At 45.0% G+C, this 288,358-nt stretch overlaps 3 protein-coding genes across 15 annotated transcripts; 1 reads left to right on the plus strand and 2 right to left on the minus strand.

The window, feature by feature from the left end:
* Positions 1 to 25,683: 25,683 nt before the first annotated feature.
* On the minus strand, positions 25,684 to 96,653 carry PHKA2 (phosphorylase kinase regulatory subunit alpha 2). Of its 10 annotated transcripts, XM_045472608.1 has the most exons (35): positions 96,439 to 96,649; positions 95,790 to 95,989; positions 73,776 to 73,934; positions 70,696 to 70,743; positions 69,366 to 69,534; positions 67,283 to 67,365; positions 64,934 to 65,014; positions 63,271 to 63,369; positions 60,906 to 61,052; positions 58,978 to 59,031; positions 58,248 to 58,370; positions 55,195 to 55,290; positions 53,397 to 53,504; positions 51,589 to 51,667; positions 50,069 to 50,203; positions 49,023 to 49,132; positions 47,717 to 47,861; positions 47,379 to 47,457; positions 44,249 to 44,412; positions 43,335 to 43,514; positions 40,142 to 40,230; positions 39,109 to 39,242; positions 38,555 to 38,711; positions 37,660 to 37,739; positions 37,368 to 37,446; positions 37,132 to 37,261; positions 36,437 to 36,538; positions 34,354 to 34,518; positions 34,125 to 34,243; positions 33,343 to 33,372; positions 31,875 to 31,928; positions 29,891 to 30,061; positions 27,847 to 27,900; positions 26,940 to 27,140; positions 25,684 to 26,348 (listed from the first exon to the last, which is right to left on the minus strand). In XM_045472608.1, the coding sequence occupies exons 2-35, from the start codon at positions 95,865 to 95,867 to the stop codon at positions 26,178 to 26,180; spliced, it is 3,873 nt and encodes a 1,290-aa protein (XP_045328564.1). In that variant the 5' UTR covers positions 95,868 to 95,989; positions 96,439 to 96,649; the 3' UTR covers positions 25,684 to 26,177. The 10 variants fall into 10 exon arrangements, with proteins under 10 accessions (XP_045328564.1, XP_045328565.1, XP_045328566.1 ...); XM_045472609.1 differs by lacking the exon at positions 33,343 to 33,372; XM_045472610.1 differs by lacking the exon at positions 31,875 to 31,928.
* Positions 96,654 to 100,824: 4,171 nt separating this feature from the next.
* On the minus strand, positions 100,825 to 223,305 carry ADGRG2 (adhesion G protein-coupled receptor G2). Of its 4 annotated transcripts, XM_045472619.1 has the most exons (29): positions 223,245 to 223,305; positions 183,503 to 183,545; positions 169,993 to 170,111; positions 145,281 to 145,316; positions 142,077 to 142,115; positions 141,928 to 141,951; positions 140,438 to 140,476; positions 138,441 to 138,482; positions 135,968 to 136,021; positions 132,591 to 132,643; positions 131,696 to 131,751; positions 129,613 to 129,652; positions 129,048 to 129,085; positions 127,733 to 127,827; positions 127,134 to 127,200; positions 122,158 to 122,549; positions 119,684 to 119,858; positions 119,326 to 119,482; positions 118,309 to 118,452; positions 117,421 to 117,543; positions 116,720 to 116,765; positions 116,482 to 116,585; positions 115,573 to 115,694; positions 113,974 to 114,242; positions 110,373 to 110,472; positions 109,335 to 109,618; positions 107,020 to 107,121; positions 105,666 to 105,818; positions 100,825 to 102,573 (listed from the first exon to the last, which is right to left on the minus strand). In XM_045472619.1, exons 3-29 carry the CDS (start codon positions 170,108 to 170,110, stop codon positions 102,395 to 102,397), a joined length of 3,051 nt encoding a protein of 1,016 aa, XP_045328575.1. In that variant the 5' UTR covers position 170,111; positions 183,503 to 183,545; positions 223,245 to 223,305; the 3' UTR covers positions 100,825 to 102,394. The 4 variants fall into 4 exon arrangements, with proteins under 4 accessions (XP_045328575.1, XP_045328576.1, XP_045328578.1 ...); XM_045472620.1 differs by lacking the exon at positions 138,441 to 138,482; XM_045472622.1 differs by lacking the exons at positions 132,591 to 132,643; positions 138,441 to 138,482; positions 145,281 to 145,316; ... (1 more) ...; positions 183,503 to 183,545; positions 223,245 to 223,305.
* Positions 223,306 to 269,684: 46,379 nt separating this feature from the next.
* Positions 269,685 to 270,095, plus strand: LOC123595214 (60S ribosomal protein L32-like). The gene has a single exon (XM_045472607.1). The coding sequence runs from the start codon at positions 269,685 to 269,687 to the stop codon at positions 270,093 to 270,095; it is 411 nt and encodes a 136-aa protein (XP_045328563.1).
* Positions 270,096 to 288,358: the final 18,263 nt, after the last annotated feature.

A 288,358-nucleotide genomic window follows, 5' to 3' on the forward strand; every position in this document is an offset into this window, starting at 1 on the left:
GTAGCTGTTCACTTCTCTGAGCACCATTTGTTGAAGAGACTATGTTTCCCCCGTTGTATAATCTTGCCTCCTTTGTCATAGATGGGACAAAGGATTCGGCATGTAATTGAGTTTATTTCTGGGCTCTCTATTCCATCCCATTGATCTTTGTGTCTTGTTCTGTGCTGGTATCCTGCCATTTTGATTACTAAACTTTGTAATGTATCTTGAAATCTGGAATTGTGATACGTCCAACTTTTTTTCTTCTTTCTCGAGATTGATTGCTCTGGCCATTTGGGGTCTTTTGTGGTTCCGTGCAAATTTTGTGTTATTTGTTCTAGTTTTGTGAAAAACTGTTTGTATTTTGATAGAAATAGCATTGACTCTGTAGATTGGGTAATATGGACATTTTAACAATATTCTTCTAATCTATGAGCATGGAATATCTTTCTGTGTCATTTTGAATTTCTTTCATTAGTGTTTTATAGTTTTTGGACTACGTGTCTTTTACCTCTTTGGTTAAGTTTATTCCTAGGTATTTTATTCCTTTTGGTGCAGTTGTAAATTTCTTCTTCTTTTTTTTAGTGCTTATTTTTGAGAGAGAAAGAGAGAGAGAGAGAGACAGAACATGAGCGGGGAAGGGCAGGGAGAGAGAGAGGGAGACAGAGAATCTGAAGCAGGCTCCAGGTCTGAGCTGTCAGCACAAAGCCAGACATGAGGCTTGAACCCACAAACCACAAGATCAGACCTGAGTGGAAGTCAGACGCTCAACTGACTGAGCCACCCAGGTGCCCCAGCAATTGTAAATTTCTTAATTTCTTTCTGCTACTTTGTTATTGGTATGTAGAAATGCTACAAATTTGGGGGTATTGACTTCGTATTTTGAAACTTTACTGAATTCATTTATTATAGTAGTTTTTTGGTCATGTCTTTAGGATTTTCTATGTATAGTATCATGTCATCTGCAAATAATGACAGTTTAGCTTCTTAACCAATATGTATTCCTCTTCTTTTTCTTGTCTGATTGCTGTGGTTAGGACTTCCAGTACTATGTTGGATACAAGTGGTGAGAGTGGACATCCTTGTCTTGTTCCTGATCTTAGACAAAACGCTCCTAGTGTTTTACAATTACGATGTTAGCTGTGGGTTTGTTAAATATGGCCTTTATTATGTTGAGGTGTGTTCCCTCTAACCCTGTTTTATTGAGAGTTTTTATCATGAACGAATGCTGACTTTTGTCAAATCCTTTTTCTGCATCTGTTGAGATGATCATATGATTGTTATCTTTCATTTTGCTGATATGTATCACGTTGATTAATTTGCAAATATTGAACCATCCTTGTATCCCTGGAATAAATCTCATTTGGTTGTGGCGAATTATCTTTTTAATGTATTGTTGTATGTGGTTTGCTAATATTTTGTTGAGGATTTTTTCATCTATGATCATCAGGGATATTGACCTGTAGTTTTGTTTTGTTTTCCTTTGTGTGTGTGTGTGTGTGTGTGTGTGTGTGTGTGTGTGTGTGTGTGGTCCTTGTCTGGTTTTGGTATCAAGGTAATGTTGGCCTTGTAGAATGTATTTGGAAACTTTTTCCTTCCCTTTTATTTTTTGGGATAGTTTGGGGACAATAGGTGTTGAGTTTCTTTAACTGTTCGGTAGAATTCACCTGTGAATCCATCTTTTTATTTTTGGGTAGTTTTTTGATTACCAACTGAATTTTGTTACTTATAATCTGTTCAGATTTTCTATTTCCTCTTGGTTCAGTTTTGGAAGATTCTATGTTTCTAGGAATTTATCCATTTGTTTTAGATTGTCTAATTTGTTGGCATATAAGCTTTCATAGTATTCTCTTATAATTCTTTGTATTTCTGTGGTGTCAGTTGTTACTTCTCTCTTGTTTCTGATTTTATTTATCTGGGTCCTTTCTGTTTTTTCTTGATGAATCTGGGTAAGGCTTTGTCAATTTTGTTGAACTTTTCAAAAAACCAGATTTTGGCTTCATTGATTTTTTTTTTTTTTCTATTTGATTTGGTGTTTTTTTTGTTTTTGTTTTTTGTTTTTTGTTTTTTTTTTTTAGTCTGTACGTCATTTACTATTGCTCTTGTTTGCATTATTTCCTTTCTTTTACTCACCTTGGGCTTTATTATTCTTTTTCTAGTTCCTTAGGTACAAGGTTAGATTATTTATTTGAGCTTTTTGTTCCCTGACGTAGGCCTGTATCTCTGTATATTTCCCTCTTAGAACTGCTTTCACTGTGTCCCAAAGATTTGGGGCTGTTGTGTTCTCAGTTGTTTCCATGTATTTTTTTTTAAAATTTCTTCTTTGATTGCTTCACTGACCCTTTGGTTGCTTAGTATCATGTTATTTAGTTTCCATGTGTTTGTGTTTTTTTCCAGTTTTTTATGTGTGCTTTATTTCTAGCTTCATACCATTGTGATTGGAAAAGATGCATGTTATGATTGCAATCTTCTTAAGTTTATTGAGACTTATTTTGTGGCCTAATATGTAATCTATCTGGAGAATGTTCCATGTGTACCTGAAAAGAATGTCTATTTTGTTGCTTTTGGATGGAATGTTCTGTATATATCTGTTAGGTCCATCTGGTCCAATGTGTCATTCAAAGACATAGTTTCCATGATTTTCTGCCTGGATGATCTATCCATTGATGTAAATAGGGTGTTAAAGTCCCCTACTATTATTACATTACCATCAGTTTCTCTCTTTATGTCCATTAATACTTACCTTATGTATTTAGATGCTCTAGTGTTAAGTGCATAGATATTTGAAATTGTTATCTACTCTTATTGGATTTATCCTTTTATCATTATGTAATGCCCTTCCTTGTCTCTTGTTACTATCTTTTTTTTTAAAGTCTATTGTGTCTGATATAAGTATTGCTACCCTAGCTTTTTTTCCCCACTCCATTTGCATGGTAAATGTTTTTCCATTCCTTCACTTTCAGTCTGTATGTGTCTTTTTTTTAATTAAAAAATGTTTTAATGTTTGTTTATTTCTGAAAGAGAAAGAGAGCACAAGCGGGAGAGGGGCACAGAGAGAGGGAGACACAGAATCCGAAGCAGGCTCTAGGTTCTGCGATGTCAGCACAGAGCCTGACATGGGACTCGAACCTACAAGCTCTTAGATCATGACCTGAGCTGAAGCCGGATGCTTAACTGACTGAGTCACCCAGACGCCCCCAGTCTTACGTGTCTTTAGGTCTGAGGTGACTTTCCTGTAGGCAGTATATAGATGCGTTTTGTTTTTTTTATCCATTTCACCACCCTGTGTCTTTTGATTGGAGCATTTAGGTCATTTATATCTGAAGTAATTATTCATAGGCCTGTATTTACTGCCATTTTGTTATTTGTTTTCTGGTTGCTTTTGTAGTTCTTCTCTGTTCTTTTGTCTCTTGTTCTCTTTTTTTGGGGATTGATGAATTTCTTTAGTACTATATTTGGCTTTCTTCTTATTTTTTGTGGTTCCTATATTACATTCTAAGTAAATAGTCTATATTAGTTTATTGTCATTTAAGTTCAAATACATTCTAAAAAAACCCAAAAACCAAAACACAGAAAAATTTTTCTCTTTCCCCTTCTTTTCCTTTTTACTCCCTCCTCTGTGTTTGATGTATATGTTGTCATATTTTATATCTTTTTATTCATAATTTTCTGATGTCTAATTATGGACATTTCTTTTCCACCTAAAGACGTCCCTTTAACATTTCTTGTAAGGGTGGTTTAGGGGTGATAAACGTATCTTTTGTTTGTCTAGGAGAACTGTATCTCTTCTTCAAATCTGAATGATAACTTTGTCAGGTGGAGTATTCTTGGTTGTAGGGTTTTTTCCTTTCAGCGCTTTGATTACATTGTACCACTCCCTTCTGGCTTGCCAAGTTTCTGCTGAGAAATCAGCTGATAGCTTTATGGGGTTGTCACTTGAAGGTAACTTTTTGTGTTTCTCTTTCCGCTTTCAAAATTCTCTATCTTTAACCTTTGACATTTTAGTTATTGTTTGTGATGGTGTGGACCTCCTCAGGTTCATCTTGTTTGGAACTCTGGTGCTTCTTGGACTTGGATGTCCTTTTCTTCCCTAGGTTGGGGAGGTTTTCAGCTATTATTTCTTCAAATAAGTTTCCTACCCCTTTCTCTCTTCTCGGCCTCCTCCCCTTTCCCCCCTCCCCCCCATAATGCAAATGTTGGTCTGCTTGGTGTCTAAGAGATCCCTTAACTTATCCTCATTTTTAAAAATTCTTTTCTCTTTTGGCTGTTCAGCTTGGGCGCTTTCCATTGCTCTGTCTTCCAGATTGCTGATATGTTCTTCCGCATCTGCTAATCTGTTGATTTCCTCTAGTGTTTTTACTTTTATCTGTTACTGTATTCTTCAACTCTGATTGGTTCTTTTTTATATTTTCTATCTCTTTATTGGCGATCTCACTGAATTCTTCCACTCTTCTCTCCAACCCAGTGAGCATCTTTATGACATGTAAATTCTTTATCAGGCATATTGCTTTTCTCTGTTTCATTTAGTTTTTCTGAGATTGTTTTTCTTGTTCTTTTCTTGAACATATTTTTCTGTCTCCCTGTTTTGCTTGACTTTCTGTGTTTGTTTCCATGGATTAGATGGAATGGCTACTTCTCCTAAACTTGAAGGAATGGTCTCGTTTGGTCATCTCCTATATCAACTGTGTGTGCTTGGTGGCTTTTGCTGGCTGGCTGGAGCTGTGGCTGGCATGGGCTGGGGGCACGGGGGTTCCATGTAGCAGGTGCCCTGTCAGGACAGCTAAAACTGAAGTGGATGCGTGCTGCAGTGTCCAAGGGATCTATCCCCTGAGGGCACTCCAGCAGGATCGTTGAAGCTGAAATAGGCACAAGCCAGAGTGTGCCATGGTGCTCTGCAAGGGGTGCCTTGGTGGGGTGGCTGGAGCTGATGTGGTGTGTAGGGGAAGAGGTCCTTGAGCTCTCTGTGCAGAGATGGCCTACTGGGATAGCTGAAAGTAAAGTGGGTGCTAGCTGGGGAGAACCCAGGGCTCTGCCCAGAGAAGGTACCTTGGCTAGATAGCTGACGCAGAAATGGATATAAACCAGGGTGTTCTTGTACTCCGCACAGAGGTTGCTCTGAAGGGCTGGCTGGAACTGAGGTAAGACACAGGCTGGGAGGTCCTGGGGTGCTTTGCATAGGGGGCACCCTGGCAGGACAGCTAAAGCTAAAAGGGGCATGGGCCATGTGATCCCTGGGCTCTCCCTGTAAAATGTGCCCTGGTGGGACGGCTGAAGCTCACTGGGGCACAAGCCAGGGTGTCCCAGGGTGCTTTGTGCAGCGGATGCCCTCGCTAGGCACCTGTAGCCAAGGCCATTGCAGGCGAGTGGGTTCCAAGGCACTCTACACAGGGGGCGCCCTCGCGGTGTGGCCGAAACTGATGCAGGCACAGGCCTGGGGTTCCCGGGCACTCCATGCAGCTGGATCAGAAGCCGATGTCCGCTGAGATGTTCTGGCGTGCTCTACATCAGCGGTGCCCTAGCAAGCCATCTGAAGCCAAAGGGGTGTGGGCCTGGGGTATTCTGGGGGTACTTTGCACCTGTGTCACGTTGGTGTGAGGGCTGGGCCCGTAGTGAGTGCTAACCAGGGGTATCCCAGTGTGCACTGCCCCGTGGTCATCTTGGTGGGGCAGCTGGAGCTGGTGTGAGCTAGAGGCCCCGGGGTTTGCTGAAGTGGCAGGCCAGTTAGCGGGCCCAGATTGTGCATCGGTCTGTGCTTTCAAGGTAGAAGGGGAGTATAAACTATGTCCGTTAGCCCTTCCCACCCAGAGCGAGTTCCAGTAGTGCTCCCCCACCACTGGGTGGAGCTCTAGGGCAGACACGTTTATTATGCTCCTTGCCTTTTCTCTCTTTTTTGAGAGAGAGAGAGCGCGCGTGCGCGAGCTTGAGCGCGCAAGCGCCCACCTGTAGGTGAGCAGGGGAGGGGCAGAGGGAGAGGGAGAGAGAAAATCTTAAGCAGGCTCCATGCTCAGCACGGAGCCTCACGTGGGGCTCCGTCGCTTGACCGTGAGATCATGACCTGAGCTGAAACCGAGAGTTGGACACTTAACTGACTAAGCCACCCAGGTGCCCCGCTGGTTGCCCTTTTAAATTGTGGCTCTTTAGAGAAAGAAAACAATAATTACGCAATTAAAAAGAAAGAAAAAAACAGAGCCAAACCAGAATAAGACAAAAAACTCCCATGGCTTATTTTCTATGCCCCAGCGCTCCCGGGGCTGGTGTGGGCTTGTGAACCCTGTGTGTTTGTTTTTATAAATTCTGTAACTGCAAAAGGTCTCGTTCTCTCTGGATGACTTAGTTACTCTCTTGGATTTTCTGGCAAGATTTTTATTTCCTTGCCTTTAAGTCCTTAGGTCCAGGACTTTGTTTTACATACTATAATCTATTGTTTATTTGTATGTTCTTTCATACGGATACCCTGTTGTTTGTTGAATAGTTCATGCTTTGCTACTGAATCGAACCACCAAACTTGTCATATCCTACCTATTTCCCTGTCATATCCTACCTATTTCTCAAATATCCCAATATTCTAGATTTTCTAGATGTTTCCATTAATTTTTGTTTCTGTTATACTACTGTTAAATTGATTTTTGTGCTTTATAGAACTCCCTCATTTGTGTTAAGGCCCCTTCACTGTTCCTTTCGTCCTTCTTAGCTATTCTCAGACATTCATTTCTCTATCTGAACTTTAAGATAACTTTATAGAATTCTAAGAAAAGTCCTGTTAAGATTCTAATTGAAATTGAATGCAACTTATATATTACATTTGGGAAATTTAACATTTTTCATTATTAAGTATTCCTATCTGAGAACAATTCTAACCTCCCATTGGTTCGTAAGTTGTTTTCTGTCTTTTAATAGGGTATTATAGGTGTTCACTTATGGGTCTTATGTCTCTCATACAAATTTTATTCCTGAATATTTTATACTTTTTTGCCACTGTTACAAATGAAAAACTTATCCCCATTTGCATTTCTAGATAATTGTTATTAGAGTAAAAAAAGCTGCTTGTTATTGTAATATGTTTGGTTTCTAACCTCATTACCAAATATTGTTAATAATTTTAAGTGTTTTAATAGGTTCTCTTGCGTTAACAGCAAACAAAACTAATTTATCTTTTCTCCTAGCGTGACTAGACATAGCAAAAAAGATATAGAATGCCCAGTTAAATACGAATTTCAGATAAACTACGAAGAATTTTTTAGGATAAATATGTCCCATGCAATATTTGGGGTATACTTACCCTAAAAAATGATTTATTGCTCGGGGTGCCTGGGTGGCTCCGTCGGTGAAGCATCTGACTCCTGATCTCGGCTCAGGTCATGATCTTGCAGTTCGTGACTTCAAGCCCCACATTGGGCTCCGTGCTGACAGTGTGGAGCCTGCTTGGGATTCTTTTTCTCTCCCCAAATAAATAAATAAACTTCAAAAAATTTATTCATTGTTCATTAGAAATTCTGCATTTTATCTGGCAACTCCACCTCTTTCCCAATGATTATACCCACTCTTTTATTTATTTTTATTTATTTAAAAAAACATTTTTTAATGTTTATTTTTGAGAGAGGGAGAGAGAGAGAGACAGAGTGTGTGCAGGGGAGGGGCACAGCGAGAGGGAGACACAGAATGTGAAGCAGGCCCCAGGCTCTGAGCTGTCAGCGTAGAGCCTGACATGGGGCTCGAACTCACAAGCCGTGAGATCAGTCAGCCCCAACTCACAAGCCGCGGTCAGGTGCTTAACTGACTGAGCCACCCAGGCACCCCTGTGGTTTTCTTCTTAACATATTTAGTAAAATTTTCTTTGTGGTCAGGTACCTGATCTGTTTCTGTAAATATTTCATGGACAACGTCTGTATTTTTCACTTGAGGTCAGGCTCTCTGTGTTGGTTACCCTAAGTTATTAGTTGTATCAATCATTTCATCTATGCTCCTACTGACTTTTTGCTTATTAGATATATCCAATTCTGAAAGAAGTGAATTAAAACATCTCTCCAACACTGTATTTTTATTATATCCTATTTGCGTTTCTAAAGGGTTTTTTTTTTTTTTGCCTTATGATTTTGGCATCTGTTATTGAATGCACATAAATTTATAAATGTTTTGTTGCTTAACTGTATATTTTTGTTGTATACAGTGTCCTTTTTGATCTTATTTAGTGTTTTCAGCATTAATTTTTTCTTTACATCTGTTTTTCCTTTCCTCTTTTTAGCATTTTTCTTATATCTTTTTGGCATTTTATTTTCTGTCTTTCTTTGTCACTTTGGTTTTCTTCTAAGCAGCATATACCTGGATTTTTATTTTTAGCTCCGAAAGGCTGTGTCTTTTATTGGGTAAATTCCGTTTAGCCAATTTTGGTGAATTGACTAATATGCTTGATTTTACTTATCTTACTCTACTTATTAAGCTGTTGTTTGGGGTTTTGTCCATTTTTTCTAGTTTGGTTAAGTTGACATTCATTCTAGTTCCCCCCGCATTAATAGCGACTATAGAGTTTTAATGGAACTTATAGGTGTATAGTTTTCTTATATTTGTGTGTTTTTGTATGGTTTTCATGAGAATTTTTTTTTTAAGTTTATTTGAAAGAGAGAGAGCATGAGCCAGGGAGGGGCAGAGAGAGAGAGAGGGAGAGAGAATCCCAAGCGGCCTCCATGCTCGATCTCATGAACCATGAAATCATGATCTAAGCCAAAATCAAGAGTTGGATTCTTAACTGACTGAGCCACCCAGGCGCCCCTCACACGAGAGTTTTAAGTGACAAAGTGGCAGAGATAATTCATGGAATTGAAAGTCAGACCAATGTCCTTGTAACTCTAATCCCAGTGATCTTTCCACGATAGCAGGGATTCAGAGCAAAGCCAAGCATTTCTAACTAAATGAACTGGGCTCATGTTTAGATCAGCTTCAGGTCAGAGTCTGTCCCTCTCTCCTGGGGCACATCGGTGATGGTCTCTAGTGAGCCAGACTTGTGTATCTCTGGTAAGAAGGGTGGATCCTCACTGTCACATGGCTTCGTGGGCCTGGTGTGGCCAGAATCGAAGGCCAGTTAGCTGTTGTTTTTCAAGAGGCCCTGTGGGAGGAGCCTGGACTTCCTGCCCTTTCAGGAATGTCTCTTTACGAGTTACGCCTTGTAATTCTGAGCATCTCAGGGCAGGGACAAATGTTCGGGTTCTGTCTCAAGAGGCTCAGGTAGATGGCATTCTGAGGGCCCCTATGGCTTTTAGGGCTGTCCCCAAGGGAGGAAGGCCTTGAATCGCCGGCGTGGATCGTCTCTGCCTTGAGCGCGGGCTGGAGGCCCTATTCCTGGCATTGAGGTCCCTTCCTGTCCTACACTGCTGCCTTCTTGGGTCTTTGCCCAACCATTGTCCTGGGGGGGGGGGGGGACTGCCATGGTGGGATCAGAGCCCGTGGCTCCCCTCCTGGGGTCCCTGGCCTCCTGAGAGGGCAGTCATCGTAACAGGAGTCCATAGGATGTCATTTCATAAGTCTCTCCAGAGACTGTTCATGGCGCTTCAAAATCTTGGGCCAACAAAAACGTCACATTTCTTTGCTTTTGGCAGGAATCCCAGCTCCTCCGCTTGGGAGCGCCATTTATCCTTGCTGCACAGAAACTTCATTTGGCTATTGTGTTGGCCTCCAATTAATAAATTACAGGAGAACAAATTAATTTACTGATCACTTGCAGCTTGGTAGATAAAATCCTTCGAAGCAGAGGGAACGTGGGGTAATAATAAAAAACATCCCTGTTGGGAAAAAAGTTGGGGATTCCTGAGGCCACTGAGAGCTCCCACAGAATCTGAGGTAGGGGCAGAGTCAACACCCCCGACCCCCATTAGTCTCCTGGGGCCGGCGTGAGGATCCCGGGGAGATGACTGCGTCGGAAGTTGCTGCGGCCTGACGCGTGCGATGAGGGTGGTTGTGTCTGGTCGCGGGGGCCCCGCTGACCAAGCCTGGGGTGGTTCGAAGGGGCGGGCGGTCCCCCAACACCACCCTGCCCTGCAAGTCCCCTCTCCGAGAACGTCGGAGCGGCAGGGGCCCCCCCGGGAGCACACGCGAGAGAGCCTCAGATGGCGTGTGAGACGACAGTGCTGTTCCCGCCCGGTTGCTGAGGCGAGGGGGACGCGCTTGTGTTTCCTCACCCTTGACGAAAGTGCCTGGGACAGGATGCGTTCCCACAGCCTGCGAACGCTGCCTCCGCCACGTCTCCGGGGTGCGGCTGCCCGCACAGCTGCGGCCCTGTTCCCTCGGTGACGTCACCGAAGGTCTGAGGACCGTGGTGGTGGCAGCGGGAGTGAAAGCTCGCCCGCTTCACGGATCCTCTAGGCCAAGGTCCGGTGTGAGTGTTTTGCGCGTGTTAACGCCTTCACCTTCACTGCCACCCCGGGAGGTACAGGCTGTTATCATCACTTCTATTTTGTGGACACAGAGACCAAGCCACCGGCCCCAGGTCGTGCCTCTGGCACACCCCGGAGCGGGGGGGGGGGGGGGGGGGGGGGGGGGGCTGCGAGCCTGCTGCCAGGCCCGGGGGTGGGGGTGGCGGGGATGGTTCTGCGAGCTCACTGGGCTGTGCTGTTTGGTAACTGTCCTGGATCCGAGTTAAGCAAAAACTGCACGGGGATCAGGAAACTCCATTTTCTTTTATTAAAAAAAAAAAAACAACAACCTTTTTTTAATGTTTGTTTTATTTTTGAGAGAGAGAGAGCATGAGTCAGGGAGGGGCAGAGAGAGAGAGAGGGAGACGCAGAATCCGAAGCGGGCTCCAGGCTCTGAGCTGTCAGCACAGAGCCCCACGCGGGGCTTGAACCCACGAACCACAAGAGATCATGACCTGAGCCGAACCCGACACTTAGCCAACTGAGCCACCCAGGCACCCCAGGAAACTCCCTTTTAACTTGGAGCTTCGACCTCTTCGCTCTCCCCAAATTTTACTTCAAAACCAAACCAAACCCCACCCAGCCCCGGAGACACGAGCAGTGCTTGAAATGGCTGGATTCCCCCTCCTTTCCTTTCCCCGGGGATCCGGAGGCATCAGCCCCAGGAGCTGGGGTGCCGGCCAGACCCTGCTCCTGCCCCTCTCTCCCCGGCCCGCTCCTAACCCCCCCACCCCGCCCCGCGCTAGGCTTTGTCCTCCACGAGGGAGAATGAAGGCCCAGGGGAGAGGGCGCAGGATCTTGAAGCGATGCACAAAGACCCCGAACGAAGGAGATATAAATGGAAACTCTGAGGCTGTGTGATTCACTCACCATCATGACTCATGCTCTGCTAAGGGTTCCGTGAACAATATGTTCGCAGTCTGATTTAATTATAGCCCCGATTCACTGCTGCCTCGGTGAGCTTCCGAGCGCACCCCATGCCTCACTACGCTGCCATGCGGGCCGAGCTGCGATGCCTCCCTGGGGGACGGGGGAGGGGGCCCTGGAAACGGTTTGCTGCCGCGGGTCACATCACACGCGGTGGGACAGCTCTGGGGGGGGTGGGGGGGGACCTGGGCAGGGAGGGCGGCCGCCCCAAACGAGCCGACCAAGCTTTGTGGTGGGTGTCAAGCCCACTGGGGTGTCTGCCTCTTGGGCTTCCCCTCCGTGCGGAGGCTGGAGCTGGTGTGTGGGTGCAGGTGACGGACCGAGGGAGGGAGAGGATGGCGGGAAGCCCAAGGCCGCTGCCAAGCGCGGGGGGCCATGCCTTCCCCGCTCCTGCCACCGCTTGGAGTTTCCGCACCCGAAGGGGATTGGCTCGCACACGGAAAGCTGCGCCCACAGTTACAGCCCGGATCTAACTAGCAGTCGGGTCCCCCGCCCCGCCCCGCCCCCAAGCAAGAAGGCCCCCGGGTGCATTTCAGTGGAAAGGGAGCGGTCCTTGCGCGGGTACCGGGTATTGTGCATAATTAACACCAGCTCAGCTGGCGTCTGCGTGCGGGGGGGGGGGGGGGGGGGGGGAATGGGAAGGGAAGGAGGGCGACGACCCCGCCGGCTTCAGGGCTGCCCGATAAAATACAGGGCACCCAGTTACCTTCGAATTCCAGATGCTGCATCATTTTGCAGCCTCAGCATGTCGCAAATATTAACTGGGACATGCTTGCGCTCAAAATGTATTGGTTGTTTACCAGAAATGCTAATTTAACTGGGCATCCTGTGGTTTTTCATTTGCTAACTGTGGCGACCGTCCAAGGCCTTTCAAATCCCACAGCTTCTGCCTCTCTGCCACCAAGGCGTTGTGGAACTCCGTGGACGAATGACTTGAGCATTTGGAGCCTCTGTGGCTTGTCCTGCAAAAATGGCCACGCAGCGCAGCCCAGAACCGCGGCACAGACGAGAGGGTGCGCAAGGTGCGCCTCCCACAGGAAGCCTCGCGGGCTGCAGCGGCCACCGTTGGTGGCCACCCACGTCCCCTTCGTGGCCAATGCGCCCACTCTCCAGCTTCTGGGACTGCTGGGTACTGACCACTCGGCTGCACCCTCTCCCCCTAAGTTGCCCAAGGCTGAGGGGAGGCACCCACCTAGAAGGTCGTGATCCCCGCACACCCCCACCGCACAACCTGCCCTAGCCAGCGGCTGGCTGACCAGGCACCAGCACCTGGTTCCAGCCCCCTCCCTTCAAGGCAGGACATGCTGCGTCTCACCGCTGACACTCAGGGCTCCCCAGGGGTCAAGCTAAAGCTAGTCTTCTCTCCATGCACGTCCTTTCTCAGCAAACGACTCTGTTCTGGTTTTCTTCTTCTCTCACTTGCTTATAGGTAGGTCTCCTCTAAGAACAAGCCCTCAATATATCACTCACACAACAATCTTCTACCAAGGGCCCCAGAAACAGGCACACCGGATAGCCGTGTTCTCGTCAGCCTTTGCGCTGTCAGTGTCAGAGCCCAGGGATGGCTCAGGCCCTGGGGCTGGGGGCAGGTTGGCGGCACGCGGTCCGTGGGGTAGGGCACAGTGCTGGGCCGCAGGGAAGGGATTTGTCTCCTTGGGGAAGTCGGGAAATGGAGACGTGGGCCTCAGGCTTGGAGCCCTGTCTGCAGAGCTGGCTGGAGCGCCTGGGGTGGGCGGCCGAGGCCTCTCTGCCTCCTCTCGGGGAGCCTGGCTGCGGAGGCCGCCGGCCCCGGGGAGGCCCAGCCTCGGCCTCGGCCGGGCAGCGGTGGGGGAAATCGTGGGACCCGATTAAATTCAGAGGAGCGGCACGAACCGAAGGGCTCAGCGAGGTGCCGCGTGAACTCCCGTCTCCCCGTCCCACCCGTGGGCTCTTGCGCGCTATGCCACGTTGCTTTAAAAAGAAGCCGTGGGCAGGATGAATCCTCGGGAGAAGGTGTACCGTTTTAAAGAGCAAGGCCTGGCTTTGAAGCGGGGCTCTGCCGCTTGTGCGCAGGCTCCGGGGTCTGGAGCTTTGGGGCCTCGCTGGGCCTCAGGTTTCTTCCTACGGAAATGAGGATGCCTCCCCTCAGACGTGAGGCGCCCGTCACTGCTTTTCTGTCTCAGAGGTCACTTTTTTTTTTTTTAATATGAAATTTATTGTCAAATTGGTTTCCATACAACACCCAGTGCTCCTCCCAACAGGTGCCCTCACACGAATTTTGAAAGGGGAGATCATGGGGCACGAGAGGGCCCCTTGATGAGGAAGTGTTAATTTTGACCTTCGGGTTCTAGCTCCTTGCTGCCTCCACAACAGTCGGGAATCTTCATGGCCACGGGGAGCGGGTGCGGCTTCGGGAGTGTCAGGGAAGGTGGCCGGGCTTAAGTGGCCGCGGGGAGATTTGGAATTCTGCACGGACATTTGGGGGAGCTGGAGTTTTGGGGTTCGTGACCCCTGGAGCACTTTCTGAAGAAAACGGATCCTCTGAGCCGGCGAGCGGCACGGGGCACAGAGGCTGGCGTCTCAGGAGGCGCCTGGCGTCCCTGGGAAGGGAGAGGAGGCCGCAGTCCTCGAGAACCGCCCCCGGGGGGCTCATTCCTCTCTCGGTGCCTCCCAGGGAGTTGGCCTCCTCACTCTGCTGGGGTCCGTGTGGGAGGAAACAACCTATGGGTCCTCGGGGAGACGTCAGCAAGAGGGCCGGTGCCTGTGGGCCTGGAAGAAGGCCCCCCCTTGGCGGGCCTCCGGACCTCAACGGCCCCCGGCTTCCTGACCCAGGGCCTGCATGTCTCCTGGGGTTGGGAGCTATTGGCCTGGCCATCCCGGCAGGTGCGTGTCGCTTTTCTCATTCCGTAGTATGGACGCGGTGGCCGCTTCATGCTCAATCAATAGCCCGCTGTGGCTGCTTCCCACGAGCACAGGCCCTTTTGCATTTAGAAAAGCCGGGCGGTACCCTTCACGGGCCAGCTGTCTGTTGGCACCCTGGATGAGTCGGAATGAGCAGATCCCTGGCTCCCAATTTCAGAATGTCGGTGACCTCTCCAAATGGTGACCGTGGAGGGGCTTATCACCGAGTGACGGGGCAGTGATTCCGCTGGGAAATGTGCCATGATCTGCATTAGGCCCCGGGTGCACGGCTCCTCTCCCCACTAGAGGGGCCACACCAAGCTGGGACACCGGTTGGCCTTGACCTGGGTCCCAGTTCCAGTCAGCAGCCAGGGCCACATCCATTCTTCCAGCTGCTCAAGGGAAACACCTTGTGGCCCCCCTGCCCTGTTCCCCCACCGCCCAACTGGTCTGTCAGCAAGTTGTCTTGGCTGTATCCTCCACATGCCTCCAGAATGTGACCCTTCTCACCAGGTCGTCGGCCACCACCCTGAGTCAAGCTCCCATCATCTGTACCCCGGATGACTGCGTTCCCCTCCCACCGGGTCTCCCTGCTCCTCTCACCCACCCCCGGGTGGCCCTCTTTAAAACCTAAGTTATCTTGGGTCATAGCTCTGCACAGAACTCCATGATGGTTTCTGGTTTCAAAGTCCGAGTCCTTCCAATGGCCTCCAAGGCCCCATGTGATCTGTCCTCATGGGCCCTGTGGCCTCATGGCCACTGCCTCACTCTCTCTCTCCCTCCGCTTGGTCACAACAGACCACCGTGGGTCACTCAGCTCGCAGGGCACGTGCCCCTGCCTTCAGGCCCTCGCTCTAGCCATCTTCCTGGCTTGGGATGCTCTCCCGAGTCACCTCATGCTGTCCCGCAACCCTTTCACAAATGGGCTCGAACCTTTTCCCGAGGACACCTAGCCTCGGCACCCTTTTGGCCACCGCGGCCGGACTCCCATACTCTGACCTTTCTTCTACCTGTGGCTCAGAGCAGGCCTCCTTGTCTAACATACTTTATAACAGACTTATTTTTTGCGGTTATCGTTTATGGTCAGTCTCTGCTAGAAGTTAGGTTCCGGGAGGGGAGGAGCCGCCATCTTGTTTGCTGATGCGTCCCGTGTCCAGGTCAGCACCTGGCATGTGGTGGGGGCTCACTAAATACGTGTCAAGTAGGAGGACGGAGGAAACCGGGGCCTGAAGTGGTTAAGTAACCTGCTCAGGTCACCCAGCTCCCTGGGGTCAGAGCGGGGATTGAAGCCCAGACTCTCACCCCAGAATCCAGACTCTTAACCCTTGGACTCTACCGCCCACCCAGTGACACGCTGCATCCTTGCAATCCTCTCTGCCCCTCCTGCCGGGGTCTCAGCAGGCTGGGCCTGTGCCCTGCAGCCTCTTCTCTTTCCTCCCGGGCTGATGTTTGGATTCTCCCTGGGGCTCGTGCTCCCGCCTCTGGATCCCTTTGAGGAAGTAGACTGGGCTGTCCCTACCGGGTACCGACTGTCCCCTCGATGCCTGACATCCCTCAGAGGGGCAGGAGGCGGGCCTCCACAGTGACCTCTGAACCCTGGCCTGGCCTAGCTGGTGGCCAACAGCTATTAGAGTGGCTCTTGATGGGAGAGACACCCCCATGCTTTTCTGCAGCTGGCTGTGGCCTGTCCCCTGGTCCTTTTACCCTCGGGCCAGTCCTCAGAAATCCTCCTCTCTGGCAGTTAGTTTTGTACCAAGCAGATACAACGGGTCCTGAGCTGCAGCTGCCTCCAGTAAGACCGGAGAGCTGGCCTGAGCGGCCCCTGAGTTCCACCAGCTCCACAGGGCGTGAGAGGCGTCGCCTGCGGGGGCTGAGCTGGGGGAGCAGAGGGCAGACCCACAGAAGTGGCCCGGCCGGAGCCCCACGCGAAATAGCTCTGTACGAGTCCTAGAGTCCGGGCTGAACGTAACACGGGCGGCGGATTCCGGATCTTTCCTCCAGTCAGCCTGAGTCCATCATCGGCTCAGCATGACCCGCTTCGATTGAACCCATTATTTAGCTAGCTATTTTTAATGATAAGCACACGTAAGCCCATCGCCCCAAACAAAAAGCCAGGACTCTGACACTAAGTGTCCCCCTGGTCAGGTGGCTCCCCCTCCATCATCCGTGTTGTTGCATCTCACAGTGGTTTACTTGTTCTGAATCCCTCAGAAAATCCCACAGGCGGGATATATTCTTTTTTTTTTTTTTTTTTTTAAGTTTTTTCTTTATTTAAGTAATCTCTACACCCAACGTGGGGCTCGAGCTCACGACCCCAAGATTAAGAGTCACGTGCTCTTCCGACCAAGCCAGCCAGGCCCCTGGAGGGACGCATTTTTGCCCACAGACGGGTGAACACCTCCCAAGCCTCGGCCTTTGTGAACAGCTCGCCGCGAGCATTGCCAAGCCCTCTTCTTGTCTCAGTTGCAAAATTGCTGCCATAGTGTTGAATTTGTGGGTATTCTTTTTTTTTTTTTTTTAAATATCTAGTGTTTCTGTCGTGATGTCCGCCTTTCTATCCTTGATATTTTGAGCAACTCTGACAGATGTTTACCTGTTTGGTTACTTTTCCTAAAAAGGTAACCTCTGGCTTGGTCGATCTGTCTTGTATCTTGATTAACCCGTCCGTATTTTTATTATCTTTGTTCTTTTTCTGACTTCTTAAAATGGAAACCTCGATTAACCTGGAGGCTCTCGTCTTTTCTAATGTAAGTATTTAAGGTTGTAAATTTTTCCTCAAAGTGCTGGGTTTTTGTATCTCACAAGCTTAGATATGCGATAGTTTCATTTTCATTCACTTCTGGGTATTTTAAAGGTTTCATATGATTTCCTTCGTTTATGAGCCATTTAACAATTTAAACATTTCCGAACGTATTGGCATTATTTACCTTTTTAAAGGTCAGAGACTGTGGTCCGCATATTTATTTATCTTTGACTAGTTCTCTATGGGCTTAGTATATAATCAAAATCTTAATGCTCCAAGTGTGCTTGGAGAAGCCAAATGTGTGTTCTCAAATTGTTGCATCGGCCTTTCTACATGTCCGGTAGGTAAAGGCTGTTAATTGTGTCGTTTGGATCTTTTGTCCTGGATGACTTATTGGTCGGCTTGATTTATCAGTAGTCAGAAGCCAGGTGTTCAAATCTCCCGTCGTGAAGACAGAGCCATCAGTTCCTCCTCGTACTTCTATTACCGTTGCCTTTACATTTTCTGAAGGGATTTTATTGGATATGTACATTTAAAATGGCAGTCTCTTCTCGGTGAATTTAATCTTATCCTCATGTACTCCCCCTTCTCATCCCTAATACTCCTTTTCGTCCGGAAGTCTATTTTAGCTGGTGTCACCACAGCTTGCTTTGGGTTGGCATCTGCCCGACAAGGCCTTTTTCATCCTTTTACTTTCATCCTTCATGTTCACACGCAGATAAATAGCACACGTCTCTTTGTAGTCCTCCGATTGGCCTGTCTTTTAACTGGCGGTCTGGATCATTTGATCATCACTCTCTGTAGCTTGTTTCTGACATTTTCACCTACATGGTGGCTTGTCTCACCTGGTCTGTTTCTATGCTTGATCCCATCGTGTAGGGAGGTAAGACAGTGGTGGTGGGGAAAGGGGGTTCGAGTTGATGGAAACAAGTAAACAAGTCCTGAGTATTTAGTGAACCCCAGCTTTTTCCAAGCCGGAAAAGGCTCTTGAGGAGGCACAAGAAATTTCAGGAAGCACGAAAGAGGCCAAGACAATGGCCTGGGGGCTAAGTGCTCAGGAGAGGCTCTGGGTTGCCCATCCAGCAGCCATCTCCCCTTTTCATTGAAAGAACCCCAACTTAGTATGAGGTGCAATAGGTGAGGTCTCAGAAGGTGACTTCTGCCTATAGGTCCCCAGTACTTCTAGATTTAGAACTACCATAGTTCCAAAGCTGTCCCATCCATCCTCATTGTTTCTGCCAGTGATCAGCCTAAAATTGTTATGTGACTCAGTTCTGGCCAATGAGAATGAACAGAAAGTCTGCTAGGGGGAGGAAAGCAGAGGAAGAGAGATGCTCAAGAAGAAAGCTCTGCCCCTCCTTCCTGGTTGGGATGTTGTCTTTTAAGCACGTGAGGCTTTGAGCTGTGGCAGCCATCTCGTGACCACAAGAGAAAGCACCACATTCTGAAGATGATGGAGAAGGAAGACGGGAAGGGCACGTATCCTTCATGACCATGTTGAAGCCACTGTGCCAACCCCATGACATCCCGGCTCCATACTTCTTGTTAAATATTCAATATCTTTATCGTTTGAGCCACTGAGAGCCACACAGTCTCTATGATGTACCTCAAAGTATCCCGAGAGACTGTTGTCGAATCTGTTCACTTGCACAATCCTGCCTTTCAGAGTTCTGGGAGCAGACAGGCCTTCAGGGTGCACCCCCAGCCAGTGCCAGCCCACACTTTGGCAAAAAACCCTCCGGGTGGAAGTGGTGGGCCTTTTACCCTCCCCTCTCTTTCGCCCTGTCCTCTCCAGACACCCTATCCAGCCCAGAGGCTAAGAATTCCACAAGTCAGAGCTTTGGAGACTAAAACATGGCAGGGAATGCAAACGCCTCTGAAAGCGCCCTCCAGGCTGCTTTCTTCTAAACCTTCAACACGAAGAATCTCTCAGAGGAAACAGACAAACAGACGCTGGAGTGAGGACAGAAGGGGAGAGAAGGCATTTCAGGGCTGTTTTGAAACAGGAACTCGTTGAATGGTTACCTTCACTACCTAATTTTTTTTTATTTTTTTATTTTTATTTTTTTTATCAAGCAAACGTTTGTTTCGCACTTCCTCTGGTGCCAAGGGATGTCCAAGCACTTTAAGAATACTCATATGTTTAATCCTTGCAACAAGTGAATGAGGTGGAAGGGCTGCGCTAACCCCGGTTTCCAGATGATTTGGGCCTGGCGGGCCAGGGCCAGCTCAGAGCCGCGCTCTCAGCCATGCCGGCCGCAGCTGTCACGGTCTTGGGCAAAACGCCGCCATGCTCTGGCGGCTCCCCGGCCCCAAGCCTTCTCCAGCTGCTGTCCCGGTAGGGCGGACTGGGCTGCCCGAGTGGCCCGAGGATCCGGGAGGCCCTGCCCCTCGGTCTGCTGCACCGGGACCTTGCCCACCCTAGGTGCTTTCTTCTCCGAGGGCGCTGATACCGCTCCCAAGTCAGCGGGCCGGCTCCAGACCTCTCCTTTCACGAACCGGGTCCTCGGTGACAAGTTCTAAGAGGAAGAAGGAATTCAGGAGTAGACGAAAATAGGGCTTTGAAGCTCTTTGTTCCTTCCTCCGAAAGCACCATCTCCTTCCTCTGTCCGCCCCGCTTCATCCTTGGTCGGCGGCAGAATGGGGGATAGGAGCCTTGACCTCTCTAGAGTGTTAGCGACTGCTCCCTGAATTGGGCTAACCCAGGCTTTGCCAGGTTGCAGTCCTGATAGACTGCTCTAACGTTTTTTTTTTTTTAAACTCCCCTTATCTCACCGTCAGTGGTCCTCCCAAACTCTACATGATGAGGACTACCGTCCGCATTTGACAAATGAGGAAACGCAGCTCAGAAGGTGACTGGCTGTCTGTGGCCACCCGTTGGCCACACAGCTTAAAAGTAGCCTGAGTCCAAAGCCCAGATTCGTAAGCACCTGGGCTGCCTCCCGTGGGGATCAGTAGCGTGTAGCTCTGAGTGGGGTGCCACCATAGTGGAGTGGGGGGGGGGGTAACTGCAGCAGTGGCTTATAGACGTCGTCAGATGTTATTACATAGATGTGATGATTACATACCTTATCCAATATCTGGTCTATATAGTCACCACCCAATTCCAGACAGGAGGAAACTGCAGCCCCAAGAGGCTATATATAACCCAAGGGTACCTAGCTCGAAGCAGCCGTGTGGAGATCGGACTTCAGGCCCGACTCGCCCCAGAGCACCTGGCAGGAGGAAGGGCCAGGGGGCCCAGGACGGGGTCGGAGCGAGGCGTGACCCCTCAAGCCAAACGCCGCCTCCATGATAATTTTGCAGAAGTCGGATCATCTGGTCAGGGGCTCGAGGGTGGCAGGGTCTACGGGAATAGACTCTCGAGTTGTTAAGAGCTTTGCAGTTTCCAAAGCACGGACTACGTTTCTTCGGGTTTGAAATGGCCCCCCAGAGAAAATGGGGCAGGGCCCGGCCTCCCTGCTTTAGCTGGGGAGCCAAGGGCCACGTAGCGGCTGCCCGAGGACTAAAGCCAGAGCGCCGGTAGTCTAGCCCTGAGCTGGACGCACACTCCAGATGTGCACTTGATGCCTCCCTGGTGATTGTGTCTGGTTCCTAAGTCGGGTAGAGTGCTCCATGCTCCAGCAGGCTGCCCATTTGCAAACAGGATTTGCATCATCTTAGGCTGCGTTGGGTTTTCTAAACCCCTTTATGCGAAACTGGGAATTCCTGTCCCCTGCGGTACTTGTCCCCATATGTACCATCCAAACCTTGTGTAAACCAAAGAAATGGGTCTCTCTTGAGGTAGATTGGTAAAGGCAGTGTTCTTTTGCCCAGATCTAGGTACACACGCAGTCTTGAAACACAGGCTTTCATCTTGATCTGAAATAGGAGAACTTACGCAGTGCCTAGGCCTTTTGAGCCTCAGTTTCCCCATCTGTAAAATTCTGGTGCTAATAATGGTCTGGCAGCTAAGCAAATGTACGATGAGGATAGGTTCGTTCTTTACCAATATCGGAGGGATGTACAGATGTACAGTTTAAATCTCTGCCACCGGCCTCTGTCTTTCCAACACACGTGAGATTGGCCCAGAAGTAAGACCCTCAGAAGACAGGTCACTTATTCTAGGGACTCCTCAGAGCCAATCCTGTTGGCCTCCCCTACTCCCACCATATTTCCACTCTCTCCCCTTTAAGGTACACACCACGCCCCGGCCAGCCTCCTGGAATGTTCTCCTGACCACCGCCTCTGATCAGGGAGGGAGCTGCTCCCTTCCTCCCGAGGATGAGTCACTAAGTGTCTTGCTTGCTTGCTTTCCACTGTGCTTTTTTTAAGTTCAAAAAAAGAAATGTGTCAAATTTAAAACTCAGCACAGCACATCTATTTAAAGCGCAGAGGAAGCAGCCTTGGAGCGACCTGCAGAACGTGAAGCCTTGAGAGCCTAGAAGGCCTTGGCCTCTGTCTTTCCTGTGCTTTCTAAGGCCCCGACTTGAAAGGCAGGGGAGTGCCCGTGGTCTGAGCCCTCTGGGCTGGGGGCGGGGAGAAACCTCCGTGTAGGGCTCAGGGGCAGGCGACCGCAGGCAGAGGCTTGCCTGAAGGTGAGCCTCGGGGACGGTTCCCAGCCAGTGCACCTTGGCGGCCCACGAGACACAGGAGTCACAGCCCCATCTCCGGAAGTGTCGCAGGCAGAGGCAGGCCGACAGCCGTGTGCGCACTTGTGCACGTTTGCTTGAAGATGGTGTGAGGACCGCAGGGGTTTGAGGCCAGAGACGGGGGTGGAGGTTTGAGGAAGGGAACAGGAATAGCTCCTTGCAGTCCTCTGCCCGCCTCTACTTCCCCGCTTCGCGCCCCGAACGGCAGCAGGGCGGGGGCCGCTCCGGGAGCTTGTTGGCATCTCAGGAGGAGCGGAGGAAGTTCAGTTCCCTCGGGCGCTCGTTTCCTTCCCTCTGCCTCCCAGACGCAGTCCCCCTGGACCTGCTGTGCCATGAAACCCCCCTCCCCTCCGCCTTGAGCTACTGCCCGCGGCCCTGCTTCCCTCTGCAGCAAACCTCTCTGGAACTCACGTGCCGGTGACAGAAATGACAGCTAGCAGATGTCCTGGGAGGCCTGTGCTGGGAATGCATCCCAGCAGGTTGGGCAGTGTCCTTCCTCAGAGGTCTTCAGCAACGAGAGGCGTTTTTTCATCCCGCCACGCTCGTCCGTATTCCCGCGAGCCGAGCAACGCCTAGCCTGAAGTAGGCCCTAATAGAGGCTTTCTGAGCAGTTCATTTTTCACAAGGGTTGACATATTGCAATGAGGCAGAGGGACGCATCACATGACTGCAGAGTTCATCGGTTCCGATTATCCCACTCCTTCTAAGAAGGCGTTTTTGCCAAAAGTGCACATATGTTCCTTAAAAACACACATAGTGGTTTTCTGGTGGAATTGTTCCCTCTCCCCAACCATCCAACACTCCATGTGTTAGACTCCAGAATAGTCTCTTGTGGTTTCAGTTCCTCTCATGCCTCAGAGAACTCTCTTGGTAACTCAAGGACATGGCTTTTCCTAAACGGCTTTCTGAGGAGGGCAAAGGGACACCGGGCTCTGAGAGGGTGACGGCGAGGCTTTGTTTTCTCCTCGCAAGCAGAGGAATCGAATCGGTGGCCAAGTCTGGGAGAACAGAAGGCATTCTGGGACCATGCAAAGTGCAAAGACACAGAACAGATGGCAGGGATTTCAAAAGCATAAGAGTCACCTTGAAAGATAATGGCGCCAAGGGAGGGGGAGGGAGGCTTTTGTACCCTCTGACAACAAGGAAGCAGGGAAGACAAAAGCCGTTTGCCAGACTTGCGTGCGTGTCTGTAGAACTGAGTGACGGTTCTGCTGTAATTTACATCAAGGGAGGCTGAGCCTCCTGTCGTCTTGTCCAGAAATAAATGGTATCAATCAGCTGACAAACTGTTTCTCTTGCCTCCTGATCTTCTGGGCTTTTTTCTTTTCCTTTTTTTTTTTTGTGTGTGTGTTTTTGTGGGTTTTTTTTTTTTTTTTTTTTTTAAACACAGGGAGCATCTAACTTCTCTCTACCCAGGTAGCTAATGTGTAACAATCTCCTGCCATTGACTAGGCCTCAGAAAAGTGGCAGAAGCCCTGACTTCCTGACAGATGCCCCCCCCCGACCCCATCAGACACTGGCACGACCCAGAGATCCTCCTGCCCCTGGCCCTTGGCCCGGCTAGGAGCTGCCATTGGGAAAATCTGGATTCTCATGAACGGGGAGCTCCAGGTTCTGACCGCCAGAGGCGGGGAGCGGAAGGCGTGATCCCTGTGATCCCCTCACACTCAGCCCCGTGCCAGTGTGCGGGCCTCGTGTGCATTTGACGGGTGGGCAAACGGGGCGCACAGAGGCTACGTAACTCACCCCCAGGTCACAGAGGTGGGATGGAAGGCTAGCCTGACCCGGAGACAGAACTTTCCTCCTTGCTGCTGGCTTCACCTGGGTCAAAGCAGGGCGAGCAGCAGGTGGGGCGGCTGACGGATTTTCAACGGATGTTAAAAGAAATGTTTGTTCCCGGCTCTGCGAGAGGACATGCTACCCCCGCCCCACGCCCAGCACAGGTCAAAACTGGCCTTTCTGCTCTGAGGACGGAGAGAGGAAAAGAGCAGCAGGGGCTGCCGGCCGCTCTCTCCCGGCATGGAAACCCTGTGTGCCGAGGCCAGGACAGAGGCGGCTCGGGGTCTCTACCGTCCCCCTGGAGCATCTGTTCCCCGCGGCGGCGTGGGCCTCCGCTGCATCGAGCGTCAGGAGCCTGTTCTCCTTCTTTGAAGCTGACAGCTTGATGCCTGTGGAAATGTGATACTATTTCAGGATTTTATTTGAAAGAGGCTTCAAAAGAGTGAATTGAAGGCTCCGTTGAACTGCTTATTGTGGCTCTTCTCCCGGCCCGCATCGTGGTTGGTGAGCCCGAACACGGCATCTGTGGTTTTGTACGTCATCCACAGGCAGGTGATGTTCTAAATTAGCATCTGGCTCATTCTGGAGTGCTGTAACTCTTCTTGAGCTTTCTTCCAAGAAGCAACCAGGACTTTCACAGCTGGTGCCTTTCTTACATCGTCTGTGTTTCAAATGATCCTCTAGGAAGTCTATCAGGTGAATTACACGATCCTTGTTTACGTCAAGCGTGTCTTAAAGACACTGACAAGCGAAGCTATGAAACCGTTAGTCTGAAACCAGGGTGGCTGTGACCACCTCCAAATCCCAGACCCTCAAAGGCAAATGAGACCAAACAGGATTCCCAGGAAAGGCAGGTCACGAACAGGAAGCGCTGCAGGAGCTCAGGGGAAGCGTGGCGCGAGGCCAGGTGCCGCGTGGGCAGGAGCGGTAGGCCAGGCTGCCGGCACGGTCTCAGATCTGTGCCGATGCCGGTGCTCTGGGCAGGCCCCACCTTCCGGTCCCACACCGTGTTGTCTCTCTAACACCGCCCCCGCCACCCTAAAGCGTGCTCATCTTTTCACACCAGGCTGCCTTGCCGGGGTGAGGTCCTTGAGTGCCGAGTCACGCCTCCTGTATCTTTGTGTTCCCACACCTGGCACAGAGAAAGTGTTCAACACGTGCTGACATTAATAGGGAAGGGAAAGAAGAGAAGGGGAGAAGTCCAGTGGAGCAGAAAGTGCGAGATGCCGGGGCTTTCCTTTATGTAACTACCCTGTGCCCGAGCGAAGAAAGTATTGTGGTTTCAAGAACAGGAGACAAAAGTCACGAAGTCACCTGTGCAAGGCGAGCCCAGGTTGGGAGCACTGAGACGTGGACTTCTAGACCATCTCTCCCCTGGGTCTGGACCGGAGAGAGGGTCTTCAGCAGGAAGCGGCAGGAACGTGAGGCTGCCCCGCCTCTCCTGCTTCAGGAATGACCATCAGCACTGCGTCTGGACTCTGGGTGGGGCCGGGCACCCCCGGGTCCCCTCAAAGCAGCCAGAGCATCTACGTTCTCCACCGTCACGCAAAGCCCGAGCCACAGGCCCGTGGCCACGCCCCCCCTCAGAGGCAGAGCCACCACTAATGTAACCCGTCACGGTCGAGCCGCCGGGGCGCACCAGACGACCACCATGCATCTGCCTGTCCTCCGAAGTTTATTCTTCACGGGAAGTGTTCCCCTGGTGTTGCCCCATCCCCCACCAGGTAAGACCAGGCCTAGAGAAAACCCCATTCACCAGAACATCGGCCCAAGACTACGCGGCCCTGTCCCGTGAGGATGTGTCCTGGCTCGACGTCCAAGCTCCCCAAGCACACCTACCTGGGAGCTAAGAGGAAAACGCTCCCACGAGAAGGGCTCGAGTCGCCAGCCTGGCTCTCCGCTAAGACAGAAGCACTGCCTGTGCGGCAGCACAAATGGCATCGGGCACCGTGTACTCCTCGTGTGGCTCCCCGCTTGCCTGCCAGGGCTGTCGCCCTATGTGGAGGTGGGGGGGGGCACAGGCCTTCCAGAGGGACTCCCTGCTGCTCCGGCCCCCAAACAACAGTTGGCCCAGCTAGAAGTGCTGGCACCTCTCCTGCCCCCCGCCCCGTTTTTTTTTTTTTTTTTTTTTTTTTGCTATATTCCAGAAGATTTTTTTTTTAAATAAGGCAGAAGAAATCTCTAATTCATAAGCAGCCAGGATAAAATCCTTGAAGACCACAAGCCAAAGTTAACTGTGAACACTCTGCTAAATCTCGGCAAGAGAGGACTGTCACGCAAAGGTAGCCGTGCCAGTAAAACGAGAGGCCTAGAAAGAAAGCAAGGCGTAAGAAAACCAAAGTTGCACAGAAAGACAGAGTTGTTGTATTTGGTAAACAGTTTGGTCCACAGGCCACATCCTGTTAAGATGTCCCCCTTGTCAAGGTCCGCTCGTCAGATGCCCGCTGCTCGAAGATCTTCCCATCCTTGGAGGTATCACTAGCATATCTGACCACCTGACTGCTTTCGGGAACTCTCGGTGAAAGCCAATTTAAGCTGGCCTCTCCGTTCACACTGCACTCAAAAGAGACCAGTTTCTAATTCCTCCTCATCTGGTCTCTTGGAGTCTGTTCTGGCAAACGTCACAGGGAAGCGAACCTAGACAGCGACCCCATGGTGCTCCCTGTGGGGACACACGATCCGTTGGCTCTGTGGCTTAGACACACACTGGTTTTAGGTCGGTGGCTTCCAGGGTTTCTGACGGGACGTGCTTTTGTGACCACACCGGGGATCTTGGAGAACAGGATGTTCCCGACGAGGCTAGGGAGCGAGGGACAGACTCAGAGCACTGAGGCCCTATTGCATCTGGCAGCCTGAATTGGGCAGCAGTTCCTGCAAATGGGAAGCCACTGCCTTTGTCAGGTAGGTCATTGTCCCATAAGCCCCACTCGGGGCGCTGTCGTAAAAGAAGTGGCAAATGCCCGTGACTTGGTCTTTCTCCAGGGTATCCGTGGCTCCAATTGACATCTGCAACGGGAAAAAACACAAAGAATGAGCAGCATTCAGCCCCCCGGCGCTGTGATGGCTGTGTGCGCTGGCGATCAGGTTGCTAGAGACCAGCGGCCCCCAGAGAGGGGCTCCGAGCCCAAGGGCAGGAGTCAAGGGTGCCCAGGGCCAACATCCAGCCTCTCCTCTGGAGGCCACACTGTGCTCCCGCACAGCCTAGTTCGCAGTGCGCGATGTCTCTGTAACGAGAGCACGGCTTCTCCTACCTCGATTCTGGCCGCAGGGTAAGTGGTCTGCTTATCCAAGGCCGTATCCACAGCAAGAGTGGTGCTCGCACTAAAACCTAAGCCACAACGAGTCTATCCATTTGCAAAGATCTTTAGGTTTCCCAAGCGGCCTTTGTGCCATTTTCTAACCAAATGGTTGACTTTTTTTTTTTTTTTTTTTTTTTTTACCACCATCTGTGGTGACATTTTCTTTGTTTGAGAATATTCTTTCCTACTGGACACAAAATCCTCAGCCTTGACAGAGACACAGGCCAGCCAACCCGTCACCTTGCCCCTCTCTCCGTCTCGGCTGTGGGGGTGACTAGGTGGGCCTGGACACACTCACCTGGTCCTGTAGGAATAGCTGGTTGGCCATCTGCACGATCTGGTCCACGTGGATGATGCCCCCGATGCTGTTCATCTCCGTGTCTGAGAGCAGCGTCAGCACCATGATGGCCTCCACCAGCAGCTGCCGGTACTCGGGCTGCGGCACGCGGTTCAGCACCGACTCAACGTGCACGGCGAACTTGATCTCCTGTGGGGTCATCTGTCAAAGGGACAGGCAGAGGGGCAGGAATGAGCTGAGGCCAGACAGCCCTGTGACCAACGTTGACCGTAGCACCCGCTGGGCCTAGGGCTCAGCTCCAAAATGCTGCCTCCTTTCTGGCCACATTGATTCCACCAGCTGGAACCCTCTGGAGCAGGAGGCCAGGAACCCTGCTGTGCGGGTGAGTTGGCCTTGTCCTAGCTTGATGAACCTACCCCCACTGGATTGGGCCGTCCAGGGGGCAGGGCCCTTTTCTTATTCCTCTTTCTTCTTGATCACTCCTTGTGCCATAAAGCATGGTGTCTCGGGTGGGACAGGAACTAAAAACTCAATTTGTAAAAGAATGAATCGGAAGAAGGAAACCTGGAAAGCGTTCTGGGTGGAGGGGGCCGAAGGAGACTGCGTGAGTGCCCAACGAGGGTGGCGGGCAGCTTTGCTCTTTTCTCTTAATAGCACTTTAAAGAGCAAATGTATGGATCTTGGCGGTCAGAAATGCTATTTCTGTGAGGACAAAGAAAAGGTGATGCCGATAAATGCGGGAAAGAGCAAAATTGGAAGGTGAAGTGGCTCAAGAGATGGACTTACAAAAGGCCTGTGTGGACGTAGCACACTTGAAAGAAGCGGGAGTGTTAGGAGATGGTGAAAGAAAGCCCTGGGTGGGGAGGGGGGAATCGTGGGGGGTGGGGGACGGGGTTGCCCATCATACCTCTCTTGTCGTTGAGGACGGGAGCACATAACCGTCGATGGACAGACCATGGCACTGGAGACAGAACACACACCGCACAGTTCAGATTCCAGGAGCCGATTAGTAAGTGTGCACACACGTTCGCACACACTCAAGTCACTCTGCCCTGGAAACCTACACGGGGGCTGAACACGCCAGACTGTCAGTTATTTTTAGAGAGCTTGTTCTCACTGCCCACAGGCTGTTTTCGATGGAGCGGTCCTAGGGAACCAGCAGGCATCTTTCAGATCCTGTGCGAACGATGCCCCAGGGAGCCGCGGGTCCTCCTCTGTGGCAGCTCCGCCTTTCACTTGGCAACCAGGCCCTGGCGGCTGCGAGGCACCCTTTGGGGCCATAGAAAGGGATATTTTCACGGCTCCTGCTGGTGAAGTGATACTTCTGTGCCTTTGCAGGCATCTATTTTTGAGATTTCTATAATAAGCACCAATCACAAAAGACTTGAGCACATGCACAGACATGCACACGCACACCCATGTATATAAATATCAAGCGCCGGCTCAACGCAAAATGCGGCTTTTTCATAATAAGAGTGTCTTGGTATTGAACTAGTGGAAGTCTGGATGGAAGCGTCTGATGCCCCAGGAAGAGTGGGTAGATTTTCTGGGAAGTCTGTTCTCATCTCACTGGCTACCTTCTCAGTCCCGGTGCACTGGTGGGCCGAGGACAGAGTGGCAGCAGTGGCCATACCTTCTGACCACAGGTAGAAGAAGGAGAAGCAGAGGCTTCTGCAGGATCTGAGGGCTCTGCTCCCATGTGAGGACCAGCTGCACAAGGACAGGGACCATTCTGACCTCCCCATGCCCAGTTGCAGGGACCACTGGCCCCTGCCACCGGAGTACAACCGCTGCGAGGTGCTATGCCTTTGGGAAGGGGGTTGTAGCGTGTGCTCATTTGGGATTACTTTCCTCTCCTACTGTGAAATGAATGAGCTAACAAAAATAGTTTTAAGAAAAAACTGGTCCTGCCCATGGTTCTTAATTTGCACGGAAGCCTTAAACTGAGGCAGACTGTGTGCAAGGAAGGCTGTGCATTGGGGCTGGTGCGGCAGGGAGACGGAACGTGGGTGGGGACAGCAGAGGGGCACGGCTTCCCTGCTGACCCCCGGCACTCAGGCCCTCCTGCATTCGGGTGTGTGTGGTGCAGTCTGGGGGTCCACCGTACGGCCGTCTCTGACGGCCTCTGCAGACATTTCCACGTCCCCAGACAGCCGGGAAATGCAGCCCTGATGGCCACAGAGTGGGCAGCCAGCTAAGGGGAGTGGGTCTGGGGTCCCCCCATCCTCTAGGTGGAGAGGCAAAGGTGGCCCCAGGTACGTTGGGGTTTGGGGTGACTCAAGGCACCCGGGAGCGGACACAGTGCCCCGCAGACAGGGGGTGCTCGATCGTGTCGCTGAACGGTGGGGACACCACACCCACTGGAACACGCAGGAGGCTAGAGCCTGCGGGGGCGGGGGGGGGGGCGGGCATTCCAGGCCCTCTACGTCACAGTGTTTTCAGCCAAAGCCTTCCCTGGTTTTTGTCTATCTTCTGACATTTCTGTGTTCCTAAAATATGTCAAAGGTGGTCCCCTAACACTCGGGCTGCCACCTTATCTAACTTGCTGCGGTTCCAGCCGGCGGTTCTGAACCGGGATGATTTGCTGCACGTCCCAGGGACACCTGGCAATGTCCAGGGATATCTGCGCTTGTCACAGCTGGGGGTAGGGGTGCCACTGACATCTAGTGGGTAGAGGCTGGGGATGTCACCGAGCATCCTGCATACACGGGACCCCCCCCCCCCCACCTCACACACACACACACACACACAAAGAATTGCCCCGCCCCAAATGTCAGAGGTGGAGAGACCCTGCTCTAGGCTGGGACTCCCCAAGCTCGGGGCCTGGCTACCTGATCCCTGTAGGTGCTGCCGTGCCTTGCGATGCAATTAACGGGGATGGTTCATTCCCCTGGGAGTGTCCGTCCCCCAGCAACAAGGCCAGTGGAACGCAGCACAGCGGCCAAGCTTACCTTCTGAAGGATCTTCCACACCCTCTGGTAGAATCCCACGGGGACCCTGTTGATGGCTCCGTCCAGCCTCCTCCTGCGTAGCCACTGGCCCTGCCGCTCCCCCCAGCCAATGTGATGCCCGCCAGAGTCTGACGATGATGTGCCAGTGGGCGAGGATGGGGTGCTGGATCTCTGCAAGACAGACAACACACGGCCTTCAGAAACCTCGGAGCCGGCAGCCACAGGGACCGCTAGCCATCAAGAGGGATGACTCTGTGACCTAGTCAAACTACCAGACCACGTGTCCAGAAAGGAACAAAGTTCCTTAATTTGACTTGTGTGTTTCTTGAAGCTGGATCGATTCTTTCCTGTACCGGTTTGGTTATGGGTCTCCTGTGTATTCTTTCTAGCCCTCAAGAGGTAGCACGGCAGCAAAGGACCTTGACCTGACAGGGAGGCTGAGCAGGTAAGAGTGAGGGCTCTGGGGTCAGTCTGTGAATCCCAACTTGCCATACCTACATCAATCCTGAACACTAGCTCCGGGCCTCGGCTTCATCTGCACAATGGGTCACGGTCGGACCTGCTTCAGGGAGCTGTGAGCACTCACTGAATACAGATGCAGAAAACCCCGAGAGCACACCTGGCTTGTGGTAAGTGCTCACAGGAGTCAGCTGTTACCACCGAGGCCCTCTGGCACTGCTGCAGGAGGGCTCAGAGAGGTGGGGGGGGGAGCCGGGGCCCTCTCAGAGTAGGTGAACCTCTTATAGGTGCCATAGCCCAGGGACATAAATGCCCTAATGCCCACTTCTGCAGTGCCACAGGGAAGCGGTGGTCACCTCCCTGTACTCTAGGTGCCACAGAGAAGGTAACATAATATGGGGGCAGGCGAGAGGGAATGTTCTGGAACGAAAGACGAAAAGTAAAGGCAGGGAATCTGGCCCTTTGGCTCGCTTTCTATTCTGCCTGTTCTCAGCTCGGGGCCGGCTGCTCCCTGGGGCCGGTGGTGGCCTCCAAGTCAGAACACATGCTTTACTGAAGCGGAGGGAGAGGGCGTCCTCCTGTTCCCAGCTCCCAAGCCCAAGGCCGGACTCACTCTGGCCTCCGGGAGGGAAGAGCTGGGGCAGGGCCAGCAGGCCCGCCCACGATGCAGATGCAGCTCAGAGAGGCTCCCCGTGGGGGCCTGGACCGGGGCCTGGAAGCGGAGCTGGCTCAGCGTGGGGGCGAGGCCGTGCCGCAAGCCTCCCTGTGGCAGCGCCCGCGGCCTGCTTGCTGCCGGAGGACGGCTTCTAACCCGTCCATCTACAGGGCGGGAAAGGGATAACCCTCGTCCTTACACATCGTGTTCCGGACTACCTGGCACTTTTATTGCTCAAGGCATATCAAACTTCAAGGTTTAAAAATGAAATCCAAATGGTAAGCGTGCCAGCAGGGCAGGAGGCAGGAGTTTTCCCTATGTGCTCATTTGGACTTCATCGGATCTTATTTTGAAGAGGCTGTTAGGCTGGGTTATTCCATTGGGCTCATTACTGCCACTTAAATACGGCAACAATTAGATACAAATAAAAGTAATTACAGCCGCACTCATCAATGACTCAGCTGGTTTTCTCCTAGTTTCAAGAGGAAGATTAAGACTCACTTCTGCAATGAGAATATTTCCTAGTCCTCCACTTGATCTGGGGCCTCAAGCCAAGCCGGGGCATTAGGAGTACAAGGTGCTAATCACTCAGCAGGTGCAGGCGGTGGCTCACCGTCAGAGCTCCAAAGAAAGGCACAGAACCAATGCCTCAAAGGTCCCAGAAGCTCCTGGGCCAACAAAGCTCAATTCAAGAACTTCGTGGCTTGCTTTCTAGACTCTCTTCAGAACGACAGTCAAATGAAAACACTTAAACCTGTTCAAATCTTGGGGAGTTAGGGACGAGGTAGGTGCACGAGAAGGGCAACAACAGCATTCAGACACCACAACACGAGGAGGCGGTGAGGACAACAGGCGGGGTGCGTGGTTTACCGCAGACTTGGAGGAATGTGCACTGCTGGCCACGGCCTGGCTCACAGAAAAGAGCTACAAAACAAAGAGAGTCCACTCAGTCATGGGCAGTGACACGAAAGGACACACACAGAGAGGAGGAACGCACAAGGCATGGAAAGCACCCCGCACAAAGAAGGTGCACAGGATGCAGGCGCACAAGTCTCACTCACCATTTAGGCCGATGGCGCCAGGCGCCGGCCAGCGCGGAGCTCTGGGCCGTGCAACGGCGAACTTGGGAAAGGCTCTTTCTCAGACTATGAAATGTCACCCATTCTAGTCATATGTGGATGTACCTCGCCAAGGTAGGGCACATTTTATTTTCCACAGTCATAGCCACAAACTGCTAAGCTTTTATGTGAAGAGTTTGAAAATCTGCAGAGACCGATAAAATACCTACCCATGACCAGCCATTTAGCATCTGGCACCTACTGCCATCCAATAGATATTTGTTACATGAACAAACACGATCAGGCGGATGACCTTTGGCCAAACAGGCATTTCTTCATCTAAAAACCTGTAACGTACCCTGAGCTTGCAGGGGGCAGGGCCTGCGCCCAAACCGTGCATCCATGGTGTTCTTGCAAAAGCGAAGAGAAATTTAAAATGCCAAGACACCTATAAAATTTTGGACCGAGACCGTATTTCCTTGATATAAGTGGCCCAAAATAAAACTGGCACTGGCTGAATCTAAGCCTACCAAAGTAGATCATTTTGTCCCCATAATATGTAAGGATGGTATGGTATTAAATGGAGGCAGAAGGAACCGCCCACATTCCCCCACAGTGAGCCACTGCCGGGATATGGTGCCACCGAGTGGCTAGCAAAGGGAGGTGTTCGGAAATGGAGCATAAATTAGCCTGGAAGACGACACACAGAAGCTGCATGTCACCGTATGACTCCTCTACGCTCTCTCAGTCACGCACATTAAATCGTCAGGAACGCGCTTCCGACTTTCTGGAGGGACGAGGAGGAAGCACGTCCCAGGGGTGATATGAAAGAGTGGTATCCTCACACTGTTTTCCTTGCAGGGTTAAATTCCCCCAGGCAATCTGCAGACAGGGACAACAGTATTCTTTCTATTCATATACTCGATGACCACATTTTACCTTTCCCTATTTACTTCCCTTTTTTTGAATAGAAACTCCTGCCGAGGCAGAGCCCAGAACCATCTCTTTCACAAAGCATCCTATAAAACCCAAGAGCTTGATAAATGGACTTTTTTAAAGGCATGGGGCAAGGCCATTTCCCCTGCTCTCAAGTCCGGCACTCTGCCTGTCCCCAGGGCTGCCCGCCGCAGTCCGCAGAGTCACCTCCACTCAAGCCCATTGGACGGGCAAAACCATTCTCCACGCAATCGCTCTCCGTATTCCCAGCCTCGCTTTCCGCATGCAAGCCAGAAAGGACACGAAACACACACGTGAAGGACAGAACAAGACAGAGGTTTCACCTGTTCATCAGCACTAAATCGCCTAGTCATCTGAAAGTAAAAATACAGCAAGAAGTAAACACAAGCCACTTTTGAACCAAGGATGCCCTACCTCTTCTATCACCCTCTGGAAAATCCAGGGAAGTGCTGGCCCAACTGCTGGGTGTGACCCATTAGCACCTCGTGGACTACATCTAGCAAGTCACCACCATTTGAAATGGAGAGGAGAACCTGAGTCCGTTTCTCACTCGGGTCATGGTCAGAAGGAAACTCTCCTTCCCTCTGTACATCGGTCAAGTCCTAGCACCTGGGAACCCGGCACACTAGGACTAAAAAGCTGCTGCCTTGCAGTCCTGTGGGGTCAGTTCAGAAGGAATTTACTGTGAAATAAAAAGCGAACAAAGAAAAGAGACACCTGTAGATGGTGGCAAATACAGGTATCATGAGCATTCCATCCTCTTTCTACATTCCTCTTGCCATTTGGCGTGAAGGACACATTTGACGGAGAGGTGATTCAGTTACGTTTTGCGCAACTCTACTTTTGGGATAGCTGTGGCCCACCACCGAGAAGCGTGGTTCTCGGCAACAGAGACAAACGTGGGTAAGGATATTTTCTGGAATGTTCACATAATTTTTCGATATCTGGGTAGAGTGTGTTCGGATTTCAGGACAGAGGGGACCTCACATCCTCTGCGAAGAGCAAGCCGCACCCTGCCTGCCCTGGGGTTCTATCACTTTCTGAGGTGAGTCCAGGTATGAAAACCACTTCTTTCCCGGCACCGCCACCGAGAGTTCCGTCTTACCTGTTTCATCTCGCTCCTCAGCCTGTTAATGCCACTCCTCTCGGTTTTGGTGACTCCCGTGTGTCCCACCTCATGGATGGAGATGGCAGGGCTGGATGTGGAGGAATGGATGGGTCGCACTGGAGGGGAAACGCACACAGGGCTCTTAGATACTATTAGCAGCCCCCGCCCCGGGGGAGGAATGCGTGCGATGTGCGCATTTTTATCCACATCTGCCCCACGTGCTTACAAACTCCATTAGAAGAGAGCCTCGTCTGCCCTGGCCAGTGCTCTGTCTCTAGCACTTGGAACAGCACCTGCCACACAGCGCGGGCTCCGCAGGCGTCCAGCGAATGGGTGAGAGAGTGACCATCGCTTGAGCAGCACGCAAAAAAACCAGAGGGGCCATAAAACCCTTTAACGAATTGTTTTTAAAAAATAATTTACTCTCCAAAAGCACACCTTCCTTGTAAAAAATGGAGACCACTCAAATAAGGGACCTTGGGACTGGAGAGGGAAGTCCCAGGAGAACAAGCGGCCCCAGGGCCACAAGTGGAGAAGAACCCACGCGTTCCCGCCATCGCCTCACTTCCAACCCGCTCTAGCGGCCTCCGGACTCAGGTCTGTCTGCGTCCTGCCCCTCCCCGCTAACCGGTTCTCTGTGCTTCGGTCCCAGCTGTCGTTCGAAAAGGCAAGTGTGATCACGTCACTGCACGCCTGGAATCCTTCTAGGCCTAGCTCTGTCTTCAGGATAAAGCCTGCCCGACCTGAGTCCCACCTACCCCTCGCAGCTCCACACTCCTAGCCAGGTACATGGGGCCGGGCATTTGTATGTGCTGCTGCCTCCCATCCCACCTGCTCCCCTCTGCCAGGCGCACCTTCTCCTTCTGCAAACCCAGCTCAAAGGCCACTTCCTAGAGCAGCTCCCCTGGGTGCCCAGCCTTCCCACCCAGCCCTCAGTGAAGCTATGGGAGTAGAGGGCACCGCCTAGGAGACTGGCGACAAATAAGGAGCCAGGGGGCACCAACATTTAAAGGACAGCAGGGAGGAAGGGAGTCACAGAAGAATCACAAAGATTAGCTGGAGAGCGAGGAAGGACACCAGGAAAGTGGAAACCAGAAGCGAAAGGGGTCTGAGGAGCTACAGTAGGGCCAATGTAGGGTGGGCAGTGGCTGGAAAGATCTCTGACATCTCAGAATTTAAAAAAAATTCTAAGACTATTTGAGTTTCCTAACTATAAAAACTGAACAATGACAGAAGACAATAAAATGATGTTATATGTAAGACGGACCTCTTCCGGCCTTGCTTGCAACCAGACATATTTATAGCTTTCTAGTGACACTAGTCTCTTCTCAATTTTGTAAGCATCTACAGCTTTATAATAACAAATTTTCAGTAATTATCTGCATCAAACCATGTATATGATTTTGATGAACAGAACACATAAAATATTTATCTCGCATATTTACGTTTCAAGGACTGTGCATTTGAAAGAACTGGAAATTACTTTTGGAAAAGGATCTCGAGCGCTCCTCCTTCAGGAAAGGAGAAAAGCGACCAAAACACGTCTGATTGCATGATGCCGCCGCCTTTGTTTGCTGGCTGGTGTGCGCTCTGGGGAAAAAATACGAAGTACCCAATGTCCTTCTCATTAAATAAAAAGAATGACAGCCTGCACGGCGTTTCTTTGGCGTGATGAAATAAATCTGCCAATGTGTCTGCAAATCATTTTGCTTTATTAGGAGGAGAGATGATAATTGCTTCAATTATAATTAGGGAGCAATTTGAGAACAAAATTCCACCAGGACTTGGGCGATTCTACTTCCTAGCACAGCAAAGAAGGTTCTGGTACAGATCAAAACTCAGTGAACAAGATGGAGTGAAGCTCAGTCTCTCAGCACGAAGGTGCTGAGAGCATGTGGAGGACCCTGCACCCCCGAAGGGTAACGGGAGTGTGGCCGAGAGTGCTTCTACCCAAGCCAAAGGTGGGGCACGCAGGAGCTGGGAAAAGACAGCCCTTCCACCCCTACACCCTGCTCACCTCATCCCTCCTCACAGCCGTGCACAGGGGCCAGCGGAAGGAGGGAGGGCGCAGGCCAGAGCGCAGAGGGGTGCACACCACACCCACGTGCGACGGCAACGCTCTCAGCAAGCCTACGAGGGGTCACAAAGGCCTAGGAGCCCCAATCTTGAACCTAGGGACCGTCCATCTCCCTAAAGCAGGAAGCCTACCCTCGTCTGTGCCGTCCACAGTGGCGGTTGTAGGCAACCCTGGGCACACCAGTCGGCCCCCTGTGCCGCTGTCCCCGGAGGTGAACTGAGCATTCACTTACCGCTTCTTTCAACGCCAAATTCTTTTCCACTCAGAATATGGTGCAGAAGGTTTTTCATGTCAAAAGGGCTGAGGTTCATCAAACTTTCAGAAGCTTCTTCTCCTACAAACAAACATAAGCGTCTCTGACATCGGGCTGGTGACGCAGAGTCGGGTGGGCCTTGAAGAGGGGGTAGCAAAGGATGCTGTAGCAGGCCTCCCTGCTCGGGGTGACCTCACCACTGTTTCAGGGCCGAAACGTGCCACTCCTCGGTGATGCTAAACGCTGCGGTTTCAATTGTGTCTTTACTTAACACTCAGACACATCCTTTTTCACCCTGTGATGGTTCCCAATGTTGGAATGCATCTCGTAGTCGATTTACACTTTTAAATTGGTAGGATTTCTCCCAACAGAGGCATTATGAGATGCGGGATGACATCTCACCACAAGGAGACACAGTAAGGGACTTAGCTGGCCGGAGCAGGGCACAAGATTCTAGTGCCTCCTTCTCCCTGACATATGAAATTCAACAAGGTGCGCTGGCTGGCCTGGCGGAAGTTACATCTAAATGAGAGAACCTGGTAAAGCGTGAGCACACACAAAGGCCTGGAAGCCCCGGTTCCAGGATACTTGGGCAGGCTCCCCCTAGGGGCGGGGAGGGAGGTGCAGGAACCCCTCCCCCGCCCGCCCCCCGAGTCCACCTGCATACATCGTACCTGAGCAGTTCAGGCTCCGTGCCAGCTCCGTGGCCATCACCTGAATGATCAGTCCAATCCGCAGTCTGAGCATCTCCACGAAGAGGCTGGGCTGCGCCCTGACGTACATGGCCAGGTAAACCACAATCTCCTGACGCAGACACACGTGGAGACAGTGTTTCAGAGACTGGCTGCTGGAGAAGAGGCCCCCACGCCTGGAAGGCGGCTGTGGCCCTGCCCCTCCCCGGCTCGCTGACCTGTGTGAGGACGGCGATGCTGATGTCCTGCCCGCTGGCTTCATAGATGAGCTTTGTGAGCTCCTCGGGGGGCAGGGGCCTAGGAAGAAGCATCAGGACGTGAACATCATGAAAGGTGCCCAGGAGCGGTGCCTCCTCGCCCTCCATGGAAGAGCCTTATTTTCCTGCTGGAAGCTCCTGAGTGACAGTGTTTTTAAAAAGACCCTCTTCCCACATGGTGGCTGGCACTGATGCTTTCCGCACAGTCCCCCACAAACCTCAGGCCCCCCCCCCCCCCAGGCTGAAGACTTACGCAGAGATGGTCTTCTCCCGGGGCTCTGGTGGCAGGCCCACTGTGAGCTGCTTCTGGTGCGACAGCAGGTCCGTGCAGGCCTACTCATTTAGAGAAAAGGGTGAGGGCCACGGCGACAGCAGGAGGGGAGAGCGGGGGTGGGGTGGGGTGGAGATTAGCAAGGCCAGCAGGGAAGGGTCACTCCCAACAGAATCAGAAATTTACCTTTACAAACTTTATGACCCATGGTGTCCTTTATTTGAAAATTCATATACAGACCCCGTACTGAACAACCTAGGCAGGGCTGGGTCCCTGTGATCTTTGTGGCCTGGGCCGGGCTCTGCAGGGCCCATTGGGGTATTTAATGCCCATCCACTGTAGCAAACACACTGGATCCCCGGATATCCTACAAGGGAGATGAGCTGTCACGAGTCCTAAGATACCAACGTTAAGGGTTAATGACCATATTACAGTCTTAGCTTGCCAGTTTCTCCATTATTCACATAAAACAAATACCATCATCTTACCATAACACTGAACTCTAACGTCTTAGAAAGCAGTTCTGGATTTTGCAGGGCCTCGGGGCTAAAACGGTAATGATGATTATACTGCAGATGTGCAGAAATAAGAATGCTCTGTTTAAGGGTGCCAGGCCACAGAGCATTTTTCATTTGATTTCTTGGTAAACCTCTTTCTGCAGCTACAAAGGAACAACACTAATCAACTTGAATCTCATTTCCTCTGCTTGTCTTCCAAGAGCAGTGGGAGGTCAGGAGAGGAGGGCCTGTGCCATCCACGTATGAGATAACTGGTTTCCTTTACAAATAAGAGGTGCTTGCCTCCAGCTTTCCTAACACAAAGAGGGCATATGGGTCTACAAAGAACAAACGGACTGCCCCAGTGCACTTGCTCTGACCTCTGCCAGGACCTCCACTTTCTTCCTGAGCAGGCCAGAGATGTAGCGAATCAAACCCCACTCCTGGTTCAAGCCAGCTTTCCCATAGAGCTCGCTGAGGAGGTTGTGAACGGTGACCCCGTGCTGTCCGGAGAGATTTGTGTCCCAGCTAGGGCCCCTGTCAAGAGAGAGAAAATCCCAGAAGTATGACCTGGAATGCTTAAAGGCTGGATTCACTTGGCAGGGAGGAAAATGAATCACTGTACATTCTGCCAAACTTTGGGGGCCTCCCCGTGCCTCTGAGTCTCACCAAGAGGGTTCCATCCTACCAAAGCATCCCTTCTATTTGAAACAGAAGCCTAACATAAACAGGGAGATCCTGGCCTCACTCAAGCCTTCTTGTCCTGAGAGGCCAGAGCTGGTGGGTAGAGAAGGAGACAGAAGTCGGCTCATGGTGATCCTGGGTTATGTGGGTGAATATAATCATGACCTGCTTTGCTGGAAGACCAAGAAAACGACAACAAAGAGTCAGGGAGTGTGGAGAAGGCTCGAGCTGGTGAAGACCATAAACTTACTTTATTACATACAGAATGTACAGAATGTCTGCTTGGTCCTGTAGGTTTGAACAATCTTTCAGCTGCTCAACCAGCTTGTCACAGTCCACATCACCATGGTCATCTCTGGGCCACTGGAAGTCGTCTTCGGGGGCCTGGCCATACAAAAGCCAAACAGCGAGGGAGAGGGGCTGAGCATGTGAACTTTCAGAAGACCAGGAAGTGACACACCAACCGGGTCTTGAAACTCTGTCACTGCTGTGCTCCAGGTTTCAGTGACTCTTCCGTAGCTTTTTATTTATATGTTTTACTATTTCTGATCAGCGAATCATTGGGTTAGTCAATGTCTGAAGAGCCCAGACGGAACAGATGAAGATATGTGTGTTTATGCAACGTTCAAAAATGGGTTAAAACGAAGCCCTGGTGTTTGAACTCAGGCCGGCAGTTACCAGCGGAGTGGAGGGAGGAAGCAATTGGGAGGGCACAGGGGGGCAGCTGTTTCCACCGGTCCCCCGGTTCTAGCCTTTACGCCTTTCTCTGTATGCTGTACTGCAATAAAGATCTTTTTGAAAGCAAAACACAAAAAATATGTAAGTTTTAGACAACCTCCAATTGAAGTCAGGTTAAAATATTCTTCAGTAGACACTGAATCTTTCTATTCACGTAGGATAAAATCATAGACAAACTCCTAGATAAAACGAATTATAGGAATCAGTGGGAACACCCTGACATTTTATTGTCCTCAGGGATCTTTTTACTTACTTCCTCTAGTGAGACAGATTCTGATGATGGGCAGAAAGGCAGTAGCCTTTTCCTACATGCAAAGTATCAAGGTTTGCATTAAATGCATTGTGGATACTAACAAGAGGCAGATCGCAGACAACCAAGAGCGGGTTCCCACTGAAACCCAGAACTTTTAATCCCCAAGGTCCCGGACGTCAAAAAATGTTCACTTTTGAGTTCAACCCCGTAGAAGAGTTCTTGGGAGTAACACCAACATCGAAAAACATTACACAAAAACAAAACAAGACAAAAGTGATTCTAAATACTTTACCTTGTTTAGGAGTGGCTGAGGAGAATCAACAAGATTTAGTGATTTACGGTGGGTACTTAGAACTTTAGTTGGCAAAGTCATGGGAACAACTGGAAAACAAAATAAAGAAAGCCCTTCTGAGGAGGAGGAAGGATAAGGTACTTCTTTTGAGCGTTACGGCGACTACTCCTTACTCAATACAAACCGACTAAAGGAACGATTACTTATTTAAATTAATTTCAGCAAGAATTTACCAGGTAGCCACATCATGTGCTAGACCTGGGAACGGGAGGTGAGCAGGACATCGATCTCGCTTCTCCCTCCTGGAACTGAGGGAAATGACATAGCATCTGAGGACTGGAAGGGGACTTAGAACTGATGGAGGCCGACCTTTGTCCTTCGGATGAGGAAGATGGGAACGACAGAAGGAAGAGCATGTGTTCGGGGTCACTGGCCTTCTCCTCATTAAGGTGTCGGCTTCCAGAAGTCCAGTGTTGCATTTCACTTTGCCAACGCCAGGTGTTACCACTGCTGGTGTTTAACCACCTTTGGATGCTATCATTACCAGTTATTTATTCACCAAACCATCTGCGTCTTCCAGGCTAGGTCATATCATCTTGGGAAAAGAGGAAGTTTTCAACAGAGAGAGGGGGCATATTTATAAGGCAACTTACAGACCTCCAGTTTACACTAGTAAATTAAACACACATTTTACTTCCTCTCAACCGACCACTAACACTGTAGAAAATGATTTTTTTTTTTAAAGACAAATCCTCAAGAATAGGGGAAAGCAGGGGTGACAAGAGAGTAGTAATGGCATGTTGGAAGCGGGGAAGCTGCTGGATGAAAGATAACTGACTTAGCAGACAGAAAGCAAAGGACAACCAGAGCCCAAGCCTGCAGTGGGAAAAACCAACGGTCAGATTTGTATCAGAGAATCCTCAGAAGTCTCTCCTGCTGCACGGTAGACCTCTGAAACTGGGCTCCAGAAAGGGTGTCCAAACATAAGGAAGACCGTGGCGAAGTGGTGTAAGAAGCAGGGAGCTCCTTAGGTCCCTTCCTCAAATCCAGACAGCTGGGCAACGGCTGTGCTCACCCCGACAGAAGACTAGAGGGTCTCTGTGAAGAGGGTAAAAGCCGCAGGTGGGGTATGTGGCACACCTAAAGGACGTGCACAGTCCTGAGGTGGAATAAGTGACTATATAGCTCCCAGCAACCAGACCCTAACGTGTCAAAAAGGAGACTGAAAAAGAGATGGTAGGGTGTCTCTGGGAAATCTACCCAGCCCGCACCCGTTAATCCCACAGGCTCCACCTACACGCTTAGAGACTGTCAAGCATGAGCAGGTAACCAAGAAACACCCAACACTGGAGGAAAGGCTCTAGTGTGGAAGACAGAAGCCAAAACAGGAAAAATTGACTTGGGGGACCTGAAAAACGTTCAGGGAGAAGAAAACGTGAAAACAAAACCAAAAAGTCCTGGTGTTAATACTCTTAGAGTAATAAGAAATTAAATTGCATGCACGAGACAAGAACGGGTGCAAATCAGAGAACAGAGATTTAAAACCTGATGGCAAAAGTGAAAAAACTCAATCGAGGGGGTGGAACATAAAGTTGAAGCAACTGCCCTCAGAAGAGAGCACAAGCCAGAGAACCGGAAGACAGAAGAGAAACACTAAAGACTTCTCTGAGAGGGCAACAGTGGATTCACAGGTGCTAGAGAGAACAGAGAAAATGTAAGGAAGGAAGCGAGTCAAGACATTTTTCAGAAAAACTTTACAGGACTGAAAAAAAAAAAAAAATTCCCAGGGGTGAAAGGGCCCACTGAGCCTCCAACACAGGGGATGAAAATATACCCAGATCGAGGCACATCCCTGAAATTTCACAACCTGGGAACAGAGAAGATCCTAAAAAAAACTTTCCAAGAGAAAAACAATTCATATTTGAAGGATCAAACACCACAACAGGATTAGATTTCTCAAAAGCAAGCCTGAAAGCAAAAAGACAGTGAAGCGATGATTTCAAAATTCTGATGAAAAATGTATTTTCAACCTAGAATTCTATAACCAAACTCTCAAATGGATATACAGAATATCTGTAGGTATTTTCAGTCTTGCAAAGCCTTGACAGTTCTCTCAACCGAGCACCGTTTCTCGGGAAACTACTAGATATCTTCCCCCAGAGTAAGAGAGTAAGCTAAGAAAAAGGAAAAGTAGAGATACAGAAAGCAGGAGAGCCAACCCAGGAGACAAGGAAGTCTCAAGGGACTCTCCGGGATGCTGGCGAAGGAAGATCCCAGGATAAAATCGACATCCCAGACATGGAGGGCACCCAGGCAAACGGGGCAGGGAGCTTCCGAAACCAGCAGGCTGAGGGCTGCCACCACCGTGCCTGCCCCCTGTACCGTTTTAAAACTTGGCGAAGCTATTCTAGGATGTGTTCCACCAAAGGAAGAAATCAAGAAGAACATGCCAAACTCAGGAAACAGGGAGGCCAACCGAAGAGATAAGCAAAGGAGATTCCAAAGATTATAGTAAAGAGAAGTCCTAGGATGCCAGGTGTGCAAAAGGCCTAGAGCACAACCAAGCAGACGGAGGAGACTTGTGGGCTCTACGAAAAGTAGTCCAACTGAGAGACTCATGGATATGACTGGCCTTGTGAAAATTTGTATTGTGGGCCACTGGGGGCAAGGCAAATGAAAGAGAGCAACTTTGAATAAAGTTAATAGTATTCGTGACTTCTAAAGTTAGTGGTACGAACTTTAGAAAAAATAAAAACTGTAATACGGTCACAATATACTATACAGCTCAGTTGAGAATACTTGCATACATACGGTAATATGAAGAGCGAATACCGATTAAACTTGAATACAACTGCCATCACTAGGTTATGGGAAGCGAAGCATAAGAGTGGTGATTTAAGACAGCTACATCCTCATCCACAGAAGAGGAAGCCAACACATACTGAATAAAAGTCGACACATCAAAAGATTGCATGATGCACACATCGTTTTAGAAAAAGAGACATGTAAATGCCAGAAGAAACAGCTAACAGTGGAAAGTGGTCGCCTCTAAGCCGAAGGACTGGGTCAACGAGGAGGAGGCAGGAAATCTCTGCATTTTGTGGTTTTTTAGAATTCTCTGACTTATAAATTATGCTCATGTATTACTTTGAGAAGTTATTTCAACAGGCAGAAAAGAGTTTTAATAACGCACATGGAATTTCCAAACCCTTTGCTTTTGCCATCACGGAAAGTATATCCCGAGTGGAGTGGATGGCACTGAAAACATGGCTGTCTTCTGTCTTCTTAGAAAGAGGGGGCAGATAGCACTTGGAAGAGGTGCTTTGGAGGAGGTGGTTGATATACTGGTCAAGTTCATCCTCGCTTTCTGTAACTGGACAGGCAAGAGAAAGAGCCAGTGAAAAGAAGCTGCAGAAATATTCTAAACGTGTAACAGTGATGTAACATGCAGCACTGAGTAGATTTAGTGGGAGACAACATTCGGCTACAGATACTTGTAACGAAATTTACAAGGATAAATGTATGTGTTGATAAAGTTATCGTCTGGAAACACCTCATCCTAGGAGAAGAAAATGCAGGTCAAGACAGATACGCATCATACCAAGATGAACTGAATATGTAACAAAACCTGAGGGCCAGCGGCTAAACATCTGAACTTTTTGTTTTGCCGTGAGTGAGCTAAGCATTAGGGAGTGCCCAGCCCCCATAACCACAGGTCATTTCAACCCCAAACCTTGTTTAATTTGAAAAATGTTACGTACATAGGATTTCATCACTCAAACCCAACCAAACCTACAAACCTAGATCACTCTACCATTCCTTTGAAAATTCAAGCAGGGGGTTTTTCTGTCTTTAGAACGTATTTTGTGAAAAATCCTCATTCCTGAGACTCTTTGTCCCTCTAGGTTAAAAAAAAAAGCCCCACTTCTGCAGGTTAGGTTTTTAAACCCGCATTTTACTCATTTTAATACACGCGAGTTTCTAAAGCCTCTTTTTTGTTATGTTAACGACCAATCATTTTCTGTGCTTGAGTCTCAGGGCAATTTTCTCACAATGCCACGGTTTAAATATTCAACGAACCACCTGCAAAGGCATTTCAAGCCATACCTTGATTATAGGTATCTTCCAAATATCCTCCCAAGTCGGAATCAGGACTGAAGCTCCCTTCGCTGTCCTCATTAAACAACTTCTCATCACAGTCTGGATCCAGGAAGGTCAGATATGTGTAGAAAGACGTGGTAAGAAATTCCGAAAGGCTCCCTAATTTTACTCTGCCAGCCAAGGAGAGACTATGTTAGACATACAGGTGTATGTGGACAGACTTCCACTATGAATCACGGAGAAACGTTTCAACAACCAGATGGTGCTTCTGCCAGAATCGATAAATACATCACTCTGCAGATTGCCCCACATAAGTAGTCAGCCAAGAAATTAAAACGAAAATTCAATACCAAGTATAAAGTGGGAGCACGTAGCATATTAAAAGCCAAAATGAATCATGCTGATTTCTTACTCCCAAACCCAACACAAACAGAAGTCTATCTTACTGAACCGACCAAAGTTTTACAAAACAGACTGAGCAAACCACTTTTAACCAGAACCAAACAAGCCTTGGGGGTTTTTTCTGCCCTAAAACAACCGGACCAGAAGAAAACCTACCATGCAATATGCTCACGCAGGCACAGGTATGTGATAGGAGAGGCAGTCTCAGAGGCAAAGTTCTTTCTAGAAGGAATGCCATGGGGGACCATCCCCAGACCAGAGCAGATGCCCAGCGTGGCCTTACTACAGTTTCAGGCTGGGAAAAGTTCCACTGAAAACTGGAAGCTGGGTCTGGCAGTGTGGGGTCCCGGGTTCAGGGAGCACAAGGGAGGGGCCACCCCCTGCAGAAAGCCACCACCGTGTGCTTCTTAAAATGTTAGCTCCAGAGGCAGAAGACAATAGGATCCCGGGAGCTACCAGCATCAGATTGGGACATCAGATCAGCATCAGATTAGCAGCTGGAAGGACCGAGAGAAACATTTAAGGAACACACGGAAGGAAGTATGCGAAGCAAGTGAGTTCGGGGGGTGCTGGAGCTTCAATGGGCAAACGGACGACAGCCAGAAACACGGCCTGAGGGAAGGAAAGAAAAGTCTTTCCTTTAATAAAGTAACATCTTTTTCCCACCAGGGTCTTGGGGCCAGTTCTAATGATTCCTTTGCCTTGAGACTGGGGCCAGGAGGAGGTGAGGGGGAGCGTGGCAAGTTTCTCTCGTTGGAAGTTGAAAGGAGTCAGGTCAAAGGAAGAATGGCAGGAATTTAAAAAGGCTTCTGATAACCAGCTACCCCAGGAGGGTCTAGAGGGAAACTCGGGCATCTAGGGTTTTTAAAGACCCTCAAACCTAAAGGAAAAGCCAAAATGAGACTCAGTGTTAATTATTTCCTTTAGGAAAGGTAGCCTGTTGGAGCCTAGGCACCCCGTTTCTTTCCACAGTCCTCCGAATCGTTTGCCATGCTCTATAAACAGGAGGCCCTCCGGATTCGTGGGAGCCCTCGTCCAGCTCAGCATGGAGGCTGAGGCCTGGTTTCTGGGTTCATATAGAGCTCCTGCACCTATTCATCTCGAGCCCCTCGCCCTCTGAGCCTACAGCTCCTGGTCTGTCAAACAGGAATACAGCCCACGACGCAAAGTGAAGACTAAGTCAGACAATGCATCCAAAGCAACAAAGAAGGCACTGCAAGCGAGCAATTAACTGGAGACAGTATCCTTTTTGACAAGGATTAGATTTCAATTAAAGAGTTTATTTTGCAAAAGTTAACTAGGAACGTATGGTATTTTCTCTTGGCTATAACGCCGTGCACCAGGCGGTAACTTCTCCAAACCGCAGGTGGAACGTTCCAAAGTGCATGCCTACTGCAGTTATGGCGCTCGTGCTGCAAACGTAGATGGCAAAATGCTGGGGACGGTCTCACTGACACTCCAGGAGAAGATCGGAGTGGGGACATTCAAGTATACGGCAAAGGCGCAGCAAGCTCTGTGAGCAGAGGTGTGAACCCCAGCACTTCGAAATAGAGTGACTCAACTACGGGCGTGAGGCTAAGTGAAATATGCCAGTTACAGAAAAACATACTGGACGAGTCCACTTAGATGAGATATCTAGAGACACAAAATAGAAGGGTGGGTGTCAGGGAGAAATGGGGAGCTGGTGTTTAACGGGTAGAGAGTTGGAGTTTTGCAAGATGAAGAGAGTCCTAGAGATTGGTTGCACAACATTGTGAACACAATGTTACTGAACCATATACTTTAAAATGGCTAAGATGGTAAATTATAGGTTACGTGCATTTTACCACAGTTTTAAAAACCACTGCAGTGGCAGCAGAGTCCCTAGTGTGGGGAGATGGGAGAAGGGCCGACTTCAAGGCCCAAACACTTGGCGACTGACATTCTATCAGGGAACCAACAGAAGACTCCAGAGCCCAGGAAGGGTCACACCTCACTCAGGGCTAGCTGTACAGTGAGGTTCTTCTGGAACCCTTCTGGCATATTCCAAACGACTTGGAGATTAGGGCATAGAAGCTACAGAGAAAACTTCTGCCTTGTGACAGTCAGAGGGTACAAAAATGGAATGGGTTTTCCCAGGAGGTGAGGCCCCTCTATCCCTCAAGGTGCTTAACCATCCCACCTGGGAGCATCTGTGGTACTCTGGGCCCGTCAACTGGAATAGGTATCACTCCACTGAGGATGAGAGGACAATGGTCTAGGCAGGCCCATTCAAGGGCTCTGCTCCGAGGGCCCCTCAGGGAATCTGTAAAGTTCTATGAATTAGTCTTAAGGTCATAACACACTCAAGGCAATTCAAGGAGTATTCACTGAGCACCTGTTAGATCCCAGGCACTGGGTGTTTTCCTCCGGGCCCTTTACTAGAGACAGACACAGCATTCCGTACATGCGTTCCGAGAACGCCACTTTAGAGAGACCTGACATGTTCACCTCCCTATGCCTCAAGCCACCTGGCACCGGTAAAAGCATCACAAACACCCCCAAAAGCGGCTTTAGCGAGGATTCCAGTTTCACGTGGGTGAACGGGTAAGTTTCAACTTCTTTTTTACTCTAAACTCCATGCTTCTATGTTCAGTGATTCATATGAAAAGCGGAGAAGGGCAGCAGAAGACTTTTTAAGATAACGGATACCTTTTTAAGGTCACGGATACCTAAAAAAAAGAAATAAAAAATAAGTTTAAAAATCACAAATTACCTGGCTCCTCCAAAATATCCATCCTCTAGTTTTCTAATTGTAGAAAGAACTGCAGAATGAATGTCTGAACCATCATTTGCTAAGGGGGAAAAAAAAAAAGACAAATTAGTTGATTTAATCTGGGAATACTTTTTGGTTTTCCGGGCATGCGCTGAAATGTTTTCATCAACACGATCTAATTAAAATACTTATGGCATAGAAGATTCCTGACCTCAGAAAGCAAACTGCTGAGAACCCCCTTCCGTACTTAGCTTTGTCTGTGGGACTCATTTCAAACATTTTGAAAAGGGCCCAAACCAACAGGGGGGACACGAATCAGATCAAGTTCATGGAGTTACTGAGCATGGTGTGGGTGATGGGGAAGGTGAGCGTGGGTCTGCCCGTCATCCGCCAGCAGGTGCACAAGTAGGCCAGTTCGATCCTCAGCATCTCCACAATCATCTCATTGTCCAGGGCCAGGTAGAAATGATGCTGGTCGGTAAACTGCAAGTCAGATCAGGCCAAGTAAAAAGCTGTCCTTCATTCCCTCGACACAACCCCAGCTGTCATTCATGGCAGCACTAATCCTTGCATTTTGTTTCCAGAGAAGGAGCTCAATCCTGGCTGTAATCCTCCCCCATCACAGGGCTCTCCCTGCAATCAGACAAAAATTGATCTGTCGCCTGCCCGGGAGCCATAGCTACATTAGCCTGGAAGGGAAAGGTGCATGGCTAGATCCATTTATAGCTCCGTGGATGAGGACTTAAGCACGCAGCCCAACACCACGGTCTCTGAAAGGAAATCAATAACTCCTTAATTCCTACGCATTCTAAGGCTGCTGGGCTCGGAGAGGATTTCCAAGTCAGGGAAGTGAGGGCACTGAGAGCTGGTGAGATGTGGAGACTGTGTTTACCCGATAGAGGGCCTGGTAAATGCGAACTAAAGGCACTACGGCCTGGTGTCGCTGAAAATCAAACTGTTCTAGCCTCTGGACCAGTCCACACTCAGCTCTGGTCTGAAATTTGCTACAAAGGGAAATAACTCACAAGACTGAAGTGAACAACATGGGCTAGGGTGAAAAAGAACAACTTGGGGCTACTGACCCGTGACCCCACGGATGACAGTGTGACCAGGTGGTGGGGTGCTGTGCCCACGGTGTGACAAAGTGAGCCCACAGCTGATTTTTCTAGCTGGCCAAATGGATGAAAAACATTTGGTTTGGGTTCTGCCGGACTACCTTCCTTTGTAAACAAAGACTCTGAGAAAAAGGCTCTATAATCAGTATATTTAGGATCTCATCAGGTGGGTTGGGGCCTGAAAATCAGACCGGCTGTGTGTTGCACAGAGGGTCTGATGACAACCTAAACAAGGGTTAGGGACTACAGCAATCACAGGCTCGAGGGCTGCAAGTCAAGTGACGCGGCGCTAGTGAATTTGGAAAGCGGAGTGAATTTCACTACTGCTCATGACCGAAAGTGACGGCACACTCACTCACTGAGCACCTACTAGGAATAAAGAATCGTACTAGGTACTGGGTGTCACAGTATGAATTTCTATTTGAACATACGCATGCACCTTCTGCCTCATTCTAAGTAGCTCACCAGGAAGAAAAGGGAACCTAATCAAAGGATGAGTGCTGCTTTGCTGCTGGTCTGCTCTCCTCACCTGGGGTGTAAAAGTAAAGATCTGGTTCCTAATCACATATAGCTTAGATGTTCCAAGGACGCCAATGTGCCGATATGGCCGCCCACTCAATTTCATATTCTTATTCCGTCCTATTTGAAAAATAAAAGAGAAATGAGAGTTAGGACCGATATAGCAACATCTAATCCAAGCGACTTTGGCTAAGACTGGGCTTATTTTCATGCTAACCCACTTTGGGGTTTGGTGTTTCTAATACCATCCAACCCTTCTTTAAAATGGGGCAAGGATGAATTAAAAACAAATCCTGCCACCTTCTTTTCATGCATGTATACAAACGGCACCTGATTCAACACCTATATGGAGTTAAACTATTGACAGAACTTTATGAAATGTTTACTTCTAATTTATTTAGTATTGAGCTATAATACTAAACAAAGTTAGATTTTAGATAAAGAGAAGCCCCCTCCCATTTTAATGGGTGAATGAGCATTTTCTAAGAATACAGATAAAAATCAGAAACCTATTAAGACACAAGACTGATCCAACTGCAAATTTTCAGAGGTGGTGCCCTATTTTACAACAGATCTGGTGAAGGGCACAGCCAAGCTCTGGTGACATCTACTGAATGAGTGAGAATGTGCTGGTCTGCCACCCTTCTCCACTTTTTTTTTTAATTTTTTATTTATTTATTTTTTTATTTAAAAAAAAAATTTTTTTTTCAACGTTTATTTATTTTTGGGACAGAGAGAGAGCATGAATGGGGGAGGGGCAGAGAGAGAGGGAGATACAGAATCGGAAGCAGGCTCCAGGCTCTGAGCCATCAGCCCAGAGCCTGACGCGGGGCTCGAACTCACGGACCGCGAGATCGTGACCTGGCTGAAGTCGGACGCTTAACCGACTGCGCCACCCAGGCGCCCCACCCTTCTCCACTTTGAAGAGGTCGAGCCACACGCTTTGGTGGCTTGCCCAATTCTTCACAATTCACACCTGTCGGTCTCCCCCACACCCGAAACCTAGAACCAAGATGCCCCCTCACCAAAACCACCCTGCTATTTCCCCAAACCTACCAAGCTTGGCATATATGTGACTAAGAATCCGGCCTGGCTGGACTCGGATTGGATGAATGTCAGCAATACTCTGGACGTTTACCCCATGTTTCCTCAACAAGTCCTTAATGTGGTTGTTTTCTGCCAGAACGGTGACTGTGAACAAGAGCGTAGAATCTGCATTAGACTGGGGCCTTCTGTCTCCTCACATGGAGAATATATTGTATTGAATATATTGAATAAGTTTCTGAAACTGTACTTCTGCTTCCTCCAGCCCAGACCTTCTGATATTTGCTATTCTGTTCTGTTCTCTTACATTAAAAAAAAAAAAAAAAGTCGCTGCTGAAGACCCATCAGCTGGTCCCGGCCTGCAGCCGGAAAAGCAGCCCGGTGGATTTACGGGCTGGCGTAGCAGTGTGTGTCGTGGTCAAGCGCAGACTGTGGAGTCAGGTGAATCAGTCCACCTGGACGTGAGAGTGGAGTTCGTGCCTCCAGCTGTCAGCTCTGGGTCCCTGCGTGAGCTGACCTCTGAGCCTCACGTGTTAAGACATGGATGAGAATCACAACCGTCACGATTTCTATCTGATCGCAATGTTGTGACAGCTGGGTGTGTGTCTGAGGTCCCGGAGCACGGGAGCGACGCAGGGCCTCTTGCCGCATCACAGGCAGGGGTGGGGAAATGAGTCCATGGCCGCAGAGAGGGCTACCCTTCATTTGTTCAATAATTGCTTTGAACCTGTTGACTAACTGTGTGTCAATCAACACAGAAGCTACAAGAACAGTACAGGCCTTGTCCTTAAGAAACGTATGGTGTAATTTAGAGGAAATAAGGCCTATACACCACGTGCGTTGATATCAGCTGCCACGTAAATTGCTCGGCTACGTAAGAGGCCCGCAAGCTCCTCACGAGTCCTCCCCAGGAGGGAGGGGGACCGGTGAGCCAGGACCCGCACCGAGGGTTTTCCTGGTGACAACTGCAGTGCATCTTGGGACCACCCTGTGAGGGGGCACCAGTTACGATGACCCCGAGGCACGGGGTGGTGAAATCACATGGCTTGGCAGGGACAGCACTGCGGCGGCCCAGGCTGGCCTTCCACCTCTCTGAAAGAGTTGCTGGCTGGACAGGAGGGGAGGCAGGTGAAAAACATGGGCCTGCAGCTCTGCAGAGAAGTCACACCTCAAAGGAAGCAACGAGTAAACCTTCACTCGGGTTCTGAACTTTCACCAGGGTCATGTTCTACTTTTTAAAGAATTTCAGTAATGACAAATGACGCGCGGTGAATCACTTGTGCCCCAACTGCGATCAAGATTTAGATTCAAGAAAACAATTGCTTTGTAGAAAGTAACTTTGTGGTTGGAAGAATACTGTTGCCTTTGGGAACTAGTGAGTTATAGAAGGTATGTCCAGGAAGTAAGTGATAAACGCTAGAGCACACATATATACTTTTTACAAAGTGGGATGGGAAACTAGGGAATCTTTTGCATTAAAAAGAGCATTGGTTTTAGACGGTTGAATATGAACAGTAAACAAGCTCACAAACCTTGCACTACGACATCAGGTTTGACGGAAGTGGAAAATCTTCTATTTAAGGGATCAATTTCTCCAGTGGCAAGGAATCCCTAGGAAAAGAGGAGGATTAACACTATAAAATACAATTAAATTTCACCTTAAACCCAACTTTGAGAATGAAATATTTTGGGGCTCAAAATATTCAGTATGTCATTCCTTTACGTTGTTTAAATCAATTGCTTATCTTCTCTGAAACACAGTACACCTTTTGGATAGCCACTGATACACGTACTGTGTTTCCAGCACCCAGCTCTCTAAGCTAGTCAGACATGCCAGCGTCTTGTGTGAGCGAAAAGAGCAATAGTGACTAAACTTCCCGAGTCCTTACTCCTCGCCGGGTCCCATGCTGAGCCCCTCCACATGCCTGGCCACACTCAGGCCTCCAAACAGGGAGGCACTACGATTATCATTTTATAAGTGGGGAAACCGAAGTAATGAAGCACTTAAGGTAAGTGGCAGAGAGGGGACTTGGCCCCGGGGTGACTATCCTGAAACACAAAGCTCCCATCCCTGCTTGCAAAGAGAGCTGTTTGCATATGGATCTCCTCACATCTTCTGCAAAGGACTGGAGCCCTCAGCAAGGGGATCAAGGTGTTCTAGGAGTTCTGAGGAAGAATCCGACCCAGTTCTGGGCCTAAATGAAGGCCTTTACATGGAAGAGGAAGAAACAGCTGTTTGTTCCCCCATCTCACTGACACAGACATCAGAGCTGGAAAGTAATGCAGAAAATGATCAAGCCCAACCTCTTCACTTTACAGATGAGGAAACCGAGGCTCCAGAGGCCAGAGAGCTAGTAAGAGGCAGACAAGACACATGAAATGTGTCTGACCATGAAATGGAGGAGGCAGTCACACCCATGAAACAGCTGCCCCACCTCAGCACCGGCAGCTCCTAAGGGCCGCTGCTACTGTGAGATCTTTACTTCTGATATTTTGCACACTAGGAACCCCAGTGGTATTGGAGCCACTACTCAAGCTCCCCACCCCCAACTTCTAGAGTCTGACAGAACACACAGGACTGGGCCAGCCTCACAGGCTGGAGCTCCTAGCTCTTCCCCCGGGCCTCTTTCCTCCACACCCCTCCCCGTGGGCCCAGAGTAGTCAGCTGGGCAGGAGCCCCCGAGGACAGATGAACCCATCTGATAACCTCACCCACACACCATCTACACCATCACCCCCGTTGGGGAGGGGGATTCATTTTTAGTAGACAAAAAAGCATTTGCATTTTAAAAACTTAAGCCTGGGGACAAGAGAACATTTAACAAGAAGAAAGGAGTCAGAGGCAGCAGACCTTCTAAGTAAGGGTGTTGGGGGCTGAGGGAACACCTGACACAAAACGCACCACAGGAAAATGAGCCCCTCCCTGCCCCTTGACATAGACACACTGTGCAGCCACGCCATTTCCTGTGCCCAGGACTGTGCCAGGGGAGCCGGAAGCCGACTTCTCCAAACCTGTATCTTTCACACATGTGCGGATCCTGACTGGGAAGCTTCCAGTCTCCTGCTGACCATCGACTCAACCAGGTTCCAGCCACAGGCCAGGAATGTGAGGGGGGTTGGTGCCTGGCACGCAGCAAACTCTGAAGTGGCTTGATTTAGTAAATATGGGCACACAAGCCCAGGCAGCAGGCCTCAGAGCCGACCCAGTCCAGCTGCCTTTACAACTCTGAGTTGCCAAAGTCATTCACAGCCACGTGGGGCAGAGCTCCTACGCTCTTCTAGGGTCCCCTGTACCTCAAATCAGATGGCTTCCAGTCTGTGAGGTCCCCAAGTCCCCTACCTCTGCCAACAGCGAGCTGAGGATGTACAAGGACTGACCCCACAGATGGGGCAGCTTCCCCAGAGGAACTCTGTCCACCGTGTGGGGGTTCTTATACTCTTCATCTACCTGGCAAAGAGAAAAACCCAAAGTCAGAATGTCAGAGGATAAGGAGGCCCACGTCACTGTACATCGGGAAGCGCGCTGAGGATTTACAAAACACCACTCATTCGATCCCCGAAGCCAGTCCTGTGCGAGCGCTGGGGCAGGGAGGCCGAGGAGCTAAGGCCTTTGCGTGGGGGCCACGTGGCTAAACGCAGCCGAAATGGAACGGAAATCCAGGCCTGGCTCCAGGCCAGCGCCCCTCGCACAAGCACACTGATGGCAGAAGGCAGAGGCAGGCACACGGAGCCTGGACTGCCTTCTGTGAGCTCCACTCTGGGCAGCAAGAAGTCTCACAGCTCATGCTCACGCTCGTCTATATGATGGGTACGATGATCTAAAGCACTGCCCTATAGCCAAGGCAATGCATCGCAGGATGCTAAGTCAGGTTCCTCCTGTCCTGTTATCCCCAGGAGCTCACAAACTGTGTGCCTATGCAAGACGGTTACCAGAAGGTGGCACTATTTATTGAGGAAAAACAGTACTGTACTATTAGATCACTAATTTTCCACCAGGGACTCAATAAGCTGGATCCACTGGGAGCTTCTGACTCATCAAAATAAGCTACGGTTCTTTTTTCAGATGGACAGTGCTGCATATACATTGTAAAAGTCAGTCTGCAATTTTCTCTGTTGTAAACTCCATGCTGACCTTCGGATTTATTATTTTTTTTTTCAAGTAAACTCTACCCCATCATGGGGCTGGAACTCACAACCCCAAGATCAAGAGTCACATGTTCTACCGACTAAGCCAGCCAGGTACCCCTGACCTTCGGGTTTTTAGCCATTACAATGCTGGTTGGGGTTAATGTTAGTGACCGCTTTTTTCCTGCAGAAAACACAGCAATCAAAGAAAATAGGAAACACTTCTCCTTCTCCAAAAGGGAAAGTCACTCCACGAGGGAAGTCATACTCTGTGGATTAATCAGTGATGTTATTAATAAATTGTTAAAATTTGCTGCCGTAGTAAACATTAAGAAAACCTTAAACTCGTAAACTACACAGAATTAACCGTGTCAGTAACCAAAATGAGCTGCTAGCATGACAGTGTAGAAGGAGATTCTGCAAAATGTCAGAGTTATCGTTGGTAGCAAGTTTGGTTATCTTTGGGTAGTAAGAGGAGGGAGAAGTATTTTCTCCTTTCTACAGAATCCTGGATGTTTTACAGTGTACAGGATTACTTTCACAAGCAGATTGTATGTTAAGGCTATTTGAAATGTAAGTAGTGTTAAGAAAGATTGCAAAGATCTGGAATGAGGAATACTTGATGCAAAGAACAGAAGGCAAAGTGTCTGGATCAAAAGACAGCTTGGCTCTGGCCTCCCCCCACCCTTGGGCCAGCTCCTGCCTCCCTGTGGAGGTGTCGCTGTCGCTGGGCCCCTCTCCACCCCAGTGCCTGCAGGTCCTCTAACGCACTAGGCCTTTGCGGTGCCGCTCCCATGTCTGCCTCCATTCCCCAGACCAGCTCCTTCACCCCCCACTAGCCTGTAACCCTCGTCGAGACAGAGCTGGCACTGTAACCCCTTTGTGCCCCGTACCTAGCTCGGTGCTGAAGAGACCACTTCTGGAGAAAAGGTGTTAGGTCTGAAAGGGGGATGAAAAATACCAAAAGGCCAAGCACGAACTCACTTCATTTTAGATAAGCAGCTCTCGGTTACCTTGTTAGGTGGGATGGCATACAGTTCTGGCACCAGGTGGATCCCGTTCTTGCCTCTGATTAATATTCCCTCCAGGGCCTCTCGGTACTCTTGGACCTGAAAAATGGCCCCGTGCCCCAGCATGAAAGAGGGGTCACTAACACTGTAACAGGAGTACGACATACAAAAATACCTCTCTTGGCAACAGATTACTAGTAGGACACAGGGCCAGGAAATGCATGAATACCTTCCACTTCAGGAGGGCAGGAGGAACTAGGACTCTAGCCGACAGCAAAGGTTAGAAGGAGCTAAACGCGTCGGGCTTTTCTGTATTGTCTGGACTCATGACTTCAATATTTCACCCTTAACGTCTCACATATGTAAATTTTGTCTCACTAGCTAGACTGTATAAACTTCTTGGAGTGGAGGCCAGATCTTAAGCAGGGTATCCCTATTTCGACCTACCGGTTTTCCACTTAAAAAGCCCTCATTCAAACATTTATTGCTCAACAATTACTTGCAAAATGAACCCGATGTGACGAAAAGGAAGTGTATGTACTATGATTCATGGACCCGATTCTTAGGATGCACTGCTCAATATAACAAAAGCTGTTGATGTAAACATTTCCATTAAATTAAAAAGGCAGTGATAAAAAACCTATGTATGAAAAGGAAATAGACAAAAGGGGAAAAACAATCCTTAACCAGCCACCCAGCTATTTAACACATTTCATCTTTGGAAAACCTAATCAAATGCCTTTCAGATCTCATTTTCTTTACTTTTGAAATTTGTGGACAACAAAGTCTGAGCAGGGGTGTGTCATTTTTTAAAGATCGTTGGGCATCAAGTGGAAGAGACAGAATAGGGCTAACAGTAGTAAATTCTACGAGGCCTAGAAAATAAGGTCCTAAAGCACATTCTTTTTTGTCTTCTCAACCTTTTGTTTGTAATAACTGTCAAACTTCATCACAATTGAAATTCCAAATCAATTCTTTTGAGACCTTTCAGTTCTGGGATAAAAAGACCGAAAACATTAAGACCCAAGATAATCCCCAAGCATAACAGTAAGTATCAACGATAGGGGAACATTAACATTTCAAGCTTACTGCCATGTTGGGAAGGAAGAATTCCCTCTGCCCTTCAAGGTCCTTCTAGCTGGACTGAGACTCAAACTGACATGAGACAGATTAAGAGGAGAACATCAAATTTAGTTACATACATATGGGGAATCCACACAGGAGATTCTGAAGACAGTGAGGCAACACGAGGTTTATCTGACATCCTGAGCTCAGGAGAGGGGTAGGGGTTCGAGGATACAAAGGGAAGGAAGACCATTTGCAGGAAGATGAGACGAGATGTTGGGAAAACAAAGGTTGCCCTGCTCTGCACTTAAGTTTCTGAGGTAAAGAGGAATCGTGTCAGAAGCTCTCTTTCTGGTATAGGCAGGCAGTTGAGGGGGGAGATTAAGAGCTTTTCTGGAATCTACTGGGTTTTGATTACCTTTAACTCAAAATAATGTTCATGCCAAAGTGGCCCATCTTGGGGTGGCCTGCCCGTGGCCCCTACACCCACTTCTGAAACCCCTCTCAGAATTTCTGAGCAGAGGCGGCTTTCAAAACCAAAATAAATCTTTGATTTCTGATCTCACGCCAGTACATGTGCCCTGAACAGGTTAAGACAGCGGTGAAGCATTTGTCTGTCAGTCATTCACATACGGTTCACGAGGATGGGTCTGTTCTAATGCGTACCAAAGTATGCACAGCAGCAAATGCTGAAGAAGTCTGTCTTGAACCAATGAATGCTGCATTAACAGATCTTTATTTGGCACTTACTATACACACCAGGCACAGGGAATAGATTAGTGAAGTGGTCAAAGACCGCCTCCACCAGGGTGCTCTGACAGGTAAGTGGGAGATTAAATACAGCTATAGGTGCCATAGTGTGGTAAGTACTGTGGGACATATAAAAGGCCTTTTTTTTTTTAATCCAACTTTTAGGATCAGAGAAGGCTTTCTGAAAAAACAGACATTTACAATGAATCAAGTGAAGGAGAGAGGGGCAGCTGGGGGAGAAAAGCAGGACCTGGGTACTTAAGAAGAGGGGAGACAGCACGGACTGTCCAAAAGATGGAAAGGGTTTCAGGGAATCCCAGAACTCAAGAAAGTAAGTAAACCGTAAGAAATCAGGTTACAGTGTTGAATACAAGGGCCAGATCTTATGAGACCCCACAAAACATGTGACGACCTTATACCAAGGCAAACCGGAGCCTTTGGAAGCTCTTAAGCAAAGCAGCGACACAATCTAATTTGCTTTTTAATAAGATGCCCCTGGCAATGGTATAGAGAACCAGCAGGGAGTGAGGCTGGAGGCTGGGCCACCAGTTAGAAAGCTGTTACATTACATGTTAGCTGAGGGTACTCTTGGACTAGAGCTGAAGGCAGCAGAAGCCTAGGCAGGTGAGAAGAAGACAACAGAACTAAACGTGTGTGGGCCAAGGTGGTCCCCGATGAACCCCGCTTCCCGTTACTCGTGCCTGTATGTAGTCCCCTCCCCTTGAATGTGGCACGACCCTTTAAACAAGAGAATGCAACAACAGTGACCCGGCCAGTTCCAGGCCTAAGCCTGAAGAAGGCGTGGGAGCTTTTGCTCTTGCATTCTGGGGGAAGAGGACCACCATGGAAAAAGCTTAACTGCTCAGAGACTACACTTCTGTGAGAAGCAAGGCCTGGGCCAACAAGCCCAGCCGAGGTCCCAGCCAACAGCCAGCATCAAGCTGCAGGCCAGGTGAGTGAGGCCATCTTGGAAGGCCATCCTCCAGCCCCAGCGAACCAGCTGTCGCCAAGTGAAGCAGAGACAACCCGTCCCTGCTGAGCCCTGCCCAAACGGGGCAATCGTGAGCAAATAAACAAAGCAGTTGTGGCTTTAATTCACTATGTTTTGGGAAAGCTCGGTAAGCGGCAACAGATAACTTAAAGTGCCCTCAATTCTTGCATAACCTTATGTTCTAATACTAATCGGCACACCCATGGAATGAAAATGCCGATTATCAGCACAACACCCAGCACTTTCTCACCTGAACGGCGTCACCGTTGAAGACCCCATCTATTATGAAATATGTCCAGAACACAGGCCATTCACATTCAATGTTTTCAAAGAGCTTGAGTTCAGCAGGGTCATAATGCAATCGGTTTGGGTCCTGGAATCAAACAGGAGACCGTCTAAAAGGTGATGTCAGATCACATATATAACAGCATCGTACCTCACTGGGTTTCTCTTGCTTTCTGATTCAACCCAGCTTTGCGGCTGATAACGATTAGGAGTCTGCTTTAATGGGGAGAAACTATTTTTGGCAGTTTTCCGTGGAAAAATTTCAGAAAAGTAAATCAGAAATGTACACAAGACTCCTTAGTAGTTTATATCAAGCTTCCTATATCCCTAACAAATAAATAGCAATTGGCCGATCACGATGCTTGGCAGACTATCTGTTTTACTGAAATCACTCTATCAGTCACGATGGCAAAAAAAAAACTCAAGAGGGAGGCCACAGTTGCTCTTTAAAACATCATGTAAGCCACAGAACTGTTTGTCCTTGTCTACAGGCTGCTTTTAAACCACCAGCCTGCTGTCCTCCTGATGATCTTATTCTTCTATTGCCTAACTTCAGCCTCGCTGTCTCCAAAATTAAGACTTCCCTTTCCAATTTTCCAACATGTAATTTTATAATCAAGGAAAGGAGAACACCACAGTGGTGACTTAAATATGAAGCACTTAAGGAACTATAAGAAACAATATTTAAGTACAACCTCTCTTGGGGTTTTATAACCGTCTCGAAGGAAGCGACAGCATCCATAACGCCCCTAAGAAGAAAAAAAAGTGCATTCGATGAAACAGAAGAATTTCTTTGCCTTTTTATTTTGATTCGCGTCAGCCCTTCACCCCCATTCCCATCAATCTTTTAGTAACGAACGAAATGTGTACCAAGTGCTTTTTGTTCTCAACACAAAAAGTTATTTTTAAGTAATAAGCAAAGTAAATTCAGGTTTGATCAGTGCCAACGAGGGAATGCCAAAACTTTCTGTCAGAGTATCAGGTCTGGGAGAGTAATTACTGAGAGTTCAGAGTGACCAGCCTTTCAGTCTGATTGGCTGTATCACGCAAAGATGCAAAGGGACCCTCACTGCTTGCAAAAGCCACTGAGGGAGACACTTGGACTGGACTACTTCTACTTGAAAGACTGGAAAGCAGAAAGGACATTTCAGACTCCTCACAGTTAGGCTCTGGATGCAAAGAAGTAGGGCGGCGAGGTGGGGGCAGGGGTAGGGTGGGGTGGGTGGGGCTTCCTAGGACTCAGGGCTATTGCTGCTGGTTTTCCTGCTGCAGGCTCCGATATTCTATTCGTCTTCAGCTTTCTGGGTGTTAAGAAAGAAGGGCGGTGGCACGGCGCTGTTAATGTGCCTCCCTAATCCCTGGATGGCAGTGCTGGGTGCCCGCTCCCAGTTGGGGCTGCTTTAGCGCTGGCTGCGGAGGCAAGCACGCTCTGTGTGGCCAGCTCTGCAGTGTTCTGGGAGTCCTGGGGAGGCCCAGCCCAGAACCCGCTCCCCTTTAAACACTTCATTCCCTGCATTAACTCCCTGCCTACCTGGACGAGCTCAAACAGCTTCCTTTTACTCCACTAAACCGTGAGACAGCTTCTTTGGGGGTGTGACTGGGGACCCTTTAACCCCTTTGAATCCAAGGGCTAAAATCATTTCTATGGAATCTAAGCAGGATCATCAATATGAAGATTTTGGCTTAGGAAATGTAAATTTTTTTTAAGGAAACTTACATTTTTCATCATTTTACTGATAAATCCAGTTGCCTGGACTATTTAATAACATTCTCAGTTTGGTGTACTGTATTATAGTTCGTGCATTTCACCTCAAGGCAGGGATTTTTTTTAAATTTTTTTTTAACTTACATCCAAGTTAGTTAGCATATAGCGCCACAATGATTTCAGGGGTAGATTCCTTAATGCCCCTTACCCGTTTAGCCCATCCCCCCTCCCACACCCCCTCCAGTAACCCCGTTTGTTCTCCATATTTATGGAGAAACATCTCTTATGTTTTGTCCCCCCTCCCTGTTTTTATATTAGTTTTGCTTCCCTTCCCTTACGTTCATCTGTCTCGTCTCTTAAAGCCCTCATATGAGTGGAGTCATATGATATTTGTCTCTAATTTCGCCTAGCATAATACCCTCTGGTTCCATCCACGTAGTTGCAAATGGCAAGATTTCATTCTTTTTGATAAGGTAGGGATTCTTTTAACCTCAACGTAACTTGGGGATTACCAAGTCCTCAGAAATTGTGCGTGAAGTTGGAGGATACTGGGACGTGTGCGTTTTTTTCTGGCAGGGACTTTATAGCTTTCAAGACGTTCTCAAAGAAGTCTGCAATCTCTCACGGGTTAAGAAGCTCTGCTTTAGAAGTACAGGAGGGATACGAATCGGGGTTCAAAGGCGCCGGCTTGGGCGCTTGAGCTCAAGCTCTGCTATCAGGAAAAGAACTAAGACACTTGAACGCTCTGAGCCTTTGTTTTCTCACTTGTAGACTCGGCTTTGGATGCTCTGAGTCCACTCAGATAAACCAAGCCTCTGACCTCACGGAGAACCGAGGCCCGGGTGAGCGGCTCCATGTGACCACATGAAAGGGGCACATAACACAGGGTAGGGGGGCACCAGCCTGATCAACGCTTACCTGGAGCTTGGAAATAATTTCATTTTTGGTCACATTCACAAGGTTCATATCTTCCACTGCAAAGGCCGGGAAAGAGATAATGGAAAGAAGTCCAGCGTCAATCTCCTTAGACGTTGATGCTCTTGGCAGCATGGAGAACAGAATAGACTGAATGAGAAACAAACAGGTGGCTTTAACCTGGGAGGTGCTGATAGTTACGTACGATATCTAGAGACCATGACCTTAGCCCCAAGGAACACCTGAATAAGTGTGCCAATTCTGAGTAGAGCTTTTTCCTACCAACACGGCCCTCACTGGGGGACCTCGCCTACCCAGCCAACGACTCCTGTTCCTTGCGGGAGAGAAGGGGCTCGGGGAGAGCATGGTACTGCCAGGAGCGCATGCTGAGAACTGCTGGTCTCCCTCCCTCGGGTGCCTTCTGTAGACTGTGCTGTGTCTTTAGGACACACAGGAGAGGAACTAAGGGCTAATGCGTCAGCAGGCCGGGGTGTCCTGGCTGTGAAGACGGAGACACAGAAGAACACACATATGGGGCTAGCACAGAGAAATGTCCGGCTTCTGTGGAATGTGACTGGGTGGACTGGGTGATCCAGAACCCACTTGAAGAGGGAGTCCAATCCGAGAGACCACACAAACACTCAGGCAAAATGGTAAATAACAGAATTACTTTAGTCCTAGAACTAGGGTTACTTAGTGGCACTATAACATGGGCTCGATTATAAGGTGGTTGGATTAGGCACTATAAACGAAAGGAAGGTGAAAGGATAAGGAAAGTTTGCGAACGGAAGGTAGCTAACACTGGGATCTAACATGTACAGACATGGGGCTAGCTCCCTGCAAACATAAGCTTACTAACTCTCATATACACATGGTGCACTACACTAACTGATTTTCAAATGTTAAACCAATTTTGCATTCCTGGAATAAATCCCATTTGGTCGTTAAAAAAATTTTTTTTCTATTTTATAAAGAAGGAATTTGGATACTGTGCCCAGGGCACACGAGGGCTCTGAGACTCAGACACAGAGATTCATGTGACAGAACTAGGATTCTAACCGAGGCCCAGCTGGCTATAAAGCTCACGCAGTTTCCCCTAGGGACTATGCATTATTAAGATGTATCATCAGCTTGGTTCTGTTAAACCGTAGCTCAAGAAATAAACAGATTCCCCATTCAGGACTATTTAATGGGGGAAACGGAGTGAGCCGGAAGGTAGGTAAACACGGCGGAACCTTCAGCTTCAGAATAAAGCTCCGTTTTCTTATTTTTATTGTTTTTAATTTTTATTTATTTATTTTTTAAATTTACATCCAAGTTAGTTAGCATATAGTGCCATGATGATCTCAGGGGTAGATTCCTTAATGCCCCTTACCCGTTTAGCCCATGCCCCCTCCCACAACCCCTCCAGTGACCCCTGTTTGTTCTCCATATTTAAGAGTCTCTTATGAGAATAAAGCTTCAGTTTCTAAAGCAAACTGACCTCCAAGCCCAGTTCAGTAACTAGTCGCTCACTCCTAGGCTCTCTGCCTGCAAACACGGCCCTCCCCCCAGAAGCTCTCTGCGTACAAGCTGATACTTCCACGACCCTGGCGCGGTACCTGGCCCAGAGGGGGCCCTCACTAAGTAAGAGTTTGCTGACTGACCAGCAATCGGTGACCTACTGCCTGCTCGATGGAGTCCCCTAATCTGCAACGAATCACTCCTTTCTCTGACCTGTATTTCATGCAGTTTCTACTAATTTTGCCATTTCTCCCATCTCACCTCTCCTCCACTATCCGTCCCGCCCCTCCCCAGCCCTCCCCAAGTGAACTAATGCTTGCTAGTCATCCATTTTGGTGGCACCACGAAATAAACTTGAGAGAAAACCACCTGTATGCTCAAAAACCGAAAAAGATGTTGCCTCCAGAAAAAGAAGGTTGCTGTGATTGCTGACTCCGCAGATACACCTCGTGATCATCGTGTCTTGTGTTTACCCAGTACTTTTTAGCTCATCGAGTGCTCTGACAAACTAAGTTCATTTACTCTGATCCTTACAACCGCCTTGTGTGACGGGAGAGGAAGGTGCCAGCACGCCCGTTTTATGGATGAGGGGACTGAAGCTCAAGGAAGCCAAGTACCACCAAGCGAGAAATGTGAGGAATGTGGGCCGCCCGGCTGGCTCAGTCGGTAGAGCATTCGACTCTTGATCTTGGGACTACTACGTTCGAGCCCCATGTTGGAAGCAGATTACTTAAAATCTTCAAAAAACAAAACAAAACAAAAGCGAGAAAGAAAGAAAGGTGAGGAATGGGACGTGGAGCCCAGTCTTCCATTCCATCAGCCTCCTTCCCTCCTGTCTGGACTGTGAGAGGCTTGGAGCTGTTACCTGGCAGTGTTCCACATCATCAGGCAGCACGTGGATCACTGACTTGCGTCCCCCATGGGCTCCAAAGAGGTCCAGTTCGTCAATTGCCTCAAGGGCTGCCTACAAGCACAGGTGTGAATCAGATTTTCTTTCTAGTAAACGGGCACTTTCATAGCCACTACTCCTTTACCATTAAGCAATCTAGCATAAATGCCTTCCCCAAGGTGAGGAAACATATCAGTAAAATTCAGCTAAAGTGTCCTGGAGACTGGTCCTGTCCTTATTTTCAGTGAAATCACAACTTTCCTGCATGTTGCCACTCTTTGTAGAAACAAGAAAGAAAAAGCAGACTAACGTTTCCCCAAATGAAGTTAGTATTTCTCCCAAAGCATGAGATGTTAATGAGTTTATAACATTGTGTGGCGGGGGAGGGGGGGGCACTAAATTCAGACAGCTTTTCTTTCACCTATTTGTGTTAATTTTAACATTAGCAATCTGCCACTTAAGGAAGTTAATTCTTTTAGTATTAAGCTTTCTGTCAGTTGACTGTAACGGAACATATTTATTGTTGTTTTGAAAATTCTAGCTCTGGAGTCTTTATTCTATCCAAAAATATACTTCAGTCTTGAGCAAGAGGGAGGCACATTAAATGTCTAGGGCAAGAGATATAAACCGGTGACTGGCAGACTGAATCTGCCCCACAGGTGTGTTCTGTTTGGCCTGATGAAGTTTCATTTTATTATTTTTTAATGTTTTATTTATTTTTGAGGAGAGAGAGAAACAGAGTGTGAACTGTGGAGGGGCAGAGATAGAGGGAGACAGAATCTGAAGCAGGCTCCAGGCTCTGATCTGTCAGCCCAGAGCCCGATGCGGGGCTTGAACTCATGAGCAGTGAGATCATGACCTGAGCCGAAGTCGGACACCCAACCGACCGAGCCGCCCAGGCACTCCAAGGCCTGAAGTAGTTTTAAAAATGATTTTGAGGGGCGCCTGGGTGGCTCGGTCGGTTAAGTGTCCAACTTCGGCTCAGGTCATGATCTCACACTCCATGAGTTCGAGCCCCGTGTCGGGCTCTGGGCCGACAGCTCAGTGCCTGGAGCCTGCTTCAGATTCTGTGCCTCCCCTTCTCTCTGCCCCTCCCCTGCTCATGCTCTGTCTCTGTCTCAAAAATAAATAAAGACATTTAAAAATAAAAATAAAAATGATTTTGAACTGGAATACTTTTAGAGAAAGTTTCCAGTGCCTCCAATACCCCTCAATACTTTTCTATCTGGCCAACTTCATTTGTTTATGTTACTTGCCAGACCTGAGCCCACAGGCTTTGGAACTTTTGAGCCCTGCCCTACAAAGCAGTCATATTCTTCAGCTCTCTTTATGACCCAGAAAAGGAGACTGGACATCATACGTCCAGATGCCTGGACAACAGCAAGAGCTTAGGCCTGTGGGTGATAATAATGAGGAAGCAGGACACTTATTTTCGGGCACAGGCACACTTCAGTGTAGGAATCCTACATTCTTTACCTATAATCTCAGTTGTCTGGGGTACCTGTGCCACTTGAATTTCAAACTTGTGGCTGACTTGAAAAATATGCTCATTAGATTAAATCCATCCCCCTAAAGATGAGAACCAAATCAAAGCAGTAAAAATGCACAGAAGGAAGAACAAACAGGTCAAGACCATCACCTTGGCCATTCCTACAGAGCTTGCGTTCAATTCCGGAATGCCCTGATTAGTCTTATCTCCGCGCTCCCACATTCCATAATCCTGAGGAAGAAAAAGGTAGTCATCAGAGCAGGAAAAAGAGGTATATGAGAAGTACTAGGGAAACATAATTCCTTTATGTTGCCACAGGCACAATGGCACACGAATATCCATTCTCAAAGGTTACAGGATTCATGGCTGTGCTTGTCCTTAATTTCACTTCATTTGACCTCTGTGTAGAATTTAACTCAAGTGGAATAAAAATGCATGCAAAAACACTCTCAATTTTCTTATTCCTAAAAGTTATCAATTTGTAAGAAATTCCTGATTTGTAGAGAACAACATGTTTTATTTCTCTTCAAATGAAATGCTGCCCCTCTATTTAGCTAATCCGTTTGAACTTAAATTGTAAGATAGAATAAAGAAACTTTAACAGATGCATTATAGCTAGTTGAAGCCAACCAAACCACTTAAAATAATTTAATACCAATTTCTAGCGTTACCTCTTGGGAAAAAGTGCTAAGCAAGGAACAAAAGCCAAAATCAACTGAGGCACAGAATACTGAACTTGCCCTATCTTTTAAACCAGATTAATAAGAACTGGGTCAGAACATGCCATCCACACAGAGGCTGTGATCCATGCATACCTTTTATAATTCGTATTTTCACTTAGGTGAGGCAAGCGCTGGATACGGTTCTGAAATAACGCTACACACGCTACTGAAAAATGACAACCCAACAAGAACAGGACCAGTGCCAGAACTGCAGCGTTTATTGTTGGATCTGCAAAGACGACCATTTCCAAAATGTGCACACCAGAGCGGCTTTCGCCTCTGTCCTGCTGGCACACCTTGTAGCTTAGCCCCAGGACTCCTTCCTCCGTAGTCCTCCTATCTGGGCCTTTGCGCATTCCACGCCATTCTCACTCCAACCCCAGAGCCAAGTGACTCATCCTCAGCAACTGCTTTGATCAGCTCACCCCCCTGTGCAGGACTCTAAAATGACAAACCATTTATTCCCCAGGGGCTCCCGGTCAACTGTCTCTCTCCGGCTGGCCACACACCTCTGTTATCTGGCCCCTGCCCCTTGCACGCCCACAAGCAGACTGTTTTCCGCTTGTCTCCAATACTCTGCTTTCAGGCCATCTCCTCCTTCCCCCGGAGCCCCCTCTCCCCAAGGACCGCTCCCACATTCAGAGCTCATTCCCGCCCATGACTGCACATGCTCTTCCCGCACCGTTCTGCTCACCTAAACCCTACTCACCCTCCAAGGTCTACCTCAAGTCCCACCCTTCCCACAAGGACTTCTCTGGTTTCTTTAGACCTGGGCACTGCCGCCATCTGGAGCCGGATCCTGCCGTGTTTGAGCGCTGCCCGTGCGAGGTGGGATGCTCAGCAGAATCCCTCGCCTCTGCTCACTAGGGGCCAGTAGCTCCCTCCACCGTGTGAGAAGCATAAAACTGTTACCAGATGTTGTCCAATGTCCCCCGGGAGGGGAAGATTGCCCCTCGTTGAGAATCGCCTCTTTAGACCCGGGGTGGCCCTTGGACCAAGCCTAGTTTGCCATGTATTTTTGTAAACAAGGTCTGTCTGGGACACAGCCATGCTCACGTGCTCACGTGTTGTCTAGGGCTGCCTTCCTACGACAATGGCACACCTGAGTAGAAGCAACAGGGACCGTAGGGGCTGAAAAGTTGAAAATCTTTACTGTCTGGCCCTTTACAAAAAATGTTTGCCGACCCTTGCTCTAGACCATAGGGCGTTTTTGGGTTTGTTTTTTTTTGTTTTTTTTTTTGAAAACAAACTCTACCCTTTCTTTACTTCCCTTACACTCAGCTTTGCAAAGGTTCCTTGTTTTCTAAGAAGTGTGCAAGGCGCCACCTTCCATATCAGACAGAAGCCTGGAGGAACTGGGTGGGGTTTATACAGTTTACACCCACCAGCACCGGCCAGGCCCACATCTGGCTCTGGGCCCTCCGCCTGTCGGCTGCGTGGGGGGATCCCCACGCACAGCAGTTCCTACCCACACGCCGACGCGGCCGCCCTTCACCCTGGGTCAGGCCGGCCCGGTACAGGCCACAGGACACGTTTTGGTCTTATTTCAGATCGGAACAATGGGTTCGAGCAGAGCACGTGGTGCATTCCAAAAACATCAACTCCCCAGCTGCGTTCCAGGACGAAAATGTGCACTCTGTGCGCAGAGGTGACAGTCACAGAGCTCTAACCTCGCTAACCTTCTGATGAGCCCCAAACAGTCTGGCCCTCCAAGAATGGCAGGAGTTTTAATCTTATTAACTGGACACCTGAAAACATTACTGCGGTTGATACTTACAGCGACTTTATATGCAGCTTCTATGTAAAAAACAAGATTCTGTACGAAGGCCACCTCGTCAAGGGTGAAAATAATACGTAAACCTAGTAAAGAAAAACAATAAAGTTACGGACTTACGTTGTGAAGAGAGAGCTGCCAATTACCAACTACAAATACCACACTAGGAAAGAAATCCTTGTACCCCCATTTTCAGTTTTCTTACGAGCGCATCAAAAATTAAGTCTGAAGCATGGGGTGCTTGAGGAGCTCAGTCAGTTGAACATGTGACTTCGGCTCAGGTCATAATCTAACAGTTGATGAGTTTGAGCCCCACACTGGGCCTGCTGCCGTCACCCTGTCAGCATGGAGCCTGCTTCAGATCCTCTGTCCTCCTCTCTCTCTGTCCCTCTCCCACTCATGCTCGCTCTCAAAAAATAAATAAAACGTTAAAAAAAAATTTTTTTTAATTCAGTCTGAAGTAAATTGGAACAGTTAATGCCTAATCTCTGAAAGAGAAAGGAAGGGAGGAGTGTGTGCCTACAGGTAGTAAAAATGGGAAGAGAAGGTGTGGGGCCTTCTGGTAGTGCTGGATTTGTGCAAAGAAGTTTCCAACAAACCATGAATTTTAGCCCGGAGCAACCAGACACCATTCTTACCCTTGAGTGAGCCAAAGGGTGGGTACATTTCCCCAGTGGCAGACGAGAGAGTAGAGCCCCCAGCGTCAGGAGACAACCCTTAACCTCGTGGAAAGGCGAGCTCCCCGGACCTCCCTAGGGGGCTGCACTGAAGCAGGCGGTGACCAACAGGGCTGGATTTTTGCTTGGGTCCTTTAACGTTTAGTTGATCATGGCAAATACACATACTTTTAAAGTATGAATTCTTGAAGCTGGTAGAGGTATGGTGAGATATGAACTCTTGCATCAATGGGGGGAGTTTGACTAGTAAACTGTTCTGAAAACAACTTGGTAGTAAATGTAAGTAGCCTCTGAATGACACCCAACAGAAGGAAGCAAACGGAGAAGGGGTCAAAGTTGGTATTGCAACATTAGTTATAATAGGGGGAAAAGAATAAAGGAATGGCTTGATTATAACATATCCACTGATAAAGTCACTAAAATTATGTTTATCGAGAGCTTGTAAGATCAGGGGGAAAATGCTCAAGTTACAATGCTATATAATAAAGATTATTAGCCATGCAAACGATAAGACCTTAAATAGAAAAAAAAACTTGGAGGACACACATTCAAATGAAAATGGACAGTGGAATTTTTTCTTTGTATTTTGTTAAATTTTCCACACTATTTACAGGTTCATATTAATTTTCACAACCAAGAAGTATTTTTCATAAATGCCCGGTGTATTCACAAAGCTGTAACAATATCATTTGTGGATTTCTGCTAACTTTGAGTTTCACACCTGCAGTCCAAACTACACGGGAAGCCTCTAACTCCAAAGGTCAGTTTACTGCTGGTGACGAGAACTTGGCGACACAGCAGCTGACTGACCTAAGGCCCGGGGGCCACGGCGGCAGGGACCCTCTGGTTACAGACGAGCTGCAGCCTGAAGCTCAGGAAGCCAACGGCTCGGGCTGAGGGGCAATGCTCACGGTCGGGGACTTCGGGCCCACTCCCAGCATGGGTACTATGGACTGACTGACCACTCCGGGCACATAGCCGAGCTCTAGAAATGACACTGTTTGGGTATAATTCAGGTAGATGAGGGTGTGTCTAGAAGGGGGTGAGCCGGGCAGTGAGAGGAAAAGGTGAAGGGGCCAGGCCTGCTAATACTAGGGAAGAAAATCCTAAGAGGAGGTTTGACGCTGTCTGCAGATATTCAGACTGTCAGAAGTAGATCTGATCTCGGCTGCTCCAGTAAACAGTGGCAGCAAGGAAGCTTTGGGATCAACAGCCCTTTGTCCTACCAGTCCTCAGAAGGTTGGCTATGAGCATGTCACAGAGTCAATGCATGTAACGTTATCAAGAGCATGCTTTTTCTTTACAGAAATAACTTATTTTGAATTCTAATCAATGCCTGTCCCTCCCCACCCCCTTCTCCCTGTACAATGTCACTCCCCGTACAATGGGCTCGAACGACCCTGGCTCACCGGAGGCCGTCATCTGGGCCAAGAACAGGAGGAAGAGGGAGGTGGCATCCACCTGGAGGTGGCCCCACTGGTCGTCACCCACCACGGTGCTGCAGGTGGCAGTGTTGTACTTGGCGTGCAGGCTGTCCTTGGTACTCTGAGTGTGCTTGAACTTCTCCACTTTATGTACCTGAGGGAGGAAGCAAGCCGGCTCCACACAGTAAAGGGGCTGACGGCGGGCAGAGGCCATACCCAAAGTCCATCTCTTAGTTCTAGACCTCTTAGCAGCTACCTCTGGGAGCCAGAGGGATGGAAGGCAGCACATGATCCCTAGTGAGCACCACACAGAGGGGCTGTGTGGGGGATTCTTCCCGTCCGCACCAGAAGGGGCCCGGCCCAGTGGGATTTTAACAAGCTCTGCAGGGCAACGGGTCAAGCCAAAGGGTTTCTTTGTCTGCATATGCCCAGCATGAGCTGTGACACACGGGAGGCACTCAGTAAGAGAGAGAGGGAACAAAGAGGCCCCGTTTAAACTTCAACTTCTTGTTTCCTTATGTCCAAAGGAAAGGGCAACTAGGTCTTGAAGACTAACCAGGCATATGCTGATGAAGGGCGGGGACAGTATCATTCATCTCGGAATGTGTGCAGATCCCAGCAGGATGTTCTGCACACAGTACAAGCTCAATGAATTGTTTTATTTACTCCTCGCTGAAAATACCAGTAAACAGTAATGTCAAGTTTTAAAAACTCAAGCATTTCAACTCAAATGAAAGGAAACCCTTTTATAAACTCAACAAAATAAACAGTGCTACGTGGCTGTCTGGGAGTGGCTTTAAAAAACAATGATATCTGGGGCGCCTGAGCGGCTCAGTCGGTTAAGTGTCCGACTCTTGATTCTGGCTCAGGTCATGATCTCATGGTTCATGGGATCGAGCGCCATGTGAGCTCTGCACTGACAGCGCAGAACCTGCTTAGGATTCTCTCTCTCCCTCTCTCTCTCTCTCTCTCTCTCTCTCTCTCTCTCTCTGCCCCTTCCCTGCCCGTGCTCTCTCTCTCTCAAATAAGTCAACATTGAAAATAAATAAATAACAATGGTCTCTGCCCCATTTAAAAAAAGGGCATGTTCTCCTTTTACACAAGTAACTCTTCAAAAGAGATTCTGAGTAACGGGGTCCTTTGAGTCTGGGTCCTTATTGAAGATAATTTAAAAGGACAAAGAACGTAAAATATTTCCTATTTCTCTTCCACTTGAGAAGAAAAGCTCAAGACGCTTTAGGGATGTTAGCTGTCACCATGTAAATGATATACCCACTAAGATGACCTGGAAACACATTTGCCATTTTCTGCCTACCTGTCTCATCATGCACTGGAGAAGACCCCGCATCAGTTTCACCACGTTCTGCGGAAATAAAGCGGGATGAGTGACGAGGCCAGCTTCCCTGCTCCATGAAAACCACCTCCTTACCACGTGGTCGGTAACCAGGGCTGCCTGGAGACCTCCCTGAGAAGGCACATCCTGAGCATATACACGTCTTCCGATTGTTTCGATTACCTCCAATCCATCACAAACAAAGAAAATCTGGATGCAGCGACTTATCTCAAATAAAGGGGTTGGACCACATGGCACCTCCAGTTCTGAAATCCACTGGTATTTTAGCGAGACAATTTTTATAAGCCTAGTACCCTGATGTTTAATTCTGATGTCACAGTTCTTAGTAATTCATTTTTGTCACGCTAAAGATGAATTAAGTCCACCATCCTGCCCCAAAGTAATGACACTTTGCCAAAAGAGCCATTTGTGACACCATCACTGGACTATTGAGTAAAGTTCTTACAAAATGCAAGTAGCCGCCAAGGTTACTCAATAATATGTATCGCAGCCAACTAATGTAATTATTATTATAAATAATAACAATAGTACGATGATAATCAGACATTCTGCCCAGGAGCTATATAAAACACTTTGCCTGGATTCTGTGTAATTCTCGCAAACAACCTTACGAGGTGAGTGTCATTATTACCCCACTTTATAGATGAGGAACCTGAGGCTGAGAAAGATGAGGCGACATTGCTAAAGTCACGCAGCTGGCAGGCGTTTGAGCTCTTAGTCAATACGTTATGTTGCCTCCCACTTCCTTCACAATTCAGGCCCATCAAAAGACTGCTCTTAATATGTCCTATGAGAAACACCATAAAATGAATTCACAAGTGGCTACAGAATGGGACAGTTTGTAGGTCGAAGTAGACTGGCTGGAAGAAGCTCCCACCCAGGACCACGAGCATCTCCTGTCTTGCAGAATGTACGTGGTTTGCCGAGGAGGAATAGTAAAGGCCATGAAAGTTAATTACCAGAGAAAAGTCTGGAGTGAATTATCCTTCAGATCCTTCTGCCTCTAAAATCCTAGGATTCTAGAATACGATTTCACTTTAGGTCATAAACTCTTTTGAGGCAGAAAATGTTACCTCACGATAAGGTTATAACTAACATTGCTATAATTAACATTTCCTACTGTGTACAGCGTGACCATTTGTCAACTGACTTCCCCTCAAGTAAAGAAAACTTATTTTCCATTATGAAGAGGCACAGTGGTTCCCAACTGGGTGGCCATTCCCATCCTCCAGGGGTGAGGGAACATCTGGAAATGTGGGGCCAGGAGCATTTTTACCGTCACCAAGATAAAGATGGGGACTACCGGCATTTAGTGCTTAGGGACCAAGGAGCCTAAGTGTCCTGCCATGCATGGGCTAGTCTCACACAATGAATGACTGTGCTTCCCAAGCTCCAAGCACAATAGCATCCCTGCTTCGGATCACTGGAAGATCCCACGTTATCTTTCATAATCAAGGGAAACGTCTCTCTTTAGTTGTCAACCACACTCATCAAAACAACGTGCCCTATTCGTGCCTCGCTATCGTCCGTCACAGAGCAGCAAATCCAGTCAACTCTAGCCTGCGTCAGAAAATGCTTACAGAGGGGGCGCCTGGGTGGCTCAGTCGGTTAGGCGTCCGACTTCGGCTTGGGTCACGATCTCGCCTTTCATGAGTCCGAGCCCCGAGTCGGGCTCTGCGCTGACGGCTCGGAGCCCGCTTCAGATCCTCTGTCTCCCTCTCTCTTTGCCCCTCCCCTGCTCACACACTGTCTCGCAAAAATGAATAAACATTAAAAAAAAAATTAAGAAGAAAAGAAAACGCTTACAGAGGAGAGGTACACGGTGTGTGTGCGTGCGTGCACATGTGTGTGTAGACAGGCAGGCTTTACTTTGACTTCGTCTCAAGGGAGGATGGGAAGTTTGATGAACATCCACATTAAATTATTACGCTGCTAAGAATGGCTCACTTATGTGCTAGCTATCCAACTTCTTGGGGGAGCACCCAGTGCTTGCTATGAGCATTTTTAAAACTACCTCTTGCCCTACCTCCAAGGCTTGGTGATTGTATCGCCTTACGCTCAGCAACGTCTAGTCAAATCCAAACCATCCTTCCCTTGCTCCCACAGACAGGTTTCCTCTCTTAAGTTTCCCTACTGTCGTCAAGGCTGCCCACATCTCCTGCCCACTTTGGTTGCTATCACAAGCACTGATCGGGCTGTAAGAACTCTCCCTGGGTCTGACAATCGGCTGGCTGGGAGGGCCAAGGAGGAACGTACAAATCAAAGATAAATCCAAAAGGTTCTCCTGCTAAGAGAACTATAATTTTATATGTCAATGCTTTCTGCTTCAACACTGTCACTCCCAATACTCTGCAAATACCTCCCGTGCTCAAGGGCAGAATATTTTCTTACGTACTCAAGGATGGCAAACCTTTGCTTCGGCGGGTACGTCAGTTTCTGATCTGAGAAATCAGTAAGAGGATTTCATAGTGCTGTGATGGTAACATAGGCATGAATATTGGACAACACCAATGTGACTCAAAATTAAAAGGTAACTATAAATTAATAAGACCGCTTTGGAAGGGCTCAAACTAGAAAGGAATTTCTAAGGGAAATTCCGAAAATGTTTCAAGCAGTAGCAATACCGTTTGGAGAAATACCCTTTCAACATGACTACTGCAGAGCATACACTCCGGAACGTATATTTCTGGTATGTTCTTTGGAAACAGTCATTATATGAGTGTATAATGGCACTGTGTATGTAAGTATATGTAAAATGGACAGAGCATGTGAGAGAGACATGTAGCTAGTTAGAAATGTGGACACTTTCTTTTCCTGTTCAGAATAGTATGATTTTTATTGTTTTTAAGGAAGACAAAAAATCTCAAAGAGAAAGACCAATGAGAGGTGGAGGCTACCTAAGTGCCCCCTAAAATATTCTATAGCAGGAATGGACGGGGCGCGTACAGCGAACTGTTCTACACAAACAGCTACCTCCTTGGAGGCTTTTCAGTTCAGGGGAAAGGGGCTGAGCAGCCAACGTGGCTGCCACTCGGCATTACCTGCTCCAGCTCGTAGGCTTTGGCCTTGTCCTCGTCGCGGTCGGCATTCTTGCGGTAGGCCATGCCCAGGCCCCACACGGCCAGAATGCTGTAGATGTTATCCCGCACCCAGGCGTCCTTTTGTTCGTGACTGGCTGACAGCAGCCCTGTGACCGGATTCTGTTAGAGAAGAGACACAAAATGACTCAGCGCCACCTTCACCCAACTCCTGGCAAACGGACGCCTGCCCTGAGGGGGCACGCTGAGGGCCGGGATGAGGAGTAGAAATCGGAGTTCTGGTCCTTCCTTGCTCTGCCACCAACAGCATGGTCTTGCGTGAGAAGCGACGTCACTCCTCTGTGGTTCCCTCATCTATATAATAGAAATATTAGCCTAGAAAGTCTCTAGGGAACCTTCTAACGCTGAAGTTCTTGTGCTTTCAAACCAGATCATACCGTTGTGACAAACAAAACGACCGACCAATGGAAAAAGCCCACGAGTCTTAACAAATCTGCGCACCACAGGCTTCAGGTCTTCTCCTGCCTGTATGCTTCCACATCAGCTGGGGAGACATTGAACCTGGAGCGAGAGACCCAGATGTGGGGCCCCACTCCACCAGTCCAGCTCCGTGTGCCAGGGGAAGCCGCCTACCCTATCCGGGCCTCCAAGGCCTTGTCTGTAATCCAGACATTTCACGTGCCCAAAAAGGACACGCTAAGCAACAGGACATCGGAGGTCCTATTTAGCTATGATATTTAAAATTTGTTTTTAATGTTTATTTATTTTTGAGAGGGACAGAACACGAGCGGGGGTGGGGCAGAGAGGGAGGGAGACCCAGAATCCGAAGCTGGCTCTGGGCTCCGACGCGGGGCTCGAACCCACGCACCGTGAGATCGTGACCCGAGCCGAAGCCGGACGCTTAACTGACTGAGCCACCCAGGCGCCCCTAGCTATGATATTTAAAAGGGCAGCCGAGTCACTAAAAAGCCAGATCTTCACACACAAAAAAGTACACACAATATTCTTGACAGCATTAGTCATAATAACTCAAAAGTGGAGACAACCCAGATGCCCGTCAACTGATGAATGAACAAAATGTAGTCTATACAATGAAATATCATTCAGCAATAAAAAGGAATGAAGAAGCATTCATATATGCTACAGCATGGGTGAACCTGGCAAACATAATGCTAAGTAAAAAAAAGCTGGTCACAAAGGACCACATATTCTCTCATTCCATTTATATGAAACATCCAGAATAGGTTAACCTGTAGAGATAGAAAGATTAATGGTTGTTTAGGGTGGGGGTGGGGGGCGGGTAGAAGGAAATGGGGTGTGAGTGACTGTTAACAGGTCACTTTCTGGAGCTGATCAAATTGTTCCCAAATTGATCACGGTGATGATGCATGACTCTGTAAATATACTGAAAACCATTACACTGTTTACTTTAAACAGATGAAGTGTACGGTAAGTAAATTATATCCCAATAAAGCTATTATTTTTTTAAAAGCCAGTGCTAATAAACTCTGTGCCTAGAAATAAAATGGGTAAGACAGAAAAAGAGTGACATAAAGATCAAGCCTTGTTGACCTGTCCTGAAAATATGTAAAGAAATATGTATCTGATAAAATACGTCCAATAAAATACAGAGCCTTGCCAGCTTTAAAAAAATTACTCAAAAGAGTACTACATTATTTACAAGGAGGCTCACGAAAAAACTGTTGGGTACTTTCAAAGTGATAGTGCCACAGTTATTACATAAAAGAAAACACTGGCATAGTTCCAAACGGTCCCACATGAGGAATTAAATAGTGGACTTTCTCCTTTAACTAATCTATGCCCTCTTCAAAAGCATCTAAAACTCAACTGAAACCGCCCACAGGGGCAACAGAGTTTTGTATTTTGACACGGTTCCATGGCCAACAATTGTACATCAATCATTTTAAAGAACTGAAGTCTAGAAATGGCTGAGTGAAGGTGTGAGTCTTAGTCCAACATCGGACAACTGGGATTTTTAAAAAAAAAAATCCAACAATGTATAACATAAGCAACTTTAACTGTTCTGAGGCCAGTTGGCTAATCCCAGGACGGGAATCATCAGGAGATCCAGAGAAAGAAATCAGCCCCTTCCTCAAATATCCGTCAACTGGGAGTCCACGGAGACAAACAGCCTTCCGATGACACAGCAGTGACTGCCGACACATAGTGCCAAGTGTGGTTTGGATTATGAAATGTCACTGTCCTGTTAGCTGGAAGTTACTTCTTTGATTCTTTAGTTTGGGCTTACCTGGTGAACTGGATTAGTTTATCTCCACCCAGAGCTATTATGTCTGAACCCCTCGTTTCACTACAGGGATGCAGTCTGGGTGTTGAGATCCCCACATTCAAGACTACCTACTGAAACCATGTTAAACTGCGGTGCTACTGCACTCAGTGAAAGGAGTTATGAACAGTAAGTTATGAATTTAGTATTTAAAAAAAATTTTTTTAATGTTTATTTATTTTTGAGACAGTGACAGAGCATGAACGGGGGAGGGGCAGAGAGAGAGGGAGACACAGAATCCGAAGCGGGCTCCAGGCTCTGGGTCCGATGAGGGGCTCGAACCCGTGAACCGTGAGATCATGACCCGAGCCGAACACGGACACCTAACGGACTGAGACGCCCAGTGGCCCCTTGAATTTACTATTATGAACTGAACATTCGTGTCTATTCAGATGCTGAAATCTAATTCCCAACGTGATGCTATTCGGAGGTGGGGCCTTTGGGAGGCGATTAGTGAGGGTAGAGCCCTCACGAATGGCACCTAGTGCCCTTACAGAAGAGGCCAGAATGCCAGCTTGCTCTCTCTGCCACGTGAAGTTGCAACAAGAAGCCGGCTGTCTGCAACCTGGAAGAGGGCCGTCACCAGAACCTGACCACGCTGGCACTCTCGTCTTGGACTTCCCAGCCTCCAGAACTGTGAGAAATAAATTTCTGTTGTTTCAGCTCGCCTGTCTGTGGTATTTTGTTACGGCAGCCCCAGCTAAGACTGGCTTCTTTCTCTAAGTTTATAAAAAAATAATGTGCTGTGTTGGAAGACGTGGGAGGTTCCATTTTGATGTAATTCATAAAAACTGAAACGACCACAGATCGGGAGATACTGTGCGATGCCCAGTCTGCTGTCCCTTCTTCTAACCGAGCCAGTGGCTTTGCCTTTGTGCTACTTACTCCCCTCCTTAAAGGTGGCTTATGCTGCACCCCTGCATTCTCACTCACTGGTTTCTGTGAACCACCCAACAGGTCCATCCCTTCAGAGCTCTCTCTGGGGTCTTTTACTTGCATTAGCTATCTAAACGGAAGGGGCCTTCATATCTGCTGCAATTTTACAAGCCAAACACAAACAGCCAAACTGCAGACAACAGGAGGAAAGTGGGCAGAGCTTTTTTTCAGGCTAAGCCAATGGCTTCAGATATGATCATTTTAACCATATGCTGCTTTCCAATCTTTTAAAAATATAATTGTATCTATACCCACACATAGCCTTCAGCGTATTATGTTTAAGAGCAGAGGTGCTGGGAGGCACCTGGGTGGCTCAATCGGTTAAGCATCTGACTCTTAATTTCGGCTCAGGTCATGATCCCACAAGCCATGGGATCGAGCCCCGTGTGGGGCTCTGCACTGTGCGTGGAGCCTGCTTAAGATACTCTCTTTCACTCTGTCTCTCCCTCTGCCCCTCTCCCCACCTTGCGCTCGTGCGTGCTCTCTCTCTCTCAAATAGAGAATGTTGGGGCGCCTGGGTGGCGCAGTCGGTTAAGCGTCCGGCTTCAGCCAGGTCACGATCTCGCAGTCCGTGAGTTCGAGCCCCGCGTCGGGCTCTGGGCTGATGGCTCAGAGCCTGGAGCCTGTTTCCGATTCTGTGTCTCCCTCTCTCTCTGCCCCTCCCCCGTTCATGCTCTGTCTCTCTCTGTCCCGGGAATAAATAAACGTTGAAAAAAAAAAAAAACAAAACAACAAAAAAAAAACAAATAGAGAATGTTGTTGGTGAGAATTAAATGAGTAATCCAAATCAAGCATTTTGGACTGTATCTACCATAAATCAGTGCTCAATAACTGCTAACTATATTATCAACCTATCTGAACAGATTTCATTCACATTATTTCTTTTTCATAGAATTATTTCAGGAAATCCGATGGGGAAGATGGGGATAGTGGTTAGGGGAACAATCTACAAGTCTGCTTAGCGTAACCATCATTATTTTTATTAGGAAAAAAAAAGCATGGTGCCTTCTTTTATTTTTACAGTAAATATGGCTAGTGGATATATTTATCCCATTGATATGTTTGAGAAAAAAACCCTGGCAACTCTCCACCCTCTCCACCCCCAGGTCTTTGCCTTTCCCCTTCTTTAGCCCTGAATTTTGCTCACTCAAATCAATCTTCCCTGTTTTACTAAACTCTCTGTGTACTTTACCTGTAAGAGTAAATTAACATTAGTGACAAATTCTGTAATAAGCACCATGACCGCTCGACAACCGTTTCCTGAGGTGACAGGTGTGGGGCCATGAAGGAAGAAGATGGGGCGGACTGCAGACAATGGGGCTATGAGGACAGCCATGAAGAGTCAAGGGTAGTGTCCCAATGTGGAGAAGGCACAGGCCTGAGCCAGGAGACTCAGCACCCCTGCTGTGAGGGAACTGACAATGATACCCTGAGACAATGAGCCCAAAATAAATTGTGTTTCATTGAGCACAAGGGACCAACAGTTGGGCATCTTGTCCTTCAGTTTCAGTCATCTGATGGCCCCTCTTACCTCTTCCACCACTTCTTCATTTCTAAATGAGAGAAAGTGCCCTTCTTGGCGCCTATTTGTGAGAGAAAGGCCTAGAATGAATTGGGCCCAGGGCTTGGCGTCTTATAACACCAAACATTCATTTCTGTTCCATGCCTCATGTCCATCGCTGGTCGAACGTGGTTCTGCTCGGTCTTGTCTTTCTTCTAGGAACCAGGCTACTGGAGCAGCCTATACTCACAACACTGCCCATCCCATGGCAGGGGAGAAGAAAGACAGCGAACCCTGAGCTGCCTCTTCAGGCTGCCAGCCAGAATGGACACATATTACCTCCCCTCTTATCTCATCCATGAAACCAAGTCTCATGGCCATTTCTGAGTTCAACAAGGGAGAGATGTGAAATCCTCCCCTAAGGATGGGAAGCAAATAATTGTGAACTATTATGTGAACAATTATGTAAACAACTATTATGTAAAGAATTGTGAATAATTATGCTGTCATGATGACCTTACCTGCTAGCTGTGGTGGGTTGGGACCCCCACCTTTATAGCCCACTGATAAGTGAATCTGTAGCGATCAGAGATTAACATGGTAACGAGCCATTTGCATTTTGCTTTTTGGCTTATAAAAAAGTCTCTCTCTGTCTTTCAAAAATGAATAAATGTTAAAAAAAAAAAGACTGGCTTATAAAAAAGTATTAAATAAATGATAATTCCTACTCTTTAGGACAGGGGTAGGAGGAAAAAGGAATTGAGATATTAATATCAGGTAAGGTCTTTGCTGACTTTACTGCAAAGAATATTACCAGGGATACAGAGGAATATTACATAAAAATGAAAGAGTCAGTTCACCATGAAGACTTAACCATCCTAAATTTGTCTCTACCTGATAAGAAGTAAAGGGATAGACACACAGAGGTCAGAGTAGAGAGTCCAGAAACAGATCCACACAAATATGACAAATTGATTTTTGACAAAAGTCTACAGACAAACGGGGAAAGGACAGTCTTTTTTTTTTTTTTAAGATTTTATTTTTAAGTAATCTCTACACCCAACATGTGTCTCAAACTTACAACCCTAAGATCAAAAGTTTCATGATCTACCGACTGAGCCAGCCAGGCACCCCGAAAGGACAGTTATTATTTTAATAAGTGGTGTTGGAACACAGAAATACAAAGGGTAATAAAAGAATACTATGAACCATTATGTGCCAACAAATTGGATAACTCAGAAAAAATGAATAAATTCCTAGAAGCACACAACTTTCTAAAACTCAATCACACAAACCTCACCATACTCATGGAATGGAAGAATTGGTAAGTTAATTAAATTAATTGTTAAAATGTCCATTCTACCCAAAGCAATCTACAGGTTCAATGCAATCCCTATCAAAATACCAATAGCATTTTTTCACAAAACTAGAACAAAAAAATCCTAAAATTTGTATAAAACCACAAAAGACCTCAAATAGCCAAAGCAATCTTGAGAAAGAAGAACAAAGCTGGAGGTATCACAACCCCAGCTTTCAACATATACTACAAAGCTATGGTAATGAAAACATTATGGTACTGACACAAAGACAGACACATAGATCAATAGAACGAAACAGCCAGCCCAGAAATAAACCCATGATTATATAATCAATTAACCTACAACGAAGGAGGTCAGACTATACAATGGAGAAAAGACAGTCTCTTCAATAAATGGTTCTGGGAAAACTGGATAGCTATATGCAAAAGAATGGAAATGGGCCCCTTTTTTAGACCATACACAAAAACTAGCGTGAAATGGGTTAAAGACTTCAACCTAAGACCTGAAATCATAAAACTCCTAAAAGAAAACATGAGCAGTAATTACATGGACACTGGACTTAGCAACATATTTATGGATAGGTCTCCTCAGGCAAGGGAAACAAAAGCAAAAATTAACTAATGGGACTACACCAAAGTAAAAAGCTTTTGCACAGTGAAGGAAATCATCAACAAAACAAAAAGGCAACCTACTGAATGGGAGAAGATATTTGCAAATAATATATCTGATAGAGGGTTTATACCCAAAGTGTAACAAGAACCTATACAACTCAATAACAACAACAAAAAAGCAAATAATCTGATTTAAAAATGGGCAGAAGATCTGAATAGACATTTTCCAAAGGAGACATACAAATGGCCAACGGACACATGAAAAGATGCTCAACACCAGTAATCACCAGGGAAACGCAAATCAAAACCATAATGGGATCACCTTAAACCTGTCAGAATGACTAGAATGAAAACGACAAGAAATGGCAAGCATTAGCAAGGATGTGGAGAAAAGGGAACACTTGTGCACTGTTGGTAGGAATGCAAACTAGTGCAGCCACTATGGAAAACAGTACTGAGATTCCTCAAAAGGATAAAAAATAGAAATACCATACAATCCAGTAATTTCACTACCCAAAGAAAATGAAAACACTTATTAAAAAAGATATATGCACTCCTATGTTTACTGCATCATTATTTACAATAGCCAAGATAAGGAGGCAATCCGAGTTTCCACTGACAAACGAATGGAAAAAGAAGATGTGGTTTGTATATACAATGAAATGTTCCGTGGCCATAAAAGAGTAAGACTGTGCCATTTGTGACAACATGGATGGACCTAGAGGGTTATGCTAAGAGAAAGACAAGTACCGTATGATTTCACTTATATGTGGAATCTAAAAAACAAAAACAAACAGAAACAGATTCATAAGTACAAAGAACAAACTGGTGGTTGCCAAGGGGCGGGAGGTGGTGAGAGGATGAGTGAAACAAGTGAGGACGATTAAGAAGGACAAACTTCCAGTTATAAAATAAATAAGTCACAGGGATGAAAAGTACAGCATAGGAAATACAGTCAATAACATTGTAAATAACTTTGTATGACAGCAGATGGTAACTATACTTACTGTGGTGAGCATTTCATAATGTGTATAATTGTCAAATCACTGTACTGTATACCTGAAACTAACATAATACTATATAGGCCAACTACACTTGAATTGAAAAAAAATACTCAAAGAAATATTGAAACCACTCAAGGAAAGAATGAGAATAATAAAAAGATGTGCTATTTTTAAAAATGTGAGTAAACAAAAACAATAAACTTAGATGTCAAAATTGTTGTTAACATGGTTCTAGAGCAAAGCAAATACCGGGCATCCATATGCAAGAAAATGAATCTCAATCTCAATCCTGCATCTCCTACAAGAGTTAACTCAGGGACGCCTGTGTGGTTCAGTCAGTTAAGAGTCTAACTCTTGATTTCAGCTCAGGTCATGATCTCACAGTCATGAGATCAAGCACCGTGTTGGGCTCCATGCTGAGCTTGGAGCCCGCTAGGGATTCTCTCCCCCATCCTCTCTCTCTGCCTCTCCCCTGCTCACTCTCTCTCTCTCAAAATAAATAAATAAAACATTACAAAAATTAACTCAAAATCACAGATCTCAATGTTAAATGGAAACCTATGAAACTTTTATAAGCAAACACAGAAGAAAAACCTTCATGACCTACAGCTGGGCGGAATTAGCCATGATAGTACTAAAAGGAAGATCCATAGGAGAAAAACCGATAAATTGGACTTGAGTAAAATTAAAGACTTTTGCTCTGCGAAGGACACTGTTAAGAGATAAAAAACAAACAAACAAAAACAAGCTACAGACTAGGAGAAACTATTTGCAAGTCACATACTCAACGAGAGAATTGTGAACTCTCAAAACTCAACAGTAAGAAAACAAACAGCCTAATTTAAAAATTGGTAAAAACAAACAAAAAAACTTGGATACTTCACTTAAGAGGATTTGACAGATGACAAATAAGCACATAAAAAGCTCAACATCATTAGCTATTAAGTAAATACAAATTAAAACTACTATGAGCTATCACTACACACCTATTAAGATGGCTACAATTAAAAACACTGCCATTACAAGTGTTGACGGAGACGTAGAATCACTGGAATCCTCTTATGTTGCTGGTGGGAATGCAAAGTGGTGCTGCCGCTCTAGAGAACGGTTTGGCAATTTCTTTTTTTTTTTTTAAGCTTATTTATTTTGAGAGAGAGAGAAAAAGAGAGCATGAGCAGGGGAGAGGCAGAGAGAGAGAGGAGAGAATCTCAAGCAGGCGCCACACTGCCAGCACAGAGCTCAACGTGGGGCTCGATCTCACAAACCGTGGGATCATGACCTGAACAGAAACCAAGAGTCAGATGCATAACTGACTGAGCCACCCAGGTGCCCCCAGTTTGACAATTTCTAATAAACCTGAACACTTCCCCTACAACCCAGCAATCCTGTTCCTGAATATTTACCCTAGAGAAACAGAGACCTCTACAAGCAATGTGTAAGGCAGCTCAATTCTTAACTACCAAAAACTGGAAACTCAAATGTCCTTCAATAGGTGAATGGATAAACACACTGGGATATATCCCTATAATGAATACTACCTAGCAATGAAAAGAACAACCTATTGATATACAGCAACTTGGATGAATTTCACAGGCCTTATGCTAAGTGAAAGAAGCCACTCGCAAAGGTTACATACCACATGATTCCACTTACATGACGTTCTTGAAAAGACAAAACTATAGCGATAGAGAAGTGATCGGTGGTTTCCAGGGGTTAAGGGTGGGGAGAGGGTGTGACAAAGGGGTAGCAGGAGGGAGATCTTTTGGGGTTGAAGGAACTGCTTTGTATCTTGATTATGGTTATGGTTACATGACTCTACACGTTTTAAAATTCACAGAACTGTACACTAAATATATGAAAAAGGAAATTTATTGTGATTTCTAGCACTTTTTAAAAAAATTTTTTATCGTGACATAATTCATATACCATATACTTTACCCATTTAAAGGGTACAATTCAATGGTTTCTGCTATAGTTACAGACTTACAGAAGTATCGCAGTTAATTTTAGAATATTTTCATCACTCCAAAATGAAACCCCATACCCATTAAAAGTCATTTCCTATCTGCCCCTGACCTTCAAACTCCCAGGCCTTGGCAACCACTAATCTACTTTCTGTTCCTATAGATTTGCCTGGACATTTTGTATAAACGGCCTCATACCATATGTGATCTCTCATGCCCGGCTTCTTTCAATCAGCATAATGTATTCCAGGTCTTTCAATGTTATAGAGGTGTCAGTACTCCATCCCTTCTTATTGCAAATAACATTCCACTGTATAGACATAGTAAATTTTGTGTTCCCACTCATGAGTGGATGAACATTTTGGTTTCGGCAAGTGTAGGGGTACAGGGGTAGAGGACGACCAAAGAAAACAGTATACATGACTTCCTAAGAGTGGTGTGCGTGTAGTTGAAGAAACACATGTTCAACATTATAAGTATCTACTTGAAAAATGAAAAAAGTGAAAGCTAAAGCCTTCATACAAGCTCAAGAAAGAACACTTACACAATCTTGGCTGGTGGCAATACAAAGATGATTCTCAGAGCAAGCAGGAAATGGAGATTTTAACAACAGAAGAGAACAGAGATGTTGAAACGGTGATAGTTACTGCCCTTAGAGGGTGTGTAGAGGGGACAGGAGAGACAGGTTAAGAGCTGCAAAGTAGATGCTGAGCCAGTACTGGACCAGGAGAATGCTTATGGACTTGGGCAACCGGTCGAAACAAACTAGAAAGAATTCAACAAGAATTTATTTATTGGGCTCATATGCTTAATAAATGTTTGCTGAACTAATTTTATTAGCCAACACTCCCACACATTCGAGTCGACTCAGTTCCCTTTACACATACATTCCTGCCCCAGGGGCCCCAACACATCTTTAACAGAACCTCTTCTCTCTTTTCCAAATCACCCCCTCCTTCCCAACTCCAGCAGCTACCCTGTGACACTGACATTATCCGGTCCCAACACTTAGGTGCAAGAAATTTCAACCACACAACAAGGACTACAAGTTTTAACAGTAACCTACCAACAGCATATGAGTGGATACCAAAAAAGCCAATGCTGTGTTAATGGAAGCAAAGTTTTCAGTTGAGAGAAATGAGAGTCTCACTAAACTGCCAGCCTCACAGAGCACATCTAGCATATTTAGTCACTGCCAAACACCATGTTTTATTCATTTAAAAATTGTTTAATGTTTTTATTTCTGAGAGAGTGGGGGAGGGACAGAAGGAGAGGTGGACAGATGATCTGAAGCAGGCTCTGTGCTGACCCAAGTAAGCCCGATGCGGGGCTCAAACTCATTAACTCTGAGATCATGACCTGAGCGGATGTCAGACGTTCAACCAACTGAACTACCCAGATGCCCCCAAACACCGTATTTTACAGGGGACATTCACCGCCTAGAATGTCCCCAGAGGGTGATTAGGGCTATGAATAGGCTGAAAGCCAAATATCATGGGAACAGGGGAAGATTATGGGTATTTAGAGAAGGCTTAATGGAGAGCAAGTTAGCATCTTCAAAGAGCTGAGAGGCTGTCTTGTGAAAGAGGGATTCAATTTTCTCAGTTACTAAAACTCAAGTCAGATTTCAACTCAATATAAGAACTTCCTAACATTTAGAATTTTCCAAAGAGAATGGACAGGACTGTAGGTAATGCGGTCTCAGTCTGGCATTATTTGGGCAGAAGGAGCCTGAGCACCACCCCCCACCACCACCCCCCCCCCCCACACACACACACCCACACACACACACACACACAGGAGGTGTAGTGTATAATGTAGTGGTTAAGGGCATGGGCCCTACTCTACATAAGATACAGCTGGGTTCAAATTTCTGTTCTGACACTTACCTGCTATGTGATCTTGGGCAAATTACTTAACTTCTCCAGGCCTCGATTTCTCTCTCTATAAAAAAGAGGGTTCAAAGCAGATTGGAGAGCATGGGTCTCCCTGGGCCCTTCGCTTCATCCCTACCCTAATGGAAACACTGTTGTCTCTGCCTGTCTAGCACCCGTTCTGCTTTTTCTGGTAAAGGCCTATTATTTCCCCTACTCTGATTCAGTGTGATTCTGGTGGGGCTGACCCATCACTGCCTGCCCCCTGGCCCCAGCCCCAGCTTCAGGGAAGGACATGGGATCCCAGGCCTGGCCAATCTAGGCACAGTTCATGGAGAAGCACACAACCCAAGCTGGATCAGCTGAGAGCCATTCTCATCAGGACTTGTGCTGGAGCCACTATAAAAAAGCTTTCTTTTTGCAGAGGCCACCACTCTAAAAGGATACAACCTGGAGCTGCCAAGCGGGCACCGCTGCGACCATGCGGGATGAGCCCGCCAGAGAATAAAGTCCACTCCAAGTCAAAGGCGGCCAAGCAATGCTAAGAGACATACTTGATCATTTGAGGTCCCGATTCCAGCCATGCCTGAATCCAGAACAATCCCTCGGACTTTTCAGTTATTTGAGCAAGAGATCGTCTTTTGTGCTTAAAGGCTGTATGAGGCGGGTTTCAGTCATTTACACCTGATAGAATCCTGACAAATGCAATCATGAATGTTTAAATGGCCAAAGTGAACTAGATACCATAAAAACATTTATTTGATGCTGTTAAAGACATCCAAGGTTGCGGCAATATTAAAGCAAAATACATACGCCTGATGGGAGCCCCACAGTACTTCACATTGTCCAATTCAGTTTCTAGCTGGAGGGCACGGAGATGGATGTGGTCTATGCACCAAAATTGGCAGAGTATAAATTCCCTCCTCCCCTACCGCTGTCCCACGAGAAGATTGGAATAGCTCCTTACTGATCTTCCTGCCTCTAGTACTGGTCCCTTCCAATCTATCCTCCACAAAGGAAGGTCACAGAAAGAACTAGAATCTCAATCACTGCCCTGCTCAGAATGCTCCAATCCTACAAAGTAGGCTCATCAGGTGCAACCTCCTCCTCCCACATCTGGCCCAATCACCTGACACTCCTTCCTTCGCCCCTGCCCCCAAGCTGGAATTCGTTTCCTGCCCCCACTCGCACACTTCCGAGCCTGGGGGCCCTGAATGTCCTCATGCCAAATGCCTCCCCACACACTTGCTCCTCTGTGAAGCCTCCCGGCTGGCTCCCTTTTCCCATACTCTGTGAGACAGAGGTCAGAGGCTTCCAGCTGATCTCTGCCCTCAGTCCTTTTTCCTTTAGATTAAAAATGGCTAAGACCATGTCGCTGCCTTGCTCAGTTCCAAGGAAGAAAAGTACAATTCGATTAGTCAAATGAAACACCTAGAAGAAACTAGGACAAATATTGAAAATACATGATTATTCACTATCATCCCCCAACTCCAACCCCATGTTGGAAAGCAAAAAACAGAAAGTGAAAAATTCTGATATTAAAAACTCCAAAAACTGGTTAAATTCATTTGTCATGCTGAAATTTTATTCTAGCAACTACCATTTAAAATATTAAAGGGGACAGGAAAGGGCAATCAATGCCTTGGACTTGAGATGTTTTTTAGGGTGGGAATTCCAAAAGCCTTTGTCTTAAAATGATTACATCTGGGGTTCCTAGCTGGCTCAGTCAAGTAGACTGTGTGACTCTTAATTTCGGGGTCATGAGTTCAAGCCCCACACGGGGAGTGGAACTTACTTAAATTAAAAAATAGAGTGTTAAAAAATAAAAAGATTACATCTCTAATTGAGACCATGGGCTGTGTAACACTTTATCAGTTTAAAAAATAGGTTTTGTATCATTTGATATGTAAACCTTGGGCATTCAGAGAATAATGCTGAAAACGTAAACTCTAATATGCAGCAGGCCTCATGCTTTTACCTAAGGAGATCACAGGTGGGCAACTTTTCCTTTCAACTGATGTCTTTTTCTAAATTGCTGCTTAGCAGATTTTCCCCTCTGGGTTCACAAATAATACACACCTCCAAGGTGCCCCGGGCCTAGGCACCTGCACCATCTCCTATGACTGAAGGATGGCTTCCAGGGAAATAAACTAGGTCAGGAGCCAAGTACTGCAAGCGCCCACTTCAATCCAGTTTTCTTCCAGCTTCAATCCAGATCCCACTGCCCATCTCAAAACTTTCGAAACGTACGGAAACTGTCTGGGCCCCTTGGCTACCATCAAATGGACAAATGATTTTACCACCGTCTTAGGATATTTTATTTCTTTGCCTCTCTCGCCGATCCCTGTGGTAAAGTGGGGGATGACGGAGATGTCAGTCCGTAGCCAGTTGTGAGAAGTGATGGAGTACAAACGCAGTGGGGTTGCTGGGATCCTCTTGGCCGACACCTGAAGTCCGAGGTATCAGGGATTGCTGGGTACCACACTAGTAATGCTTCCCCCCCCCACAGAAGAGTCGTGGGCATCGCTATTTATTTGCAGCTCTAAGACTGACTTTGATTTCATTAGGCTCAGGTTCAGAGCACCAAGTACCACACATCACTGCGAATCTGGACTCACTAGAGGATCTACTAGGAGTTGACTGATGGGCTTTGGGGGGCAGGGAGGTGGAGGTCCATGAGACTCCTGGAAATTCTTCATGAGCATTTTTCTCAGGAGACAATAAAACATTCAGCTTTCACCAAGCTCCCAAACGGCTCTGTAACTCATTTGATTAAGAACCACTACTCTACATGTATGTTACGAACATTATGTTCTCTCCACCCAGTGTGAGGCAGACGTGATATTTATTTCGCTCTGTGACTTTCACTAATAGAGTGAAATAAATATCACGTCTGCCTCACAGTATAAAGGACCTATGAAAGTTTCACTATTTTAACAGGCAAAAATAAAGGGCCTATGAAAGTTTCACTATTTTAACAGGTAAAAATAAGGAGAATGCAACTTTTAATTGGTGTTCACAGCAATCTGGTGTATCTAAAGTATTTCTCTCCATTCCTCTCATCGCAGGGCTGTCGGCTCACCAGAAGGATGGCCTTGAAAAAGGTCCCCTCAATTCTCCTGGCTTAAGTTTTTAGCTATAAAAGGAAACCAGTTGATCCAACTAGATGATCTTTTGGATTCCTGCAAAACTGGAAACAGTTCTAAATCTCTCCCGTGTATGAGTTATTACAGTCCTCTATTTGTTAAGTGGAAGATTCAAGGGCTTTTCTCATTCAATTACTCAAATGTTTTCATCTGGCACTAAAATATTTAAAAGCTGTCCTGAAAAGAGCACAGCAAAAGCCCTCCTCCTGGCACCTAAAAGAGTTGAAGTAGGAGATGGCAAAAGGCAGGGCACTGAATTATGTGAAGGAAAAGATGTCATCCGTTCAGTACTTTCTTTCTCCAATCAACACACAGAGCAGACAGCCATCTATCGGCCCTAAAAGGGCTCAGGGATCCTAAGGGATCTGGGCACCACACTCCTGAGAACCACTATACTACTTCAAAGCAGGAGTGGATTTTTCCTGTTCATGTTTTAGAAATTCTTGTAAGTACGTGTCCCTAAGCAAGGAAGAATATTATTGGGGATGCTTTTAAAGTTCTACATACGCAATAGCAGACTATACTTATTCTTCTATAACTTGTTTTCACTCAACTTTAAATTTCTGAGTGCTATCCAATTTGATACATATAAGTCTAGGTCACTCATTTTAAGTGCTATATGGTGTATGGCTATTGTGTGGCTAGATATCTCTATTCGTCCTTTCCCAAAGTGATGAACATTTGGATTGTTTCTAATTTTTCCCTCTTACAATGCCTCAACAAATGTCCTTGTACATGTCTCCTTGGGTAACAGGTAAGAGCACATCATTGGTATGCATAACTACATATGGACCTCCTGGGTCATGTGATATGCATCGCTTCAATTTCACCAATATCTCCAAACCGTTTTCCAAGGTGGCCGTACCACTTAACAGTCTGTAACTTACATTCTAAGGCACAGACTACTAGCTAATCACTAATTGGATTTCCTCTTCTTCTTAGGCCTTCAGCTATACTGCATTTCCCATCCTCCCCTGTAGTTCGATGCGACCATGTGTTTGGGTTCTAGCCAAAGGAACCTGAGTGAAAGTGAAGTACGCAACTTCCATGTCTTGACCGTAAAACTCTCCCATGAACAATCTTCCGAACTCCTTCCTGATCCACCAGCTGGAGGTCGACATTCAGGGTGACCTTCGGAGCTGCACACTGAAGCTGGCAGAGCCACTGGTAGCCCAGGTCTCTAGATGACACTGCTCCTGACCTGGACCCACACTGGCTGTTACATGAGTGAGAAATAAACTTCTGTGTTTATTCAATGAAATTTTGGGCTTTGTTCAGTCTATTTTAACTAGTGCCTCTTCCCATGAGTAGCGAATGACAATTGCCCCTTCTCTATAACCTTGTCAACACTTAGAATTATGCTTCCAAACTGCTGCCAGTCTGTCAGTGTGTATTGTCTTGATCCATTAGAGTTTGAGATACTAGCGAGGTTGAGCCTCATTTCACACATTAGTCTCCTCTTCTGTGAACTGCCTATTTATATTATAGAATACAATCACGGAAATAAAATATATAAAATTACTATAAATGAGAAAGAGAATCAATTTAATTAAAGGGAAACTATGAAATAGGGCACTTGGACTTAAAATATTTTTTGGTTATTTTGGAACTTCTCTTTGGTGTTAAGAGAAGTAATGAAAGGAGAATATTTACAAACACAGAAGCCAAACAATAATATCAACTGCTATCTAATCAAATTGAAACAAGGTCTCAAGTAAAAATTGAAACATAAATCAATCAACTATAAGTGGCCGGTTCCCTAAAGACTCTTTTAGGATTAAGCTTCTGTATTCATTATTTATTAATCACCCCAAAACTTACTCTAAAAATCGAGAATTCTAGTTACAGTAGTTTTGGGTTTCCTATGGCATTTATATCTGCAAATATCATCTCTATCCTGCTCATTTGTTTTTCATCTCTGTTATGTGGGTCACGATTACAGTGCTGAATAGAAGGAACGATAGTAGCGATCCTTGATGTCCTTGACTTTAAAGATATTGTTTCTAATCTTTTGCCAATACATTAGTCATGTTTGCAGATTTTTTTAAACAATTATCCTTTATCAGGATAATACAATTCCCTGGAATGCCTAGTTTGCTAAGAGGTGTTTGTAATAAATCATTTCAGATGCTGAATTTTATCAAAGGTTTTTCTACACTTACTGAGATGATCACACTATTTTCTCCTTTAATTTGATAATGTGGCAAAATGCATTAGATTTTCTTATAGTAAATTTCTTTGTATTCCTGGGTAAACTCAACTTGATTGTGATGCATTTTTTTTAAACAAATTATTGGTTTTTTTTTAATGTTTATTTTTTTTGAGAGAACAAGCACAAGCAGGGGAGGGGCAAAGAGAGGAGGGGGACAGAGGATCTGAAAAAGATTATGCGTTGACAGCAGAAAGCCCCAGGAGAGAGCCTGACATGGAGCTGGAACTCACGAACCATGAGATCAAGACCTGAGCTGAAGTCAGACGCTTAACCAACTGAGCCACCCAGGAGCCCCTGTGATACATTTTTTAATACACTGCTGGATTTATTTTATTGAGTATTTCACTTTGTATTTCACATCAATATTTATAAGTGAATTTCCTCCCTAAATATTCTTTCTCATTATGTCTTGTTTGCCTATGGTATCTTGGGATACTGGCCACATAGGAGGAGTTAAGAATTATCCCTCTTTATCTTTTATCTGAGACAGTTTAAGATAGGAGTTCTCCGTTAATCCTTTGCACCCACCCCTCTCACTCCATTGTATTCACTGGGCAAAGCCCCACCTCTTGTTAAATCTGACTCTTGGCCTACTCTGGGGGTGCACCTGAGCAGCTGAATGTGGCTGGAGAAAAACACAGCCATAATTTCCACTGGAAATTAATGACCCTCCAGTGCTGTCCAACAATCCTATTAAAAATCCCTGATTTCCTTGAGAAGGAAGGACTATTTTATACCTGCTCCTCTCTCTTCAATCCTCCAATAACTCCTCCCCATCTGTACTCTTGGCTGATGACCATGCCTTATGTTTCAATGAGAAAGTAGAAACAATAAAAGAGAACATGGCGCCCATGTACCCTGCCTTCCTTCTTGTTTTGATGAATAAACAATCTGTGCTCCTCTTTGAGGTCACCTACCACGTGTGTGCTACACTCCACCCCTCTCACTCGTTCAAGGCCTTTGCTCCAGTGATTTTCACTCTGCCTCTTCTCAGTCTTCCTTGGCATTTGGTCATCTTCTGGATCTTTCCACCTCTGTAAAGCTCCTCTTTGAACATCATCTCTTCTCTGTCTACACTCACTCCTGTAATCTCATCCAGCCTCATGGACATTTTAAACACCACATATAAACCAATATAACTCCCAGATTTTTATCTCCAGCCTAGACCTCTCCCCTACTTCTAGATTCATATATTCAATTGCCTACTTGCTATGTCTACTTGGATGCCTAATGGGCACCTCAAACTTAATAAAAACTCCTTATCTTTCTCCCCAAGTTTGTTCTTCCACAATCTTTCCCAACTCAGTAAATGGCAATTCCATCCTACCAGTTGCTCAAGCCATTAACCTTGGAGTCATTCTTGACTTCTTTCTTCTACACACCTTACACCCAATCCACCAGTAAATCCTGTTGCCTCTACAAAATTTCCCCCAAACGCCACCACTACCAGTGGTCTCGACTGCAACCACCCTTGTCTAGGCCACTGTGGTCCAGCTGCAGCAGCTTCTCAATTGGTCACTCTGCTCTGCTTTGTGACCTCTTACAGACAATATTCTATGCAGGTGATAGTGGGATTCTTTTCAAACATTATTCAGATGTCACTCATCTGCTCAAAACCTGCTCATGGCTTCACTTCTTAGAATAAAAGTCAAATTCTGGGGCACCTGGGTGGCTCAGTCGGTTGAGCACCCGACTTTGGCTCAGGTCATGATCTCGCAGTCCATGAGTTCAAGCCCCGCGTCAGGCTCTGTGCTGACAGCTCAGAGCCTGGAGCCTGCTTGGTATTCTGTGTCTCCCTCTCTCTCTCTGCCCCTCCCCCACTCAGGCTCTGTCTCTCTCTCAAAAATAAATAAACATTAAAAGAAGTTAAAAAGTAAATAAATATATAATACCTCTCTCCTTAATGTGATAAAGGCCTAAGAATGCTTTAACCTACTTCCCATTGCTCTGCTATGTTATTTCACAGTATTTAATTCTATCTTTTTTAAACCTCCCCCAAACTAGACTTTACTATTATTATTACTATTTGTTCCCTACTCCATGTTTTGGTTATCCCATTCTTTTCGTTTTCAATTCCATTGCCCCTAAATAAATAATACTCAGTTACTGCTCTTATTTCTTAATTATATGCTTTTTATAATAATCTGCAGTTACAGTCACTGCCTCGATCACTTTTTCTAATCCGTATTCTCTTATCACTACTTTGTGCTTAACACTTTTATGAGCCTTCAAACAGAACTTACATTCAAGAAATGTACATTTAATGTTTATCTGGACCAAAATAAATCTGAGAATTTCTTTTTTTTTAAGTCAATGATTACTTGAAGATACTTCCTGGAGTGTATATTTATACTCTCTGTGTATATGAAATCCTATCTGCAAAAGAACCCTTATATAAACATAGCTCTTCTTTGCCTTAAAAATTTGAGTAATATTTAGTAGCACATGTATGTGGCAAATGACTAATGGAAAAAGTTGTTCTCTTTCACAGATACAGGAAAGGGAATTAGTTGACACGCTATTGCCTCTAACAAAAGAATGTTTAACATGTTTAACACTAAATGATTCCTAACAAGTGAAATCAATTTAGAAAGCAAATCAGAAAACAGAATTCAATGAAAAACACCTCATAACATCTCCATACATCTACAGGAGATGGGGAGATACAGCATCAATTTAGAAACCATTAGTCCAGCTCATTCATTTTTTTAGTATGGCAACATATGCATAAAATTGCCCATTCATTTTTAGAGTGCTTAGGTGACCTAAGATCACTCAGAAAGAGGATGAAACTCTAAATGGGTTAAGGGTCTACAACTGTGAAGCCCAGCTGTTGGGGCAGGATGGGTTGGGGGCGGGGTGGGGGGCGGGGTGGGGGGGTGGTAAGGAGCGTGATTCTGTGAATGCAGACTCCTGGCATTTCCCAGCAGGATGGTACGCAGAGGATTCTGGTCAGCCGCAAGAGTACAGAGGGCAAATCTGAGAGCTTTTCACCAACTACCCCCCAAATAAATACAACTAAAGGCTAAGATAACTTTCTTTTAATCATTAAAACATTGGAGAGGAAAGTCCAACGCTGCACGTTTGCTCTAATAAGGCAGTTCTTTTGCTTCTGAGAGAAGGCAAGCCTGGATCAATGGCTGGGTCAGAGCCCGCAGGAAGTATTTTATCAACAAGGATTTAATGGTTCCTTTCACGAGCCTGGAACACTGCTTAACTCAAAACGTACAAAACCGATGAGGCCTCTGTGCTTAAGGATCTCACTGCATCAATGGGGACACATAATCATGTTCACGGACTAGAAAGCAATTAGTAGTTGTATCAGGGCCTTCAAGAAAGGGAGTATTATGGCCCAGGGTGGTGAGGTGACGACGTGTGGCCCAGGTATGTGTGGCCTATGTCAAAGTCATAATACCACCAATAGCACTATTTACTGTTGGCCTACTGGGCGCCAGGCAACATACTAGACCCGAATTTTCTTCACAATACCTCAATGAAGGTAGGTGTTACTGTTCCCATTTTACAGATGCGGGCGTGGACTTAAGAGATGTTGAGTAAAAGCTAACACATCATCCAAGGCAGAGCCGGGGACACAAACACGGGTGTGACACACGAACCAGGCTTCATCGCTTCTCCTTATAGCCCCTTCCATGACAGTAATGAAGGGAAAAACGTTTCAATTTGAATTTTAAAACAATCTGCCGATGTAATTATAATATATTCCAAACGGGAAGGCAAAAAGTAACCACCCTTTGCCCGCCTATTCCTTGTTCAATTCTCAACTTGAACATCATCTCTTCCCGGACTCCACCCCTGGTCCCCAAACTGGGCTAACCTCCCCCAAATAAGGACCACAATCCGTGTGCAATTTCTGAAGCCAATAAGCTCTGAAAGTTTAAAGTCTTTTCCTAAGTTTGTAGCAAGCTTGGTGGCAAAAGGTGACCTGAACTGATGTGAAACTATTTAAGTCTTTATTTTTCCTACTCAGTGCGAATATTCACATTCGGGTGAGAAAAATGGGTCCAAGGGATGCTTCCCATTGCAGTTATTAAAGACTATATGTGTATATTACCTTTCCAAAATCCAAACATTTCTGACTTGCAAACATCTGGCCCCAAGGATCTCAGACAAAGGAGTCTGGACCTACACCTTATGCACAGATCGCATCATACTACGAGGATTTATTCTTTTCGTAAGTCCAGCACTTGACAGAGTGCCTTGCATATAATAGGTACACAATAAATATTTCCTGAATGAAGAAATGAGACTGAGAAATTGGTTAAGAAGGGAAAATGGTCAGTGGCTTGGGAATGATTACAGCTCCGACTTGTAGCCTGAGCCTCTACTCATGGAATGCCACTTCCTTCTCAGACATGGAGGTCCTATAAATAGTTGCTGCTGATTGAGGGCAAGGGACATAGCTGCTGTCCTCACTAGGAATAAAAATAGTCCAGTGGTCTTAACACGATGGGCCCACATATAACTTTAGCCCAGTAATACAGAACAGCAGGCATATTCATACATCAGACCACATGGGCAGCCTCACAGGTCCCCTTAAGGCTGGGAGCAGAAGACCTGCATTTGGCTCAGACGGTAACCTTTTTGGCCTGTGGTTTTCTCACCTGTAAAACATCAACCAGAGTAACCCCTGAGGTCCTCCCAGGTGGGTCTCTAACAAAGTGACTCAAGGAGCAGCAGCAGTCGCCCCACTCTCTTGAGGCCGGATGCAAACCTCAGGAGGTTGTTCGCTCCTGTCTACTGCCCTGGCAGTCCGAGTTCCCCATCCTTATTCAGTGTGCTCTGTCCAACCTATACACACCCCCTCTCTCACCCCCCAAAATGGATAGTCAATGCAAAAAGACGCATTTTTGTGTCCAGGGCACGGGGTCGGGGCGGGGGGGGGGGGGGGGGGGGGCTCTGTCTTCGATCCCAAACAGGGGTCAAAGAATCTGTGAAGAGTGGCCACACAGCACTTCGGTCCCCTGAAAGAGGATGGGGTGGAATGGGGGTGAGGGTAATCACTGGCCAACAAGCTCTGGATTTGAAGAGAAAAACCTCTTAACTGCAAAGTCTCAGGACGCGGGAGGGGATCGGGTAGGAGAGTAAGTGCCACGAAGAGGGCAGCTTGGGGTGGTCCTTCCTTACCTGGTAGCACAGGATGGTTTGCTGTACCAGCCGCGCGTATCCATCCAAGCGGACTCCGGAATTGCTCCTGCTCCTCATCTCCGCGTGCTGCCCGAGCCCCGGCGCCCGACGGGTTGTGCAGAGGTGGGACGCCCGGACTGAGGCCGCCGACTGGGCCTGGTTCCCAAACACTCACAGCCTCGTTGTTCTCGGGATGGAGCCTGGCGGTGGGAGGTCGAGACTTTTTAAAATAGAAGAAGCAAAGTATGCTCGGAAAGCAAGCCAACCAGAGTTTCACTCTTCTGGAAGGCGCGGGGGCGGTGATGGGGGCTGGCGCTAAGGCGGTCCCGCCTTGACCAGGCCCGCCACACGCCCGACGCCCGCGGGTCCCGGGCTGCCACACGGGAGACGCGGGGAACTGGGCTCTGGACATGAGACGACAACGACCCCGTCGAGCCTTTTCTGCCTTCCAGAGGTCTTGAAGAGGCCCCGGGGCGGGACGCCAACCCTACCCAACCCGCCTGCCGCAGCACACTTGCCGCCCCGCCCCCGCCGCGGAACGCAACCTTCCGAGTCGCGGCTCGAGGGGGAAAGAAAACGGGGTGGCCCACGGGAGCAGCGGAGAACCTGGCTCCGGGCGGGAACTCGGTTGCCTCCCTGAGCCCCTTACCTCCCCGCCGGCCGCCGACCGCCGAGCCCCGAGGAAACTGGAGAAACAGGCCCTTCCGCGGAGACCACCTGGACGCCCTGGGTCCGCCCCCACGCCCCACCCCTGGGCCCGCCTCCAGCTCCGCCCCCGCCGCGGAGCGGAACCCGCGGACCTGGGCTTGAGGAGCAAGGTAAGCGGACCGCTTTGCCAGGGGCCCCGAACGCCCCTAAAACCTTCCACTTGTGGCCCCGCCCCTCCCTGGGATGAGCTCACCAGCGCGTCGGTGAGCCCGCCTTCCAGCCCCGCCCCGCAGCGGAGCGGAACCCTCCGAGTGTCGGGGATGAGAGCCGGGGATGAGCCGCCAACCTCATCGGAGGCGGGAGAAGCAGGCCCGCCCACCGCGGCCGCCTGAGCGCCGGACCGCGGGCCAGGATCACAACTGTGTACCTGGCCGCGTCCCCACCTCCCTGCAGAAGCAGAGTAGCGGGGCCCCTCGGGGAAGGAAAAAGGGGATGTCGGGGTAGAGTTCCCCGGCTGCACCCCACCCCCCCCCCTCCGGCTTCTGTAGCGCCGCCCCTGGTCACTGCTCTTGAAGTCAGGCCTGCTGTCCACCTCCTACAGGCCTACAATTTGAAATTGGCATCACAGTTTTCCGTAGCGACTAATAACCTACAGTTCACAGGCTTTGACCCAGTGTTCATTTTCCAACAGCATCTGTTCCACGGGACAGCTCGGCTGATGGAATTTTCACAAGTCTTCTGCTAGTCTCCATGCATTTACTATATGCTTGACCTAGTAGGCCATTCTTCCTCCTCCTTTTCCTCCTCCTCACCTATTTACTGAAGCCTATCCTTTAAGGGCCAACTCAGTTCCCCCTCCTATAATAAGCCCTCCCCATTCTCTGAATTCCCACAACAATTTCTTTGTAAGAACTTAGGTTTTGGAGTCAGTTCAAATTAAATTCAAATTACGGGTTGTGCCATTTACAAGTGTGAGCTTGTCTGCCATTGAAGCTGTTTGAAACTCAACATTCCCTTCCGTAAAATGGGGATAATAGCACCTACCTCCTAGGGTGGCCAACATCAAGAGGATGGACACAGAGCATTTAGCACCATGCCTGGCTCATAGAAAAGTATTTCATGAGTCGTCATAGTTGTTTTCATCCATCATTTGACGATGTACTGCTTCATATTGTTAGTTTTCAGATGAGGCATGCTTTTCTAATGATTGTAAGTTACTCATTGAAATAGTCTTTGATATCTCCTGCCATGTCTGGAACAGTGTTCAGCATGTAGTGTGGCTCAGTGTTGAATGAATGAAAGAAAATCCGTCCTGCTAACTGGGTCCCCTTAACTGAGTTCACTTTAGAAATTCCATACCATAAATCTATGTCACTCAACTAAAGCACCAAACCCCTCATCATCTCACATACTTTTTTCTTCCTATTGGCTCTTAAAGTATGCAGCAACCCATGTGATATGCCTCCATGCAGAATTTGCTATGGTCTAGGGGTGAAATGAGACATTATGTTATCACCATTCAATCTCTTTTGGAATATGTACTCTTACTAGAACTCATATATTTTGAATCAAAAAGCTGGGATCCTTGCTTCATTACTGTTTTTGTTCATACTGAATGCTTCTTCAAGAGTCCATTTTGCAGCCATGGGGGGAAATAACTGATAACCTTTGCTCATTATCTGGCATTTCCATCCGGTATGGAAACATTTTTAGTTTATCTCATTCTTAGTAAATTCTTCTATGCACACATATACCCCTTTTGGTGTATAGCTAGTCTTTATGCTTAAGCTTTGGTCTGTACTTTAGTGAATATTATCATATAATCTATATTTTTCTTTTTAATTTTTTTTTAACGTTTTATTTATTTTTGAGACAGGGAGAGACAGAGCATGAACAGGGGAGGGTCAGAGAGAGGGAGACACAGAATCTGAAGCAGGCTCCAGGCTCTGAGCTGTCAGCACAGAGCCCGACGCGGGGCTCGAACTCACGGACCGCGAGATCATGGCCTGAGCTGAAGTCGGCCGCTTAACCGACTGAGCCACCCAGGCGCCCCTAAGCTTGAAATCCAATGATAAAACCAAGAAGGAAGGCTACAACTGTTTACCTTGTAAATTTCTATGCAAATTTTGGGCCATAAACTGTGCTACATAAAAATCAGACTCCAAATAAGACTCACATCTTAGTATCCTATGTCCCTAAGATACAAAACCTCCATATATTGGTTTCCATATCCACAAAGCTTTTCTCTGGCCGTGATCCAACAGAAACCTGTCTCCACGTCATTTCTCAAATATTGGTCAAGAATCAGATATGGAACGTGATGGGGTATGTTGTTGTTTCTGAAGCTGATGCATGATCTTCGTAAGCATGAAAGCCCCAAACTGGACTCGGGTAGCACCCCATTTAACTTCTCAGACCCCATCCAGAGCGTCTGCCCCATTGTCCTGCCATGGGGGCTGAGGCCAATGAAGTTCCCGTTGGGCCCCATGTCAGCATCCAAGGGAGAAATCATCCAGTGTTTCTTCTTGAAGGCTCAAGTTTTTGGGTCCAAAGAAAAAGCACTCCATCTTTGACACAGGGGAGAGGGTTCATTCTAAATCAATTTGCTGAAAATAGCCAATTTGCCAAATTTCATTATTTTTTTGACAGTTAAATTTTTGTTGACTGGAGGTCATTTTCATTGCAATATTTTATTTATTTTTTTTTCAACGTTTATTTATTTTTGGGACAGAGAGAGACAGAGCATGAACAGGGAAGGGGCAGAGAGAGAGGGAGACACAGAATCGGAAACAGGCTCCAGGCTCTGAGCCATCAGCCCAGAGCCCGACGCGGGGCTCGAACTCACGGACCGCGAGATCGTGACCTGGCTGAAGTCGGACGCTTAACCGACTGCGCCACCCAGGCGCCCCATTCATTGCAATATTTTAAAGAATGTACAATTTGTCTCTATTCCAGGGTACTGTAGCTAGTTTGAGACTAAGAGGTAAAGAGGAGAAACACCGGGGACTGTAAGATTTCTTCTCAGTGACGAATATATAGATATATTTAGAAGAATATATTCTGAAAGAATGTATTCAATTTTTGTCTGGCCCAAGTTTTTAATGCTTTACCTACAGAAAAGGAAAAAGAATCTACTGACAAGAATTCTGCCCATTCAAGATTATGTTTTTGTATCCACCCAGTCTTTGCTTTTTCCTCTCCTTCAGACTCCAACTACATCAGCGTGGAGCTGAGGCAGAGACATATTGAACAGTCCTTAAAATGCCGTCATGGAGAAAAAATGGCAACACACGAGTCCAATCGGTAACTTGTTCATTCAGTGAAGCAGTCCTTTGTCCAAATGGCCTTCAAACCAACCTGCTTTCTAGGCAACCTCATTAGATACAACCTAGTATCCCAAATGAAGCCATGTCACCATTTTTGCTAAGAGCAGTCATGAAAAGTCATGAACAGCCTTCAGCTTTTGCTAAGAGCTCGCTGAAGTGAAGAGTTACTTTGTGGGATTAATGACTGCAGTGTGTTTTGGGGAAAAACACTTCTCAAATGTTCTGAGGAGATTCTTCAAATTCTGGTCAGTGCTGTGACACTCCTCGCCTCCTCACACTGGCACTTCTCTCCCTTTCGATGGCATCTCAGACTGTGACGCCAATTTTAAACTCAAAGGAGGATGCTTCTCAGGGACATTCTCTCCGTCCTGCCCCTTATCCGTGTGAAGTAAAAAAGTAGACAAGAGAATCTGGCTTAAGGCCCACGGTCCAGACACAAAACACAGCAGGAAAAATGAGGGGGCAATGGACAGGATCTAAAGAATGTTGGAATTGTGCATTCTTTGGTGTATGCTTTGATCACATCATGTGCAGGAGATGTGCAGGAGATTTGGTTTCTGAGCTCTCACGCCCAGATCTAGAGTAGCTCACCACCTTCCTCATCAGTGGAATCCTCAACATCTTTGGGGCAGCTGGGCATCATAGGAGAGGCTGCTCTAAGACCTCTTGTGGAATCGAGGCCAGTTTCCCCCATTGGTGGCTCCCACATGCTAATCAGTTCCCCAGAAACCCCTAATCCTGTCCTCACCTTCTCGAAATCCTACTGCTGAATGCTGAGGAAGCAGAGACATGGAGGGGATCCAAATCTGGGACTGTGTGGGCCAAAGGCAACATTTGTTAAAGAGGGAATCTTGAAAGAGATCAAGAGGAAAATAAAAAGGCGACCTCAGAAACTGATCTTGTGAGGAAGACCCTTGCTCTGACCCCGCGGTGACTGTGTGTCTGCTGTTTGCCAGGAGATGTTACTGTCACGTTCATCTCAGTCAGGCCACTTACACGCCACGCCGCCAGGGAAAGAGACTGCAAACGCCTTCTCTTTGTGAAAGCTTTCAAACTCAAAGGACTTAGCTACAAATTTATTTTGGCGATTTTAACAGTTTTGTCGATTTTAACATAAATACAAGACAATTAAATAAATCAGAGAAGAAATATTGCAAAGGCAAATCAGCACTCACAGAAGTGTATTACATTATTACTGTGGTTAACCTGGAATACAACATTCACTTGAACTATATGCAAGGGAACCTTCGTGAAAGGCCTAACTAAAGGGTTTTGCAATGTTCCTAATAAGGACCTACTCGAGACATTGCTCAAACAGCTGTAGGTGGGAAGCAAGATAAACCCTCTATAACTAGAAACAATCAGGCTTTGATACGTATGGAAACAAGAGCATTGAAGGATAGGTCGTGTTCCCAATAGCTGCTCCCCCTTGTCACTATACATTCTTCAAGACTTCACACCTTTTAAAAAATAATCCTAGCTCTGGCTGGGCCAGAGCGTACCAATCATGACAATTAACAAAGTACTACGCAGTTGCCTTTTAAAGAGCAGCAATATGATTATTTTCCCCCATATACACCTCCCTTAAAAAGTAATCCTACTCTACTCCCCTTTTCTGAAAGGCTCTGGGGATTTGAGAAGTGGCAGTGTATGTATCTCTTCCACATTCACAATTTTCCTGACAGATGGTCTAGATTACAGTTCCATCCCTCTCTGTGGCCAAGGTGCTAAGCTAAACGTCTTGGTGCAGATTCCCTAATCTGGTGATTAGGCATGAGGTCAGGAGACGGGTGTTGGTATTGGGTGCCGCATGTGGGTGTACAGATGGTATCCTGCACAAGGGTGCACCCAAGAGGATGAGTGAGGCTAAAACATGGCCCCCACTCAGTATGCCAAGCCATGAGCCCTTGGGGCTGTGTCTGCCCAGTGGGGGCACCTTTTTCCAACTCGCTCAAAGGCACTATATGAGCTAATTGTGGCACTGTCTGCTTACATTTTGTCCAGTCTGGCTGGCATCATTAATTTCTTGATTTCAGCGAGGCTTCTGTATTTCACATCCCATATAATCTCCAAAAGGAGCTTTAGAATTCACTGAACCATCAAGGATTTTCTGAATTATCACATTAGACACAAGAACACAACCATGATTCTACAAAGAAATACATTTACACAGTAGAAAATAAATACAAAAGACGTGGAAGATATCTGACATGTGGGTCACTAGAATTTAGCTTATTTACAACAAATGCATGCACAACTCAACTCACCAACAGGCTGAAGTCAACAGTTGCTTTCTGGGACGTTATCAAAGATGACTTCGCCTCTAAACTGGCTGGAAATGAACTACTTTGATTTTCAAGAAGTCTTTCTTACTCTTACTGTGTTGTTTAAACCTAATCTCCTCTTAAAAGGAAGGATAAAAAAACAAACTGCAAATGTCTAAAAACCATGTCTAAAACCTCTTGGCTTCCTCTTCCAATAACCATCGCCCTTCAATTAGCAAATGCTCCTCCAGAGGTTGCCGAGTATAAAATTAGTTGATTTTCATACATCTCACATTGTGTAAAAGATAAAATTGGACATTTCACACTGTCAAGCATCATGCTTTGATTTTAGAAAAAGGAATCACATTTACTCAATAAAGTGTAAGCTTCCCCGCTTTGAAGTCCTTCTGAGAGCGATACGGCTTTTCCCATTGCACGGATCTTCTTTCTCGTTAAACATGTGCTGCTTTCCAGTGAAATCATGAAGGCACACATCTCCGTTCTGAACACTGAAAGAAACCCCGTTCTTCTCTGAAGACGCATTCCCTATATAAGGAAAAACAAAATTGGTGTCATGGAGTATCCACAGAAAGCAATTAAAAATAAACTTAAGCATCACTTTATTCTGAAGTAGGCATGCGTAGAATGGTTTTTTAAACAATATATTTGTTTTTTACTTTGCATTCCTTCCCTAAGGCCACTCAAAGTAAGCAAACAAACTGGGGAATAAGTCAGAAGCCAGTTCTCTGTGGCATTTTTTTTTTTTTAATGAAACAGTCGAAAATGAAGCAAAGCAATATATGTGATTTGAAAAGGCCCATTTCCTAACTCTGGTTGATCATTATCGATCCTATGTGTAGTGTATTGATCGCATAGCGAGCATACGTATAGTATAACCTGTGATATTCTGGTCTCCCCCAAAAGGTAAAGGTTAACAGAGATCCCCATAGGTCCCCTGACAAGGTTCCTAGTTCCTTAAGATTCCTATGAAATAAAACCTTGTACCAGAGAAACCCAGAGCAAAAACAGTTATGGCCAAGAAAAAAAATCATCTCTCATAGACCAAACCAGCCCCTCTGACTACATCAGGACAGGACTGATTCCCAAGAGGAAACTACCAATGACAACCTCAGAGTCTAGGCCAGGGTGTAGCTGGGCATTCTAGAGACATTGAAGTTTGGACCTGGGTCTCCCGTACCGCAAGCAGGCCCCGAACTGTGTGTGACCATTATACTATTAGAAGACAATGTAGAAAGCTGAATAATAAGCCCATTTTTTTTAGTTCAGGCCATAATTGTAGTAATAACGGTAAGAGTGCCGAGAACTTTGTAAGTATTATCTCATTACACCGCACGTTGAGTGCGATTATCATCCCCATTTCACAGACGATGAAACAACGGTTTCAGAAGTCAAGTGCTTGGCACAAGGTTATACAGCTCAGAATTGATGGAGTCAACATGTGATGTTTCTCTCAAACTGTGAGCTTGTGGCCCCACGTACCTAACAACACGGCTGCTGGCACCAAGCCCGTAGAGCAGAACTAAACGTGTCACACACCAACAGGGTGATAGATAAGCTCAACTAGGGCATGTGACTGTCTGAGGCAGCTATCCTGACCTAGGCATTTTGGTCTGAGGACATCTGGTGCAGGGACAATTTCACCTGGTTGAAGAAACCATTAACCTTCCAGCTTCTTTTTTCAAATTGCCTGTCCCATCCCTCATCCATCCCAGATCCTGGTGTGTAGCCCGAGGAGTCAGGGAGGTCTATCGGATGAGCATGTCACGTGGTATTAAAAACCTGGCTGTTCCATACAGAGAAAGACAGATACCATATGGTTTCACTCTTATGTGGATCCTGAGAAACTTAACAGAAACCCATGGGGGAGGGGAAGGAAAAAAAAAAAACAAAAACAGAGGTTAGAGTGGGAGAGAGCCAAAGCATAAGAGACTCTTAAAAACCGAGAACAAACTGAGGGTTGATGGGGGGTGGGAGGGAGGGGAGGGTGGGTGATGGGTATTGAGGAGGGCACCTTTTGGGATGAGCACTGGGTGTTGTATGGAAACCAATTTGACAATAAATTTCATATATTGAAAAAAAAAAAAAAACCTGGCTGTTCTAGGGGCGCCTGGGTGGCTCAGTTGGTTAAGTGTCCCACTTCGGCTCAGGTAGTGATCTCAGTTGGTGGGTTCGAGCCCCACGTCGGGCTCTGTGCTGACGGCTCAGAGCCTGGAGCCTCCTTCAGATTCTGTGTCTCCCTCTTTCTCTGCCCTTTCCCTGCTCCCTCCCTTCCTCCTTCCCTCTCTCTCTCTCAAAAATAAACAAACATAAAAAAAAAAAAAAAACTTGGCCATTCTGGTGGCCCAAAATGTACCCCCACCCTCACTGGCAGCCATCAAAAACAGCTGTGCAAAATGTGTTGCTTCAGTCAAATCTGACTCCCCAAAGGATGGATGGCAACACAAGCTAGGCAAATGAGGCTTCATCTCTGAGTTGTTTCTAGAATATGGAAAAATCTGGCTTTAAGACCTCCAAACATTTTGGTCCAAGCTAATAGGCTCTACTGATATGTTGTGATTCTGAGGATTCATGATGGCTTACCTCATACCTCCGATTTCTCTGCTTTGAACTTGCTTTCTCATGCTAACAACTTATTAACCAGCCCTGAAGCTACTGCCTGTACTCTGTTTACCTGTATTGAGTCATTCCTGATACAGCCATTTGGCACAGAAGCCAGAGCTCTTACCCTGGTAGCAGAGCTAAGGCCATGTGGTAACTGTTTCCCATCTTCTACAGCAATGGTTCTCAGTGAAGGGGGGTGCATGATTTTTACCCCTCCGGGGACATTTCATAATGTCTGAAGGCATTTTTGGTTGTCAAAACTGGGGGGTGAGTGGGTGGGTGCTACTTGTATCTGGTGGGTGGAAACTAGCATGTTGCTAAACACTCCCAATTGCACAGGACAGCACCCCCCCCCCCACAACAGTTACCTAGCTCCAAATGCCAATTGCGCCAAGGTGAAGAAACCTCGATTCAGAGGCACTCTATTGTATTTTTGAATTCTATATAAACAAGCAGGACCTCCCATTTTTGGAGGGTTGGAAAACTATGTGGTATATAAACCTTCTCACAAACTTATTTCAATTCGTCATAAAAATAACTAATGTCTTAAAATGATGAATGAAGGCTGGGGCGCCTGGGTGGCTCAGTCGGTTAAGCGTCCCACTTCGGCTCAGGTCACGATCTCACGGCTTGTGGGTTCGAGCCCCGCGTCGGGCTCTGTGCGGACAGCTCAGAGCCTGGAGCCTTCTTCGGACTCTGTGTCTCCTCTCTCTCTGCCCCTCTCCCGCTCATGCTCTGTCTCTCTCTCTCTCAAAAAGTAAACATTAAAAAATGTTTAGATCGTCATCAAGTCCCATCATGAAAAACTAAATCCTAAAAAAGTAAAGGTTTTGGTATTTGCTCTAAAATGAGTAAGTCTGGATGAATAAACCTTCTCTTCTATAACGGAACCGCATTGTGATCCACTAGTCCTATGTAATTTTTCTCTTAGCTGAGCAAAAATGTCATTAAAGGATAAAACTACTTTAATAAAAACAAACACTAGCTTGAGACATACTATATTGAGACATACGTACCGTTCCCGCTCACAAGTCCCGAGCAATCGCTATTCACCAGCAGCGTGGTGGAGTGTGTGGAGTTACTGTTTGACTGTAAGGAATTTGAAGAGCTGGACACTCCTTGGTTTACGGTCTGCTTCTTTAAACCATTAGTAGCAGTTTTACTCCAGTCTATAACAGAATAAGCATTTCAGAAAAGCCAGATGGAACGCTCAAGCTCAAATGCAAGAGATCATTGCAGTATAACCTGTTCTATCTAGCAACTGATCTCGCTTCCATTTCTTGCAAAGAACTCACACATTTCACAAGGTGGTGTGATAAAATATATTTTCATTGAAGACTATATACATCTGTGCTTTAAATGACTTCCTGGTTAGAAGTAAGCTATATTCTCTTGGACTGAAGTCCACACTGATTTGATTGTGTCTGTAAATATCCCCTGAATTAGGTAGTAGTCGGGAGCCCAGGACTATCTTAACAAGAACACAAGACAACTGTGTTGTGATGACTGATGGCTCTTCAACGTTTTAGAAGAACCACGCCAACTGTACCGCCATTTTCCGAGTACAGATCTCATGCCACCAGATCTTTGCAATATTGCAAAGGTTGTGTTCATGGGTGGTATTCGTGTAAAAGGAATTTATTTTTTCAAACAGTACTTCATTTTTCTTATTTTCTTGCAAATGAGCAATGTGCTCTACAATTCGGCAGGGCGTACCTGAAAATAACTTCAAAATAACCAAAGGTATGCTAAAGCTTGTATACAAAGACTTGCCTGCTAACAAATGAAGCAACTGACCACTGGAACCTGTGGTAAAAAGGTTGAGCCAAGACATTTTTTTTGTAAGAAAATAATATGCTTTATTAAAGAACCATAGACTTTTTAGAATGTTCTTATTTAATTTCCAGTTAGTTAATAGCGTACGTAATGTTAGTTTCAGGTGTACAATAGAGTGATTCAACACTTCGATACATTACCCGGTGCTTCTCACAAGTGCCCTCCTTAATCCCGCCACCTATTTAACCCATCTCCCAACCCCCCCAGGTTGAGTTAAGACTTAACAAGTTCTGAAAGCAAATATCAAAACTCACTTTGTGTAAATGGAAAAACTGAGCTCAAAAGGAAATTCTAAAAATTTCACTCTTGTTTCATGTAAGAAGCAACAAGCCCATTCATTCTATTGCTCATGAAGCTCCCAGTTCCCAGACGGGAATAATGATTTTTTAATTCACTAGATTTTATTCCCTAACGTTCACAATTGGGATCTGTTCACTGATTTCTAGATCAGACGGCCTTTTGGCGTTGATTGCTTTAGATCTTAACTTCTGTCTTTTCCTCAGGATTTAAGAGGAGAAAAAGGTAAATCTTTACCAGAATTTTCAGCCAGCCGTAACTTTCCACAACAAAGATACCGCCTCCATTGCTTTCTGACGTTCTCTTTCGCTACACAGTAAAAGATGAATATGAAAAATCCTACGGAGGAAAAAAAAGTCACATAATTCCAAACTAAGACCTGAATATCATGGGCTTCCTTTGCACAAAAGACAAAATATTTGGCAGCTATAGGCAAAGTGAAATTTTGTGAATAAAAAAAAAAAAAAGTCCAAAGTCCTGAAAAAGTTTGCTATTGAAAGGCACCCTGCAGGGACTCTTTGTAAGATAAAAAAAAAAAAACTACTTATAAAAGTAATGATAACTCCGTATTTCCAGAATTAAACTGTCCCTCCTCTCACATCCTGTCCTTGGCCTTCTCTACCTTTGCAAGTACAAGCCATCCACTCAGGATGCCAGCTCACACCGAGGCTCCTACCTCCCCAGCCTTCCTTCCATATTCATCCAGTTTCATGTTCTGTCGAGTGCCACATCCTTGTCTGTCTCAAATCCCTGACTCATCTTCTCCAGCCCACGGCTGAGTCCCAAGCCTGGTACCCTGCGGTGATGTCCTTGTCTGCCTTCCAGCCTCTCTCTAATCTGCTCAAGGAAACTGTCCACTGGCGACCTTGGCCACAAAGAGAGCGACGCTACAGACCTGAAGAGGCACGCAGGCTCTGCCTCCCACCCGCCTTCTTCCTGGTGATGCAGGCACGGGGCTCCCCACTGCTCCCATTCCTCCAGGCTTTTGCCGGTCAATATTTGCTGAATGAATGGACAAATTCTGAATTCTCCCTCTCCTGAAGCCCCAATCTATCTACTTGAAAATCTTGCGTTTTAAATCTCAGGTTTGCTTCTAGTAGGGTACACTTTATTTATTTGCCACCCTGGGCGGCTACCCTTGGCCGCCTAAGGAGAGAAACAGCGTGCATGGGAGAGACCAAAATGGGCCTACCTAAGTCCCAAATCAGAACCTATACACATCTCTCCTTTAATGGACCCCAAAGCCCTGTGAATTAGGCATTCGTTCCTTTTCAGAAATGAACCGATACCTTGCTTTCGTCCATTCATATTCTAATGAGGAGACATTCTAGGGAAATGAAGACAAAGAGGCAGGTTCAGTTTCCACATTAAATATATGAGGATGGGTACCTTGCTTTCGTGTTTGTGAGTAGTGCAATTTGGGCATTTTTTTTTTCTTTTAGCATGCCATTATGGCAGATAAAGCTTTTCTGTTTACTACTATGTAGCGTTAACACCTGGATGTACCAATTCAGAAGCTGGTACACTGTTAAGTCAAAAATTAACAACCGTATGTAACCGACAAGCATATTAACTGGCTTCCTCCAAATCAGAACGGATAGCCAAATCAGGCATTTGAAGTCAATCACGGGTTGGGATTTCTTGGAAAGCCAGCAAAATGATCCATTGCCTGACAGAACTACAGGAGGACGCTATGGGAGTTAAAAGCAACAAACAGGAAAAGATGAAAACAAGTGGATGAGAATGCAATTAAAAGGCATCCCAACAGAGGATTTGGAATAAAAAGAAACCAAGAGACGTGAATTATCGTTATTGTAATGTAAACCTATTAGGCTGCTTAGCTTTTAATGCCAAAGTACTTCCATTAAAAATTAATTACATCTGACAAGTCTTTTATAACACTGATCTGAAAGAGGTAGTAATTTTGCTTTTCTGAACAACACAACTGGACGGGCTCCGAAACGGCTGCAGCTGGGTCTCAGTCACAAACGGGACGCTGCAAAGGAGATGCCCAGAACCTGCCCCTGTCCTGCGGGGGGTGGCCCGGCACAGCATCTTCTCAGGCATCAGCCACTGGGCCAGGCTGCGGCCACTGGGGTCTGTCTGTTGACTTCACATTTATCACTACCTGCAAATCAAGCACAGACCTAGAAGGTGGGAGTGGCAGGATGTCACAGGGACATTTATGGTACGTGCGCTCTTCTGTATGCATGTTTACCTCGATCAACAGATTTAAAAAAAAAAAAAAAGAAAAAGAAAAAGGAACCAAGTGAAGGAAGAGTGACTCCAGAAAGAGCTCCTGGCAGGCTCCCCTCAGTATGTTCCCTCCGAGGAGACAATCTGGATAAGAAGGAAAAATACCCCTTGCTGAATTTAGTGAATGCCTTTCTTCCAAGGATCTTAAAGCATGCCCCACCTTGTCAAAGATAAATCTGTTTTTCAACACATCAGTCTTAAGCTCTGAAATAAGCCACTCTGCGGATGCTCTAACTTTTAGATAGCTTTAAGTTCCACTGGGATCTTTCATGTGTATTTAGCGCCGAAGAACTTACCTTGTAGGGTGTTAAAGATTGCAAAGAGATACATGAAGGTGACGTTAACTGGTCCCCAGGCAAAGAAGGCAAAACCCCAAGTAATGCCCAGCAAAAACGTGAGGCCGGCAACGCTCCTCAGGTCCTGAATACTGGTTTTTCGCTGGGCTCCGAGTTGTTTCTTCTTTTTAATTCGACAGAGCTGAACCAGGACCACAATGAACATGCTGATGTTCAGCAAGAATATCACACAGAAATATCCCACAACTGTAATATAGAATACAGCATTGCTGTTGATCCAGCAGCTGGAATTTAGGGGGGGAAAACAATGGGGAACGTATTACAGTGCTGCAGCATGGTTCAAGAGGATACAATGAATCTATATCGTTTTACTGAAACATTTCCTAAAAGTAGAAGAAGGAAAAAAAAGATAAAACCACTGTTCTCCAACAACCACTGAAAGCTCTAGGGAAAAAAACCTAACAGTCTATTTTAGGACACTTGGTTATTACAAGTATTTAAAAGACATTCTTTGAAAACATTCAGGATTTTACCCCCTTTAAATACTAGTAACTCTATTCCATGCGTCTTTACTAACATAATATAGCAGGTATTTCATATGTATCAGAGGCTTAGAAAACTATTTTCAAAACACTTTTTTTTTTAGAGAGAACAAGCGACCATGAGCAGGGGAGAGAGACAGAGAGAGAGAGAGAGAGAGAGAGAGAGAGAGAGGATCTCAAGCAGGCTCCATGCTCAACGTGAAGCCCGATGTGGGGCTCGATCCCACAACCCTAGGATCATGACCTGAGCCGAAATCAAGAGTCAGGTGTTCAACCGACTGAGCCACCCAGGCGCCCCACCCATTTGTTTTTGTAATACTTAAGTAGTAAAGTAGTAGCATGGCAGTTTCAACTAGCTTATCTCATTACATACATAGCTGGGAAGGCTGCTAATGTTACTGGATTTTGTTAGGGTGAGAGTCAGGGTCGATACGCTTTCTTGGAGAATTCTGTTTTTCCAGTTCACTTCACATTCCCTCCGGGGCTTTGTACTCACAAGTCATCCGGTGAGCCATTAGGGAATTTCCCATAGGATCCAAGGCCATAGTTCTTTGGAGATATAGCCAGGACGACGATCACAACCACAGCCGGTACCCCTGGAAGACGGGAAACGTCAGTCATGCACACTTCTTTTTTTTTTTTTTTTTTTTTAATTTTTTTTTTCAACGTTTATTTATTTTTGGGACAGAGAGAGACAGAGCATGAACGGGGGAGGGGCAGAGAGAGAGGGAGACACAGAATCGGAAACAGGCTCCAGGCTCTGAGCCATCAGCCCAGAGCCCGACGCGGGGCTCGAACTCACGGACCGCGAGATCGTGACCTGGCTGAAGTCGGACGCTTCACCGACTGCGCCACCCAGGCGCCCCAGTCACGCATACTTCTAATAACCAAGGTGCTGAGGAGAAGGACTACAGATCACGTGCTATTTTCCTCTGGCAGCAGACTGGTGAGCTGTTCACCCAAGCCACTTTCTCTTCCTCCTGGGCACACGGTGGACATCTCCCAGCCTGCTTTGCAGCTAGGTGTGTGTGGCCGCATAACTAGGTCTCGGTCGATGGGATGTGGAAGATGGGCTCCACCTCTAGGCCTGCCCCATAAAAACTTCCTGTGAAATCCTCTACTCTCTTTCCTCCCAAATTCAGGGCAACTTTGGAAGTCCCGTCTTGAGGCAGAGTCTCCAGCAGCTTGGATCCTGAATAACGAAGGGCAAGGCCAGAGACTTCTCCACTCCTGCTGACTGGACTGTGCATGAGAAATTATCTTCTCCTGAGACTTTTTGTCGGCCACCCAGCTAGAGTTTCCCTTCACTTACACACATCTGGGATGTAATTTTGAGTCTCAGGTGGCAGGCAAAGGGAAGGACTCCAAAACGTAACCCAAATAATCCGCATATTAGGGTTACCAGCGACTCCTGGCAGATCTTACATTATGAACCCTAAATCTTCAGTTGATCATCTGGAACCCACTGATGGATTGAGGAGCAGACCTGGTTGATCTGAGGATGCTGACTACAGTGGCTCTCCAAAAGGCCTGCTGGCACTTCCACTAAGAGAAAGCATGAGAAGGCTCTTCCCAGCTTAAAATGGCGTTTGGCTGGGAAGGAGTCCCTCTCATCCCCCATCCCGTCACCTCTCACTCCAGTCACCGTGGACATCTCACACTCTGTGCACACAGACCGACCTGACATCCAATCTCAAGGCCCTGGCAAATACAAAACAATTTCTCCTCACAGGTTGGGGTGCCTGCTACACTCTAACGTAGTATTTCATTTAATTCTTTTCTATTTGCACCTTACAGAGACACTGACATGTGATGGCTTCCTAGGTGAGACACTTGCCTAAAAATAAAATATCAGGGTTGTGGAGCTCGTCTAGGACCTTTGGGAATGCGGCCTTTTGGTATTCACAAAGACAGAATCCATGCCCAATGTCAGAAGCGGGGACTTATTTTTCTGGGGAGAAGTGACTTATCTTTCCGGAAAGGTGTTCTGTTATTCTTGACAAAGACAGAATGACAGGTGCGGTGACAAGGGCGGTAAGTGGTAAGGTTTTTAAAAGCCCTCTTGGTGATTCTAATGTGCAACCAAGAACCACTGCCTTAAATTCACCACATCAAGGAGGGAAACTGAGAGTCAGACGCTCCAAAGTAGCAGGTGACCCCAAAGTTATGGACGACGTGATCACAGGTGTATAAAAATATACGTAGGAAAAGCTAGGGAGTGAATGAATGAAAATACTCACAGGGGTTCCCAGTGATTGGCCTGCCTACTGTCAGTACAGGCAGTATTTTGTTTACTTTTCCTTTTTTTCTTTGCAGCATTTTCCATACTTTATTACAATCAGGTAAAATTTGTATTTGAACAAAAGGAATATGTAGCCTGAAAAAGGGGAGTGAGTCTGGGCGGGATGGTGGCCATAATTCAGTGGAAAGGAAATGCGTAAGAATACAGAAAGCCAGTCTGGGCTGTTGTCAAGTTGTGTGGATTGGGTAAATCACGTTACCACTTTGAGCCGGTTTCTTCACCCGATGTTAGTAATAACGGCCTTGTGCTAACCTCACTGGCTCGTGTTTCATGGGGTTACTTGTGTGAAAATACACTGAAAAGCGGGGCATTATTCATAATGTTATATACTACTTCTAGATTATCTACAAGGCTGTTCAGTCGAGAGGTGTTAGCTGATAATTTTTTCGCCATAGAGAGCAGAAACAAGACCACTGGTGCCAACAGAGAGCCAAGTGAATTTAATGGCAGAGCAGAACTGTAGGGCTTTACGACATGGTTATTGGCTGCCTTGTAAGGTGTTAAAAACAAGACAACAGGCCTAAAATTGGGTCACTTATGCTAAGCCCCAAGTCATGAATAATTAGTTTCAGCTCTTCCAGAAAGGGCATCCTAGACCAGTCGACCAGGAATCGTGTTATCAGTACTCGTTAGGTAATCTGCCTGACAGACACCTCCGTCATCCCCTAAAGGAGAATAACCTTGTAATAATCAACCCGCTTTTTTGCCTAGCATAACTTGCTTGTTCCTGTTCCCTTCAGTCTATAAAAGTCTCTCATCTTGTACAGTTCCTTTCTATCTGCGTCTTAGACTGGATGCTGCCGATTCATGAATCACTGAAAAGAGCCGATAAGATTTTTAAAACGTAGTCAGTTGAGGGGCACCCGGGTGGCTCAGTCGGTTAATCGTCCGACTTCGTCTCAAGTCGTGATCTCACAGTTCATGAGTTCGAGCCCCACATCAGGCTCTGTGCTGACAGCACGGAGCCTAGAGCCTGCTTCGGGTTCTGTGTCTCCCTTTCTCTCTGCCCCTCCCCTACCCCTGCTCACCTTCTGTCTCTCTCTCTCTCTCTCTCTCTCTCTCTCTCTCAAAAAAAAGTAATAAAAAAACATTTTAAAAAATACAGTCAGTTGAGTTTTGGTTTTTTAACAAAAATAATGAGCTCCCTAATAACAGAAGCATTCAAGCAGAAGTTAGATCATCTTTAGTCAAGGATAAGTCACGATGAGGAGGCTCCTACATTTGGTGCAGAGTTGAGTGAAGGGACCTTCAAGACACGTGCCGTGTCTCAGACTTTGTGACCCACCACCACCAACACGTGGCATGATCTGAAAACTGTGTCACTGTGGCAGTGACGTTCCATCGGGTTTTACCTGTACGTTCATCTCATTCTGCTCTTCTGAGGATAGTGCCATGCGTGTGTGTAACATCTGGGACACACAGAATAGAGTGGGGCTGGCTGGGAGGTGGGGGACTGAGAGCTGGGCCTCATTATCACCCCGCTCACCTCTTCAACTTATTGAGCACCTTCTGTGTGCCAGCCCTAATTCGAGTGACTGGAGGTACGGAGAGGATTCACAGCCCCAACCTAGAAGGGCTTTATGTTCACAACCAATCCAGCGTAATATACAGGTGTTCTAGAAAGAGACTGGACAAGGTCGCCCTGTGGGCAGTGCAACGTATAGGGACAATAAAGCTGTTTTAGAAACCTGCCAAGTGTGACCTGCTTTATCACCGTTTCTGTGTAATGAAAAATCAAGATACCGGAGCGAAAGCAGAGAAAGCCCAGGCAACGTGCAAGCAAAATCATACATACCCCAACCGACAATGCAGAATTTAAGGATGTATTTCCGGATGTAAGTATTAAACACTTTCACGAGGGCCAGATACATATGGAATGCTTCCAGGCCCATCCATGTGAACGAGACCAAGAGAAAATAATGCAGAAATACGGCCACTGAGATGCAGAGGCCTCGCACGTCATACAGAGCAACCCACGAGTCCAGGAGGAACACCAGGTTCAGCAGGAGCAGGGCTGAACACAGCTGGAGGAGGATTTTGGAAGGGTAATCCCTCCGAATCTTTCTAGAAGGAAAGGACAAGGAAGGAATCAGCAGCACATTCTGACAGCCCTTGTGTGAGCGTATCTAAGAAATTTCTTTTTATTCTTCGGTCAATGTCTACATGCATAAATTTCTCCTCTGTGTGTGTGGGAGGGGCAGGCATTAAAGTCAACGACCGTAAGGATAACAACAACAACAACAACAACAAATCGAAACAGAATATAACAATATGGAAAATTTGTATTGACATTCCTGGGGAACCTTTTACATGCTGACTGTTGACCCATCCTTTCAAAGAGTTTGTAGGGGAATCTACTAAGCCCCCCCCCCCCCGCCCATTTTCCCCAAGCTATTGCTAGAAGCATTGCTGTCGCTTCTCATACGATAGGCTCCTATATTCAGATCTTCAAAACATAGCCAGGTGCCCCAGTTATCTCATGTTATTAGTTAAAATGAGATCACGGAAAGAAGAGTCTGAACTATAGCTAAATGAAACGGGCGTAGGAAATTACAGCTAATTGATGGCATGTACACATCTATGTGTGTGAAATTAGACCTGGTGAAATCATTCGGAGCAATTTAGCCTCATTAATCATATTTCCAAAAGTCCACTAGAAGATCTGTAGTCACAGCTGGACCCAAAGTTTGGCACTGAAAGTAAATTTGTGCGTTTCCTGATCAGTGTCCAAAATCTAAATCCCAGAATGTACATACCGTTTAATTCAGTTAATGTAATCGAAGTGCCTGTTTTCTTTGTTTCCAACAGAATTTGTTGGGAGGCTCCACTCCTCCCCACAGTGACCAAAGGGACCCTTCGGGTAAGCCAAGGAGATGCCATTATTTGGAATGTCATTCTTGCTCTGACCTACTTACAAAGCTGCGCTCATGGAATATCTGTATTTTTCAATGAGGCTTTACACCTTTTATTCTTCATCCTCTCACCTGCTAATGTTTTCCATCTTCTGTGTTTGTTCAGAGTAACTTCGAAATGTAATCAGTGAAGCATAGCTCTTAGGCTGTACACAAAAGTATGGTCTATATCAGAGTATAAGCTGTTAGGTTTTAAGGTTTGCATTGATCTTTCATTTCACACGTAATGTCGGCTAGCTACGAGGCATCATTCTAGGGTACAGAGATGATTAAGACACAACCCCTGCCTTCAGCAAGTGCAAAAACTGGTAGGAGGAAGTGAGTATATTACCCAAAAAGCCCCGTTAAGTTTTGCATAAGGGTGGCACTTCTAGGCAGTATACAGGACGAGGTAGGCCAAGGAACACACTTAATTAAGACATTTTGGCCATGGAGGGGAGTACTGTGCCTTAGAATCCAAGTTCCCAGTGTCGGATACTCACTCAAAGGCTAAGTAGGTTACAAGAGTAACTGACAGAAAAATCGACGAGAGCCCACAACCAATATATGTGATAAACGTCAGAGCCATCATCTGAGTGGGTGGCAAGGATGTTCGAGATAGGTCCTGGAAAATAAAATACTGCTCTCAAGACCAAATATTTGAAATAAATAAAAGAGCTAGGATTTACAGTTATGGAGTATTCTACGTGTCCATCCACAGTTCATTCCACAAAACTACAGCGTAGACGCGATTATTATCACCAGGAAAAACGAATGAAACTGAGCCCCAGTGAGGTTAAATAATGTGCCCAAGGTCACACAACTATGAAACGGAGGAACCAGGATCCAAATTCTGGTCTGGCTGACTCCAGAGCCCAGACGCTTATCAGTGTGTCATGATGCGCTGGAAAAGCACTGGGCTAGGAGCTTCAAGACCTGAATTTGGCTTCAGGCTCTTCTATTTCTTAGTTCTATGACTGTGGACAGTCGCTGGACCAATGAGTCTTATTTCTAACTTCTTACAATGACAATAACAACACTTCGTTCCCCCTATCCTGCAGGCCTGTTGGAGAGAGTACAGAAGATAATTTATGTCAAAGCGTTTGGTGAAAATGTTAAAGTGCAATGCAAACCACACCATTTTTCTTACCCATTTTAACCTGAATCCCCTAGTTTTCGCTATTCAAAACGGGAAAACTTGTGTGTAAAAATAGGCTGGAGAAAATACTTCCACGTTCAAGAATTTTCTTTCAAGTGCATTTGCTTACTGGAAGGGTAATTTCATTAGTCTCTAACTTTGCCACAATGTCATGTCTGCTGATCAAAGTCATCCATCACGTTAGACATCACGGCATGATGCCCAGCTACCCCTCAGGCCCAGAATCTAAAGCGAGATAATGTGGGATTATTACCAGCAGGACGCCAAAGCTTGTAAGGTGGCTGCAGGTACAGACGGTTTCATTCGGTTTCCTGTCTTTAACAGAGCAGCCATCGGACGACCAGCCTCCTCTGCCACCTGTTGGCATTGGGAAGAGTATCTGTCCTTTCAGCAAGGCCATGGCATCGATGATCGCCCCATCGCTCTTGTCCCTTTCTTCCTCCCTCTGCCCCTGCCCCCTTAAGACTGAAAAAGTTATGACTGGAACCTACCATTTCTGCGCAAGTCCCAAAATACACATCTCACTGTTAAGTCATCCTGCAGTGGAAAGATAAATTACAAATAATTAATTTACTGAACTGAAAAAAATGAAAAGCAATTGGAAAAAAAATTATGAATTTTTTAATTTCAGAATCTCATTCTTGATTTTTTAGAGAATTCCAATTTTATTCTAGTCCCTAGAAAGAGTGGGTCTCAAATAGGTCAGCGCTTCTTAAACGCAGCAACTGTACATAGGAATCACCTTGAGGCCTTGCTAACATGCACATTCTGATTCAGGGGGCCAGGGTGGGGCCGAAGAGTTGGCATTTCTAGCAAGCTCTCAGGTGATGCTGATGGTACAGGTCTGCAGACCACGCTTTGAATGGTGAGGCTATAGATAATGCTCAATCTGACCTGAAATGAGAGATGTTTTCTCTTTGGAGGTGAGAATCAGACCTGTAGCCACAGATCTAAATGCACTAAAATTAGGTAATTGATAATAGCTGGCTTTTGCCACTGCTCCTTCTTGGAAATTAGGTGGCCAGTTATCAGGCATGCTAAGACCCACCAGAGTGACTACGTGGTTCTAGTCTTACACGCTGCCTTGACCGAGTTTGAGGTTCTGCTGGATCTCCTTTTTTCTGGCCAACTCATGGACCCGGTTTGCACAAGTGTATTTGGTCAATGAACAGACCAGACGGGCCTCTCCCACCTGGCTTGGATTGATGTGCTTTAGTGTGACCGTCACATTTCTTGTCAAGTTGTTGACCGTCAGGTTTGCAACACTGGATGATATGACGTAGCTGATCAGAGAAAGGTTCTCCAGGGCAGGGTCCTAGCACACCAAAGAATCGACAAGATGGCAAGGGTAAAAATGAAATGTCATCAGAGAATTTTAGAGCTGGAAGAGACCCTACAGCCCACTTAATCCACATGGTTTATTTTACAATCTAGGTGAGAAATTGAGGGTCACCAAGTAAAGTGACTTTAGAAAGAGCTTGTCTGGGGCGCCTGGATGGCTCGGTCGATTAAGCGTCCGGCTCTTGGTTTCAACTCAGGTCACGATCTCATGGTTCGTGGGATCGAGCCCTACGTCGGGCTCTGTGCTGACAGTGCGGAGGCTGCTTGGGATTCCCTCTCTCTCCCTTGCTCTCTGCCCCTCCCCTGCTTGTATGTGCATGCACACGCTCTCTCAAAATAAATAAACTTAACAAAAAAAAAAAAAAAGAAAAGAAAAAAAGAAAAAGAAACAGCTTGTTCCACTCTACAGTACTCTAAATACTGAGTTAAGTTTCACAAACTGACACAAAGGGGCCCTCGTGAATTGTATAGGGAATATAACATTAAGCCACTTAAACTGTGTTTTAAACTCTGCGTTTCCATGTCCTCATCTGTAAAATTGGGATAATAATTTAATAGAAGTGCCAGTTATTGTTACTCATCATTACCAATATCGCTAGGTCCTGTTTAAAAACAAACTGCAGCTTTCAGTAGTTCGTTTGACTGGTAGCAGATTTAAGAATATGTGAGAATTAAAAGAAACGAAACTGCTGCACTCCAAGATAAAACCTAAACCAAAAGCAGTTAGCATGAACTTTACCTGAAACAGGGCAGGCGTCTCAAAGAAGTTGAACTGAACCCTGGAAGCCAGCTCCACATCATGAGCTGGTAAATTACTCATCAGTGATGAAGGCAGAGTAATAATGCCAATACTGTTCTCAGGAGCCTGAGGTTCCAGAGAAACCTGAAAATCAAGTAAAGGATACCAAAAATGCCTGGGGCTAGTATAACGAAGAGGTGGAAAACGCGAAGAGGTGGAAGACGCGAGAACTTAAGCTGGAGGATCCCGTAAAGGCATTTATTTGTGGTGCCTCTGTAAAATCGGTTGTTCTTGTGTCTGTGACTGCTCTGAAATTGGAGAGGATGTGTAGTTGGGCGATGAGGCCTCAGAGCAGGAAACAATTTAAGGATACACAGAAATGGTCAGAAAGTGTAGGATGTTACATGTCAGTTACATAATGTCAACATTACATAACATGTACATGTCAACAGAACTGGGCGGGAAAAGTGCACGGTAACTGCAGACACACCAACTTGGCCATCTGTTAGGGTCAAGTCTTCATAGAACCACACGCACTAAACTTGCAAAGGGAAGACTATAAAAATTAAGTTAAAAGGCAAGACTTGGTTTTTCTTGGGTGTTTCCAGCCCCTAATCCCTATAATAGGTGGCTGGAAAACGCTAGGAGCAGGAATGATACTCAGCACCACTACTGAGACCAGTGCCATCGAAACACTTGTTAAAATATTCAAATGGGTTGATATGTAGTCGATGTCCCTGCTCTCTCGCCACTGGACACCTCTCCCCACCTGAGCAACACTACCCCCCTGCAAAACTTCCACAGTCTACCTGCTAAAGGGTTGATACCGGGCACAAAGACCTCTGAGATCCCTCTCCAGCCAAGACCAGCGTCCTTTTTCTGATCCCGTGGTACCTCATTGTTCTAGATATTAAACACTTTGAGTATCGCCCCTGACCGTAAGCAGTAATTGCCTCCGTCATGGAGACTACAGTTATATACAAGAAAAGGTTTTTTCCACAACTGATTGGGATGTACCTGAAGATTTGCAGGGTCTTGGGCAGCAAAGGTAGTTGTGTCGAAATTACTAGCATTCACTCTGATCACGGCCAGAGCCAAAGAAGGGGAGGTTAGAGTTATGGTCTTGGTTGAAAAATTCAGCTGTAAGCCAATGTCATCCACTATTTTTAGCAATCTGCAAAGATAAGTGGTAGTTCAAATTCAGCACTCCCACTTTGTCTTCCCCATTCTAAGCAGAATATGCAGTAACAATTTAACGAGTCATTATGAACCTCTTATGTGGGAGAAAAATCCTTAGCTATAATTAATCCTGATAAGAAGTATTCTTACAGTTAGAGGGTCTCCTCTATGACCACATCAGTTTGCGAAGTCATACCTTTGGGCCAGAGGAGCCAGCAAGGCAGGTGGGGAATGAAGGAGTTTGCTGACATGGTTTATCATTTCTCCCGCGAGGTTAGGCTCCAAGCTGCCCAAGGACAGAGCCTTCTCCATCTGGGACACTTGGTTCTCAAGATCAGAATCACTGCTGCTGCTGCTGGTGTAAACAATTTCTGTAACAGAGAGCCAAATCATTTTATGAACACATAATGGAAAAAATCACTAATAAAGAAACACACATAGACTCTATGTCCTGGCAAACGTACGCCTAGGTATTTGCCCCAGGGAAATGTAAACGTATCTTAAGAAGACTTGTCCGTGAATTTTTACAGGGGCCTTTTTCATAACAGTCCCAAACTGGAAACTCAAATGTCTATCAACTGAAGAATGGATAAACAAACCGTGATCCATCTATATAATGGACAATTATTCAGTAATTAAAAGGCAGGAGCTACTTGCAACAACATGGATGGATCTCCAGTTCTCCAACGTATTAGGTTAACTGAAAGAAGCCGGACTCAAAAGGCTACATATTGTATGAGTCTCTTCATATGACATTTTAGAAAAATCCAAAGTACAGGAAAAACAAAACCGATTGGTGGTGGCCAGGAGCTGGGGGTAGTGGACAGGAGTGGACTATAAAGGAACACGAGGGAACTCTGGTGGTCGTGTGGCTGTTGGGTGCTTAACCCAACCTCACGGAACTATAAAAATTTCATCTATCCATAGATCTGGATGAGTTTTACTGTATGTAAATTATACTTCAAGAAACCTAACTGGGGTGCCTGGCCGGTTCAGTCGGTGGAGCACGTGACTCTTGATTTGGAGGTTTGTGAGTTCGAGTCCTACATTGGATGTAGAGACTACTTAAAATCTTTAAAAAAAAAAAAACAACAAACCTAACTGAACAAAATGTAAAAGCACATCAGTGTATTTAGTGTATATTTGTAAAAGTATAAATATGCTTGTTTTTAATTTCTATCATGCATACCGGATTTTACATGGATAACTAGAAGCTCTTTTTACGAAAAAGAGACTATTACGAAATTAGTAGCTGGACGACCAGCTATAAGTTGGTTTTTAACAGTGCTTTTTAATTGGGAAACGATTCAAACCTGTCTGGCAACGAAAAAGTCTCTTAATTCCACCACCTAACATCCTATTTCTTATTTTGCAGATTCCCTTCTTATCTCCATCCAGGTGTCGTAACATACTCTTATAAACATAGTGTACCAACTCTCCCTTGTTGTGTTCTTTTCACTTCATTCCAGGCCTGGAAAATGCCCCCAGGTTTCCATCGAGCTGTTCTTATGCGCAGCTGCAGTCAGTGAGCTCAGGTGACTTATCGACTTAGCGTATTTCATTACTCCTCTCTTGTGGCACTGTCAAGTTATGTCTACTTTTTAGCTACCGAGTAATTCCCCGACACATCTTTCATATGTATGTCACTTGGCTTCTGTTGCGTCACTGGCTGAAACCCCAGCCCCGCCCACAGAAGCACAGGCACAGCAGGCCACGTTGCTGGCCTTCCCGGGGAAATGGTCAGGTGGGATTCTGATGGTCACCGGGGATAGCTTTGCAAAGGTGGGCATTTTTAGGCCCAGGCTAACTAGTTTACTGAAGCCCCAATGATTTTATAATTTGGCCTAAAATGCCCATATTTATAAAAACAAATTGAGAGAGCAGTGCAAATTCAAAGAAACAGCAAGTCCCTTGGCAGAACTGGCAGAAGCTTCCAGTCTCCAGGGGACGCTCGCACTGTGGGGGAGGAGGCGGAGACCACAACCTCCACTCCAATCTCATCACCGAGAACTTGGTTTTGCCTCCTACTCGCCGAAAATCCGAGGACAGTCTGATTCTGACTCACTGAATTGAACCTTCAGAACATCCAGAATTCTCTCTGGCATCTTTCGCTCTTGCCTTTATCTCTTTACCCGTGAGCCTACTTTGTGTATGGGGAGCCCTCTGCAGTTTCCATGGCATCCTCACGTGAACCACCATTCTCAACCTAGTGCAGCTAGTGTGGTTATTTCCGTCTTTAAGTCCCCCAGGCTGGGTCAGGAGCAGCTAAGTGGCCTATCCCAGATCGCGCTGCCTGTGAGGGCCCCTGCAGACCCACATCTGTCACTCGGTGACTGACTTTCAGGGCTGCAAAGTTTTTCTTTCTAAGTGGAATTACTGAATTTAATAGTTCAAAAGTTTTCTCTTCGCAATGTTGAAAACAGTGAGCTACCAACCTTTTGTAGAAGAAAGAAACCTGTAAAATTAGTCATCTCGGTAGAATATGCTAAGATCTATTCGCCTCAGAGCTATTTCTATGTTCTACGAAAGCCTGCAGGAAAGCTCTCGATATCAAGCAGACATCGTAAAAAGAAAGGTCCAACGTGGTCTTACTACAGATACCTTGATTTGGCAGGCTGGCATCTGCCAGATTGTAACACACGTAGCAGCAGCTTGGATCCTCATATTTACCTGTCTCGTCAGGAGGTGTGTTGGTAGTGATGACATTCACAGGGACAGACGTGGTGGGGGGGGAAAGTGAGGATTTCACGGGTGGCAGGGTGTGGGAAAGATCAGTCTGGGGCAGAGGGGAAGAGACAGTTCCAGATTTGGGGGGCGTATCAATGGTAGGGCTGGAAGCAATGAGAGCTGTCGGCTGGGGAGAAGGAAGGTGAATCGCTCGTGTTGGAGAGGCAGGGTTCTGGGTTACAGGTGGATGGCTGAGAGGTTCAGCAGAAGAGAAGGCACCGGAGACCTGGGCCAGAATGGTGGCCTGAGGAGCAGCTGGGGTGGAACCGCTAGAAGAAGAAATCGGTGGGCCATCTGGATGACCAGCAAGACAGACAACAGGATCCTGTGGGTCACTAAAGGAAAGAATCAGAGAGATGCACGTGAGACCCGAATGAGTTAGAGAGAGGCTCGTCTCCTCTGGCAATCATCCGACACCACCAAGGCGACCTGGCTCCATCGGGGACCTGCCACTCCCAGCCTCCGCCCCTGCACACCTTCTGTGCCCTTGCCACTGGCCCCCTGCCCCGGCCCCCTTCTACCACTTCCTCCCTGGGAGAGGAGTTAGCCAGGAGGGATGCTCTTTTATGAATTCCCAGTTCTGGTTCACTCAATCACCCCTCCTCTCGGGCTCTTGTGCCTTATCCCCTATCACTCAGTTGAGGGGATCTTGTAACATTTCTATGTGCTCCTGGGGGAGGGGAGCGGTTAAATGCCTTTACCCCACTGTGGTTTTCATATATTAGGAATCTGTCTCTTACGGTTCTTTTAGATCTTACAAAAACGTGTTCTCAAAAAAGTAGAATCACATGCCCAAACTGTTCCTAACGTACTGAAAGGTTTTCTAAAAACTTAAATGCCAAAATATCATTTTCCTTTAGTATTCAAATCCACATTGACAAAACTGGCTCATCGTTTGTAGAACAATTGATTTGACTTTGAAGCTAAAGCACGTCCATTTCAAAACTACGTCCATAACGAATTCACACTCTTGTGTCAACTCAGTATTAACATGCGGTACAAAAGGGCATGGCATAAATTGAAAAGCAGCTCTAAATTTATCAATACCAAGAAAATGTTCTTCAAGTTTTCCCTGTAGTTTTTGTGAAGTACATAATTCGGTCAATTACAATTACAATTTTCCGGGTGTTGATCCATTATTAGAAAAATGTGGAAATCATTATTATTGATTTGGATCATGGAACTTATTTCAGCAAATTCTCATACTAGTTTTAGTGAGTCACAAGTGAGCCTTTCCTTTCCCGGAAACCTCAAATTTACCTCACTCATACGCAGCGTGGTATTGGCTGGGATAGGTAAACCACACTGCCATTTTTTTTCTTCGATTTACTGAATTTTGTTTCAAGAAAATCTTGAAGTGAGGTTAATGACACATAAACTTCTGTGAAACCGATGAACATAGGAATCTGTCTGAATCGATTTTCTACTGCTATAGCCTGGCACGATGCTAAGTGGCACACAGGTCGTGAGCAGGAAACGTCTGTTGAAGGAAGAAAATGAATGAAGCTGAGGCCACAGGTCCCCAGCTGTGGGGACCCAGATTTACAGGTCCCCAGCCTGTAAATCAGCTACACCCTCAATGTTGCTTTAGCCCAGTGGTTTTCAACCTAGGCTGTGCGTGAGAATAACCCTGAAGACTTTTAAAAAATATAGAGATTTCTGTGGCCTATTCCTCAGTGTGTGTTCTAGTTGGTCTTGGCGCAGGGGTGAGGATCCCAGGCCCATATATTTTCATGGCATGGAAGCTTGAGAAGAACTCGTCTGCTATCAACATCCACCAGTCCTGGGGTGGGAGGAAGAACAACCAGAGGGGGCAACAAACTATTACCTAGGGAAGCCTCTGACGGATCCAGTTTTAGCTGATGACTTAAGAGCACCAACTAGAAGACGTTCTTAGAGCCTCTCTTGGGCGAGAGGAAGAAGGAATATTAGGTTGAGGAACCCGAGGCAAGTGACACCCATAAAGAGAAATGTCGGCTCGGTCCAGTCTGGCCAGACACCCGGCGGAGGTCTCTCTACACAGCCTGAAGTTCAGGATGGCAGTGTGAACAAAGGGGTGCCAGACAGTCAGAAAGGTGACGCGTCGAGAAGCCTTGGCTGAGGCTCCAGCTCTCATTACTCTTGTAGGCAATCCACCCGACTTCTCTGAGACTCTGTTCTCTGAATTGTATACTCCAGCAACTCACGGGGCCAAGTCATGGCAAAGGTGCTTTACGAAGTATAAATTAAATTTCCTTCTTACATCTGGGGGTCTGCGGCAGCCAAACCCCCAAGCACTAGGGTTCCCATGCACGGGGCTCCGCCACGAAGAGGCTACCCTCTATCTAATTCTGCCCGCACTCCTGCTATTCGGAGCCCTCCGTCCGTTGGGAGAGGCGCACGGGGAGTGGCAGGACAGTGGTGGGCAAAGCCAACTATATATTAGAAACGTCAGAGCACTTCAGCACCAGTGCTGGGGCTCCTGCCCCAGACCAACTGAACTGGAATCTCTGGGGTGGGTACTAGTATCCATATTTGTTTTAATACGCTTCTTCACTGAGGTGTAGCCTACATACAGTAGAGTGTACTAATCTTACATTTAGAACTTGAAGAATTTTGATATACGTATACACCTGTATCATCACCGCCCAGATCAAAACAGAGTATTTCCGGCACCCAAGAAGACCACTTTGACACATCAGTAGGATTTAAAGGGCCCAAGGTGTTTGCAATACGCAGCCAACCTTAAGAACCAATGTATCGGAAAGACCCTGAGCCATCACCTAATTCTAGCCTAGTGGTTCTCACGTTTGGCTACACGTTAGAGTCACCCCACGCAGAAATTCTGAGAAATACAGAAGCCTGGGCTACACCCCAGACCAATGACATCATGAACCGGCAGCACTGGCTTCCCCTGGGAACAGCACCAGAAATACACAATCTCAGGCCTTTCCCAGACCTGGTGGATGGAAATCTTAACAAGGCCCTCTGGGACCATATGCACAGTAACCTTTGGGAAGGGCTGATAGGACTTACTTCCTCATTTTACAAAGGAGGAACCCGAGACTTATTTCTGTTTATAAAGAAGCAACAGCCGGACACACAGCTCGTTGACGACAGAGCCCTAGCCAGACACTGAGTTCATCCTCTGCCCGCTTTTCTGTGTCCTGCTTCTTTTTCCTAACAGCTCTTTGAATAGCAGCCATCAGAGGTCTGTGGGGCTGCCTCAAAAGAGCTATGGTATCTTCATCTGATCTAATACTTCTAGAAATTCCATCTCCCAAATGGGCCTCAACCCTCCAGCTTAATGGGGCATGTTAAGCCTAAAACTTAAATACTGTTTACTTTTTACTACGGAAAATGCTATGAATTCTGAAGTCCTTCAGCTATTCCTTGAGGTCCAATGTTTAATATATCCCAGGAATATGGCTCACACAGGGCAGAAAGCTACAGTTAGCCTTCTGTCCCCATTTAAGAAGTTTTACGTTGAAAAACGTATGTCCTTTTGTTCAAATACAAATTTTACCTGATTGTAATAAAGTATGGAAAATGCTGCAAAGAAAAAAAGGAAAAGTAAACAAAATACTGCCTGTACTGACAGTAGGCAGGCCAATCACTGGGAACCCCTGTGAGTATTTTCATTCATTCACTCCCTAGCTTTTCCTACGTATATTTTTATACACCTGTGATCACGTCGTCCATAACTTTGGGGTCACCTGCTACCTTGGAGCGTCTGACTCTCAGTTTCCCTCCACTGATGTGGTGAATTTAGGGCAGTGGTTCTCAACATCGGTTGCACATTAGAATGACCAAGAGGGCTTTTAAAAACCTTAATGCCTAGGCTGTGTCCCAGACCAATTAAATCCGAATCGCTGAGGGTAGGAGACTGGAAATAAAAGATTTTCAAAAAAAATTTTAATGGAATTAATTTTAGGCGTACGGAAAAATTGCAAAAATAACACAGTTGTGTATCCCCCTAACCCGGCTTCCCCCAATGTTAACATCTAATGTCTGGAATTGGGACCAAATAGCTATGAACATTTAGCATGTGACACAGATGGCATCTCAAGTCACTGAGAAAAAGACTTTTTAATAAATGGCACAGGATCACTGGCTAAACAGTTTGCAAAAGATTAAATTAGACCCGTACTTCACACCACACACAAGAATAAACTCCAAGTGGATTTAATGTAAAAAAAAAAAAAAAAATGAAACCATATAAATAGTAGAAAACTTCAAGGGTGAATTCGCCCATAACCTGGGCATAGAGAAAGGCTTTCTAACTAAGACTCCAAATCCACAGGCAATAAAAGAAAAGACTAGTAAATTTAGCTACATTTTTAAAAAATTTAACCGACGTGACAAAAACATAAAGTCGAAAGACAAACTAGAAGTAAATATTTGCAACATGTACCACAAAGGGTATTAATGTCCCTAGTATACAAAGGACTCTTAAAAGGTGATCAAATATCCACTAGAAAAAGTGGGAAAAGACATAAACACACAATTAACAAGAAAGATACAAAAATGACCCCCAAATACATGAAAAACGTTCAAACGGTCCTCATAAGAGAAGCGCCAATTAAAAATAACAATGAGATACCCTTTCTCAACTACCACACCAGAGAAATTTAAAAATATGAGGACATTCAGTTGGTGAGATTTGCGTGGGGGGGGGGGGGGTATGTCAGAATATTTGTAATACTCCCTAGGTGATTTTAACTTGCAACCAAGATTGCAAACCATTGTTTCAAGGTAATGGTCCAAACGGAAACTTGATACAAGAGAATAATGCATTTTGCCTAAAATTGAAAGCCCTTCTTCACTATCGATATTCCAAAATTCCTTGGCCAGCATGGTGATTAAATATTGTTGTTGTTGTTGTTATTATTATGATTATTATCACTTTTAGGAAAAGGGTCAGCATATTTGCCACATACCATTGCAGCTTTTCTAACTCTTCCGGGGAGGAAGGGCAGGGTATCCTGACAGAACAGCAGCACTGTTCTGGAGGAGGCAACAGAAAAGAAAGAAGAAAATACACGGTCAAGGATAAGACAAGACAGAAGCTCAGATCCATCAAGGATTAGGATTCCTACACCGACTACATTTTAAAGAGCATTTGTCTAAAACATGATAAAATAAACGAGATACCATTATATCGACAATTATGCCTTCATACTCGGTGCTTGAAATATTTATTGAGTGAATAATTCGGGGGTGGTTATACATCTGCAATTATCAGTTGCTCTTCAGCAACTTCTAGGAATTCAGAAGTAAATCCATCCCGGCAGCAATCGGCCAAACACTCCAAAGAGAAGTCAGTCCCCTTCTCTCAGTAGGGTTTGCTCTACCGTGTTTTCAAATAAGGTATACTGAAACTCTATTGAGAAAGCAAGAAAAACCACCTTTTAGAGCTCTCTAAATACTGCCCAAGACTCAAGTTAAAATTTATCGATTACACTTTCAGTTTTACACAGAACACATCAGAGTCATATGAAAACAAACACGGCAATAAAGACAGAGAGAGAGAACTTACCCATCGGTCGAATCTTTACTCTTTTCAAAGCAACCATTACAGCACATATGTTCATTGTTTTATTCATTTTTATTGTGAATGTACAATTTAATGTGCTGTAAAGAGAAATATATTTATATAACCAGAATGTTACTAAACTGGAAACCGACCTACGTATTTGTAAATGTTTTTTCAAACTTGGGAGTGAGAAAAGGAGGCACTGATGCTGCTAACTTGCAACGTCAGCCTAATAAGCTTGTGAAGACCCATGGCCTTCTACATTTATACAGGTTTCCATTCACAGAGGTTGCAAACCAGAGACCCTCTGACCGCACACAGCTGCTGATTCATTCTGCCCGTCGTAACCATGAACTGGCAAAGACAAGCATCTTAACATCTAGCCTTAACCCCAGCTGGCTACTTGCCTAGTATCTGTAGACATTTGAATTTCTATCATGGGAGCCCTTTCACATACCAGCCCAGACGAACATCAAGGTCTCTTAAATCCAAAAATCTCTCTGGCAATTCAATCTAGATGATCAGATAACTAGCAATTTAAGACATTATCGCTTTTTTTTTTTTTTACTTCAGTCTTGGTTTACGTGAAAAAATGTTAATGTTGCAAATAATAAAAAAGTGGTGAGTGACATGAACTAAGTATATATAGCGGATAGGGATTCAATCCAGAATTTCATGGAAGAATTGCCATTATTTGTACCAGTGAATACCGTGATGGGCAGAAACTGTCATTTTCTAGGACTTTTACTCTCACAGAATGCTCGGGATTCAGGTGGCGAGATTACTGACCTACATAAGCCATTCGCCTATGCAGCCAACACAGCCAATGGACACAATTTAAAATGATCATCTGTGCAACATCAAATAATTGTCAGGCAATCTCATATTCATCCCTGCACACACCTTTTAATTTCTTTTCTCTTCCTTTCCCATCTTTTCCTTCCCTCTCTCCTTTTTCTCCCAAGCACCATATTATGTTCCTTCTTCTCTGTCTGGCCTATCACTAGACTGGACCACTGGGAGCCATTTCTTGGTTATAGTGGTGGCCCTTGGGGCTAAGGACACTGATGATGCTCAGCGTCACAGAACCGGAGGCAATGGCCCAATACCACTCATCCCTCTGTGATTCATAATGAAATGAGAAGATGGACGTGACTGAATAGTGAGTGTTTCAAAGAATAAAAACATATATCCAAAATGTCATTAATATGTATTTATTTTAGAGGAACACATGTAAATTTGCAACCTAAGACTCCTCAATACTTTATTTCTCATGAGTAGAGAAACAATATGTATAAAAATATTAAAAATGACTCACCTTTGGGCCTCTGCTGTAGCACACACTATAAAATAAGTCTGAAACAAACAAACATATATCTATATATGTATACACACACACACACACACACACACACACACACATACACACACATATATTACTTTGACAGTTGAGAATGTCAGACAAAACAACCCAGGACTAATCACAGCATCACAGAATCTTAGAACCACAATAACCCCCAAGGATCATCCAGTTCACATTCCTATCAGATTCCTGACGCATCATCAAAGCTATTCAGGGCATAAAGGCTCTACTTGCATACTTCTACTGTCCAGGGAACTCACTACCACACAAGGGAGCTCATTCTGGAGCCCTCATTTTAAGAAACTTTTGGTTTTACATGAAGGAAAATCTACCCCCTTGTAACAACTATCCATTGTGCCCAGTTCTGATTTCCAGAGTAACAGAACTAGTCTACTTAGTGTTTTTCACATGACAGATTTGGGGAAGTTTGAATACATTTTTCCTCAGGAACGCAGAGATCCATGCTTTCCCCCAAATAGAAGAGTAATTACAAACAAGGTATAGGATATACTGTGATTACCTCACTTAAGGTTTGCAGGGTTTTGTTTAGCTCTGATCGCCTGTGAATAAAACGAGAGAAAATGACATGAAGGAGATCACTGGTGATGTGAAATTCAAAACAACTTAGATTTTTAGTAATTAAATTAAGCCTATGGTATTTATTGCCTGCAGTGTTCACTTTGAAGTAACACTGGGTATAATGAGATTCCTATGTGAGAAAAATAAATTATTTCTATGACAAGGGAAACTGACCAGACAGAAGCCGTAGAAGTTCTAGCCAACAGCAAGATATAAATTACGGTTGAACAATCTTGTTACTCATTAGGCTGCTGCAACCCCCAGGCAGCTTCTTCTGGCAGAGGGCCAGAGAAAGAACTGGCCCGAGGGCAAATTTCTGAAAGGGGTCCACCACTCACCATGGGCCCCTGCAACCGCACCTCTCATTTGCACCTCTCATTTCTTCCCTCATTTCTTCCTTGCTCCCTCTCCACCTGCCCCCACCTGCCCTCTAGCACTCTCCAGCACCCCCTTCCCCTCCTCTCCAGAATTTCCCTCTTTCCTCTCCTGCCATCCCACTCAACAACACTTTTATTTCTTCAATGTGGGAGAGCTTCACGGGAAGTTGGGACAACTTAGATACTTAGAACATCCTTTGGTACCCTGGACAGGTCACGTTCATTGTAGTGATTGTACCGTACCGTTACTTGTTTGCATCCTAGGTCTATCCTACCAGACTCCAGATTTCTGGTTCTAAAAATTGGCCTCATGCTGGAACCACCAAGGGAGCGTTCAAAAATACCAGTGTCTGCGTCTCAGCAGATTTAATTGTTATAGGGTGTGCCTGGGCATCAGAATTTTTTGAAAGCTCCCCAGGTGATTTTAATATGCAGCCAAGGTAGAGAACCACTGTTCTAGAACAGTTTTCCATCATCAGAGTTGGGTTTATCCCCAAGGCCAAACACACAGCAGGTGCTCAACAAATGCTTCATGGCTTTAAATGAACTCGATATTTCAAGTCTGGTAATTAAGCTGTATTACAAGTATGCAAAGCTGTGTTCTATTTATGAATTTGTGAGTTTAAAAAAATGTGTCTTATCACTATTGTTTCTCATCTCAAGTTTAAGATACTTCAAGGGCATTGATATCTTCTGCTTTTTATTTCACATATATACTATACTTTGAATAGCTAGGAAAGTTAGATTTTTCTCAGGAGGTAAAAAAAAAAAAAAAAATAGGCATAAAGGACAGGAATATCACCTCTGCCCATCCCACTTTAACTGTTTGCCACTATAAACTCAGTAGAGCCCTAGAGACGTTTGATATCCACCAGGTAGGCTCTGGGCCTCCTCTCCACCTAGGCATCGCTGAATCATCAGAAGCAGCCAGGTCAAAATGCTAACTGAAAGGAAGACCCGTAAGAGGACCTTTGTTTCCTTTTGTTTTGACCTCGGAGAGGTTTTTTCCTTCAGGGTCGTCCCAGATAGTCCCCAGAGCTTTGGGTTTGTTTCAAAAGTTTATGAAAACCTCATTTGAGAGGTAGCAGCAAGGTTGAGAGAAGACGAATTTTGTCTCTAATGCTGTTTCCCTGCACGAGGGTGAACACATGACGTTTCCCCTCCCAGTGACAGTCAGGTTAGACTGTCTCTGGGCCTGACATTTTGACCTTTTGTCTAACGGGGAGCATCCATGTGTAATGTATTTCTCATTGTCTGTGCTTGTCCTTATAAGCTGCTATCTACCTAACAAAGAGCTCTCTCTGACTTTTGAATGACTGATGTTTCCCGAATGCACGAACAAACGGTATACCTGCCATCCTACCTTGAACTCTTTCAACCTTTCTGGCTACCAAATCATATTAAAACTCAAATACCAATTCAAATGGAGCTCTTACATACTTTCAGATCATCAAAGAGAACAGCCTCATAAGGATATTAGGTGATGGCCAGTGACTACCAATGCTAATTTGCTAAGAACTCAAGAACCAATTCTTTATAACCTTCGGGTCTATTTCCTATTCTCGGTTTCCAAAAGTAAAGGTAGCTCAACAAATATCTTTCCATCGTTGATGTCTTAACTTTTCAATCAAGCAGCAGATTACTCACTTGAGTTCACTTAGAGACAGGACTCCAGATAAGGTGCCATTAGCCAGGTTTTGATTCTGTAGAAGCACAAAATCATTAAGAATATAACAAATACCGTTGTGTTTTTTTACACTAACAAGAAGTTGTTCTCCAGTTTCGTTGGCCACCCAAAGAACTACACCCCAAAGACTGAATGCTAACTGCTTGGAGTATTACCTAGCGAACGATCAAATCCATATTGACTGAGCTAGTTTTTGTTTCTGTATCTCCTTTAAAAATATTCTGAATCAGCAAGTCTAATGTGCTAATTAATTTCGTTATTCCTAGGGTTCCCCCAAAAGAACACTAGTAAAGCTCTCCACAGGAAAGGTCCCGGAGTTAAGTGAAAGATCCCAATGTGAAAAGGGAAACTTAGTAGCAGCCATCACCCCATTTGTAGCACGTAGCCCATTGCCTGGCACATAGTAGGTGCTCAGGAAATATTCACCGAATGAACAATCTACATTTATCTGGGCTTCTCTGAACCAGTCTAGGTTATGGGAAGTATATGCATCCAAATCGCCTATGGGGTGGAACAGGATCAGAATCAGAAGACTATTCTTAGACCCAATCCATTTCTTATTGCTAGAAGTTTCTAATATAATTTTAAAATTTTAAAGGCAATAGAATTCCATCATATCAACATTCAGCAAGTCTAGTGAAAACCAAAATACGATTATTAAAAAAAATACTATGATTATTATGAAGTCAAACCCTCTTGACAAAGCTAGTGATTCAACAACACATATTTTATTTAATTTTGGTCATAAAAATAAATATGCCAAATACCATAAATAAACTGTACCTTAAACAAATCTTTAAATGCACAAGCACTTGCTTTTTAAGTTAGCAATAAGAAAAAATCTTTAAAACGTACCTGAGTAACACTGCTTTCTTCATATTGAAACATTATCTCACCTCTAAAAAATGCTAAAAATAAATTTTCAAAACAAAATTTGAGACTTCCATCCTTAGGGCTTAAGGATTACTACAACACAGGAAAAGGATTATCAAATTACTTTATAAACAGTTTCATCAAATTCTTTGTAGGTACTCACAGTTACTGTCTTTTCTAGCAGAAAGTTAGTCAATGACTCAATTTTCAGAAAATGTGAACTATAAATTTTATGTGGGAATGCAGAAAGAGAAAAAACTTGTCTCCTTGTCAAGAAATTCTAATCCTACACGCTTCTCATCAGAGCTTTGTTTCCCATAAAGATACTAACTGGGGGAACTGTGGCTCTAACATTAAAAATCTTTGCGGGCTGTTTTCATTGCCCAATGAAGGAGGGAGGGGAAAAGTGTTTTTCAGCCATTAAGCAATCTTGTGAAAGTCTATTTATTCCTTGCCATTTTGGGGTTTTTTTCCCCCCCTTTAAAATATAGTACCAAATGCAATCTCTCTCCTAGGAACAAAGTTGAGATTTTGCTCTTGAAATCTGAAAAGTGTGCAGGGAGAATCCTTTCTTTAGTGGAGTAACTCATTGTGGCTTTCATTCTAGAAACACCAGAAAACTCTACTCTTAAGATGCTCACTTCGGGAAATACAAAACCCATTTTAAGTCGACCTGTTTCCTACAGGGTATACTCGGAGGAGCTCAGATTCTATTGGAAAAAAAAAAAAAGAAAATAGACTCCTTAACAGAAGCATATTGTGTGCACTTCATAATCTACAGAGACAGAAAACTGGCCTCATAAGCAGAAGGGCAAAGAGGCCATAAAAACTAGAGCAGGTGTCAGCTACCTTTTTCGTGAAAGATCAGGTATCTGAGGTTTTGTGGGCCATATGTTCTGTCAGAACTACTCAACTATGCATGAAAGCAGCCAGATAATATGTATGTGAATGACATTGCTACGTTCCAATAAAACTTTATTTACTAAAACAGGTGGCAGGCTTTATTTAGACTATGAGCAGTAGTTTGTCGACTCCGGAACTAGAAGGTTGAATGCTTTCTCAGCTCATCTTTTGTAACAACCCAAAGTCCAACTGCTTCTCATAACCAAGTTGGTCCACTTTCACTTAAAACAGCTGACAAAGGGGGCACCTGGGTGGCTCAGTCGGTTAAGCATCCGACTTCAGCTCAGGGCATGATCTCATAGTTTGTGGGAGCCAGCCTCACACGGGGCTCTGTGCTGACAGCTCGGAGCCTGGAGCCTGCTTCAGATTCTGTGTCTCCCTCTCTCTCTGCCCCTCCTCTGCTCATGCTCTGTCCTTCTGTACCTCTCAAAAATAAAATTAAAATGTTAAAAAAAATTTAAAAAAAAAGAATGACAAAGCCACTAGTCCAGTGATTAACCAGATTCATCCATTCTGGCCACTTTTCTACCGGGAACCTCAACTTCTGCATACTGATATCGAAATCTCACTTGATGCAGTGCATAATTGTTAAAAGTAAAGATACTTGACATATACACAGAATTACTCATCCATTTTTGAAAAAATTCTTAGCTCTTAAAATTTATTTAGCGTGTGCATGTGTGTGCGCACCTGCGGACAGCCACCATTCCTCTCCCTCACCCGTCCGTTCTCCAAGTCCATCCTCCGGTCTGGTGGAATGCGTGCTGAGTTTCACAAGTGTGCTGGGAGCACAGCGGTAGCAGAAAAACCAGGAAGCCACCACCTTTTGACCCTCAGCCTAACTCTGCCTGGTCGGCTCCCAGTTTTTTTCAACAGCCTCCATTTCCATTAAGGAACTCAGACTGGAACCTGCAAGAAGTGAAGGTTTCTAGTTTCTGGCAGGATATCATGGAATTTCTGGTGCCAAAGAAGTTGGTTCCCTGAGGAGGCTGTTTTCACCAGACACTAAAACAAACGGTCAATTCAGTTGCTTAATTGGGGAAAACGTTACTCCAACCAGCTTCCTGGCATCTGTTATTCAAGGTGACCAGTTTTTTTTTGACTAAATGTTCAATTTTCAAAGTTATCAAACATTATGTAGACACAACACTAAACTAGACATTAGTCACCAGTCCAAAACACAGATGAAGCATAAAAATAATGAAATTATGGAGAATTCAGTAGAGTAGGGTAAGCGAAGATGCAGGGAAGGAGGGAGAGAGAGAGAGACAGAGAGAGACAGAGAGAGAGAGAGAGAGAGAGAGATACACAATGTATGAAAGTGAAATGAACCTAACAAGTTTTTTCCCCTTAATCAAAGCCAGATGATATTTTCCTACTGTATTCTACCTGGTACACACTATCAGCAGAAAGCTCATACGAGGAAATCTCACATTCACACAAATAGAAAATGTTTGTGGACCATTCTTTGAATACAAAGTTTTCTTGTTTTCCAGCACCATTCCAACCTTCACTCATTTTTCCTGAAATTGTTTCCTATGTTTCTCAAACACGTTATTAAACAGAACAAAAAGAACAGACTGAAAGGAAAACATTCCCATAAGAATGGTTTTTGAAGACTTTAATATTACAACATACTCCGTTACCTTCCTCTTCTCTCTTCTCACGATCCAGTTCTGACCCGCCACACCACGTGTTTATGTTTTTTTTACATCTGCTTTCATTGGTTTTAACAAGGAAGGGAACCCAGAGAGCCAAACCGACGTGAGAAAAATGGTTGTTTCATTTCTTCTGGCCCATGGCAGAAGGGGAAATATTCCCACTTCAAAAATAGCTCAAAAATCTCAAGAGATTTCCATCTTAACTTTAAGAAATAGTGGACAGCGTGGGCTAAAGATGGCAAAATACACGATGGACACTACTGGAATTAGCATCCAGTTAAACTAGGTGGACGTGAGGTTTTCAACATGCTTAGGAGAGCAGTTTATTTTATTTTCGGCAAAAGATGACACCCGGTTTCTAAGCTTTCATATTTAAGGTTCTGTGGAAAAGCTTGAGGGATTTATATACCAGAAGTTGCTTTCGATAATTAAGTTCACTACTTAATATATTCATAAGTCAACCTTAAGGGCATTAGTTATGGATTTAAAGCTATGATGAAAAATAGTTGGTGTGGACCTTCGTGTTCTCATATTAAGTATATGTGCTGCCGAAGCGAGCACATCGTGTTCTCACATTAAGGAAGTTAATCTATCATCTCACTAAGCAATGGGAAGATAATTTCAGGCAGATGTCAAATTTGCTTTTGTCTTCATTTGGGACTTCTTAGTAGCCGGGCGGTACGAAAAGAGACAGATCAGAGAGATACACATCACATACTCGACAGGAGAAAAACAAACCTTTGCTCCCCACGGGGCGCATTCACCTGGTAGCGTGTAATGTACACAAGCACTAACCTGAGTCACTGCAAATAGATGACAAATTGCAGACATTTCCCTGGGGTTTGACTCCTGCAAAGAAAACACAACCCAACCGGTTAAACATGTCATCAAGAGAATTCACAAATGTACATATCAAACGTGGACCAAAAATATGCTAAGTTGGCTACAACTGGCTGGCTGAATTCCACAAAGGCTAAAGAAATGAGCTTTCGTTTCTTAGTTGGCCAGCTCCAGAACTTCCTCCTTTACTATTGTTCAGTATGTCACTCACTGTCTGATCCCCTACTCCTCCCTAAAAATATTTTTGTCCCATTCCAAATTAATCCCTCCCCTGTCCAATATAAAAAGAACAGTGTGAATGCAAACCCAGTATAGAGACTTTAAATGGAACAGCCCTTACTCAGAGATCCTCCTTCCTTTCCTGGGCAGGGGGGTCCATGAACACTCTAATATTTCCTTGTGCAAATGTATGTAAGAAATAAACACCAATGTCATGATGTTATTGCACCTAGGCAACAACGACAAAACTCAAAAACTATTTGCTGAACAACTACCGTATTCGACAGGCTTTGGAATGTTGCAGATACAGACCCTGCCCTCAATGAGCATACAATCTAGGAAGCGATACTGGCCAGAAAATAAACAGTTATGGGGGCGCCTGGATGGCTCAGTCGGTCAAGCGTCCGACTTCGGCTCAGGTCATCATCTCACGGTTCGTGGGTTCGAGCCCCGCGTGGGGCTCTGTGCTGACAGCTCAGAGCCTGGAGCCCGCTTCGGATTCTGTGCCTCCCTCGCTCTCTGCCCCTCCCCCGCTCATGCTCTGTCTCTGTCTCAAAAATAAATAAACATTAAAAAGAAAAAAAGTCATAGTGAAGGCAAAATGGAGACACAGCCAGGACAACAAACTATACAGGCATACGAAAGAGGCAGAGATGAATGGGAGATGAAATAAGCCATGTGAGAACAAAAAATTCCATACATATTCACCTAAAAAGCACTTTCTTCTTTGGTGAAAGGAGACGTACATCTTCTTTGATTTGCAAAGAGCTCCAGGTTTACTCCCCTAAAAATCTTGCCTTCATTAATTTTATCCTTTTGGCGAAGTATAAGAAAACCACAGCAAATGTGAGGGGCAAATGCTCGTAATGTATTCAGCAAAGTGCCAAGAGGGAAAGGTTGTTACGGAGTATTTTGCTGTCCTTGTTAGGTCTGGTTTGGGCAGAATTACGTATGCAATGTCTGATTGCTATTTTATCTCCATTGTGCTTTTTGGGTGCTTAATTGTTTCTGAAGAGAACAACTCTGGACACAGACTAAAATTATAACTTGTGTTTAGCGCATGGGAAATGGTTTCTGCCAGGGTGATTTAGTTGGTGCATAGGCATCACCCTTCAACTAAGAGTTGTGATGCTGGGGGCAAACTGAATTTAGGTGCCAAAAGTTATCTGACGTGTAGAATTCTATACTGTTTCACAGCTACGTTACCCACACCAAAAGATAAAGATTTCGACTTAAGTATACCTGCTTGAGATGGTGGCTAGTAATGCTTTCAGCGTTCTCCAGAACTATGGGTCTAGTCCCCACTAAATGTTACATTCTGTCATCTCTCATCTTTCTCTAAATTTTAGTGGCAGCTTTGTTTCCAGGGGCGTGTGTCTTGGGCTGCTCGTTAATCTTGAGAATTTTCTTTCCCATTGCTAGGGCTGTTATCTGTAATTTCCCCCAAAGTACACAGCCACTGTTCATCCTTTAAGTCATGAACGAGACAACTTTGTAAAGGGTCAAAGAGTAAGTATTTTAGGCTTTGTGGGCCATATAGTCTCTGTCACAACTACTCAACTCTCCTGTTCACTGTATTGGAAATTCACCACAGATAACATGTCAACAAATGGGCATGGCAGTGTTCCAATAAAACTTTATTTACAAAACTAGATGGTGGGCCATATTTGCCCCGTAGGCCGTAGTTTGCCAACCCCCGTTTTAAATCAACCAGAAGACTTTGTTAAGCAGATCAGGTATCCCTACCCTTGCAATCGGTACTTAAAAGTATATCCCTTTTTTGATTTCAAAAGAGAATGAGGTTCAGTCCTCTAAGAATCTTTCCCTCATAAATTCTATCCTGTTGATGACCACTAACACCAGCCCTTTTATCTCCCACGCTTCTTAACCATGTCAGAGACACTTGTGTAGTCTTTTGCCTTTATCTGCATACATGTTCAGGTTAGTTATCTGTTTGTTTGCCTTGTCTCTCCCCAAGCGAGCAGATTCCTAAGGGTGGGCATTGTATCTGATCATGATTACATAGCCCCAAACGCTTAGCACGACTTCAGGTACCCAGAGCATAAATAGGTAAACATCTATTCATTAAGAACAGATTGCATTTTTAAAAGATAGGAAAAAAAGAGAAAGAAAACATAAATACCAGCCATGTGTTTAATTTTACTTTAGTTACAAAAAAGAAAGTCTTGATATTGATAGTAAGTCATACCTGATGCATTGAAGGTTTTTACTATAGTGATTTTAGTTTTTTCTGCAAAGAAGCAATTTAAATATTAGAGCAGAATTGTTGCTTGTTTTTAAAAAACAATTTGCCACGATTATCATTTTAGTGAAGTGCTAAGAAAATCACACTGTTGACACCTTTACGACGCTACTGGTCATCCCAGCAGCAGAATACATGGGAATCGCATACACAGATCATATAGCCTTGGAACAGGGTGGGGCTGGGATTTGGATTCCCATGTTTACCCAGTTATTTCACACCCATTACACCCCCCACTGCTTGTGTAATTCTACTGCACTTGCCATGCGCTGCTGCTAGACAAATCAACGTGGACTTACACTTCAGATAGGTACAATTAAGTAAGTCACTTCGAGTGGCAGGTTGTAAAGAACCGGTGATTCAGAGTAAAAAATGAATGGAAACACAAGATCTAAAATAGTGTATGCTCTACAGTCAAGGGAGTGTCCTGCTATTTTCTTTAGGAGCTAATAAAATATTATTGCCATTATAGCGATAAGATAAAATTATTCTCAAAGAGGTTGAAACGATCCAACTACAGTTGTCCAGCAGGCTCACAGCAGACCCAGGACAGAACTGTTCAAACCACAGGCAAATATTAACACACTCAGAAGAAGCAAACCTTAGAAATGTGTTCCCAATGCACTTTGGGGACATAGTCCATGGTTCATTTTTCAGATAATGGAGAACCAAGTTCAGAAATCCTTGCTGTAAGGATGGCCAATTAGAAGAGGTGTGTTGGGGCATAGATTTGCAAAGAAGGTCTGTCTCCTAGGGTGAGTGGCAAATTCTGAAGAAAACACAAAGCTCAGGTCTTGGAGAAGCACTTAAGAATGATGACATTACACCAACAGTTGCAGAAACCTCATTTGTGTTATGTGTTACATTGATGAGTTTCCGTTTCACTGTGACTGACCCGTGGGCAATGGTTGGTGGTAATCATAGAGGCTGACGGTATTTTGCATTATCAATAAGAATCTTTTAAATATCTTCTTTTGTTTGCCCTGATACTTTCCTTCCCAGAGCAAGCAAAACACATCTGCGAAATGAACTTCCGGTTTTAGTAACAAAAGTGCTTTGGGGGGAAAATGTTCAACCTCACCAACAATCAAGACTGCAAAATAGAACCTAAGGAATTGAAAGGTCTAATAATATATGGCATAGTCTCAACTCTGAGCAAAGGTACAGTGACACAGACATTCTCATTCACTGCCAGCATGCATGTTGCTGGGTACAACCTTTCAAGAAGGTAATTGGGCAACACGCAGATCGAGGACCTTAAAATACTCATCATGCTAACCCATTAAATCCAATCCTTGGAATGCATCCTACAGAAATCAGGAATGAATGTAAGATGTTGACACAAGGATGTTCATTGCAACAATTTCTATTAAAAGAGTAGACCCAGCTTTAATAATGTTCAACATATGGTACGCAATGGAATATTATCAAGTCATTAATAGTAAGGGGCAGTGGAAAATACTTAGAATTCAATATGAAGTCAAAAGGGCAAGACATAAAATTCCATATAAACTATGACAATTTTGTAAAAGAGATAGACATATACACGTGTGTGTGTGTATATATGATACATGTATATATGATTGTGAATGGAAATATACCAGTAATAGTCTTAAGAAAGTAATATTAGAAATGATTTCTATTTTTTCTTTGCATTTTTCTATATTCTCCATTTGTTACGAGCTAAGATACATTACTATTATAATTTTTAATGTTATTTTAAATGGAGTGCTATGGCCGTAACAGTTTGGAAGTTCAGGAATGTGATAACACCAGAATTACTGTTCAATGTCAAAGTAAAACGAGTAGTGACTCAACAAATGAAGGCACAGGAAGTGGGCAAGGAGATAACCTTTAGCAACTCAGAAGACTGACCACACAAGCGAGAAACCCAAGAAGGCAGAGAGGACAAACTATGATATTTAGAAAGAACTTGATATTACCTGTTTTGTTTAAAGTGGACAATACACTCGAAGTAGCATCTGAAATAATGAAAGAGAAGTGAAGCCTAATTATTGACATGATTAACAAAGACGTGCATTGTCTAGGTTCCTTAAACATTTCACTTTTCCCCAAATCCTAGAGAAGTTAGAGAGTTTCGCAAAAGCCAACCGACACTACCAAACGTATTTACTGCTCACCCTGCCACACTGTCCATTCTCCAACCCCCAGACACCATTCCTGAGCAAGTATTCATCCTTTTAAAATGCATTTCTTGAACAGAGGTGATGTGTCTAAAATAGAGCAACACTCCTATAATTATTAGATTGAAATAATCCCATTTATGTTTAATATTTTGTCCCTGTTTTACTCCATTATAATAAAAGTCCCTACGGGATACGATGTTTCCAGTTAATACCAACTTTAAGATATAGCCCTGGGGACGCTGAATGGTACACTCTTAGGAAGCAATCTTTAAGCGATTCTAGTTTAACATTAAAGTTCTTGAACATTACATTTAAGTAATTTTTAGAAACGCCTCATTTTGACCTGTTTCACTGAAAGTTCCGTTGAAAATCTGTTCTAATTGGTATTTCTTTAAATAAAAATCATTCTATAATATATTATTCTGGATGCAACTTCAGGGGTGAAAAGGCATGTATCACATTAAGTAATGTATGACATTACTTAAAAACCCACATACAATGGATTCAAAACCCACTGCCAAAGGTATTTTGAAGGTGTCCTTTCACTGTAAAAAGTAATTAAACATAAAAATGATAACATCTAGTCCTTCCCATTAGACCAAGTTTGAATTTAAACCAGTTTCGATCAGCGTGAGCTCCACCTATGATTGTTTAGCTCCTTAACCACCAACCACATGGTGCAAATTTTATTTTAACTAAGTAAGGGACTGTGTAAAGCGTTGGGTTTTGACTGCACAAAGATAGAGGCTGTCTACCCACAGAGCGGGGGGCACAGAATGTGCTCTCCTGTCCACCTCCCTCCAACACAGCCCAGTTCTCTAGGATGATGAAGAAGGCCGGTTGTTGGTTTTTCATGTCAGACTATTTAAAATTGATACGGTCGTCTGGAAAAGGGCTATCTTTGAACACTCTGTGCCTCCAAATCCATGCCGAAGCATACTGAAGTCACCGGATGTGCTTTTCACATTTAAACAACCTGCCATATAAAATGTGCTGGCGCTGTGTTGGAGAGCAAGTTAAACAGGGCACTCAAAATGCGATCAATATTTCTCTTCTTTTACAGAACAGTTAGCGTGGGAGGGGGCTGTCCGCCCTCCATGACAATAGGATATTTTCATTTAGCCAAAAAGTTTCAGTTGTTCTCCACGGTTGATGGTTTTGGGGGTTTGTTTGATTTGGGGTTTTTTTGTTTGTTTATTTGAATATAAAAACCTTCAACAGCACTCATTATACTTTTATTCACATTAAGTGTTACCAATTTTCACTTGCTTCAGAAAAATTCTTACCATTCAGGCTTGTAGTTTCAACCTCTTTGGCCCCGAGGCGGGGGTGGGGGGTGGGGGGAAACAGTAAAAAGGTTGAATTAAATCACAAACTTAACAAAGTGGGTGAAATCTTGGTTTGAATTTTTTCAAAATCTTGCCTGCAGCAGTACCATTGGAGTAGGGGACAAAACCAACAAGAGATGATTCAGCTGTAAGAGGAAAAATCACAACAAAATTTTCTAGTTAATACTTTGAAACAATTATTTATTGTATTTTCAAGGAATTAAAACTTTTGAGACGAATTATGCAAACGAGCAGACAACATGCTCTCAGACCAATGTGAATCTGCAAGCCCCATAACCACTCGAGAATATACACTTCATCAGAGAATTGCTGAGAAAGAACCCAAGAAGTGGAATCTTTTCAGCCAGAGAATTCTAGAAAACATTTTCTACGTTAAATATTTGTCAAACTACAGGGGCGACTGGGAGGCTCAGTCACTTGAGCGTCCAGCTTCAGCTCAGGTCATGATCTCGTGGTCTGTGGGTTCAAGTCCCGCGTCGGGCTCTGTGCTGACAGCTCAGAGCCTGGAGCCTCCTTCCGATTCCGTGTCTCCCTCTCTCTCTCTGGCCCTCCCCTGCTAGCGCTCTGTTTTTCTCTCAAAATAAAATAAAGCCATAAAAAAAGTAAAAAAAAAAATTTGTCAAACTACAATTATGAAACATAGCAGCAGATCGGCTCCATTCTGTTAAGAGTGACGCCTGGCAACTCTTCCCATAGTGAATTGAGGATTAAAAAAAAATAATAAAAAAATAAAACAACATTGCTATCACTCACCACTGTACTACCTAATACAATTTCCTAGTAAGTTATTTTAAAATATGGCTGCCACTAAGACAATCAAGTTATAAATTTCCCGTGGAGTACGTCCACTTACGCTAAGAGGTCAATCTGCTGCATACATTTTGCATGTTTAAATATTAAAAAGATCCGATGGCTTCACTCGTACGTATACACAGGAAAAGTAAACACAAACATTTTACAAGTGATACAAGCTCTGCAGTAGGCAGCCTGATATTCAGCCGGTGAGGACAACATTTGGGTGTGTCGAGGCGCTTGGCTGGCCTGTCTGTGTCAGACTGCTCATGCGTTGGCTGAAACACACACACCCTGTCTGTCTTACATTATTGCTTCCATGTTTTGTCATTTACTACATTTTTTTTTAATTACCAAGGATATTTCTTGAGAAATAAGACAGTTCCTGAGCAAACAGATTCAAAGTGTGGATATGGAATCCTTTGCTCTTGGGGCAAAACAAAACAATGGACCAAAGCTGTTTTTCAATTAACGAGTATTAATTTTTCTGGAAGTTGATGAGTGGTAAGAAGAGGCCTGTGGGCACAAGCACTGTCAGTTCCTGGCTGTGCACGGGCTCTTACATTCCAGTGAGTGTCACTCTCCCGCAAGGCACCCAGAACCCAGGCTGTGACTGGAACCAGTGGGTTCCAAAGCTTCCAAAGCTCCATACCGCATATTTCCATGCAAACAGGATTTTGCTAAGATATGACCATGATTAAGTCTGATGCCGGCTATTGAACTAGAAGTAAAATACAGTGGTTCATTTTACCCTAGCAGCTTAACAGCAAGGGGGCAAATCGGTGCAGTGAAATCAGTTTGGGCTTTGGAGGCTCGCAGTCCTGGGTTTGAATCTTTGCCCCATTACTTAGTAGTTCATAATAATGATAGTTATTCCTTATTGAGGGTTTACTCTGTCAGGTGCATAGGTCATCTCATTTCATCTTCACAACTACCCTATGAAGCTGGTACTGTTACAGTCCCCAATATGTAGATGAAGAAACCGAGGCACAGAAAGGTGAAGAAACTTGCCCAAAGACACACAGCTAGCAATGGAGGCGAGAGGCTGGTGGCTGAGTTCAAACACAAGTAAGTAGTCTGGCTGCCCAGAATGTGCAAACATGAGCAAGTTTTATCCTCTCTGACCCTCAGTTTCCTCATTTAGAACCTGAATATATTAATTCCTATACTGCAAGACTGGAAACTGAATGAGATATCTGAAGACTCCCAAGCATGTATATATATGTGCACAAGAAGTAACAGCTATCATTATTAATTTTTACTTATTTTTAATTAATTAATTTATCTTGAGAGAGAGCGCGCGCGCGTACAAGCGGGGGAGGGGTACAGAGAGAGAGAAAGAGGGAGAGAATCTTTATTATTATTTTTAATGTTTATTTATTTTTGAGAGAGACAGAGACAGAGCGTGAGCAGGGGAGGGGCAGAGAGGGAGGGAGACACGGAAACCGAAGCAGGCTCCAGGCTCCGAACTGTCAGCACAGAGTCCGACACAGGGTTCGAACCCACAAACCACAAGATCATGACCTGCGCCGAAGTCAGACACTTAACTGACTGAGCCACTCAGGCGCCCCATGGGAGAGAGAGAAGCTTAAGCAAAGCAGGCTCCATGCTCACCGCTGAGCCCAATGTGGGGCTCAAACCCACGGACTGTGAGATCGTGACCTGAGCCGAAATCAAGAGTCAGACACTTGACTGGCTAATTCGCCCAGGGAGCCCTTAATTTTATTTAAATTAATGAACAATAGAGCTCATTTTGATACCACTAAGGACAAAATGTGAGTTGACTCACCCCTTACCATAAAAGATTGTTCTACAACATATGGTATACCAGAAAGAACACAGGAGTGGGAGGCAGAAAAGCCATGCGCTGCCTGTGCGTAATGGGGGCAGGAGGCTGTGTGACCTTAGGTAAGTTAGTGGGGCTTGACGATCCCGTCGACTAAGGGATGGGACTGGACCACTTTATCCCTGAGGTCCAGTTCCAGCTAGCAGTCTCGAATGTGGGTTCTATTCCTGGTTCCTGCCACGACGGTCTAGTTAAAAATTTCTCTTTATTTGCCTTCCCATTCTGAGGAGTGCTAAGCCCTCAGAAGCCCTTTGAAAAATATTTGTTCAGAAGCGAATGAGGAAGTATATTGAAGAGAACATCGCGCCCCTCAAATGTAGGGACATTCGGCAGGCTTATGGTCTTGATACTCGTCAGGAAACCCGTGAACTAGACCCGTGAACTAACAATAACGTTGAAGAACCTAACCAGCTACAGTAATGAAAACCCACAATTCATCCCGCAGATTTGTCCATAAATGTGGGGGCATCAATATGCCTGTCCTCTTGTCTATGTGTGCTATTGGCTTTTCAGGTGCAGGTTTAATGACAGAATGTAATTAACCTTCATGGAAAAAAGCAACTTTGCTGTATCTGACTACGTGCCATATTTCATGGAGAACTTTTGGCATATTGTCCTGAAATTCCCCAAAGTCAAGAAATAACGGTCTTACCAGATGGTGATAACAAACTGGAATTATCGGCATTCTCTGTTGAGGAAAAAGGTGATTTAAAGTTAGTCTAGTGTGTGCAAGAATTTGTAGATGAACATCTTTAATGGAAGTGAATGTAAACTGACTTACAAATAGCTACCAAAAGAGGGCAGTATATTAATTTACTATTATTTTCAACAGCCTCATCAGTCCTTCTCTTCAAATCTCTACAGACACATCTCTGGCGAAGCAATTCTCTAATATAACTGTTGACGGTGCTCTCTATATTCTGTTATATAATGATTTAGTGCATCATAAACTGACAATGATGACTAAGAACTTCAACTGTTGGCTAATATTCATTCGAATTTGTAAAAGGAAAGGTATCTATGTGCATAAACTAAACTTCCATTAACTGTTTCTTTCTTATGTTTTAATTTCATTTCATTTCATTTCATTTCATTTCATTTCATTTCAGTATTTTAGAGAGAGAGGGAGCACAAGTGGGGGAGAGGGGCATAGGGAGGGAGGGAGAGAGGGAGGGGGGAGAGAGGGAGGGGGGAGAGAGAGAAAGAGAAAGAGAAAAAAAGAGAGAGAGAGAAAGAGAGAGAGAGTATCTTAGGCAGGTTCTACGCTCAGCGCAGAGCCCGATGAGGGGCTCAATCCCACGACCCTGGGATCTTGACCTGAGCCGAAATCAAGAGTTGGAAGCTCAACCAACTGAGACACGCAGGTGCCCCCAACTGTGCTTCTTTTTGTACCTATTAGCACAGCCTTTATACCTTTTAAGTACTACTTAGGAGTTAAACTAGATCAGATGCCTCTGACTTTATAAGCTAAGAGACTGTGTTACTTATTTTGAGAAGATGCTCAGATTTCTTAAAAGAAAAGTAATTCTATTTTTCTCTCTGTGAAAAATATTACACGCTTATCGGAGCAACTTCGGATAAATTACAGATAAAAAAGAAAATTAAAGCCACCTATCATTTCACCACCCAAATGTAATTGACATTAACATTTTGGCATATAGTCTTTGCTCTCTCTTTCTATATTCATATGTATATCTACATACGTATATAGATATTTGAATGTATGTGTGTATATATGTCTTTATATGTATAAGAAAGATCATATCACATAAACTATTTGTAACCTGATTTTTCTCATGACATTGTATCCTGAACATTGTTCTGTATCATTAAACAATTCTCCACAATACCACTTGTGATCTCTGTATGGCATTTCATTGACTGGATATACCATTAATTTCTACATTTTGATGTGTATAATTTTTCATGATTACAAACAATGTCTCAATAAATACTTCTGGCTAAATTTTGGCATCCGAGAGGCACCTGGGTGGCTCAGTTGGTTAGGCGTCCAACTTCAGCTCAGGTCATGATCTCACAGTCCATGAGTTAGTTCGAGCCCTGTGTCGGGCTCTGTGCTGACAGCTCGGAGCCTGGAGCCTGCTTCGGATTCTGTGTCTCCCTCTCTCTCTGCCCCTCCCCTGCTCACGTTCTGTCTCTGTCTCAAAAATAAATAAAAACATTTATATATACACAAAATACATTTTGGCATACGAACTTGGCTATCTCCTTCAGAAATTCCACGATCTTGACTGCCAAAATGCCTTACAGAAAACAAATCAATTTATACAACGCTCTGCAGGACATGAGTATCACTTCCCCAAACTCTCACCCATGTGGGGTGTTATTTTTAAATTTGTAATTTTTTTTCATTACAAAGGAATGATTCTTTCCATAGTGGTATCCTGAAATACAATTAAAAAAAAAAAAAAAGAATATGTATGTTTGGAAACTAAACTTGCACAGTGAAACATACCTGGTAGGCTCCCGGAGCCTATTTTCCTGAAGTGGTGGTGGGGTAGGAGTATTTTCTGGGATCATTAAAGCACAATTCTGCTTGAAAGCAAGACCGAATGAGTGCTCAAGTTCCCAATTACCCCGCAGCCACCAAGGCAAATGTACACCAAGTGGTTAGTGCCTTGATGCCCCAATTTAATTGGAATTGCTCCTCTTAGTCTCTGTCCTTCAGGGTAACCCTCAGGCTACGTTAATATTCCACCAGTGAGAGAGTCTGTTGAGTTAACAGGAGCTTAATTTTTAAAACACTCTTGGGAGCACTAAGGGCAAATCAGTCACTCACACCTTAGTATGGATTACTTCCAACTGGCTGAAATCTTCTGATCCTGTAGTAAAGACCTACCATAATGGGCCATGTTGACAAGAACTGGGAAGAATCAACATTCAATACGGGCTACTCTGAGAAGGACATTTATCAGTGTGGGCAGGTGAGGTGGAGTGGGCAGGGAGCGTGGCACAGGGAGGAAAAAGCATGAAGGTGCTGAGGAAGAGTTGGATGGCATGGAAACAGGGATGGAAAGTGATGTTTCAGGGCAACAGAGACTTAACCGCTTCCTCTCCAATTCTACCCAGGGGTTGACCATAGCCATCAATGATTCCAACCTTGTCCACTGCTAAATCCTCTGACGCAACAGCTAGGGCTGGCCTCTTCCGTCTTGGAACCTAAGAGGCTCCCAGCAACGATCTACACTGATGAAGAGAGGAAATCTTGTCCACAAAACCAGAGATTTTTAAATTGTTATTGTCCACTTTTTTTCTCTTGGCATTTTCTTTCTTCTATGGGCCCGAACGCTTAGTGACTAACATCGTACTCATTTTTTTCTCCCATTATGATCTTCCCACGTCACCCCTCCTGGTCCAAAATAGGGACGTCCCCGTAGGCCTTACATTTTCCTAACTATCAGCCCATTTCTCTCAGGCTCTCTCCTCACTCACTTCCCATCTCTTACAATCAAAGAGGTGGTCGGCATTTCCAATGAGTCAAATATTTGAGCCCTGTGCCATTCTTAGGAGACAAAACATTTCCATTGTTACAAGGATTCATAAACAAAGAAAGGAGAAACATTTAAATTTTTCAGATTTTCCTTCGGAAACATCCAAAGAGCAAATTTTAAAGCATTATTCATTTATTGAAGCTTCAATTTAAGTCAATAAATAAAATTATTGCGATATGCTTATAAATTTTACTCAACGTGACTCTCTAGTGATGTTTCAAAACCAAGTCCATATACTCCAATTGTGATGAGCAGGACTTTGGCATGCATACGCTGCGAATGGAAGCCAAAGACAGGAACTGGGAACTCAAGAAACTGGCCTTCTGAATGGAGTCTCTTATCCCACGTTACCTCCCTGACCCTTTCTTTCAGTTACTACCACCACCTCTGCCATCCCACAGGGCCAAGTGTGGTCTGAGCACTGTCACGCGAACACCTTACTGTCTTTGCCCCTCCAACTCCATATATCCAAAAACTCATCCCTCATCACCCCACATCATTTCCATATCCACTTAGTTCTTGAATTTGATAGTATTGCTGGTAACATCAGCCAAATAATTTAAGGTGGAAATCTCAGTGTATTAGCTTCCTGTTGCTGCTGTAACATATTACCATGAACTTAATGGTTTAAGACAACACAAATGTGTTAGGTTAGAGTTCTGTAGGTCAGAAGTCCAATATGGGTCTCATCAGACTAAAATCACAGGGTCAACAGGCTACGTGCCTTTCTGGAGGCTCTAGGGGAGAATCTGCGTCCTGCTTATCTGGATTACTACAGAATTCAGTTCCTTGCAGTCATAGGACCAACGTCCTCATTTTCTTGCTATCACCTAATTCTAGAAGCCACCCACATTTCTTGGTTCATGCCTCATTCCTCTATCCTCAAAGCTAGCACAGTGGGATGGGGTGGGGAGCTCCTTCACCTGGGGCATGCTTTTGACTCATTCTTCTGCCTCCCTCTTCCACTTTTAAGAACTCCCAGGATTAGACTGGGACCACCCAGGTAATCCACGATAATCTCCCCATCCCACGGTCCTTAACTTTAATCACAATGTGCAAAGTCCCTTTTGTTCTGCAAAGTAACATATTTACAGGTTCCAGGCATTAGGACAGGGACATCTTATAGGACCCACTATTCTTCCTACCATACTCAGAAATCCAGGTTGTTTTTTTTTTTAATTTATAGAAAATATAAATCGCAAGGAACCACCCTCTATGGAAAACAAAATCCCACAGGGGTTAAGAGAAGGGCCTGGAAACCCAGAGTTGGTTTCAACAATAGAACTGATTGTACAAATCAAATGCTCGCTCTCTGGCCATTACCCCTGACTCCTCCCTTCTCCAACCTCCATGTCCAGTGCGCCCTTCTCACTGTAACCTCCTGTGCGCCCTTCTCACCAGAACATGGGGCTATTGCGAGGAGTAAAGAAAGATGGCGTATGTGTGACAAATAGCAATGGCAGTGGTTGGTGCTTCCTGTGAGCCAGGTTAACACTTCATACATACTTTATTATTTAATCAGCCAACAACTCCAGGAGATGTGTGAATTCATTAGCATCAATCCATTTCAGGGCTTGAGAAACAGTCTGGGTAAGGCCCCACCGGTAATTCACTGTACAGCTGACATTTGAACCCAGACAGACTGACTTCAGAGCCTACCCTCTGAGCCTCTATTCTATCCTGCTTCCAATGACAAACTGTAGACCATAAACTAGTATATAAATGTAGGCTATTATTATTAATATTCCCTAATTGCTCTCTTGTCCGTTCCTTCTTCCCACTGCTCCCTTCTAAGCCCAGGCCTTGATCCCTCATACTTGAGTGAAATATTAGAACCCCAGAATCTTCTAATTGCAAAGGGTCTCCACGGTCTTTGCATTCGACTTCCCGCCTATTGCAGTCAGCCATTGAACAAATGCCTACCACTGGCTCGAGATCCCAATTCAGATCCCAGGCAAGTTCTCTTTCTCTCACACAGTGGGAATCGTGCTGAGCTTTTTGAAAGTTTGAACTACTTACCGACATTTAAAAATCAGGTGATTTCAAATGCAATTCCAAATTTTCACCTTGCCAAAATCGGGAGTTTTAGATGACCTCTTTAGGTCAGCGCTCTGGCCCTCTAAAGCATACTCCGGGGCTGCAAGAGCCAGTGGAGGTGGCTCTCTATTTTTATCTTAAAGTTTATTCCTTGACTACACCATTCACTCAGCACTGTCTATGCCATTCACTCGCCATGTGTTGGGCATATACTACCGGGCACTGTTATTTAACTTTTCTACTGTATGTCTTGCGTTCCCCACTAGATGCTAAGCTGCTTGATGCTTTATTATCCTCCGGGAATCCAGTCCAGCGTCCTGTATCTGGTAGATGTTCAACAATATTTTTGGACTGACTGACGACATCATAAGGAGTCTCCATCAGTCAGGACCAGTCAGGAACCCATGACTGGTAGCTCGAGAGCAGGAACTTAACACAAATAGTGCAAGGAGTCAGGACCCTGGGATACAAAGCATGGCAGGGGAAGGGAGAGAACGGATCTGAGAGCAACGAGGCGGAGTCTATGAAGGAAAGCCTTGAGAGTACTTCTTGGATGGCTACTATTCAGAATCTGAAGTTTGGAATAGTAGTTGTAACCACCAATCACAGCAGACAGATTGCTTAACAGACCTTACAAATATGTGCTAAAATGGCCATTCGAATACATATCACAAACAACGTAACAGATTCAATGGTCCTGACCCTTCACTGCCCACAGCAGTGACCTCAATAATCTACCCTTTACCGGCTTTTCTTCTCCTCCTAATGCCCTCTTCCTGTTCCCCCATTTCTGATTCCTGAAATCACTTCCCCAACAAATTACCTGCATACAAGTCAGGCGAGGTCGCAGCTGGCTGTTCCTGACATTTTCATTTTTCTGCCCACCCTCCGATGCCTGACACCGGGGGTGGGCGGGGAGGGTGTTGTACGATGTAAAATGTGAGGTGGCTGGTGGTCTTAAATCTGTGACTGTGGCAACACTAATGAGTACTTACTTCCAACACATTCGCCCCAAGCTGAATGAGAAAGATAAAGACTTCATCTTCGAGGAGTGGATCTAACCCAGATACGACTAGCCCCCCTTGCAGGAATATTTTAGACCCAGCTGAAACTTGGAATCTGGTGGCGGTCCTCTTCTGGACTGAATTACTATTCCATAGAGAGATGATTCAAAGCTAGGCGTCACGCCCAGGCACTCGTATATGGGAACCCCAAGCAAAACAATATTGTTTTGTTATTATATTGGCTCTTCAGGGCTTGGACAACAGATACTCTTCCAAGAACAGTATTTTCGGATTTTACTACACAACCAACGAAATGAATGAAAACAAGTCTCCTTTGGCACGGCCGAAAAGTGTTTACTTGAGCTGTGACCGTCTCACGTCACACTGCTCAGTAAATACTCTGACATAACGTTTTTATTAAACGATTAATGACATCATTAGAGAAAACTTCAGCCGCTAGCTAACGGAACTCCCCAAAGCGCAGACGACCACCAAATCTAGGTGGGCCTTGGCCTTTATTGAACACTTCCTAGACTGGCAGTAGACCCTCGCTTCTTCATGGAATGTCCCCATGTTCTCGTGGAACAGATGACCTTCTAGCCATGTCCCATCTCCTCCTACTCTCCCCTCGCTCAGCCACGCAGGCCTCCCTGCTATCCTTCCAACACAGTGGCCATAGTTGCACTTTGCACTTCCAGGCCTGCACCCACTGATTCCTCTGGGGAATCACGCACGCGCGCGCACACACGCACACACACGCACACACACACACACACACACACACACACACACACAATGTGGCACTTAGATTGTGTGTGTCCTAACATTTTGTGCCCTAGACCCTTCACTTGCCTCATTCTAGTTCCAGCCCTGTATCACTGATGAGACTTTTTTTGCCTCCAAAAGAGAATTTTCACTCCCGTGGGGGCAATATTAGCCCCTGGAAAGAATGCATGCTCTAAGGTTATTACTCCTGGAAGAGATACAGCTTAAGGAGAGCAACATTTGTTTGGGTGCCCCTCTCTTCCCTGATTCCCAGTCCTGTCTGGGGTAATTCTACTGTTAGTTGACAAATTCTTTCATGCCAAAGCACCTATAATTTATGGGTCAGGGAGAGTTTCTTGTAGTTTTAGGTAAAGAAGCACCTGGAAACGTAGGGGTAGGGGCACTAGTAGTTAGGGTTCAGAAGGTTTCCTAGTATCTTTTATTTTTTTTTTAATTTATTTATTTATTTTGAGTGGGGGGAGGCATGAGTGACAGAGGGGCAGAGAGAGAGGGAGAGAGAGAATCCCAAGCAGGCTCTGTGCTGTCAGCTCAGAGCCTGACATGGGGCTCAGACCCACCAACTATGAGATCGTGACCTGAAGAGTCGGACCCTTAACCAACTGAGCCACCCAGGCACCTCTCAGACCGCACCACTGTGCCAGCTCACGGTCAAGCAGTGAACCCCTTGGCATCTTAGTTTAGGTTCTCCGGGGGTGCAGAGCCCAGGATAAGGTCTTGGATGCAAAATGGGCTCTCCACTCTCCCCAGCCCCTGGCACAAAACAATATATACTGTTTTATACAGCTAGAAAATAAATGAAGAAGGTGATGAGAAGCGAGGTGACCAGAGAGGTGGGTGCTGCGGTAGACCGGCCAAGACACGATGAGGGCTTGAACCTGTGCTTGGGAAGCTGGCACGAAAAGAGGTTCTACAGACACTTCTAAGGTAAGGTGAGAGGATGGGGGTGTCACTGAGAATGTTGGGGTGTGGGGGAAATCGGAGTCGGCCCCAACAGCCGATGTGACATTGCCCTGAATCCCTCCAGTGTGATAAGTAGGCTAACAACCTCGACCGCGAAACCCAGACAGCCGAGGCTCCAACGTGCCACTTGTTAATTCCGCACACCTTTTGTAATCTGCCACCACATAACTTTGGACAACTTACTTGCCCCACCCGCACTTCAGCTTCCCATCTGGAAAATAGGGATGAAGATAATCACAATAGCACTTCACAGGTGCTACTGTTACAGTATTGAAGAGACCGCACAGGAAATTCTGCTCGTGTACATAATTAATACGATCGTGCTCCATTCCTCGTTTTCCCAGGGACCTTTACTAAAAATGATTCCTCCCTTCTATTCAGCAAGATTTCCACTTCTCTTTCTTTTTTCTTTCTATTATTTGCTTCTGATTTTCAGACACCTTTGGGGTCACTTTGGAAACGTAAAGAAAGAGGCAGAAGTCAAAGGGTTTCAGGAGATCCGGTGACTGTAACTTATATTTAAGTTCTTGCACAAAGTCGAGACCTGGCAAAATTTCAGGGGACAAGCGAAAGGCACATGGAATCATGATGTTCTGAGGTGGCCCTCTAGTGGGATGTGTAGTCTCCCTGGGGGTCACTGGCTGGCTTCTAAACATTAACATTAGTTTCTTTTCTAACTATAATAATAATGTGGGCTTGAGTGGAGAAAATTCTAAACCACAGAAAAGTATAAAGAAAAAATTTTTCTACATAGTCATCGTAATGCTTTTACTCAAAGATGATGTCAGCCAGCTGTACGGATCTTCAGACTATCTTTGGGCCAGATGCGGAACAGAAACACTTAAATAGAGCCTTGGGGATGTTAGCATCGTGTTTTATCGAAAAGTATTAAGAGACACAAAATTGAGCTCGTTAGCGTTCTACTATGCACGGTGTCCTGGTAACATAGCTAAGCTGCATTTCCCAGAATTCCCTTTTCTATACGTTTGTGGGTTTCGTGGGACACGAGAGAGCGTCCCGGGGGAGATGTGGGCAGACGCGGAGCAGCAGCTGCCTCACGTCTTTGCTGTGAGGCGGCTGCCAGCCCACACTGCCCTGCGTACCTGCCCGCCCCGGACCCGCTCCAGCTTCTCTGACTCCTGGGCGAGGTGTGTATTTTATTTTTACTTTTTAAAAAATTTTTTTAATATTTTATTTATTTTTGAGAGCAAGAGACAGAGTGTGAGTGCAGGAGGGGCGGAGAGAGAGAGGGAGACACAGAATCGGAAGCAGGCTCCAGGCTCCGCGCTGTCAGCACAGAGCCCGGCGCGGGGCTCGAACTCACGGACTGTGAGATCATGACCTGAGCCGAAGTCTGACGCTTAACCGACGAGCCACCCAGGGGCCCCACGAGGTGTGTATTTAATCTCGTGCTAAGGCGGGCACCTGGGGGACTCAGTCGGTTGCGTGTCCAACTCTTGATTTTGGTGCTGACAGCACAGAGCCTGCTTGGGATTCTCTCTCTCTCTCTCTCTCTCTCTCTCTCTCTCTCTCTCTGCCCCTCTCCCACTCACGTTCTCTCCCCCACCACCTTCTCTCAAAATAAACAAACATTAATTTTGTGCTAAGGGGCCAGTTTCTGCGGGACAATCGTAGCACCAGCCACAGGTAACAAGAACTGACATGGGTTTCAGTCTGTTGTGGGTTCCAACTTGTCCCTGTTATCACCCGTCTTACTGCCCTCCCTACAGCCTTCCCGACTGCCTTCCCATCATAGATGTCAAGTTCTGGCATCAGATGTGAAGACAACAGCTTTACAGAGACTGCTTAGCTGGCTCCCACAGCGGTATAATGTCAAACCCCTGTGACAAATTCGTGTGTGTGTCCCTAGTGATTCTCCTTCTGTGACTGAACCCTAACTTATACAGTATGAAATAGAAAAATTCTCAAGCAATTAGAACAATTCTCTATAGCTGCCCTGTTCACTACAGCAGCCACTAGCCATGTGTGGCTATTTAAAGTTCAATTAATTCAAGTTAATTAAAATTAAAATCCAGTTCCCCGGTCACGTTTCAAGGGCTCAGTAGCCACATGTGGTTGGTGGCTGCTGTACTGGACAGCACAGATACAGAATGCTCCCGTTATCAAAAGAAAATCTCTATTACTATGCTGGTCTCTAGTGATAATGGCTAGTGTTGACTGAGTCCTTACAATGTGTCAGACGCATTACAGGCATCTCTGGATGCATTAACTCATGTAATCTGCATATAATTCTATGAGAAAGGTACTGCTATTTTACAGATAAGGAGACTAAACCACAGAGATTAAACGCCCTGTAACAGTCAGAGGAAATAAACGGTAGAGGTAAGATTTGACCCCAGAAAGTTCGGAGCCTGTAGTCTTAACCTTAAGCCAAACCGTGAAGGTCCCGGCGGCCTGGGTTGGCCCAAAGGGAGTGAGGGGGTGGCTCTGGCGGACCTCCTGCCCTCAAAGGACTCTCTCCTGATTGGATGATGAGCGTCTCGGTAGTGACCATAATAGACTCCCCCCAGCTTGGACAGTACGAACGCGGGCTCTTACGTGATCTCAAAAAAGAAAAGATGCCTGTCCCACCCCACCCTGCCTTCCAATGGCAGAATGAGATGTACCATTGGGGAGAAGGGTCACAGATGTATTAGTTAAGGTAAGGCAAATCGCCGCGATAATTAAAAACTACAATCTCAGGGGCTTACAAAAGTAGCAGCTTACTTTCTATGTGTCAAGTCCAATCAGCAGCCTATGGGCCACACCTGGGGGGATCAGTCGTTTGAGCGTCGACTTTGGCTCAGGCCATGATCTCACAGTTTGTGAGTTCGAGCCCCGCGTCGGGCTCTGTGCTGACAGCTCGGAGCCTGGAGCCTGCTTCCGATTCTGTGTCTCCCTCTCTCTCTGCCCCTCGCTGCTCATGCTCTGTCTGTCTGTCTCTCTCAAAAATAAATAAACGGTAAAAAAAAAATTTAAAGTCCAGTCAGCAGTCTAGAGTGGAGTGTAGGGTGGAGCAGAGAGAGGCCATCTGCTCTGTGCAGTCACTGAGGAGCCCGGGTGGACAGAGGCACTGCCATGTTCAACACGAAGATTCCAAGTGTGCTCCGGAGAGCAACATCCAGCAGGCACACAGGGAAAGAGAGTGAGGGGAATCGGGTTTTTAACGGCCAAGCCGCAAAGTGGAAACATCATTTCTACCCACATACATTAGCCAGAACTCAGTCACCCAGCCACTTCTACTTGCAAGGGAGGCTGGGAAATACAGTCTGGCTGTGTGCCGAGGAAGAGAAAAATTAAAGTTTGGTGAACTGCCAGCCAGTCTCTGCCACATCAGATTTACTTTGAGTGTCATAGAATAATTAATATCCATTAAACTAATGATGGGACAAAATTAATGCTAAAATTACTCTCCCCAACCACCATTTTCTCTCTTGTTCTTTGTCATGATATTGACGAGATCAAAAGTCAAGAAATCAATATGAATTTGAGAGCTGATGCATGGGGGCACTTGTACCCTAATGTTTATAGCAGCACCTTCAACAATAGCCAAATTATGGAAAGAGCCTAAATGTCCATCAACTGATGAATGGAAAAAGAAGATGGAGGTTATATATACAATGGAATACTACCTGGCAATGAGAAAGAATGAAATCTGGCTATTTGTAGCAACGTGGATGGAACTGGAGACTGTTATGCTAAGTGAAGTAAGTCAGACAAAGAAAGACAGATACCGTATGTTTTCAGTCACATGTGGGTCTTGAGAAACTCAACAGAAGACCAGAGGGGACGGGAAGTGGGGGGAAGAAGTTACAGAGAGGGAAGGAGGCAAACCCTAAGAGACTCTTAAATACTGAGAATAAACTGAGGGTTGATGGTGGGGGGGGGTGGAGAGGGGAAAGTGGGTGATGGGCATGGAGGAGGGCACCTGTTGGGACGAGCCCTGGGTGTTGTACAGAAACCAATGTGACAATAAATTTCATGTAAAAAATATGAATTGGAGGAGGTAGAGGAGTCCCTGCCACTTTGAGGCTCCATATGAACTCCCCTTCTTTGTGACTCACCTCCCTCGCTTTGCTCCCAGCAAACATCCATATCATGATTTTCTCATGACCCTCAAGAGCAGGACTCCCATGTGACAAACCATTTCTCTAAGTAGATGCATACCAGTAAAGCCACTAACAAAAGCTGGATGTATACTGCCGATGCATACTACTTGGCTGGAAAAGTTGTATATTTGGGGCACCTGGTTGGCTTAGTTGGTAGAGCATGACCTCTTGTTCTCACAGGCATGAGTTTGAGCCCCACATTGGATGGAGACACCCTTAAGAAAATAAAAATTAAAAAAAAAATTTTTTTAAAGAAAAGTATTTGTGAGTTGCCTCTATTTTGAGGCCGTGTAAAAAGCTTTGCTATAGCGCTTCTGGATAGAAAATCCTTAGCAGGCCTTTTGGCCTTTGTACGTTAGTGGCTCGTGTTCTAATGTCTTCGCCTTATATTGTCTTTGGTTTGTTGTGAGCTCTGAAAGACTGATCTGGGATTCCTCACTTTTAATAACGTGTAAATCTTGATCTGATAATTTCCTCCATCTGAATGAAGAGCCATGTCCATTCATTTGTAATAAATGAACGAGCATACCTCCTTAACCAAGCTTTAAATGTGATTGAGACTGGGCTCTTGGGGCACCTGGGGGGCTCAGGCAGTTAAGCGTCTGACTTGCTTTCGGCTCAGGTCAGTTTGTGAGAATGAGCCCTGTATCGGGCTCTCCGCTGACTGTGGAGCCTGCTTGGGATTCTCTCTCTCCCTTTCTCTCTCTCTGCCCTTTCCCCGGCTCATGCTCTCGCTCTCTCTCAAAATATTTAAATTAACTCAAAAAAAAAAAAAAAAAAAAAAAAGACCAGGCTCTTGAGTGAGACTTACTTGGTTTCAAATCCTGTCTCTGCCTTGAGTAAATTTCTAACATTTCCCTGCTTGTATTTGTGCACCTGTAAAACGGGGGTGATTATTTTGCATAAAATTATATTACTTTTATATTTTATCACAGTTCTAGCAATAAATCATAATTATTAATTCAGACTCTGTGCTCTTGAATAAAGTTTACTTTTATATAATAATGGTGTTTTTTTCCTTTTAAGATTTTATTTTTAAGTAATCTCTATACCGAATGTGGGGCTCAAACTCACAGCCCCAAGATCAAGAGTCACATGCTCTTCTGACTGAGCCAGCCAGGCGCTCCCTGATTTTTTTTCTTAAGGCAAGCGACATATCAATAACTCATAGAGAGGCACTTAAAAAATTATGAAGATGGTTTCTTTCCAAAATTTGCAGGTATGTTACTTCCATCTAACTATAAAACATTCTTATGTATTCACTAACGCTTGATTAGCGGGACTATCCATTACAACACTGTCTAATTCAAGTTTCCATAGCTTAGGGCCATAGGAATTCATCTCCTAGAAAGACCCATGGGGTTCCATCTGTGCATTACACGTCAGGAAACGGAAGGTCATAGAAATTCATTTCAGAGGTAAAGGAGACTTGAAGACGACCTAGCACAATTTTATAGATCTAGAAAACTGGCAGCCTAGTCACTTAGACTATAGATCATTATTTCAAAAATTGCTTATTTACCCACAGTAAGCTGCATGAGAAAATTAGGGTGTGATTTGTAAAAATTATAGCTATACTGGTTTTCTACTGCTGATCACAAAAACTGGATCCAGTTATGTACATCTTTGCTCAACACAAAAATGAAAAAAAAAATTCTTAAATAAATCATTTGAAAGATACTATCTTTTCGGGCTTGGAGTTCAGGGGATGAAAAGAACTACAAAATAGGTCCTAGGTAGGGAAAAGACTACAGACCAAACTAGCCCACCCTCCTCACACTGTAAGTGAAGAAACAAGCCCAGAAACATGAAGGAATCTGCCCAAAGTTTATTCATTTGGTAAAATGTTTAAAGGCCTACTGCATACGCCAGGGACTGGGTTGTAGCAGGAAATGACACAAAGCCCCTGACAGATAGAGTTTGCGTTGTAGTCATATCATGCAACTCACTTAAAAGTATTAAAATTCTATTTTGAAAAGATCCTGTAACTGGACATTTTTTACGAATTCAAACTCATCCCCTCCTGCCCGTCCACTAAAACCCAGAACGTTAGACCTTACCATGAATCCAAATCAGTGTAATAACAAATCATATATTAGGAGCAAGACAAAAAAAAAAAAACAAAAAAAAAAAAAACGAATATACGGTTGAAATACACCACCACATACTAAGAACTCTGTGTTCGGTTCTTATTTGTTCAATTAATGAGATAATTAGAAGCAATTCTAATTTATTCGCCAAAGTGAGACTACTGCCCATTTCACATTTTTCATTTCTCTCTTCTTTAACAAAATCCTATATACTGTAATGAACACTACAGCAACAGGAATAACTTTTACTTCAAGCTATGTGCATTCCTAAAAGAAACTAACACAATTGCCACAGACGTCATTACAAAAGCATCCTCGATTTATATTGATGTTTTTTTACAGCAGCATTGCGATCTTATGAACACAAGACTTCTTGCCAAGATCAATGTGTTTCTTATTATTTCCTTGAAGTAAAGAGACACCCGCCTCAAGGTACATTTCAACAGCGTATTCCCTTGGAATATCAACTTACTCCCTGATAGATTAAATCAGTGGAGCTACTGCTTTTATCCTTCAGATCTCCCTCAAGCTTTATCTGGTCCCTTGGGAGTACAAATCCATTTCAGGATGAATGAACATGGCTAAGTTTCAGTCAAAGTTGTGTAAAAACCATCTCCGACTGCTTCAGTGACTAAACACAAAGGAAACGGTTAAGAACACAGGTTCTAGAATCCCAGCACCTCCACTTTCCAGCTGTGTGAACTTGGAAGTGACTCAAACTGTCCAAGCCTCAGCTCTCTCATCTAGGAAATAAGGGATTAACACTTGATTGTTGCTATTGTCCGGTTCCACTAAGGTAACACATGAAGCATTTACAAGGACATCATGAATAGCACATTTGACCCTTGAACAACACGGGTTTGACTGCGCGGGTCCACTTACACGCAGATTTTTTTCAATAAATACAGGCCAGTACTGCAAATGTATTTTTTCTTCCTTACGATTTTCTTAATAACATTTTCCTCTCTCTAGCTTACTTTATCATAAAAATACAGTCTATGGGGTACCTGGGTGGCTCAGTCAGTTAAGCATGCGACTTCAGCTCAGGTCATGAGCTCGCGGTTTGTGAGTTCGAGCCCCACGTCGGGCTCTGTGCTGACAGTTCAGAGCCTGGAGCCTGCTTTGGATTCCGTGTCTCCCTCTCTCTCTGCCCCTTGCCCACTCATGCTGTCTGTCTGTCTCTCTCTCTCTCCAAAATAAATAAACATTAAAAAAAATTTTTTAAATATAGTGTATAATGCGTATAACATACAAAATATGCATTAATCAACTATGTATGTTATCAGTAAGGCTTCCGGTCAACAGTAGGCTATTGGTTGTTAAGTTTCTGGGGAGTCAAAGTTATGTGCACATTTTTGACTGTACAGGGATCGGCACCCCTAACCCCCATTGTTTTTTTTCCAAGAATCAACTGTAAACCTTTGAAATGTTAACTCTTCTATGTGTAAGAATGCTTTCGGGGGCAAGTCACAGAATACCCAATTAAAAGTACCATAAACATTAAAGACATTCATTTAGCCCACTTAAGAAATCCTAAAGCAGACAGTTCTAAGAGGGTTCATCCTGCAGCTCAGGAAGACCCAGGCCCTTGCCATGCTTCTTTTCTTTCACCTTCAGAACACTGTTCGCTCAACATCTTCTTTTTTTTTTTTTATTTTTTTAATGTTTATTTATTTTTGAGACAGAGAGAGACATAGCATGAATGGGGGAGGGTCAGAGAGAGAGGGAGACACAGAATCCGAAACAGGCTCCAGGCTCTGAGCGGTCAGCCCAGAGCCCGACGCGGGGCTCGAACTCACGGACCGCGAGATCGTGACCTGAGCTGAAGTCGGACGCTTAACCGACTGCGCCACCCAGGCGCCCCTCGCTCAACATCTTCAAACTCTCAGGGTACCTCCATTTTCCACTGGCACTCACTACCTCCTCTCAATGTATTTAAGATGGCGACCAGTGTTCCAGGCATGAAATCTAGACCCAGAAACATCCAGATACAGCACTATCTGACAGAACTTCCCGCAGTGATGGAAATATTATGCATTTGCACTGTCTAGTACAGCAACCACTAGCCCCATGGGACTCCTGAGCACTTAAATTGTAGCTAGTGTGACCGAGGAACTGAATTTTTAATTTCATTTAGTTTTTTTTGTTTTTTTTTTTAATTTTTTTTTTTCAACGTTTATTTATTTTTGGGACAGAGAGAGACAGAGCATGAATGGGGGAGGTGCAGAGAGAGAGGGAGACACAGAATCGGAAACAGGCTCCAGGCTCCGAGCCATCAGCCCAGAGCCCGACGTGGGGCTCGAACTCATGGACCGCGAGATCGTGACCTGGCTGAAGTCGGACGCTTAACCGACTGCGCCACCCAGGCACCCCAATTTCATTTAGTTTTAATTAACTTAAATTTAATAGTCACATGTGCCTAATGGCTATCATATTGGACAGCGCAGCTCCAGAAGAAGAAAAACTATTTCTCCTTGAGTCTCATTTTAAGAGTGGGGAAAATTCTGGGGGCGCCTGGGTGGCTCCGTAGGTTAACCTTGTGACCTCAGCTCAGGTCATGATCTCACGGCTCGTGAGTCCGAGCCCCAAGTCGGGCTCTGTGCTGACAGCTCAGAGCCTGGAGCCTGCTTCAGATTCTGTGTCTCCCTCTCTGCCTATGCCCCTCCCCAACTTAGGCTCTCCCTCTCTGTCTCAAAAATAAATAAACATTAAAAAAATAATTTCAAAAAAGAGGGGGGAAATTTTTCCTCAAAGTCCCCCAGCAGATTTTCCCATGTGTCTTATTGGTCAAAAGGAAGCCACATGCCCACTCCTAAAATCAAACACTGGCAAGGAACAGCATTTCCACGGTTGGCTTGGAATAATTAGGATTTGCTCCTGAGTCATGTGGAAAGGAGCAAGCACCCTGTGAAGCCAGGGCTTGGCCAGCAAGTAAAGAGCAAGGAATGGTTGGCATATAAATTTGATCAGTGGTGTATGCTGTACCGCTTCTGCTCTGTCCAAATCAGGGATCTGTAAACTACGGCCCATGGGCCAAATCCCACGTTTGTAACAAACGTTTCATTGGTGCGAAGCCACGCCTATTTGCATATTGCCTATGGCTGCTTTGCCTACACCAACAGAGTCGACTAGTTGCCACAGAGACTGTGGATGACGCAGGAGTCCAAAAATATTTATTAGCTGGCTCTTCACAGAAAAGGTTTGCCAACCCCTGGTCTAAACGGACATTCCTTATGATTAAAATCACCATTGTTAAGGATGTTGGCTACGACGTACTCCTATTGCCAAAAGCAAGTACTTTGTGCAGGCTGATGTGGAGGACAGAGTTCTGGAGAGCTGCTTTCAAGGACCCTGATACTACTTCTTGCTGAGTAACTTTCAAAGTTACTCCATTGCTTTAAGCTTCAATCTTCTCATCAGCAAAGTAGGGATAATAGAATTTTCTTTGCCTACCTCAGCAGGGACGTGGTGAGATGACGTATGCCAAGGTGCCTTGTAAACCATGAAGACCTACAGAAATATCCAGTTGGGTTGTTGCTGCCGCTGGGTTGTTTTTTTTTTTTTTTTAAATAAAGTTTATTTATTTATTTTGAGAGAGAGAACACAAGCAGAGGAGGGGCAGAGAGAGAGGGAGAGAGAGAATCCGAAGCAGGCTCTGCACTGTCAGCACGGAGCCCGGTGCGGAGCATGAACTTGCGAACCGTGAGATCATGACCTGAGCTGAAACCAAGAGTCGGACAATCAACTGACTGAGCCACCCAGGTGCCACATCTGCTGCTGTTTTTAAAGTCCGGGACTATGAGCTGTTGCTACTGGATCCTACCAAGGAACACTGGGACTTTTCCATGACGAGCAAGGCAAGGATAGCACTGGCAACTGGCTGATTTGCCAGTCAGCAAAAGCCACTTCGGGAGCTTTTATCAATTTAGAAATCAAGAGACTGATGGGCTTCACTGTAACTTTAAGACCCTTTGAAATCACCTTACGTAAAAACATGAAGTTTAAAAACTATTTTTTTTTATCGTTTATTTATTTTTGAGATAGAGAGAGACAGAGCATGAACGGGGGAGGGTCAGAGAGAGAGGGAGACACAGAATCTGAAACAGGCTCCAGGCTCTGAGCCGTCAGCACAGAGCCCGACGCGGGGCTTGAACTCACGGACCGCGAGATCGTGACCTGAGCCGAAGTCGGACGCTCAACTGACTGAGCCACCCAGGCGCCCCTAAAAACTATTTTAAATTGTTTCCAACTTCACATTAAGAATTTTGAATTGGAGAGCAGCTTTGAAATGAGATGGCAGACATAAGTGGTTCTCGGTTCAAAGCAGACCCCGAAGATCCCTGGTAAACCCAGGACAGTGAATTAGGAATCTGAAGACTGTCCCTACTGGACAATTGAACGCACAGAATCTCAGAGTTTGAAGGAATCTTAACAGGCAATCAGCTGAGACCCTTCATCATAGAGAGGCAAGGACACCATTCTTCAAGAGTAATTCTAGCCAATGAGCAGCCACTCCATTGCGGCCTATGCAAAACTTTAGAAGAGTAACCTATGTCGTATCAGAACGCACTGGCTTTAGACGAGGGCGATGCTGGTGACGTAAGCTGAGGGGAGAGGCTCACGTTCTAGAGTATCTCTAGGCCTGTGACTAGAGTCACAAATGAAAACCAGTCAAACAACAAGAGTTTATTGAGCACTTAGTCTGTGCTAGACTATGAAGGATACAGAGAGGAAAAAGTCGCCACCCTTACCCACAAGGACCTGACTAGATATTTCTTCATACCTGAAAAGAGAAAACCAGAAGGAAAAGCAGAATTCGGGATATGATGATCACCTTCAACAATGCCTAGCAAAGTGTCCTCACACATCTGAGGTGTTTAATATGTATTCATTTTAAGGTTAGTTTAAAATTTATAAACAGAAGTTAGATGTACAAACAATAGCAACAATAAACAAACAGATACAAAAATACCCAAGCTTCCTTTAATGTCTAAGAAGGTTCCATCTTATTTTTGAGCCTCTATTCCAGAGGTTCAGGAAAAGCATCCTTAAACCTGATGATTTAAGGTAGCTCTCTCTTTTGCTCTAAAATGATCTCCAGTTAAGTCAATGTCTTTTGGAAAAATGCACAATCTTTGTATTCCCGCCTCTTCCTTCCGGTAGTCAAGATGGCTTCCAGGTTGGGAATGGGGCGCTAGTGTTCTTCTGGCAACAGGGACCAAGGGCCTGGATCTGTGAGCCCACCCCATGTTGGGCACTGGGTTCTCAATGACCTCTCCAAAGATCTCCCTCACCCTGTGGGGTTCCTGGGTATCCAGTTGGCATTCACTGCTGAAGGCTGTGTCACTGGCCCCCATGGTCAATTCTCTCAGTAGCCCACCCTGGCCTGCAGGTCCGCCTCTTGCTGACCAGGTCCCCTCAGGTCCCACCGTTGAGTGTCTGTCACATCCTGCACCTGACTGCTAGTCTAAATTGTCTACACCATCACTTTTGTAGCCCTGTCCCTGCACCTGGCTCACAACACAGCTACCCACAAGGAAAGTGAGGGCCAATCAGAATCTCTGCCCTGCCCCACAAGAGACAAAAAAAAGACTCGAAAAAGACATCATCTCTAGCCTTCTTTCCGCCCAAACGCACCATGCCACCATCTTTCATCTCTACCATGCTCCCCGTGTTGACGTATAGGCTGCCGTGAGGAGTTCCGACCAGGACTTCCAAGTGGAAAATCAGACACAAAACGTCCTCTGCTTTCAGTTTCCTCCTCAATCTATCCAGAGCCTCTACCATTCCCTGTCACCACTTCTACCTGCCAGGGAAAAGAGTGAGGGTCTACCAGAAGCGGCCTCATGCCTGTGTCGGGGTAGTGGGAACTCGGAGGGCTGTAAGACTGGCTGAGCATCAGATCAACGCCACGGTATTTGAAATCTCATTTACACAGATGGGGAATTGAGAGGGAAGGAGTGCAGCACCCGGTTTGATACTAGAGGACAAAGTCAAACGAGACAGGTTCCCTGCCTTTCAAGAGCATTACAGTCTACGCTCCTACAGCTTTAACGTGCACTGCACAAGGAAGAACAAAGACTTGGATGGACAAAGCATGAGAAGGTAAGAGGAAATAAGACAGTGAGGCCTTGGAAGAGGGGAATTAGAGAGGAATCTACCACTGCAAATGCCTGCAGCACAGAAAGATCTAGGCCCAGACCAGAGAGAGAAAGTTGGGGATTATAGCTCATGAGCTCACTAAACTGGCTCAAATGTGTAATTGTTTCCAAATGGGGAAGACAACCCTGCAAGAATGAGATTATAACCATCTTCCATTATTATGTCATTTCACCCTCTGGAAAATAGTTGTACCTAAAAGAAGACCTCCTTCAAAGACAAAAAAAAAAAAAAAAAAAAAAAAAAAGAGAGAGAGAGAGAGAGAGAAAGAAATAGAAAAAAGGCATGGCATAGCCCAGGAAAGCTAGAGGCTAGAAAGTATAGTTACCTACCAAAGCTCATCTGGGATTCTGGTAGACCAAGAATGATTCCCTCACACGTTACCAAATTATACAACTGAAAGCGCTAAGGTCTAAGGATTCTCTCTGTTGGCCAGTGGCCTAATAAAAGACTGTCAGACCGACCTCTCCTACTGTTAATTAAGAGCTACTGAGTCACTCTCAGGCTTCCAGGGCGAAGCTACTGTGTTTGCGATCCAGAGCCCCCAGAGCCCAGGGTAATGGCTGCTCTCTGGCAGCTTATCCCAGACCCCCTCCCTCTCCAGCGTCTCCCCGTGCCTCACTGACACATGCATTCGGTCTCCAGGCACTTACGAGGCAGCCTGGTGGAGTGTGAACAGTACAGGTTATGGGTTCCAACAGGGAATCCCCCAAGCTCTCAGGCTCTGTGCAAATGACTTAATCTCTTTGATACTCCATTTCTTCATCTGCAAACTGAGACTAAACATATCTATCGTGATGCGTTTTTGTGGGGATTAAATGAGATGACGTACATAAAGCACCCAGCAGGGCCTGGCCCAGGGCAAGCCCCCAGTCCTCATTAGGTTGCTTCCCATCAGTCTCCCACCCGCCTCGCCAAACCCTTCTTCTCCCTTCTCACGCGGCCCGGGGACGGTACACTAAAAGGACTCGTGATGCATTAAAGTGCATTCGGCAAAGGAAGTACCTAATGCCGTCATATAAGGTGACAAGTATAAAGAGATATGGACAAAGAGAAAAAGGAGCAGGGCGCCTGGGTGGCTCAGTCGGTTAAGCGTCCACTTCAGCTCAGGTCATAATCTCATGGTTCATGGGTTCGAGCCGTGCTTCAGTCTCCTGCTGTCGGTACGGAGCCCACTTCCGATTCCCCCCCACCCCTCCCCTCCCCTGCTCTCCCTCTCTCAAAAAAATTATTTAAAAAAAAAAGAGAAAAAGGAGCATTGGGGAGAGAGATTTACTTCTTTTGAGGAGATCAGGGCAGATTTTATAGAGGTAGTGATATCTGGCTGGACCTTGGAAAATTAGTGAGGTTCCAAGTGGGGGGACCCCAGAAAGCTGAGGGAGGGAATAGGGAAGTATGATAGGGAAGGGAGTAAAGCCCACAATGGGTACACTAATGAGCGAGTTACTACTATGGGTAACTGCGGCACAATCCAACAATCTACTAGGTTTGTAGAACATACCTCAGCATCACCTCGCCAAGGGACGAGGAAGCTGACGCAGGTGAACACAAACTCTCAGCCCTCACTGTTCTGAAGCGTTAACTCCCTGGCGCTTCTGGCTTATTCCACACATGGGCCACACATGGTACCGTCAGCACAGATCATTCTCGGTCGGAGAGAGACACGGGAGCCGTCAGCGTGCGTGTACTTTCCTGTTTACCTGCCCCCTTTTCATCATGTTTAAATACATTTTTTCAAAAAGACTTACGTCCCTGGGGACATTTACTCATCAGTAGAGTGGGGACATTTGATTTCTGCTCCACCAATCCCACAGTGACGTTTTAATGCCCCGAGAAGACGATGTGCGAGCATAGTTTACATAAACGTCACAGGCCCGCGACAGAGTTCGTAACTTGTGATCTCCATCCGGGGGGGAGTTTGCGCCCCTACTTATGTCTTCGGCAAGCTGTGCAGGCAGTGTAGACTCTGGGCCAATCACATCAACATCACCTGGGAGCTTGTTAGAAACGTCAGTTCTCGGGTCCTGCCCTCTACCTACTGAATCAAAGACTGTGGGGGAGGGACACAGAAACCTGTTTTAACAAGTCCTCCAGGGCATTCTGCTATCTTGAGAACCGATGTTTTCAGAGGTTTGAGAACTCTGGCTTTCTGGTTATGAGCACAAATTTCAGAGCTGGCCGCAAATCCCAGTCAGCCACTTCCTCGAGTAACTTACTTAGCTCTCTGAGATTCAGTGTCTTGATTTGGGAAATGGGGCTACGGCTAGGATCTCTCCTTCATGGATTTGGTTGAGAAGCTTAAGAGAGTGAATATGTGTAAAGCAGGTAGGAACCTGGCACACTATAAGCAGTCAGTATGCACTTAGCTCGTGTCATTTCTTTTTGTAAAGTGTGGTGGCTTCTTGACATGCCCCAGTGCCTACTTTTTGAAAGACTGTCAGTTGTGTTTTAGCCTGTTGGGAAGTTTTCCACTTAAGGTGTGTGTGTGTGTGTGTGTGTGTTGTTTACATGTCATTGTTTGCTGTTCGTTGATACTCGCTTTATCCAGCGAAGGTTCCTTGCTCCTGCCACTCTCCTCTGAATAAGAAAGGTATTTCTCTGTGTGGCCTTAATAATTCTTCTTAAAGGGGCACCTGGGTGGCTCAGTGGGTTGGGCGTCCGACTCTCAATTTCGGCTTGGGGTCACGTTCGTGAGTTCGAGTCCCACATGGGGCTCTGCGCTGACAGGTGAAGAGCCTGCTTGAGATTCTCTCTCTGCACCTCCCCCACTTGCTCTCTGTATCTTTCTCAAAACAAATAAAAATACACTTTAACAAAAAGAATTCTTCTTAAATAACATTGCAGGCGAGGATGCTTTCCATCTGCATAGCATGGTATTCTTTTGGCAGCTGTACCTACAGATGTTACAGCCAGGATTTCTGGCCTTTCTGCTGCCTTCCTTTATGTACCTTTCCTCCTTGTTTCATTCTAAAGATCCTCTTTTCTGAAAACCATTCTGCTTCATTTGGCTAATTCTCCATCTACTTCCCTTAAAGCTTCCATGCAGAAGTGCCTTCAAGTAGATACTTTTTTAAAACACAGATAAACACCAAAAATACGCCCTCACGCACGCGGTCAACTGATTTTTGACAAAGGTACCAAGACCATTCAATGGGGGAAGAACAGTCTTTTCAACAAAGAGCGCTGTGAAAAGTGGCTATCACGTGCAAAAGAACAGAGTGGGGCCCTTATCTCAAACCATATACAAAAATGAACTCAAAATGGATCAAAGCTCCTAAACACAAGAGCTAACGCTCTAAAACTCTTCGAAGAAAATGCAGGGAGAGATCTTCAGGACATCAGATTTGGCAGCGGTTTCTTGGATAAGACAGCAAAAGCACAGGCAAAAAAGTAAACAGAGATCAATTGGACTTCGTCAAAATTAAGACCTTTAGCGCAACAAAGCGCACTATGAAGACAGTGAAAAGATAACACAGAGTAGGAGAAAATAGTTACAAATTGCATTATCTGGTAAAGGATTTAATATCCAGAGTAGAAAAAGAACTCTTGAAACTCAACATCAAAAAACCCCCCAAACAACCCAATTCAAAAATGGGCGAAAGGTTTTAGTAGCGGCTTCTCTAAAAACACATCTATATTATGTCCACTGAGCGCATGAAAGATGCTCCCCATCACTAATCAGTAAGGAAGTGCAAATCAAAACCACAGTGAGATACCGTTTCACACCCACTATCGGCACAGCAGGAAACAGGAAGTGTTGGTGAGGATACAGAATCCTTGTGCCCTGCCGGGAGGAATGTAAAATGTGGTGCCACTGTGGGAAACAGTGTGGCAGAGCCTCAAAAAGTCAACCACGGAATCACCATATGATCCGGCAATTCCACTGCTAGGTTTATGTACCCAAAAGGATCGAAAGCGTGGACTCAAACTTGTACTTGTACACCAATGTTCACAGTAGCATTATTTATAGTAGCAAAAGGTGGAAATACCCCAAATGTCTATCAACGATGAATGGATAAACAAAATGTGGTCTACGCATACAATGGAGTACTAGTCAGCCTTAAAAAGGCATGCAGTTCTGATACATACTACAACGTGGATGAACCCTGGGAGCATGCTAAGTGAATAAGCCAGACACAAAAGGACAAATATTATATGATTCCACTTATATGAGGTACCTAAATGACAAATTCATAGAGACAGAAAGAACAGAGGTTACCAGGGACTGAGGGGAAGGGGAATGGGGAGTTACTGTTGAACACGTACAGAGTTTCGGGGCGCCTGGGTGGCTCGGTCGGTTAAGCGTCCGACTTCGGCTCAGGCGCCGATCTTGCGGTGCGTGGGCTCGAACCCCTCGTCTGGCTCTAGGCCGGCAGCGCAGAGCCTGGAGCCCGTTTCGGATTCTATCTCTCCCTCTCTCTCTCTCTGCCCCTCCCTGGCTTGTGCTCTGTCTCTCTCAAAAATCAATAAACAGTAAAAAAAGAAACACGTACAGAGTTTCTATCTAAGATGACGAAATGTTCTAAAAGTAGATAGTGGTGATGGCTGCACAAAACTGAATATATTTAATGCCAATGGCTAAAGGGTTAAAATGGCAAGTCTTATGCTTATTATGCAGCAAAAAAATAAATTCTAAGTAAACACACATTGCAGAGATAGAACGGGGAAAAAATGAAAGAAAAAAAATTTAAAAAGCAGGCACCTTACCTTCCAGGGAAGTAACCAGAACAACATGAAGACAGATGATGGTAAGAAATATCTTGAACAGCAGTAGAAGTTCTTCGGGTCTGCCAGCATGGCCACACTGCCTGCCACAGAAAAACATCCTGGAATAAAATAAGGGGAAAACATCATCATCACAGCATGCCATAATCACAACACAGAAATACCCAAGAGGTCAGTTACTTAACCAAGGCAAACTGCAATCCTGCTTCCTTTAAATTACTCTGGTTCCAGAGAACTGGCAATGCCAGCCGGGCACTGGCTACAAAAAGCAAAACCTATACTGATTATGGGAAGACCACCCAGTGGGATATCGTATTACATTCAAAATTATTTTAAAAAAACAGGGGCACCTGTGTGGCTCAGCCGGTTAAGCGGAGGACTTTCGATTTTGGCTCAGGTCATGATCTCACGGTTGGTGGGTTTGAGCCCTGCGTCGGGCTCTGTGCTGATGGTACAGAGCCTGCTTAGGATTCTCTCTCCCTCTCTCCCTCTCTCTCTCTCCCTCTCTCTCTCTCTCTCTCTCTCTCTGCTCCTCCCCCACTTTCTCTCTCTGTCTCTCTCTCAAAATAAATAAATAAGCTTCAAAAAAATTATTTGAAAAACAAAAACCAGAAACAGACGCACAAATGCAGAAAACAAGCTCGTGGTTGCCAGAGGTGAGGAGACAGGCAAAGTAAGTGGCAGGGATTAAGAGGGACAAACTTCCAGTTATGAAATAAATAAGTCACGGGGATGAAAGGTACGGCATAAAAAACAGTCAGAGACACTGGGGCGCCTGGGTGGCGCAGTCGGTTAAGCGTCCGACTTCAGCCAGGTCACGATCTCGCGGTCCGGGAGTTCGAGCCCCGCGTCAGGCTCTGGGCTGATGGCTCAGAGCCTGGAGCCTGTTTCCGATTCTGTGTCTCCCTCTCTCTCTGCCCCTCCCCCGTTCATGCTCTGTCTCTCTCTGTCCCAAAAAAAATAAATAAACGTTGAAAAAAAAATTAAAAAAAAAAAATTGGGGCGCCTGGATGGCGCAGTCGGTTAAGCGTCCGACTTCAGCCAGGTCACGATCTCGCGGTCCGTGAGTTCGAGCCCCGCGTCGGGCTCTGGGCTGATGGCTCAGAACCTGGAGCCTGTTTCCGATTCTGTGTCTCCCTCTCTCGCTGCCCCTCCCCCGTTCATGCTCTGTCTCTCTCTGTCCCAAAAATAAATAAACGTTGAAAAAAAAAAATTAAAAAAAAAAAAACAGAGACACTGTAATAAATTTGTATGGTGTCAGAAGGTAACTACACTGAACCATGGGGAGCATTTCATCATGTACAGAATTGTCAAATCACTAGGTTGTACACCTGAAACTAATAGAAAGAATATTGCCTGTCAACTATACTTCACTTAAGACTGCGATTTTTTAAAAAGATAGGCAAGGTAGTCCCTGTGAATTTATGGAAAACTTCAATACACGCAAAATATTAAGAGAAGAAATTAAAAACACAAAACACTGCATATATAATTAGTAATGCTATACAAAGTCTGCTTAAAACGATGCTAAGAATCAAAAGGGGTTAGAGAATCCTATAAACATTCTACTCTTACTTATGTTTCATACTGTAAAAGGATTTCCTCTCTGCTACGTGTCAGCTCATGATCAGTGCTTGCATTTTTAGTAGTCAGGAGGGGAGAGTCAACATTTTTTTCAAAAAAGCAAAGTTCGTAACAAAACTGAATTTAAAAGCTCCGTTTACCATTCATGCATCCATGCATTCGACAAACGTTTATCGACGGGCAATAAAAAGAAAGGTATCGAGGGGGATCCGGCACGCTGAGAGAACCGCCAATCCGAAGACCGCGTCTGTCCCTCTCACGGTGGAGGAGCTGGCCAGCAGCACCCCCGACGGGCGGTCGGCACCAGCAGCCGAGGCTGGCATGGGACGCTGAGGGAGGGAGAGGTCAGGCAGGAGATCACAATCTGCCCACGGGCTCAGGCACAAGCACGCTGAGCGGCCAAAGAGCGGGAGTTCAAAGGTTCTGGCTCTGCCGTGCAACGTCGGCGTGACTCTGGACGAGTCCTTTCCAGTGGCCGAGATGCCCCGTCTAGCCAACTGTGATTAACAGGACCGACCCGAGAGTGCCGCTGTGCTAAGTGAGCACGGTGAAGCCACTAGAAAGGCTAGCTGTACTCTTGACTCGTTCAGTCAACAAATACCTATTTTTTTTTTTCAACGTTTATTTTTGGGACAGAGAGAGACAGAGCATGAACGGGGGAGGGTAAGAGAGAGAGAGGGAGACACAGAATCGGAAACAGGCTCCAGGCTCTGAGCCATCATGAGCCATCAACCCAGAGCCTGACGCGGGGCTCGAACTCACGGACCGTGAGATCGTGACCTGGCTGAAGTCGGACGCTTAACCGACTGTGCCACCCAGGCGCCCCAACAAATACCTATTTTGCGCCCTAGTACGTGCAGGGTGAAACAGTGCAGGGGTTATGTGGGTGAGGGCACGGACAGACGGGGATAAAACACAATTTCTCAGTCTCCAGGGAAAGCTGTCAGTCTTTAAGAATCCTGTAATTTCATAGCCATCACCAATGCCACGGAGGTAACTCTTTCCTTGGACACGGCGTGATAACGTCTCAGACCAGGAGGTGAATCCCTCTCCTTCCAGAGAGGGCTTACGTTTTTTAAATCAATAAATTGTATTATATATTAATACACTACGTTCACAAACTGTAAAATGTCTCTGGTTTGGCCCTGCTCTTCAGCACGCTTATCCTCTCTCTCTTCATAATGGCATATTATTGACCCTCCCAAATGAGTCACTCGAACCAGAATGTTAATATAGCCGTGCAGAGATGTAGCAATGTCTCTCTGGAGGAAAATTTACGTGTCCGCTACAGCTACACGCAACAATATTGACGAATCTCAGAGATACAAAGTTAGATAAAGGGGCCAGACGTGAACGAATGCCATGTCGTACAGGAGTCCATTCGTGTGAGGTACAAACGCAGGCAAAACTGACGGATGGAGCGAGGAGCAGGGGAGCGGCTACCCCTGGAAGGGGGTGCGGGTGGAGGAATTACGAGTGCGCACCAAGGGGTTTCTGAGGTACAGGTGCCATTCTGTGTGTTCAGTTCCTGAAACTCAATCGAAGTGGACACTTACGGGTCTGTCACAAAAAGTTGCATTTAAAAAGTTTAAAAATCAATCTATTTTTTTTTATTTCTGAGGGCAGTTCCCCCTCCAAAAGCACTGCTATTCAAAAAACAATCTGTATTTAGTGCACCAAACCTCTACCAAAAAACTCCCTCCCATACACATGCCCTCAGGCTCAACTCTACCTGGAATTTGTAGGACTGACTTAGAAAATTTACTGCACAAATATCTGATTTCAGAGCAGTTTACTTCTGGAAAGGAACTCCGAATTCACCTAGCCTCAAACCCTCATTCGACAGACCAAGGAAGAGGCCCAACCAACATGCTCTAGGCGATGGGTCAAGGTCATCCGGCTGTTTGCTGGGACTCCTACTCTTTCTACCAGACCACAATGCTGTCCTCCTGAGGATCTGTGTCTTTGGAAGTAAACTGTTCTGAATCCACCAGGTGAAATGAATCAACGAAGTCAAAACGCTATTATATAATTTCAAAATTTTTGCCACCTCATTCTTGAGCTTTGCCAAGTCCTAGGGGAGGACCTCCTGAGTGGTACATAAGATACGGTCAAAGTTAAATTAGTCAGAGTGCACAGTGACTGGTTATTATGTGCTGGAACTTGGGCCTCTGATCAAAATAAACCACGCCTTTTCACTGAAGAGAGCTTGTACTCAACTCCCAATGACAGCAGGAAAGGCCAGAATGAAGGGTGATTCCAGCAATCATCTTGAAAAGAGAACACAGATCAAGAAGGACTTACTACAGACCAGGTGCCACGGAAAAGACCGCTTTCAGTTGTCAAGGCTGAAATACCTTTCCTCAAGGCTGAATATATATTTCCCAAAAGGAGATGTTTTATCACATTTAAAATAATGTGGCTCCTATTGCCTTCTGTATAAACTAGACAACACCCTGCTAAGTCATCACGTCCTAGGATCACTGACCAAGGAGGAAATCTGTGGATTTTGAAAGCCTTATTCATTATACACAAAACTCATTTTTACCTTTTTGAGCTAGAACTTTTCTTCATTTTCTGGTGTAAGTTGGGTTAGCTCAGTGCTATCTAGGCCATCGAGAAAGATGATTTGAACAGCCATCGATTCTTAGCACATTTTCAAGGTGCTAAGCATGGCTGGTGAGATAGCATCAACTGCAAAGAAAACGATCTGCTCGCATTTAAACAGTAAAATCTAGCGGCGCCTGGGTGGCTCAGTCGGTTAAGTGTCTGACTGTTGATTTCAGCTCAGGTCATGATCTCACAGTCGTGAAATGGAGCCCCATGTGGGGCTCCGCCCTGACAGCACAGAGCCTGCTTGGGATTCATTCATTCATTCATTCATTCTCTCTCTCTCTCTCTCTCTCTCTCTCTCTCGATGCCCCTCCCCTGCTCATGCTTGCATGTATGCTCTCTCTCAAAACAAATAAACTTAATAATTACATAAACAAACATACAAACAAACAAACAAAGATCACCCAAGATTCATCTTGGTCCAGGGCCCCCTTTTGTGGTTGCGGACTCTGATGTACATGGCAATCCCTGGGGTTGTACAGTGTGTATAAGCTACATGACTGTATCCCACAGCCCTGCCGGACCCCTCCAAGAAATGTGCTAGATCTCTTCAATTTCTTTAAACATACTAACAACGATCATATTTTGAAAGATACGTATGCCATCAGTGCAACTTTGAACGGCAGTAAATGATAAATCTATCTTTATCTAAATATAGAATAACTAGAGAATAAGATTTAAAAGGAGGGGGGCAATAGCTTGAGACCACTTTAGGGCAGGTCTCGGTAAGGGTTATGCTCTGTTACCTCTGGTTAATTGCCATAATTTGATTATACCATGGCTGCCACGACATCTGCAATGATCGATATTTTTTTTGACCTAAGTAACAAGGGGTGTGATAATTGTTCCGCAAGCCTCCTAGAAAATTTTATGCCTTTGAGAGAAAACAATTAACCCTCAAAAGAGCACGTGATAGACTGACATCTATCTTCTCAGAAGAAACAATGGAAGCCAGAAGACCAAACAAGAACTGTGATATCGTTCACTACCTACAAATCCTCACTGAAACAAATCCTAAAAGATGTACGCAAACAATGAGATCTGAGATGCAACAAGGAATGAAGGAGAAGGAAAAGTGGTTAATATGTGACCAGGCCCATTCCTAACATTTGTGATATACAGGTTAAGAGTTTGAAAGGAGGTCCAGGGTGAGACGCCTGGGTGGCTCGGTCGGTTGAGCGGCCGACTTCGGCTCAGGTCATGACCTTGCAGTCCGTGAGTTCGAGCCCCATGTCGGGCTCTGTGCTGACAGCTCAGAGCCTGGAGCCCACTTCGGATTCTGTGTCACCCTCTCTCTCTCCGCCCCTCTGCCACTCGTGCTCTGTCCGTCTCTCTCAAAAACTAAATAAACATAAAAAAAAAAAATTAAAAAAAAAGGAGATCCGGGTTCCTGGCTGGCTCAGTTGGTAGCGCATGTGATTCTTTCTTTTTTTAAGTTTACTTATGTATTTTGAGACAGAGAGTATGCGAGTGAGCATGGGAGAGGCAGAGAGATGGGGAGAGAGAATCCCAAGCAAGCTCTGCACGGTCAGCGCAGAGCCCCACGTGGGGTTCGAATCCACGAACCATGAGATCAGTGACCCGAGCTGAAGTCAAGAGTTGGATGCTTAATCAACTGAGCCACCCAGGTGCCCCACACATGACTCTTGATCTCAGGGTCATGAGTTCAAGCCCCACAATGGGCACAGGGCTTACTTAAAAAAAATAAAAGGAGGTCCAATTTGCCCTTATTCTTCCACTAGGGCTCCATCTCAAATTACAAGAGGCTTTGTGCGTATGCATGCGGATACCCCAGCCTGTACGTTTAACCCCCCTCTCTCCCTGTAAGCAGCTACCCCTTGGTCATCCCTTAGGTCTAAAGGGATGTATACCTGCAGCATGAAGAGGCCTGCTCAGGTCCTAGAAATAGGCACAGAATGACCGGATAGGGGGTTCCAGGTGGGCATCACTTCTTTGTGTTGCAAACTTCTCACCCTTTGGAGAGGCTATGACTAGGGAAGGGCCAGAGAGGGACCTTCTAATGCAGGAGACACAGGTCAGACACCCCAGTTTCCCAGAGCTAACGGGGGCACTATATACTGGTAAATCCAAATGAATGTTTACAGTATAAAACATTAATATCTTGCAGGGATAAATGAAACATGATAGCATAAAAATATGACACCTATATTATTTACATATATAGTATATAATACAGATATATATATATCAATTAGGAGGTAAAAAAATGAAATTAAGAAGTTAAAGTCTTCTGGGGCACCTGGGTGGCTGAGTAGGTTAAGCATCTGACTCTTGATTTCAGCTCAAGTCACGATCTCACGGTTCATGAGATCAAGCCCCGAGTCGGGCTCTGCACTGACAGTGCGGAGCCTGCTTGGGATTCTCTGTCTCCCTCTCTCGCTCTGCTCCTCCCCCATTCATGCACGCTCTCTCCTTCTCTCTCTCTCTCTCAAAACACATATTAAAAAATGTATATATAAATGGACTAAATGGTTCAATTAAAAGGCAAAGATGATCAGACTGGAAAAAAAGAATCCAAATATGCTATTTACAAGGACACAACTAGAACATAATGATACAGCAAGTTTGAAAACAAAAGGATGGGAAAGATGTGCGACGCCAATACTAAGCAAAAGAAAATATACTAATTTTTTACTATATTATCAGATTATACTAATATCAGACAAATAATGCTTTCATTTTTTTAAAAGTTTTATTTATGTATTTTGAGAGAAAGAGAGAGAGACCACGTGGGCGGGGAAAGGGTACAGAGAGCTGAAGTCCCGGAGAGAAAGAATCCCAAGCAAGCTTTGCACTGCCAGCAGAGGGCTTGAACTCACGAACCCTGAGATGGTGACCTGAGCCGAAGCAGCCGGCGTGTGTGCATTCGCTCTCTCTCTCTCTCTCTCAAACTCTTCCCTCCCTCCTTTTTCAATTTTAAGTATATGTTAGGCCTTGTATTTTTCTCTTCATGTCTCTGAGCTTCTCTTTTGTATTTCATATCTGGAGCTCCAGTTTGCTTCATTAGGCCCATAAGCTCACACAGAAATGGTTCCTTTGTTTACATTACCTCCTTGAGTTCTTGCTTTCCCTTCATCTCCGGCCTGGTAATTCTTTTCTCTCTTGTTAGCTCTTTGCTATATTTAAGAAAATGCTCTTAATATTTTGTTCACAATTTTTTATTGTATCCAGCAGAAGGTTTGGTGTGAATAACTGAACCCAATATATTCTTGGATCACTGAAGAAAATTTTTTTTCTGAGGTATTTGCTGAATCAGGGTCTTTTAGTCGACTTTGAATAGAAATTTAGTTATGTTCTTACTAATAGTTTCCTGATTCTTTTTTTTAGAGTAGTTAAATATATAACCAGAGACTCTGGGGCGGGGGGGGAAGCAACCTTGAGATTCTCTGACTTCTTTGACAGTTGAATGATCCAAGTCAACTGCTTCCTTTGTACTGAGAACCTCTCCAGTACCTCCCTTTTCAATTTCCACTTGTGCAAGTCTGGTTAGTCAACACTTATGACTCACTGTAAATATCTCAAAGGCATAAAATTTTCTAGGAGGCTTGCGGAACAATTATCACACCCCTTGTTACTTAGGTCAAAAAAAATATCGATCATTGCAGATGTCGTGGCAGCCATGGTATAATCAAATTATGGCAATTAACCAGAGGTAACAGAGCATAACCCTTACCGAGACCTGCCCTAAAGTGGTCTCAAGCTATTGCCCCCCTCCTTTTAAATCTTATTCTCTAGTTATTCTATATTTAGATAAAGATAGATTTATCATTTACTGCCGTTCAAAGTTGCACTGATGGCATACGTATCTTTCAAAATATGATCGTTGTTAGTATGTTTAAAGAAATTGAAGAGATCTAGCACATTTCTTGGAGGGGTCCGGCAGGGCTGTGGCATACAGTCATGTAGCTTATACACACTGTACAACCCCAGGGATTGCCATGTACATCAGAGTCCGCAACCACAAAAGGGGGCCCTGGACCAAGATGAATCTTGGGTGATCTTTTTCTTTCTTTCTTTCTTTCTTTCTTTCTTTCTTTCTTTCTTTCTTTCTGTCTGTCTGTCTGTCTGTCTTTCTTTCTTTCTTCCTTCCTTCCTTCCTTTCTTTCTCTCTTTCTCTCTTTCTCTCTTTCTTTCTTTCTATTTTCTAATTTTTTAATTTTTTGGTTTTTTAAAATTTATTTATTTTTAAAGTTTATTTATTTGTTTTGACTCTCCTGAGGAGCTTAAGTAGCTTACCGACTGAGCCACCCAGGCGCCCCAAATAATACTTTAAAGCAAAGAGCGTTACCTGTAACTAAAATGGTTCATTCCTAAAAGGTTCAATTCAATAGGAAGATGACAAATTTACATCTCTATTTTCATTTGGTAAAATTCAAATAAGAAAGCCACTAAGGATACAGAATATTTGAATGACACATTTAACGAACCTGACTTAAAGACCATGTATGAACCCTCCACTCCATTTGGAGTATTTATGAAAACCAAGCCATACAAGAAGTCTCAAAACTGTTTTACAGAATTGGGGAAAAGAAAAGGAGCATGTTCTCTGACCACAAGACAATCAAGCCATAACAAAAAGTTAAGCTGTTATTTAACAAATAACTTAGAGGTCAAAGAAGAAGCCATAACATATATTAGAAAATATTTGAGGGGCGCCTGGGTGGCGCAGTCGGTTAAGCGTCCGACTTCAGCCAGGTCACGATCTTGCTATATGTGAGTTCGAGCCCCGCATCAGGCTCTGGGCTGATGGCTCAGAGCCTGGAGCCTGTTTCCGGTTCTGTGTCTCCCTCTCTCTCTGCCCCTCCCCCGTTCATGCTCTGTCTCTCTCTGTCCCAAAAATAAATAAACGTTGAAAAAAAAAAATTAAAAAAAAAAAAAAGAAAAAAAAAGAAAATATTTGATAATATAATAAAAACACTTTTTCAAAACATGTGGGGTACAGCTAAAGATCTGTAAAGTTTACATCTTAAATGTACATATTAGAGGGGCGCCTAGGTGGCTCAGTCGGTTAAGTGTCCGACTTCAGCTCAAGTCATGATCTTGAGGTTCTTGGGTTCAAGCCCCGCATCGGGCTCTATGCTGACAGCTCCAAGCCTGGAGCCTGCTTCGGATTCTGTCTCTCTCTCTCTCTCTCTGCCCCTCCCCGACACGCATGCGTGTGCGCACGCTCTCTTTCTCTCAAAAATCTATTTAAAAAATTTTTTTTTAATTTAAATAAATTTAAAATAAATTAAATACATAAAAACTTTAAATGTACATATTAGAAAACAAGAAAGCCTTAAAATTAATAACTTAAGCTCCTTCTCAAGAAGTTTGAGAAAAAAACCCCAGCAAATTAAACCCAAGGAATTAGGGGGCGCCTGGGTGGCTCTGTTGGTTGAGCCTCCAACTTCAGTTCAGGTCATGATCTCACAGTTCATGAGTTCGAGCCTCGCGTCGGGGTCTGTGCTGACAGCTCAGAGCCTGGAGCCTGCTTCGATTCTGTTGTCTCCCTCTCTCTCTGCCCCTTCCCCACTCGTGCTATGTATCTCTCTGTCTCTCCAAAATAAATAAAACATTAAAAATAACCAAAGAATTAGAAAGGAAATAACAAAAATAAAAGCATAAAATAGTGATAGAGAAAAAAAAAAGACATAAAATAAAGGTTATTAACATAGCCCAGGATGGTGTTTGAAAAGAAAATTCTGGCAAATTTAAGAGGAGGGGAGGGAAGGAGGCAAAGGGGGAAGAAAAGAGAGAGTGAGTATCAGCAAATAACCAATGGAAAGAATTTAAAAAGCAACATAACTGAAAATGCTATAAACATACAAGATTGAAGGATTTTAGGAATAGCTTTATTCAGTAATTTTGAAAATCTAGACAGAAATGGGCAAATCCCTATGTAAAACATACAACTTACCAACAAAGAATCAAGAAGAAATAGTTAACATGAATCGATGTATAACCATTAAGTCTCAAAAAATTTCCCAAAGACAAGGAAAAGTCTGGTCTCAGATGTTTACACTGGTGATTCTAGCAAATGTTTAAAAAACAAGAATTTCAGTCGCACAAACACTCCAGGAACGGAGACAGACAGCACAACCTAACTCATTTTCACCAGGCTAGGACAACCCTGATGCCAAAACCTGACAAGGACAGTCCTCACAGTTTGACCCATTTCATAAATCAAATGAGACTATTTACAGAAGTCTCTGCAATGCTCACAGAAATGTCTAGCAGCAGTTTCAAATCTTGTAAACTGGGGTAATTTGAATAAACATAGCACAAAAGGAACCATTCCAAACTTCAGCAACAAAATGTTTTGAAGAGAAAGTCATCAAGAACTAAAGCCAGCAATGCTGTAAAAAGAGAAATGACCGCTCATATGCCCCCAAACACCCATGTCCTAACGATGACAGAAACTCGGTTAACCGGTAAGTGCTGCATAGGAACTCCAAAATGGCAGCTTGGTGCGTCATCTATCATAGCGAAGTCAAGTCAAGGGGGAACCATATGGCATGATTGTAATATGAAGCTTTCACGTCTCTAGAAGCAAATGGAAGGACAGGATTCGTTGGGTCTTGACGGTGCAAAATGATTTCCTCAGGAAGCATTAAGTGCTTTCTAACACAGGGGGAAAAAAAGCTTTATTCAATACAAGTGAATGCGATACCAGATATGCAAGATTAGAAATAAATCGTGCACTTAAAGTAAACAAAACTCTGTGAGAGGCCTTCTACTTTTCAACTCCCTCAGTCATCTCCAAATTTCTCTGCTGCCCTACCTGCAATCCACCATCCTCTTGAATACCCATGAGTGAATTACCCAAAGGCAAGCGAAAGCCTGCTTTGTCTCTCCCCTCAGTCTTCAGGCTCCTCTCCCAACGCCCGGTAAATATGTCGAACAAAAGCATGCATGGTACAGCCGTCCGCCTGCCTTCGAATCCAGGCTCCACCACCTACAGTGTGACCTTAATCTGTCCCTTAAATTCTCCGGACATAAATTCTTCATCTGGAGGCACCTGGGTGGCTCATTTGGTTAAGTACCCGACTCTTGGTTTTGGCTCAGGTCACGATCTCACGGTTCGTGGGCTCGAGCCCCGCGTCGGGCCCTACGCTGACAGCACGGAGCCTGCTTGGGATTCTCTGTCTCCCTCTCTCTCTCTCTCTCTCTCTGCCCCTCCCCTGCTCATGTGCACATGTACTCTCTCCCTCTCAAACTAAAAAAATAAACTTTAAGATTTTGGAATTATTTCCTACATTCATCTAGTTTTGCTGACGTTGTTGTTTCAAGTTTTTATTTAAATTCTAGTTGGTTAACATATATGGTGAAATTGGTTTCAGGTGTAGAATTTAGTGATTTTTCACTTACGTACAATACCCACTGCTCATCACAAGTGCCCTCCTTAGTACCCATCACCTATTTAGCCCATCTCCCGTCCACCTCCCTCCATTTGTTCTCTGTCATTAAGTCTCTTATCATTCATCTAGTTTACAAAAATTTATTGAGGTTCTGTTACATGCAAGGTACTACACATGGGACTTATGATACTACGATAAACAGGACAGATATCTTTCCTGCCCTCCAGAACTCACAGCCACTATGCACTTGGACTCACTGGTCATTGGTGTAGCCAAATAAATAGTGACTTTTTTTTTTTTTTTTTTTTTAACTTTCTCTTCATGGTCCATGTGAGTCAACTTAGCCTAAAAACAAAAACAAGGCACCAGAACACAACATCCTCTCCTGTATAGACTCAGTCTCTACCTCACCCCCACCCCAGCGGCATGCAACTCCACCCACAGCAGGCACTCAAAAAAAGATGTTTTAATTGATTTTGTCTGGAATCTGTGGCTACACAATAATTTCATCAATATGGAGAGGAAAAAAATAGGAGACTCTCCTTACAAGCCTCCTCAAGATGGTGATCTGTACCGAAAGATGGGGACAGGGGTGGGGCAGAAGTACACGGTTTGTATCATCAGGAGATCGTATTTGAGAAGAAGTGAGGTACGAAGGAAAGCAAACCACCCGCCAGTATTCTGTGTCCTTCCTTGCTTTTGTCATCACACCGGGCCAACTTCTGCTTCAAGTCCCAGCGTGGCCATTCACTAGCTGGGTGACCTTGCTCAGACATTTTAACCTTATTTACAATAATAACTTATCGGGATTTAACATAGTAACAACGTGTATTATTTATCATTTAAATTATAATAGGATTGTTCTAATTTACGTTAACTGCAATAAACCGTTGTTATCAGTTACAAGATTTCTATTGTTTACACCAGTCAAGAACCAGAAATAAGCAATATTTAGGTGTCTCAAAGGAAACAGGAAGTATAAGTCAGTAGTGGTTTAAAAAGTCCTGTGTAGGGGTGCCTGGGTGGCTCAGTCGGTTAAGCATCCGACTTCAGCTCAGGTCATGATCTCGCAGTTCGGGGGTTCGAGCCCCGCGTCGGGCTCTGTGCTGACAGCTCGGAGCCTGGAGCCTGCTTCGGATTCTGTGTCTCCCTCTCTCTCTGCCTCTCTCTCTCTCAAAAATAAATAAACATTAAAAAAATTCTTTTAATTCCGTGTAGAAGAGTTGGGAGCAGAAAGCTGGTTGGGAGGAGCCTTTGGAAGCTTCATGGGCACAGCACTTTAGGTAAGAAAGAGAATGTTCAGGGGCGCCTGGGTGGCTCAGTCAGTTGAGCGTCCAACTTCAGCTCAGGTCATGATCTCACGGTTCATGAGTCGAGTCCCTCATCAGGCTCTCTGCTATCAGCACAGAGCCTACTTCGGATCCTCTGTCCCTCCTCTCTCTCTGCCCCTCCCCCTCTCATGCTCTCTCTCTCTCCCCAAAATAAAGTTTTTTTAAAAAAGAAAGAGAATGTTCAGTAGTCCATTTCAATGCGTGAGAAGAGCTATTGGAGACAGGGAAGTCAGTCCAGGGAGAAGGAAAGGGGAAAAGAGTGAAACCAAATCCCAAAGAGTTCTCTGGAAATGATCGTTTTCCTTCCCCAGAGTTTATTGCGCCACATAACTTCAAAATCTGTACCCATTAGTGAAAGTTCTCAAAAAAACAACTGGACTAGCAAGAAGAAATGGTTCCACAATAGAATCCCTGAGGAAAAGAAAATGTCTACAGAAGAAGCCTCCAAGTGGGAGTGAGGAGTTTAAAACAAAACAAAACAGAATACAGTAGTTAAGGGGATGGGGATTTGAAATGAAGGGAGGTCATTTGAGGGAAAAAAAAAAACAATCAAAAATGTTCATTATTTCTACAATACTATCACATAGAAATAGCCTCACTCACCTGACAGGAAGTTCAAAAGAAAAGATGGAGACTCTGCACAAATCTGAAAATGAAAAAAAAAAAAAAAATTAGATCAATGGCAAGTTGGCTTCTTGGCACCGTAATGCTTCAAGCTACCATCAGCCCATCAGCCATGGCCCACAGACCACCCTGCCATATACCAGGGCTTGAACTTGGAAGCAGAGTTAACAAAAGAAATGGAGGAAGCAAACCCGGCTCTTAAGGAACTCATTTTAAACTGAAGACCAGTCCAAAGCCACTGTTGGGGAGGAGCGGGTTAATGTTTTAGTAGCGTTTATGACTGCTCAGTCTCAGGCTTCATTAACAGCATCATAGGGGCACTGGAGAATGAAGTGGCCGGGTCGGGGGGGGAAGGGAGTCCCTTCTAGAAACCATGCTTTGTCAGATATTTCTTTATGTTTTTGTGACTTAACTTCCCTAGAACATAAACTCCTTGATACCAAGAATTGGGTCATTTATGTTTCTTGTGCCCCTAAAGCCAGAGGCAGAATTCTTTCTCCACAGAGGGACCACATAAATAACCGTATTGACTGTTACGTGTGGCTCAGAATTGGAAGGGGGATGTGGGGGTATGGGCAATGACCTGAGTGAGGGACAAGGCAGATGCATACCGGCGAAAGGGAAAGGGATGCCCACCCAAAGCAGAGTGCAATGTTGACAAACTGACTTGTATCTTTCAGAATATTCCATTACGCTTTACTTCGAAACCAAAACACTGGTATGACTATTAACTCGAAGAGTTAATACGCTTCATACGAGAAGAGAACTCACTTCATACAATGGTGTCCCCTCATGTGAAATACAGGCATAACGGTTTTCAAATCAAGATTTGTTAAGAGGAAACAATCTATAGGTGATCTTGGAACCAAGTGACCTACTTCTGGCTTCAGTCAACAGACAGAAGTTCAATGCTCAACGAAGAATCCAAGATATGAATTCAAAGAACAAATAAGGAGTCATGGTGAGTTTCTATTGATCATGATATGTTCTTTACCAAAAAAAAAAAAAAGTAGTTCTTGGGACACCTGGTGGCTCAGTTGGTGGAGCATGTGACTCCTGATCTTGGGGTTGTGAGTTCGAGCCCCACACTGGGTACAGAGATTACTTAAAAATAAAATCTTAGAAAAAAAAGTAGCTCTTAATAAAGTCTGATATGACAGAAAAACTTCATTAAGCAATGTTTAAAGAAGACAAAAACGAAGGCCAAGCATGACATCCTGTCCTAGGATGAACAAATTGCAAACACATGGCCCAATGCTCAATGTGGAATGAATGTAGGATTAACAAGTGAAAAACATTCAGATAATCAAACAGAGAAACAAACCGACTGTGACTTGAGTATGGAAATAATTTCACTTCACATTTGTGCAAATGAGGGTTTTCTACCTAGGGATTTTGACGAAATTTCACAACTCAAGAACATTGCCTCTTCAAAACCTTATCGATAACCACAATGAAGCACAAAGGTTTTTGGTAACTAAGTTTATTAATAAACAACATGAGGCTCTCTCTGCTCCTTTGGAGTACTTTCAGGTAAAAAAAGAAGGCAAACAACAATGAGGTTTGTTTTGCCCACTGGAGGAAAAAATTTTAAAGGCCAGTAATATCCAGAGCTAGGGAGCATGTGGGGAAATGAACAGTCACATACAGTGTTAGTGGAAACATCAACTTTGAGAGAATAGTTCAGCTAGGTTTTGAAATGTGAAGGGTGTATAGCTTTTGATTCAGAAATTCTAATTCCAGAGGTTGTCCCTACAGAAACATTGATACACATACACACAAAAAAGCTGTCGTTGCAGCTTCCAGTGTGGGGGAAGCTAAAGCACCCATCAGCAGATGAACAGTTAAATAAAGAATGGCCCATCCGGGGGCACCTGGGTGGCTCAGGCGGTTAAGCATCTGACTTCGGCTCAGGTCACAATCTCGCGGTTTGCGAGTTCGAGCCCTGCGTCGGGCTCTGTGCTGACGGCTCGGAGCCTGGAGCCTGCTTCCGATTCTGTGCCTCCCTCTCTCTGTCCCTCCCCGCTCACACTCTCCCTCTCCTTCAAAAATAAATAAACATTAAAAAAAAATAATGGTCCATCCATATTATGGAATATTATGCAATGCTTAAGAAAATGAAGTTGACCTACACGTATTGACATATAGAGATTGTGAGTACATGTAGGCCAGAAGAAAAAAAATCAAGTATTCCTAATAATACACAAACTAGGATCTGGTAAGAAAGAAGCAAAGCTCTACGTGTGCATACTTATTTAAGTAGGGGCAAGTGCGAATGCACATGAAAAAGCCTGGAAGGAAACCCACCAAGCCTCCACAGAACGCAGTGTGATGGGGGAAAGGATGAACACAAGACACGTATTCGTGTATTGCTTATGCAATGAAATCTATTTCTTCCAGCTAAGAAAAGCAGGAGAGAAGGAGAGCCAAGACATCCAGGTTCTCCAGAAAGAGCTCCCAAATCAAGCTCAGAGGGAGGGAGGCTGACTAGGAGCTAATGCCATCAATGGCTCAGCTGGAGGCCATGTCCGCTGGCCCTGCCCTAATCCACTTAGAAAGAAAGAGAGACCATGGGGGGGGGGGGAGGGGGGGAGGGTACAGTGACTGCCAATGTTTGGGCTCCTTACATCACTGAAAGGAAAGGGCAAGTCACAAAAGGAACCCTATCGACTTATGTAAGACATGGCACAGAACAGAGAAAGTTCTCAGAGAACAGCAAATTCACCGACAGCTGGGATTAACTGAAACCTCCCGCAGTTGCAGACTGCCCCAGAGCATGACATCCGGGAGGCTGGAAGTACATCCAACTTCCTCCATTTATCAAGCTGGCTAAAAGCCAGGGTAATACCAGCGCGAGCAGGGAGAGAAAAAGGGTAAGCAGACTGGACAAGTGGTTTGGGTGGGAAGAAATGCTGCGTATATGGTCAGAGCCCCGCTCCAGTGTCAAGTAAGCTCTCAGAGAGGCAAGCCCCCATCCAAGGATCGGGACTCCCGAGCTCACAGACCGCAGAGGCCCTGGGTGCCGGCCACAGGACCCAAGCATCCTGGGGGTAATCAGCAGAAGAGGCCAAGCACACAAGTAACAGCCAGCCAGCCCCAGGCAGTTGTACCACTGCCCTCTGGGGCAATGCGAAGCTGGTCCAGGGATCAATTTAAAAAACAAAAAGAAAAACCCCCGCTGGCTGGCTGGCTGGCTGGCTGGCGACACAAGGCCCTCCTGGAAGACTCAGCACGTCATCTGAAACCTAATGATTAAGTAGTGGCCCGGACCGAGGGACAGAGAATGGCAGAGGGTTCCTGGCATTGACACCACCAGGGAAGAAAGGGCCAGAGAACACAGAGGCTGTGATAAATCGGGAACGAGGGCAGAAATCAACAAAGAGAAGCTTCTCCACACTAGTAGGAAAAGCAAATTGCACTGTCAGAGATGACGCTGAAGGTTAGGCTTGTGGGCACGCACAGAAGGCCAGGGATATGCAGGTTCCGGACTGGAGAGTAGTGGGTATCACCATCGAGGCACAAACAAAAGAGGGATGGCAGAACCGTGCGGTGGTCCCACTGCTGATCAGACCCAACCTAATAAGATCTTCACCCACACAGACTGCTCGAGAAGAGTTAAATTGTGACAAGGCTCTGGAAAACTCTAAAGATAATTCATGCAACAAACATTTACTGAATGCCTACTACATGCCAATAACAGGGCCACTCTGTATGGCTCCGCAGGCTGCACCCTGCCGAAGGGTGCCCGGCCAAGAGGAGCTTCGGAGCCTGAATCCAGAATGTCGAGTTTTCTGGAAGCGCCAGATGAACCGGCTGCAGACTCTGTCACAGGCATGGCAGGAGCTCTGAGGAAGGAAACTCAACCAGTGCAGGGAAACGGATGCAGGCATGGAACACCTCGAGGAGGTAACAGTCATGCTGCATCCCAAAGGGTGCACGACCCCTTTTACGTGAAGAAATAGGAAAGAGCATTCCGGAGAGGAAACAGCCTTAATCAAGACACAGAGCCCATGACAGGCACGGAGTGGGCAGGACTTGGAATCAGCTGACGTTCCTGACGCATAAAGAGCAAAACAGAGGATGGCCAGAAGGGACCCTGGAGAGATGGAGCAGAAAACCAATGGAACGTATTAAAAATATGTGAACGGGGCACCCGGGTGGCTCAGTAGGTTGAGCGTCCGACTTCGGCTCAGATCATGATGTCACCGTTAGTGGGTTCAAGCCCCGCTTCGGGCTCTGTGCTGACATCTAGGAGCCTGGGGCCTGCTTCACATTCTGTGTCTCCCTCTCTCTCTGCCCCTTCCCCTGTCATGCTCTGGCTCTGTCTCTGTCTGTCTGTCTGTCTCTCTCTCTCTCTCTCTCTCAAAAATAAATAAAAAACATTTAAAAAATTTTTTAAAAATACATCATGTGAATGGACTGGGAAAAATTCACACTGCGTGTCCACAGGGAGATCGTGATGGATCATGACTAATAGCCGCTGAGTACACAAGACACTCACAGGAAAAAGAAAAAAAAAAGGCAGCTAGGTGTTCTCCAGCTCTCTGAGGGGCAGAGGAGGAGGAACGGTGGCTTAAACCATAGCCCAAGATTTAAGTTAAATAGGAGGACGGATGCCCTGGTGTTGATCGCTGTTCTTTTGCAGAAGTGACAGAGCTTGTGGAATTGCTTTCTCAAACATCTAAGGAGATGACCTCATCGTGCCTGTGGTAAATGGAACAGACCAGGCCAGGGAAAGTAGCTGCCATACTATTTTTCCTACACTCAACTCCTTTCCTCTCTCCCCCCTCCCCATTGTTCTCTCTGCCCTTCCCTTCAACAGGCGTTAACTTGTTTCACTGTGCTTCGCTTGATTGAGCCTCAAGGATACTGCGGGGAGGTTTTGGGGTTTACAGATTGAAGGGTTGTGGCAAATGGAAGGGCTGTGACAATCCTGCATGAAGCAGGTCTGTCGCTACCTCCCTTCCAACAGCATTTGCTCACTTTCTGTCTCTAGGTCACGTTTTGCTCATCCTCACAATATTTCGACCTTGTTCATCATTATTGTATTTGTTATAGTGATCTGTGGTCAGTGATTACAAGTGGCTGACAGCTTCAGATGATGGTGAGCATTTTTTAGCAATAAAGTATTTTTGAATTCAGGCGCGTACGCTGTTTTGTGCAATGCGATTATCGTACACTTAGCAATTAACACGTAACGCTTCCAACGAAGTGTAAACATAACTTTCATATGCGCTTGGGAGACCAAAAACTTCATCTGACTTGCTTTATTGTGGTGGTCTGGACCCCAACCCACAATATCTCTCCAGCGTACCCATACTCTCCCTCGTCCTACAATGTCCCTCCTTTCCTTCTCTCCCCTTACCTAGCCTGACATTTGCCAAATTACTCCAAGACCTCAAATGTGGACGGTTACCTCTGTCCAGAGCTGGAAGAGCGGTATAGAAGCCCGCGTGCCAAGGACCCACCATGGAATGACTCCCTGATAATCAGATCCAACTCTCTGAGGGAGGCAACCACAGCCCTCCACAGGACAAGGTGCAATTAAAGGTGTTTCAGAACAAAGCATCACTTGCTCTAGGGTACAAATAATTACCACCTTAAAAGTAAATACGTCTGCGAGGACATACCAATTAGTTCTTTCTCAGAGCGTTAGTTTACGGTTTCACAAAAAGAATATTTTTAACTTTTTTTAAGTTTATTTATTTTGAGAGAGAGAGAGAGAGAGAGCACAAGCAGGGGAGGGGCAGGTATAGAGGGAGACGGAGAGAATCCCAAGCAGGCTCCGCACCGTCAGCATAGAGCCGGACACGGGGCTCAATCTCACAATCTCACGAACCACGAGATTGCGACCTAAGCCAAAATCAAGAGTCGGACACTTAACGGACTGAGCCACCCAAGTGCCCCTGAAAGAATACTTTTTTTTAATACAAGTCTTAGACTAAACTATACATTCATACAAAGTTAACCCGAGGCGAACCATCTTCCGTTTCTTTGGAAACATTTCGCCACGAAAACTGAATTTAGGTAACCACCACAACCTTAAATCGACCCCAATTGTCATACCCGGGATTTTCTAACTCCTAACTTCCCTTTCCACTGGGTAGCAACAAATTCTGGGCATTTCCCTCTACTTGAACTATGTTTTGATATTGTATTTTCAATAATGAGATAAAATACAATGAAAACATATATAAACGGGGACAAAGCCCAAACCATTGTACAGGTAGGAGAGGCTCCACCAAGCAACTAAGAAAAACCCCACGTCAATTTTTCCTTTGTTTGTTAAATTTTTGTTGTACATTTGACATGATATTGGGGCTAAAAATAAAGTGTGAAGCATTAAACATCTTTGTGTCCAAATATATTTGCCGGTGGAGACGTACTACAGACTTAACTGTTCCTTAGTCCCATGTCAGGAGTGAAAAGATGAAGAAACCTTTGCCCATGAAGGTTTCATTGTTCCCCCTGGAAATGAGTAAGAAGTCACATTATTATCCAGTCGTATTTGACAGATAAAGTGCGCAAGATAGGAACCTGGTGATTCATTAGTAGCACTTTTTATTTCAACGTGACACCCTCACCCTCACCCTCGACACTGTTGTGTCTCTGCCAACTGTGCCCGCAAAATAAATTTCTAGTCCTTCTCTTTGGTGGTAGATTGCAAAACGAGGTGTACAAAACACGTACACCATGCATGCTTGCCATCCCAGCGCGCTTGTCCATTTGCAAGGCGACTTTACGGGGCCTCCTATCAAAAGGCGGAGTCTATTTCTCCACCCCCAGAACGTGGGCCAGCCTTGCCCCTTGCTTTTGCCCAAGAGGACATCAGCAAATGGGATACAAGCACACAAGTTCGCACCCTCTTGCTGTTCCTGGCGCCCTCAAACCACCGCGTAAGCACATATACAAGCCCGAGCTAGCCCGCCACATGGCGAAAGGCACCAGCCCAGTCATCGCCACTGTGCCAACCCCCGGGGACAGTCATCTGGCTGACTGGCAGCTGATGCAGGTGCATAAATGAGACCAACTGAGACCAGCAGGACCATCTAGCTGGGCCCAGGCCAACTACAGACTCCAGAATTGAGAATTAATAAAATGGCTGTGGCTTTATTAAGCCGCTAAATTTGGGGGCGTTTTGTTACATAGGAAAAGCTAATTTATATACTTTCTTTCTTCCTTTCCTTCCTCTTCATTCTGTCTCTTCCTTCTCTACCCTTTCTTCCTTTCATTACCACCCCCCCCAACACACACACACACACACACACACACACACACATACACTTCTTGCTTTCTTCCTTTCCTTCTACAAGTACTACAAAGTACCCTTTTAGGGCCCACTTGGTACAAGCCACTGGTCTGGACTATTTCGAATTCACAACCCTTTTCTTCTAACCCACTCGTTTTGAAAGCCACCAAGCTGACCATGCAGACCTTGCAAGGTCTAAGGCCCCACTCCTAAAGTGATTCGGCAAGATGTTTCTGGAGACCAGCAGGCCAGGAGGCAGACTCTTGGCCGAGTTGGCAGCCCAGCTCCGGACATTTGCTGGTGACAATCTCCCGGGGGGAGTCATTTGTCACTGTGACCTGCTGAGTGGGTCACTGAGGGGTTCCAGCCCTCCCCTCTACCCGCCAGCAGGGAAGTGTCATAAGAAAATGGACCTTTCAAGCCAGACACCCAAGGGTTAAAGGGCATAGCCCAAGACCCTTTCTCTCATGTGGCTGCTGAGGCTAAGTAAGCAGAAAATATATTTATAACTACAGGAAACAACGCATTGTGAGTGGTAAAATGCTTAGATTTCCATTTGTTTACTACACGAATAAAAGACAATCAATAGGATCATCTTACTAATGACACCAAACCACTCAGTACAACTCAGAAGCCAGAAGGTCATTCCTTAAAATGCTTTTCTTTCCTCTTCCACATTTAGAGTCTGCACTTTATTCCCTAACTTATTTTTCCCCCGAATGATGTTTTTTCAGACTTTTTAAAAGCTTACTTTTCCCTGGTGTCCTGGAACCTGCCATTTGTTTGTGGTTACGTTAATTTTTAGAAAGGTCAAATTAGATGTCAGGGTTGGATAAATGTTCGTGTGTGTGTGTGTGTGTGTGATGTTTTAAATGAGATTCTCTCCCTCAAGATTCCTTGGAGAAGCTCTCTCCTTCTCTAGGTGCATGTGTGAATGTATTTCAAACTGACCACCAAAGTGTGAGGTGGACAGAAATTTTAACGGCTTCCATCAACAAGGTTTAATTGGAAGTATACCCTCTGGTACACATTTCTAAGATTTTTCTCAATTTCTGAATGCTGTCCTTTTTTTAAGTTTATTTTGAGAGAGAGGGAGAGACAGTGGGCACTTGCGAGTGGGGGGGGGGAGAGGGGGAGAGAGAGGGAGACGGGGGGGGGGGAGAGAGAGAGAGAGAGAGAGAGAGACAATCCCAAGCAGTCTCCATGCTGTCAGCACAGAGCCCGAGGCAGGGCTCGATCTCACAGCCGTGAGATCACGACCTGAGCCGAAGCCAAAAGTCGGTGGCTTCATTGACTGAGCCACCCAGGTGGCCCCTGAAGCCATCCTCTGGCAGAGCAGAGGAGGTTTACTGCTTCAAGCATCTTTAATATTTCCCTTCCTATGTTCTCAAACTGTTATAGAGCCTCATCATTTAGAGAGAATTACTTTTCCTCCTTCTCATCTGTTAAGAGTAATAACTTCTTCCATTTGTACAATGGTTTATGATAGACAAGATGCTTTTGCATACATGACCTCAAGTGACCCACAAATGTTTGCCAGGCCCCATACTAGGTAGTGGGGATACACTGGAAAGCAAAGTAAGTCCTGCCTTCAGGAAGCTTATCATCTGCCAGGGAAGCAAAGATGTGATATAAAAATTAACACCAAGAAATGCAAATGTGGTAAGTGCCGCCAAGAAAAGCATGTGGACCTCCAAGTGAAGAGAGTGGGATTTGACCTAGGGGGTCACGGATGGCTTCCCTGTGGAAGTGATGCTAAAACCCGAAGGATAAGTGGGAGGAGTGAACCCAAAAAGAGGCAGGGAAAGACCATACAAAGTAGAAGCAGCACGTGCAAAGGCACCGTGGCAGGAGGGAATATGACCTATGCAACAAACCAAAAACATGTCAGAGTGGGCAGGACGCAGAGGGGTGGGGGGGCACTCGGAGATGAGACTGAGGGAGCAGACAAGACTCAGTTCATACGGGCTCCTGGTGGCCAAGGTGAGGATTCGTGTCTTGTTCTCAGAGCAATGGAAAGGCGCTGAAGGACTTTAAACCAAGGGTGATGTGTTCACATTTTGGCAAGACTGTTCTGGCTGTTGAGTGGAAAATGGATTACGGAGGAACAGAGTGGAGTGGGGGTTCCAGTTTGGGATTTCTACTCTCCATCTCAAACACTGTTCTGAAGGTCTGAGCAATTCAATAAAACAAAAATCCAAAGTCAGATGTATAATCAAGGAAATGGAAACTATAGACTTATGTCATACACACACAAATATAATGGAATTCAGGGTTTGCAAAAGGAGGAAGATTCAACATGATGATACAAATCAGTTTCCCCAGGGCTCGACAAACTTCTTCTGTGAAGGGGCAGATGGCAAATATTGCCAGCTTTGAAGGCTATAGGATCCCTGCTGCAGCTACTCAACTCCGCCACTGCGGCAAGAGAACAGCCACGGACAAAACGTAAATGAATGGACGTGGCTGGGTGACAATGCAACTTGATTTTCAAAACCATGGGGCGGTTGCCCATGGGCAGTAGTTGGCCCGGCTCTATACCCCCGAGGAAGGGATATGAGTATTTGAGAAGAGAGACGCTAGCTTGGCTGAGGCCGGTGGTAGTGGTGATGAGATACAGACATAGGCGAGGAGTATCTGGAAGGGAGCATCAGTGGGCCTTGTGTCTGGATTGGATATTGAGGGTGAGCCAGTGGAAGGCACAGCCTCGATTTCAACGAGGCAAGAGAGGCTCAGAGGTAGTAAGCGGCCAAGTGTGGGCTAGAACCCAGTTCATCACACCTGACTTTTGTGGTCACATACAATTTGTACAGGGTTAACGTCAATCCCCAGCTCTCCCCCTCACATCAGTCCCTGTGAGACAACGTGGAAATGAGTCAGGTGTCAACAATAACAAAAAACCAACATAGTAGACAGTCAAGGCCTCACTGGGGGCTGGGACACAGAACGAGGAAACCAGAGTGGGTAGGATTAACCAGAGACCGGCTTTAAAAAAGATGAGCTTGAGGCACCTGGGTGGCTCAGTCTGTTAAGTATCCGATTTGGGCTCGGGTCATGATCTCATGGTGTGAGTTCGAGCCCCACACTGGGCTCTGCGCTGATGGTACAGAGCCTGTTTGGGATTCTCTTTCTCTCTCCCTCTCTCTCTCTGCCCCTTCCCCGCTCACTCAAAATAAATAAATAAACTTTTAAAAAACTACAAATAAAAAGACGAGCTTACAGTCAAGTGTCCGGTGAGGATGAGGAGGGGCAAAGGCAGGAGGAAGAAGGGTAAACCCAAATGTGAGGGACAGACGTGTGCATGAGCAGGGGAGGGACAGAGAGAGGGAGACACAGAATCCCAAGCAGGCTCTACCCGGTCAGCACAGAGCCCAATGCGGGGCTCGAACCCATGAACCAAGAGATCGTGACCTGAGCTAAAGCCGGAAGCTCGAGGACTGAAGCACCCAGGCGCCCCAGAAGTTCTTTGTTTTTAACTGCCCTCTAAAAGACAACCTGTCAAGGCTTCTTTTGTAAGGCAACGCAACCCACTAAAGAACATGAATTTCAAATACCAGGGTCATTAACAGAGAAGTGTGTCAGCTTCAATGGGGAGTAGGGCCACCACAGGCATGGATGGCTGGGAAGGGCCCAATGGGGTCAAGGCCCGGACAACACAGGAGCACTGAGGTAGAAAGCTGCCCGTTAGCTTGGAGAGGGCTTCTCCCAGGGAGGGCGAAAGCAGAGGGGCGGGGAAAGGGAAGAGACCCCAGGGAGGAGCTTTAGCCACAGCACAGGTCTGCTGGGCCGGGCCTCAGAAACTGGAGGTCAGTGCCGTTCCAATCAGCTCTCGGACATCCAGGAAAACCTCCCATTTCAAACTGGCCTTCTCGTTTTATTTTATTTCCTCCCTCATCGGGATGTTCTCTTAAGGCATCAACACTACCTGCTCCTTTTGCTTATGTTGCCTTCAAAGGACTACTTGGCTCCTCCAGAAGCGGAGTTATTTTTACAGACTGGGTGGTGTAAGGCAGGGTGGGGAAAGCCCGAGGTGGCGGAAACTCCTCTCTCACCGGAGAACTTGGCCGAGGCACCCCGCCCTGGCCTCACACCAGAGCAGGGCCATCCATTTTCTTCTTTTTTTAGTACTAGCCTCTGTGACCCACCCAGTGCTGTGATTTGTCAGTGTGTTTTTCCGGGAGGGCTGGCAGACGACTTGTCGGGTTCAACGGTTTGCACCGACGGCCCCAGTGGAGTCCTCTGAAGACTGCAAAACTGGACGCACAGACGGCCCGTAAAAATCCTACCTCCCACAAGCGTCTGGACGCTGCCTTTTCCCAAATGACCCTCCAGCACTGATGCAGCATGGGTGGCTTCACAATATTTTTTTTTAATGATTTTTCCAAAACTGAGGTGTTCCAAGTGATGTGGGAGTACTATTTTTTTTTTTTCCCTTGCGAGAAGCGTCTAAACTCCCCAGAGATTTTGGGAAAAATGGGAGCGTAACTCATGAGTGGACTGACTCTCAAAGCTCATCACCTGCCACCAAACCCCAAAGTCTCCGTGAACCATGAGATGCACGGGGCCTGCCTGTTAAGAGGCCCGTAAGTCACTTTAATACACTGCAGGGAAAGCGGTGTGATAATATATGTGCCATCTAGTTTGACCTTGAACTGTTACGAGGGGTCAGCAAACTTGACTGCAGAAAGGCTACTCTCCGGAGGCAGCTCCCCCGTGTCCTTCTGCCATGCAGATGTTGACCATTAATCCACACTTTGCTAGTCAGCATGTGGAATGCCAGAAACATTCTACTGATAAGAGTAGTGACTCAACAGGAGCGATGAAGAGGATGTGGAGGAAAAAAGCAGAAGTTATTTCTCTCATCTGAAGTCACAGAGGTTAGTCTCGGGGATGCATGGAGAATTCTACAGTAAAAAAAAAAAAAAAAAAAAAAAAATGCAGGGTAAATATGAAACAAATATTTCAGTCAGTCTCCCAGGTTCATCTCCGAAAGGGTCAAGTTGAAAAGACACGGACCAGAATGGGAAGGTCAGGTAAGCGGCGAATGGGGTTTGTCAGAAACATTCACTAACTTCTTAACTCCCTGTAAATTGTCAAGAAATCTTAACCATAGAAAAGAAAGGTCGCCAGGCCCGCTCATGAAGTAAGTGGCAGTCGTTTCAAGGGTCATAAGCACCTGCCTTTGAATTCTGGCTGTGCCACCTGCCGTCCCTAAAACCTCGGGCAAGTCAGTCAGTCTCTCCGTGCACCTCAGTTTCTTCATATGTAAAATGGAGAGAATATCAACAGTGCCCATCTCACAGTTGTTGGAACACACAAAGGTGTAACTAAAGACAAAATACGTAAGGGGCACCTGGGCGGCTCCATCGGCTGAACGTCCGACTTCGGCTCAGGTCATGATCTCACAGTTCAGGAGTTCGAGCCCCGCGTCGGGCTCGCTGCTGTCAGCCCAGAGCGATGAAACAGGGATGATCCCTGTTTCAGGGATGTTTGCCCTTCACGGTTCTTGTGTGCAGGGGTGAGTAAGTGCGGGAAAGGTGCCCAGGGTGGAGTCTGGCTCCCGGCACCACCGGCTCGCAAGTGCCGCTTCGTAGCGCTCTCACCAGCTTTCGGGGCTGAAGCGCGGCAGGCAGGCCGCTCGGCTGCCTCACGCGCCTGGGGTCGTGGGTAAAACTGAACGGGCTCCTCCGAAGACACCTGCGCTCTGTCCTCCCCGGCGGCCCCACCTCGTCCAGCCCCCTGCGGCCCCCCTTCCCTGTGCTCTGCTCCTCATCCCCACCCCGTCACAATCGCCCCCCCAGGACGTAGCCGGTGTGGGCTCCCGACCCCTGAGTGTGAAGGCTTAGTGAGCTTTCTGTCTCAAGGCACCGGCCGGTGGGAGGGTCGGATCACCGAATCATTGACTTTGACATTCGTTAGAGGCATGTGGAGACCGGAAGAGAAAGTATACTCGAGGGGCCGTGAGGGGCCAGGCCTACGTTTGAGGATTGGTCGGCTGGCAGCTCACGGCGCCACACTAGGAACACACCAGGGAGCAGGACGGATACAACTGTGCCCTTCTGGAACTCACATGCCAATGGGGCACTCAAGCAAACAGAAACGTAAATGGACAAACACAGGCAACCGTCTCAAGTGTGAAAGAGGGCCGTGAAGGGAACACACGAGGAGATGGATGACATTCCTAGAGGAGACGACACAGAGAGAGTGCAGCTTGCTCCGTATTATAAGGAAAGTCAGCAGAGACAAACTGAGTCACGGCGTGACCATTGCTGTTTAGACGTTCAGGTTGGCAGGAGTCGGGCAACGCTTGGCCGATATGCCAGGAGACCCTAAACTCCACACGAGGGAACATTCCTTTTCACTCAGCTTTTTCACTCCTTTTCTCTCAGACAAGTTTCATATGAGAATATGGACACAAGTCCAAAGGAATCCAAATCATAATATTTAGAGAACAGGGTAAGTCTTCATCCGCTTCTGAGCTGTTTAGCTGAAGTTACAGGAGTAGACTAGAAAATGCACTCCCTCCAGAGCTGGTGGAAACTTGCCTTCTTACTACACCTCAAGATGCCAACTCGGAGATGGGGGGGGGGGAGGGTGGGACTCGAGTTGAATTATATTTGTTTTGTTGCGGTTTTCTGGAATCTCTAAAATTTTAACAATAAAGATATATTATTTTTTAAAACAAAAAAAAATCTCACGAGCAGCATATTTTGGGGTTTTCTCTATCCCAGCAATAGCAAAACAAAACTACACTAAAAACACTGTTAGCTGCTCAATAGAATCTGTACGCTATTAGTAATAAGTAGCAAGCAGATAATCAAAGCTGGGAAGTGGATATGAAGTGTGTGTTGGCCGGGGAGGGGGGGTGCGGGGGAGATTTTTGAGAGGCGGCCTGCGAAAGATGCCCGGAGGCCCACTGGGGGATGAGAGCTGGGGATGAGCGCCACAGGGAAAAGACACAGCGCTCTGGAAGAAGGATCCCTGATCACCCACTTACCCAGACAGGAAAGATTACTCCTGATGCGAATCAGTCTGGACTTGATGGAACCAAGCAACGAGTCAGAGGAAAATTAAGTGATGCGTTGGCATGGTGTTCGGATAAATGACAGCCAAAGTCTAGTAACTGCAGGCTATGATCAGGCAGGATTTGAAGTGCTTTATTCGTACTAATTCAATCCTGGGGTGCCCGGGTGGCTCAGTCGGTTGGGCGTCCAACTCTTGATTTCGATTCAGGTCATGATCTCATGGTTCATGAGACTGAGCCCCAAGTCGGGCTCTGTGGTGACAGCATGGAGCCTGCTTCAGATTCTCTCTCTCCCTCTCTCTCTCTCTCTCTGCCCCTCCCCCATGGGCACACATACGCATACTCTCTCTCTCTCTCTCAAAATAAACTTGAAAAAAAAGGAAATAGAGAAAGAATGAAAGAATGACATCTGAAAACCTAGGGGAAGAAAAACTATTGCAAAGGAACTCAAACTCAACTTTGTGATTCCTTGTAGCCAAAAGACAATAGGAATACTACCCATTTCTGGAAGTTTCACCATTTCACTTTTACGTAATGCTAATTGCTTCTCCCACTTTCAGCTTTACACCATTTTGGTTTATAAAAGGTTTCATAAGAATGCTCTACTTTTGGACAGCACGGGAAACCTGTATTTCCAAAACCAATTTTACGGGTTGTGAACATTTGGAAGAACTAAAGCCACGCAAAACAATCTCCAAAATAGCTGGTTAAAATCTAAATGAATTATTGGCTTGATTTAGGTTTAGTTAACAGAATAACTTGAGGTTTGTTGCAAGCTTCATTAACTCTGAGTGAGTGTGTGTGTGTGCATGTGCGTGTGTGTGCGCGCGTGTGTGCGTGTGCATGTTTAAGCCCTCCTCTCGCCCCACCCTGGCAAACGGGGGCGGGTTCAGTTGTTCAGTGGGAGTGGTCTAGGGAACAGTAAGGAATCATTTGGGTGGACTGTGCGGGGAAACACATATATTTGTCCCTGGCTTGGTTCAGGCCTTGGCAAGTCGTATTGTCACTTGGTCTACTTTTTCTTCAGAGTTCAATTCAAGCTCATGGTTAAAGCTAACGGCAAAATATTGCTTAACTGAATAGGCACATTGCCGCAGAGAGAAGGGTTCTTTGCTTAAGGTGCCAAGCTCTATTACAGCACATTCGACAAGCTACCTGATGTTCGCTGGAAGAAAATACCGCTTCACGGCTACAAAAGCAAGTGCACATATCTAATGCACAGCCCACAACCTAAACAATATTCAGCCTTCCAGACACAGTGCTTAGCAAAAGTCTGGCTTAGCTTTGTTGTTAGGCGTGTGAGTAATAATTTCACTGGGTCCTTAACTTCTTGAGGAAACGAATTTCCACTTACTGATTGATTTAATATGGTAACCGTAAAAAGAGCTGGACCCAGAGTCAGAAGACACGTCTAAAGGACTGAAGGAATGAAGGAAAAGGAAGAGAACGGAAAAGAAAAGAAGGTGAAGGTGAAGAAAGGAGAAATGAAGAAGGGAAAGAACAAGGAATGAAGTCCTGGCTCACGACAGGGAGGACCTCCGAAAACATGATGCTAAGCAAAAGAAACCAGACCCAGAAGGCCATATACCGTATGGTTCCAGTTATAGGAAATGTCCGGAGTAGGGGAATCCCTAGAGACAGAAAGTAGATGAATGGTTGCCAGGGGCTGAGGGCGGAAGGGAGAAATGGAGAGTGACTGCTAATGAGTCGGTAATGAAAAATGTTCTGGAATTAGATGGTGGTGATAGTTACACAATCTTGTGAATATGCTAAAAAACAAAAACAAAAACAAAAACAAAAAACATGAATTGCAGAGCACCTGGCTGGCTCAGTCAGAAGAGCACACAACTCTTGATCTCAGGGTTGTGAGTTCAGGCCACCCATTGGGTGTCGAGATTACTTAAAGAAAGAAATAAAACTAAAACACACATACACACACACACACATTGAATTGCACACTCTAAAACGGTGAATTTTATGCTCTGTGAGTTATTTCTCAACCAAAAAGGGGGGAGACAAAAAGAAAAAGTTAAAAAAAAAAAAAAGACCTGACTGCTATGGACACCCTCTGAGCTGTGAGCAAGGCATCTAATTTCGCTACTATGCTTCCTCATCTGAGAAATGGGGTGATATTAACCTACCTCCCAAGTGGTCGCAAGGTGAGGGTGAGATTATCTACGTGAAAGTAATCTTGGAAAAAATGTACAGTGCTACAATTCAAGACAATTTCACTCAAAGCTCAATGAGGTTCTTCACGGAAATTTATGGTAATTCTAAAGTGTGTATGTGAAAGCAAGTGGCTAAGACAACTTGACAAAGAAGAACAAGAAAGAAAGGCTTCACCTACCGGACACCAAGACTCATTAGAAAGCTACAGCAATGGGGCGCCTGGGTGGCTCAGTCGGTTGAGCATCTGACTTTGGCTCAGGTCACGATCTCACGGTTCGTGAGTTCGAGACCCGCATCGGACTCTGTGCCCACAGCTCTGAGCCTGGAGCCTGTTTCGGATTCTGTCTCCCTCTCTCTGCTCCTCCCTGCTCACACTCTGTCTCTCTCCCTCCCTCTCTCCCTCTCTCTCTCTCTCAAAGAGTAAATAAACATTAAAAAAAGAAAGAAAGAAAGCTACAGCAATGAAGGCAGTGTAGTATTCTCTCACAGTTAGACAAATACACCAGGAGGGCAAATTTGGGTGAGCCCGGAAGCAGATTCGCACACATAAGGACACTTGCTATGTACAGCAAAGGAAGTGTGAGGGCAGAAGCAGCTCAAGAGGGCAAGGACGCTAGGACGGCTGGTTTTCCACACGCGGAAAAACAATCCAGATTCCTCTCCCTCAATTCCAATTAGACAAATTATTTCCCAAGCCAACATTTAAAAACTTTCAGGAGACAAACAAAAGAATATCTTTAGGTTTGCAGGACAGGAACACGAAAAGAGGAAATCATAAGAGAAAAAAAAAAAGAAATTTGATTACATTAAAAGTAAGAACTTTGGGGCGCCTGGGTGGCTCAGTCGGTTGAGCGGCCGACTTCGGCTCAGGTCACGATCTCGCGGTCCGTGAGTTCGAGCCCCGCGTCGGGCTCTGTGCTGACAGCTCAGAGCCTGGAGCCTGTTTCAGATTCTGTGTCTCCCTCTCTCTGACCCTCCCCCCTTCATGCTCTGTCTCTCTCTGTCTCAAAAATAAATAAACATTAAAAAAAAAAAAAAGTAAGAACTTTATCAGAAAATACCATAAAAAGTAAAAATAAATAAATAAATAAATAAATAAATAAATAAGCCACAGAGTGGGAGTCACTGTCTACAACACATATCACAAAAAATTAGTTTCCAGAATATATAAAGGGCATCTACAAATCAATACCAAAAAAATATTGATAACCTGCCAGAAAACAGGTAAAAAACTGAAACTAGAATTTCACAAGATAAAACTGAAATAGCCAGTGAACAACGGTACTCAGAGAAACGCAAATCAAAACCAAAAGAGATATAATACCATGCCTACCATCTCAGCAATATCCAAAAGTCTGGCTACGCTAAGTGTTGGCAAGGATTCTGTTCCTTAGGAAAGCAATCTGGCAATATCTAGTACACTTGAAGAGGCATAAACCCTACCATCCAGCACTTCCAATTTTAGATATTTAATCCCTAGAGAAACATTCATATACCAGTACAAGTAAATATGTTCACGGCTGTTAATAGTAGCTTCGTTTTTAACAACGAAATCTGCAACAACTTAAGTGACCATCAATAGAAGCAGGTATAAATGTATGTTTACATAATGGAACACCACAGAGCAAAGACACAGACATGACCTAGAGCTACATGTAACGAGGACAAATGTCACCAAAAAATGTTTCAAAATGAAAACTGCAGAAGAATATGACAACAGAAAAGATAACCATCATATAAAGTTTAAAAGCTTGCAAGGAGCATTCTCCTTTGCTTAGGAAAGTACACATATGTAGGAAGTATACATATGAGAAGATAAATACCAATTTCAAGATAGCGCTTACCTTTGTGCATTTTAAAAGCATTTAAAAAAACCCCCACATTTTTTAAATGTACAGCCAGGGTTGAAGCTCTCCTGGTGACACCATTGATGAGCAGGTCCAAAGTACGTGGAATTCTCTGCACTTTCCTCAGCACAACTGAACCAGCACAGACCCACCCACAGTGGGTCCCCATAGGAGCAAAGGCCACACAGGGGTCAGAGCCATGTGCTTGACTGATATACAGTGTTCTGATTACCTGAGCCAATCATCCACAAGCAGTTGAACCCGGCAATAACAAGACACAAGGCTCACTTCACCTCAGGTACCATTTCGATCCTAGCAGGGAAGGAAGCTGAAGTATTGAAGTGGAAACATCCTGGTTAATGAAAGATTACCATTTAGTAATAAACAGTAACGAAGATTATCAAAATCATAGTTAATATGAAAATCGTCCCATACCTAATTTAATCTTTAATTCCAGTAGTGTGTGAGAAGCCTTATGAAAACATCTGTTGTCATTATACGTAATTTTCCGGTAAAACGTCTGTGTTGATAGAAGGCTGGATAAACCAATGAGAAGTTGTACCTCTACCTCTCCCTTTGCACAGTCAATAGGTGCCTGGGTGACTCGGTTAAGTATCTGACTTCCCCAGCTCAGGTCATGAGTTAGAGCCCCACGTCGGGCTCCCTGCTGTCAGCGTGGGATTCTCTTCTCTCTCTCTCTTTCTCTCTCTGCCCCTGGCCTACATGCACCCTATCTCTCAAAAATAAATAATATGCACATTTTTTTTAAAGGCTACTCATAAACCCAAGAAAGCAGGGCTACATACACAATTCTTTTATTCTAAGGGTTATTTTGCAGGAAGGTAAGAAAATAATTCCGAGGACTTCAACAGGCCTTGGCAAGATGAACAGACGTTGCTTGGAGTAAACCAACTTCGTTTTTAGTACCCTTTCTGTCCTTTAGGTGGGGCCCATTCCCTGGCTGTAGGTGTCCCGTGACCTCATATTCTTTGAACCCCTACCTGCTCTCAGAAGACCTCATATCAAGGCACATCAACCAAATTCTATGCCCATGTACATTTTAACAATGCTTTAAACCAAAGAAAGACTCTCTAAATGTGGAATTTCAGGATTCTGCTAGATGAATAGGAGAAATGCAGGGGGTAGGAGGGAGCGAGGCAGTTATCGCTATGGACCAGATTGTGTACCCTCAAAATTCTTACGTTGATGCCCTAACCCTCAGGGTGACTGTATCTGGAGATAGGGTCTTTACAAGGTAATCAGGTTAAATGAAGTCATAAGGGTGGGGCCCTAATCCAGTTGGACTGTGGCTTTATAAGAGAAAGATCTCTCTTTCTCTCTCAAACTCCATCTCCCCCACCCCACCACCATTTGAGGATACAGCAAGAAGGTGGCAGTCTGCAAGTCAGGAAGAGAGCCTAAAGTCACAGGGAACAAGTCACGTGGCCATACATCCTTGATGTTTTTACAGATGTTTACATTGAAGCTAGCCCTGTTGATGTATCGTGTACCCTTAAGATACCAAGTCTAAAGGACCAAGGGACTCTGATTAGGAACCCCAAGAGGTCCAAACAAAGATATGGGTATTCAGTCTGGTAGGCAACACACTCTGGCAGAGGAACAGCGAGACCGAGAAATCCATTCCAGAGTGGCAGGTCAGGCTACCCTCCCGAACATCCCTGCATGGTGGGAGTTCCAAACGCGCAAGGAGCCACAGAAAGGAAAATTCTGCATCCAAGGTCTTGAGGGGAGAAGGCTGGGTCATAACACACTTGTGAACGTACAGAGGGACTAAGAATCCGGATGTCGGTGCAGGCAGTCTTTAAATGTACTGAGAGGCTTGGATTATGCCCCGGTTAAGATCCACTTCCAGTCTCGGGAAGGTGGCAGGAGGAGGAGTTCAAGCTGAAGATGTGGCTAGGAGGGGCACTGATCCTTGATGCAAGGCTTGGAAAACAGGCGTGGGTACATCCTCGAAATTTAACATCAGAGGCCTTCACAGTAAGATGAAGGTCCAAGAAAGAGCTCCTTGTCCCAAGGGGCTGGACAGAGAGCCCAAAATACAGAATGGCAGGGAGAGGAACACAGAGTAGGATGTGGCCAGGGTGAAGTTCGTGGGGGGCACAAGATGCGGTCAAGAGCTCTGAGGCAGAACTCACAAACACCCCACCGGGCAGGGGCCAGAAAGACCAGAATCGGCTCTGCTGAGGGGCCCACGATATCGCCTCTGCTGACACGGTCCCCAAACAGCCCAAGAACACAAAAGCATTCTCTCCGTGACCGGACATACTTCCAGCCATCTAAAAGGTTTGTGTCATGCCAACACGATAGCTAGACACTGGTGAAACCCCCCAAAACAAACCTCACGGGGCTCCTATGTGGTTTTCTTGTAATGGAATTTTATTAAACAAAAGTAATTCCTGACTGCTGGCCTTGAAGACCCCGAACATAGTTTGGGTTCCTCCCAAAGGTGACTCTGAGGAAGGATTCGAGAGCAAGTAGTTGACTTAGGATGTGATCCCGGGGAACAGGAGAATGCGGAGGTGAGGGGGAAGCAGCAACAGCTAATACAGGTGCGTTATCCAGCCAGTTACCACTGGGGGCGACTGAAGTTCAGTCCCAGGGAACTCGGTGCATGTGCGGGGGGGGCAATGGAGAATGCCAGTCTGTCTCGTTACCCCACCTGTGGGCAAAGGACCACCGTTCCCTTGCACTCCCGACCTGCCCCCCGAACGAGCAGAGCGGGCTCTCGGGCAGCAAAATGCACAGCCGGTAGGCGGCTGCTGGGTACTGAGGTGGTCGGGGGGCCAGGGACGTTGAGATGAACACCGGGTCTCTCTGGCATGAATGAGGAAATATGAAATGTTGAAGCCAGGAGAGAAGAGGGTTGTTTCATGCACGCCCTGCCTCACTCCTTTCTTCAGGTCAGTACCTGGGTGTGTGTGTGTGTGTGTGTGTGTGTGTGTGTGTGTGTGTGTGTGTGTGTGTGCGCGCGCGCGCGTTTTGGTTTGGCACGCGTTTGAGTGCAGCAGTTTTTCTTCAGGTGTTTGGAATGTTTGAGGAGAGACTAGGTGAAGGAGGTTGAAAGGAGTTTCTTCTTGAAGGTGACAGAAACATTCAAAGAGTACTGGCTTTGTGAGCCACTCTAAGGCAGACTGCACACACCTGCTTCTTCAGCCAGCGCTGGGAGGACCAGCACAGAGAGACGCGTGGGCAGGGATGTTTGTCATCCTGGAAATGGGCAATGGATAAAGGTTCCACATAATCCCCAGCTGTGCTCTAAAGCCTTGCTATTCAAAGTGTGGTCCCCTGAAATCTCCAGCCCTGGAGCTACAGAATCCGCACCTCCAGTTTAACAAGATCCCCGGGAGATTGGCTTGGACAATTGAAAAGCACTGCCGGAGATAGTAGTATTCACTCATGGTTCTCTGTATAGAGTTCATTCTGCGACTGTGTCTCCCACCAAAACCAAATGGAAGGTATTTGCTTGATTTCAGCCTATATTCACTCTATCCAGTTTGTGGAATGAACTTCAGATTTGCTGAATGGAGTAAATTGATGCAACTTGGGACAATGAAAGAAACTAGTGTCAACCTGCCAACCTGGGTGTAATCACAAAATAAAGTATGCTTTAGTTTTTCAAAACGTTCAATTACTTCTTTCTTCCCTTCCTTCCTTTTTTTTTCTTGGCAAAATTAGGAACCAGTGCTTAAGAAGCCGGTACCATTCCAAGTCCATTCAGGTAGGTAAACCTTTGCCTCAACATCTGCAAAACACATTCAAAAGTTTCAGGAGTGTTTTTCATTTCAAAATAATTACGTGTGTGTGTGTGTGTGTGTGTGTGTGTGTGTGTGTGTTGCAGAAAAAGAAAAAGACCAAAATTCTTAAGATATTCTTTAAATGACATTGGATATAGGTAGTTGGTAAAGGAATAAATGAGCATAGAAACAGACTTAGGAAAAAATTAAGGTAGAAATACAACAGATGCCAAAAGTGAATTCAAGTTATGAATAAAAAGCATCAGTATTATATATGGATACAGACGTGTGAGTATGTCCAAAGGTGACTACTAATCCTAATTGCTTTCAGAGGAGAAAATAATTGACAACTGTGCAAATGATTAGAAATAGCTGCCCTTTGAACAATGCGGGGGTTAGGGGTGTTTGGCCCTAACCCTCCCCAGCACAGTTGAAAATCTGCATGTAATTTTTGACTCCCCAAAACTTTACTAATAGTCTACTGCTGACCTGAACCTTTACCGATAACATAAACAGTTGATTAACACATATTTTGTATGTTGTATGTATTATATACTGCATTCTTACATTAAGTAAGCTAGGGAAAAAAATGTTAAGAAAATCATAAGGAACATCACATTTATAGTACTGTATTAAAGGAAATCCGCGTATAAGTGGACCCGTGCCGATCAAAAACCTGCGTTGTCAATGCTCACCTATATATTTAAAGCATTCCTTTAGGTACTGAAGGGAAGCAGAATAGTGATGAGGGAACATAAGGCGGCTGAGGGCAAAACACAAGCTAGCACACCACCCCCCTCCACGTGAGATATGTGTGATATTCCTACCACACTCCTGACTGTCCAAGAACAAAGGAAAGGACACAAAACAAATGGTTAACTGATAGAGATCACAGTCCTGCAGGACTGTGGGTCTCCATCAGTTTACAAACATCTTAGTAAATTATAAGAAAAAGGCATTTTATCTACAGCCTCATCGCCAGAAACCTGTAGAGGCAGTTTCCTGGAGCCCCAACATCACCCCTCCTCCATGGTGATGTGGGGGACAAAGACAGGAAGGAAATGGCAGGTAAAATTAAATTTCCTTATAACCTGCAGCCCACTGACAGATACTTGAGGCAGGCAGAGCAGAACACTTCGCCAGGAACTGCCTACTGTCTTAAGGTTAATGTTTTGCTAGAGGGAAAAACCACCTTGACTAGGCCTCCAGTATCCTGTGAGTCTTCTTTAGCATATGAAAATCTCTTTGGAAACTCTTGACTTTACCTTCCCCCCCCCCCACCCCCAAGTATATAATCAGTCTGTCTTCAGGGTCCCGGGGCAGCTCTTCATGCCCACGGGTCCTGTCCCCGTGCTTTAATAAAATCACCTTTTTGCACCAAAGACATCACCTTTTTGCACCAAAGACGTCTTCAACAATTATTTCTTGGTCATCAGCTCCAAACCCCACGAACCCCCCACCATCACCCCAAAGCCTCATCAACAGGACACCCAAAATATGCCTGTTTGGCATAAGGATTATCTTGAGGCTGATTATTTTGAAGAAACCACAGACACAGGAGGAGCTCTGAAAACCCAGTAGAAGCTACCCTTTTATAAGACACATTTACATTTATAACGGCAATATCAATTTCTAAGGGTGTCTCCCTTCGTGTACCAGGAGGATACCCCAATCTCTAGAAGCTCTTATTGAGAAGAAAAGCTAGCAAAAAGAAGATAAAAGGGGCCAGCCATTTGTCCCAGGCTGGATACTCCCCTTGCATACTTTTGGCTTCTGTAATCTTGCTTGCCTCCTGTCCAACTGCCCCTCCCCTTTTTCTTTGGTCTCTCAACCCCCTACCATCCCAGCCATAGAAGGAGGCCAATGCCAAGGTTCGGGGCTCAGCCTTTGGAGGTGACCCCACTGGGCCAGCACTGATGCGAAATAAACTGTGTTTTCTGATTCGCTGAGTACTTGTCGCTTGTCTCTTCCTGGGCGCCAGGTATTTGCTGTAACATTATCAATGCAGAAGGTAAGGACTTAGGTCTGCATAACAACCTTACCCTCCTCTACTGTGGTTTTCCTGGTAGCGTCCCATGACTGGCTTCCCACCATCCCAACATCTTCCTTTGTCTTTCACTGGAGATGGTATTTAAGGGGCATCTTGCACAATTTAGGGGAGTCGCTCAGTTTTCCTGGGTCTTCCCCATGCATGCGGGAGGTATACATGTTATTAGATTCATTTTTCTTCTGTTTATCTGTCTTTTATCCTGGTGGGGGGGAGTTCTCAGCCAAGAACTTGAAAGGTAAATGGGAAAGTATTTTCCTCCCCTACAGTATTTACTGGGTAGTAATGCATACATGTGTTCATCAAAAGATATGTCCAAGGTGTTCCCTACAACACTATTTATTAAAGCAAAAAAACCGTAAACAAGCCAATGGCCCAACGACAGCAGAAAGGATAAACTACCACAGTCCTATAATAGAATACGGCGACCAGGACTGCACACACAGTAAAAATGAATATCACAAACAGTACCGAGTGGAAGAAGTCAGAAGTCCTGTGTGGAACCATATATACAAAATTCAAGAACAGGCAAAATGAAGCTCTGACATGTGACTCAGACTAGGAGTTACTCTGGGGAGGCAGTGACCAGAAGGAGACACGAAGGGGGCTTGCGGTTGCTGCCCGTGTTCTGATTCTTCATATGGCGGCTGGTAACAGGTGTGTGTGGTTTGTGAAAAGTCACTGAGCCGTCCATTTACGATATGTATAACATGTACTTCGAGAAACAGTTTAACTTAAAAAATACAGGCATATACATTTAGCCCACTTCCACAGATGAGTCAAATATCCATGAAATGCCACCAGACACACTTGCCTACTTTCACTACAGACGGATGCTGATGAGCCAAAGAAAATGACTAACATTGATGCACAGGTGATAAACCTCACAAGAGGGAACAGCGGTACACAGCTCTGGACTCCTGTGTGAACAAGGAATACAATGAGCACTTGATTCAACGAAAAGATATAAATCCTACTGGGTCAAGGGTAATGGTTTCTCCAAATGCCCTAAAACACGTGACGCATTCGATCAAAAAGTTAGTCATCTGTATAACAAAACCACTAGCTGAGTTCATTTGTACTGATTCTTCCTGGAAGCTTTAGTACCATATAGAATCCACTACAAAAGTTTACCAAAAACCCACAGCTAACCTCCAAATAATACCTGAAAGGGAAGACTTTTAGCATACATCCTCCCAATCTTTCTCTCCCTCTTTTGACATATTCCATTCATATATAGAGGGTTTGCATGTTTCCGTGCGGGTGGTTATCACGTTCGCCTAACATAAACAGTCAGAGGGTTTAGGAAATTCACATGTCTAAATCCCAAGGGAAACATGTTACTATTTTTAAATATCTGAGAGCCAGCCTTATAGTTAGGAGGGCCAGGAAAGTCCCCCACTGAAAAATGTGACACTTTTGACTCCTGGAATTCTAGCACTGTTTGTTTTCTTGGTAAAATGCAATTCCCCTTCATCTGGAATCTCTAATAACTGGGATCCTAACACATAAATATGCATCTGTTTATCAAATCACCATCCTTACCAGAAGCTTCTAGGATTAGTCCCAGAAAGAGATGGTCACTCATTTTAAAAAAAGAACATTTAGCGTCTTCCATGTACTGAAAACTTTGTCAGGCAATTTACATGTGTCATTCATCCATCAACTATTTATTGAATACCTATCACATACCAAATACTATTCTAGGCACTAGGGATAGTGTGGGTCCTGCTCACATTCTAGCTGAAGGAGAGAAGGAGGCGAAGCGGGGAACAATAAATATACAAATAAACAAGAAAACCAATATAATGGTAAAGCGCAGTGTTGAGACTTAAAATGAGAACGATACGGAGGGTGATTCGTCGGCTATTTTAGATCAACTGATCAGAGGTGATATTTAAACTGGCATATAAATGATGAGAAATCAGCCATAGAAAGATGGGGGAAGAGACAAAGAAGACATTCCAGGGAGAACAGTTAGTACAAAAGACCAAAGGGAGCTTGTCCTGCCGGAAGAATGAAAAGGAGGCTGGTCAACGGGGAGAGGTGAGCAGCAGGGGACTGGCATCCAATTAATGCTTCTAAAAAGATGCTCCAGCCGCTGTATGGAGAACGGATTAAGGAGGCCGTTGCAGTCGTCCGAGAAAGAGATGGTAGCAAACCGACACAGGCGGAGGCCCGGGGCTTGGACAACCGGGTGGGTGGTGGTGCCACACGCAGAGATGGGTCTCGCGGGGAGAGGATCAGGTTTGGCGTAGCAGAGGCAAGGAATCAGATGTTGCTCTGCAAACACCGAGTGTGAGACGCCTATTAGATATCCATGTGGATTAGCAAGTCTTTTGTCTCCAGATTTTTCATTTTGATATTTAAAAAGCACAAAATGTTTAAGAGCCTGATTTTTTCTGTGCCTTCTTCCCCATTTTATTTTTCTACAGCTCCCATTTCTGAGCCTTTTAATGTTTCAAGTTTCCCCCCAAACTTTCAACATTCTTAGAATTGGTCAGTTTATCAACATTGTTTCCGGGTAGTTCTCAATGATATTTTTGAGCCAGTGTAAAGATCTCAAAGATATTTTTTGAGACCATGAGATGGGACTCTACATTTTAATCTCACAGAGGTAGTGTGGTATGAATGCCATGCTAAGGAGGCTGGAGTTTACTTTTTATAAAGCAGTGTAGGGGCGCCTGGGTGGCGCAGTCGGTTAAGCGTCCGACTTCAGCCAGGTCACGATCTCGCGGTCCGTGAGTTCGAGCCCCGCGTCGGGCTCTGGGCTGATGGTTCAGAGCCTGGAGCCTGTTTCCGATTCTGTGTCTCCCTCTCTCTCTGCCCCTCCCCCGTTCATGCTCTGTCTCTCTCTGTCCCAAAAATAAATAAACGTTGGAAAAAAAAAAAAATTAAAGCAGTGTAAATGAATGAGTTCTGGAATCTACTAATGTATGGCATGGTGACTCCAGATAACAATACTGTATTGTATACTTGAAGTTTGCTAAAAGGGTAGATCCTAACTGTTCACACACACACACACACCAAAACAAAGGTAACTATGTGAGGGGGTACATTTTAGTTAGCTTGAGTGTGGTGATGACTTCACAACGTATTCCTATAACAAAACAGCTAACTAGGGGCTCCTGGGTGGCTCATTCCTATAAGCGTCCAACTCTTGACTTTGGCTCTGGTCATGAATCCAGGGTCATGGGATTGAGCCCTGTGTCGGGCTCAGCACAGAGCGTGGAGCCTGCTTGGTATATTCTCTCTCTCTCTCTCTCTCTCTCTCTCTCTCTCCCTCTGCTCCTCTTCCCTGCTCACCCACTCACTCTCTCTCTCTCTCTCTCTCTCAAAAAAAAAAAAAAAAAAACACAGCAAATTGTACACCTTAAATATATACAAGTCCTATTTGTCAATTATACTTCAATAAAGTTGGGAAAGGGGCAGAGTAGATACAAAGTTTTTAAAAGAATGGACTAGTAAATCTTGAGTGGTAGGAAAGGTCACGGCGGCAGGTACTAGCATCTAGATGAAATGTAAAGCCACGAGACTGGTGGGGTCATCTCCGGAGAGTCTGTAAGGAGAAGAAAAGGAGTCCCAGGGCCCTGAGGGGACACCAAACTTTGTAGGCTGTGCAGAGAAGGACGAGTCAGAAATGAAGACTTAGAATGAGTTACGAGCAAGAGTAGGAAAAGTGCAGTACAAGAGAGTGTACAACGGAAGCCACAAGGAGAAAAGCGTTCACAGAAGGAAAGAGTGACTGTGTCCAAAGCTGCTGCACAATAAGTCAGAAACGTGACAGCTGCTGTTTGGCAAGTGCTGTGTTTGGCAGTGTGGAGTTCATTGAGAACTGACCAGAGCCTCAGGACAGGACCCGGATTGGACAGGGGAAGAATGTGGGGTGATGAAGAATGTGGGGTAATTAAGTATGTGCGATCTTTTAAGAGGTTTCTCTCAGAAGAGGTGACTAGTAATGTGGGGGCGACAGGAGGGGGATGTGGAACCAGTGGAGGAGATATTATGTCTTAGAGCATGATTGTAAGCTAATCGAAATGATCCAGAAAAGAGAGACGGGGGCACTGAAGCAGGAAAGAAAGAGGAAACAGAATTAGGAATTACATTCTTCACAACACGAGAACAAAAATCATTAAGTACAGTAATGAATTACAAACCACGGAAAAAATAGGAAATCACGAGTCCATCCTGATGTGGAGAACAAAGGCAAAAGAAAAACATTAAATTTCCTTGTGGCTTACAGCCCACTGACAAGTCCTTGTGACAGGCAGAGTGACCTCCCTCTAAGAAGGCAACTGCCTCGATGCTGATACTTTGCTAAGGGCAAAAGGCAATCTTAGCTTAATGTCATCCGGGCCTCCGTGATTCTGTAAGTCTCCTTTAACATATAAAAATTCCTTTGGAAACTTCCTTTATCTCCACCCCCCAAATATATGTTAGCAATCCTCCTCCAAACATATGATCCACTGATATACATCTGAAGGGTCTCATGACTAAGGTTTAATTAGACAGAAGTAAATGACCCTTTCCTAACAATACTAGCCCCCTCAAGGTCCTGGAAACCTTGCTTCTAAAATTATTTAGAGACTTACACTCTCCCTAACCCCCTCTCAACCCGAAGGTATATAATCAATCACCCCTCACAACCCCAGGGCAGCTCTTTCTGCCCACGGGTCCTGTCCCTGTGCTTTAATAAAACCATCTTTTTGCACCGAAGACATCTGAAGAATTCTTTCTTGGCTGTCGGCTCCAAACCCCAACATTTCCACATCACGTACCGATAATAAAGACAGGAATGAATAAATATATAAGGAAGAAGGGTTCTTGGTGAAGGCCAACTGGTAAATGTGGAGGGAATATCAGAGTTGGAAAATCATTATCTTCAACCGTCATATTAAAGATTGAATCAGGCAAAAATCACCACTGACTGCGAAATCTAGAGAGAGATACTGATGAGAAGGAGCAGTTTATCTGTGTCTCCCCCAGAATACGCATTAGCAAGGAAGAAACCGGAAACCACACAGTGGAGAAATTAGATAACACCTTGACCAGGTGACCGAAATTAACATCACCAACGAGGAAGAGAGAAACATCCAGACATGTGGGCCTCCAGATGTGATACCCTGAGAACACATCATCATCTCTGCAGTATTGTGGCCCAAAATGTACAATCTGTATCTAATTGCAAGAAACATCAAACAAGCCCAAAATGATGAATATTCTCTTTAAAAGAGAGGGAGATGGTCTGTATTCATCCTAAATGCTGAGGACGAGAAGCATTTGCGACACCAAAACGTGCCTCTTTGGCATAAGGATTATTTTAAACTGATTATTTCTAAGAAGAGCAGACTACCGGTTAGAAGTTACCCTTTTGGAAGAGCCATTTACATGCATAAGGGAAATCTCCGTCTGTAAGGGTGTCTTCCTCTCCATACCAGGGATGACTCTAAATCTCTAGAAACTTTTATCAAGAGAGAAGCCAGGACTTAAATCTGCATCACAACCTTACCGTTTACAGTGCTTAGTGTTTACAGCCAGGTAACCTCCCACAACTGCCCCCCCCCCCGCCCCCCACACATACCTTCTCTTGTCTTTAGCCAGAGATGACATTTAAGGTGGTGGCTTAGGCCATTTCGGGGAGTTACTCAGTTGTCCTAGGTCTGTCCCATGTATACAGGAGGTACACGTTATTAAATTTCTTTTTCTCTTGTTAATGTCTTTTTTTTTTTTTAATTTTTTTAGGTTTATTTTTGAGAGAGACTGAGCGTGAGCAGGGGAGGGGCAGAGAGAGGGAGACACAGAATCGGAAGCAGGCTCCAGGCTCCGAGCTGTCGGCACAGAGCCCGACGCAGAGCTCAAACCCATGAACCCTGAGATCATGAGCTGAGCCGAAGTCAGACGCTCAACGGACTGAGCCACCCAGGCGCCCCATTAATCTGTCTTTTATCACAAGGGGAACATTACTTTTCCTTCCCCACACTGCCAATATCATAAAAGACAAAGAAAGGATGTGGAAATGTTCCAGACTAAAGGAGGCTAAGAGACCTGACAACTAAATGCCAACAATCCTAGAGCAAATCGTGGGCTGGAAGGAAAAAATGCCGTAAAGGATGCTATCAGGTCTATTGTCGAACTTGGACTACAAATAGCAGATTAGGTAAAACAAACAAACACAAACAGCAGATTAGGTAACAGCATAACATCAATGTTAAATTTACTGAACAGTACTGTGGTTATGTAATAGAATAAGAATATCCTTAGGAAATCCACACTGAAGTGCTTAGGAGTAAAGGCCACGATGCATGGAACCCCCTCAAATGGTTCAGACAAGTGAGGTACACGTGCAAAAGTGCAGATGACAAAGCAAATGGGGTAAAGTGTTAGCAACAGAGGAATCTGGACAAAGGTTATATGGGCGTTCTCTGTACTATTTTTATTTTTGCAACTTATTTATGAAGTTTGAAATGACTGCCAAATAAAAAGCTTTTATTTATTTACTTTTTTAAGTAGGCTCGCCCCCTAACGTAGGGCTTGAACCCACGACCCAAGATTTAAGAGTCGCATGTTCTACCAAACTGAGCCAGCCAGGTGCCCCTCCAAATAAAAAGCTTTTAAAAAGGAAGGGGGAAAAAAAGAATATGTTCTTGAGAAGGCAAGGAGGATAAGAGGTCCAGAACCCAGAAAAGCAGCCGATCTTTGACACACTGGGAACGTTTTGTTTCATACCCTTTCACAGCACAGTGGGGAGTGATGAGGGATCTTAAGGCAAGCCGGAGTCCCCCAGGTGGGATACGTGTGACAGGCCTCAGGCACTCCTGACTGCCCAAGAACAAAGGAAAGGACAGAAAACAAATGGTTAACTGAGAGAGATCTCAGTCACGCAGGACACGAGTCTCCATCAGTTTACAAATATCTTAGTAAATTACAAGAAAAAGGCAGTCTTGTCAAGAGCCTCATCTCCAACCCTATAGACTCAGTTTCCCGGAGCCCCAACATCACCCTCCCCTCCATAGTGAAGTGGGGAACAAAGGCAAGAAGGGAATGGCAGGTAAAATTAAATTGCCCTGTAACCTGCAGCCCATTGACAAATACTTGAGGCAAATAGAGTATAACGTTTCCCCAGGAACCCCCTACGGTCATTATGTTGATGCCCCACTAAAGGAAAAACAGCCTTAGCTTGACAATAGCCAGGAGCCACGGGTATCCTGGGAGTCTTCTTTAGTGTATGAAAATCTCTTTGGAAACTTACTCTTGTCTTTACCTCCCCCAACTCCACAGTACATCACCAGACACTCTTCACAACCCCAGGGCAGCTCTTCTGCCCGTGGGTCCTGTCCCCGGTTTTTAACAAAATCACCCTTTTTGCACCAAACACATCTCAAGAATTCTTTCTTGGCTGTCAGCTCCGAACCCCCCCTCACTCCAAAACCCCATCAGGGAGCACCACGAGTATTTAGTGTCTGCACAAACGGGGGCATGTTGGGAATTTGGGTGGTGAGAATCTAAAGCTTTGGGGGCTCCCATCTAAACAGCCAGAATCAGCAGCTGATGTAGAAGGGGCAGAAAAAATAAAAGAAGGTGTCAAACAGCTGTTTTGGAGAAGAGAAAAGGAAAGCTACTACACAAGCAAGGTAGGCTTGCTAGGCAATGCGAGAGTCCACTTGAAGTTTCTCAAGGTCAAGACCTGGACCTAGATATCAGTATTTACTCTGAAAACTCCCTGAGTGATTTGAATGGGCAGCCAACTAAGGCAGGGTTTCTCAAGCTCAATACTATGGATTTTGGGGCCACATAATCCTTTGTTGGGGAGTAAGCGGGGAGGGGGCCTGTGCATTACAGGATGTTTAGCAGCAGCGTCCCTGGCCTCTACCCACCAGATGTTAGTAGCACCCCCACCTCTGCCAGTCATGACAACCAAAAACGTCTCCAGACGACAACCAAAAATGTCTCCAGACACTGCCAAATGTCCCCGGGGGGGGGGGGGGGGCAAAATCGGCCCTGGTTGAGAACCACTCTGTAAGGGGATAAAGGCCATAAACACTCCATGTTTATAAAGCTTAGGAATTGTGTAAGCTCCTTGTTACCATGAGCACTGTGGGTAAGAACACAGGCTCTGAAATCAGATGGTCTGCGTTCAAACCTCAGATCCACGACCTACCTTTCGTATGACTTTAGATAAGTTACTTAACTGCTCTGTGCCTCAGTTTCCTCATCTGCAAAATAATAATAGTACCTGCCTCAGGAAGTTGGAAGGATTAAATGAGTGAATATATGTAAAGCAGTAAGACCAGTGCCTGCTCATTAAATGTTAGCCACTAGCTACCATTATTATCACAGAATCGGAAATGTACTAGATACCAGATGTCTTGTTGATTAACGAACTGCTTACATCAAGATATACTCCATCCTTAACCAACAGAAATTTCCACAGTAAAACGGAACAGAAAGGCAGAATACACTGAATCTTTTATTTATTTTTTACACCCAAGTTCGTTAGCATATAGTGCAATAATGATTTCAGGAGTAGAATCCAGTGACTCACCCTGTATATATAATGCCCAGTGCTCATCCCAACAAGTGTCCTCCTTAATGCCCCTTCCCATTTAGCCCATGCCCCCACCCTCAACCCCCCAGCAACCCTCAGTTTGTTCTGTATATTTAAGAGTCTCTTATGTTTTGTCCCCCTCCCTGTCTTTATATTATTTTTTCTTCCCTTCCTTTAGGTTCATCTGTTTTCTATCTTAAACTCCACATATGAGGGGTGCCTGGGTGGCGCAGTCGGTTAAGCGTCCGACTTCAGCCAGGTCACGATCTCGCGGTTCGTGAGTTCGAGCCCCGCGTCGGGCTCTGGGCTGATGGCTCAGAGCCTGGAGCCTGTTTCCGATTCTGTGTCTCCCTCTCTCTCTGCCCCTCCCCTGTTCATGCTCTGTCTCTCTCTCTGTCCCAAAAATAAATAAACGTTGGAAAAAAAAATTAAAAAAAAAAAAAAAACTCCACATATGAGTGAAGTCATATGATGTTTGTCTTTCTCTAATTTTGCTTAGCATAATAGAGTACATTGAATTTCTCTTAGGATTAGTGTCCTGATTCCTTCTAGATTCTAGGCACACTCATTCATCCATTTGACAAATATTTAGGGAGCACCTACTATGTCCCACTGTTGTAGGTCCTGAGAATACAACAGTGAGCAAGATACACAAAGTCCTGGCTCTCTCTTGGAACTTATATTCTAGCAGGGAAAAGAAGACATGGAATCAGTACAAAAATAATCAAATGATATAATTGCAGATAATAGTTGTTACAAAGAAAACGAACAAAAGCGGGATGAGGGGATGGGCATTCACAGTGGTTAGTAGGGAATGTTGTTTTGGAATGCCGAAACAAGGCAATAAGTTATGTGAATGTCTGATGAAATGGTGCCCTAGGCAGGCAGCGCAGCAAATGCAAAGGCTGGAAGGCAGGCACATGTTTGGGCTGGTGTATTTGGGGAAGTGTGCGAATAGGGGGGTAGCGACCATACAGGGTCTCAAAGGCTACAGTAGAGAGGAACCAGGGTCTTATTTTCAGTGTGGTAGAGGTTTTATCAGAGGGTTCTGAGCAGTGGGTTTACAAGACTGCATGCACAGGCTATTCTATGGGGTCAAGGGTGGATGCTGGTTTAGAGGCTACACACTAATTCAAGAGAGAAACGTGGGCAGCTAAGATTATCTCAGGGTATTATAATGGAACTCACTTTGCATCTAGCAGGATCTGATATAAAATGAATCTGTCCGGGACACAGTTCAGCAGTTTGGGGGGCTTGGGAACTAAATGAACCGCTTTATGAAAGAGTGGTTGAATCCATTTACAGGGTAATGATCATCATTTTTAATGAAATAGAACAGATGGAAGAACACTGAAAATATAAGAATACATTGTACAAAGGAAAAACGCATAATGCTTTGTGAGATCCTATTTCAATCATATATGCATATGTTCACACCAGGCTGAGATATATACTTCTCACTATGGATAACAGGCAGAAACGTTTGAAAACCACTACAAAAAGCTATCTTATTTATACATAAATAGGTTATAAGCTGTCCCTTTATTTTTTCCCTTTCTTGCTGTGCCTGGCATCCCCCCAAACGAGGACATCATGAAAAGGTCCAAAGGTAGTATCTTCGTAGTCTAAATAAAACGATTGACTTATACTACACTATCTTCTCTTCCAGGGAGATCAAAATATGACCCTCCAAAGCTGGGAAGAGTGACTCACCTCTAAACTGTTAGGCTTTTTCAATGGAAAAAAAAAAGAATCTAAGCAGAACAAGAAATTTTAAAATTAAGCTTTAGACGTTTAGAAGCTAAAAATGGAAAGAAACCTCCTGAAGGTAGTAAGAATAACTACCAGAACTCTACAGCGAGCACAATACCCAGTAGTCAAGTATTAGAACCACTCCCCCCAAATCAGATACTCCTTAATGGCGCCCTAGAGGGAAGCTTGGCCACTAAGGTAAGCAAATAAAATGAGGGAAAATATTCCGGGTTGGGGCGGGAATCCCTATATTATTTCATTTCCAGACAGTTTGACTATCTAACCTTAAAAATCCAAGAAAACTGACTGGGAAAACTTTGAACTAATAAAAGTTCAGTAACATGGCTTGAATACGATAGACCTCCAAAAAAATTAAACAGCCCTTCTCTATAAGAGTATAGTGATTATAAAATAAAATGGGAATAAATGATACAATTTCTAAAAGCAATAAAAATTACACACACAACACAATCTAGGAATTCACCTAACAAGAATGTGCAAGACCTACAGTGTGGTATAGGCACAAGGATAGACATACAGATCAACGGAACAGAACAGAGTTCAAAAATAAACCCACACATGTACAGCCCATTAGTTTTTGTCAAAGGGGCCAAGGGGACACAAGGGGTGGGGGGAAGTACAGCCTTTTCAACAAATGGTGGGAGGGGGGTGCGCCTGGGTGGCTCAGTAGGTTAAGCGTCTGACAGTTGGTTTCGGGCTCAGGTCACGATCTCAGGGCTTGTGAGTTTAGCTCCCCCAACCCCGTCAAGCCCCTCCCCACTCCATGCATAGGGCTCCATGCTGCCAGTGCAGAGCCTGCTTGGGATTCTCTCTCTCTCCCTCTCTCTGCCCCTCTCCTACTTTCTCTTCAAAATAAAGATAAATAAACTTTTTTAAAAAAAAACATTAAAAGGGGTATCTGGGTGGCTCAGTCGGTTAAGCGTCCGACTTCGGCTCAGGTCATGATCTCACGGTTCGTGGGTTTGAGCCCCACATCGGGCTCCGTGCTGAGCCTGGAGCCTGCTTCAGATTCTGTGTCTCCCTCTCTCTCTGCCCCTCCCCTGCTCGCTCTGTCTCTCTCTCTCTCTCCAAAAATAAACATTAGAAAAATAAATAAAATAAATTAAAAAATTAAAAAAACATTAAAAAAAACCCAAATGGTATTGGAACAACTGGATATCTATACGGACAAAAGTGAACCTTGACCCATACAAAAATTAACCGAAACGAAGTCATATATCTATCTACATATCAATGATAAAGCTAAAATGTCTAGAAGAAAGCACAGTAGAAAAACCTTGGTAAACATGAGGTAGACAAAGATTTCCCAGACAGGTTCCTAAAACTGCTATCTAATATGAAGGGGAAAAGCCTGGTAAGTTAGACTTTTATCAAAATTTAAAACTTCTGCTCTTCAAAAAATACATATCATTAATTGCACGCATGTGATAAACAAGTCAAAATAAAATCGTCAAAGTCATAGAAACGAATAGTAGTAGAATGGTGGTTGCCGGGGGGGGGGGGGGAGGGGGAAATAGGGAGTTACTGTTCAGTGGGCATAAGGCTTCGGTTGTACATGATGAATAAGTTCTAGAGATCTGCGGTACAACAGAGTGCTGATAGTTAACAGTACTATATCGCACACTTAAAAACTGAAGACAGTAGATCTCAAGTTAGGTGTTCTCAAACCAAAATAAAAAGAAAGCAAATGAAAAGGCAAGCCACAGACTAAAAGAAAATATTTGCAGTACAGATTATCTGACTTGCATCCAGATATGTGGTTCATTAAGACAAACGACACAATTTAGAAAAAGACATTTCATAAAAGAAGATACACAAACGACCAAAAAGCACACGAAGACTAGTCATCAGAGAGGTGCAAACTAAAACCACAAAGAGCTGCCACCACAAACCCCGTGAAATGGCTACAGTAAGATAAACTGCCAATACCAAGTGCAAGCGAGCAGGGCAGGGAACCGGACCTCTCCGACACTGCTGGTGGCAGTGAACTGTGCTGTGGCCACATAGGAAAAGTCTGGCAGTTTCTTACGAAGTTAAATTAACCACACAATACAGCAGCAATCCTACTTCTAGGTGTTTACCTGAGTGAAATGAACATTATACGCACACAGGAAGCTGTAGGTAAATGTTTATATCGGCCCTATTCATAACCACCGAAAGTCAGTGAATGGATAAACAATCTGTGGAATATTACTCAGCAAAAAAAAAAGAACAAATTATCGATTCACACGACACTGATAAATCTCAAATGGATTATGCTAGGTGAAAGAAGCCAGACTCAGAAGGCCACATCGCGTATGAATCCATTCGCAGGACATTCTGGAAAAGATCAATTTATAGCAACAGAAAACAAAGCCGTGGTTGCCAGGGGCTGAGAGTGGTGGAGGAAGTTGAATACAAAGGGTCAATAAGGAATTTTCTGGAGTGATGGAATTCTTCTCTATCTTGCTGATCTTGCTGTGGTGCTCCTTACAGGACTATATATATCCGTCAAAACGTACAGAACTATACACGAAAAGGGTGGATGTTATTCTACATAAATTATACCTCAACTCCAAAAACATGGAATCAACTCAAGAATTAATTAGGCAGATTTATAAAATGGAACAGAGTGTTCACAGAATCTTAGTTGATTGAGAGAATGTACTTTACGGTAATTTTTACCAAATGTTTAGCCCATCTCTTAACTTTCAGTACCCTCACCTCATACCATGTCCCCAAAATAAGTTCCATGTGGATTAAAGGGCCACCTAGTTTAAAAACCATAAACACTTTAAAAGAATTTTTTCCCCTCTATCTTGGGGTAGGGAAGGCCTTTCTCAGCAAGGCATAAAAACCAGTTCCCAAGTTTTTACTAAAGGCAGAATCTCCTTTCTATCTTTTCAATTATTAACATCACAGAAATAATTTCTCTGACCACCCCCCACTTTTTTTTTTTTTTTGAATGGTGCTCCGCCCAGTGTGTAACAAGTATCTGAAAGGGACTTGGTGCTCTTAGGCAGCAAAATGGAAAAATGTGTTTGTCAGTTTCTCGTGAGCAGTGAAAGCACCAGGAACGTAGTGATATCCCTCTCTGAGTCCAAAACCTATACAGCGATGTCCCCCTCTGAGTCCCAAACCGGACTCAGGCACACCACAGCCACACCAGAGCCCCCAGAATGAACACATAAGCCACACCAAAGCAGCTTCTTAACTGGCTCTCCCTACACCTGAGCAAACTCACTTTGCCATTTCTGGAAGGCTATTCATGGTACCAAAAACACAGCAGCTCGCCTTTCCTGGCCAAACTTGCCGATGAAATTCCATTTCTCAGACTTTTTCTCCCTCTGCTGAACAAAATCATATCCATAATTAAAGTTCAACTTTTTGTTCTTTTCTGTGTTTCCGACATTTTTTTTTTTTTCTAGAAAAGTCACACATACCTGGAATCTGTGGGGTTTGGGCAAGAATTATTCACACAGAAAACACCCTGCATTTCTTCAGTGTCTTTCAACAGCAAAATCTGCTCTATCCCCCCCCCCCCCCCTTTAAGGAAAGTCACCTTGCAGGGATGTGGGAATGATAAAAGCAGAGGGAATCTGATCAGGGCTTGGCACCGCGCTGAGGCCCTGTAAAACAATATCCCTGAACAGCTACAAAATTTGGCCACTTTTTGTTTTCCAGCTTTGCATTTGAGCTGTAAACGCAGCCCAAACCAAGAAATGTCCAGATCTTAACTAAGCAAAATTTCGGGACACTAAAACAGGACTCCCCAAATCCTTTGGAAATAACACCTACTTTGTCACTTAATTTACAAATTATTATGACATCGAACTTAATTATATTGTCTTTTAATAACTAAACTCAATAAACTGTTAATTATGAATAGCAATAAAGCAATAAATATTGGCATACCATGTATAACTGAGGTTACACTCATAGGCTTAGCTCTTAAAATAGCCAAAGAGAAGTGGAGAAAGATGGGGGGAACTGTAACATCTAGTTAGACCTTGGCTTAATAAATCTTCATTCTCCAACACCCAACAGCTCCTAATCCTGATCAAAGAAATGAGTCCTTTTTCTGTCTATGGTGACTATCAGACAGGATCAGCTACATAATTTATGGGGCTCAGTGTAAAATGAAAATGCGAAGCCCCTTGTTCAGAAATTGCCAAGAATTTCAACAGCGACAGCAAAGCATGAAAACCACATACAGGTTTCATACCCACGAAGCCAGCTCTACCAACAGATAGATCATGTATTTGGCTAGCGAGCTGGTAAGAAAAGTAAAGCATTTCGCTTCTGAGTAGCGATGATTTCATGTGTGTGTCTGCGCTGCAACTGGGGTTGTAAAGTTTTACGACCTCCTCTCCCAATCTCTCACTTTTCCTGAGGGTTTCAGCCTGTTGGGCAAAACGTACTCCTGCAGTGCCTACCATACAAAATGTGGTCCACGGAGCCGCAGCACCCGCATCACGTGGGGGGCTTGTCAGAAATGCAGACGGTCGGGCCCCAGCCCGGACCTACTGCATTTTAACAAGATTCCCAGGAGATTCGTGTGGACGGTACATACTAAGGAGTGTCACTATCCAGACGGCCACGGCAAACCTCTGCCGTCTGCCTCACCCGCGTTGGCAAAGCCCGTCGGCTCCCCTGCTCCTCACCTTAGACATAGTACCGGAGCCTCAAAAGGGCAAGTCCCTGTTGGAATGCTCTCACCCCCGAGACCTCCAGCCTCCTCTTTCTCCCGGTGCTCACCAACCCCCCCCCCTCTCCCGCCCCCCGGCCCCGGGCTGCCGCTCAATCCCGCCGCGCCCCCGGCCACCTGTTCTGGGTCCCGCCAAACAGCGCCGCGCCAAGCCCTTCGGGGCCCTGGGCGCGTTCGCGCTCCGCCCGCAGCGGTAAACTGAGTTCCCCAGGAGTCTGGTCTCGAAGACCGCCCGCGTGAACACGATTCGCGACTCCGTTTCCCGGCGGGGTGGGGAGAGTCTGAGTCCTTACGAAGCTTTTGGATACACACGCCGTCCCCCGACCCCTCGGAGAACGCGGCGCCGGAGCCCCCTTTCCCACGGCGCGCACTCCCCGGCTATCGGGGCGCGGCCCCCCCGGGTGCTCGGCGGCTTCGCCTCTGCCTTTCAGGGCGGCCCCGGGCTCCGACTCAGAGCCGCAGCCGGGCGGAGGGAGCGTTCGCCCCGCTGTCCCGTCGCCCTCCAGGTCCAGGCGCTCCGCCCGAGCTGCCCGCGCCCGTTGTCAGCTCCGGGGGGGCAGACGGCGGTGCTGGGTCTCAGGAGCCCGAAGGGAACGGACTCATCCCAGCGCCGCGCGCTTACCTGTCTGTCCCCGCAGACGGGCTGGCTGTCGGCGCCCTCCGGCCCTCCTTCTTGTCTTTCCCTCCGGCCGCGTCCCTCCCCCTTTCCCGCGGGCTGGCTCCGCCCCCGCCGCTCCGGGCCGGTCCGCCCGCCCGCCCGCTCTCCAGCTGTCCGGCGCGGCGTGGCGCGTCCGGCGCTCGGCGGCGGCAAGGCTGGGCGCGGAGGCTGGACGCGGAGGTGGGGAGCGGGCGGGGCGCCGACGGGGGAGGGTGTGAGCGAGCGAGCGGCGCGGCGGGCGGGGGGAGAATCGCGGCCGGGGGGCTGGGCGGCCCACCCCACGCCTGCAGAGGCCCCCACTGCGCTTCTGGACTCCCCGCGCCGCGAGACCTCCGGTGGCCCGGCGTCCGGTCCGGCGCGCTCCCGGGAGACGCCCAACCTCCAAACCCAGCCTCTCACCTTTAGGGGTCGCCCTGGTATCCAAATGCCTGTCTCACCGTTTTCAGCGGGGTGCACTGTGACGGGCGGGAACCCCGAGGTCGCCCCTCTGCCACAATACTCCCAATGCAGACGTCAAAATTCAGACCACCGGAGGGGGATCTGGAGAGATCAGTAAAAGGAAAATGTCCTGGGGAAGCTTTTAGCCCCATGGTTATCTGATGGATAGGTTACACCGGATACCTAGAAACCGGGATTCCCAGCACTCTGCTTGTATGTGTGTTGGGGGGCGGGGGGAGGAGTGGGAGGGTGGGATACGGAGTGAGTTACCTCTGGGCCCTTCTATCTTTTTTCACTGTTAGCATCTCCTCCGTATGCACGTTCACGGAATAAAAATTAGATCTGGATAGGACTTACAGACCATCTAACTAGTTTGTCAAAGTACCCCATGTTACAGATGGGAAAATGGAGGCCTGGAGGCCTGGGGGCCTTGACTCAGTTCTACAATTCCAATTACTTGTAGAGATGGGGGAGGGGGGAGGGGGAAGCTCTGAATTCCCTCTCTGGCTCCTTCTACTGCCGCCCAACTCTCCGCTTCAGCCCCACCCTTGACAGTTAAACAGCTTCTATATTTGCAAAATGCTTTATCACTTTAAAGGCACCATTCTCTTTCGCTAAAACCTGCAGGAGAATATTCCATTGTTCTTTACCACCGAAACAAAGTTCTAGATTCTGAATTGCATCCACAGCTCTGGAGAAGATGTTTGTAAAGGGCAGGTGTGCAGAGCACATCCTGGCTGACTCCGCCACCTTAGACACAACCTCTCGGGGGGAAGATGTGCACCGCTTTGCAGGAGGCTTGAATTTGTTTCGCAAACACCAACTTATTAACACTCATAACATTCTAGCTGGATAAATGAATGGAAAGTGTTTTCAGAGAGACTTTTGACTGGTTGGATTAAGGCGGAGTGGAGGTCAGGAAGCTCATCCAGATTACATAACAAGTTGGAGGCAGAATTTTGATAAGGGGGAAAACAGTATATTTTAATAAACACGTTTAATGATACTCCAGAGGATTAAATTGTTTCTCTTTGCATTAACTTAATACTCGCACTGTATATGTTCCGCTTACTAGAAAATAGATTTCATATTGTGTAGAGCCCCCCAAAATCTCCTACATTGCTATTTGGCAGAATCTATTGAAACTGAGTGTACGATTACCCCACGTCGGGCAGTTGCCCTTCTAGGTGTATATGCAACAGAAATGAGTGCATATGTTTACCAAAGGATATGCATGAGAACGTTCATAGCAGTGTCTTTCTAATAGCCCTAGATTGAAAATGACTGCAATGTCCATCAGCAGAATGGATTGAAAACATTGCGGCGGTACGGTCACAAAATGGAATACCAAACAACAAGGAGAAAGCATGAGCCACTGCTACACTGACTACAGACGGAACTCATAAACAATATCGAGCAATGGAAGTCAGACATGAAAGCATGCGTACAATGTGATTCCGTTTATGCAAAGTATAAAACAGGCAAAACCAACAATCAGGTTAGTGGTCATTGAGAAGTTGGTGACTGGAGGGGGTTCCAGGGGGGATAAGAAGGGTTTGTGGGGCACAGGTGATGTCTTGTTTCTTCATCTGGGTGCTGCTTACGTGGATCTATTAGGTTTGTGAAAAATCAATGAGAAGCTCACCTATGATAGGTACTTATGATATGAATCGCACCTATGATATGTGCACTTTCCCTATACATGTTTTACTTCAAGAAAAAGTTAAAATATATATACCTCATATTAAAAGTTGCTCGAATTTCTAAAGTAATGCCAGAAGAAGTATGCTTTTCCTTTCAACAATCTCGCTATTGAAAAAAGACACTTGAAGGAAATATGTCTAAAACGCAAAAATGAGACACTCCTTAGCCTAACATTATAATTCAGATTTTGATGCGCTTCCAGCCAAACTTTTATTCCCACTGGCACACACTCTCAGGTCAACATAACTCTGCCATCAAGACCAAAGGAAGACAGGGTCACACGCCTACACAGGCACTGTCTGGTGATAGGAAGGAAGGCTGTGGGTGCTCCTGATTTGCAGTGAAAGGTTTTGGGGGATTTTTTGTTTTTTGTTTTTTGTTTTTTTGTTTTGTTTTGTTTTTGCAGTTAAATCGTAAATCTAGGGGACCACAGACCGGAGGCTGATGTCCCAGCAACGAGAGAGGGGGCAATTTGGATCCTGCTCCACAGGGTATTTGAGCCGGTGATAGAGTTTGATCCCCAGCATCAGTCGGTCAGGAAACATGGCAGAGACTGAGTGGGGAGAGCAGAAGGCCTTGTCCCCTCCCTCTGGTGGACCCCTGAGCGTGGGCTCTCTGTCAAGGGAGGTGGCAGTAAAGGACAGCTTACCAGGGCTCGGGGCCCAGCTCTCTCCATAGAACTTCAAAGGCAAGTTCACCTGTGGCCAAATAGTCTAAAAATATATCACCCAATGAGCTCACACAGATTTATGATGTCCCCGGGGAAATGAGCACAAAGGGAACACGGGACTTGGACGTGAGTCAAGAGTGGGATGAGAAACTACCACAGCAGTGATGGTGACGATGGTCGTGAGGGTTATACTCACGGTTATACTATGTTATACTATGTGCTGGTTATACTATGTGCTGGGCACTAGGTTCTACCTACTTGATACGAAATCTTCATGGCAACCCACTGAGGATTGCCCAGCTGAGGAAACTGAGGCACAGAGAGGTTAAGTAGCTTCTCCCAAGATCCGTGGCTAGTAAGTGGTCACGCCAGGACGGGAGTCGGCCCAAGGGTGACTCTCAAACTCCTGCTGTCTTCAGGCTGGGCATGAAAGGTAGAATTTGGGGATGGCTAAAGCACTACAGAGAGAATCAGGAGATGAGGGGAGGGGTTTGGTGTCTTCTAGTTCTCTACTAGCTAATCGGTGTAATCACTTAGACTACACTGAGTCTGGGTCTCAGTTTCCCCATTTGGAAAATACATGGTGGGTGACAAGACAGCCTAAGCCCTAGCGGTCATGCCAAGGGTTGGTTTGGGGTATTTTAGGTCCCTCATAATCTCATCAGCATTCCAACACCCCGAGTAAGAGGCATCTCATCAAAACAGTGTACTAGACAAACAAAACAAGAAAAGTCCCCTGGCCAACAGGGCCCCCACTTCCCGCACAAGTGTAGTCCGACTACCAGGCCTGAATTTCTCCTTTATAGAAATTCTGGAGCTACTACTTCTCAGAAGTTCTTTCTGGCTTCAATCTTTCGTTCATCCAGCAAACATTTAGTCTATGTCTACAGCATCGGCGACGATAGCCTAGGATATGCTGCAGTAACGACTCGAAATCTCTATAGTTAACACAACAAAGGTTTATGTCTTACTCATACCGTGTGTTCACTGTAGGTTGGAAGGGAGAGCTCTACTTTACCACGGTCGCTCAGGGACCCAGGCTGACCGAGTCGCCACCTTCTCAAATGTTGCTGGTTGCTCAGGCAGAAGGAAAAGAGAGCTCTGGACCACCAGCATTTAAACGCTTCGGCCCAGACTTGATGTGCAATGCTTCTGCCCCCGACTCATCGGCTAGAACTGTTCACATAGTTGCACGAGGCACAGAGGGCCAGGATATGCAACCCTATAAGGACCCAGAAAGTGCAGAGGTAGAAATACTACCATACCCACTATGGCTGGACCCTGGGCAGATGACGATGAGCAAGAGGTGATCCCAGCCCCCAGGCACTCACAATCAAACCAGAGAAGTCTCTGGCCACATGATTCCAGCCCTGTGGTGTAGGCTTTGGTGGATCTAGGTGAAAAACCAATCACTGCCCATGTAAGTGATGTCACCATGTGATACAGCAAAATTGTTCTCTAGAACATTGCGTTAGTTGTAATGGTGGTGAATCTATTGCACAACGGAGGAGATGAATAAATCACACATTCTCGTGGGAGGCAGAAGCCTCTCTCTTGTGAAAATACTGAATGAAGACAGTTGGACATGTTGTCATTCTGTTCGATGAAAGTTACAAATAGCAGTTTAATGAAAAATGAAACCAGACTTTGGCCTCTAGCAAGATAAGGATGGTGGGACCAGCCCTTTCTGAGAATGTGTCCCAACCTGGGAAGAGCTGAGCATGGCCCCGTGCCAATACAAATAATCCTAGAGTCAAGAAAAAAACGGAATGCCTCCCAAATAGATCTGCACACTGGCGTTAGCTCGTACAACTCAACACCACCCTGCCTTCAGTGAGCAATCCAGGGCCTTGGGGTGGAGACTGGGGGAAGGAAGATGAGCCCATCTCCTCAGAAGTGAGGCAAGGGACAGCTCTCTGGGCCAGGCCACATTCAGCTCAGTTGTAATTGAAGTTCTCTGAACAGAAATGGCCTGTTTGTTTCTTGAAGGAACCCATGAAGTCCTGGCCAGGCCTTTTTTTTTTTTTTTTTTTTTTTAATATTTTGTTTTTAAGTAATTGCTACACCCAACATGGGGCTCGAGCCCACAACCCCTAGGTCAGGAATTGCATGCTCTACCGACTGAGCCGGCCAGGCACCCGCTCACCATGCAATTTTAAACCAAATCTTTGGTTTACCTGTCTCTGAAACCACAGGGCATATTTCAGGAGAGAACTCTGGACAGACACACCCTTACAGCACCCTAGTTTGTCTTATGCGTCCATTTTCCCCCTTCGAGAAGATACTTTGAGATATGCAAATATTCTGTTTCTCGTCACACGTTCTCTTATTAATGGCAGCATCCGTCTGTGAACCATACCTGCAACAGTGATTACTGTGGTGTTTTCTATTTCCCTCATTGCTTCCACGTTCATTCATTGGAATTCTTCTATAGGGAAGGGCTGTACCTTCTCTCCCATTACTGTATTTACTCAACTGCTCAATTTGTTTATATCAGTATGGACTCATAGGTAATTGTTTCAGTCTTTGGGTTCTAATCCAATGCTGTCCCTTATTTTGTTGTCAAACTGTCTTGGCTTCAGTCACTGGGAGCTCTTTCAGGTTGGCTGCCGTGTCCATTCCTTTTTCAAACACTTCCTTACTTTCTGGAACCACAAGATATTTCAGGCTTATCTTGTATATCACATCATTTTTTTTTTCTTTCATTTCACCCAAGAAGATGCCTTAAGTCCCCCTCCCATTTAAAAATAACTATTTGCATATTTTTAGCCAATTCACCAATTGGGGACCCGCTGCACGAAGTGATACTCCATTTTATTTGTCCTAAGTTGCTTTTCTCAAGTTATAACAATTCTTCTACCTGCGCCTCGTTTTGGGGAACTTAGCGAAAAAAAAAATACCTGTTAACCTACATCCTTCACCCTAGAATATTTTTGGTATACCCATTGGCCCCATAGATACTTCCTTGATCTCACCTGTTGTTATGACATCTTTGGCTATAAGTACAAGAAACCACAAATCCAACTGGCTGAAATCATAAGGAAATGTGTTATGTCAGGAAACAGGAAGACCAGATGCACAGCACAAGGACTCTGGCTCCTCCTCGCTGTTATCCTTTCGACACTGCCTTCAGCCTGGTTTCCCTCCTAGTCGTATGTTGGCAGTCAGCAACAAAGAAGCAACAGGCTACCTTGCTTCAGCCCACCAAGAGGGGTGAGGGAGGGAAGGAGAGGGAAAAACAAAAACTAAAAACAAAACAAAAACAAACAAACACCTTCCCTGCACTGTGGCTTAAATAGCCTTCGCTTTAGCTTGATTGGGCTAAGTTAGATCATATGATGACCTCTGGACCAATTCAGCTGCCAGGGGGATGCCAGAAACTGATTGGCTTAAGCCTGAATTCAAGAACCAATCACTATCAAGGGGAATGTGATTAACATGTTTGGTGAGGACAAGCGGTTCTCAAATATAAGACGGAATCCAAATCACCAGGAAGGCTTACTAAAATACCAATTGCAGGGCTTATAGCCCCAGGGTTTCTAATTCAGTAATCTTGGATAGAGCCTGACAATTTTCTGCTCTACTCTTCTCTTCTCTTCTCCTTTCTTTTCTTTTCTTCTCTTTTCTTTTCTCTTAATTTTGAGAGAGAGAGAGAGAGCGCGCGCGAGCGAGCACAGGAAGTGGGGAGAGGAGCAGAAGGAGAGGGAGAGAGAATCTTAAGCAGGCTCCATGTTCAGCACAGAGCCCAACTGGGGGCTCAATCTCAGGACCACGAGAACATGACCTGAGCCAAGATCAAGAGTTGGACACTTAACTGCCTGACTGAGCCACCCAGGTGCCCCAATTTGCTTTTCTTTTTTTTTTCCTGTAAAAAAAAATTCTTTTAACGTTTATTTCTATTTGAGAGACAGAGAGCACGAGTGGGGGAGGGGCAGAGAGAGCCAGAGACAGAATCTGAAGCAGGCTCCAGGCTCTGAGCTTTCGGCACAGAGCCCGACATGGGGTTCGAACCCACCAACCGTGAGATAATGACCTGAGCCAAAGCCGGACACCTAACTGACTGAGCCACCCAGGCGCCCCAGCCTGGTTTTTTAAATGCCACAGCCTAGAAGTGATACATATTACTTCTGCTTACGATTCATTGGCCAGTATTAGTCCTATGGCTCCAACTTAAATGTATGGAATATTTGATGACCACTCCTCTATACCATAGTAGGTATCAGTAGTTATTTCTTTTCTTTTCTTTTTTAAGATCTTATTTTTCAGTAATCTCTACCCTGAATCTGGGGCTTGAACTCACAAGCCTGAGATCAAGAGTCCCATGCTCCACCGACTGAGCCAGCCAGGCACCCATTAGAAGTTATTTATTTCTTTTAAGTGTCTATTTATTATTTTTGAGAGAGAGAGAGAGAGTGAGCACGAGAGGGGGAGGGGCAGAGAGAGAGGGAGACAAAGAATCCCAAGCAGGCTCCAGCCCCTGAGCTGTCAGCACAGAGCCCCACGCCAGGCTCGAACTCACGAACCGAGAGATCATGGCCTGAGCCGAAGTTGGACGCTTAACCAACTGAGCCACCCGGGTGCCCCAATAGTTATTTCTTGATAAATAGTTTGAGTCTTTTTCTCAGGACCTTTTCCAGCCTCAAGAGGTCTTTCTTGAGGATTGATGACAAAGGCCACACTGGATTCCAGTGAGGCCTTCACTGACGACCTTATTTATTTTTTTATTTTTTTAACTTCCTCCTTCACCATGCCCAGCTCTCTCTCTCCTCTTTCCCTGCTTTATTTTCTCTCCATAGCACTAATTGCCAACCAACTTATGTCACTTATTTGTTTGGTTTATTGTCCGTCTCCCCTCCCCAAAACAGAAAGCAAGTCCCATGGGGGCAAGAATGTTCTGGTTTAGTTTGGTTTGTTGTTTTTTTTTTTTTTTTACTGTTTTTGTTGCTGCTGTGTTCCCAGTGCCTAGACCTGTGCCTGGTACATAGTTGGTATTCAATAAATAATGAATGAATGAATGAATGAATGAATGAATGTGTGAATCATGGGTTTATATGAGAGGAGGTGATGCTTTTTTTTTTTTTTTTTTTTTTTTTTACCAGGTACCTTCCTGGAGGGCCCTGGCCTTGCCTGAGTAGATGTACCAAAGGAAAAGTGTATAGTGACTATTAAAAGCTGTGCTCTCTAAAATTCGTAGTGCCAGCCACTTACGTTGGTCCTTTGCACAGCTCCCTGCTATGACCGTCTCTATACTCAAGAACAGGCAAAGGAGACACTAAGAAAGGCCTCAGAAATATTGGTGTCAGAGCCTTTCTTCCCCTAAGTTTGCCTCTGGATAGACCAAGTCCCCAGGGCAGGCTGGACACATCATCGGAAAGCCAGCTACTAAATAGAGTTTCCAGGGACACTCTGGAACGCTGCTGATCTCTGCCTCCACCTGAAAAAGAAAGTTCAAAAAACGCAAGTTATTCTCCAAGTCACCAGGTTAGGCGCCCAGTTTCCCTGGGAGGGACGTCCGCCCTGGCGACAACAATGATAAAACCCCTTTCTCCCGACCGGAGAGGTGGGACTCAGGGGAAAACGTCAATCCCTTGCTTTTTGTTCATCTTCTTTATTCCTGCACTCCACAAAGCGAAATGTGATAGTAGCATAATTTCTGTAGCTTTTCTAAGAAATTCCTCTTTGCTGGCACATAAAGAGGACTCTCCTGGATTCCTGCCATTGGCCATGGAGCTTTAACACATTGTTGTTGGCTCAGCTGGGGAGCCAAGATGAGTAAAATATTCTCCAAACTCCTGTGGAAACACACAGCAAGTGTTTCCAACCGTACTGTATTATTTGACCCAAAATATTTTTCCCCCTCCTATTTGCCAATCCATGTGTTACTTCCCTCAAAACTCCAAGTGACCTTCCTTTTCCAAACCCCACAGCCCTTGGATTACTACAAGGGTCTGAGGCCACCTCTAAATAGTTCGGTGATCTTCAGCAAGTTACCTCCCGTTTCTGAGCTTGTATTTTCCCATCTCATGGAAAGAGATGTATTACAACAGAGTTTCTCAGGCTTCAGTGTGGATCAAAATCATCTGGAGGGCCTGTTACAACTGTGGCCTGGGCCCTCCCTCCAGACCTACTGATTCAGTAGGTTTGGGGTAGAATTCCAGGATTTGCATCTCTAACAAGTCCTCAGTGGGCCCAAGGCCACTGGCTCAGGGACCCTATTTTGAGAGTCACTGTCTTAGATGAACTCAGAGGTTTCTGTAGCTGTTCATGTAATGAGTCTATTGGTCTGAGTCAGGGCTCTTTTGGTTGCAAGTGACAGAAACTTGAGGCAAATCAGCTTAGATAAGGAAGGGAACTTATCAGCTCATATATCTGGGAAGGACAGAGGTGGAGTGGATTCTGCATACAGGAATTCAAATTATGTCATCAGATTCCTCTCCCTCCCTCTCTCAATAGTTAGTTCCAATCTCCTCTTTCTACACAGGACTTCCTCCATGCTGAGTGGCCTGAAACATGGCTATAGACACTTCCAACTTCTATCATCAGCCCAGATAACAATCACAGAGAAGAAACAGAACTTCTGGTTTGGGGAATAATCATCCCAGGGACAGGTTCTCATTGGCCTGGCTTGGACCATCATATGGTGAGGAGGATGGAGTGTTATGATTGACTAAGCCCGTGTCACATGACTTCTCTTGATGTGGACATCCAGAGCATTAGGCTGGACAGCACCCTTCTCAGATGGAGCCTCTGTATCCGTCGTGTTTGTTGCTGTATTTTCAGGGTCTAGTACCTAGCGCATAGCAGGTGATTAACAAATATTTGTCGAGTGGGTGAATCATGTCATGAATGGTGTGAACTCTTCTCAAGGAATCTGGAAATCTTCAAAATTGGAGGTCCTGTGCCCTCTGGGGTAGACGTGAAATTTCTTGGGACTTTTCACGCAACTTTACCGGACCCGACCAAAGTACAGTGTGTTGTTGTTCTCCTTTTTCATTTTCTCCTCCATGTGGAGACTAGAATTCTGCTAAGACCCGGCAGATGCTCCACCCTTTACACTCTTTTTGGGTTTCTGACGCTCCTTTTGATGCTGCTTTGTCTTTGGAAACACAGCCGTGTACCTTTTTTCCTCAAAATACTGTAAATCACTCTCCAAGTGTCGATCCTCTTTCGTGTCTTTTAGTGAGTTCCCTGTAGGCTTTTATTAGTTTATAGTTTAATAAGGTTTAAATGATCATTTTTTCCCACAAAGATAAACATCTGCCCCTCCCCCTCCCCAGCCTGTATTGCAGTGGCTTCTCTTTAGGGTATTGACTAAATGAGGGGACCCGGGTTCTGTGTTTCAATCACTGACTCTTTGAAGGCCCCCCCGGGGGGCTTCGTCGGTTAACCATGTGACTTCAGCTCAGGTCATTATCTCACGGTTTGTGAGTTCCAGCCCCGTGTCAGAATCTGTGCAGACTGGAGCAGAGCCTGGAGCCTGCTTCGGATTCTGTGTCTCCCTCTCTCTCTGCCCTCCCCGCCTCACACTCTGTCTCCGTCTCTCTCTCTCTCTCTCAAAAATAAATAAACATTTAAAAATAATAATAATAAACACTGACTCTTTGGGGGGACCTCAATTTCCTTATTTGTAAAAGAAGGGTTAAACCACATCAGTGGTACTCTGAATTGACTACCCATCGAAACCGCCTGGGGAGCTTGAAATAAATACTGATGATTAGGCCCCATAATATGGTGGGGCCATCAGTATTTTAAAAAGTTCTCCAGGTAGATCTAATGTGCAGCCAGAGTTAAGAATGGCTGCCTAGATCTTTCTAATTTAAGAATGTAGACTTAGAGTCAGAATGCCAGCCCTACCACTTAAGACAAATCGTGTGATCTCCCTAGGACTCGGTTTCCTTATCTGTAAAATGAAGACATTGAGAGTATATAGGGTTGCTGTGAGAATTAACTGAGATGATCCAAGTAGAACCTTGCTATTCAAAGTATGGTACCTGAACCCAGCCAGTGGTATATATATATATCACTTAGGTACTTCCTAGATGAAAAATCTCAGTTTGCTCCCCAGACCTACTGAAGCAGAATCTGCATTTTAATCAGACCCTCAGACAATTCTTATGTACGTTACAATCTGAGAAGTATTGGTGTTGAGGGTTTATTAGACTACCCAGCACAAAGTAAATGTTCAATCAACATTAGTCATGACTAATATTTGTCCTAAAAATTCTCAAGGTAGATCATTCTATTTCCTTCCCAGCTTCTCAAGTTTTTTCTAGACCCAGCACTAATACTTTAGTCTTTGGACTTCTCTAACTAAAATAATCATGTACTCCCAACATCACTCATTATTAAAGATCTAAATATGTTTTAATTATAAACGGAAATGCCCCATAACCAAGCCTTGGGGTTTTTGGGGGGGTAAATTAAATAGAATCTATTTCTGCATTACTTATCTTCAGTGCCCATGACAGCCATACAGTTCTTTTTCCATTTAGACAAATAAAAATCATTTCACATAACTAGGATTGTTCTTTAAAACTACCAAATTTGGTATATTTTATTTAAAAGCAGTTTATTCAGATAGCAAGAACATCATTATTACTTTAATTTTTTGTACAATTTTTATAATAATTCCTTTTTTAATCTTATTTATTTATTTTGAGACAGAGAGAGAGAGAGAGAGAGAGCAGGGGAGAGGCAGAGGGAGAGGGAGACAGAGAATCCCAAGCAGGCTCCGAGCCATCAGCACACAGCCCGACGTGGGACTCAAACTCACGAACCATGAGATCACGACCCCAGCTGAAGCCAAGAGTCAAATGCTTAACCGATGTTTATTTATTTTGAGAGAGAGAGAGAGTGAGCACGGGAGAGGCAGAGAGAGAGAGGGAGAGAGAGAATCCCAAGCAGGCTCTGCACCATCAGCAGGGAGCCCAACGCACGGCTCTATCCCAAAAACCATGAGATTGTGACCTGAGCCAAAACCAAGAGTTGGACACTTAGCTGACTGAGTCACCCAGGCGCCCCATTTCCTGATTCTTCTAACGCTTTATTTTTATTTCTGTGGTTTTTGCCTAGAGGATTGTTAAATCATTTTATTAACCGTGATTTTTCGGAGACAGGTCCATTCCTTTTACCTTCTCAAGGCAGAACAGTTGTTGCCAAGTGAACTGGGGAGATCTGGGGCCCTAAGGCCTTGACCCAGCCAGACCCAAGGGAGTGGCTGAAGGTTCTTGGTCTTGTCACAAGAATGAATTCAAGGACAGACATGCAGCACAGTGGATGAGTAACACAAGCAGGAAAGTTTATTAAAGTGAAAAGTACACTCGAGATACAAGCGTGAACAAGCTCAGGAGAGAGAGAGCTGCACGCGCTGGGGGTTGGGTTTCTATCTTTTATTGACTGTTGTTAACTAGGGGGTGGAATATTTATTACTTGAGGCGGGAAGCAGGGTTTCATGCTTTTTCTTCCTAATTTGGTGAGGGGTTTCCTGTCATGGCATCTGCCATCTTGGGCCTGCCTGGTTTGATCTAGCTTCTTGTGGAGCTCTGCCAGGATGGGCCTCGGACCTTCCCAAAAGCCAGCCATGACTTCCTCATTGCTGATCTCCACGTACCCTATTAGAACCTAACTAACTGCCTACTCTAACACAAGCAGCAAGGGAAGTCAAACACTGAGATGCAGAGTCCCTGATGTTCTGGGGAAGGAGAGAAACCCTCTATTTTCTCTGCTGGCCTAATCCCTCCTAATCCCGCCTAACACTCAAAGTTCTTGGCCCCAGCACGAGGATCTAAAAGTGTTGATATTTAGCCATCTTGGTCCAGCGGAAGAGAGTCGATACCGGCTGTTGCTGATGAGGGAGCGTGAGACAAGCTGAGGGCAAAGTCTAACAGTACCCCCCCCCCCCGCCCCCGAGGTGGGACATGTGTGATATTCCTTGGACACTCCTGGCTGCCCAAGAACAGGGGAAAGGAAAGAAAGCAAATGGTTGACTGATAGGGATCACAGTCCTGCAGGACAGGAGTCTCCTTCAGTGTACGGATCACTTAGTAAACCGCAAGAAAAAGGTAAATCTTACCCAAAGCCTAATGTCCAGACACCTATAGACTCCGTTTCCTGGAGCCCTAATAATCACCCTCATCAAGATGGAAGGGGGTTTAAGTGCTTGCCATGGTGACGTGGGAAACAAAGGCAAATGAAAAATGAAATTCCCTGACTGCCTACAGCCCAGTGACGAGTCCTTGAAACAGGCAGAGTGACTTCCCTCTAGGAGCTCAGCTGCCTCGATGATGACACTTTGCTGGGGGCAAAAGGGAATCTTAGTTTAACATTATCCTGAGAGCACCCCCTCCCCCAGGATCCTGTGAGTCTCCTCAAACACATAAAAATTCCTTTGCAAACCTCCTGTATCTTTAACCCCCAAGTATATGCTGGCAATTAAACTCCAAGCATATGGCCGCTGATAGACAACCAAAGGATGTCATAACTGAGGTTTTACTAAATAGTAATAAATGACGTTTTCCTAACAACAGCTAGGCCTCAAGGTCCTGAAAACCGTGCTTCCAAAATTCCTTAGAGACTTACGCTGTCCCTGTCCCTCTCCCAACCTGAGAGTATATAACCAGTTACCCATCACAACCCCAGTGCAGCTCCTTCTGCCCACGGGTCCTGTCCCCGTACTCTAATAAAGTCACCTTTTTGCACCAAAGATGTCTTCAAGAATTCTTCCTTGGCCATCAGCTCCGAACCCCACCATCACTCCAAAACCCCATCACTGATATTCATGCCTCTGAGGAAGGGAGCCTCTGTGGGCTCCCATGGGAATGAGGAAGTTCACCAGCTAAGACCCTCCTCACTCCTTTGTCCTCACATATGAGGGCATCAGTTCTTTTGGTATTGGCTTACGAGTTAAGGATAGTCCTTTGTAGGAGCAGAAAAGGTTTCCCTTCTTCCTTTCTAGGTTCTTTGGTCAGTCTAACAATTCAATTGCTATAAGACACAGTAACAAAAAGAAGTTTAATAACATGTATACCTCCTGTAAATACAGGACAGACCCAGGGAACAGAGTGACTCCCCCAAATGGCCCAAAGCCATCACCTTAAACACCATCGCCAGCTAAGGCCTAAAGATCTTGGGGGTGTGGAGTCAGTTATGGGAGGCTACCAGGAAAGCACAGTAAACAAGGGCGAGGACGTTATGCAGATCTCAATCATTGCCTTCTCCATAAATCACGATTTCTAGAGATATAGAGTCAACCTCCTCTTCCTGCTACTGGGAGAGAGACACCCTTAAAAATGGAGATTTCTCTCCATACAAATGGGGACAAATGTAAATGTCTCTTGCAAGAGGGTGACTCCGCCTGGGTTTTCAGAGCTTCTCCTGTGTGTGCAGTTTCTTAAAAATATCCAGCTTAAAATGATCACTATGGCAAGGAGGGCTATCAGGGTGGCAAAATTTGCTCCCCTTTACCTTGTTTTTAGAGAACAGAATTATAATGACTTCTTGCCACTTCAAGTGTGGTTCTGGGACCGGTATTGACACCATCAACTGTGGACTTGTTAGAAATGTGGAATCTCAGGGAGCCTGGGTGGCTCAGTAGGTTAAGCAGCTGACTTCAGCTCAAGTCATGATCTCCCGGTCCGTCGGTTCACATCGGGCTCTGTGCTGACAGCTCAGAGCCTGGAGCCTGCTTCCGATTCTGTGTCTCCTCTCTCTGGCCCTCTCCAACTTGCTCTCTCTCTCTCTCTCTCTCTCTCTCAAAAAATAAATAGAAAAAAAAAAACATAAAAAAAGAAATAGAGTATCTCAGGCCCCACTCCAGACCTTCTGCATCAGAATTTTCTTTTTTTTTTTTTTTACAATACAACACATATACATTTTTTTTTTTTCAACGTTTATTTATTTTTGGGACAGAGAGAGACAGAGCATGAACGGGGGAGGGGCAGAGAGAGAGGGAGACACAGAATCGGAAGCAGGCTCCAGGCTCTGAGCCATCAGCCCAGAGCCCGACGCGGGGCTCGAACTCACGGACCGCGAGATCGTGACCTGGCTGAAGTCGGACGCTTAACCGACTGCGCCACCCAGGCGCCCCTACATTTTTAAAAATTAAACCGGCAATTTTCATTATAAACACAGCTCTCTGCAAAATTGGTCGTGCCACTTTTAACTTTCGTCAACTTTATTTCTAAATTTTTTCAGCTTTATTGAGATATAATTGACCCATAACATCATGTAAGTTGAAGATGTACAGTGTGTTGATTTGATGCATTTATATATTGTGAAATGATTACCACCACAGCGTTTCTACCCTGTCACAGAATGCTTAGTTTCACAGGCTCCCCAGGTGATTTGTATGTGCATTCAAATTTAAGAAACACTGTTCTAGGCACACTTACATACTATCTTCCTATTCTGTTTTTTTTTTTTTAATTGATTTAGGACAGTATTTATGGCTTATCCTGAATATATTTTTCCCTCAAAATAAATTTGAAAAACCTCAAAATATTAGTGCCTTTCATTTCCCGTCATTTTGAGGGAACACTTCTCCCTCATTATCTCCCTTGATTTTCTCATTTTTAGTCACCATTTTATTCATCATTCCAGAAAGTGATTCTGTGGAACGAGAGGACATAAGACTGTTCCTTAGAGCCGCCAGGGACTATGTGTAAAACCATCGGCCACACCCCTTATGAGGCAACTAACGTCTCATTGTCAATGTGAAGTTTTTTTGTGTCCTCAAGGATGACTTTTGCACACAGAAAATATTATTCAGATGCTAATTTGGTTCTTGGAAATAATATTCAATCCAAATTAAATTAACAAATTTTAAAACTGAAAAACAGACCTTTCTTAAGCTTTTAAGATCAACTTACAAATTTTGTTTTCTTTATAAATATAATTGCATTTTATCAATAATTTTACTGGGACTTTTACAATTAATTAATTAAGTTATTTCAAATAATTTTAAGCCAAATTTGAACATCTGACATATTTTATTTTCTGCACCAACTGTTTCCTAACAAACAACTTCCTCAAGAACGTCACCGATTCTAATAAGTAGTAAACAAAACTTCTAAGTAAGTCCTTTCCAATGTTCGGATACTGTTTGCAAACTTCATAAACTGGTCGTCACAAGCCTAAATCAATTTCTCACGTGCATATTTTAAATTAGAAACATAAAACTAATCGGGGCTCTTGAGTGGCCCAGTTGGTTAAGCGTCTGACTCTTCATCTGGGCTCAGGTCACGATCTCACAGTTCATGGGATCCGGCCCCACGTTGGGCTCTGAGCTGACAGCATGGGGCCCGCTTGGGATTCTCTCTCCCCCTCTCTCTCTGCCCTTCCCTCACTCACACGCTCACTCTCTCTCTCAAAGTAAGTAAACATTAAAAAATAAACATAAAGCTAATCTGTTAGATAATTAAATATTCAAAATTATCTTAAACATTACAAGTAGATACATACAGACAATTCCCAAACATAACACAAAAATATTAATAGTATAGGTTTGATTGACTTATCTATCTCTATACTTCACTGTAAATCTTCTTAGGGGTAAAGCAGTGATTATGAATAAAGGGTGATTTTGCCTCCCGGGCACATTTGCCAATGTCCAAGAGCTTTCTGTTTGTTTTTTTTGTTTTGTTTTTGTTTTTGTTTTTTGTTTTTTGGTTGCAACTGGGATAGGGGAGAAATTCTACTGGCATCTAGTGGGTAGAGAGCAGGGATGCTGCTAAATATCATACAATGCATAAGACAGTCCCCACGGGAGAGAATCATGCAGCACAAAGTATCACTAGTGTCAAGGGGGAGTGACTCTGGGCTAAAGGTGCTATTTCAACAGACAATCATGAACCCAAATGTCCATCAACAGTTGAATGGATAAAGAAATGTGGCATATGTGTGTGTGTGTGTGTGTGTGTGTGTGCATACATATATATGCAATGGAATATTACTCAGCCTTAAAAAAGAATGAGATCTTGGCATTTGTGACAGCACAGATGGACCCATAGGGTATTATGCTAAGTGAAATAGGTCAGGCAGAGAAAGACAAGTACCACATGATTTTACTTATATGTGGAATCTAAACACAAAGCAAGTGAATAAACAAACAAAAAGCAAAAACAGACTCACAGATACAGAGAGCAAACTGATTGTTGCCAGAAGGAAGAAGGTGGGTGGAGGGGGTGGACAAAAGGGGTGAAGGGGAGAGAGAGGTACAGGTTTCCAGTTCTGGAATGAATAAGTCACAGGTACAGCATAGGGAAAAGAGTCAATGGTATTGTAATAATGTTGTATGATGACAGGTGACACCTACACTTGTAGTGAGCACAGCATAACCTTTAAACTTGTTGAATCACCATGTTGTACACCTGAAACTAATGTAACATTGCATGTCAACTGTACTTCAATTTAAAAGGAGAAGGCAATTATGTCATCACAAGCAATTTGGAGTTACTCCCCAAGTGGATTTTGAGGTTACCTTCTCAGTTGAGTGAGATTTGATCAGCATGTGAGATCTGGAGCTATAGACATTCAGAGTGATCTTTCCCACAACCCAAAGTGCCTTACAGTGCCCCTGCCACACGCATGGTTTTTCATGGTGGCTATCTCAGTGGGCAACTCCAGGGATGCCTGGGTGGCTCAGTCGGTTAAGCATCTGACTTCGGCTCAGGTCATGATCTCATGGCTCATAAGTTCGAGCCCCATGTAGGGCTCTGTGCTGACAACTCAGAGCCTGGAGCCTGCTTCGGATTCCGTGTGCATCTCTCTCTACCCCTCCCCTGCTCATGCTCTGTCTCTCTCAGTCTCTCAAAAATAAATAAATATTAAAAACAAAACTCAATGGGCAATTCCAAGTTCAGATCCCATAAATGTGGTTAGTTTTGCTCTCAGAATCCCACGTAAATTCAAGTCAAGGCTTATTTACTTTTGTAACTTCTTTGACCCTTTTCATCTGAGAAGAATCGTTGAAAATCTGAGACCCTTCAATTCAGATTGCTACACCATCCGATTGGATTTACCTTATCTATTTACAGCTTCACTCTACTATGAAATGTTATCCTATCTCAGAGGGCTGAAACACTTAAATAATTACTCTTACTGGATTCCACATATTTGTCAGGTCTACTCCAGCTAGACAGTCAAGTTCTAAAGTTATTCTAATGCCAATTATGATGAGAAACATACATATACATACATATATATATTAATATATCATGTATATATTAATATATAATATATTATATAATTCCATGCCTGCTGTGTGCCAGGCACTAATATTTTACATTCATTATTGCTTTAGACATAGAAACTTGCTTTACACTGCTGATGAGAGGGGTCCTTGGGTGGCTCGGTGGGTTAAGTGTCTGACGTTGACTTCAGCTCAGGTCATGATCTTACGGTTTGTGAGTTTGAGCCTCACGTTGGGCTCTCTGCTGTCAGCGCAGAGCCTGCTTGAGATCTTCTGTCTGTCTCTCTGTCTGTCTCTCTCTGTCTCAAAAACAAACATTAAAAAAATTGTGGGCCACCTGGGTGGCTCAGTCAGTTGAGCGTCCGACTTCGGCTCAGGTCATGATCTCGAAGTTTCTTAAGTTCGAGCCCCACACCAGGCTCACTGCTGTCAGCCTGTCAGTGCAGATTCTCTGTCACCCTCTCTCTGCCCCTCCCCTGCTTGAACTCTCCCCAAAATAAATAATTATTAAAAAAAAAATAGACTGCCGACACGTTCTTGTAAACCTCTCTTTCCATGCCCTCAACCTACTCAAGGTTGTGTATCTATTCATTCAGCAAGTATTTATTGAGTACCTATTATGTTGCTGATACTGTGAGAGATGCCGAGGATAAGGTGACCAGGATATACACATTTGCCATTTTCACTGACCTTACATTCTAAGGCTGTTTTTAGGACTAAATGCGATAATATACAACAGCCCTTTATACTTCCTAAGTCACTGAGCAAATTCTAAAGTTTCAGGCACACAGTAGCTACAGCCGACTCAAGTGGGAGGACTATGCATCTACAGGGGCTAGAGTCATCCCGGGATTGAATTCTAGAAAGTTTCAATTCTCCTTATCACAAAAATCACAGAGGAACTTGGTTACACAACTCTTGGGTGTGGATGACTAAGGTAGACACAGGCGGTAAGAAAGACTCCATCATCTTCAGTCTGTGGCTTTCAAGAATGCCCTGAGGGCAACATTCAGCCAGCAGATGGTGGGAAGGGAGAGAAGACTGTGATTGGGTATTTCCGGGACTGGTCTGAACGGTGCACTTCTCTTTTTGCTCTCATTTCATTGGCGAGGCTAGAGTTATATGGCCATACCTAACTGCAGGGAGGCTGGGAAATGAATTCTACCTAGGTGCCCAGGAGTGAGATAATCTAGTTTTAGTGACCAGCTAGCCACTCTCTAACACAGTCATTCACACAAGATTAATGACCTATGGTGGACAAGGTTATATGAAAATCCTAAATGGTGTGCCTTGAGCCTTGACGCTTCGCTCATTTTGTTCTTCCAAAGCTTAAGACTTACCTTTAAAAGGAAGGATGAGGGACTCCCAGCTGGTTCAGTGGGTGGAACATGTGCGCGACTCTTGATCTCAGGGTTGTGAGTTCAAGCCCCACGTTGGGTATAGAGATTACTTAAAAATAAAATCTTAAAAAAAAAAAAAAGGAAGGATGAAATGTATGTGAGTTAATTTCTTAGAGCAAAGCTCTTTGCCTCTTAGGGCTACAGTTTTTCATCTGTAAAAGAAAATATTGACACAATAAATATTAGCACATAAAGCAATAAAACAAAAACAATGGAGAAAATAAAAGTTTGTTCTTTGGCAAGATCAACAAAAGTCGACAAATCTTTAATTATGTGGACTGAGAAGGAAAGAAAGACGACTCAAATTACTAAAAATCAGAAATAAAACAGGGGGCTCCTGGGTGGCTCAGTGTGTTAAGCGTCTGACTTCAGTTCAGGTCATGATCTCATGGTTCGTGAGTTTGAGCCCCATATCAGCCTCCACACTGACAATGCAGAGCCTGCCTGGGATTCTCTGCCTCTCCTTCTCTCTCTGCCCCTCCCCCACTTGCATGCCCGTGTGCTCTCTCTTTCTATCAAAATAAATTAATAAACTTAAAACAATAAAAACAAGAAGTTTAAAAAAAGAAATAAAGCAGGGGACATTATACCAACGTTAAAGAAATAAAGAGGACGATAAAGGAATGTTAGATAACTTAAAAAAAATGGACACATTTGTAGAATGACACAAACTACTTAAACTGACTCAAGAAGTAGATGTCCATTTTATCTCAACAAAAAAAGAAGAAGAAATAGAAAATGTGAGGAGACCCAAAACTAGTGAAGAGACTGAACAAGTAAAAAAACAAAAACAAACAAACAAAAAAAACCTACCCACAAGGAAAAGCCCAGGCCCAGATGGCTTCATTGACGAATTCTACCAAATTTTTTTTAATGTTTTTGTTAATGTTTATTTATTTTCGAGAGAGAGAATGAGTGGGAGGGGCAGAGGGAGAGAGAGAGAGAGAGAGAGAATCCAAAGTGGGCTCCAGGCTCTTGAGCTATCAGCACACAGCTGGACACAGGCCTCGAACCCACAAGCTGTGAGATCATGATCTGAGCCAAAATCAAGAGCCAGATGCTTAACCGACTGAGCCACCCAGACACCCCTGAATTCTTTCTACCAACTATTTAAAGAGGAACTTATAGCATTTCTTCACAAACTCTTCAAAAAATTCCCAACTCATTATATGAAGCCAGAATTACCCTGAGAACAAAATTAGACTAAGACATCATAAGCAAAGAAAAATACAGACCAATATCTGTCCTAGATATAGATTGATATAGATATAGATATATGCAAAAATAAAAAAATACAAATCTAGCAACATATAAAAAGCATTATACACATAACCAAGAGCAATTTATCCCAGGAACGCAGGTTGGTCTAACATGTGAAAATTAATTACTCTAATACAGTGTATTAATAAAATAAAGGACAAAAACCACATAATTATCTCAATAGAGGCAGAGAAGCATTAAAAATATTCAACACCTCTTCATGATAAAAGCACTCAACAAACTAGGAATATAAGGGAATTTTCTAAACCTGATAAAGAGCATCTTAACGGCTTCTCCTAAAATCAGGAATAAGACAAGGATGTCTGCTCTTAATACTTCGATTCCACTAACTCTGTTTATAGATAACATGACTTTATATATAGAAAATCCCAAATAATCCTCTAAAATCTACTAGAACTAATAAACTATTTTAAAAAGTTTTCAGGATATGGGGCGCCTGGCTGCCTGGCGGGCTCGGTCGATAGAGCATGCAACTCTTGATCTCGGGGTTGTGAGTTCCAGCCCCTTGCTGGGTGTAGAGATTACTTAAAAATGAAATCTTTGGGGAGCGACTGGGTGGCTCAGTCAGTTAAGCGTCAAACTCTTGATCTCAGCTCAGGTCTTGATCTCAGGGTCATGAGTTCAAGCCTCGCGTTGGACTCCATGCTGGGTATAGAGCCTACTTAAAAATTAAAATAAAATAAAATAATAAAATCTTTGGGGCGCCTGACTGGCTCAGTTGGTAGAGCATGTGACCCTGGATCTCAGGATCATGAGTTTGAGCTTGAGCCCCACATCAGGGCTAGAGTTTACTTAAAAACACAACAGGGGTGCCTAGGTGGCTCAGTTGGTTAAGTGACTGACTCTTGATTTTGGTTCAGGTCCTAATCTCAGTTTGTGAGTTCGAACCCTGAGTCTGGCCCTGTGCTGAGAGTGTGGAGCCTGCTTGGGATTCTCTTTCTCTCCCTCTCTCTCTGCCCCTCCCCAGCCCTCTCTCTCTCCCAAAATAAATAAATTAACTTAAGAAAAAACACCAAAAAATAATAATAACAAAAAAGAAAGAAAAAAATAAAATAATGTTTTTTCTTAAAAAAAGTTTCAGGATATAAAATTAATATACAAAAATCAATTGTATTTCTTTCTTCAAGTTTATTTATTTATTTTGAAAGAGACAGAGAGAGTGCAAGCAGGGGAGGGGCAGAGAGAAAGGAAAAATTACAAGCATGCTTTGCACTGTCGGTGCAGAGCTGAACGTGAGGCTTGAACTCATGAAACTGTGAGATCATGACCTGAGCCAAAATCAAGAGTCGGACGCTTAACCTACTGAGCCACCCAGGCGCCCCAATAAATTATATTTCTATACACTTAAAACGAACAATCAGAAAATGAAATTAAAAAGCAATTCTATTTAAAATACATTAAACAATAAAACACTCAGGAATAAAATTAAAGAAATTCAAAATTTAGGGGCACCTGGGTGGCTCAGTTGGTTGACCGTCTGACTTCAGCTCAGGTCGTGATCCCACAGTTCGTGAGTTCGAGCCCCACATTGGGCTCTCTGCTGTTAACGTGGAGCCCACTTCAGATCCTCTGTCCCTCTTTCTCTCTGCACCTACCCCACTTGCTCTCTCTCTCTCTCAAAAATAAGTAAACATTAAAAAAAAGAAATTCAAAATTTATGTTCTAAAATACAAAACATTCTTGAAAGAAACGAAAGACTTAAGCAAACAGACAGATATCGTTGTTCACAAGAACTTAATATCGTCATAATGGCAACAGTTCCCAAATTGTCCAGGCTGGCTTTTTTACAGAGATCAACGAGCTGTTCCTAAAATTCAAATGGACACAGAAAGGACTCAGAATAGACAAAACAATTTTGAAAAAGAGTAACAAACAAACAAAAGAAGGATAACAAATTTAGACTCAAACTTACCAATTTCGGAACTCACTACAAAGCTACGTTAATCAACGCCAGCTTTTGCTGGCCTAAGGACAGATATATAGATTAATGGAATCGAATCAAAAAAATTATTTAATAGAATTAACAAGAGTCCAGACACAAATTCTCACATTTACAGTCAACTGATTTTCAACAAAGGTGCTGGGCAAGAATAGTCTTTTCAACCAGTGGTGCCGGGACCGCTGGTCACTGACAAACAAAAGAATTAAGTTGTATTGGGGCGCCTGGGTGGCGCAGTCGGTTAAGCGTCCGACTTCAGCCAGGTCACGATCTCGCGGTCCGTGAGTTCGAGCCCCGCGTCAGGCTCTGGGCTGATGGCTCAGAGCCTGGAGCCTGTTTCTGATTCTGTGTCTCCCTCTCTCTCTGCCCCTCTCCCGTTCATGCTCTGTCTCTCTCTGTCCCAAAAATAAATAAACGTTGAAAAAAAAAAAAAAAAAAAAATTAAAAAAAAAAAAAGAATTAAGTTGTATCCCTGATTTATACCATATACAAACATTAACTGAAAATGGATCAAAGACATAAGAGCGAAAACTGTAAAACTCTTAGAAGAAAGCATAGGCCTAAATCTTTCTGGCCTTGGATTACACAATGGGTCTTAGACATGATACTGAAAAGCACAAGCAACAAAAGGAAAAACTGATAAGTTACACTTTATCAACAGTGAAAACTTTATCAAGAAAATAAGAAGACAGCTCACAGAGCAAAAGAAAATATTTGTGTGGGGGACGAAACATGATTTCTAGATTCTTTCTGGATTCCTGGCTGAGACCCCTCTGTAATAAAAGATAGATTCATAGGGGAAAGACAAACAGATGTTTAATAACATTGATACCTCCTGTACACATGGGAGAGACCCAGGACAAGTGAGTAACTCCCAGAAACAGCCTAAGCAACCACCTTAAATAAATAACATCTTTCGCTAAAGACAAAACGTGTTGGGGCTGGGGGTGGGGGAGGAGGAAGACCTGGTAAGGGGAGGTTTACCAGGAAAAGCACAGTCAACAGGGGTACGGTTGTCAAGTAGACCCAAGTCCTTACTTTCTCCATCGATAAGAGTTTCTAGAGATTTAGTCATCTTTCTCTTCCTGGTACAGAGAGGGCGACACCCTTACAAATGGAGATTTCCCTCATAAATGTAATGTTTCTTACAAAAGGGCACTTCTACTATGACTCCAAAGATTCTCCTGTGTCTGCAGCCTCTCAAAAATAATCAGCCCCAAATAATCAATATGTCAAAGAGGAATATTTTGGGGTGGCATTCCTGCTCCCCTTCGTTTGCAAATCATGTAACTGATAAGGGACTTGTACCTAGAAAATATAAAAAACTTACCACCTAATAATAAAAAAAAAATAACCCAATTAAATCATGGGCAAAGGATCTGGGGCCTGGGTGGCTCGGTCGGTTGGACATCCGACTTCAGTTCAGGTCATGATCTCACAGTTCATGAGTTCAAGCCCCGCGTCAGGCTCTGTGCTGAAGGCTCAGAGCCTGGATCCTGCTTCGGATTCTGTGTCTCCCTCTCTCTCTGCCCCTCCCCCGCTCACACTCTGTCTCTCTCTCAAAAATGAATAAACGTTAAAATTTTTTTTTAATGGGCAAAAAATCTGAATAGATATCTCTCCAAAGAAAATATACAAATGACTAAAAAGCACATGAAAATTTGCTCATCATCCTTGGGGCGCCTGGGCGGCGCAGTCGGTTGGGCGTCCGACTTCAGCCAGGTCACGATCTCGCGGTCCGTGAGTTCGAGCCCCGCGTCAGGCTCTGGGCTGATGGCTCAGAGCCTGGAGCCTGTTTCTGATTCTGTGTCTCCCTCTCTCTCTGCCCCTCCCCCGTTCATGCTCTGTCTCTCTCTGTCCCAAAAATAAATAAACGTTGAAAAAAAAATTAAAAAAAAAAAAAGAAAATTTGCTCATCATCCTTAATCATCAAGGAAATGCAAATCGAATCCCCAGTGAGATACCACTTTGCACCCACTAGGACGGCTACAAAAAAGGGAGAGATGATTATAATTGTTCTAAGACTATAGAGAACTTGGAACCCTCACACACCACTGGTAAGACTGTAAAATGATGCAGTTGTTTTAGAAAAGAGTGTGGCAGTTTCTCAAAAAGTTTCACACAGAGTTACCATATGTTCCAGAAATTTTACTCTTTGGTATACACATACACCCAAGAGAAACGAAAACATATACCCACACAAAAACTTGTATGTGAATGTTGAAAGCCGCATTATTAATAATACCCAAAAAGTGGAAAGGGCCCAGGTGTCCGTCAACCGATGAATGGATGAACAAAATGACATATCCATACAATGAAATATTATTTGGCCATGAAAAGGAATGGGGTGGCGGTACATGCCATAACATGGATGATCCCTGAAAACATGATGCTAGGTGAAAAAAGTCAGTCATAAAAGGCTATATGTTGTATATTGCATGATTCCATTTATCTCAAATGTCCAGCATAGGCAAATCATTTTTTTAATTTTTTTTTAATTGTACTTGTCAGAGAGAGAGAGACACAGAGCACAAGCAGGGGAGGAACAGAGAAAGAAGACACAGAATCCGAAGCAGGCTCCAGGCTCTGAGCTGTCAGCACAGAGCCTGACACGAGGTTCAAACTCACAAACCGTGAGATCGTGACCTGAGCCGAAGTCTGACGCTTAACCAACTGAGCCACCCAGGCACCCCCAGCATAGGCAAATCTATAGAGACAGAAAGTAGATTCGTTGTTGCCTAGGGCTGAGAGAAGTGGGGAGGGAAAATGGGAACTGAGTGCTAATGGGTATGGTGTTTCTTTTTAGGGTGATGAAATGTTCAGAAATTTATTGTGGTGAACAGTTACACAACTCTGTGAATATATAAAAAACGAATGAATTTTATACCTTAAGGGGTGAATTGCATGCATTGTGAGTTATACCTCTAAAAAGCTGTTATTGAAGGGGCACCTGGGTGGCTCAGTAGGTTGAGTGTCTGACTCTGGATTTGGGGTCAGGTCATAATCCCAGTATCGTGGGATTGAGCCCCAAGTCGGGCTCTGTGCTGAGTGTGGAGCCTGCTTACGATTCTTTCTCTTTCTACCCCGCTGCCCCTTTCTCCAACTCATGTGCTCTCTCTCTCTCTCTCTCTCTCTCTTAAAAAAATAATAAAGCTGCTACTGAAAAAAAAAAAAAAACCATTTTTAAGAAAGCATTGGTTTTCCCACCAACAGTGCAAGAGGGTTCCCATTTCTCCACATCCTCTCCAGCATCTATAGTCTCCTGATTTGTTCATTTTGGCCACTCTGACTGACGTGAGGTGATATCTGAGTGTGGTTTTGATTTGTATTTCCCTGATAAGGAGCGACGTTGAGCATCTTTTCATGTGCCTGTTGGCCATCCGGATGTCTTCTTTAGAGAAGTGTCTATTCATGTTTTCTCCCCATTTCTTCACTGGGTTATTTGTTTTTCGGGTGTGGAGTTTGGTGAGCTCTTTATCCCCAAAGTATGGGAGACTCTTAAAAACTGAGAACAAACTGAGGGTTGATGGGGGGGTGGGAGGGAGGGGAGGGTGGGTGATGGGTATTGGGGAGGTCACCTTTTGGGATGAGCACTGGGTGTTGTGTGGAAACCATTTTGACAATAAATTTCATATATTGAAAAAAAATAAAAAGGAAAAAAGAAAAAAGAAAAAAAGAAAAAAAAAAAAAGAAAGCATTGGTTAATTCCTATCAGCTGGAATGATCTAGAACTGATTTACCAGAATGAATACATCAGAGATCCCCTGCGTGATTAAAATTGTTAGGTCCTGCACAAAGTGTTTCCTTTTAGGTTATTTCTATAGGATAACAAAACAATTGGGGTGTGTGTGTGTGTGTGTGTGTACATGCATTTATGTACAATCTGCATATAGTCTGTACATTCAAACAACCATATCAAAACTCCCAAAGTCTTGGGAGCCACTGCTTCAGATTAATATTGTATTCATTGTGAGAAATACTTTCAGATTTTCCTCAGTGTTCTGTAGGGACTGAGAGCAGGCCGCCCCAAATGGGCTATACCCAGCATGAAGATTATTTTGAACTGAAGGCAATCAACACCTCATGGGCTCAAGAGAAACGTTTGCCTCTCCTTTACTATACAGAAGAATCTGCATTGGGGGTCTTTCCCAGAATAAGGGTTATTAGCAGAGGTAAATTTTATCTGAGTGACCCATGTGTATGGTAGGGTCTAATTACCAACATCCAGGCTTCTTATCGCTCCAAGAAGGGCATCCCTTTCCTGTGAAGTCCCAGGCTTCTACCCCTTCTCCTTAGTTCAAGATGATGGACAGACCTCATTGTGCCTGACTGTCCTTGGAATTTCCATGTCGATGTGGGTTCCCCGAATGTGTGTCTATTAAATTTTATTTTCTCCTGTTAATCTGACTCATGTCAATTTGATTCTTAGCCCAGCCAGAAGGACCTCTGAAGGGAACATGAGTTCTTGCTCCTTAACAGTTCAAAAAGATGAATTATTTTTGAAATTTCAATATCTTCCTGCATGTTTACTCAGATCTAAGAACTTTTTAAAAAATTTTTATTTGAGAGAGAGAGAGAGCACAAGCAGGGGAGGGCCAGAGAGAGAGAGAGAGAGAGAATCCCAAGCAGGCTTCATGTAGTCAGTGCACAGAGATCCATGCAGGGCTCGAACCTACAAAACTAGGAGATCATGACCTGAGCTGGTATCAAGAGTTGGACGCTCAACCGGCTGAGCCACCCAGACGCCCCAGAACTCAGATCTTTTATAACAGGAGAAAAAGGAAAAAAATATTAAAGTAAGAAAAGAGAGAGAGGGAGGGGCACCTGGCTGGCTCAGTTGGTAACAACTCTTGATCTCAGGGTGGTGAGTTCGAGCCTCACGTTGGGTGTGAACCCCATGTCGGGTGTGGACCCTACTTAAAAAAATAAATCAAAATGAGTAAAAAATAAAAAAAGAGAGAGGGGGAAAGGGAGATAGACGGGGACAGAAAATTGTTCACGTTCCCCACTTTGACCTTTCCTTTTCTGTTCTTCTGGTACTTTTAGAAATAATACTTCTATTTTACTCCATTTTTCCCCCTTAAATTCTGTCTTCATCTTTGTTCTTTATTTATGATAATTACATGTTTGCCCTGCCATGCAGGTAAGTCTTTCAGATGAAAGTTATCTCTGGTGGTAGCTCACTTTCTGGGCCAGGCCCCCTCCCCTACCTGAGTTCTTTAGGCAGGTGAGGAAGAGGCACAACTCTTTCTCAGTCTACTGCCTCTTGATTGCTTTCAGTTCAAAATTGTCCACAAGCCAAAGTGGCACATTTTGAGGGGGCACATTCTGCTCCCCTCCAACCTCAAGGAAGTCATAGTTTAGTGTTTCTCAACCGTTTTTTCGTCATCTCTCCCCAAGGAGCCTTTGTAGACCTTTCCTCCCCTTCCATGAAATTTCAAATCCACAGATACACAGCTTATCTATCGATGTGTTTGTGGCCCTTTGGGGGGCCATAAATCATTGCCATAGCTAAGATTTTTGGTCTCTCATTGAGAATGCATGCTTTAGCAAGAAAGAGCAATGCCAACAGGACGACAAAATGATGTGACATTATCAAGGTTGAGCAAAATATATCAGATCTAAGAGAAAGGAGAGACCTTACATCCCAATCTACTTAAATGGCAAGAGCTTGTGCTGGGGGCATTTAGGGATAAAAAAAATCAATGAAACAGGTCTCTATGCCCAAAGCATTTGCAAAAGATCAATCCTTCCTCCCTCCCTTCCTTCCTTCCTTCCTTCCTTCCTTCCTTCCTTCCCCTCTTCCCCCTTCCTTCCATAAATGCTTCTTGATTAACTAGTGAGTGTCAAACACTGAATCTTTTCTTTAGCTTTCCTTCCCTAATTCAGTCTTACTTCTTTTCTTCTCCTCTTCTCAGATCCCAGTACATTTCTATTCTCTCCTAAAATAATTTGTTCACGTCCCTTATCCCCACTCATGCTTAAATGACTGATAAAAGATTGAAAATGTTATCCTTCCATGGTTGAGACCACTGGTTACCTTTCTTCCTTGGGTACAGAATCTTAGCTTTATTCTAGATTACACTGAGACCAGTGACAAGATTATATTACCCAACCTACCTTTCAGCTAGGGTTGACCAATGTGATCTAAGGAGAAGTTCTTGGATGGGATATTCAGGAAGCCTCTTTAGAAGGGGATACAAACTGGCAGGGGCCCTTTGCCTTTCTTTCTTTTTTCTTTCCTACTGGCTGGAATACATATATGATGGCTTGAGCTCCTGCAGCCATCTTGGACTCTGAGTGGAACTTGGAAATAGAATGCATGTGCTTAAGATGAGGAAGCAAAAAGACTAAAGGGGATTGGGTTCTTAATGACCATGGAACTTTCTTCCCAACATTGAACTATCTACTTCCAAATTTATTATAAATGAGGGAAAAATAAACTATGCATTTAAGTACTGCTATTTTGGGTTTTCTGTTACTCGCAGCCAATTCAAATGTAGATTACTACCTTCCCAAAATGGTATTTGCATTTCAAGAGGCATTGAGAGTTTAACCTAAAAGAGGGAAACTCTATCCCAAAGTTTCAGGCAGAAATCAGCAGATAGGACTGTGAAGTCTTAGATCTTCTTCAGGATTTTGAGATCCCCCTTTGAATGCAGTCCTAGCATCTATAAAATGAGCAGCTGTGTTTCAGCTGTAATTATTTTCTACCTTAGCAACTCTGTAACATAACATTTACATCTACAAAATAATGGTTAACGCGCAATTTCTTATGCAATCATTTATTTAAATGGTTAAGTGCGAAAAAGAACACTTTAAGATAAGTATGTGAATGTTTAATTACCAAGTCGATTGGTTCCAATAAAAATTCTGTACCTTTCTAAAAATGTAATGGCTCCGTCCCTTAAGCGACCGACTCTTGATTTAGATCTCAGGGCCAACCTGGGCATGGAGCCTGTTTAGGATTCTCTCCCTCCCTCTCCCTTTGCCCCTCCCCAAGTCGCTCTCACATGCGTGTGCCCGGGCGTGAGCACTCCCGCTCTCTCAAACAAACAAATAAAAATGCAACACAGACTTACGTATTTGTTACGACCCGTTTTCTGCCTGTTTCCTGGTCTTGTGCTGAGGAAATGAACACCTAGAACTGGACTCTGATAAGCCACAAGGATCTCAACGCGTGCATGCCCTTGGCAGAGCGTGTCCAGGCGGTGTGCTGGGGTCCGGAACAGTGTAGCTCTGATGAGAAGCTATCTCTGCTTCGTCACACCGCCCTGAACAAAAGTCAACCCTATCAACTTGGAAACTATACGTAAGAATTCCAGTGGCTAAGAAAATATGAATCATGAGGGTTGGGAAGAGGAAAATTGGATTACATTTACGTGATATTTAAAATCTATTATGTGCGGTTGTCTTATGCGTTATTTGATACTGAGTTATGCCTAAGGATATAGACAGATTCCAGGACAAGCTTTTAAATATATTTTCCTACTTAACGTTAGTCTAAGAAATTGGGAGCCAGTGCGAAGCTGCAACTCAAGTCTCCATTTCCAACGTCTGCTCTTATTTTAAAAGCCTATTAATTTGCCTAAACCCTAGAACATTTGCTCCTGGAGCACCTGGCTGGCTCAGTCCATCCAGCATGTGACTCTTGATCTCAGGGTTATGCACTTAAGGCCCCGCGTTGAGAGTAGAGATTACTTAAGAAATAAAATGAAAAAAAAAAAAAAAAGAGAACATTTATCCATTTATGATATGAAATTATATTATAAAGATTCAAGTTTTCCCAAGAATGCAATTGAGCCGTTAAACCCTCTGAGCTGCCAATAAAGTTCTTCCCCACACAGACTGTGCTAAGGCCACGAACAGCATCTTGCGGAAATTTGTCTAACCGGATTTTCCAGAAATGCCCCCAAATGTTTACTTTGGTTTAAGGGGATAAAAGTTGCTTGCCGGTTACTATAATGTGTGCTTGTGTCACACTGAACACCAGCCCTTGAGACTTTTCAGTTACACACTTGTGAATAAGAAGTAATAATCCCTGGAGAGGGTCGATATCCAGAAATACGTACGTATGGCTACGGAAGATGGTTTCTACAGTCCAGAGTCAAATTAATCAGTGCTCACCTGAAAAACAGATAACTTTATGTGTAAGACCAGTTCTCTTCAAATAAAGCCCAGTGGCCATTTCAAAACAAACAAACAAAAACATAGCATTTAGAAGAAGGAACTAAGTAAAGAAATGAAACGGGCAGGATCTGTGGCGGATGGTTCTGAGCTCAAATATTAATGTATTAGCCAGAGTTCTAGCAAGAAACAGAAGGCACACGCCGCTGGCCATCTGCGGAGGTAATTTAATGAAGATGCTATTTATATAGGTATGAGCAGGGTTAAAGGAACCAACCGGAGAGGTCAGGGCACCCAGAGACCAGCAGCAGCAGGAAGTTCTTAAAACCCCTGGGCCAGAAAGAAGAGAAAAAGGAAGTGGTGTGTCTGGCTCCCAGTGAGAGCTGGAGCTCTGGAGAAGGGATGACTGACCAAGGCTGTCACCGTGAAGGGAGAAAGCTAGCTGCTGCCACGACCAGAGAGAGGGTGAAGTGGGATCTACGAAGAAATACCCTAATCTCTCTCTCTTTTCTCCTACCGTCCAGTCTCCCGTGGCAACTCCCATTGGCCAAACCCAAACAGAATCCAAAGGATACGGAGTCTGGGGCACAGACCAAGGCCCAGATGGGGCAAGAATGGATTAGGAAGGGGAGTTCAAGAAGACAATGTGCAAAAGGAGATAAAATAGTACCTCTCTCCTAAATTTGTTTTGAAGATTAAACGAGACAGCACATGTGTAATTCTTTTTTTGTAATGTTGATTTATTTATTTTGAGAAAGAAGGCGGGGGAGCATGAGGGAGCAGGGAAGGGGCAGAGAGAGAGAGAGGGAGAGAGAGAATCCCAAGCAGGCTCCATGCTGTCAGCACAGAGCCCGACGCGGGGCTCAATTCCATGACCCTGGGATCATGACCTGAGCCGAAATCGAGTGGGACACTTAACCGACTGAGCTACCCAGGCACCCTGGTATGTGTGTAATTCTTAACACAATGCCTGGCATAGAAGAAGCATCCAATTCGTGCTAGGTATTATTTTTATTGCATGGGCTATTGAAGATACAGACATATTCTACGACATAACAAGTGATGTATCAGACAGTAATTCCATCTCATTTAAGCCTGTATACTCACATGATCCGTTCAATGATAAAGCAGAAACTAAAGAATGTAGGGGAACTTTTCTTTCCCCCTCTGGAAAAATAATATGCTAAAAGTCCAAGTTTTTTTCTCTTTTGATTGGCAGAAGGACTCATAAAACATTAGTATTCTAGATTCTTCAGCTCCCAAAATTCTTCCCCAGCTGCCTCTGATGCCTGAAATTCTTCTATAAAGGAATAAAGCTTTTCCTTCTGCAATTGAAGCTGGGACACGAAATAAAAATGGCCCTTGGGAAAAGAAGATATTGGCCAAGATTTTGGCTGCTTCCCCGGGCAGCAAAGTTTGATACCTGCAGCAAGGGTGTGGATGGGCATCCTTTAACTACCCAGGCCCTGCTGAGACTGACAGAGGCAAGATAAGTGGGAGTGCTCCCCACTGGTTGTGCCAGGGAAGGAAGGTTCTCGAGGCCTGGGCTGAATTAAAAGGGGTGTGACTCAAGGCGGTGTGAGGCGGTGTAGCCAGCTGCAGGGGAGAACCAGAATAGTTCCTGCCTGGAGCCAAGGTCAGCGCTGGGAAGCCAATTCCATGCGTGCCATCCAAAAGGTGAAGCCAGGACAGAAAGCTAGTGTGGAATGTGAGTTGTGCCTAGGAGCAGTGGTCAAAATACCTAACAACAGGTATAGTAATATAGAGATACAGCTACAGAAATATAATTAATACAGGTAGATGGAGATAGAGACATTTGGATATATTGATACATATTATATAATATATTCATCAAAAATTAAATGCATATAAATCTTTTTATTCTCTAACTCTCTATGTTTATAGATTATAAAACTGCTTTTTAAATCATTCATCAAATAGTTTTAATAATTTCTAAGTTATTTGTTGATGTTTAGAAAATCTTGACGTGGTCTTTTTTTTTAAATATAATTTATTGTCAAATTGACTTCCAAACAACACCCAGCGCTCATCCCGACGGGTGCCCTCCTCGATGTGCATCATCCACTTCCCCCTCTCCCCCACCCCCCACTGATGTGGTCTTTTGTTTGACATGGGCTATGACTGCCAAATAATGCCTCTGAGCGAGCGGTGATTTGGTGCAGGGAGCAGCCACACCATTAAATGGTTAGTTTAATAACTACATAATTGTAGCTTGTCGTCTCAATTCATAGGTAATTCATCTTAATATCATCTTGTTCATGGTGCTGATGCTTCTTTCAGCCTCTACTGAACCCACCGCATTGACATCGGAAGACTTTCCGGCTCTTTGTTATTCTGCTTGAGACTTTTGTAGATTCAGTGTCTTTCTTATTTTTGCGACGAGAGTCCTGACAATCACTTATTAGAATTGTATTTGAAACTGGTTGTCTTATTTTAAAAAAATTTTTGTTCTCCTTCAATCCAAAGAGATTCACAAGCATCATTTGGTCAAATTTCAGGTTCCAATATTAGGAGTTTTGGCCTCATATTTGTCATTGAGCAACAAGCCCATTTTTAAATAATTTTTAAGGCGAGTGAATAGTATTTCTTCTTAGAATTGATATTTGCTTAGTTTCAAAGCGTACGTCCTAATTCTCTATCCCTTATAATATCATCCACCTCTTTTAGTATTTTCATTTATTTTGTTTTATATATTCAGTAACTTTTTGTCTTCTTCATATTCATCTGCCAGCTTTATTAATTTTCTTAAGTTTATTTTTTAAAGTAATCTCTGCACCCAACGTGGGGCTCAAACTCACTACCCCAAGATCAAGAATCATGAGCTCTACTGACTGAGCCAGCCAGGTGCCCCTAATCTGCCAGCTTTACAATCAAAAGATTTCTTTCTTGGAGAGCTGAAGAAAGTAATTGACGTCTCAGGAAGAATAGCATTGACTTCAGCCAAATCTCTCAAAAATATTGTATTTTCCAAAGATTTAATTAACTCCATTTAATGATTTCTATGAAAGTGACTGTACAAGGCTAGCTACCGTCCCCAAACTGCCTCGGCAGCTTCTAATCCTACAGGCTCCTTGGGGAGATCCAAATATTCTCATTTTCATTACTTCCATTTCCAGATTTTCATCTGTCTTCTTTAATCCTTTCCAAATATTTCGTGTACGATAGTATATTACAAAATTTATGGAGAAAGGATTTTAAGAGTTCTGCTTCAGTCTGTTAAATTTTTCCTATATTGGGCCAGATGATAAATATCTTAGGCCTTGCAGGACAGGGGTGTCCGTTGTTAAGTATTCAACTCTGCTGTCTCAGCTAAACAGCCCACATGTCAAAGACGGTATGTAAATGAGTGGGCGTGGCTGGGTTCCAATAAAACCTGATTTATAAACGCTGGAATTTGAATTTTTATGTGATTTTCACGTGTCACAAAATATTTGTCTCTGATTTACATTTTTATTGCATCATCCAAAGATAATTGAATGCAGTGACTTATTTCCAAGTTAAAATATCCGGAAGTTTTCCTAAAATTTTGGTTGAAGTTCCATTTTTTTAATCAGGCAATAAGATTTTTTGTAAATATTTGTCATTTAAATAATTTTTTCTAAGCACCAACAATAGAGTTTAAGATATTACTTCTCTTGGTTCTATAATATTGACAAAAACCATTAAGCTACATTCAGTCTTGAATTTCATAATTTAAACACATTACTAAAATGCTTTTATGCAAAATAGTTGGAGAAGCTTAGATAAGTATTAAAATTTGTGTTTCCTTGTTTCATCTGTTTTCCTGAACATTATTTCCTCATGTTACTAGATAAGTTTTATCATAAGGAGAATTTTAAATCTTGATTGCATTATTCTTTCTTCAAAGTTCTCATAAAAATTCCCTTTCTGAGAAAGCTTGATTACCTTTATCTACAGAGTAGACAATGTTTAAGATTCTGATTGTGTTTTTTAAATGATTTTTATTTGCTCTTTTGACATTTCGATCAAATATGTATGGAACGCTTTTACTATTTCCAAAGCTTTGTTTATGGAATAATTCTTGATACTATTTCACATTTTTCCTCATTGATAATGATGAACTTTTCTTTCTCAATTTTTTTTTTAAATTTTTTTTTCAACGTTTATTTATTTTTGGGACAGAGAGAGACAGAGCATGAACGGGGGAGGGGCAGAGAGAGAGGGAGACACAGAATCGGAAACAGGCTCCAGGCTCTGAGCCATCAGCCCAGAGCCTGACGCGGGGCTCGAACTCACGGACCGCGAGATCGTGACCTGGCTGAAGTCGGACGCTTAACCGACTGCGCCACCCAGGCGCCCCTCTTTCTCAATTTTTAAAAAATGGTCATTTACTGGGGCGCCTGGGTGGCTCAGTCAGTTAAGCGTCCGCCTTCGGCTCAGGTCACGATCTCGCGGTCCGTGGGTTCGAGCCCCGCGTCGGGCTCTGTGCTGACAGCTCGGAGCCTGGAGCCTGCTTCGGATTCTGTGTCTCCCTCTCTCTCTGCCCCTCCTCCGTGCGTGCTCTCTCTCTCTCTCTCTCTCTGTCAAGAATAAACGTTAAAAAAATGTTCATTTATTTTGGAGAGACAGAGAGAGAGAGAGAGAGAGAGCATGCACAGGGGAGGGACAGAGAGAGAGGCAGACAGGGGATCTGAGGCAGAGCTTGAACTCACAAACCGAGAGAGCTCACGACCTGATGCCAAAGTCGGACGGTTAACCGACTGAGCCGGGCAGGCATCTCTGATAATGGTGAACATTTTTCTGGAATCATGAGTTTTAACAGAGTATGATTACCATTTTTATAGAAACACAGGGTTAGCAACTTTCAAATTTGAGCAATATAACTTTTGAGTCCATTTGCACCTAACATTTATGTCATTATTGTACTTTGAACTGATTCTTGCACTGTATCAAAGGACGTTTCAGGCTGCTTGTGACTTCTGCCACCACCAGAAGGTGTAACAGGCTGCAGCTCGTTATCGATCTTGTTTCTTTGTTTTCGCCCAAATTCAAAAAGATTCATGTTGAAGATATTTTAAAGGGACGTTAAGAAACTTAGGGCGATTTTATTGTCTTGCCATTCTCCAAAAACTCTTGAATTTGTTAATATTAACACATTGCGCTTACCACGTGCACAATTCAATGTACTAATAACAAACCAACACGTGAGTGCAACTGAGCACATGAGGATAGTAAGAAAATGATGGTTTTTCTTCAGCACAGAGTGCTCAGAAGGAAAGTGCAGTTCGGCCTGGCCAACATCCATACACTCACAAAGTTAACACTAACGAATCGTGTAATATCGCAAAGTGTTTGCCAGCCGCTGAGTGCAGCCACAGTAATTCATGAGGATCTTCGGAACTCCAAAAAGGTAAGGAAGAAAGCGGATACCTGTGTCAAGGACTGGAAGCCATCGTTCGTTATGAAAGGATCAACTACGTTCATGACATGTGACAGAAACGTTAATGGATTAACTCGGGTTTTCTCTTATCTAAGCACTTGCACAGCTGAAATCTTCTCGGTCTTACTCCAAAGCTGTAGCTGTTTTTTTAGGCCGATTGCTGTGCAATCACAGACTCCTACAGAGATTGGACATAGTTGCCTTTGTTTTAAGGACACAGGGTGAGAGGGGCGCCCGGGTGGCTCAGTCAGTTAAGCGTCCAACTTCGGCTCAGGTCGTGATCTCACAGTTAGTGAGTTCAAGCCCCATGTCGGGCTCTGTGCTGACAGCTCAGAGCCTGGAGCCTGCTTCCGATTCTGTGTCTCCCTCTCTCTCTGCCCCTCCCCCATTGGCTCTCTCTCTCTCTCTCTCTCTGTCTCTCAAAAATGAATAAACATTAAAAAAAAATTAAGGACACAGGGTGAGAGATGTGCAGAAGCATTTCCCTGAAGCCTGAACAGTGTTAGTCGCGAGAGTAAACGTTTTCACTTACAGTTTGCGCTGTGCCAGGCTGAGCACTGGATTCCTCACGACAGTGGTGTCCAAATATTCAATACGTTTTTTGGGGGGTTGGGGGGGGACGGTGATATCTGTGGCCCTCTCAAGCATGGTGTCCGGGAGTTTTCTTGCGTAGATCCAACAAGGGAGCCTGTGTCAAGTGCCGTACAAGTTTAAAAAATCAAGTTACACATAGACCGATGGCAGAAGACAGACGAGGAAACTGTGTGATGTGCCGCGTTCACACCAGAAACCGGCATGGACTCTGTGGGCAAGACAGGGAGCGCCTAGCTCAGCCGGGAGAAGGGAGAGAACGGCCGGAGAAGACTTCCAGAGGAGGTAAGTTTGAAAGAAGGGGAAGTGAGGAAGAAAAACAGAGCATTTCCGGTGGAAACGATGGCAGGGGTGTGAGGAGGGAGGCGGGCTGACATGGCCAGTTGGGGTTGGGCGGAGACCAGAGGCCTCAGAGGTCATAGTGAGAGGTCTGGACTTAATCGTGAGGGCCATTTGGAGCCACATAAAGATAGAAAGCAAAGGAATGATATAACCAGATTCCCATTTCCAAAGGAGTCCTTGACAGCCGGCTAGAGGGTGACTCGGACCAGTGCTGGGATCCAGGCCAGAAAAGCAAGTCACGGAAAGTGGAGGGTTGAAACGACAGACGGGACAGGCTGACCCTCTACACGTTGGTGGCTCGGTGTACATCGGGGGGAAAGAGAGGGAGTCATCAAGAAAGACTGCCAGATTTGTGGGTTTTCTGGCTTGAGGTACTGGCTGGACACCAGCACTATTGTTCAAGACGGGTGGCTGGGGAGGACACAGAGGATTTTGTGGAAGGTGAGTTCAGTTGCAGACCTGCTGAGCATGGGTACATCCAGAGACAACTGTCCAGATGGGTTGACTCCATGGGTCTGGAGTTCAAGAGAGGGTTCCAGGCAGGAGAACATAGATTTCAGAGGAGAGGGCCATCTAAATATGGGCAGTAGTTGAAATCTTGGGGATGGACTTATCTGTGGAGAAAGGACTGGGCGGGGAGAGGAAGGGAGAGAGGAAAGTGGAGATGAGGAGTGAGGAGGTAAAAGAAGAGGGGTAGTGAGGGGAGGAGAAGTGAGAGGAGAAGAGGTGGGGGAAAGATTGAGGGCAGGGCCTTGGGAAACCCGCCATATTTAAGGAGAGAGAGAGGAGGCCACCACAGGAAGCCCATGAAGAAGACAAAGAAAGAGCAAGCAAAGATCAGGAGGGACAGGAGGAAAGGGTGGTGTCCCCTAAGTCAAGGGAGGAAAGCTCTTGAAAGGAGGCAGCGGCCAGCACTAGGTTGTGAACTGGATTTGGCAGTGAGGTCCCTCACTGCCTTAGGGTGAGTGGTTGCAGCGACTTGCCAGGGGCTGAAGAAGAGTCACAGTGGCTTGAATAATGAATGGGAGGTGAGAAGTGCATCATAAGAAGCTGGATTGAAAGGGAAGGAGACAAATTGGCTCTGGCGAGATGGGAGAGGAATTTGAAGAGGGTTTAATTTGGAAGTGTTTAACCCTAGATGAGAGGAGGAGATGTGGGGTTTAAAGGGCAGGAGAATTGCGTACCCGAAGCACTGGGAAGGGGGGTGGCCCCCTGCCCAGGTGGATGTAAGGTGGAGACCCCCTGACAGAAATGGAGGGAAGACTGTGAGGGAAGGAGAGAAAGAACGTGTCTGGCTTGGGTGGGGAGCGTGAAGGGGAGGACTCTCTGCTCGGCTTCCATAGTCCCTGTGTTGTATGGGGATGTCGCCTGCTGGTGTAGATGACTTAAAATGTGCTGTGAACGTTTGAAAGAATTGCTGCGGATGGTGTGTGTGTGTGTGGGGAGGGGGGTGGAGGATGCAGTCAGAGAGTGGGACTGTGGAGTTGAAGATTTTGATTCTGGGGCAGTGCCTCTAGTTCTCTCTAACTACCCTGCCTGGCTTTCCGGATACTGCCGAAAGCTGTGATGTCATCAAATAGTAAATTAACACTGGGTGCCCTGTATTTCGTGCCTGGGGTTTTCTGGTTCCATTCCCTACTGCTTCCTACATGCAGCCGGCCACTGAACATTGAGAGTCACCTCTCCACAGTAGTTCACACAATCCCAATTTGGGACAGGAGTGGTAAACAACCAAGTGCAGCCCCAGTAGTGCCCCCATCAGCCTTACAGGGTTATGAGTCCCTAAGCAAATCTTTTTTTTTTTTTTTGAGTAGTCTCTACACCCAACATGGGGCTCAAACTCACGACCCTAAGATGAAGAGTCACATGCTCTACCGACTGAGCCAGCCAGGCGTCCCTGAGCCCATACACAATTCCTTTTGGATTCTTTGTCAACAGAGTTTACACAGTCTGGCTATCAGTCCCTGGAGTCCTTTCAGGCTAGCCTCGGAGCGTAACTGGATTCTCCACAGGCCCCCTATGAATGGTTCCCTTTATCACAAAGATATTAAGTGCCCTTGAAGTCTGATTTCCAAAGTGACCGATTCGCCAGTCCCAACAGGTGTGATGTCTCTCCGAGCCTGGATGTTAACCCCAGTTCCTCCTCAGGCCTAGATGTTGTCTGGGCTTTTCTCAATCTGCCAATAGCCTACTTTGCTGCTAAGTGCTCACCACCACTATACCCACCACCATCAGGTTGGTTCCACTGGGCATGGTGCTCCCCTGGCCAGTTCTGCCCACGAGATTCACTTTGGCAGGTGCTTCCCAGTAGCAGCAGCCCCTCAAAGCCAGATAGGGCCACACTCCTTCTGTGCATGCACATTCCATGGCCCAGCATGCCTCTGCTCAGAGTCTCGGGGCTTCAGGTGGGACCCAGCCCAGCACAGCCGGGTTGTGCAGCTTCGCACTCCCTGGCCTTCCGAATGCTCAGTCCTCCACTTGTGGGGAGTCTGCCCCCCCAACTCTGTCGCCAGCAGTCTCCTAGCCCCTGGAGGCAGATGGACCCATAGCTCTAGGCACTTGGCAACAGAATATCCATTCCTTCTGGTGAGCGGGCCCGTTATGTCACAGGCTGTAGACCCTCCAACCAGCCAGTTACTTCCCAAGTGACCAAAGGTCTGCATTTTCAGCGTAAAATTGAAAAAGTCCCTCCACCTCCCTGGGTCCTACCCACCAGTTTACCATTTACCCGAGTAAATGCTATTTCTTCCATGCAGCCTTCCTTCATCCCTGTGAATAAATGTCATTTTTTTTCCTTCTCTAAACAGCCAGAGTCTCCCCTGGGCTTCAAATTCATTCATTCATTCATTCATTCATTCAATAAATATTTATTGAGAATCTTCTGGGATCAGGCTCTGTGCCAAGCGCTAGCACACAAGAATAAAAACACAAGCCTTTTACCGCATAGAACTTTCCAGAGTAACTGGGAAACAGCTATGTACACGAACAATTTAATATTAAAAAAAATTGCTGTGCAGTAGGTAGTATAGTCATTAAGAATGTGGACTCTGAACCCAGACTGCTTGGATCTGAATCTCAGCTCCACCACTAATTGGCTGTTGAACTTGGGCCAATGCTTTAGTTCTTATATCTGTAAAGTAAGATAGTAATAATACTATCTAATGATAACTACCTCATAGAGTCTAGACTAACAAAAGTGTTCTGCAAATGAGTTCCTATTATTATTGTTGTTATGATTGTTTCAACCATTATAAGTACAAAGGGAAATTGGCTCCAGAAGCATTTAATCCTCTTGACTATATTGGAGTTCTTTATCTGTGTGTCTTATCTCCTCTACCAGATTCTAAGGTCCTCCAGGGAAGACATTTACAAACTACATAACCTTTGACTCAGCTCCTAGCACTTAGTAGGTGCTCCATGAATATTCACTGGCCTCATGGAAACAGATTTGCCCAGATTTGGGTTAGCACCTGGGCCACTCCAATTGGGTATAAAAGTCCCTGGAGCTGCCTCCTGCCTTCTAAACCAAATCCTGAGGGGCTGCACGGATCTGTGCTCAAAGCAAAGGGGAAAATGAGAATGAAGGAAAGGCTGTCTCACCCCGACATGCCACATTTTCATCCTGGGCTTTACGTTTATTCTTTCTCATGAAGGCCAGCTGGACTTTGGCGTTTCTACTTCCATGATGTAAATGTATTTTCAAGGGTTGGTTACTTGGCTCTTGAGTTCACTGGGTGGACCTCAGCACTCAAAAATCTATCCTGGGAGCTGTTAGCACTTTCTCACCCCTACCCCCTTAATAAACTAACTGAAAGAGAACAAGCAAAAAGATCAGTTTTGAGGTCCACAAATGTAAGCAACTTACTGTTGCATAAGAAAATCACTTCTTTCTTCTTGAAGTAAATCGTCATTGACCTATTATGGAATTTTCCAGAAATTCCTCAAATTTCTTAAATTTTGAGTCATGTGGTTCTGAAAAGAAAATATGTCATGCTGGTTTTAATTTCGAATGGCTTCCAGTTTGAAGTCCTGGCAAGTTTCTGTTCTGGATTGCACCCTAGACGGACTTTGAATTAATTCTAATAAATGATGGAGATGAATAGCTTGCTTGTTGCCAACTTCACTGAAGTAAGTTAAAGCAAGTTGAGTTAATATATTTTTCTTTCCTACCTTGGGTATCACGTGCCTAATACTTTTGTTACTGTAATTTCCAGTCCTCTGTGATCTCATTAGAGAAGGGTTTTAAAAATACAATTGCATAAAAGATGTGCAGAACACTAATCATTAGTTTCTCAAGTAAATTTGTATTGTGGAGGAGAATTTTAAAAGAGGCATTGGTTAAAAACTGGAATCAGATACAGGCAAGAATGCAAAAGGTGTTCCTATGCAGGGTGGCCGATTTTTGAAGGTGAAGGAATCACAGAATTTAGAGAAGGAAGTCAAATCAGAGCTCCTCCCACCCAACTACTTATAGAGTGCAAGGTCCTGTTGACAAGATCCAGGACTGCTTGAATAGCTCCAGAGAGAAGCAGGTGTCTGTATATCAGACTGTTGGTGCTCTACGCATATTCCCTTGACATTCAGTCTCCACCCAGGGATTCCAGCAACTCTGTTCCTGAGAGCATTTTTTTTGTTGGAGCACATTCGACTCACATGCAGGGCAAGCCCAGAGTGGTGGAGAGTTTGTGTTTTTGGAAGCAGTTCTAAACCAATGGTGGTTGGGGAATTGGGGAATAAATCCCCTACCTTCCTTGTCCCTTGAGGGTAAACCTCTGAGGTGTGCTCTCCTGTCTCCCAGAGCTCCTGAGTGGGATTGACCTCCAGTCACCCACACTAGTAACTGGCTTGCTAACACACCCGTTATTGTCTTCATTTCTTTCCCTGTTTCCCCTCTCCCAACCCGTGTTTCCTGGGATCATCTCTCAAAGAAACTATTTGACTCAAATCCTTGTCCCAGGGTCTGCTTCTGGAAGGATCCCAAATGAAGATAATTCCTAGTTCTGTAACTCGGGTAAGATTTTTCCCACTTCTCTCTTGGATGACTTTATACATTTGCCAACTGTTTCTGGCCTGCAATTTCTTTTCCTTCTGTTCTTACCCCACACTGCTCCCAGATCTTCCTTCCTCCTAAGGCACTGCTCAGACGTATTGTTCCCCTACCCCACATTCTAAGTAGGAACACAAGTCCATACCCCTTTCATAATCTGGCCCATACTCCTCCCTAGACTTTGACCCACAAACCCTTGAATGTGTAGGGTGCTACTGCTGACCTATCCTGCTCACAGTTGCTAAATATTTGTAGAATCAGAAGGCTTAAGGGAAGGTGAGAATAGTCAGCTGAGTATTACAGTTCTACCTTTATCCTACTTAAGAGAAGTTCAAAGTAGTTTTTTTGCACTTACACATTTCCTGTAAATAGATTAGAAACAGTTTTCCCTTCCCTCCCTTGCCCCCAGTCCTTTCATTCTAGAGATAGGGCTCTTATCCATTCAATAAGAACACAACTCCATGTAATTCCGCGTATGAATGTCCTACTGTAGTTTCTTTCTCTTTCTTTATTTCTTTTCTTTCTTTCTTTCTTTCTTTCTTTCTTTCTTTCTTTCTTTCTTTCTTTCTTTCTTCTTTCTTCTTTCCTTCCCTTTCTCTCTCCCTTTCTTTCTTTTTCTCTTCCTTTCTTTTCTTTCTTTCTCTCTTTCTTTCTTTCTTTCTTTCTTTCTTACTTACTTTCTTTCTTTCTTTTGTAGTCTGTACACCCAACGTGGGATCAAGAGTTGCAGGCTCTACCAACTGAGCCAGCCAGGCACCCCCTACTGTAGTTTATTATTAAAGTATTCTTAACTTTAATTCCAGTAAAACTAAACCACCAATTTTCCAATTGCTTTTCTACTTTGTTGACATCACAATAGGTACTGTAATGATAATCATTTGACAAATGTAGAAAGAGGGAGGGAGTGTGTTATGTGGGCCTGAGCAACATAACAGCCTCAGCCATAGCTTGACTCTGCCCATAAGAGCTCGGGTGATATTGAACAAGTCTTGTAACTTCTCTGAACCTCAGCTTCCTTATCTGTAAAGCCAAGAGGTTGTGTCTAAGATCCATTCCAGAGCTAAGATGCCACTGAAAAGCTACCATGATTTGAAGTTGTGGTTCCTGGGAATGAATAGGTAGTCAGATTCAAAGGCTCAGAAGCTACTCTAAATTTGTTCATGCATCTCATAATCTTAGTTTAGTCATTCCAAAAATTCACCTAATGTTTGAAGTCCTTAAAAATGATTATTGAGTATTACCCATCAGAACATGAACTAAAGTCAGCCACAGTCTTTGCTTCCCCTAGAAACTCTTGCCTCTTCCCTTCTACCAGTACCTTCCTGACCTTCAGGCTGGATGACTATAACATGCTAACTTGGTCCTGGCTTTCTCTTGAGATAAATAAATATTAATGTGAAATGAAAACCTCACATGTAATAATGTTGGGATTAATGAGGTGCTGAATTGTATTCTTACTTTGCTATTGTTGGCAAGCTGAATTCAAAACCGTGGAACCATTTGTAAAACAGGAATGTTAGTCCAAAGTTTTGCATCCACCATGTGGCTTATTATTCTACCGAGGTGGGATGACAGGGCCCTCCACATCTGGGAGACAGGGCAGGCAGTGCTGGTGTGGTGTGGTCTGGGAGTTCTGGGTAAGCCCCCACTTCCAGCCTCCATGCTTGGCCAGTCACAAAGGAAAGAAGAGAAGAGGAGAAGAGGGAAGAGAATTGTTCTCACTTACCTAGATCTGGTGAAGGTGGTTGGGTAGTGTTGTCCATCTGACCATTATTGGCCATTAAATTCTAAACTGTCATTCTGTTCCAAGGTTAGTCTCCAAGCAGAGCTGAAAGGACATGTGAATTAAGCCTCGTATGTGCAGTTTCTCACATATTCATTGCAATAGCTCTTTGGGAAGGTGTCGTTACTCCCATTAGACATATGAAGAAACCAAGTCTTAGAAGAGCAAGTGACCCACCAAGGTCACATACATAGTTTGCAAGTCAGCATTTAACTCCAGCAGTCAGTGCAGCCACCACCCATATTACCCTCAGAAGCCCAGGAATATAATCCCAGATGTGCCTTTTCTTCTGACCCATGTGGCAGGTGGGAGTGAAAGTTGGAACCACCTTTAGGGAAGGTAATTTATATTATGCATCAAGACCCCTTAAAGTGTTGATGCCTTTGGACTGTGTAATTCCACTTTTAGGAAACTTCCTGGAAGACATTTCCTGAGATGTGGGTGATTACCAGAGATTAATGCAAAAAAGATGCTTATTACAGTATTATTTATAATGGTGAAATGCTTTAAACCCCCCTTCTAGGAGAACGACTAAACCACTGCAGCAGAGGCTCCAGTTAGGCCAGAACAGAGATGCAAACACGTGGGGTGTTCCCACCCTTTGAGTATAGGTCTGAATTAACTCATACACACGGGTACTTGAGCTGAAAAACATTAACTCAAGCCCACAGTTGAAGTTTAGATTATACAGGTAGACTCAGTAGGGAGGAGGAGGATGCCAACAGAAGCTAGCTTGTAGGGAGGGACTGTAGGGCCCCTCAAAAATAATTGTCCTAGAAAAGAAAGGATTTGATGTGATAAAGTGGCTTCAGCAACATAGCCTGAGATTCTAAGAGAACAGAACAAACTCTCTCGCCCCTGACATTCTCCACCACGGCTTATCAACCACCAGCTTTGGACCTTCTCTTGGGGTCTTGTCCTGATGATCAGTTTGGCCTTTTGACATACTACTCACCTACCCTTGGCTTGTTTTGGGACTACCCTCTCAGCTTAAGTCTTGCCCTGGACTGCTGTATCCCTCTTTCTATCGGATACACACAAATATCTAGTAGCCATGAAAATAATGCTTGGGAAGAGTTTTAAGTGGAATGGGAATAATGTTAGATATAATCTTAAGCAGGTAATGAGGGGTGAAAAAAATCTATGTATATAAAACATGATTTTCATTATAAAAACGCATTCAAAATACTGGAAAGAAATATGTTAAAACCTTAGAGTGGGGTTATGGGTGACCTATATTTCATTTTTATTTAACTTTTCATTTTCCATGAACATGAAGGTATTATTTTATAGTTACAAAAGGGAGGTATTTAACATGCACTCTTTTTATCCCTCCTAAAAGGCAGGCAATGCACAAATCTATTAAATTTGGGTTGAAAAATAGGTGGAATTGGCTTGGAAGTCACTGAAGCAGCCCATCTGGTTTAGCTGTATTGGACGAGAACCAGTTGACTGCTTAATTTGGCATCAGCTTGGGCCACTGGTGCTTTTATGCAACCTCAGGGAGACAACTGAACTGTTCCATATCTGGAAAACTGAGATGGTACCATCCTGATATAGGTGGTCCAAGGGGAATAGTTTTGTATGATGTGGCAAATTAATGTTTGCAAAGAAAACGCCGTTCTGTTCTTCAAATGTTCTCAAAAATAGTTTGCCGAAACTAGACAGCCTTCCTGTCCAATTGCAAAAGAACTTTCAGTTCTCATTTATAAGTGAAACTTGAATCAAACGTGGATCAATAAGCCAAGAGTAACGGTGAGGATTTTGTTTAGATATTGATGTAAGCAAGCACATACATTTATATTCTAAACTCAGAATTTACTACCTGAGCCTAGTCAACTCCTTTTCACTATACAGCAATAGTTTATTTGTAACATGTTTATGTTCTTATTTTTCCTTTAGCCTAGGAACCACGAGCAGTCTTGTATTCAATTTTGTACTGTTGCTTTGCACAAAGTCAAAATAATGCATATTCTGCCCTTCAACTATATTGCAATTATGGTTTTAATGGTATACACTACTTCCTCTCTGCCTAAACATAAAGATTCACAGTATATTGTTGGCACTTATTAAATATATAAGAAGCAGGGGCACCTGGGTGGTTCAGTCGGTTCAGCGTCAGACTTTGGCTCAGGTCATGATCTCGAGGTTCACGAGTTCGAGCCCCACATCAGTCTATCTGCTGTCAGCACGCAGAGCACACTTCGGATACTCTGTCCCTCTCTCTCTGCCCCTCCCCTGCTCACACTCTCTCTAAATAAATAAATAAATAAGAACCAAAGATTTTGGGGGCCCTCCAGTCACATCTCCAGTTTTATAGTACCATTTCTCCTCCCTGAATTTTTACTTCCCTTCATTTCCCTGTCACCAAGTTGTTTCATTTGCTGTAGCTTGAATAGCTGAGTAAGAAAAGAAATTTTTTGTCTTCCTTGGCACTGCCTACAGAGGTGGCAGCCATCTTCTATTTGGCATCATGGCTGCCCTCAGGCCTCTGGTGAGGCCCAAGATCATTATTAAAAAGTGGACCGAGAAGTTCATCAGGCACCAGCAAGACCGGTATGTCAACATTAAGTGCAACTGGTGGAAACCCAGAGGCATCGACAATTGGGTGAACAAAAGATTCAAGGGCCAGACCTTGATGCCCAACAGTGGTTATGGGAGCAACAAGAAGACAAAGCACATGCTGCCCAGTGGCTTCCAGAAGTTCCTAGTCCACGACATTACGGAGCTCGAAGTGCTGCTGGTGCTCAACAGCTCTTCCTGCACAGAGGTAGCTCATCATGTCTCCTCCAAGAACCACAAAGCCTCTGTGGGAAGAGCAGCCCTGCTGGCCATTAGAGTCACCAATACCAATGCCAGGCTGCCCAGCGAAGAAAATGGATAGACAGACAGCTTATGTGCACGTCGTGTTTGTGTTACTAAAATCATAAAACTATAAAAAGGCAATTGTTTGAAACTCTCACGGGGTCCTTACTCCAGCATACAAACACATTCACGCCTCTGATATCTTATTTTTTTTCCAATATATGAAATTTATTGTCAAATTGGTTTCCATACAACACCCAGTGCTCATCCCAAAAGGTGCCCTCCTCAATGCCCATCACCCACCCTCCCCTCCCTCCCACCCCCCATCAACCCTCAGTTTGTTCTCAGTTTTTAAGACTCTCTTATGCTTTGGCTCTCTCCCACTCTAACCTCTTTTTTTTGTTTTTTCCTTCCCCTCCTCCATGGGTTTCTGTTAAGTTTCTCAGGATCCACATAAGAGTGAAACCATATGGTATCTGTCTTTCTCTGTATGGCTTATTTCACTTAGCATCACACTCTCCAGGTCCATCCACGTTGCTACAAAGGGCCATATTTCATTCTTTCTCATTGCCATGTAGTACTCCATTGTGTATATAAACCACAATTTCTTTATCCATTCATCAGTTGATGGACATTTAGGCTCTTTCCATAATTTGGCTATTGTTGAGAGTGCTGCTATAAACATTGGGGTACAAGTGCCCTTATGCATCAGTACTCCTGTATCCCTTGGGTAAATTCCTAGTAGTGCTATTGCTGGGTCATAGGGTAGGTCTATTTTTAATTTTCTGAGGAACCTCCACACTGCTTTCCAGAGTGGCTGCACCAATTTGCATTCCCACCAACAGTGCAAGAGGGTTCCCGTTTCTCCACATCCTGTCCAGCATCTATAGTCTCCTGATTTGTTCATTTTGGCCACTCTGACTGGCGTGAGGTGATATCTGAGTGTGGTTTTGATTTGTATTTCCCTGATAAGGAGCGACGTTGAGCATCTTTTCATGTGCCTATTGGCCATCCGGATGTCTTCTTTAGAGAAGTGTCTATTCATGTTTTCTGCCCATTTCTTCACTGGGTTATTTGTTTTTCGGGTGTGAAGTTTGCCTCTGCTATCTTAAAACAGCACTACAACAAAACATTTCCAGGTTAAAATGGAGACTAGGTGTTGATAAGCTAAGGGCAAGCGCATTGCTCCTTGGGCTTCTAAACTTCCAAGGGTAGGAGAGAAGAAGGGCCTCAGAACTCTGAGCCACCCTCCTCCTCCAACACTCACAGTCTCACCATTACACTCTGTCTTGAAGACCACTGGGGATCATGCCCTCCTGCCCTCTCTCGGTTATCCACTGAAATGTGTCCTCCCAAAATTCATGTGGAGGTCCCAACCACTGGTACCTCAGAATGTGACCACATTAAACTGCATTTAAGGTCTTTAAGGAGACCATTAAGTTTAAACGATGTTGTCAGGGTGGGGCTCGACTCCCATATGACTGATATCATTACCAGAGGATGAGGTACCAAGATGCAGTCGTCTGCAAGCCAAGGAGAGAGGTCTTAGGAGAAAACAACACTGCTGGCACCTTGATCTTGGACTTCCAGCTTCCAGGACTGTGAGAAAATAAATTCCTGTTGTTGAAGCCACACAGTCTGCGTACTTTGTTACAGCAGCCCGAACCGACTGATACAGCCTCCATCTCTGTTTGTGTCTGAAGCCCAGCACCCCCACGTCACCCCTCTGCCCTCCAACGCTCAAACCCCGTGGCTCTGTACAGCTCCTCATCCAGTTTTCACATGGCACATTGGAACCCGGTAGCAGGTTATGAGGTCAATTTCGTGAATTTCAGCCAGCAGATGAAAAATGAAATAGAATAAAACAGAAGAGAACAAAATACAGCAGAATGGCACAGAAGAGGATAGAAGAAAATAGGAAATATCAGATGCACTACATGTAGTAAAGGAGAGTATCACCCTGGTGAAGTCTTTATTTCCATGCTATATGCACATATGTCTATCCAAGGTCATGCTGTAAACTGTATTTCATTCTGTGGGTCATGATAAAAACAAATGAGGAAGCAACTGACCTAATGTGACTCCATATTCTGTGTCTTTCCAAATTCCAAAGCACGTCCATTCTGGTCGATCATCAGCAAAATCCCCCATGCACTTAACCTCCTCAAAATGTTCTGTTCGACTTGCCCAAACCAAAACTAAAAAACACAAATCTCACAAGCATAATATAACTGAGGCAAGGATAGATGTTATTAGGTATGCTCCAAGCAGAAAAACTTTTACTTCATTTTGACCCTCATTGGATTTATATAGAATACCTCTGTATTCATTTTTGAAGGAAAGAACAAAATTAAAAAGTATGTATGAAAGGCTGGAAATATAACACTGAAAATTATATCTAATGTTGAAATACAGATTTTGGGGGGCACCTGGGTGGCTCAATCAGTTGAGCATCTGACTCTTGATTTCGCCTCAGCTCATAATCCCAGGGTTATGGGATCGAGCCCCGCAGTGGTCTTTGTGCTGAGCATGGGACCTGCTTAAGATCTTCTCTCTCTCCCTCTGCCCCTCTCCCTTGTTCTCTCTGATGCGCTCTCTCTGTCTCTCAAATTAAAAAAAAAAAAAAATCATTATAAAATGCAAATTTTAAAATCATAATTTTTTCACTGACTTTTTTCTTTTCTAAAAGCCATTAATAGTAAGATGAACCATTAACTTCATAATGGCTTTTCAGGCAAGAAAGAAACCCTATAGAGTTGCACGGTTCAGTGTGGTAGCTGGTAGCCATATGTGGCTACTTAAATTTAAAGTAATTAAAATTAAAAGTCCAGTTCTTTAGTCTCCCTAGCTGCACGTCAAATGCTTGAGAGCTACATCTTCTATCTTACAGAACTTTTCCACCATCATACAAAGTTCTAGTGGACAGCACTGCTATAGAGTTTTCCTGAACGAGAGGTGACAAGGGAAGCTGGCTTGAGGGCAGCTGTGGCTTGCAAAAGCCCTGGAGAGCAAGTTGCTTTGGAGGAAAAGGATTTTAACAAGTGGTGGGTACAGATTATCGTTGGATCTTTACCTGCTTCAAGGGAAGGAAGTAAAAATCGGAATTGCATAAAAATGGAGCCCTACAACGGTAGACATATCAATAGAAGACAGCAACATTGATAATTCGTGTGAAGAGCTGGCTGTTGTCAAGCCCCATGCTAAGTGCTTTACAGAAGATCTGTGATTACAACCCTAGAAAGTAAGACTTAGCCATTTTCACTGGTGAGAAAATTGAGGGTCGCAGATGAATTTCTTCAGAGTGGCCCAAAGAAGCAGTTTCCGAGCCTCCTTCTTCTTCCGTTTCTCCAGCAGTTCTCAACTGGAGATTGGAAAGATGGGAGGCCCGGAGGGGGCGTCAAAAGGAGCTTTAGCAGCACTTGGACTCATTGGAAAACCAGGAATACTTCCTACTCTCAGGGAACACTTTCCTGAAGCTCTCCCTCCTCCCCCCCCCCCCCCCCCCCCGACATTCCCCATTCCCACTGAGCGATTAATGCAAAGGCTTCCCTAGACACACAGAATTAGATGTCTGAGGGGTGTAGAGCCAGGGAACGTGAATTTACCAAAAAACTCTCTGGGTGATTCTCATTTGCATGCTGTAGTAAAGAAAATTGTACCACACCATGAAAAAGATTGGCAGCAAACTTGAAAGTCAATTAAATATTTAGTTAAATGAAAATAATTGTAAATATGTTTGCTACATCGAATGCAAAATCCAAAGCCACATCTTGAAAAAGAATACTTATGTCATAAATACAGCATAATTGAGTTTTATGACCCCAGATTACATTAGCATGAAAAGGGCTACATTTAATGAACTTAAAGGTAATCACTACTAGAATTAAGAATCACCTTCCAAATCACCACTAAAGAAAACAGAATCACAAAGCAAATGACAAAAAAATGTAGAAAATAGCAAATAAGTCAAAAGATTCCAGAAATAAGAGCAAATGCACCAGTACTTCTGCTGATCATAAATGTTTTATTTTTAGTGTTTATTTATTCTGAGAGAGAGCATGAGCACGAGCAGGGGAAGGACAGAGAGAGGGAGAGAGAGCGCAGATTCCAACACGGGGCTCAAACCCACGAACTGTGAGATCATGACCTGAGCTGAAACCAAGAGTCAGACACTTCACTGACTGAGCCGCCCAGGCGCCCCGATCATAAATGTTTTACTCTCTGTAATACGAAGATGTTCACATCGGGCTAAAAACAAACAAAATATGATCATGTGCTCCTTAAAAAGGACAACCTAGGACATAACCACACAGAAAGGTTAAAATTAAAAGGGTGACTAAAGACATACCAATCAAAGACAGACAAAAGAAAGCATCAGCGGTGATAACACCAAACAGAGGACTCAAGACAAAAACATCATTCAAAATGAATATTTATCAAATACCGGGATGAGGGAGGACTTTACAAGCTTAAGACAATGAAAAATATGTCAAAGATCTTTTCGTAAGGAAAAAGTTTACTGGACTTAACTGTATAAAAATTTCAAATGGTTGAATAGCTAAAAGCAACACAATCAGTTGAAAAGGTAAACAATGAACAGAAAAATATTTTCCACAGATGTAACACAGAATTAATACTTTTCATATGTAAAGAGTTTATATAAATCTCTGGGAACAATATTAATGTAAAGATAGACACTTCAAAAAAGGGCATGGACTGATCCAATCTAAATCAAAGAAATTAGACTTTCAATGAGATTATTTGCTTCTTTCACATTAACCATTTTTTTTAAGTTTTATTTATCTAAGTGATCTCCACACCCAATGTGGGGCCCGAATGCACGACCCTGAGATCAAGAGTAGCGTGCTCTTCTGACGGAGCCAGCCAGGCTCTCCTGGCATCGGCTATTAAAAAAAAAAAAATCCCATCAAGAGCACTGGATAAAATATAAATTGATATCTTACCATTTGGACATGATTCCAGCGCCAGCTCTCCCGTGCTTTTAAAATGTTCACTCTTGGGGCACCTCGGTGGCTCAGTTGGTTAAGCACCTGACTTCTGCTCAGGTCATGATCTCATGGTTTGTGAGCTCAAGCCCCGCTTTGGGTGAGCCAGCTTCTGTCTTCCTCTCCTTCTCTCTCTGCCCCTTGTGGGATTCTCTCTCTCTCTCTCTCTTTCTGCCCCTTGTATATTTGTATCCTCTCTCTCAAAAAATAAATAAATAAATAAATAAATAAATAAATAAATAAAATGTCCACTCTTTTCAAAACGAAACAGATGAACACATGGGAAGGGGTGGGGAGAGGAGAGGGGGAAACAAACTACAAGAGACTCTTAATGACAGAGAACATACTGAGGGTTGATGGAGGGAGGTGGGTGGGGGATGGGCTAGATAGGTGATGGGCTTTCAGGAGGGCACTTGTGATGAGCACTGGGTATTGTACGTAAGTGATGAACCACTGAATTCTACTCCTGAAGCCAATATCACACTGTGTGTTAACTAACTAAAATTTACATTAAAACATTTTTTAAAAAGGAAAAAAATATTCACTATTTTTGAGACAGTAACTCCACCTCTGGGAATCATGCCTATGAATGGGCAGAATCAGAACTGTCAGACCAAGATTTATGAATAAAGACTTTCAGGAAAAGATTCTTTATAATTGAAATAATGTTTCTTTCATTCTTTTTTTTTTTTTTAATGAGCTCTACACCCAATGTGGGACTTGAATTCATAACCCCGAGATAGGAGTCACATGCGCTATGACTGAGCCAACCAGGCCCCCTATAAATGAGATAATTTTGACAGAGTCAGAATATTAAATGATGGTGGAATACTTCATTTCACTTCACTTCATTTCATTTCATTTCATTTCAATTTCATTTCAATTTCATGTTTTTAGAGAGAGGTCTCACTATGTTTCCCAGGCAGGAGTGCAGTGGCTAGTCACAGGCTCGATCCCACTACTGGTCAGCACAGGAGTTTGACTTGCTCTGGTTCAGACTTGGGCCGGCTCACCCCTCCTTAGGTGGTCCCCTTGCTCCGAGGTGGTCACCATATTGATACTGAACTTAGTGTGGACACCCCATTGGCACAGCGCACTGCAGCCCAGTGCTCCTGGGCTAAAGCAATCCTCCTGCCCCAGACTCCCGAGCAGCTGGGACTACTAGGCATGCACCACTGCGTGCATGGTGATGGTGGAAATTTTTAGAAAAGTATGGTATATCCATAAGGCCCAGTATTCTGATTCATCAAAGTTATATTTGAGAAGTTGTTATTAAGATAAAAATGATGTGTGGTACAATGTTGAGTAAAAAAAAATGTATGCCATATTCCATGAACTGGATTCTCAATTGCATACATAGTATCATCTCAACTAAATTAATAGTGTTTGCCTTTGAGTAACGGGATGATAAATTGTTGGTTTTTTCTGCTTCAGAATACTTTTCTGTACTTTCTAAACTTTCTACATTGAACACAGGTTACAGAAAAAAAATCTGAGCAGTTTCTTCAATAAATGATGTTGGGAAAATTGGATATTCACATGCAAAAGAATGAAATTGTACCTCTCTTATGCCATACACAAAAATTAACTTGAAATGGATTAAAGACTTAAATGTAAGCCCTGAAACCATAAAACTCCCAGGAAAAAACATAGGGGAAAAGCTCCTTGACATTGGCCTTAGCAATGAACTTTTTGGATAGAACACCAAAAGCACAAGCAGCAAAATCAAAAATAAACAAGTGGAACTACATCAAACTACAAAGCTTCTGAATAGGAAAAGAAATAAGCAACAAAATGATAAAGCAACCTATGGAATGGGAGAAAATATTTGCAAAACATTATCTGTTAAGGTGTCAATATCCAAAATATATAAGGAACTTCTACAACTCGATAACATAAAAAACAAATAATTCAATTTAAAAATGGGAAGGGGGGCCGGCTGGCACATGATGGAACACGCTACACTTGATCTCAGGGTTGTGAGTTTGAGTCCCATGTTGGGTGTAGAGATTACTTAAAAATAAAAAAAAAAAAACTTTAAAATAAATAAATACATAAAAATGGGCAAAGTACCTAAATAGACATTTTCCCAAAGAAGACATACAAATGATCCTCAGGCACACGAAAAGGTGTTCAACATCACAAATCATCAGGGAAATGCAAATCAAAGCCACAATGAGTCAGAATGACTATTATCAAAAAGACCAGGGATAACAGCGTTTGCAGGCCGTGAAGAAAAGGGAACCGTTTTGCTCTATTGGTAGGAATGTAAATTGGTAGAGCCACTATGAAAAACAATCTGGAGGATCCTCAAAAAATTAAAAATAGAACTACCCTGTGGATCCAGCAATATCGCTTTTGGGTACATCTCCAAAGGAACTTAAGTCACTATCTCAAAGACATATCTGCACCCCATGTTCATGCAGCATTGTTAATAGGAACCAAGACATGGAAACAACCTAAGGGTCCACCGATGGATGATGAATAGATAAAGAAGATGTGATATATATATGCAATATTACTCAGCCATAAGAAAGAAGGAAATCCTGCCATTTGAGACAACATGGACAGACCTTGAGGGCATTATGCTAAGTGAAATACATCAGACAGCAAAAGACAAATACTGTATGATCTTACTAACATGTGGAGTCTAAAAAGCCAAACTCAAAGAAACAGAGTAGCTTGGTGGTTGCCAGGGGCTGGCGGGTGAGAGAAATGGAGATTGGTCGAGGGGTACAACACCCAATTATAAAATGAATAAGTTCTAGGGAATCTAATCACAACCTAGTGACTACAGTTAACAATACTGTATCATATACTTGAAAGTTGCTAAGAGAGTGAATCTTCAATATTCTCACCACACACACGTGTGCGCACACACACATACACACACACCCCAAAGGTAATTATGAGAGGTGATAGATGTGTTAACTAACCTTATTGTGGTAATCATTTCATAATACATACATGTCTTAAGTCATCACATCGTACCTCTTAAGCTCACACAATGTTCTATGTCAATCATATTTCAATAAAGCTAGAAAAAAACACCAAAGTACAATAAAATTAATTTTAGATTATAAATCATAAAAATAAAGGCAAAAACCTGAGCAGAAACAAATCACTCTCACTCTGCAAAATCTTTAGTTATAACCCTCTTTTATTAATCAGGATTCTTGGCTGCAGAAACTGCCTCTGGCAATCTTGATTGGTGAAAGTTAATATGTTACAAGGATTTGGGAAACAAAAAAGAAGGCTTGGAAAAGCCTGGTTAGCACTAAGTGGTGTCTTCATATGCTTCTATCACTCAGGTTTCGAAGACCCAGGTGAGGGCAGCCCGTGATCCAGCCTAGGTCACCCGCCTCCATCAGGGTGAGGCAGCCGTCCTGTTAACTGCCACTGAGGCAGGTAGACACCACCAAGACAAGGCAGAGCGCGAGAAAGGTGAGCCCCAGACTATTAGGAGGACGCTGTTGGGATGGGGGATGAAATCCTATTGAACTGAAATGTGTGTGGTGTCATGACGATGTGTCTTCTGTCGAAAACTCGGCTTCTGGTGGACCTTCTTCACCATTCCTGTCCTATTCATTCCTTACCTCCTGGAAATGCTGCATCTCCCCTCTCTACTCTTATGCAACTTTCTCACCCAAGTCACCAATCGAGTGGACTGTCCGATCTGGTGGATGTTTCTCAAGCTTTCTCTTTGTAGATATCTTAGTTTGGGTGCCCTAAAAGCAGAACTTGAAACAAGAATTCGAGCGTAAGTAGTCTGTTTAGGAGGTGAGCCCAGGAAGTACAGGCAAAAGAGTGAAGAAGAAAAAGATAAGGGAAGGAAGCCAACATGCTGTGCTATGAGCAACCAGAAGCTTACTCCCGCTCCAGGGAACTCTGGGAAATGGTGTAGAACATGCAGCTCAGAGTTATGTCACCCAAGGGGCAAGGGAGCTGGAGTAGTTATACACCAGCTTCAGTCAATCATCAGTGAAAGGCTGCTTGAGGGGGAGTGGTGTGCCTTAAATTCCCTGGCACTCCCAGCCTGCCGCCCATGGGCAGAGCAGGTTCTGGAAACTAGAGAAAGTCCAGAATCAAAGAGATGCAGGTTCTGGCAGTTGGAAGTTTGGCTGCCTCTGCTAGGAAGTGCTATGACAATATGGGCTTGGCACCAACAGCATTTGCTATATTAGACATTTCTGTGTGTTGTTTCACATTACTTGTGACTCTTGGAAATTCTTCCTTCCCTTGGATACTGGAACGTACCACCCTACTTGTTTTCTGCCCTCTTTTCTTGCCACTTCTTCCCATTCTTCTTCTTGTCTTTTTTCCTATACTTAGATATTGGTAATCTGCCAACTGTTGTCTTCCCTTCCCACACAATCTCCTCGTCAACCTCAACACATCCTGGGCACCAAATCCCATCTATAGATGGACTGATCTGGATCGATATTTCTAGTTCTGCTCTTTTTTGGTGGATTCTAGACCCGGCAGCTTAACGAACATCTCCACTTGGGTCTCGTGAGCACCTTAACCCAACCCGTCCAAAACTTACCTCTCCAAACCTTATGTTCTCTCTAAATTTCTCTCTCCCCTGAGTGCCCTCTCTCAAAATGGTACTATTATCCATCCAGGTTCCCAAGCCAGAGAACTAGGATCATCGTTCCTTCACTCTTCCTCCTCCTTACCTCTGATGCCTAATCGGTCACAAAGTCTCCTGACTTCTAATCTCTTCTCTACCCTCTCTAGCTTTAAGGCAAACTACTCGATGCACCATGCTTAATAAAGCAAGGTATAGAAGGGACTCTTAGCTTTCCCCACAACCTTCCATTTGCTCCTTTGGGGCTCATTCCAGTTCCTGAGCCTTTGTGGACTTCATTACTATCCCTTTGTCTTAGAAAGACCTCAGCTTCCCCGGCTCACTTCAAAGTGGTTGGTGCAGCCTTGGAGCTGGTCTTAACCCCAGAACATTCCCACTCTTGGTAGGATTCTGAGTCAGTTAGGATCCAGTTCAGTAGTGAATTACTGAAATAAAAAATCATTGGGGCTTAAAAAGGCTACAAGTATATTCATTTCTTATATTAAAAGAAAATCTCTAAAGAAAATCAGTCCAGGGCTGGTGTGTCCCCCACCATGGGTCTCAGTTTCTGCTTCTGAGGGGACCCAAATTAAGACAAAAGGGTCAAAATTCACCTGGGGCATTTGATGCAAAACAGTAATTCCCCTGAGCGCAGTTCTTTAACAGCATGGTTAATTTTCAGGCATACATAAATCTGCAGACGTCAGAAGCCCTAGGAAGGTTTTCAACGAATTACTTCTGCATGTAGAACTATGACACCATACAGCTGTGTAGCAACCTAGACGAGGCTTGGTCCTGAGGGGAACCAGATAATGTGACTTTTTCCTTTTGGGGTTCCCAGGGACACTCCTGGCCACAATTCGACCCACCACCACCAAGCTCTAACTTCTCAGCATCTTTGTCCCCCTCTTCCCTTCAGGCCTACTCACTCTGGAGCCCAGCAACCATCTCACTGGCTTCTCCCAGCCTCAGCCCAGGTCCAAAACTCACCCATAATCTGAGGGAGGTGTCACTGAGCTGTCAGAGTCACAAGAGCTGATGCTAAAACACCTGAGGTGTTAAGTATTAATAATAACTTGCTGAGTTACCCCCCCCCCCATATATTTACATCTTAATGGGAACAATCATCGAGTGATGAATTTTTTCATCACTTGGCCTCAAAGACAGTGGTGATAATCTGAACAGCACCCTAGGGTAGACAGTTGAGACTCCTCAGGGCTATAGGTTCCCAGTGCAGGAATTCTGGCTACTCTGAGAGGCCCGCCCTCTGCCTTAGGCCCTGCTGGCCAGCCTGGGGCTGAGGGGTCTTTATCTCAGCCACACCTGCAATCCACACCGCACAGTGCCAGAGAAACCACTTGATGCCCTTGAAGAAGGGATGGTGCCAGCCTGATGCCCAGCGGGCCAAAGCAGGATTGAAAACCAGTGCCTAAAAACAGAAAAATGTGCTTTTCATTGGGAAAAATTCTAAAACTACATACAAGTAATCAGGCTTAACCCAGATAGTTAACAGCCAAGGTATTCTTGTTTTATCAGGTACCCCACACTTTTTTTTTGTTTTTTGCCAAGTTTTCTTTAAAGCGAATCTCAGTTGTTATGCCCTATCGCTTCAGTGTGCGTCCCAAAAGGATGGAAGGGAAGAAGGAAGGAAGGAAGGAAGGAAGGAAGGAAGGAAGGAAAAGATTTTTCTTATATAACCATAATGTTATTATCACAGTTAATAAAATTAGTAACAGTTCATAAATATTATCTATCATTCAGTCCATATTTAAATTTCTAGATAATTGGGAAAATAGAGAAATACTTTTTAAATAATGGGTCCTTTTTACAACATCAGGATAGACAGGTTTATGGGAATAAATTTGGGAAGCAGAAATTGTACCCTCTTAGACCCCCGCAGAAAACCCAGTTGACCTAAACTAAGGTGGTGCAACCTTGTTAAGCTGAAAGGCAAATTATCTTCTTATTACTTCTTCAGTCTTCTTTGTATCAAAGGCTCAGGGAGAAAATGATGAGGATTTTGTACATTTGTACACAAGCCAGGAGTTGTCCATTAACTTTTGAAATGATCCAGCCACAGTCTACTGAATTTGAAACAACTGCCAAAGATGAAAGTGCTTTTCCTGCTCAGTCGGAACTAAGGAAAAGTGGTTTGGGACAGTAAGTGACAAGTCAGAGAAGAGAAAAATCACCATAACTCCTGCCAGCTTGCCTAAGAAGAGAGTTCGCTTTAATTTGATCGGTTACAGCTTTTCCCTGCTGCAAAACGAGTCTTTTCTAGTTATGGCTAGTATGTTTGAGTTTTCATCACATCCCAGCATCTATTCTCAGGACTCGATTTAGGTCTTGGCTCATTTCATCCCCACAACCTTGTGAGGTAGGAATGATTATTATTCTCATTTTTACAAATGAGGAAATGGAACTGCAGAGGAGTTCAAGGATAAGTTGGGCAAAAATCCTCGGCCAGTTATAAGTGGCAGAGGCAGGGCTTGAACCCAGGGCATCTAGGTTGGGACGAAATGCTGTAATTTCTATTCACATGATCTCATCTGATATCATTGCTTTCATTGCTCAGCTCTGTTCCAACACTTTTCACACCGTCCAAATTAATTTCTGCTTCCTCTCTTGTTTTTCCACATAAAGCCGTGAGCTCCTTGAAAGCCAAGGCTGCTATGTCCCAACAGGACTTCCTTGGTAAATGGCAGACATTTATTAAATGTATGTAACCGGGCCAGGGCTTGGGTGAAGAGACTGAGGCACTCACTCACAGTGCAGAATTTAAGAGGGCTCAAGAACAAAAACAAAAAAAACAAAACAAAACGAAACAAAAACAAAAACAAAAACATGCCTCAGCAATCAAATGAATCATACTTTATTTTTTTTTTTTATTTTTTTTAAAAAAATTGTTTTTAACGTTTATTTATTTTGGGGACAGAGAGAGACAGAGCATGAATGAGGGAGGGGCAGAGAGAGAGGGAGACACAGAATCGGAAGCAGGCTCCAGGCTCTGAGCCATCAGCCCAGAGCCTGACGCGGGGCTCGAACTCACGGACCGCGAGATTGTGACCTGAGCTGAAGTCAGACGCTTAACTGACTGAGCCACCCAGGCGCCCCAAATGAATCATACTTTAATGCCATGTTTCTTGACAAATTAAAATCGAGATCAGTAGCAGTGCCATAGGCTGAGCTATGTTGGAGCTGGAGGCAAAAGGAAAAATCAGCCATAGTGATCTGGTCTTTAAAATATTGATATTTTAATCATCATGGATTTTTTTGGCATTAATGTTGATTTCTTTAAAATATTGCATTAAAATATTATTTCTCTTGATTATTGAGTTTTTAGTGTCTCCCCCCACTCCTGAGGTGAGTCCCTCACTGGTCTCATCCTCGTCAGGCCTCAGATACAATTGAATGAATGGTTGAGTTCACTTGCCAGTATCTACCTTTTGCAGATAAAAAAAATTATATGTATATGTATGTGTGTGTGTGTGTGTGTGTGTGTGCTGCTCAATGAATAATAGAAAAGACAAATATAGCAACAAACAACAAACCAACAAAGCTCAAAGTTATAAAAGATACTGTTTCTAGGAAATTCTTTGTGTTTGCCTGAGTCATCTGAGTTTGGTTATCTTGGTTATTTCAAGCAAGTTGTTAATGAGGTCACAGCCGTTCACCAATATCTTAAAAAGCCCCTCAAAGAGCATGTCCTGCTAACAATGACTCATTCATTAAACAAACATTCCCTGAGCACCTACCATGTACCAAGGTGCTGGGGATACAGTGATGCAAAGTCAGGGCCCGCTTTCAAGTGGGGGTAGAGATGAAAGAAAGTCAACAGGCAAGAGTTCATGGGTCCACCAGGAGGGCTCATGCAAGGCTTCTTAGAGGGGCCAAGAGCATGTCAGTTTAGAGCTGGATTGTTTGAAAGGGCCCAGTAGATAATTCTACCCAACTTGAGATCTGAATTGCTTATAAAATAAGACAAAAAAGTTGGCAGTTAGAGACCAAAATATTAACTTTATCCCTGGTACAATGGATGCTGGAGAATGTGGCTTACACCAGCCAACAAGCGGGCTTCTCAATGCTGAATCCCACAGTTAGACTGACCCACCCACTCAGCATCCCTGGACCAAGGCAGACCTTGTCCGCTGCAGGGACAGAGCTTGCCTCTGGAGGTTTGGAAGAGAATGGCAGCTGCCTGGGGGCAGCTTGTACCCAAGAAGTAGTGATTGGATGAAGCACGTCCACTATTGCCTATATGGAATAAACAGTGAGATGCAAATGTGTAAGTGTGCATGAATGAACTTTAATTCCTAGAGGTGGTCAGTTAGCATTTGAAACGCCTAATCAGGAATGCACATTCCAGAGAGGTTTAAGCACTACAAAAATTGTTATCTAAATCTATACCCATAGGATTTGTTAATACGTTAGACATAATTTTTCATTGATGAAATGACTGGTATTTCATATACATATGGCAGATTAGAAAGAGTATACTAGCCCAACTAATTTTGCACAAATGAGAATCTGGCAAGCTGAGCAGTCTGATATTGTTAGAGCAGTGCCGGGGTCTAAAGCCTTGGTCCTATGCCCACCTCGTCATGGAGAACTCAGTTGGAGATCAACTATAGGATTGGCCAGTCCCATCATCTGAATTTTGCCGTATCCATCTTAAGAGTGAATCTTTCTTGTAAGGTGCTTGTTGGAACGTATAAGGACCGAGAGTGTTACTTCCACAAGTTTACGAGAACATGGGGCATGACTGTTTCTGTGCCTACTCGCTGATAAACATGCATTTGGTAGGATTTGGTGTAAGACTTGCTTTTATTATAATAGGCCACATAGTAGCTAAGTTGTGGTGATGTGTATTTCACCTCCCTACTTTTCTTTGCTAGAACCAAAAGAGCCTGACCACTGCAGAACGGCCAGATTGGCTTGGGTCACTTCAATACATCCTTCCCAAACTCACCAATCAGGTAAGTGATTCCTCCCTGACCCCAGTGGTGGAGAGAGCAGGAGTGTTATACTAATAGAAGTCCCTTCACATGAAAAGGAAACTCAGTAGTAGAGAATGAGAGCTCTCCACTGACAGCGGACAAAGCAATGTTCTAGGCTGTAGAGATATCATGTATTAAAACATGGAGGCCTGATTTGCACATTCAGAAAATTATAAATCATTCAATATGCCTGGAGTATAAAGGGCAACAGGAGGAATGGTGGGGGGTGAAAGCAGACATCAGGGCAGGGATCTCTCACAAGTCCATACAAAAACTTAAGAACCATCTAGCAATTCGAAGTAGGGCAAAAACAGGATAGGATTTGACTACTAGAAAAATGGCTTTTTTGGCAGTGTGGGGCATAGAGTGTAAGGGGAAGAAGACAGCAAGACTAGAAGCAGGGATACCAAAAAAGTAAGGAAATCCTGATGATGAAATGGTCTGATTTAAGACAGTGGAAGAGAGAAGGCAAAGGAGGAAAGAATGTGAATGACGTTTAGAAAGGAAAATTTGGAAAGACCTAGCGATTGAGGGGATATATGAAGCAAGGGAGCATCTTGATCCATTCAGGCTGCTATAACAGAATACTATAGACAGGGTGGTTTATAAGCCACAGGAATTTATTTCTCATAGTTCTGGAGGCTGGAAAGTCTGAGACCAAGGTGCCAGCAGATTCAGTGTCTGGTGAGAGCCCACTTCCTGGTTCATAGATGGCTGTCTTCTCACTGTGCCCTCACGCGGCAGGAGAGGTAAGGTAAGAGGCTCTGAGCTCTCTTTTATAAGGGCACTAATCCCATCCATGAGGGCTCCACCTTCATGACCTAATCACCTCCCATGGCCCCACCTCCAAATACCATCACCTTGGGAATAAGATTTCAATACATGATTGGGGGTGGGGGCACCAACATTCAGTCCAAAGCAGGGACAGAGACTTCTAGCGTCATCTCCATTTTCAAAGTACACAAGTGGGCACACTTTACATAGAAGCATTCAATCTACAAATATTTATTGAGCAAATTTATTGTAGTAACTATAGGTGGTCGGTTAAATTTCCAAAGCTGACTACCACAAACACAAATTTCCCAGGGTAAAATCCTTCTCTGTATACTCTGTATATAGCGCCCAGAAACCAGGAGCGCCTTAACATAGGTTTCTTATGTTCAGTAGATCATTAACCTCTGCTTAGGCAGTGCCCGGCATGTGGTAGTTTCTCAATAAATAACCCGCTGAATAAACAACGGGAGAAATCTAGAAGAAGCAGAATACCCCCGTGTGTTAGTTATCCATTGCTGTGTAGCAAATTACTCCACAAGTCAGCGTCTTCAAACAACAAGCATGTGTTACCTATCTCATAGTTCCCGTGAGTAAAGAATCAGGAAACGGGTTGGCTGGATGGTTCTGGCCCAAGGATTCTCACAAGGCTAGAATGGAGGTGTCAGCTGGGACAACAGGCAAACGGGCATCTGAGACTCGATGAGGCCAGAGGATCCCCTTCCAAAAATACTCACAAGGCAGAAGGGCCTGAGGTCTCAGTTCCTTGTCACGCAGGCTTCTTCACGGGGCTGCTTATATGTGGCAACAGCTTCGCCCCGGAGTGGATGATGGTGATGGTGATGGTGATGGTGATGATGGTGAGTGAGAGAGGGAGAGAGAAAGGCCTCATTGCCTCTTACGACCAAGTCTCAAGTCGTCATCGCTTGTGCATCATCTTATTCATTAAAAGCAAGTCACTGCTAAGTCCAGCCACCACGCCAGGGGAAAGGAGTGCACAACATCAGGGGATCTCACTGGGGACCGTCCTGGAGGCAACCTATCGTCCCTTGTGTATTGTTCACTGACTGCAAAGAGCAGCCTCCAAATACTCTGACAAATGTGTTCTTCGCTGTGAAGGTGGTGATAAATTATGTATCGGCCTTTCTCTCATACTTTTGCAAACATGGTAACACTATCACTTCTTTGCTCTTCAAAGGCAAAGGGCAGTGATAACCAGCACCTTGGCACCACAAAGGTTCCAGGTAGGCGCCAACGAATTGCTCCGAGGCAGTTTTTGTTTCTGTCTTCCAGGCGCAAGATTGTTCCTTGACTAGAATGAAAGTCAGGTACGTGTTTCTCAAGCCTATCTCCATCACCCCAGCAAAACTAGGTACTAGTTTCAGCAGTAAAAAAAAAAAAAGTATTGACTAGGATTGTCCATTTTATTTAAACCCTTGTTCTAAGATAACCTGTGAAGACAAACAAAGCATCAGTACAGTCCGGAATTTTTAAGTGAAAGTGCTCAGTGTTTTCCAAAGAACAAAACGTGGACTTGCTTCAGGGAAGGACGTTTCTCCTCTGGGTTTTAAAAAATTAAAGGAAGAAAAACTAAATGCTCTGCTTGCTAGTGAATTTGCTAAGCAGAGATGTGGGCTGAGTTTGCCAGAGGCAAAAGTGGTCCCCTGTGAAGCTTTTCTAGCTGGTAAGCCCGTATGGTCATCCGACGGGCTAGAGATACGGCCCTTCTGTCTATTTTTAGCCCATTATTTCTGCAGCCTCAGCCCTTCGTTCTGCAGGATGAGCCTCTTCATGCCAATTCCAGATAAAGCCTCGGAATAAGCAATTAAATGTTCGTGGGAGCACACATGGAAAAGTGGAAAAAGCGATTTTCCCTTACAGGACAGTTGAATCAAACTATCCCAATAGAGAACTCAAATATGTCCACTTTGTATCAAGCAAACCAAGACGACTGAAAAGAATTTTTCCCAATTATGCCGTGGGTGTGAGCGTTTTCACACAGCCTTTCCCCGAAAACAGCTCAGTGCAGTGGCCGCCCAGATGTTTCACATCAGTCTTCCGAGATAGCATCTTTGCCTGGGCTTCCAGAAACTCGCTGTTTACTCGAGCCGACTTTCCCCAAACTCTGTACCTCCGAGACCAAAAGCATCTTAGACCTCAGAGTTTTGTACCACCTTGGCAAGCTCTGTGTGGCTGGTAACCTTAGCCCTTGAAAATGCTTTTGAATCATTTCTGTGTCATAATGAGATTAAGATTCGTCCTTTGAAGTCTGCCTCTAGTTGGCACTTTGGATATCGCTTAACAAACTCAGACTCGGCTTTTGTGCTCCTAGGTTGGGCCACGTGGCCATAGGGCCTATCGAGTTTTTACTTCAAGGCTGGATTAGCGGACGGGAGCAAGGCTCTCAACACCAATACGTCTTTGGAGAGCGGCGCTTTTATCAGGTAGCACACTCTCCTTTTCTTAGCCAGCTTTCTTTTCTATCACACGTTTCAATAGCCATTCGTGTTGGCCTCCACGAGTGCTTCTCAAACGCTAATATGGGGATGAATCATGGAACATCTTGTTAAAATGCAGATTCTGATCCGGTTAGGTCTGGGGTGGGGCCCGAGAGTCTACATTTCTACTGTGCGTCCAGATTATGCCGATCTCGCTAATTCCAGACCTACTTTGAGCCTCAGGAACCTAAAACCACACTAATCGTGACTAGAGGCAAAAATTGCTTTGCTTTAGTCAAGTGCCAGTTATTCCTCTTAGGTGAGCTGTCCTTAGGGCTCAGAAACAACACCTTCTCCCCTAAAGAATCTCTTTCTCTCCCTCTCTTTCTGTCTTGCAAGGCCAACTCTTGAATTTCCCTCCAGCTAAACCCCGTCCGAGTAAAGAAAATACTGTTTGAGCAACTTTAGATCAATAAACACATTCCTTGTTTCTGATGACTGGAGTAAGTAATGGAAATTGGATGGACATTTTTAGCAATTGTTTTTTCTCTTTAAAATGT

This window comes from Leopardus geoffroyi, chromosome X (genome assembly GCF_018350155.1).
Source record: "Leopardus geoffroyi isolate Oge1 chromosome X, O.geoffroyi_Oge1_pat1.0, whole genome shotgun sequence".
NCBI classification, from domain to species: domain Eukaryota; kingdom Metazoa; phylum Chordata; class Mammalia; order Carnivora; family Felidae; genus Leopardus; species Leopardus geoffroyi.

Excerpts from the sequence above, each read along its gene's own strand:
- LOC123595214 (XM_045472607.1), top strand. The coding sequence starts at position 269,685 with ATGGCTGCCCTCAGGCCTCTGGTGAGGCCCAAGATCATTATTAAAAAG.
- ADGRG2 (XM_045472619.1), bottom strand. The coding sequence starts at position 170,110 with ATGTTTTTCTGTGGCAGGCAGTGTGGCCATGCTGGCAGACCCGAAGAA. Across the intron at positions 115,695-116,481 it reads CAAGCTTTGGCGTCCTGCTG|GACCTATCTCGAACATCCTT; the intron begins GTAATAATCCCA and ends TTTATTTTCCAG. Across the intron at positions 110,473-113,973 it reads ATTCTGCATTGTCGGTTGGG|GGGTACCGGCTGTGGTTGTG; the intron begins GTATGTATGATT and ends CCCGTCTTCCAG.
- PHKA2 (XM_045472608.1), bottom strand. The coding sequence starts at position 95,867 with ATGAGGAGCAGGAGCAATTCCGGAGTCCGCTTGGATGGATACGCGCGG. Across the intron at positions 69,535-70,695 it reads TCCAGTGCATGATGAGACAG|GTACATAAAGTGGAGAAGTT; the intron begins GTAGGCAGAAAA and ends TTCCTCCCTCAG. Across the intron at positions 51,668-53,396 it reads TCAGCTCGCTGTTGGCAGAG|GGATTCCTTGCCACTGGAGA; the intron begins GTAGGGGACTTG and ends CTCTTTTCCTAG.